Here is a 288,358-nt window from a genome sequence, read left to right as displayed (position 1 = left end):
CAAGAAGGGTCCCAGGATGGGGAACATTATACCAGGAAAGGGCTCAGGATGGGTGACATTATACCAGGAATGTGCTCAGAATGGGGTACATTATACCAGGAACCTGCTCAGAATGGGGTACATTATACCAGGAAGATGCCCAGGATGGAGTGCATTATACCAGGAAGATGCCCAGGATGGAGTGCATTATACCAGGAGGTGCTCAGGAAGGGTAACATTATACCAGGAAGGTGCCAAGGATGTAGTGCATTATACCAGGAAGGTGCTCATGATGTAGTGCATTATACCAGGAAGGTGCTCAGGATGGGGAACATAATACCAGGAAAGGGCGCAGAATAGAGCACATTATACAAGGAAGAGGCCCAAGATGTACAGTTGAAACCAGAAGTTTACATACACTATATAAAAAGACACATATGCATGTTTTTCTCAATATCTGACATGAAATCAGAATAAACCTTTCCCGTTTTTTTAAATGCCTTAATACATTCTCTCTCTCCTTATTCTGGCATTTGGCAAATATTAAAAATTATGGTAATCCTAATTGACCTAAAACGGGAAAGGGCATCAGCGTTCCCATGTAACTTCCCAGGCCTATGCTCTACATGAAAGTTGAAGTCCTGAAGAGCTAGGAACCATCTAGTTACCCTGGCATTGTTACCCCTCTTTTCCCTCAACCATCTCAACGGGGCATGGTCTGACAACGGGCACAGGACAGTGTACGGAACTATGCTTTAAACCTGCAGGAGGCGCTGAGGGCCATCAAACAGGTAGACCCTGACAGTGTGCGTGATGAAAACAGACTGTTAACTGAGCAGTTTATTGAGGGTTTACTGTCCAGCGCCCACCGAACCCAGCTGCGCATAGTGGCTCTGCAAAACCCTGACTTAGACTTTGCTAAGTTTAAGGACAGGGCCATCCGGGTGCTACGAGAACCAGCACCAGGTGGCGCTACAGCTCACCGCCGCCCAGATATCACCTACCACCAGGAGGTGGCACCCTTTTCCCCGAAGATTGTAGGAGCTGATGCGCAAACTCTGGACAGTGCCCCGTCAACAGACCTGCACCATCAGGTCCAAGAGCTAACTAAAAGTGTAGCAGCACTAACCAAAACTGTACAGTCCTTGCAGGTGTATCCCAAAGGAAAGATCCAGCTGGCTTCCAGTCCGGAGGACATCCCGTGGTACCAACAGAAGAGGATTCCACCATCCAGAGGGAGGAACAGCGACCGCTATGACCAGGACGGACAACCCATCTGCCGCCGCTGCAACCAGCCAGGACATTATGCAAGGTACTGTCATTTAAACGAGCAAAACCTGGGGCAGAGGGCCAACCCTCAGGCATAAGACCACCAGGCCCATCAAGCTGGCGAGACAAATATGTGGGAGGACGACCGGTCCTACCTGTCGTGCTGGACGGCTTTCCAATGAACGCGTTGCTGGACACTGGATCCCAAGTGACCACCATCCCCTACATTCTTTACTGTACTGACTCTGATATTACCCGCCATCCAGATGAACATTTGAGCATTTATGCCAGCAATGGTCAACCCGTACCTCAGGTGGGGTTCAAAGAAGTGACCATAAAGTTGGCAAAGTGGAACTGCCAGCACAAGGACTGATTATTGTCGACATTGATCGCCGAGAAAGTCATCCCATGATAACCTTGGGCACTAATGTCATTGAAAATTGTCTTGCAGAGATAATTGTCTTGTTACAGCAGGTTGCGGAGACCGCCAGATCCAGCCAGCAGCCGGTTCTACAAAGAGAGATCAGAGCCCTGATGAAAAGACAACAGGTAGAACTGTCTGGTGATGAAATTGGCAGTGTCAGGATGAGTGACCCATTCCATATTGCCATGCCCCCAAGAAGTGAAATTATGATATGGTGCCGGGCAGCTATTGGTCTAAGGGGTAGAGATTACCAGGCCATGGTAGAGCCCGTCTACTCTGACAGTAGGCCCACCATTTTGACAGCCCGGGTGGTGGTTGATGTCCGCCATGGGAGGGTACCCATCCGCATCCTAAACATTGGGGAGAGAGAAGTCCATTTGCCCCGGTATGCCACTCTAGCCAAACAGTTCACTGTCAACCAGAATTCTATAAAGACAGTGGAACCCTTGCCTCCATCCCAACAGGCAGAGGATAACGGCTCCAAGGAACAAATGGAGGACTGGTGCCAGAAGCTGCATGTGGGCACTGACTCCACCTCTCAACACCGAAAACAAGGAGTGTACCGGATGGTACAGGAATACGAAAGGGTCTTCAGTAAACATCCACTTGACTTCGGGCAGGTAAAAGGGGTTCAACACCATATCCCCACGGGAGACCATCCACCCATTAAAGAAAGGTACCGGCCTGTACCCCCTGCACACTACCAAAATGCCAAAGGGATGTTGCGAGAAATGAAGGAGGCTGGGGTAATAATAGACAGTTGTAGCCCCTGGGCAGCTCCATTAGTTCTTATAAAGAAAAAGGATGGCACTATGAGAATGTGTGTAGACTACAGGAAAATCAACCGCATAACACACAAAGATGCATACCCGTTACACAGAATAGAGGAATCACTAGCTGCATTAAAGTCTGCTAACTATTTCTCCACTTTAGATCTTACTAGTGGGTATTGGCAGGTTCCTGTAGCAGAGGCGGATAAGGAAAAGACCGCATTCACCTCCCTGATGGGCCTCAGCGAGTTCAACTGCATGCCATTCGGGCTCTGCAACGCTCCAGGAACCTTCCAGCGGTTGGAGTGCTGTCTGGGACATAAGAATTTCGAGACAATCCTGCTGTACCTGGATGACGTCATTGTATAATCCCAGACGTATGAGGACCATCTGAAGCACCTGGCGGAAGTGTTTGACTCCCTGGCTGGCTTTGGTCTAAAGGTGAAGCCCTCAAAATGTCATCTGCTGAAGCCCAAGGTACAGTACCTGAGGCACGGGGTGAGCGCTGACGGTGTAGCTCCAGATCCCGATAAAATCACAATAGTCAAGGACTGGCCAAGACCCTCCACCATAAAGGAAGTGCGGCAGTTCCTCGGGTTGGTAGGCTACTACCGAAGATTTATTCCAGGCCTCACCAAGATGGCGGCACCCATGCTGGACCTCCTGATAGGCCAGTCCAGGAAGGCCAAAAACCAGAAGCCGCCATTCAAATGGGACAAGCTGGAAGATGAGTCCTTCCACCAGCTGAAAATGGCCCTCACGGGGGACAAGATCCTGGCTTACCCTGATTATGGCCAGCCCTTCATCCTCCACACGGACGCAAGCAACGTGGGACTGGGAGCGGTGCTGTCCCAGATCCAGCAGGGCAGAGAACGGGTAATCGCTTATGCCAGCTGGAAGCTCCGGCCCACAGAAAGGAACCCTGAAAATTACAGCTCCTTCAAGCTAAAGTTCCTCGCAGTGGTATGGGCAGTGACAAAGCGCTTTAAACATTACCTCGCCTCTTCCAAGTTCGCCGTATTCACAGACAAAAACCCGCTGACACACCTGGACACTGCGAAACTTGGTGCCCTGGAGCAGAGATGGATTGCCCGACTCTCCAATTATGAGTTCACCATCAAGTACCGGGCTGGGCGCAAGAATGCCAATGCAGATGCACTGTCCAGGATGCCTAACTTGGCAGATGGGGGAGAAGACCCAGAAGAACTGGAAGAGATAGAAATCCACGCTTTCCACCGTCATGGGATAACTCAGTGCTCCCACTGTGTGAAAGACAGGTACTCTTCCACTAAAGAGGCCACATTCAATCCCTTGCCCCACCACGGCTGGGCAGAAACACAAGACAGTGACCCGGCCGTCCACCTAGTCAAAGAGTTGCTGACACGAGCCGACTCATACCCTGACCCAGATGCTCCAGAGGAGACCAAACAGCTGTGGAAAGAGAAGAGTAAGCTGTTCATCTATGAAGGGAAGCTGTGTCGAAGAACTGTCAAGTCCCGGACGCATCAGCTGGTCTGGCAGGTGGTAGTCCCGAGGCGGGACGCGTCTATGGTCTTGGAAGCGTACCACGATGGAGCAGGACACTTCGGATGGAAAAAGCTGGAAGTCCTGCTGCGTGAACGGTTCTATTGGGTCGGCATAAGAGGAGCAATCGAGAGCTGGTGTCGAGACTGCGGACCGTGCAACCTGAGAAGGAAAGACCGTGACAGCCAGAGGGCTCCCCTGCAGCCCATCATCACCAAGCAGCCGCTCGAACTGGTAGCCCTAGACCATGTGAAGCTGTCCCCAAGCAGGTCAGGCTATGTCTACGCTCTCACCATCGTAGACCACTACTCCCGATTTCTGGTAGTAGTGCCAGTCAAGGACCAAACAGCTCAGACAGCAGCCAGAGCTTTCCAACAGCACTTCTGCCGCCCGCATGGTTACCCAGAATGTGTGCTAACTGACCAAGGTCCGGCCTTCGAAGCGGAGGTATTCCAGGAGTTCTGCAACCTGTACAGCTGCAAGAAGATCAGGACAATGCCTTATCACCCCCAGACCAACAGGATGTGTGAAAAGATGAACCAGGTGGTGATAGACCTACTGAAGACATTGCCCCTGGAGGAACGCAGTCTGTGGCCAGAAAAGTTGCCAGACCTAGTGGACCTCTACAATCATATCCCAGTGAATTCCACCAACTGCACACCAGCTTACCTGATGAGAGCGAGACCTGGTAAGCTGCCCATCGATCTGTATATGGGAGTTCTGACACCAGAGGATGCCTCACCAGACGCAGATTGGGACACTGAGCGGCAACAGCAATACCGCAAGGTACAGGAAAGTGTTGAAAGAAGTCTGTTCCAAGCAAGAGAAAGGCAAGAGAGGACTTACAATCAACATGCACCTGTTACCCCCTTGTCACCTGGAGAGCAAGTCCTAAAGAGGAAGAGGCGACTCCACAAGTTGGATGACCAGTGGGAAAAAGAGCCGTACACCATTCTACCATCAAGTCATGATAACACCAAGGTGTGCCTCATAAGTAAGGACGGAGGTGAGACAACAGCAACAGTTTCCAGAGACCACCTGAAGAAATGTCCCGAGCAGCTACAGCACGCTGAAGAAGGCCAAGATATCCCTCAACCCGCAGAGGAAGTGGAAGAAATGGTCAGCACGGTACTCGGAGAATTTCCCCGGTCATGGACACAAGTGAATAATGCCATTGTTGTGCCTGTCCTTACATTTATCCAACCAGCCCCTCAAGCACCTACAGAAGTCTCAGTAGAGTTGGAAGAACCATTGGCCCCGGAGACAGAAGATTCCTCATCAGCAGACCAGGAGAATCTACCCTCTGCTAGTAGCGAGCCTGTCGTACCCACGGTAAGCCAAAGGATCCGTAGGAAGCTGCCCAACCTACCAGTGACACCTCAAAATACTAGTAGTGCAGGTCACACAGTGCCCACCACACCAGGGGTAGGGAAAGGGGACCAGAGTGGAACACAGACAGACAGTGTGTTACGCAGGTCCACCAGAATCACCAGAGGTCAAATTCCTGCTTGTTGGAAAATTTAAATGTAACTATAACTGTAATGTTGAATTGTTTTGTGTGTGTATTGAATATGTTTTTCCAGTTACCCTACAGGGTCCAAAAATACTTTCAGGTTATGGACAATGAATAACCAAAAACTCTGCCTGTAAATAGTTGCACCTGTAAAGTGCCCCTTTTGTGCCAGTGACGCGCCCCCTGGGACATATTCCTTTTTGAGGGGAATACCCGGCACCGGATCAGATGGGGGGTTGTAGTCTCCGAGCGGCTGTGACCCGGTCCCGTGCCCAGGGCGTCAAGCTCAGTGTTATGTGTGGCAGTTCTACAGATGTTACTAAAGTTCTTTTGTGTCGACTACGCCACCCGTTGTGATGCGGTCACTGTGGCCGCCGCTGCTGCAGGGTCCGCTGAGGCTGATGGTGGGTGCGCAGCTTGGTGAGATAACCCCCAACGGGAGGGGTATAGCCTCAGAGGGGACAGGCGCAGAGGATGGGGGTTGTGGTGGTGCGATGCAGCCGGCAATGAAGACAGACTCGGGTTGTGCAGTTAAGGGTGTTTACTTACTGCTGATGTTGTACTGGTCACTCCAGCTGCTAGTGACCACCCGAGCCGTGCTGCGTCCACCAGGTCCTGGATCCGGCCAACCCCCAAACAAGTCCAGAGCGTGGCCCTGAGCTCTCCCTCTGTCCTTTCTTCAGCCGTCCCCACCAGTGATTCACCTAGGTCCAGCTCCCTCGGGCCTTCTTTTGGGACACCCTTGGCCCTGGGTTCCCTGACCCTTCATGTGGTGTGCCTTCGGGGTGAATGTGGTGGGTGACCGTGACAGACACTGCCCACGGTCTCCGGTCTCTGGCTGGGGAATGTCTTTGCCCCCACCAGCTTGGGTTCCGGTACCCTCTTGCTGACTCCTCACCCGGTGTTCTAATTTGGGTTCTTGGGTCCCTTCAGTCTTCCCCCTCTGGGTCTTTCTCTGCTCCACTCTCTCTCTCTCTCCAGGGCTGCTGTTTCCTTCTCTCTCCTCTCCAACTGACTTGTTCTCAGCGTCTGACCCTGATCTAAGTTGGTGCCCTCCTTATATATCCCTCTATGTGTGAGCTCAGGTGACCAGCACCCAATGAGCTCCTATCACTACCCAGACTGCTCCCCCTATCTGCCCCTACACTACATGGGATGTACCACCCCCCTCCCACTCCAGCCAGGAACAGGCTCGGTTGTACCTGCACATTTCCAAGTGGGAGTACCGTCGGCCTGCTCCTCTGGAATGGGATGTATGTAGTGCATGCAGTCTATCTGAGCTCAGTTCCACACTCCTTCCTTACCCGGGAGTGGAATATCACACCTCTGGGTTGAGGTGCAATACCCCTGTAGCAGCCGAATCCTCAGGGTGCTACATTCCCCCCTGGTAAATCACAGCACGTCCTCGGGCTGTAAGACATAAAACACCAAAACATACAAAATTTTTATATGAACATATAAAACATATAAACATTACATATATATAAAACTTTTTATATAAACATTCTCGTAGACTTCTCTTGTCTCTGGTTCCTCCTCCGGACACTGTGCAACGTGTGTCCGGGAAAAGTGCGACAGTCTCTTAGAAAAATCTGGTTTTCTTATAAAACCGGTAGGGGGCGCTTTAGGAAGCGCAACTATATACAGGGAGAAGTTGGAAGTTGGCCGCTCTCAGTCCTCGGCCAGGTAGAGGGAAGGGAATGGCTGCTCACAGTCCTCAGCCTGTAGGATAAAAGGGGTTAACGGGTAAACAGTTCACTGGTCCCAACGGGGACTATTTTAGCAGCAACAGTTTCAGTTTCTTTATACCCCCATGGGGTAACTATTTACAGCTCCTGCTCTGCCGCACTCAACGGCGTCTTCCTCCTGCTCTTTCTTGATATGATGTTTCTTCAGACCCGTCCGGGTCCTCTGGCTCCTCCTCCCCGTACCGCAACTCCCCCTCCGTCAAGCGGTGTACGTGGAGGGCGTAAGGTCCTTTGGCACACTTGTGCCGGGTGAAAGTGACCTCGTCTCCGACGTAGAGGTCACGGCCTTTGTGACCTTCCGGCAGGTGGGACTCGACGTCTCTGCGGGTCACAAAAACGTCACCGCGGTTGTTACGGTCCCGAATAAAGCCCCACCCATGCTGCGGGTTGAACTTTATCACTGTCCCGATGGTGCGGGGACAATGCGCTGCACGGGGGTTCCTCCTAGTCCGGCTCTTCTGCTCCGCGCTCTGGATTTGGGCCTGTTGTTCTCTGACCCGCCTCTCCTCCCGTTCTCTCTTAAACTCTGCCAGCTGTTGACGGCAACACTCTGTACGTTCAGCTGCGGCTGCCCGAGTTTCTCCGGTGAACCCCATCAAATCTTCTCCCGTGGGGTCCCACACGAATTGGGCTTCTGCTAGAGGAGGCGAGACCCGAGCCACGGGCTTCGGAGCCGGGATTAGGGGCTCACACAAGGGCCCTAGTCTTTGCTGCCGCTCCAGCTCAGGGTACCCTTCGGGCCAGATGAAGGGCCGCCCGTCCGGCCATGTGAGCTGGCCGAAGAGGTCCTCCCCCAGGTGTGGCACCCTAGGTATTGCGGGCGCGGGCGCGGTGGTGGTGGCGCCCGGGTTGCCCAGGCCTTGCGGCCAGGCCTGGGGCACCTGGAAGGTGAAGGGCACCGTTAGGACGGCGGCGCCCTGGGCTACCTGGCCTTGCGGCCAGGCCGGAGGCTCCGCGGAGGTAGGGGGCGCTGTTGGTGGTGCGGCGCCCGGGGGTACTAGGCCTTGCGACCAGGCTGGTGGTAATTCCTGCTTTGTCACGCTCCGGGTCGGGGCGCGTGACGTCACAGGGGTCGCTGCGGCGGCTTCCGGTCGGGGCCTAGTCCATGGCGGTGACCTGGCGGCTACGGGCACAGCAGGGGGACTTTCGGGCTCTGCGACGGGGAGCTGGGGCAGGTGGGCGGTTTCTCGGCTTGGGGTATAAGCGTCCCCTTTACCTGCCTCCATGCGTTCGGCTCCCTCCTCGGCGCCGTCTCCGGCCTTGGGTCCTCCCGCACCATCCTCAGAGGCGGTCTGCTTCCTCTTCCAGGGTAGCGTGCTCCGTTGACTGGTCTTTGCTTGCTGGGTCATCTCCCGGCCCCACTCCGCCAGTATCTCACGGTGTACCCGGGCCATCCTCCTTGCGAGGCCCTCCAGGGCAGTTTGTGCACACTCCCGGTCTCGGGGGAGCTGCGCTAGGATCTCCGCTAGACCTAGCGGGGTTGTGGACTCTAGCAGGCTCCTGACCATCGGGTCGGTGCTGCTCTGCTCGGCTTCCGGCAGGCTCCTGGCCAGCGGGCCGGTGCTGCTCTGCCCTCCTTCCTCGGTCTCTAGCAGACTCCTGGCCAGCGGGCCGGTGCTGTTCTGCTTTCTTTCCATCTCCGGGTGAGCTTCTCCGCTACTCCTTGTTAGACCTCTTGCCTCCGGGTGCGCTCGCTCCAGACTGCTCCAAGCGACACCCATCTTTGTTCTTCTCTTTCATCTCCTCCCACTTCGAGGGCGGTCCCGGGGCAACTCGGTGACTGTCAGCTCCAGGGGGAGTTCTTTCACGCTGACAGACACCTCCAGCATCACAGTCTCTGTTGGTGGGGGCGGTTTCCACTTTTGGCGCCATTTTCTGTCCCGGCCCACGATGGGATGTGGCCTCTTGCCCTCCTTTGGCACGCCCATAATGGCGTCCGCTGCTCTTCCAAGGCGGGAAATCTGCGGTTTTGGCGGGAAGCGTCGCCCAGTGGCGGGAAACTCTGCAGATGGCGGGAACAAGCTGGAAATGGCGGACAATCGGCGGGAAACGACTGGTGATGGAGTCCGATGGCGTGGACCCTCCGGAACCGGCAGGAGTCTTCTTTCTGAGGTAAACTTGCACTTTTCTTCAGGCACGCAGTACCCGGTTGTTGTGGGCACGTAATCCTGCCGACTACGCCAAAGTTGACGCGCCCCCTGGGACATATTCCTTTTTGAGGGGAATACCCGGCACCGGATCAGATGGGGGGTTGTAGTCTCCGAGCGGCTGTGACCCGGTCCCGTGCCCAGGGCGTCAAGCTCAGTGTTATGTGTGGCAGTTCTACAGATGTTACTAAAGTTCTTTTGTGTCGACTACGCCACCCGTTGTGATGCGGTCACTGTGGCCGCCGCTGCTGCAGGGTCCGCTGAGGCTGATGGTGGGTGCGCAGCTTGGTGAGATAACCCCCAACGGGAGGGGTATAGCCTCAGAGGGGACAGGCGCAGAGGATGGGGGTTGTGGTGGTGCGATGCAGCCGGCAATGAAGACAGACTCGGGTTGTGCAGTTAAGGGTGTTTACTTACTGCTGATGTTGTACTGGTCACTCCAGCTGCTAGTGACCACCCGAGCCGTGCTGCGTCCACCAGGTCCTGGATCCGGCCAACCCCCAAACAAGTCCAGAGCGTGGCCCTGAGCTCTCCCTCTGTCCTTTCTTCAGCCGTCCCCACCAGTGATTCACCTAGGTCCAGCTCCCTCGGGCCTTCTTTTGGGACACCCTTGGCCCTGGGTTCCCTGACCCTTCATGTGGTGTGCCTTCGGGGTGAATGTGGTGGGTGACCGTGACAGACACTGCCCACGGTCTCCGGTCTCTGGCTGGGGAATGTCTTTGCCCCCACCAGCTTGGGTTCCGGTACCCTCTTGCTGACTCCTCACCCGGTGTTCTAATTTGGGTTCTTGGGTCCCTTCAGTCTTCCCCCTCTGGGTCTTTCTCTGCTCCACTCTCTCTCTCTCTCCAGGGCTGCTGTTTCCTTCTCTCTCCTCTCCAACTGGCTTGTTCTCAGCGTCTGACCCTGATCTAAGTTGGTGCCCTCCTTATATATCCCTCTATGTGTGAGCTCAGGTGACCAGCACCCAATGAGCTCCTATCACTACCCAGACTGCTCCCCCTATCTGCCCCTACACTACATGGGATGTACCACCCCCCTCCCACTCCAGCCAGGAACAGGCTCGGTTGTACCTGCACATTTCCAAGTGGGAGTACCGTCGGCCTGCTCCTCTGGAATGGGATGTATGTAGTGCATGCAGTCTATCTGAGCTCAGTTCCACACTCCTTCCTTACCCGGGAGTGGAATATCACACCTCTGGGTTGAGGTGCAATACCCCTGTAGCAGCCGAATCCTCAGGGTGCTACACCAGACCAAAAGATCCGAAGATGTGGTCCAACTCCGGATCATCAATGCCCTGTAGCCACCCTAGGGCCTACGTTGAGGGTTTGGGACGGGTCCCTCAGATTGCACCTTGTTTCAGTGAAATGGACACCTGGTTGCGGATGATACCGTGACCTTTAAAGACTCTAATGGTTGTAAATATGTTAATGTATTGTTACCTGTTGTATTTTTGCAAAATATGTTCAGTCCCGGAGTACTGAAATTTACTAGGGTGGAATGCGGCACCCCAGAGGGTCTGGTTGCCACAGTGGTAGTAATACCATGTCTGGGAGCAAAACAGGAGTTTCCTGGTCAGGGAACACACTACATGCAACACCTCCTGCTCCAGACCAGAAAAGGGGAGGATCCTGCCCTATATAACTGGATCTGGAGGCAGGGTTAGTCAGTCTAGTGAGAGTCTAGTTCAGTGTCAGGAGTCAGTTAGGACTAAGGAGCAAGGAGCTGAGGACTGGAGCTGTGCAGAGCTCGCGCTGGCCAGTGGATACAGAAGACCTGACACCGGAGTCCGAGGCTGTGAGGATTGTATATCCAGCAGCAGAAACCGCAAGGCAGGAGATTGCAGGTCTCCTGGCTGAAAGAAGCCCAGAGGCTCAGCCACACGAAAGGACCAGTACCGCCACAGAGGAGCGAGGAATACACGGGATCCGAGTCACCAGCCATACGGGTGAGCAGCACGTTACACTCAGGGACGTGGGCTACAACACAACTATAAGCGGGATAGCCAAAAAAGTAAAGTCGGAACGGCAGGCCTACAACTCCACCTGGCCAGGGGATTCTAGGATTGCTCCCAGACTGACCAGGCCCTCATCCCTAGCAAGTACTCCCGTTGGTTCTCTATAATCACCACCAGTAAAGACCCTAGGACTGCACTGCAAAGACTCCGTGTTATTATTACTGATCCAGGCACTATCACCACTATCATCCATACACGTTGCCCTGAAGCTACACTCTTCCTGTGAGGAGTTACACTACCTTGCTGCGCATATCACCAGCTTCAGCGGACTGCCCTGCAGCGGCGGTTACCAATAACCGCAATCCACAGGTGGAATAGTCAGACTATCAATAACTGAGACACATAGACTACCCTGGTTTGACCGCCCTGGGTCATGGACTGGGTCGCTGCCACAGTGACTACAACCCCCAGCATCTACAGGCCCGGCTCCGGGTCTCCCCACAGCCCAGGAGACGCGTCATTTATGTCACTTAATTGTGTGCCAGGCAGTGGAGCTGCTGAGGCCAAGCAGACATGCTGCACAGACCGGAGCAGTGGGGGAACGGGGAGAGGTGAGTATTGTATTTATTTTTTTACATCATTGAGAACATGGTGGTCACAAGGCTGGAGGGCTATGGGGGGTGCATTATAGTATATGTACTCTATGGGGCAGCATTATACTCTATGGGGGCTGCATTGTACTGTATTGAGGACTATGGGGGGTGCATTGTACTATATGAGGGCTGCATTATACAGTATTAAGAACTATGGAGAGTACATTATACTGTATGGAGGATTATGGGGCACATTATACTATATGGAGGACTATGGGGCATATTGTACTTAAGGAGCACAATGCTGCCTATTCATCGAGTGATTGGATTGTTTATGCCAAAACAAAGCTCAGTGTTCTCAGCAGCACATCGCCCAGTGAAAACTGCAGATGTACTGCTAATAAAATGATACTGTAGGGGGACAGATTGATCTGCTAGTGACTGTTCTGTCCCCATCATTCTTCCTCAGCCGGTGTAAAGAAGCCGGGAAACAAGCGTCGAATGACTTCAATATTGTCGATCGCGCTCGTTTAATGGCCTGAACTCAGCGCATGTAAATACAACCAAAATATTTCTGTGTGATGGTGCAATATGTGAGCATTTGGGGCCCCACTATCTCTAAAACAGGCCCTGAGTACAACCAAAGCTAGTCCATACATAGCCCATTCAAAAAGTGTGAAAATATATGTATATGTGGCACCCCAGGGGGTCTGGTTGCCACAGTGGTAGAAATACCATATCTGAGAGTGAGCATGGGTTTTCCTGGTCAGGAGCACATTTGCATGCAACGCTTCCTGCCCCAGTCCAGGGAGGGGAGGAACCTGCCATTTATAAACTGGATCTGGGGCGGGGTTAGTTAGTTAGTTCCAGAGAGAGGGAAAGAGCAGCAAGGCGCCCTGTAGGAGACAGGAGCTGAGAGCCAGGGACTGGAGCAGCAGAGCTCGTCCTGGCAGATGACGCAGAGAACTGGACACCGGAGTCCGAGGCTGTGGAGATATTCACATCCAGCAGCAGAAACCACCTGGCAGGGGATTTCAGGTCCTCTGGCCGTAGAAAGCCCGGAGGCTCAGTCACACGCAAGGGACCGGCACCGCCATCGAGGAGCGGAAGGAACCAAAGGCCCCAAGTCACCAGCCATACGGGTGAGCACCACACGGTACACTCAGGGACGTGGGCTACTACACGACTACAGCAAGGTAGCCAGGAAGAGTGCAGTCAGACGGGAAGGCCTACACCTCCACCTGGCCAGGGGGATTCTTGTTCGCTCACAGAATGACCAGGCCTCTAATGTTAGCCAGTACTCCCAGCAGGGTCTCCTTCATCACCAACAGTAAAGACCCTGAACTACACTGAACGGACTTTGAGTAATTTCTGCTGCGCCTATGCACCACAATCCTCACTATCTACACACGCTGCCCTGAGGCTATACTCCTCCCGTGGGGAGTTATACTACCCCCTGCTGCGCACACAACATCAGCATCAGCGGTCTGCCCCGCAGCGGCGGTTCTCAGTGACCGCAATCCACGGGTGGCGTAGTCGGACATTTCAACATTAAAAACCAAGTAAACAGATCCGCCACCGGTTTGACCACCCTGAGCCATGGGATCGGGTCGCCGCCGCGGAGACTACAACCCCTGACATCACACAGAGACCCGGCTCCGGGTATTCCCACACACACGGCCCAGGGGGCGCATCAACTTTGGCGTAGTCGGCAGGATCTCGTGCCCGCAACCACCGGGTAATGCGTGCCTGAAGAAAGACTGTGATACTTACCGTGGTGAAGTTTCCCGCCATCCGCAGACGTTTTCCCGCCATCCGCAGCCATTTTCCCGCTATTGGGCGCCATTTTTGGGACGCCGCGCGGGAAGAAGAGGGGCGTGGATGCCAAAAGCGCGCAAGAGCTGAAGCCCCGCCTTACGTACTGACACTGTGCAAGGTCCTAGAAGGAGCCCAGCGGATGCCGACGTCACCAGTGCGCGACGCAAGGTCCTCGACCCCGACGATCGCCTGCGGAGCCGCAGCCTACGAGAAGAAGCAATGGAAGGTAGGCCACGGTTAACTAGGGGGGAGGAAGACACCAGGAATGGAGGGAGCTCCCACCGCCAGTGCGGCTGCTGCCGCTGTGATGCCGTTCACGATGCCGTATATCCCTGGAGCGGCATGGTTACCCCAGTACTCAGGGGAGTCGCATACCCTGAGCAACTTTAAAGAAAGACTGTATAGCCTATTCAAAGTATACCCCCTGTCCGAGGAACATAAAGTGAGCATCCTGATAGGTCAGTTAATTGGAGCAGCCCAAAGAGAAGTGAAGTCCTGGTCAGCCAGGGAAAAGGGGACTGTAAAGGAAATACTGGCCCGTCTAAAGGACACTTTTGATACCCGCACCTCAGCAGAGATCAAGCTAAAATTTTATGGATGCAAACAGCGGGCACAAGACAGTATACGGGACTATGCTTTGAATTTGCAGGAGGCCCTGAGAGCCATTAAGTAGGCAGACCCTGACAGCGTGCGGAATGAGGATAAGCTGTTGACTGAACAGCTCATTGAGGGTCTACTGTCCAGCGCCCACCGAACCCAGTTGCGTGTAATGGCCTTGCAGAACCTTGATTTGGACAGTTTAAAGACAGGGCCATCCGGGTGCTCCGAGAACCGGCACCACGTGGCGCTGTAACCCACAGGCGCCCTGCTATCACCTATCACCAGGAGGGGGCGCCCTTGCCTGCAGAGCCTGTGGGAGCACAGGCTTTGGACAAAGCCCCGGCTGTAGACCTGCACCATCAGGTCCAAGAACTGACCAAAAGCGTTGCCGCGCTAACCAGAACTGTGCAGTCTTTACAGGTGTCTTCCCCAGGAAAGATCCAGCTGGCTTCTAGTCCGGAGGACGTCCCTTGGAGCCAACGGAGGAGGATCCCATCGTCCAGAGGAAGGCCCAGCGACCGCTATGACCAGGACGGACAACCCATCTGCCGCCGCTGCAACCAACCAGGACATATGGCAAGGTACTGTCATTTAAATGGGCCCGACCTGGGGCAGAGGGCCGACCCCCAGGCATAAGATCATCAGGCCCATCGAGCTGGCATGATAAGTACGTAGTGGGACGACCGGTCTTGCCCGTGGTGCTGGATGGCATTCCTATGAGTGCACTACTGGACACCGGGTCACAGGTAACCACCATCCCCTATGTGCTCTTTAAGCGGTACTGGAATGACTCAGATATTACCCGCTACCCAGATGACGATTTGAGCATCATCGCAAGCCATGGTCAGCCCGTGCCGCAGGTGGGATTCAAGGAGGTGACCATAAAGATTGGTAAAGTTGAACTGCCAGCGCAAGGACTGATTATTGTGGACATTGACCATCGTGAAAGCCACCCTAAGATAACCTTGGGTACTAATGTTATTGAAAATTATCTTGCAGAGATAATTGTCATATTACAGCATGTTGCGGTGAACGCCAGCTCCAGCCAGTAGCGTGTCCCACAAAAAGAGATCAGAGCCCTGATGAAAAGGCAGCAGGTAGAACTGTCTGGTGGTGAGATTGGTAGTGTAAGGATGAGTGACCCGTTCCCTATCGCCATGCCCCCAAAGAGTGAGATGATGATCTGGTGCCAGACTGCAATCGGGTTAAGAGGAAGGGACTACCAAGCCATGGTAGAACCCGTCTACTCAGACAGTAGGCCCACCATTTTGACGGCACGGGGGGTGGTCGATGTACGCCATGGGAGGGTACCCGTCCGCATCCTAAACATTGGGGAAAGAGAAGTATACTTGCCCCAGTATGCCACTCTAGCCAAATTGTTCACCGATAACCAAAACTCCATATAGGCCGTGGAACCCTTGCCTCCATCTCAACTAGAGGAGGGTAACGGCTCCAAGAAACGAATGGAGGACTGGTGTCAGAAGCTGCATGTGGGCACCGACTCCACTCCCTCACACCAAAAACAGGGAGTCTACCTGGTGGTGCAGGAGTACGAAAGAGTCTTTAGCAAACACTAGCTAGACTTTGGGCAAGTAAAGGGGGTAGAACACCACATCCCCACAGGAGACCATCCACCCATAAAGGAAAGATACCGACCTGTACCCCCTGCACACTATCAGAATGCCAAGGGGATGTTGCGAGACATGAAGGAGGCTGGGGTAATCAGGGACAGCTGTAGCCCCTGGGCAGCTCCACTAGTTCTTGTGAAAAAGAAAGATGGCACCATGAGAAAGTGTGTAGATTACAGAAAGGTCAACCGTATCACACACAAAGATGCGTACCCATTACCTAGGATAGAGGAATCTTTAGCTGCATTAAAGTCTGCTAACTTCTTCTCCTCTTTGGATCTTACTAGCGGGTACTGGCAGGTTCCTGTAGCAGAGGCAGACAAGGAGAAGACCGCGTTCACCACCCCGATGGTTCTCAGCAAATTCAACTGTATGCCGTTCGGGTTCTGCAACGCACCAGGAACCTTCCAGCGGTTGATGGAGTGCTGCCTGGGGCACAGGAATTTCGAGACGGTCCTGCTATACCTGGACGATGTCATCGTGTATTCCAAAACATATGAGGACCATCTGAAACACCTGGCAGAGATGTTTGATGCCCTGGCAGGCTACGGCCTAAAGGTGATACCCTCCAAGTGTCATCTACTGAAACCAAAAGTACAGTACCTGGGACACGTGGTGAGTGCTGATGGAGTAGCTCCAGACCCTGATAAAATTACAGTGATTAAGGACTGGCCAAGACCCTCCAGCATAAAGGAAGTGCGGCAGTTCCTCGGGTTGGTAGGCTACTACCGAAGATTCATCCCCGGGTTCACCAAAATGGCAGTCCCTATGCAAAACCTCCTGTTGGGTCAGTCAAAGACCAAGAATCAGAAGCCACCCTTCAAATGGGACAAGCTGGAGGATGAGTCTTTCCGCCAGCTGAAGATGGCCCTCACGGGGGATGAGGTCCTGGCTTACCCTGTTACGGCCAGCCTTTCATCCTCCACACGGACGCGAGCAACATCAGGCTAGGGGCGGTGCTGTCCCAGATCCAACAGGGCAGAGAACGGGTAATCGCTTATGCCAGCAGGAAGCTCCGGCCTACAGAGAGAAACCCCGAAAATTATAGCTCCTTCAAGCTAGAATTCCTGGCAGTGGTGTGGGCAGTGACAAAGCGCTTTAAACATTACCTTGCCTCTTCCAAGTTCACCGTGTACACGGACAACAACCCGTTGACACACCTGGACACTGCGAAACTTGGTGCCCTGGAGCAGAGATGGATGGCCCGCCTATCCAACTATGAATTTACCATCAAATACCAGGCGGGACGCACAAATGCCAACGCAGACGCCCTGTCCAGGATGCCGAACTTGCCGGAGGGAGGGGAAGATCCAGAAGAACTGGAAGAGATTGAACTCCCTGCGTTCCACCGTCATGAGATTACCCAGTGTTCCCACTGTGTAAGGGACAAGCACTCTGCCACGTTCAATCCCTTACTCCACTACAGCTGGGCGGAGACGCAAGACAGTGACCCAGCCGTCCGCCTGGTAAAAGAGATGCTGACACAGGCTGATGCCCGCCTTGACCCAGACGCTCCGGAAGAGACCAAACAGCTGTGGAAGGAGAAGAGTAAACTGCTTCTCTACAAGGGGAAGCTGTGTCGGAGAATTGTTAACTCCCGGACACATGAGCTGACCTGGCAGGTAGTGGTCCTGAGACGAGACGCGGCTATGGTCCTGGAGGCATACCACGACGGAGCAGGGCACTTTGGATGGAAGAAGTTGGAGTTCCTGTTGCATGAACGGTTCTTCTGGGTAGGCATGAGAGGGGCCATTGAGAGATGGTGCAGAGACTGCGGCCCATGCAACCTGAGAAGAAAGGACCGTGCCAGCCAGAAGACTCCCCTGCAGCCCATCATCACCAAGCAGCCACTAGAACTGGTAGCCCTGGACCATGTGAAGCTGGCTCCAAGTAGGTCCGGGTACGTCTACGCCCTCACCATCGTAGACCACTACTCCCGGTTCCTGGTGGTGGTCCCTGTCAAGGACTTAACAGCTCAGACAGCAGCTAGAGCCTTCCAGCAGCACTTCTGCCATCCACACGGGTATCCAGAGCAAGTGTTGACTGACCAAGGTCCAGCCTTCGAAGCGGAGGTCTTCCAGGAGTTCTGCAACCTCTATGGCTGCAAGAAGATAAGGACAATGCCCTATCACCCCCAAACCAATGAATTGTGCGAGAAAATGAACCAGGTGGTGATAGACTTGCTGAAAACGTTGCCCCTGGAAGAACGCATTCTGTGGCCTGAAAAACTGCCTGATCTGGTGGACTTGTATAACCACATCCCAGTAAATTCCACCAACTGCACTCCGGCTTACCTAATGAGAGCAAGACCTGGTAAGCTGCCTATTGACCTGGATATGGGAGTCCTGACACCCGAGGACACCTCACCAGAGGCAGACTGGGATACAGAACGGCAGCAGCAGTACCGGAAAGTGCAGGAGAGTGTTGAGAGAAGTTTGTCTCAAGCAAGAGAAAGGCAAGAGAGGACTTACAACCAGCATGCTCCCGCTGTTCCCCTGGCACCTGGAGAGCAGGTCTTGAAGAGGAAGAGGCGGCTCCATAAGTTGGATGACCAGTCGGAGAAAGACCCGTACACAGTACTGCCCTCAAGTCATGAAAACCCGAAAGTATGCGTTATCAGTAAGGATGGAGGAGAGACCACAGCCACTGTCTCTAGAGACCACCTGAAGAAGTGTCCCGAGCAGCTGCAAAGCACTGATGAAGACCAAGATAGCCATCAAAAAGGGAAGAAATGGTCAGTACAGTACTCGGAGAATTTCCCCGGTCCTGGACACAAATTAACAACGCTATTGTGGTACCCGTCCTTACCTTTCTCCAGGCAGCCCCTCAAGGGCCTACAGAAGAGCAAGTAGTGTTGGAAGAGCAACCGGCCCCGGAGGCAGAGGATTCCATACCAGCAGCCCAGGAGAATCAACTCTCTGCTAGTAGTGAGCCTGCCGTGCCCGTGGTAAGCCAAAGAGTACGCAGAAAGCTGCCCAACCGACCTGTAACATCTCCAAACACCTGTAGTGCAGAGACTAGCTATCCCACTACACAAGGGGTGGAAACAGGGGACCCAGAAAGAACACCACGAGATAGTGTGTTACGTAGGTCCACAAGGAGCACAAGAGGTCAGAAGCCCGCTCGCTGGAGAATCTAGGAGAAATGATATATACCTGTATATTGCAAATGTTGTAATGTTTTATGTTTGTTACCTGACTACTGATTATGTTTCTCAAGTTACCCGACAGGGTCTATGGACGGACAGGTTATGGACAATGAATAACCGGAACTGTACCTTGTAAATAGTTGCACCTGTTAAGTGCCCTTTTTGTGCCAGACCACAGAACAAAAACCCGTGGAGGTGGCTGAAGACGTGGTCCAACGCCGGATCATCGATGCCCTGTAGCCACCCCAGGGCCTACGTGGAGGGTTTGGGACGGGTCCCTCAAAATGCATCTTGGGTGACATGGACACCTGGTTACGGAAGCGTCGTGACCTATCAAGACTGAACTCCTTGTACATATATTGTACATATATTGTTGTGTTATTGTTTATACCCTGTTATGTGTGTTTTCAAAAAAAAAAAAGTGTTTAGTCCCGGAGTACTAAAGTTTACTAGGGGGGAATGTGGCACCCCACGGGGTCTGGTTGCCACAGTGGTAGAAATACCATGTCTGAGAGCGAGCATGAGTTTTCCTGGTCAGGAGCACATTTGCATGCAACGCCTCCTGCCCCAGTCCAGGGAGGGGAGGAACCTGCCCTTTATAAACTGGATCTGGGGCGAGGTTAGTTAGTTAGTTCCAGAGAGCAGCAAGGAGCCCTGTAGGAGACAGGAGCTGAGAGCCAGGGACTGGAGCAACAGAGCTCGTCCTGGCAGAAGACGCAGAGAACCGGACACCGGAGTCTGAGGCTGTGAGGATATTCACATCCAGCAGCAGAAACCACCTGGCAGGGGATTTCAGGTCCTCTGGCCGTAGAAAGCCCGGAGGCTCAGTCACACGCAAGGGACCGGCACCGCCATCGAGGAGCGGAAGGAACCAAAGGCCCCAAGTCACCAGCCATACGGGTGAGCACCACACGGTACACTCAGGGACGTGGGCTACTACACGACTACAGCAAGGTAGCCATTAAGAGTGCAGTCAGACGGGAAGGCCTACACCTCCACCTGGCCAGGGGGATTCTTGTTCCCTCACAGACTGACCAGGCCTCTAATGTTAGCCAGTACTCCCAGCAGGGTCTCCTTCATCACCAACAGTAAAGACCCTGAACTGCACTGCACGGACTTTGAGTCATTTCTGCTGCTCCTATGCACCACAACCCTCACCATCTACACATGCTGCCCTGAGGCTATACTCCTCCCTTGGGGAGTTATACTATATTCTGCTGCGCACACAACATCAGCCTCAGCGGTCTGCCCTGCAGCGGCGGTTCTCAGTGAACGCAATCCACGGGTGGCGTAGTCGGACATTTCAACATTAAAAACCTAGTAAACAGATCCGCCACTGGTTTGACCACCCTGAGCCACGGGACCGGGTCGCCGCCACAGAGACTACAACTCCTGACATCACACAGAGACCCGGCTCCGGGTATTCCCACACACACGGCCCAGGGGGCGCGTCATATATAAAGGCATATACGACTAGTAATGCTTACTGTAGAATACCATGCTACAAACATAACAAATGCTAATAAATGTGCAGAGAAAGTAATGGATGATACATCAAGCTCATGTGTAGAAAAGAAGCCTACCTAGTGATGTCCGGAGCCTCTCCGTAGACTTCAATAGGCAGCTTCTATTGTATTCCTCACTGAGTTATCAGTCTGTCTTGTCTTTAGCTTGATGGATTTTACCTATTCTTCAGAGGACGCTACATTCACAAATCCTTGTCTATTTCTATATCCTTGTAAAACAGAACCTTTTTCTCCCATGTGTCTCCGCATTGTCTCCATTTTATATCCGTGTTGTATAGATATATTTTTTCCTCATACATTTCTAAAAACTGAAGCAGGTAGACTGTCTGAACTTTTATATATCCATTGACTATTAATGGATCTATTAAAAATGGATGAAACACTGATGGAGCACTAAAGGAAAAGAAAAGTCTTCAGTGCTTCATCCGTTGTACACGGATTTCCATCGACTTTAATGGCTGAGACAGCTCCCCAACAAAGCGATTGATAAAACTGATTTCCCCTATGGGCAAAGGAGCATTGCTTTAATCACATTTTTATTTTTTCTCTTCTGCACAAAAAAGCCTTTAAATTTGACAAGTCAATGATTTCCATTGTACTGACTGCAATAGTGTATGGCACTATTCCTGCAAGAGGATCCAAACAGAACCACCAGTGCAGGGCCGGGACAAGGGGTGGGCACCCGCCTGAGGCACTACCTCTCTGAGGGGAGAGCAGTTTAAGAAAAAAAATTGACATTATTGAACGCCTGCAGTCAACTGGCACCTTCCTCCTGCCGCAAACATTCAGCATGCTGACAGCCGGTACACAGGAACAAAGGTGAGCGGAGTCAGTGGGTCACTAACACCGCTCAACGCCTGCGCCCTGGTTCTCATTCCCTCTCTGCATTGAAATGCATTTGTGTCTTTAAGACAATGTGAACGCTGCCCCAAGGACAGGAGCAGAGGAGCTGTAATCAGGTCGATGTTCTGGCGGTAATTCTCGCAATACGTAGGCTATGGACAGTCTGCCCCCTGTTAGAGGATGGCGCCACACAGGAATACGGCAGTAGAACAACCATCGGTTTTGTTACAAGCTGCATCTATTGTATCTCATTAATTGAAACCAAACGGCCCCCATTATAATTAAGCTATATTAGTTTCCATGACTATTCTTGGGTCTGACATTGTAAAGGAAGTGGTCATCAGAGCTTGTTACCTGATGGATCAGACGAGGAAGTTAGAGGTCTAGTTACCATAGTTTCTCACCTATTCCTTTTCTTGGGGGGGAAGCCATTTGCGTCATCTGCCTAAGGCAGCAAAATACCTTATCATGATATTAATAAAAATACCAAAAAGCATGTCTGTAATATAACCAAAAGCAACATAGATGTTTTATATATTTATATTTATGCATAAAAGTTGTTAATATTATGCAAATATATAAAAAGAAAGTGTGTAGATACAGTGACTTTCCATAGAAAGGAGTAGATGATGATGATTCCGCTCCTCAGGCCTCGGCTTACACTTTTGCCGTTTTTGGCATCCAGGTCTGGATCACACATGAGAGAGGAGAAGAGCAGGAATGTGTGACTTGTGATCTGTGTAGTTGGAGTTTTTCTGGATTCCTTCAGCATCGCGATTAGCCATATGGCCTTCTGTCTGACCATGGTCAGGAAGGTGAAGGAGCAGCCGCTTCTTTCTGTCTGACCATGGCCTGGTAGATGAAGGAGCAGCCCTTCCTTCTTTCTGTACAAGACCAAGTAGGAGAAGGAGCAGCCGCTTCCTCCTGTCTGTATATGGCCAAGTAGGAGAAGGAGCCGCCGCTTCCTTCTTTATGTCCATATCTTGTAGTCGTCTCCTTACCACCACATTGTAGATGAGTCGTCCAGATGGTAACATAGCAAGTATGGCTGAAAGAAGTCCTTCAATTTCAGCCTTTAATTACTTGCTATGTTGATCCAGAGGAAGGCGAAAAAAAACCCTGAGGACTCGTTGTTGGATCATCCTCATATCAAGGGAAAAAAATTCCTTCCTGACCCCAAATATGGCGATCGGAATAAATCCCTGGATGTGTGGTCTCAAATCTACGTGGATGTTATGTGGTGGAAGCTCGGTAGGTTTGTCAAAGTCCGGTAAATAAGAAAGTCCAGTGTAATTGTCTCATCCGATTAATGTAAATCTTCATTCCTGGATGTTACTGGAATGGGGCTGATTTTTATCAGCCTAATACTCCTGCTGTAAGAAGAGAAATATACACGTCTGAGAATCAGCCCCTCACATTCAGTATATACAGTACTAGGGGGATATAGCGATAAGGTGTATAATGGGTAAGTGTGTTACTGGGTAGTGATAACACTTTGGATGTCTGTATGTGCTGTACTTACATAGTAATATGGGAATGGTGGGTCGGATCTGCGGGACTCCACATCGCTCCAGTCTATAGAATAGAAAAACGGATGCGATCTGATGGATGATGTAATGGCAGATCGGGCAGATGGAGTTTTGCAGAGGAGCTAGAAAATGAAAACAAAGCATTAGTCATTATATTATGTATTATTACTGATAAATTATTACACAATGTCTATGGACTGTCCATATCTTATCTTCTATATCTTCTTGTAATCCCCCATTATCATTGTCCATCTGATCTTACTCACCCGTTTTATGATGTCCATGGTATGACAGCAGATCCCAGGTGGAAAAGAAGGGATGTCGTCATACAGAGACTGGTGGTATTCGTCCATTGTGCCTCTGGTATAGAATGGCCATTCACCTACAGTCATCATATATAAGATGACGCCAAAGGAAAAGGAGTCTGCCAGATGGTTGTATCCTTCACCGTCCATTACCTATGGGAACATGAGATTGGAAAGAATCTGAATATACCGGGAAGGGGATTTACACACAGAGACTATGAGGACCGGTCTGTGATTAGATATGAGCAGGATACATTGGGATCAGATTATCCCTCAATCCTACTATCGACATTAATCACACAGAGATGTTCCTTACCTCGGGCGCTATGTAACCCTTAGTGCCAGCAGTATATTCCACTATGTCACCCTCAAACACATTCGTGGCTGCTACACCAAAGTCTGAGATTTTGATGTGTCCGGTGTCTTGGAGGAGGATGTTCTCTGGCTTCAGGTCACTGCAGGGAGAAGGAGCAGACACTGATTGTGAGGACAATTCATTTCTACAATAGATATGTAAGGAGACAACAGAGAGTCACAGGTGACAGATTTATGAAGGTGAAATGATTACCTATGTATGACGCCGCGTTCATGCAGGAACTGGAGTCCGCACACCATCTCTGCCGCAAAGAGTCTGTGGAGTAGAAAGGATGGATCAGTGGTTACATGCACAATCATACAGAGAACATGAGGAGATCACACACGTGTCCTTTTCACATCATTAGTTTCTCCTGTTGTCGTTGTCCATTGATCTAAGACTACAATGTGCCGGCAGCGGATTATTCACATTCAGTACGAGACATTTACCTTATTGTCTTTGTGTTAAACATCATTGAATCTTTCATGTGGCCAAACAGGTCTCCTCCGACCATATAGTCCATGGCTATTTCATACTCCGTAGGTGTTTCCCTAAACGCCCGCATAGTCATTAGGTAGGGGCACCCGGCAGCCATTCTCAGGACTTCTAGCTCTGTAGAGATTAGGTCCTCACAAGAACTTTTGTCCATGATTTTGATGGCCAGCAGTCCTTCACTGACTGGATCTGATGCCAAGATGACCTGGAGAAAAATCACAACAGATCAGACCAAACTCTCATTCATTACTGTGTAGTAGTTCACTAGTTAATCCCAATTATCATTACATATGAGCATCCTGTAATGAATATGTACATCTCTCCTGTGTATCTGGTGCAGGATATATTGGGGAACACGGACAAATATAAATTGACACTTACTTTTCCATAGTTTCCTTTTCCAAGAACTTTCCAGAACTCGAGATTGGAAAAGTCTATAGGTTGTACTGGGTCAGAAATCTGTAAACTGGCATCATCAAGGCTTTGTGCCGGTATGTCCGTTGTGTCGTAGGGCGCCTTATCGATTCCATCTGCTGAGATGATATAAAAAAATTTAACCTCTTAGTGAACACATTATTGGAAATGACTACCTCAGCCTGCTGAAAGCCCCTGTCTTTTCCTCTTCCTGTTAAGACCAGCCTGGCTTTCATATGAGATTTTTAATTTAGCTATATACAGTTCTATCACAGTATCTAGTAGAAGCGATCAGAAAATCGCAGGTTCAAGTCCCCAAAGGAGAATAAAGAAAAGAAGTAACAAAAAAAAGTAAAAAAAATAATAAAATGTAAAAAAAATACTTCCCCATTAATAATAATAATAATAATAATAATAATAGTAATAATTTGAATATCTAGTATAACCACATCCGGAACATTAATTAACCCAAACAGTAAACACTGAAATGAGAAAATAAATGTAAAGACCAGAATAGGGTTTTTGTGAGGGCGCAGTATACATCTAACAAATTGCAATAAAAGATATCACAATGTCTTGTCTACCCGAGAAAGTTATCTATAAAAGCTACAACTTGTCACGCAAAAAAAAAACAAATCAAGTCCTCACACAGCTCCATCCAGCGATCAAAATCCAAAAGATATAATGTCTCAGAATATAGGGACACAAACCAATTTATTTTTTATAAAATTCCTAATTTTCTTCTACCAGTTCAGTGAATTATAACCCCTATGCCTGTTCAGCATTATCATAGTTGTAACTGACATGGAGAATCATTCTGTCAGGTCATTTTTACCACTCAATGAACACAGTAAAAAAAAACAATGGCGGAATCACTTTTTTTCCACAATTTTACCACATTTTGAATTTTTTTCCCCATTTTCCAGAACATTGAATAGTAAAATAAATAATGTTCAAAACTACAGCTCGTCCACTAAAAAATCAAGTCCACATACAGCTACATTGGGAGACAAATTAAAAAATAAATAGTTATGGGTTTTCGAAGGAGGAGGGAAAAAACAACGAAAGGTTACCTGGTCAAGAAGGGGTTAACAAATATAGCTAAAAGAAAATATTATAATTTTAAATAGAATTATGTAAATGAGCAGGAAATGTCTAATATTTGGGCTCTCATTTATCAAAACTGTCCAATAGCAAAACTGTCCCTGTTGCCCATAGCAACAAATCACAGCATAGATTCCATCTCTTAACATTCTATGGAACAATGAAAGCTGCATTGTGATTGGTTGCTATGGGCAACAAGGACAGTTTTTCTGCACTTTTGATAATTGATGCCAGTACATAATATTAGGAGTATAATCCTCCTCACCCCCAGTCTTATTACACTGAGCAGATCCCATCTTACCTGGTCCATCTGTATCCAGTGATGTGTTTGGTGGAGAAACACTCAGCTGTTTGTTCTCTGGGATGGAGATGTTTTCAGCTGATGACCTCGACCTCCGTAATGCACCATTCCCATTTATAATGGGGATGGCATAGATGAGACGTCTTCTACATTGGACAACCCCATCTCTGCTGTTCCTGATCCTCTTCTGGGCTGCCGCTCTTTGTAGTTTCGGTGCCTCCAGACTTTCAGATCTGGAGGATGTGACTTGTCTCGGTGTCTCTTGGAGAACCTCTTCCAGCTCTAACTCTGCGCTGATGTTTCTCCTCTTATTGAGGATGGCATCTTTGTTTCTCCTCCGTATTTCAGGGACCAGATCTCCGAGTTTTTTCAAGGAGATAAGAATGGCCTTCTGAAGCTCAGCGGAGGCTGCAGAGTGAGACTCCGTGAGGGTCTCCATTTTCCTTCTCTCTGTAAGGATCTCACGTCTTTTGGTCTTTCTCATTTTGTCTAGAATTTGACGTTTGGACGCCATTTTTGAGGCGTCAGTGTCAATGTCCGGTAGTATAAAGTCTTTTCGCCCTAAAGCGAACAATAGTACCTGCTCTTCATTTATTCCTCTCTTCTCTCTGAGAACCCGATCTCTTTGGGCTCTTCTGTAATTATCCATTTTAAAATCAATTTTTGCTTCGTTTGTCACGAAAAACAAAAGGGACTGCCTCACCCTTGGGAGTCTGTAAGGCAGTGGTTTCCCTTAGGACGGAACACTGGGATATAGAATGTGGTGATGTCATCACATCACTTGTGACATCATTTTTATTCTAATGTCACAATGATAGATAGATAGATAGATAGATAGATAGATAGATAGATAGATAGATAGATAGATATCAAATTTGAAGGATGGGGAACCAAACTTTTGCAGATGTATACATACAGTATACAGATATACACGGGGTGCACAATTTGTATTTTTAATGATTCATTTTATTATTGAACAACTACAGTGCTGCTGGTTAATCATAAAGGTTAATAAAATCCAAAACCTGAATATTTACAAAAATAAAAGTGAGGTTTTGTCTTTCTTAGGCCACATTCACACATTCGGTATTTGGTCAGTATTTTGCATCAGTATTTGTAAGCCAAAACCAGGAGTGGAAGAATCAGAGTTAAAGTATAATAGAAACACGTGACTACTTCTGTATTTATCACCCACTCCTGGTTTTAACTTACAAATACTGATGTAAAATACTGACCAAATACTGAATGTGTGAATGTGGCCTCAGGGGAATATCTCTGTGTGCAGAACTGTTAATCAAAGAAATCAAAATGTTAAAAAATACATTTCTGACATTTAACAAAATATATCTGTGATCATGACGGTGTATGGCACAAATCGTTCTCCTGAAACCATCCCTCATATTAATTATTTTCTTTCTCCCCAAGCAGTGTCTCATACCACTTAACTTATAATAAATGATACACAGGAGACTTTCTTTTTTGGATATAATTTGCCATATCGGCCATTTATTGACAAACAACAATAAACAATGAAAGAATTGGCGGAGGTCCTTGGGGCTACAAGATCCGGCACATGTAGAACAAAGCATTTTTCCATAGAATTATTTTACCCTCAGCCGTAGCCCCAAGCTCGAGGGCACCACACCACAATCAGTGGTAAAGGAAACACCACCACTGGCTCCAAGAGTACACCCCTGTCCAGAGCCCCACTAAGTGCCAGATCAGCCAATTAGTAATTCCATCCTGAAGGGAACCATCGCTGTAAATTCCCACCCATAAAAAATTCCACCAACCCCAAAGACACCCCCTAATGCCCCAGCCACTGTGACTCACAGTAAAAATTTATAACCTTCATCATAAGCCCGAGCCATAAAACATAACAATATACAGCACAGACCAAGAGTTTGGACACACCTTCTCATTTAAAGATTTTTCTGTATTTTCATGACTATGAAAGTTGTACATTCACACTGAAGGCATCAAAACTATGAATTAACACATGTGGAATTATATACTTAGCAAAAAAGTGTGGAACAACTGAAAATATGTCTTATATTCTAGGTTCTTCAAAGTAGCCACCTTTTGCTTTGATGACTGCTTTGCACACTCTTGGCATTCTCTTGATGAGCTTCAAGAGGTACTCACTGGAAATAGTCTTCCAACAATCTTGAAGGAGATCCCAGAGATGCTTAGCACTTGTTGGCCCTTTTGCCTTCACTCTGCGGTCCAGCTCACCCCAAATCATCTCGATTGGGTACAGGCCTGGTGACTGCGGAGGCCAGGTCATCTGGCGTAGCACCCCATCACTCTCCTTCTTGGTCAAATAGCCCTTACACAGCCTGGAGGTGTGTTTGGGGTCATTGTCCTGTTGAAAAATAAATGATGGTCCAACTAAACGCAAACCGGATGGAATAGCATGCCGCTGCAAGACGCTGTGGTAGCCATGCTGGTTCAGTATGCCTTCAATTTTGAATAAATCCCCAACAGTGTCACCAACAAAGCACCCCCACACCATCACACCTCCTCCTCCATGCTTCACGGTGGGAACCAGGCATGTAGAGTCCATCCGTTCACCTTTCCACTGGTCTAATGTCCATTCCTTGTGTTCTTTAGCCCAAACAAGTCTCTTCTGCTTGTTGCCTGTCCTTAGCAGTGGTTTCCTAGCAGCTATTTTACCATGAAGGCCTGCTGTACAAAGTCTCCTCTTAACAGTTGTTGTAGAGATGTGTCTGCTGCTAGAACTCTGTATGGCATTGACCTGGTCTCTAATCTGAGCTGCTGTTAACCTGAGATTTCTGAGGCTGGTGACTCGGATAAACTTATCCTCAGAAGCAGAGGTGACTCTTGGTCTTCCTTTCCTGGGGCGGTCCTCATGTGAGCTAGTTTCTTTGTAGCGCTTGATGGTTATTGCAACTGCACTTGGGGACACTTTCAAAGTTTTCCCAATTTTTCGCACTGACTGACCTTCATTTCTTAAAGTAATGATGGCCACTCATTTTTCTTTACTTAGCTGCTTTTTTCTTGCCATAATACAAATTCTTACAGTCTATTCAGTAGGACTATCAGCTGTGTCTCCACCTGACTTCTGCACAACACAACTGATGGTCCCAACCCCATTTACAAGGCAAGAAATCCCAATTATTAAACCTGACAGGGGACATCTGTGAAGTGAAAACCATTTCCAGTGACTACCTCTTGAAGCTCATCAAGAGAATGCCAAGAGTGTGCAAAGCAGTCATCAAAGCAAAAGGTGGCTACTTTGAAGAACCTAGAATATAAGACATATTTTCAGTTGTTTCACACTTTTTTGTTAAGTATATAATTCCACATGTGTTATTTCATAGTTTTGATGTCTTCAGTGTGAATGTACAATTTTCATCGTCATGAAAATACAGTAAAATCTTTAAATGAGAAGGTGTGTCCAAACTTTTGGTCTGTACTGTATATATTTCCATTAGACATCTCTAAATTCCCTGAAAAAAGAGGGTGTGCAGGTGAGACTTTTCCCATTGCTCTCCCCACAGGAATGGCCCCTTTTCCCACACTTTTCCTTTTATACTCCCTTTTACTATCCCCTCCCACTCCCTATTGATCCAATCCCATAGACCCCATTCAAACTTTATTTTCCTCTCCTGGCCCAATCACCGTCATGTGGGCCTCTGCTGATAAGTATGGCTCTGGCCCCTTTAATATAGCCGCCCTTCTGTTCACTTCCAGTCATAAGCCGCCCATCCATGAAGTCTGTTGCAATCATCCTTTTCGGTAACACCAACCACAGCCTCCCAGACCCCAGCATTGGATGCATTGATACATAATGATTTAAAGATTCACAATTGGATTCAGGTCTGGGCATGAGTGGACACAGACAATTCCACCTGTTTTGGAAGTGGTAGTAGCCACTCTTACCTTTTGGACCCCTGTGTAGCTACACAAGTTGTACCAGATTTGCACCTGGGTCTGGGGAAAGTGAGCTCATCAATGTTTTCATCATCCAGGAACTGCCTTCCCAGTATGGCACGTGAGGAAGGGGTATTGTCCTGCACTAGGAGGAACCAAGGGTCCACTGCACCACGGTAAGGTCTGACATTGGCTCTAAGGATTTCATCCGTGTACCTAACAGCAGTCAGGTTGCCGTTGGCTATCACATGGTGCCCATCATGCTGGGTGGCGGTGCAGACTGAATAACATTCACCACGGCGTCTCCAGACTTTCACATCTATCACTTGCTCAATGTGAACCTGCTGTCACCTGTACAGAGAACGTAGGACCTGATAATTCTGGTGTTCTCAGGTGTATGCCAATTGAGATGCAAGGTGCTGAGCTGTGAGTAAGGTCCTATTACAGAACGTCGGGCCCTCATACCGCCCTCATGGAGTCTGTTTCTGACAATTTTGGGTGTAACGTGCTTCTGGTTATGTTGTAGGGCCTTTGCAGTCCTCCTGTTCATCCTTACACAAAGGAGCAGATATTGGTCCTGATGTTCGGTTGATGCTCTTCTACAGTTCTGCTCCATAAATTTAGAAGCTGCTTAAGGAGTGCACGTGTGTGGGGTGCATGTGTGGCGCCCCTGAGGGTTCGGTCGCCACAGAGGTACATGCTGCCGGCCAATCAGAGGCCAGCGGCGGCTGGCTAATCAGAAGCCAGCGGCGGCCGGCCAATGAGAGGCCAGAGGCTGCCGGCCAATCAGAGGCGAGCTTGACTTCGGCCGGCCAATCAGCGGCTGCCGGCCAATCAGAGGCCAACATGACGTCGGCCGGCCAATTAGAGGCCAGCGGCTGCCGGCCAATCAGAGACCAGCGGCTTCCGGCCAATCAGAGGCCAGCATGACGTCGGACGGCCAATCAGAGGCCAGCGGCTTCCGGCCAATCAGAACCCAGAATGACGTTGGCCAGCCAATCAGAGGCCTGGGGCTGCCGGCCAATCAAAGGCCAGCATGACGTCAGCCGGCCAATCAGAAGCCAGCGGCTGCCTGGCAATCAGAGGCCAGCAAGACGTTGGCCGGCCAATCAGAGGCCAGTGGCTTCCGGCCAATTAGAGGCGAGCATGACGTCGGCCGGCCAATTAGAGGCCAGCGGCTGACGGCCAATCAGAAGCCAGCGGCTTCCGGCCAATCAGAAGCCAGCATGACGTCGGCTGGCCAACAGAGACCTGCGGCTTCTGGCCAATCAGAGACCAGCATGACGTTGGCCGGCCAATCAGAGGCTAGCGGCTTTCGGTCAATCAGAGGCCAGCATGACGTCGGCCGGCCTCAGAGGCCAGCAGCCGCTGGCCTCTGATTGGCCGGCAGCGTGTATTGCAGCGCACGGGTCTGGCAAGTTCGTGCGCAGCAATACACTTCAGCTAGATGTGTTTCCATCCGAGAGAGATCGCACATCTAGTTGCAGTAGCGAAGCTGGTGTCGGCACTCAGCGGGCTCAGAGTTCTCCCCCGCCGGGCCCGATGCAGTAGCGCTAATGCTGTGGCCATGGCGCGCGTGCCCACCAGGAGGGCTCTGCCTGCCCCCTCTGCATGCGTGCCATAGGTTCGCCAGCACTGGTTTAAAGCATTTCTTCTTGTACAGCTGACGACCCAAAATTGGGGATTTTCTGAAAAAAAAAAATGGCCAGTCTGCATTATATATGGTGGAAGTGAGAATGTATCATCTGGATAAGGGGGTGGTCTTCACAGAGGGGTCTATGGAGAGATGTCACTTTATAAGAAGCACATAGCATGAAATACCGGGGGGAAGCCTTTTGGCTCCTTATGTTGTACCAATCCGGAATGCTCCACTATGGTCCATCCTTCTATAGTTCTTCTCTTACACTTTCTGCTGGTCGGTATATGGACGTATTCGCTCTATGCTGACAGGCGCTCCCTTAGTATAGCTCATGTAATGCACGGCACCACAATGTTGTAGGTTCTGACTACTGTGTAAAAAAACACCCACCCAGAGACCGGCCATAATCTTATAGTCTGGGTGTGAATACGCTGTAGGTATAGCTACACTTTTGTTGTGGAAATTTTGGTAATTTTATTTACCTTTTTGCATTTACCCGAATGAGGCTTGTGAGAAATCCTTAAATATGCTGCAGATTTCTCCTGTATGATGCTGACCAATCATAAGCAAGCAGCAACACTCAAAGAAAAGAAGAACACGCCCCCACCATAGCTCAAAGCGGGTTTCTTAGGGTATAAAGCTACGTTCTCACAATGAGTTTTTAGTGAGTTTTTACGCTGCATATTTTAGAAATAATGTAAGTAACCTATCTTAATGGGTGCAGAAATTCTGCAACATCAAAAACTCACCAAAAGCTCATCGTGGGAACCTAGCCTAAGATGTATAATGATGGCGAGTCCTGATCTCCTGGTCTAACCTTCTGCATGATTAGAAAGCAGAGATAACAGCTCTTAGACAAGGAAGGAGCCGCACAGCTGAGTTTCTCTGTGTCACATTACAAACCCTTTTATTGACTCTCCTGATTATGGAGTGTGTCAGTATCACACTTATGTCTTCTGTGCTCAAGCAACTTGTATTCTCTCTGCAGTGATATTAGGCTGTTATTACACCTCACACAGGAGCAGTGTGTTCTGGGTTACTTCTATGGTGAAATGTAATGACAGTCTCCTCTAATCTCACTGCAGAATGAGTACAAGTTGAGCACAACGGATCTAAGTGTGATACTGACGCTGTGCTCTCATTTCTGGACAGGTAGTATGGGAGAGGCGCAGTACAGCAGAGGTGAGAGTGCCATAAGAGGAGGAGAGCTGTTAGAAAGGTTTGTAATGTTGCACAACTAAACTCTCTTGTGCTGCCCCTTCACCCACAGAGACCTTAACTGAAAGGTATTAGTCAGTTGTGTGCTCTACTCATGCAGGAGGTTAGCCCAGGAGATCAGGTCTGTATCCTTACATCTCAGACACTGATAAATCTGCTCTAAGCTATGGTGGGGATGTGATCATCTTTCTTTTCAGTGCTGTCGTCTGCTTATAATTGGTCAGCATCATGCAGGGAGAAGAATTTCGCACCCCCAGTGAAAACTCTGATAACATCTACTTGGACTTAATTTTTTTTTAACTCATTAGGTGCCAAATACTTTCATTGCTAATATCTCCGCAAATGAAAGATAAAATAGAAAAAAAAACATGAAAAATTTGGTGACAGGTCCTCTTTAGGATAAGACAACCCCTTTAAATGTAAGAATTGAATTTTAGTCGAAAAAATGTATGCAACAAAAATGCCACATGTGATTTGATCCAAAAACATGCTGCATTTCAGGATGAGAGAAGCAAGTATTTGCAAAAAAAAGTTATAAGGGGTGTTGACTGTTATGATATTGATCACTTATACTTAGGATGGACCACCAAGATCAGATTGGTAGAGTTCCAACACTCTGCCACCCCATTGATTCCATGCTGGAGCTGGTAACAGCTGATTGGTGGTGTTAGGATTTGGACACCTATCAATCTGATACTACTGACTTATATTGATGCCTTCTCCTAATTGATAAGTGGTAGCATACCCCTTTAAAACAATACGTAGTTTTTATTTAGTTGTAAGATGAAAGTGACTCTACACATTAAGGCGTGTCATGGTCTGAGCACAAAATGATTCTAAGATTAGTTGCTGGCCTCTTGACCCGAACTTAAGAGCTTAAGGCCATGTTCATACATTCAGTAATTTGGTCAGTATTTTACCTCAGTATTAGGAAGCCAAAACCAGGAGTGGAACAATTAGAGGAAAAGTATAATAGAAACACGTCACTGATGAAACTTACTGAACGTGTGAAGGTGCCTAATAGAGACGCTGTGGAGAAGGACAGGAGCGCACACAAAATAGGGCAATAGCGTCTGATAAGGGGTCGGGATAATTGATGGCAGCGCTCACCTAGAGGTGTTGTGTGCAGTCACCACAGCTATAATGGTGTAGAAAGCTGCTGCTGCCCTGTGGCTGGAGGAAAGGTTCTTCAAGAGGTGGAATGGCAAAAATGGAAGCTGGCACATTTAGGTGGGCCGTGCTGCGGGAGTGAAGAGCTTGTTTTTTTTTATACCTTGAGAAAGGCCCTGGTCCATTGCAGAAACGCATTGATATTAATAAAAAACGTTTGGGAATCCCAAGGCTCTTCATTCCCACAGTGCAGCCCACCTAAACGTGCCAGCTTCCATTTCTGCCAATGTGGCCTAATAGACGTATATGAGGCTGTCAAAGATCGGGGCAGGAGACTCGCAAACAGCTTGTGCATCACGATCTATGACACACAGATGTGTGAATACGCCATTACTCTCATATAAGATTACCTGCATCAAGTTCCAAAGGAGCAATTGTAACCCTCTTTCAATTATTTAAAGGGATTTTCCCACAAACAAAATTCATTTTAATCAATAGATCTTGGAATAATAATAAGTTCCACAATTGGATGTGTTTAAATAAAATGTTCCTGTGCTGAGATAATCTTAGAAATATGCCCCTGCTGTGTACTGTGTAATGTCTGACCGTACAGGAACATGGTCTGAACATACCTCATCTCCTGGACGAGGAGGATGCAAAAGAGTATACAGACATTACAGCAGGGGATCACAGCCGATTCTTTATGTGAGGTAAAACAAGTTTTTAAACAGGCAGGGAAATGTTTTACCTCACAGAATCAGCTGCCATCCTGTGGTGTCCTGTCTGTATACTCTTTTGCTTCCTCCCATGGCCAGCTGTGTTATGTGCAGACCATGTTCGCTCCAGTGGGAGTCTGTTTATGACACGACACAGTAAAAGTGCAGTCATCAGTAATGATGTCAGGTACAAAGCTATTATAGTAAGGCCCAGTGTAGTGTGGAAGTCCAATGTGACACTGAAGATGTCCGCCTAGAGATAGATGCTAGTTATTGAGCTGCAGCTGTTGATCCATGTAACGCATAGGTTCACCTTTATACACCATTTCTCCCGTTTACCCAGATCATCAATCTTCAGAACGTCTTCAAATGTAGCATAAGTTTGTAAAAAATGATTCTGTACTTGTATCATAGCTCAAAGCTGCATTCACACTGAATTACTACTGAATGTAAAGGTGTGGGATGACACATGATTAGCTACAGCTTAGTTCTGCTGTACTGCTTTTTGTAGGGTCCTGTCCTGTGCTCCGGCCCTCCGTCTGTAGCTCCATTATGCATTCATTTGCTTTTCATGGCAAAAAAGGTGCAGCATGCAGCGCTATTCCTACCATCCAAACAATGCAGACCTCGAAGACCACTCAGCGGCTTGCGGCAATGGGATCCAGGGGTGCCATATGGCAATGGATCCGCAGGGATCCAGCATTGAATTTTATTTCCCCGAATAACTGACTTAATGATGCCCCTTCTAACACATCAGATGACTGTATGATGCCAAGAATACAAATAAAATAAAGAGCATAATTGCTGTCCAGACACTGAACAAGCAGGCTATGCCGTAAAATTAAGAATGATCAATGGAGATATGGAAGAGAATAAGGTATAACTCAGGGCCAGTGCAAGACAAGCAATTCTATCTAGTAACAAAGTTGCTCAATTTATTATGTAAATTATAAATGGATGTAATATAAAATTGTTTTGCGGATGAATCGCTGCTCTGAGTGTTAGATTTTCAAAGTGGTAAAAAGGTTTATCTGCCAGTAATGATATTTACCTGGGGACATCCACCTATTGGAGACAGGCCATTAAAACTGGCCAAACTTTCTCCTTACTTTCTTGGCCACTGAGGGGCTTTTTGGACTGCAAATGGTTGATAAGTGTTGGTAAGAGTTTTCGAAGTATCTACTATATAATTGTCTTATCCCGTCTGTCTGTCTGTCTGTCTGTCTTTCTGTCTGTCTGTCTGTCTGTCTGTCTGTCCAGGAAATCCCGCGTCGCTCATTGGTCCGGCAGCGGCCAATCAGCGCCGCGGGATTTCAGAAAAAACATGGCGGCCGTTAGCGGCTCTTCTGCGGGACGGAGCTCAGCGGCGTTGCAGCCGGGAGATGAGCGCCGCGAGGCGCTCATCTCCAGGCCGGTATCAGCAGGAGGACCCCGACCGCCGGACCCATCTGCGGGACAGAGATGCAGCCGGGAGATGAGCGGCGCGAGGCGCTCATGTCCCGGCCGGCAGCAGCGGAAGGACCGCCGGCGTCGCTGACATCCATGCGGAAGGGAGGACCGGGGAGCGGCGCTGCGGGTCGGGATACTTCTGCTGCGAGCGCCCGCTCATGTCCCGGGTTCTCGCAGCAGAAGTAGTCGCACAGGCAGCGCCGCTGCCCGGTCCTCACCAAGACGATTCAATGATTGGTCGCGGTCTTCGGACCCGACCAATCACTGATCTTAGCGCAAAAGTTAAATACCGCTGTGCTGATTGGTCGCGGACGCTGCCCGCGACCAATCACCGATTTGGGCGCCAAATTTAAATATCGGCCGCGACCAATCAGCACAGTAGTAGTTAACTTTAGCCGCAAGATCAGTGATTGGTCGCGGGCCAAGACCGCGACCAATCACCGATTTGTGCGGCACATTTAAATAGCGGCCGCGACCAATTGGATGTCAGCGCCGCTCCCCGGTCCTCCCTTCACACCCTTGCCGCATGGATGTCAGCGGCGCTGCCTGTGCGGATACTTCCGCTGCGAGAACCCGGGACTAGAGATGAGCGTTGTTCTACTCGAACTGTTCGCTAATCTCAAATTCGAGCTGTTTTGGGCGGTGTTCGAGCCGGTCGGCGAACACGAACAATTTGAGAAAAATTCGGCTGTTCGAGGTTATGTTCGATAACTGTTCGTGCACCAAAATCATAACTGGATTTTTTCTCAGTAATGATGAAAATTAATGTTAATACGCAGTTTGAGTGTACAGCGGGGCGGGGGGAGGGGCAGGGGATGGATCTCTGCAGGAACAATGAAGATCTCCATTTTTTTTTCTCTTTCCCGCATTTGCAGTGGGGAGGTGCAATCTGTCAGCCTATCAGCAGCGCACACACGGAGCGAAGTGCTTTTTTTCACACAAGCAAGGGCATGTGTGATTGGCAGTGTATGTCACATGTCCTTGCCCTATAAGACCAAGCCATTTTCCCCGTCGCCACCATTTTCTCACTGCTGCAGCTGCGTGTTAGACGGCACCGCTGTTGCTGTGTGTGCTATACCTTGTTAATTTCAAGCCAATTTTCGCACAAATATACAGATAGCTTGGGAGTAGGGAATAGTTGTGATTGCAGTCCTTTTAAGGACTAGGTTACAGCATTTCCTACGACTTTTATCAGGCAGGTCTGTGCTCTTAAATAGATAGGTTGTGGGAGTAAAGACTAATTGTAATTGGAGTCCTTTTCAGGACTAGGTTACATGAGTTCCTATCAGTTTTTGCCAGGCAGGTCTGTGCCAGTGCTGTGCAAGTTTTTTTCACAGCATTTGGCTGAATCTAGCAAAGCTAATCCTTTTTGGCCTATTGCAGAGTGTGTTAGTCAGTGGAGTAGCCTATCTGTGTTGCAAGATATAACACCTGTGTATAGAATACCAATTTTTTTACTGCACCTAGTGAAGTAAAATCTTTTGGGCATAGCATCATTCTATTAGTCCATCTATACTGACCTCCATCAGGTTGCAAACTGAATATAATTTTTTTCTGCATCTAGCTCTGAAAAAATATTTGGGCTTCTAGCGGTGTGTGGGACTTGGTCTATTAGTCCATCTATACTGACCTCCATCAGGTTGCAAATTAAAAATAATTTTTTTCTGCATCTAGCTCTGAAAAAATATTTGGGCTTCTAGCAGTGTGTGGGACTTGGTCTATTAGTCCATCTATACTGACCTACATCAGGTTGCAAATTAAAAATAATTTTTTTCTGCATCTAGCTCTGAAAAAATATTTGGGCTTCTAGCGGTGTGTGGGACTTGGTCTATTAGTCCATCTATACTGACCTCCATCAGGTTGCAAATTAAAAATAATTTTTTTCTGCATCTAGCTCTGAAAAATTATTTGGGCTTCTAGCAGTGTGTGGGACTTGGTCTATTAGTCCATCTATACTGACCTCCATCAGGTTGCAAATTAAAAATAATTTTTTTCTGCATCTAGCTCTGAAAAAATATTTGGGCTTCTAGCGGTGTGTGGGACTTGGTCTATTAGTCCATCTATACTGACCTCCATCAGGTTGCAAATTAAAAATAATTTTTTTCTGCATCTAACCCAGCCAATAGTTTTGGCCTAATACCACAGTTTGGCCACTCAGCTCTGCTCGGTTACCATCCATTGTTTTTTTGTGCAAACAACTCCAGAGTTGTGAATTAGTTAACCACCAAAATGAGTGGAAAAAGGCCTGCTGCTGGTGGAAAGAGGAATAGGCGTGTTGGGAAGGGGAAAAAAGGTTGTGTCCGTGGGGTAGGTGCAGAAGAAAGACCATCTTCCAGCCAAACTAAAATGTCTACTTCTTTTAGCGGACAATGTGATAAGATCCCTTTCTTACGGCCACGCCAATCGCTACAAATTCCAGATGAGGCACAAAAACAGCAGGTGCTTCAACGGATATCAAGTGCTCCTTTAAGTGGGCTCTCCTCCACATCAACTTCAACATCACAAATACTCCAGTCCTCAAAGGTGTCACCCAAATCGCACTTGCTTCCTCACAGCTCCCAAATCTCCAGCTGCCCGTCTGAGTGTGAGGTAGAACAGATGGTTGAGTCTGCAGAGCTGTTTACTCATACTATAGCCTGGGAATCAGAGGTCGACTCCAGCGCTTCTGTGAATCCAGACGAGGAAATGATCTGCACTGATGCCCAGAATCTTTATGAGTCGGATCCAGGACCAGACGCAGAAGGTTCTGACCATAATGTAGACCCTCATTCCCAAACTGTAACTCCTGTTGGTGGAGACAATGAGGAAGACGATGATAAGACTCAAATACCTGATTGGAGCGACAACTTTAGTTTTTTGTCAGGGCAGGAACAGGTTGGCTCTGAGGACGACGGGTGTGATAACGCACAGGGTGATGATGATGAGGTCGGAGATCCCACTTACTGTCAACCCACAGTCAGCCAAGAGATGAGGTCAGCAGAGGAGGTGGAGGAAGATGCTAGTGACGACGAGGTCAGGTTGCGCCTTCCTGGACAGAGACGTAGTACTGGAAGCACGTCAACAACTGCATCCTCAAACACAACTCTGCCTCTCACCACAAGTCGTGGTGGCTCTTCAGGTCGCATGGGTGCTAAGCCTTGCATAGCCTGGGCATTTTTTCAGATCGATAAAGATGACCCAACTCGTGTTATCTGTAACATTTGTCAGCAAAAGCTAAGTAGAGGCCAAAAAATACATAGTTTGAGTACTTCATGCATGAACCGGCACATGGACATGAAGCATAAGTTGCAGTGGGAAGCTCAGTGTGCTACAATGCGGCCTAGCCGGCCGGGCCAATCACCGTCTGCCATATCTTGTGCATCCGCGGCCTCTTCATCCTCTGTGACTGGGGGGACAGCAGTCACACCTGTTTTGGGGCGCAGACCTGCCACCTCTTTACCCGCAACAGCCAGCGTGATTGGCAGGTCATCATTTTCTTTGGAGGTGGTAACACCAGCTGGTGTTGAGCGCTGTCCGACATCGATAGCACCACCTTTGGATCAAGGCAACCTAACATGTCCGCCTGCATCTTCCTCACAGACTGGCAGTTTGCCGGGGACACCCTTATCAACCCCGTCTAAGCACAATAGCCAGCCCTCGGTCCCTCAGATGTGGACAAGTAAAAGACCATTTCCTCCTAGCCATGAGAAAGCTAAGAGGTTGAATTTCACCATCTGCAAGCTCTTGGCTACAGAAATGCTGCCTTTCCGCCTGGTGGACACAGAGGATTTTCGAGACCTTATGTCCGTCGCAGTGCCCCAGTACCAGATGCCCAGTCGGCACTACTTCTCAAAGAAAGGTGTGCCTGTGCTCCACCAGCATGTCGCACACAACATCACCGCTTCTTTGAGAAACTCTGTGTGTGACAGGGTGCATTTCACCACAGACACTTGGACGAGTAGGCATGGACAGGGGCGTTACATGTCGCTGACTGGGCACTGGGTAACTATGGTGACAGCAGGACAAGGGGCTGCTGTCCAAGTCTTGCCGTCCCCACGAGTTGTGCGTCAATCCTCTTTATGTCAAAGTTCCTCCACTGCTTCTGCCTCCTCAACCTCCTCTCGGTCTTCCACCTGCACCCAAAGCCTGTCTGGTCATGCCACAAGCTTTCTAACTGCGCAGAAGGGATCCTGCACACCTCCTTACTATGCTGGCAGTAGGGCTCAACGTCATCAGGCGGTTTTTACATTGAAATGTCTGGGAAATGTGAGTCACACAGCTGAGGAGTTGTGGTCAGCTCTGGAGAACCAATTTCATGAATGGTTGTCTCCACTGGACCTGAAACCAGGGAAGGCCGTGTGCGACAATGCTGCAAACCTGGGTGCGGCCCTTCGCCGGGGCAATGTCACACACGTGCCTTGTATGGCTCACGTGTTGAACCTGGTTGTCCAGCAATTTTTAGCCCACTATCCCAGACTAGATGGCCTTCTGCAGAGGGCACGGTCGCTGTGTGCTCACTTCCGCCGTTCGCATCCCGCAGCTCAGCGACTTACATCTCTACAGAAGTCGTTGGGCCTGCCACTTCACCGGCTAAAATGCGATGTGCCTACCCGGTGGAATTCAACTCTGCACATGTTGCAGCGACTGTGGCAGCACCGACAAGCCCTGGTGCAATACATTCTGACGTATAGCCTGGGCCAACGAGATTCAGAGGTGGGGCAAATCACGCTGGAGGAGTGGTCTCAGATCAGGGACCTATGCACCCTTCTGCACAGTTTTGAAATGGCGACGAAGATGTTTAGTGCTGACGATGCCATTATCAGCATGACTATTCCGGTGATTTACATGCTGGAGCACATGTTAAACAGAATTCGGAGTCAGGTGGTGGCACAAGAGGAGGTGGAGGAAGTAGAGGAGGAGGAGTTGTATGCGGAAGGGCTAACATCTGCAAGGTCCAGACGGTCGGCAGCACCAAGGCGGCAGGCATGTGAGGGTGGGGGAGATGGTTTTACCAGGGCGCATGGTAGCAGCCAAACTAGTGAGGAAGGTGCAGGAGCCCAGGAAGAAGTGGAGGACGAACTGATGGAAGACTCATCAGATGAGGGAGACCTTGATCACATTTCTGTTGTGCGAGGTTGGGGGGAGAGGACAGAGGAAGGAAGCATGATTGTTACCTCGCCACCAACACAACAGGGACTTGGTGCTCCTGGATGCGCAACACACATGAGTGCCTTCTTGCTGCACTACCTGCAACATGACCCTCGAATTGTGAGAATTAGAAATAATCCTGACTACTGGGTTGCCACACTGTTAGATCCCCGGTACAAAAGTAAATTTGCAGAAATTATTCCTGCCATAGAAAGGGATGCACGCATGCAGGAGTATCAGCAGAGACTGTTGCAGAATCTTACATGTGCTTTTCCACAAAATACCAGTGGTGCACGTAGTGAATCTCACAGTTCCAACTTGCCAACCGTGGGACCGTCAAGTGTTCAGCACTCAAACCGTAACAGAACCACAGTATCTGCTGGTAACATCAATTTTGCGGAATCATTTCACCACTTTTTTAGCCCATCCTTTGCAAGGCCACAGGAGACAAGAAGTCTGACACATAGTCAACGCCTAGAGACGATGGTACAGGAGTATCTCCAAGTAAACATTGAAGCCACGACTGTGTCACTGGACCCTTGCTCTTTTTGGGCTTCCAATTTGGATAAATGGCCGGAGCTAGCCACTTACGCCTTGGAGATCTTGTCATGCCCCGCAGCCAGCGTTCTGTCTGAACGTGTGTTCAGCGCTGCTGGTGGTGTGCTGACAGATAAGCGCACGCGGCTCTCCACTGATAATGTAGACAGACTCACGTTCATAAAGATGAACAAATCATGGATCCAAAACGACTTTTCTACCCCTGTGTCATCCTGGGGAGAGTAAAAGCTTGATGATTGGTTAAAATCACCCTACCAACCGTTTTAAGCTTTCAAATTACTAATCATGTTTATCTGTATCTTGACTGGAAAATAATTTGGGCTTTGTAGCAGTGTGCAGCACTGATCCTATTAGGCCATCTATACTAAAGCTTCACCAGATTTAAAATTAAAAATAATTTTTAGCTGCATCTAGCCCGGAAAATAATTTTGGGGCTCCGAGATGCGCAAGGCACATAAGTGCCTTCTTGCTGCACTACCTGCAGCATGACCCTCATATTGTCAGAATTCGAAGTAATCATGACTACTGGGTTGCCACACTCTTAGATCCCCCAAACTTTTCGATCAACCTTTTCATTTTAATAAAGACCAAAAAAATGGTCATTTTTGAAATTATAAGCATTAGCAGGTTGTTAGAAACTGAAATCAAACAGTTTTCAACTCAAAACTTTATTCTAGGTGATGTTACATTTTCACATAGGACCCCTTGTTCGAAAGGAGCTTCTGAACTCTCTCGTCCATTGAATTTGTCAGGTTTTGGATGGTTTCTGCTTCAATTGTTTTGCATGAGGACAGAATACCCTCCCAGAGCTGTTGCTTAGATGTGAACTGCCTCCCGCCATCATAGACACTCCTTTTAATGATGCTCCAAAGGTTCTGAATGGGGTAGAGGTCAGGGGAGCATGGGGGTCACACCATAAGTTTGTCCCCTTTTATGCCCATATCAGCCAGAGATGCAGATGTTTTATGTGCAGCATGAGATGGTGCATTATCATGCAGAAAAATGATCTTGCTGTGAAATACACGGTTCTTCTTCTTGAACCATGGCAGGAAGTGCTGTTTGAGAAAATCCACATACATTATGGAGTTCATCTTTAGCGCCTTCAGGGATCCTAAAGGGGCCGACAATCTCTCTCCCCATGATTCCAGCCCAAAACATTACTCCACCTCCTCCTTGTTGGCGCTGTAGCCGTGTTTGCGTGGGGTGTCCATCAACCAGCCATCCTCCACTCCATCCATCTGGACCATCGAGCGCTGCACGGCACTCATCCGTGAACAAAACAGTTTTGAAATCAGTCTTCATGTAATGTTTGGCCCACTGGAGCCGTTTCTGCTTGTGTGAAGTGGATAGAGGAGGTCGACAGGATGGCGCATGCACAGCTGCAAACCTCTGAAGGACCCTGCATCTTGTTGTTCGGGGGACGTTGGAGGCACAAGCAGCTTCAAAAACTTGTCTGCTGCTATGACAAGGCTTTTTTGCCGCTGCTCTTTCAACCTGACGTAATTGCCTGTAGGAAAGAGTCCTCAATTTGCCCTTATCAGCACGCACACGTGTGTACTGTGAATCAGCTACATACTTCTTGATTGCCAGGACACTTCATCCTGATCATCGCACAATGTTGATTGTAGTCATGCCTTGACCTAAACACTCCACAATTTGTTGCTTCTCAGCAGCCGACACATCCTTTTTCTTTCCCATTTTGGCAGAAAATGTAGGCTGCTTAATAATGTGAGAGAGCCTTCTTAAGTAGTCTTGCCTTTCATTGGACACACCTGCCAAACTAATTAGCACAGGTGTCTGCAATTGCTTACAGTGATATAAAGAGCCCTGACACACATCACCATCAATGAGTTTAACTGACAAACAAACAAATTCTTCCCTTATCACTCCTAAACACTTTTTGTATAATAATTTGGAACGCAGTGTACATGTGCTTTTCCACAAAACACCAGTGGTTCACGTAGTGAATCTTACAGTTCTAACTTGCCAACCGTGGTCTGTATGGAGTTGTTCAATAAAGGGCCCAAAATTAAGATAACATAGATGGGAGAGGTCTCTATGAATAGGAATTCCTAAGTATTTGATACCCTGTGAGGGCCAGGCAAAGGGAAAGTTGGACTGGATGGAATCCTATATGGATTTGGGGAGGGAGACATCGAGGGCCTCAGACTTCGCTGCATTGATTTTAAAATTTTACCATGTAACAAAGTGATCTATTTCAGCCATAACAGCATGGATGGATATATGTGATTGAGTGATATATACTAGGACATCATCAGCAAATAGAGAGCACTTGTACTCGGTGCCTCCCACCTCAATCCACCTAATATTGGGGTTATGGCGAATTGATGAGAGCAGGTGCTCCGTCACTAGGATGTATAAGAGAGGGGACAGAGGACATCACTGCCTTGTCCCATTGGTGATTGTGAAAGGTGATGAAAATGTTCTGACGCACCCCCTGGGCCTTGGGACACCCGGAGCCGGACCCTTTTTGGTGGATGCTGGTGGTTGTAGTCTTCGTGGCGGCGACCCAGTTCCGTGGCTCAGGGCGGTCAAACCAGTGGCGGAACTATTTATGTGGTTTTCATGTTTAAATGTCCGACTACGCCACCCGTGGATTGCGGTCAGAGTGAACCGCCGCTACAGGGCAGACCACTGAGGCTGGTGTTGTGGGTGCAGCAGAGCGTAGCATAACTCCCCACGGGAGGAGTATAGCCTCAGGGCAGTGTATGCGGAGGATGGGGGTGATGGTGCAGGGCAGCAGCAGTAACGACACGGAGTCAGTGATGCAGTTCAGGGCCTTTACTCACAGTTCTTATTATCCAGACCACGTCTGCAGGTAACGGCTGCCCACGTCGTACTGTGCTCACCAGGTGAGGGGCTCAGACAACTCCCAGATAACTTTGGAGCACTTCACAGGACCCCCTTTGTGTGTCCTTTGTCTGGCCTTTCTTACCAACACTTCTGTCCGGCTGCCTCGGGCCTCCTCTTGGTAAACTTGGCGCCAGTTTCCCTGACCCTATGTGGTGCCTTCCTAGCGGGTGTAGCGAGGGGCTGCGCCACATAAAATGTCAGAGCCTCCGGTTTCTAGCTGAGGGTCGTTTCCTGCCTCCACTAGTTCGGGGACCGGTCTCCCCCTTTGGCCTGACCCCTCCACGCAGGTGGATTCGGGCGTGTGGTGGCGACTCGCCCGTCCGCACCCCTGGGATCCCTTCATTCCTCGTTCCTGGAGCCTTCTCCGCTCCTCTTCCTTCCTTCTCCCTCTTCCAGGCCTGGGCCTCTGTTACTAGGCCCGCCTCCGGAGCAGAGCTCATGCAGAGCCCCTGCTCCCTGCCACTTCTGCTCAGACTTCTCTGCACTGAACTAAGATGGTGCCCACCTTTTATACTCCCTTCTCAATGCACCCAGGAACTGCTTCCTCCCTGCTCCTGCACTACAGGGTTCCCCTTCCTCAGTGTTCCCTCCCCCCACTCCAGCCAGGGACAGGGACTGTCGTGCCCATCTCAGGGGCATATTGGTCGCCCTGCCCCACGGCAATGTGGTGTAATGCATGCAGGTGTCGGGTCCTGATCCACACTCCATCCTTACCTGAGAGTGAGATATCACACCTCTGGGTGAGGTGCAATACGTCTTTAGCAACCGAGCCCTCAGGGTGCTACAGTTCCATTTATCTTCAGCCTAGGTGACGTATTGCGATACAGGGCCGTGATTTTGGCTATAAAAGGGTCCCCTAGACCCCTACCCCAAGCTTTTTAAGAGAATCATATATGGCGTGCCAGGAGACTCTATGGAATGCTTTCTCAGCATCCAACGAGAGTATCTAATTACAAATTTTTAACTGCATCTAGCCCAGGAAATACTTTGTGCCTAGTAGCAGTGTCTGCTAGTAAGCGGATTATCCCGGCTGTTAAGCAAGCTGCACCACCTGTAGTTTAGACACTTAATTTTTTCAAAGGAAATGCTTCGGGACCATGGGATACTTAGTGAAGAGCATCAGGAGGCACCCCAAGGCATAGGGGCTGGGACTGGCAGTAGGATGCCTTGCGGTGGACAGCCGAGCTCGATCCTTATAAAAGCTTTTTAACTGCAGCAGCTTTAGTGGACGCTACTGGAGCTGGAATTACCGCGGCTGCTGGCATGAGACTTGCCCTCCAATAGATCCTTGTAAATGGATTTAAAGTGTATTCATTCAAATTAGAGAGACAATTTAAATTAAAAAGCTTAGAGCTGCCTCCACCACAGGGGGGCTCGCTCGACCCACCAGCGGACAGGCACCAGTATTGGGAGAGGGGGGCTGGCCGTCAGGGTTCACCGCGGCTCTGGCACAAACCCGGCGACACGGAGGTGGCACGGGCAGGAGCGGACTGGCCGTGTCGGCTTCTCACTTTTTGGATTTTAGAAGGGCATGACATGCCTATATCTGTGTCTCCCCCTCCTTTTACTCCTCCACCTCTTTTATTTTCGCATGACTATATGTACTTGTCACTTTTCCATGTGTTAGTTATGTCTTCTGAGCAGTTTGTCAGCTTTTGGACACCTTTGAAGGTGTTTTCTATGTGTTTCTATGTGTTTTTGTTTGCCTGCCATTGGTTTTAACGGTGTTCGAAGGTGTTCGACGAACAGTTCGACGAACAGTTCGGCGAACACACGGGTGTTCGACGAACCGAACCGAACTCGAACACTACGGGGGTGGCTCAACACTACCCGGGACATGAGCGGGCGCTCGCAGCAGAAGTATCCCGACGCGCAGCGCCGCTCCCCGGTCCTCCCTTCACACCCTAGCCGCTGATGTCCCCACAGTATCCGCATGGTGTTACAAAGATCCGGACATTTGTGTTAAAAATCGCTGATTGTTCGCGGGCGGTGCCCGCGACCAATCACCGATTTGGGCGCCAAATTTAAATATCGGCCGCGACCAATCACCGATCTTGGCTCCACATTTAAACACCACTGTACTGATTGGTCGCAGCCACTATTTAAATGTGGCGCCCAAATCGGTGATTGGTCGCGGGCAGCGGCCGCGACCAATCAGCAGAGCGGTGTTTAACTTTAGCGCCAAGATCACTGATTGGTCGCGTGAGGAGAGCGCGACCAATCAGCGAATCGTATTGGTGAGGAGCGGGGAGCGGAATCGTATTAGTGAGCACCGGGGAGCGCCGCTACCCGTGCGGATACTTCCACTGCGAGAAGCCTGGAGATGAGCGACTGCTCGCAGCAGAAGTATCCCGACGCGCAGCGCCGCTCCCCGGTCCTCCCTTCACACCCTAGCCGCTGATGTCCCCACAGTATCCGCATGGTGTTACAAAGATCCGGACATTTGTGTTAAAAATCGCTGATTGGTCGCGGGCGGTGCCCGCGACCAATCACCGATTTGGGCACCAAATTTAAATATCGGCCGCGACCAATCACCGATCTTGGCTCCACATTTAAACACCACTGTGCTGATTGGTCGCCGACGCTGGGCGCGACCAATCACCGATTTTGGCGCACATTTAAATAGCGTCCGCGACCAATCAGTACAGCGGTGTTTAAATGTGGAGCCAAGATCGGTGATTGGTCGCGGCCGATATTTAAATTTGGCGCCCAAAACATAAAAAACCTAATGACAGAAGAAAGGATCTGCAGGATCGGTGATGGTAGTTACTGGGAACCCCACCAATCACTAGAGTGGGGATCCCTATCCTCTCTTATGGATGAAATAGTATGGAGCCGTTGCCAGGCATGCGCACTGCCACACTCCATTCAGTGTCTATGGGACTGATGGGGACAGCCGAGAACATCAGCAGCCGCGTATATATATATATATATATATATATATATATATATATATATATATATATATATATACACAGTACAGACCAAAAGTTTGGACACACCTTCTCATTTAAAGATTTTTCTGTATTTTAATGACTATGAAAATTGTACATTCACACTGAAGGCATCAAAACTATGAATTAACACATGTGGAATTATATACTTAACAAAAATGGTGAAGCAACTGAAATTATGTCTTATATTATAGGTTTTTCAAAGTAACCACCTTTTGCTTTGATGACTGCTTTGCACACTCTTGGCATTCTCTTGATGAGCTTCAAGAGGTAGTCACCGGAAATGGTTTTCACTTCACAGGTGTGCCCTGTCAGGTTTAATAAGCGGGATTTCTTGCCTTATAAATGTGGGACCATCAGTTGTGTTGTGCAGAAGTCTGGTGGATACATAGCTGATAGTCCTACTGAATAGACTGTTAGAATTTGTATTATGGCAAGAAAAAAGCAGCTAAGTAAAGAAAAACAAGTGGCCATCATTACTTTAAGAAATGAAGGTCAGTCAGTGCGAAAAATTGGGAAAACTTTGAAAGTGTCCCCAAGTGCAGTTGCAAAAACCATCAAGTGCTACAAAGAAACTGGCTCTAATGAGGACCGCCCCAGGAAAGGAAGACCAAGAGTCACCTCTGCTTCTGAGGATAAGTTTATCCGAGTCACCAGCCTCAGAAATCGCAGGTTAACATCAACTCAGATTAGAGACCAGGTCAATGCCACACAGAGTTCTAGCAGCAGACACATCTCTACAACAACTGTTAAGAGGAGACTTTGTGCAGCAGGCCTTTTGTTCCAACCACCGTGTCATTAACTTGTTAATAACCTGCAGTCTATAATGAGCCGTGTTAATAATATGATCCCACCAATAGTGACTCTGTATGGCCAATTTGACAATAAACTGTGTTGGTATTGTACTTTTTATTTTTCATCACTAGATGGCAGTGCAGCAGTGTAAATGTGTGAGAGAATGGGATGATGGCGCCATTACTGATCATTATGTAAAATCAGGAGCTGACCTTCTTTATTAGTAAATTACGATGTAATTCAGGTTAATGATTCTTATGATTTTGCTAATAAAAACACTATTGCATTGTACACGTGTCGTTGTGTGATTGATCTAGATCCCAGCAGCCTCAATTGTCCGCTATTATTGAGAAGTCTTGGCTGCTAGATATGGCAGTGTCATCAATCTCAAGAAGCCTTTTATTCTCACATACATGATAGAATCCAATAGTAAACATCAGCATATCCCTTCCAGGAGCGGAACGACATCGGTCACAGAGGGTGCGACCGGACCCGTGCAGGAGGGGGGTCGGCCGCCACCAGCACCTATTTCAGTTAGAGGTGCATGCAAGGACACACATTCAGCTGAAATGTATTGAGACGCAGAGACCATCTGTGTCCCTGCACCGCAATACACCCTGCCAGCCAATCAGAGGCCGGCTGTTGACGTTGGTGTGCCAGTCGCAGGCGGCACATGACCGTGACGTCATGCACCATGCCAGCAAGACGAAGTTAGATGCCAGTTCCTTCAATTGCTATAGACGAATATGCTGCGAGTTGTGGGAGTGGAGGAAGGGAAGAAGAATAATTTATTTATTTTTAAATGTATTGGAGAAGAACAGGAAACATTATTAATGGAAGGGGCACAGGATGGGGGACATTATACCAGGAAGGGTACAATAAGAAAGCACAGCAACACACTGCAAGGGACAATACATATGCAGACACTGAGAACATAAGAGCTAAACTGCATTATTGCTAAATAAAATGTACTTACAAAAAATGAAGGATCTTAGCGCACAAATTGGCCAATTCATGTATGCCCATCAACCACGACAAGGTAGCCTCCTCATGATGGGTAACTAACCTCTTAAACATGCCTCTCTTGGGCTATAAGCCTACAATATAAATGGGCAAACATGCCTCTCTTGGGATAGAAACCTACAAATTTAAGTGGGCAGGTAGAATCCAACACTAATTAAAAGCACCCTTGGGCTGATGGGTGCTTATACCAGGAAGGGTCCCAGGATGGAGTGCATTATACCAGGAAGGGTCCCAGGATGGAGTGCCTTATACCAAGAAGGGTCCCAGGATGGGGAACATTATACCAGGAAAGGGCCCAGGATGGGGGACATTATACCAGGAATGTGCTCAGGATGGGGGACATTATACCAGGAATGTTCTCAGAATGGGGTACATTATACCAGGAAGATGCCCAGGATGGAGTGCATTATACCAGGAGGTGCTCAGGAAGGGTAACATTATACCAGGAAGGTGCCAAGGATGTAGTGCATTATACCAGGAAGGTGCTCATGATGTAGTGCATTATACCAGGAAGGTGCTCAGGATGGGGAACATAATACCAGGAAAGGGCGCAGAATAGAGCACATTATACAAGGAAGAGGCCCAAGATGTACAGTTGAAACCAGAAGTTTACATACACTATATAAAAAGACACATATGCATGTTTTTCTCAATATCTGACATGAAATCAGAATAAACCTTTCCCGTTTTTTTAAATGCCTTAATACATTCTCTCTCTCCTTATTCTGGCATTTGGCAAATATTAAAAATTATGGTAATCCTAATTGACCTAAAACGGGAAAGGGCATCAGCGTTCCCATGTAACTTCCCAGGCTTATGCTCTACGTGAAAGTTGAAGTCCTGAAGAGCTAGGAACCATCTAGTTACCCTGGCATTGTTACCTCTCTTTTCCCTCAACCATCTCAACGGGGCATGGTCTGACAACGGGCACAGGACAGTGTATGGAACTATGCTTTAAACCTGCAGGAGGCGCTGAGGGCCATCAAACAGGTAGACCCTGACAGTGTGCGTGATGAAAACAGACTGTTAACTGAGCAGTTTATTGAGGGTTTACTGTCCAGCGCCCACCGAACCCAGCTGCGCATAGTGGCTCTGCAAAACCCTGACTTAGACTTTGCTAAGTTTAAGGACAGGGCCATCTGGGTGCTACGAGAACCAGCACCAGGTGGCGCTACAGCTCACCGCCGCCCAGATATCACCTACCACCAGGAGGTGGCACCCTTTTCCCCGAAGCCTGTAGGAGCTGATGCGCAAACTCTGGACAGTGCCCCGTCAACAGACCTGCACCATCAGGTCCAAGAGCTAACTAAAAGTGTAGCAGAACTAACCAAAACTGTACAGTCCTTGCAGGTGTATCCCAAAGGAAAGAGCCAGCTGGCTTCCAGTCCGGAGGACATCACGTGGCGCCAACAGAAGAGGATTCCACCATCCAGAGGAAGGAACAGCGACCGCTACGACCAGGACGGCCAACCCATCTGCCGCCGCTGCAACCAGCCAGGACATTATGCAAGGTACTGTCATTTAAACGAGCAAAACCTGGGGCAGAGGGCCAACCCCTAGGCATAAGACCACCAGGCCCATCAAGCTGGCGAGACAAATATGTGGGAGGACGACCGGTCCTACCTGTCGTGCTGGACGGCTTTCCAATGAGCGCGTTGCTGGACACTGGATCCCAAGTGACCACCATCCCCTACATTCTTTACTGTACTGACTCTGATATTACCCGCCATCCAGATGAACATTTGAGCATTTATGCCAGCAATGGTCAACCCGTACCTCAGGTGGGGTTCAAAGAAGTGACCATAAAGTTGGCAAAGTGGAACTGCCAGCACAAGGACTGATTATTGTCGACATTGATCGCCGAGAAAGTCATCCCATGATAACCATGGGCACTAATGTCATTGAAAATTGTCTTGCAGAGATAATTGTCTTGTTACAGCAGGTTGCGGAGACCGCCAGATCCAGCCAGCAGCCGGTTCTACAAAGAGAGATCAGAGCCCTGATGAAAAGACAACAGGTAGAACTGTCTGGTGGTGAAATTGGCAGTGTCAGGATGTGTGACCCATTCCCTATTGCCATGCCCCTAAGAAGTGAAATTATGATATGGTGCCGGGCAGCTATTGGTCTAAGGGGTAGAGATTACCAGGCCATGGTAGAGCCCGTCTACTCTGACAGTAGGCCCACAATTTTGACAGCCCGGGGGGTGGTTGATGTCCGCCATTGGAGGGTACCCGTCCGCATCATTGGGGAGAGAGAAGTCCATTTGCCCCGGTATGCCACTCTAGCCAAACAGTTCACTGTCAACCAGAATTCTATAAAGACAGTGGAACCCTTGCCTCCATCCCAACAGGCAGAGGATAACAGCTACAAGGAACAAATGGAGGACTGGTGCCAGAAGCTGCATGTGGGCACTGACTCCACCTCTCCACACTGAAAACAAGGAGTGTACCGGATGGTACAGGAATACAAAAGGGTCTTCCGTAAACATCCACTTGACTTCGGGCAGGTAAAAGGGGTTCAACACCATATCCCCACGGGAGACCATCCTCCCATTAAAGAAAGGCACCGGCCTGTACCCCCTGCACACTACCAAAATGCCAAAGGGATGTTGCGAGAAATGAAGGAGGCTGGGGTAATAAGAGACAGTTGTAGCCCCTGGGCAGCTCCATTAGTTCTTGTAAAGAAAAAGGATGGCGCTATGAGAATGTGTGTAGACTACAGGAAAATCAACCGCATAACACACAAAGATGCATACCCGTTACCCAGAATAGAGGAATCACTAGCTGCATTAAAGTCTGCTAACTATTTCTCCACTTTGGCTCTTACTAGTGGGTATTGGCAGGTTCCTGTAGCAGAGGTGGATAAGGAAAAGACCGCATTCACCTCCCTGATGGGCCTCAGCGAGTTCAACTGCATGCCATTCTGGCTCTGTAGCGCCCCAGGAACCTTCCAGCGGTTGATGGAGTGCTATCTGGGACATAAGAATTTCGAGACAGTCCTGCTGTACCTAGATGACGTCATTGTATACTCCCAGACGTATGAGAACCATCTGAAGCACCTGGCGGAAGTGTTTGACTCACTGGCTGGCTTTGGTCTAAAGGTGAAGCCCTCAAAATGTCATCTGCTGAAGCCCAAGGTACAGTACCTGAGGCACGGGGTGAGCGCTGACGGTGTAGCTCCAGATCCCGATAAAATCACAGTAATCAAGGACTGGCCAAGACCCTCCACCGTATAGGAAGTGCGGCAGTTCCTCGGATTGGTAGGCTACTACCGAAGATTTATTCCAGGCCTCACCAAGATGGCAGCACCCATGCTGGACCTCCTGATAGGCCAGTCCAGGAAGGCCAAAAACCAGAAGCCGCCATTCAAATGGGACAAGCTGGAAGATGAGTCCTTCCACCAGCTGAAAATGGCCCTCACGGGGGATGAGATCCTGGCTTACCCTGATTATGGCCAGCCCTTCATCCTCCACACGGACGCGAGTGTGACACCCCAGGGGTCTGGTTGCCACAGTAATAGAGATATTATGTCTGAGAGCAAGTGGGAGGTTTCTCTGGTCAGGAGCCCTAAGCATGCAACACTGCCCGCCCAGACCTGGGAGGGGAGGAATCTGCCCTTATAAACTGGGTCTGGGGCGGGATTAAGTTAGTCAGAGCCTGGAGAGGGAAAGTGCTACTAATTATGTTTCTCAGTTACCCTGCAGATTTATTTGGACTAACAGGTTATGGACACTGGATAACCGGAACAATCTTGTAGATAGTTGCACCATTTGTGCCTCTTGCGAAGACGGCCGCGGAAGAGAAAACCTGTCTGGCGTGGCCTACTTGCGGCCCAAAGTAGCTAGCTCCAGCCTTGCAGCCACGCCCAGGGCCAACGCAAGGGGTTTGCTTTGGACAGGTCCCCTACTTCGCTTAAAACTTCACCTTGGGTGATATGGACACCCGGTTGCGGACACGCCGTGATCTTTAAAGAACTAAAGCTTCTTGTAAATATGTTATTGTATTATTGTTATACCCTGCATTTATGTTTCTTTAAAAATATGTTTAGTCCCGGAGTACTAAAATTTACTAGGGGGGAATGTGACACCCCAGGGGTCTGGTTGCCACAGTAATAGAGATATTATGTCTGAGAGCAAGTGGGAGGTTTCTCTGGTCAGGAGCCCTAAGCATGCAACACTGCCCGCCCAGACCTGGGAGGGGAGGAATCTGCCCTTATAAACTGGGTCTGGGGCGGGATTAAGTTAGTCAGAGCCTGGAGAGGGAAAGTGACAACAGGAGCTCTGTAGGAGCAGGAGCGAGTGCCAGAGGCTGGAAGCTAGAGAGCTCGCCTTGGCTGAAGACACTAATACCGGACACGGAGTCCGAGGCTGTGGGGACATCCAGGTCCAGCAGCAGAATCCAACCGGCAGGGGATTCCATGTCCTCTGGCCTTAGAAACCCGAAGGCACGGTCACAAGCAAGGGACTAGCACCGCCATCGTGAAGCGAAGGCTGACGGAAGGCCCCAAGTCACCGGCCATACGGGTGAGCACCACACGGTATACTCAGGGACGTGGGATACTTCTACCCGCATAGAGCAAGGTAGCCAGGAAAGAGTGCAGATAGTCGGGGAGGCCTACAACTCCACCTGGCCAGGGGAGATCCTGCTTGCTCACAGACTGACCAGGCCCCTACTGCTAACCAGTACTCCCGGGAGGGTCTGCTTTATACCATGAGTAAAGGCCCTGTACTGCACCACACGTCTCTGTTATTCCTTGCCGCACCAGCACCATTACTACTGGAACGCTCACACCATCACTCCCATCATCCACCTTAGCTGCCCTGAGGCAATACTTCTCCCGTGGGGAGTTATCCCATACTCGGCTGCGCAAACAACATCAGCCTCAGCGGTCGGCAGCGCAGCGGCGGTCCTCACTGACCGCAATCCACGGGTGGCGTAGTCGGACATTGTTCTTACCTATAGACTGCCACTGGTTTGACCGCCCTGGGCACGGACCGGGTCACCGCCACGGAGGACTACAACCCCCAGCGATCCGGCTCCGGGTATCCCCCTGGACCACACAGGCCCAGGGGGCGCGTCAATTTTGGCGTAGTCAGCAGGATTTTGTGCCCACAACCACCAGGTACTGCGTGCCTGAAAAAGAGACTTTTAAACTTACCTGTGGTGAAGTTTCCCGCCGTCCGGAGTCGTTTCCCGCCATCCGGAGCCGATTCCCGCCATCAGACGCCATCTTGGACCGTTTCCCGCCGTCTTCTGCCTTCTTCCCGCCATCCGCAGCTACTTCCCGCCTTCGGACGCCATCTTCGGGACGCCGCACGGGAAGAAGAGGGGCGTGGACGCCGAAAGCGCGCGAGATCCGAAGCTCCGCCCCACGCTCCGCCCCACGCTCTGACGCTGCGTAAGGTCCTGGAAGGAAGGAAGAGCGACGCTGACGTCATCGGAGCGCGACGCCAGGTCCTCAACCCCGACGATCGACTGCGGAGCCGCGGCCTACGGAAGAAGAGCATCGCAAGGTAGGCCACGGTCCACTAGGGGGGAAGGAGGATGTCGGACACCGAGGGGAGCTCCACTGCCACAGCCACCGCCAGCGCAACCGCTGCAGCAGTCATGCCATTCAGCATGCCCTATATCCCGGGGGCAACCTGGCTGCCCCAGTACTCAGGAGAGTCACATACCCTGAGTGACTTTAGGGAAAGACTTGATAGCCTCTTCCAGGTATACCCCCTCACAGAAGAGCAAAAAGTGAGCATTCTGGTGGCCCAGTTAATCGGGGCAGCCCAAAGGGAGGTAAAGTCCTGGTCACCTGGGAAGACGAGGACTGTCAGAGAGATACTAGCCCGGCTGAAAGACACGTTTGACACCCGCACCTCAGCCGAGATAAAACTAAGATTTTATGGGTGCAAACAACGGGCACATGAAAGTATAAGAGACTATGCTCTAAACCTACAAGAGGCCCTGAGAGCCATTAAGCAGGCAGACCCTGACAGCGTGGGAAATGAAGACAAGCTATTGACTGAACAATTTATTGAGGGTCTACTGTGCAATGCCCACCGAACCCAGTTGCGAGCAATGGCCTTACAGGACCCTGACCTGGACTTTGCACAGTTCAAGGACACAGCCATCCGGGTGCTCCAAGAACCGGCACCAGGTGGAGCTGTGACCCACAGGCGCCCTGCTATCACTTATCACCAGGACGCGGCGTCCTTGTCTGCAGGGCCTGTGGGAGCTGATGCGCAGGCTTTGAACAATGACCCGGCTACAGACCTGCACCATCAGGTCCAAGAGCTGACTAAGAGCGTTGCCGCGCTAACCAGAACTGTGCAGTCTTTATGACTCGCCCCCTGGGCCGTGGGGCACTCGGATCCGGGCAATAGGGGGAACGATGGGAGTAGTAGTGGCAACCCGATTCCGTGGCTCAGGGTGGTCAGACCAGTGGTAGTCTGTTATGTGCTATTGATTATGTCCGACTACGCCACCCGTGGATTTGCGGTCATTAGGTACCGCCGCTGCAAGGCAGACCGCTGGGGCTGATGAGGTGTGCAGCTGGGATGGTGTGACTCCCCACGGGAAGAGTGCAGCCCCAGGGCAGTGTAGTGGATGGTGGGAGTGATGGTGGTGAGAGTCCCAGTACCAGTAGTGCTGGAGGCGCGAAGGAGCACACAGACAATAGGTTGCAGTCCAGGGTCTTTACTGAAACAGGTAAACTGACCCATAAACAGTCCCAGCTAGGAGGGGACCTGGATGTCTGAGAGCAACGGGAAATTGGCCCTGGTCAGGGTGAGGGTGTAGGCCTACCGTGCTTTCTGCGCTTCTTCTGGCTATCTCCTCGTTATAGGGTAACAGCCCACGTTTCCGAGCTTTCCGTGTATTCTCGCCTGTATGGCCTGCGACGTGGGTTCCTTTCTGCTCCCAGCCTTGTACGGCTCTGCTGGTCCCTTCTGTTGTGGCAGAGCCTCCAGGCTTCTTAGGCCAAGGAATATACAGTCCCTTGCAGACTGGTTCTCTGCTGGGGGATGTAGAATCCTCCCAGCCTCAGACACCAAAGTCTGGTAAAGTAAGTCTTTTCTCTGCCAAGACAGGCTCTCTTCGCCTCTTGTCTCTTGTTTGTGGCTCTCCTGCTGCCACACTTCCTCTTAGGTTACAATGCAACTGTCTGTCCCTGCTCTGCTGAGACACGTCTCAGTCCTGAGACAGGTCATCTGGTTCTCTCTAACCCTGCTCCCAGTACCAGTTTTTATAGGGGCAGCCAGCTCCCCCTACTGGCCTGAGACAGGAGGCATTGCATGCTAATGTTCCCCTGACTAGAGAACCTCCCCCTTGCTCTCAGACACAGCTTTAATTACACTTGTGGCATCCAGGCCAGGGTGACACATTCCCCCCTAGTGAAATTTAGTACTCCGGGACTAAACAATAAACAAAGACAATATACATAACAATAAAACATTAATAGACAGACGACGCACAAATTGAGTTCTTAAGGTCACAGTGCGGCCTGTGACCGGGTGTCCATATCACCAATACAACGGGGAGCCTTAACCAGGTGGGGGTCTGTCCTACCCCAAGTCCTTCACAGTCTTAGTTCATTCCCGGGTTATGCTCTGAACGCAGTCCATACAAGGTCCCGGTTATAAAAAGTCCTTAACCTTTGAGTCCTTACGGTAGCTGCAAGAAACTGAAACACAGAATTACCAAACATGCATGTAACTTGGCAAACAATTCAACATTTAGCAACAGGATTATTTACAATTTTAGTACACTCTATATTTTCCAGCAAGCGGGTATCTGCCCCTTTGTGCTCCTGGTTGATCTGCGTAGCCCACTGTCTGGTGGTGGACCAACCTGGCTTTCCCCACTAGCGTTAGGGGTACAGCTACCAGCTGGGTGTACAGGTAGGGCAGGCAGCTGTCTGCAGGTCCTTTGGCTTACCGCAGGCATGGCAGGCTCACTGTCAGCAGAGGGTTGACTCTCCTGGGCTGCTGGTACAGGCTCTTCTGCCTCTGGAACCGCTTGCTCCTCTTCACCTTCCGGCTCTGGTGTTGGTTGTTGCTGTGCCGGTTGCAGGAAATGCAGGACGAGTACCACTATGGCATCATTTATGCGAGTCCAGGACTGAGGGAACTCTCCGAGAACGGTGCTGATCATTTCTTCCTTGTCCTCTGCGGGTTCAAGGTCACTCTGATCCTCTTCTGCACTACGGAGTTGCTCGGGGCACCTTTCTCTGGAGACGACACTAGTGGTTTCTCCTCCGTCCTTGGTGATTACGCACACCTTTGGGTTGTCGTGATCAGACTGCAGTACGGTGTAGGGTTCCCTTTCCCACTGGTCGTCCAACTTATGTAGCCTTCTTTTCCGCTTCAGGACTTGCTCACCAGGTTCTAGGGGACCAGCAGGGGCGTGTTGGTTGAAGAGTTTTTCTTGCCTCTCTCTCGCCTGGGCCAGGCTCTTCTCCACACTTTCCTGTACCTTCTTGTACTGCAGTTGCCTTTCCGTATCCCAGTCCGCATCCGGGGAGGTGTCCTCAGGTATTATGACTCCCATCTCCAGGTCTACGGGCAGCTTACCTGGTCTAGCTCGCATCAGGTAAGCCGGGGTGAAGTTTGTAGCATTCACCGGGATATTGTTGTATAGGTCTATCAGGTCCGGCAGTTTTTCTGGCCACAGGCTGCGTTCCTCCAGGGGCAACGTCTTCAGGAGATCAATGACTATATTGTTCATCTTCTCACACATCCCGTTGGTTTGTGGATGGTAAGGCGTTGTCCGAATCTTCTTACAGCCATAGAGGTTGCAGAACGCCTGGAAGATTTCAGCCTCGAACGCTGGACCCTGGTCTGTCAGGACCTGTTCCGGATACCCGTGTGGACGGCAGAAATATTGCTGGAAGGCTCTGGCCGCTGTTTGGGCTGTCAAGTCCTTTACCGGGACCACCACTAGGAAACGGGAATAGTGGTCCACGATTGTCAGGGCATAGATGTATCCAGACCGGCTTGGAGCCAATTTGACGTGGTCCAGAGCTACCAGCTCAAGAGGCTGCGTGGTGACGATGGGCCTCAAGGGTGTCTTCTGGCTGGCACGGTCCTTCCTCCTTAGGTGACAAGGGCCACAGTCTCTGCACCATTTTTCTACAGCTCCTCTCATGCCGACCCAAAAGAATCTTCCTCTTAGTAGGAACTCCAGTTTCTTCCAACCGAAGTGTCCCGCTCTGTCATGGTAAGCCCCCAGGACCATAGCTGCATCCCGACTTGGGACCACGACTTGCCAGGTCAGCTCGTGCGTCCGGTGGTTGACAATCCTTCTGCACAACTTGCCTTCGTAGAGGAACAGCTTGCTCTTCTCCTTCCATAGCTGCTTGGCTTCCTCTGGGGCATCTGGATCTAAGCGGGCGTCTTCCCGGGTCAGCAGATCTTTCACCAGGCGGACTGCAGGGTCACTATCTTGGGTCTCAGCCCAGCTGTGGTGAGGTAGGGGATTGATCATCACAGTTGTTAGATCCTCCTCCTTCACGCGGTGAGAGTATTGAGCGGCTCCATACCGGTGAAACGCGGGGAGTTCTACCTCCTCCAGCTCTTCTGGGTCTTCGTCACCTTCAGGTAAGTGAGGCATCCTCGATAGGGCGTCAGTGTTGGCATTGGTTTTGCCGGCCCGGTACTTGATCACAAAGTCATAGTTGGAGAGACGGGCCATCCACCGCTGTTCTAGGGCACCCAGTCTTGCATTGTCCAGGTGTGTCAACGGGTTGTTGTCCGTGTACACGGTGAACTTTGCGGAGGCCAGGTAATGCTTGAAGCGTTCTGTCACGGCCCACACCACCGCCAAGAATTCTAGCTTGAAGGAGCTGTAATTCTCCGGGTTCCTCTCGGTGGGTCTCAGCTTCCGACTGGTGTACGCGATCACCCTTTCTCTGCCCTGTTGGTTTTGGGACAGTACGGCTCCCAGTCCCACATTACTGGCATCTGTGTGGAGAATGAAAGGCTGGCCATAATCAGGGTAGGCCAGGATCTCGTCCCCTGTGAGGGCCATCTTTAGCTGGCGGAAGGACTCCTCTTCCGGTTTATCCCACTTGAAGGGCGGCTTTTGGCTCCTGGACTTAGACTGTTCGATCAGGAGGTCCTGCATAGGAGCTGCCATCTTAGTGAACCCGGGGATGAACCTTCGGTAGTAGCCTACCAACCAGAGAAACTGTCTCACCTCTTTGATGTTCGAGGGGCTTGGCCAGCTCTTGATTGCCGTGACCTTGTCAGGGTCGGGGGCCACTCCTTCCGCGCTTACCACGTGCCCTAGGTACTGGACCTTTGGTTTCAGCAGGTGACACTTCGATGGTTTCACCTTCAGGCCGTAGCCTGCCAGGGCTTCGAACACCTCGGCCAGGTGCTTTAGATGGTCCTCGTAGGTTTTCGAATAGACGATCACGTCGTCCAGGTAAAGGAGGACCGTCTCGAAGTTTCAGTGCCCTAGACAGCATTCCATCAGCCGCTGGAAGGTCCCTGGTGCGTTGCAGAGCCCGAAAGGCATACAGTTGAACTCACTCAGTCCCATCGGGGTGGTGAAGGCGGTCTTCTCCTTGTCAGCCTCTGCCACAGGAACCTGCCAGTACCCGCTAGTAAGGTCCAAAGTAGAAAAGAAGTTAGCTGATTTTAGTGCGGCTAAAGACTCCTCTATTCTAGACAGCGGATATGCGTCTTTGTGAGTGATATGGTTGATTTGTCTATAGTCGACGCACATTCTCATGGTGCCGTCTTTCTTTTTGACCAGAACCAAGGGGGCTGCCCAGGGGCTACAGCTGTCTCTAATGACCCCAGCTTCTTTCATCTCTCTTAGCATGCCCTTTGCGTTCTGATAATGTGCAGGGGGTACAGGCCTGTGTCTCTCTTTTATTGGTGGGTGGCTTCCTGTGGGGATGTGGTGTTCTATCCCCTTTACTCTGCCGAAGTCTAGCGGGTGCTTACTAAAGACTCTCTCGTACTCCTGTACCACCCGGTAGACTCCTTGTTTTTGGTGCAGGGGAGTGGAGTCAGCACCCACATGGAGTTTCTGGCACCAGTCCTCCTTTTGTTTCTGGGAGCCATTACCCTCCGCCTGTGGAGATGGAGGCAAGGGTTCCACGGCCCTGATAGCTTGGTGTTCGACAACAAACAGTTTGGCGAGTGTAGCATACCTGGGTAAGTGTACTTCCCTCTCCCCAATGTTGAGGATGCGGACGGGCACCCTCCCATGTCGGACATCAACCAACCCCCCGGGCTGTCAAAATGGTGGGCCTGCTGTCTGAGTACACGGGTTCTACCATGGCTTGGTAGTCTCTACCTCTCAACCCGATTGCAGTCCGACACCAGATCATCATTTCACTTTTGGGAGGCATGGAAATGGGGAACGGGTCACTCAGTCTTACGCTACCGATCTCACCACCAGACAGTTCTACCTGCTGCCGTCTCATCAGGGCTTTTATCTCCTTGTTGAGGACTCTCTGTTGGCTGGAACTAGCATTCACCGCCACCTGTTGTAAGATTACAATTACCTCTGAAAGACAATTTTCAATTACGTTAGTACCCACAGTTATTTTAGGGTGACTTTCACGACGGTCGATGTCCACAATAATCACTCCCTGTGCCAGCAGTTCAACTTTACCAATTTTAATGGTCATCTCCTTGAACCCCATTTGCGGCACGGGTAAGCCATTACTGGCGATGATGCTCAAGTTACTGTCTGGATACCGTGTGATATCAGCATCAGTCCAATACTGCTTAAAAAGTACATAAGGGATAGTGGTTACTTGTGACCCAGTATCCAGCAAGGCGCTCATGGGGATACCGTCCAGCACCACGGGTAAAACCGGGCGCCCCCCAACGTACTTATTACGCCAATTGTAAGGGCCTGGTGATCTTATGCCTGGGGGTTGGCCCTCTGCCCCAGGTTGGACCCGTTTAAATTACAGTACCTGGAAATGTGTCCGGGCTGGTTGCATCGACGGCAAATGGGCTGTCCATCCTCTGCGTAGCGGTCTGTGGGCCTCCCTCGGAACGACGGGATCCTCCTCTGTCGACGCCACGGGACATCCTCCGGACTTGAAGCCAGCTCGATGGGTCTTGACGGGTCCACTTGCAACGCCTGGACGGTCCTGGTCAACGCCGCGATGCTCCTGGTCAGCTCCTGGACTTGGTGGTGCAGGTCTTTCGACGGGGCTTGGTTCAGGGCCTGTGCATCAGCCCCCACGGGATCCATAGAGGAGGGCGCCGCCTCCTGGTGGTTGGTGAGAGCAGGGCGCCGGGGGTTTATAGTGCCACTGGTTGCAGATTCACGGAGCACCCTTATGGCCCTGTCCTTAAATTGGGCAAAGGTCAGGTCGGGGTTCTGAAAGAACATGAGGCGCAGTTGGGCCCTGTGGGCGCTAGACAGCAGACCTTCTATGAATTGTTCTGTTAGCAGCTTATTCGTTTCCTGCACACTGCCAGAGTCAGTTTGTTGAATAACCCTCAGGGCTTCCTGCAGATTTAGGGCATAGTCTCTGATGCTGTCCTGTGCCCGCTGCTTACATCCATAGAACCTCATTTTAATTTCAGCGGAGGTACGTGTGTCAAAGGTACCCCGCAGCCGGGCCAGAATACCCTTCACAGTCCTTTTCTCCTCAGTGGGCCATGATTTTACCTCCCTCTGGGCTGCGCCAGTTAACTGCCCTGTTAATATGCTGACCTTCTGTTCCTCTGTCAGTGGGTAAACCTGGAACAAACTGTACAGCCTTTCCTTAAAGTCAGTTAGGGCATGGGGCTCCCCTGAGTACTTGGGCAGCCAGGCCGCTCCAGGGATGTAGGGCAGGGAAAAGGGCATCACCGCTGCTGCAGCTGCGTTGGTGGTAGTGGGGGCCTCTGTGTCCGACATCTTCCTCCCCCCTAGTCAAGCGTGGCCTACCTTCCGACGATCCTCTTCTGTAGGCCGCGGCTCCGCTGCTGCTGCTCTGGACGAGGACCTTGCGTCGCGTCCTGATGACATCAGCGTCGCTCTCTCTCCCTTCCAGGACCTTGCGCAGCGTCGGTGCGTGGGGCGGAGCTTCGGATCTCGCGCGGTTTTGACGTCCACGCCCCTCTTCTTCCCGCGCGGCGTCCTGAAGATGGCGTCCGATGGCGGGAAGCAGCTGCAGATGGCGGGAAGACGGCGGGAAACGGTTCAAGATGGCGTCTGATGGCGGGAATCCGCTCCGGATGGCGGGAAACGACTCCGGACGCCGGGAAACTTCGCCACAGGTAAGTTACAAAAGTCTTTTTCAGGCACGCAGTACCCGGTGGTTGCGGGCATGAAATCCTGCCGACTACGCCAAAGCTGACTCGCCCCCTGGGCCGTGGGGCACTCGGATCCGGGCAATAGGGGGAACGATGGGAGTAGTAGTGGCAACCCGATTCCGTGGCTCAGGGTGGTCAGACCAGTGGTAGTCTGTTATGTGCTATTGTTTATGTCCGACTACGCCACCCGTGGATTTGCGGTCATTAGGTACCGCCGCTGCAAGGCAGACCGCTGGGGCTGATGAGGTGTGCAGCTGGGATGGTGTGACTCCCCACGGGAAGAGTGCAGCCCCAGGGCAGTGTAGTGGATGGTGGGAGTGATGGTGGTGAGAGTCCCAGTACCGGTAGTGCTGGAGGCGCGAAGGAGCACACAGACAATAGGTTGCAGTCCAGGGTCTTTACTGAAACAGGTAAACTGACCCATAAACAGTCCCAGCTAGGAGGGGACCTGGATGTCTGAGAGCAACGGGGAAATTGGCCCTGGTCAGGGTGAGGGTGTAGGCCTACCGTGCTTTCTGCGCTCCTTCTGTCTATCTCCTCGTTATAGGGTAACAGCCCACGTTTCTGAGCTTTCCGTGTATTCTCGCCTGTATGGCCTGCGACGTGGGTTCCTTTCTGCTCCCAGCCTTGTACGGCTCTGCTGGTCCCTTCTGTTGTGGCAGAGCCTCCAGGCTTCTTAGGCCAAGGAATATACAGTCCCTTGCGGACTGGTTCTCTGCTGGGGGATGTAGAATCCTCCCAGCCTCAGACACCAAAGTCTGGTAAAGTAAGTCTTTTCTCTGCCAAGACAGGCTCTCTTCGCCTCTTGTCTCTGGTTTGTGGCTCTACTGCTGCCACACTTCCTCTTAGGTTACAATGCAACTGTCTGTCCCTGCTCTGCTGAGACACGTCTCAGTCCTGAGACAGGTCATCTGGTTCTCTCTAACCCTGCTCCCAGTACCAGCTTTTATAGGGGCAGCCAGCTCCCCCTACTGGCCTGAGACAGGAGGCATTGCATGCTAATGTTCCCCTGACTAGAGAACCTCCCCCTTGCTCTCAGACACAGCTTTAATTACACTTGTGGCATCCAGGCCAGGGTGACACATTTACAGGTCTCTTCTCCAGAAAAGATCCAGCTGGCATCCGGACCGGAGGACGTCCCGTGGCGCCGACTGAGGAGGACCCTACCGGCCAGAGGAAGTCCCCAGCAACAGATACAACGAGGACGGACGACCCATCTGCCGCCGCTGCAATCAACCCGGACATATGGCAAGGTACTGTCATTTAAACGGGCACAACCTGGGGTAGAGGGCCAATCCCCAGGCTTAAGATCATCAGGCCCATCGAACTGGCGTGACAAATACGTAGGGGGACGTCCGGTCTTGCCTGTGGTACTGGATGGCATTCCTATGAGTGCCCTACTAGACACCGGGTCACAGGTCACCACCATCCCGTACGTGCTCTTCAAGCAGTACTGGAATGACTCGGACATAACCCGCTACCCAGATGACGACCTGAGCATTATAGCCAGCAATAGTCAGCCCGTGCCACAGATAGGATTTAAAGAGGTGACCATCAAGGTCGGTAAAGTTGAACTGCCGGCACAAGGACTTATCATTGTGGACATTGACCGTCGCGAGAGTCACCCAAAAATAACCCTAGGTACTAATGTAATCGAAAACTGTCTTGCAGAGGTGATTCTTATTTTGCAACAGGTTGCCAAGAACACCAGTTCCAGCCAGCAGCGTGTGCTCCAAAAAGAGATCCGGGCACTGATGAAGCGGCAACAGGTGGAACTATCTGGTGGTGAGATAGGTAGCGTGAGAATGTGTGACCCGTTCCCTATTGCCATTCCCCCAAAAAGTGAGATGATGATTTGGTGCCGGGCAGCTATTGGTCTAAGAGGTAGAGACTACCAAGCAATGGTAGAACCCGTCTACTCAGACAGTAGGCCCACCATTTTGACAGCACGGGGGGTGGTCGATGTACGCCATGGGAGGGTGCCCGTCCGCATCATCAATATCGGAGACAGAGAAGTATACCTGCCCCGGTATGCCACGCTAGCCAAATTGTTCACCATCAACCAGAACTCTGTACAGGCCGTGGAACCCTTGCCTCCATCTCAACCAGAGGAAGGTAACGGCTCTAAGAAACCAATGGAGGACTGGTGTCAGCAACTGCATTTGGGTACTGACTCCATCCCTCACACCAAAAACAGGGAGTCTATCGGGTGGTTCAAGAGTATGAGAGAGTGTTTAGTAAACACCCGCTAGACTTTGGGCGAGTAATGGGGGTAGAACATCACATCCCAATGGGAGACCATCCTCCCATAAAGGAGAGATATCGACCCGTACCCCCTGCACACTATCAACACGCCAAGGGGATGCTAAAAGACATGAAGGAGGCTGGGGTAATTAGGGACAGCTGTAGCCCCTGGGCAGCTCCACTAGTCTTAGTGAAAAAGAAAGACAACACCATGAGAATGTGTGTAGACTAAAGGAAGGTCAACCGTATCACACACAAAGATGCGTACCCGTTACCAAGGATAGAAGAGTCCTTAGCTGCATTAAAATCTGCTAACTTCTTCTCTACTTTGGATCTCACTAGCGGGTACTGGCAGGTTCCTGTAGCAGAGGCGGACAGGGAGAAGACCGCATTCACCACCCCGATGGGACTCAGCGAATTTAACTGTATGCCATTCGGGCTCTGCAACGCACCACGAACCTTCCAACGGTTGATGGAATGCTGTCTGGGACACCGGAACTTCGAGACGGTCCTATTATACCTGGACGACGTCATCGTCTATTCCAAGACCTATGAGGATCATCTGGAACACCTGGCAGAAGTGTTTGAAGCCCTGGCGAACTATGGCCTAAAGGTAAAACCCTCAAAGTGTCATCTCCTGAAGCCAAAGGTACAATACCTGGGACACGTGGTGAGTGCTGACGGAGTGGCTCCCGACCCTGATAAGATCACCGTGATTAAGGACTGGCAAGACCATCCAGCATAAAGGAAGTGCGGCAGTTCCTCGGGTTGGTAGGCTACTACCGAAGATTCATTCCCGGTTTTACCAAGAAGGCAGCTCCTATGCAGGAACTCCTGATAGGCCAGTCCAGGAAGGCCAAAAACCAGAAGCCACCCTTCAAATGGGAAAAGCTGGAAGAGGAGTCCTTCCGCCAGCTGAAGATGGCCCTCACGGGGGATGAAATCATGGCGTACCCTGATTACAGCCAGCCCTTTATCCTCTACACGGACGCAAGCAACATCGGGCTAGGAGCCGTACTGTCCCAGATCCAGCAGGGGAGAGAACGGGTAATTGCTTACACCAGCCGAAAACTGCGACCCACGGAAAGAAACCCTGAGAATTACAGCTCGTTCAAGCTAAAGTTCCTGGCAGTGGTGTGGGCAGTAAAAGAACGTTTCAAGCATTACCTTGCCTCTTCCAGGTTCACCGTGTACACGGACAACAACCCGTTGACACACCTGGACACTGCAAGACTGGGTGCCCTGGAGCAGAGATGGATGGCCCGCCTGTCCAATTTTGAGTTCACAATCAAATACCGGGCAGGACGCTCCAATACCAACGCGGACGCCCTGTCCAGAATGCCAAACTTACTGGACGAAGGGGAGGATCCGGAAGAATTGGAAGAGATCGAACTCCCTGCATTTCACCGTCATAGGATTACCCAGTATTCCCACCGTGTGAGGGGCCAGCGATCCGCTACGTTCAACCCCTTATCCCACTACAACTGGGTGGAGACGCAAGACAGTGACCCCGCAGTCAGTCTGGTGAAGGAGATGCTGACCCAGGCTGACGCCCGCCTAGACCCAGATGCTCCGGAAGAGACCAAGCAACTGTGGACGGAGAAGAGCAGACTGTTCCTCTACAAGGAGAAGTTGTGCCGCAGAATGGTCAATTCCCGGACACATGAGCTGATCTGGCAGGTGGTGGTACCGAGACGGGACGCAGCTATGGTGCTGGAGGCCTACCACAATGGGGCAGGGCACTTCGGATGGAAGAAGCTGGAGTTCCTGCTGCGTGAACGGTTCTACTGGATAGGCATGAGAGGAGCCATTGAGAGGTGGTGTAGAGACTGTGGCCCGTGCAATCTAAGAAGAAGGGACCGTGCCAGCCAGAGGACTCCACTGCAGCCCATCATCACCAGGCAGCCGCTGGAACTGGTCGCTCTGGACCATGTTAAACTGGCTCCAAGCAGAAGCGGGTATGTCTACGCCCTAACCATCGTGGATCACTACTCCCGATTCCTAGTGGTGGTCCCCGTCAAAGACTTAACAGCACAAACAGCAGCTAGAGCCTTCCAGCTGCACTTCTGACGCCCACACGGGTACCCGGACCAAGTGCTGACGGACCAAGGACCAGCCTTCGAAGCGGAGGTCTTCCAGGAGTTCTGCAACCTGTATGGCTGCAAGAAGATAAGAACAACGCCCTATCACCCCAAACCAATGGACTCTGCGAGAAGATGAACCAGGTGGTGATAGATCTGCTAAAAACATTGCCCCTGGAAGAACGCAGTCTGTGGCCTGAGAAACTGCCCGATCTGGTGGACCTGTATAGCCACATCCCGGTAGGTTCCACCAACTGTACCCCGGCTTACCTAATGCGAGCAAGACCTGGTAAGCTGCCTGTTGACCTGGATATGGGAGTCCTGATACCCGAGGACACCTCACCAGAGACAGACTGGGATACAGAATGGCAGCAGCAGTACCGGAAAGTACAAGAGAGCGTCGAGCGAAGTCTCTGTCAATCAAGAGAAAGGCAGGAGAGGACTTATAACCAACATGCTCCCGTTGTTCCCCTGGTACCTGGAGAGCAGGTCTTGAAAAGAAAAAGGCGACTCCATAAATTGGACGATCAGTGGGAAAAGGACCCGTACACCGTACTGCCCTCAAGCCACCATAATCCAAAGGTGTACGTCATCAGCAAGGATGGAGGAGAGACCACAGCCACTGTCTCCAGAGACCACCTGAAAAAGTGCCCCGAGAAGTTGCAAAGCACGGATGAAGATCAGGAAGACCCTCAACCTGTAGAGGAAAAGGAGGAAATGATCACCACCGTACTCGGAGACTTTCCCCGGTCCTGGACACAAGTAAACAACGCTATCGTGGTGCCCGTCCTCACTTTTCTCCAGCCAGCCCCTCAAGTGCCTACAGAAGACCAGGTAGAGCTGGAAGAGCAGCCGGCCCAGGAGGCAGAAGAGTCCACACCAGCAGTACAGGAGAATCAACCCTCTGCTAGTAGTGAGCCTGCCGTGCCCCTAGTGAGCCAAAGAGTGCGCAGACAGCTGCCCAGCTTACCCATAACACCTCCTACACCCTGTAGTGCAGGACCAGTTAGTGAGCTCCGTAGGTCCACTAGAGTCACTAGAGGTCAAATGCCCGCTCGCTGGAGAATCTAAACTAATGCACTGTAAATTTACCTGTTTCTTGAAAATGTTTACGGTTTGTGTTGTTGCCTGTTACTAATTATGTTTCTCAGTTACCCTGCAGATTTATTTGGACTAACAGGTTATGGACACTGGATAACCGGAACAATCTTGTAGATAGTTGCACCATTTGTGCCTCTTGCGAAGACGGCCGCGGAAGAGAAAACCTGTCTGGCGTGGCCTACTTGCGGCCCAAAGTAGCTAGCTCCAGCCTTGCAGCCACGCCCAGGGCCAAAGCAAGGGGTTTGCTTTGGACAGGTCCCCTACTTCGCTTAAAACTTCACCTTGGGTGATATGGACACCCGGTTTCGGACACGCCGTGACCTTTAAAGAACTAAAGCTTCTTGTAAATATGTTATTGTATTATTGTTATACCCTGCATTTATGTTTCTTTAAAAATATGTTTAGTCCCGGAGTACTAAAATTTACTAGGGGGAAATGTGACACCCCAGGGGTCTGGTTGCCACAGTAATAGAGATATTATGTCTGAGAGCAAGTGGGAGGTTTCTCTGGTCAGGAGCCCTAAGCATGCAACACTGCCCGCCCAGACCTGGGAGGGGAGGAATCTGCCCTTATAAATTGGGTCTGGGGCGGGATTAAGTTAGTCAGAGCCTGGAGAGGGAAAGTGACAACAGGAGCTCTGTAGGAGCAGGAGCGAGTGCCAGAGGCTGGAAGCTAGAGAGCTCGCCTTGGCTGAAGACACTAATACCGGACACGGAGTCCGAGGCTGTGGGGACATCCAGGTCCAGCAGCAGAATCCAACCGGCAGGGGATTCCATGTCCTCTGGCCTTAGAAACCCGAAGGCACGGTCACAAGCAAGGGACCAGCACCGCCATCGTAAAGCGAAGGCTGACGGAAGGCCCCAAGTCACCGGCCATACGGGTGAGCACCACACGGTATACTCAGGGACGTGGGCTACTTCTACCCGCATACAGCAAGGTAGCCAGGAAAGAGTGCAGATAGTCGGGGAGGCCTACAACTCCACCTGGCCAGGGGAGATCCTGCTTGCTCACAGACTGACCAGGCCCCTACTGCTAACCAGTACTCCCGGGAGGGTCTGCTTTATACCATCAGTAAAGGCCCTGAACTGCAACACACGTCTCTGTGCTTCCTTGCACCAGCACCATTACTACTGGGATGCTCACACCATCACTCCCATCATCCACCTTAGCTGCCCTGAGGCAATACTTCTCCCGTGGGGAGTTATCCCATACTCGGCTGCGCAAACAACATCAGCCTCAGCGGTCGGCAGCGCAGCGGCGGTCCCCACTGACATTGTTCTTACCTATAGACTGCCACTGGTTTGACCGCCCTGGGCACGGACCGGGTCACCGCCATGGAGGACTACAACCCCCAGCGATCCGGCTCCGGGTATCCCCCTGCACCACACAGGCCCAGGGGGCGCGTCACGAGCAACGTGGGACTGGGAGCGGTGCTGTCCCAGATCCAGCAGGGCAGAGAACGGGTAATCACTTATGCCAGCAGGAAGCTCCGGCCCTCAGAAAGGAACCCTGAAAATTACAGCTCCTTCAAGCTAGAGTTCCTCGCAGTGGTATGGGCAGTGACAAAGCGCTTTAAACATTACCTCGCCTCTTCCAAGTTCACCGTATTCACAGACAAAAACCCGCTGACACACCTGGACACTGCGAAACTTGGTGCCCTGGAGCAGAGATGGATGGCCCGACTCTCCAATTATGAGTTCACCATCAAGTACCGGGCTGGGCGCAAGAATGCCAATGCAGATGCACTGTCCAGGATGCCTAACTTGCCAGATGGGGGAGAAGACCCAGAAGAACTGGAAGAGATAGAAATCCCCGCTTTCCACCGTCATGGGATAACTCAGTGCTCCCACTGTGTGAAAGACAGGTACTCTTCCACTAAAGAGGCCACATTCAATCCCTTGCCCCACCACGGCTGGGCAGAAACACAAGACAGTGACCCGGCCGTCCACCTAGTCAAAGAGTTGCTGACACGAGCCGACTCATACCCTGACCCAGATGCTCCAGAGGAGACCAAACAGCTGTGGAAAGAGAAGAGTAAGCTGTTCATCTATGAAGGGAAGCTGTGTCGAAGAACTGTCAACTCCCAGACGCACGAGCTGGTCTGGCAGGTGGTAGTCCCGAGGCGGGACACGTCTATGGTCTTGGAAGTGTACCACGATGGAGCAGGACACTTCGGATGGAAAAAGCTGGAAGTCCTGCTGCGTGAACGGTTCTATTGGGTCGGCATGAGAGGAGCAATCGAGAGGTGGTGTCGAGACTGCGGACCGTGCAACCTGAGAAGGAAAGACCGTGACAGCCAGAGGGCTCCCCTGCAGCCCATCATCACCAAGCAGCCGCTCGAACTGGTAGCCCTAAACCATTTGAAGCTGTCCCCAAGCAGGTCAGGCTATGTCTACGCTCTCACCATCGTAGACCACTACTCCCGGTTTCTGGTAGTAGTGCCAGTCAAGGACCAAACAGCTCAGACAGCAGCCAGAGCTTTCCAACAGCACTTCTGCTGCCCGCATGGTTACCCAGAACGTGTGCTAACTGACCAAGGTCCGGCCTTCGAAGCGGAGGTATTCCAGGAGTTCTGCAACCTGTACGGCTGCAAGAAGATCAGGACAACGCCTTATCACCCCCAGACCAACAGGATGTGTGAAAAGATGAACCAGGTGGTGATAGACCTACTGAAGACATTGCCCCTGGAGGAACGCAGTCTGTGGCCAGAAAAGTTGCTAGACCTAGTGGACCTCTACAATCATATCCCAGTGAATTCCAGCAACTGCACACCAGCTTACCTGATGAGAGCGAGACCTGGTAAGCTGCCCATCGATCTGGATATGGGAGTTCTGACACCAGAGGACGCCTCACCAGACGCAGATTGGGACACTGAGCGGCAACAGCAATACCGCAAGGTACAGGAAAGTGTTGAAAGAAGTCTGTTCCAAGCAAGAGAAAGGCAAGAGAGGACTTACAATCAACATGCACCTGCTGCCCCCTTGTCACCTGGAGAGCAAGTCATAAAGAGGAAGAGGCGACTCCACAAGTTGGATGACCAGTGGGAAAAAGAGCCGTACACCATTCTACCATCAAGTCATGATAATACCAAGGTGTGCCTCATAAGTAAGGACGGAGGTGAGACAACAGCAACAGTTTCCAGAGACCACCTGAAGAAATGTCCCGAGCAGCTACAGCATGCTGAAGAAGGCCAAGATATCCCTCAACCCGCAGAGGAAGTGTAAGAAATGGTCAGCACGGTACTCGGAGAATTTCCCCGGTCATGGACACAAGTGAATAATGCCATTGTTGTGCCTGTCCTTACATTTCTCCAACCAGCACCTCAAGCACCTACAGAAGTCTCAGTAGAGTTGGAAGAACCATTGGCCCCGGAGACAGAAGATTCCTCATCAGCAGACCAGGAGAATCTACCCTCTGCTAGTAGCGAGCCTGTCGTACCCACGGTAAGCCAAAGGATCCGTAGGAAGCTGCCCAACCTACCAGTGACACCTCAAAATACCAGTAGTGCAGGTCACACAGTGCCCACCACACCAGGGGTAGGGATAGGGGACCAGAGTGGAACACAGACAGACAGTGTGCTACGCAGGTCCACCAGAATCACCAGAGGTCAAATTCCTGCTCGTTGGAAAATTTAAATGTAACTATAACTGTAATGTTGAATTGTTTTGTGTGTGTATTGAATATGTTTTTCCAGTTACCCTACAGGGTCCAAAAAGACTTTCAGGTTATGGACAATGAATAACCAAAAACTCTGCCTGTAAATAGTTGCACCTGTAAAGTGCCCCTTTGGTGCCAGACCACAGAACAAAAACCCGTGGAGGTGGCTGAAGATGTGGTCCAACTCCGGATCATTAATGCCCTGTAGCCACCCTAGGGCCTACGTTGAGGGTTTGGGACGGGTCCCTCAGATTGCACCTTGTTTCAGTGAAATGGACACCTGGTTGCGGATGATACCGTGACCTTTAAAGACTCTAATGGTTGTAAATATGTTAATGTATTGTTACCTGTTGTATTTTTGCAAAATATGTTCAGTCCCGGAGTAATGAAATTTACTAGGGTGGAATGTGGCACCCCAGAGGGTCTGGTTGCCACAGTGGTAGTAATACCATGTCTGGAAGCAAAACAGGAGTTTCCTGGTCAGGGAACACACTACATGCAACACCTCCTGCTCCAGACCAGAAAAGGGGAGGATCCTGACCTATATAACTGGATCTGGAGGCGGGGTTAGTCAGTCTAGTGAGAGTCTAGTTCAGTGTCAGGAGTCAGTTAGGACTAAGGAGCAAGGAGCTGAGGACTGGAGCTGTGCAGAGCTCGTCCTGGCCAGTGGATACAGAAGACCTGACACCGGAGTCCGAGGCTGTGAAGATTGTATATCCAGCAGCAGAAACCGCAAGGCAGGAGATTGCAGGTCTCCTGGCTGACAGAAGCCCGGAGGCTCAGCCACACGAAAGGACCAGTACCACCACAGAGGAGCGAGGAATACACAGGATCAAAGTCGACAGCCATACGGGTGAGCAGCAGGTTACACTCAGGGACGTGGGCTACAACACGACTATAAGCGGGATAGCCAAAAGAGTACAGTCGGAACGGCAGGCCTACAACTCCACCTGGCCAGGGGATTCTAGGATTGCTCCCAGACTGACCAGGTCCTCATCCCTAGCAAGTACTCCCGTTGGGGCCTATATAATTACCACCAGTAAAGACCCTAGGACTGCACTGCAAAGACTCCGTGTTATTATTACTGATCCAGGCACTATCACCACCATCATCCATACACGCTGCCCTGAAGCTACACTCTTCCTGTGAGGAGTTACACTACCTTGCTGCGCATACCACTAGCTTCAGCGGACTGCCCTGCAGCGGCGGTTTCCAATAACCGCAATCCACAGGTGGCACAGTCAGACTATCAATAACTGAGACACATAGATTACCCTGGTTTGACCGCCCTGGGTCACGGACCGGGTCGCTGCCACAGTGACTACAACCCCCAGCATCTACAGGCCCGGCTCCGGGTCTCCCCACGGCCCAGGGGGCGCGTCATTTATGTCACTTAATTGTGTGCCAGGCAGTGGAGCTGCTGAGGCCAAGCAGACATGCTGCACAGACCGGAGCAGTGGGGGAACGGGGAGAGGTGAGTATTGTATTTATTTTTTTACATCATTGAGAACATGGTGGTCACAAGGCTGGAGGGCTATGGTGGGTGCATTATAGTATATGTACTCTATGGGGCAGCATTATACTCTATGGGGGCTGCATTGTACTGTATTGAGGACTATGGGGAGTGCATTGTACTATATGAGGGCTGCATTATACAGTATTGAGAACTATGGAGAGTACATTATACTGTATGGAGGATTATGGGGCACATTATACTATATGGAGGACTATGGGGCACATTATACTATATGGAGGACTATGGGGCATATTGTACTTAAGGAGCACAATGCTGCCTATTCATGGAGTGATTGGATTGTTTATGCCAAAACAAAGCTCATTGTTCTCAGCAGCACATCGTTTGGTGTAATCTGCAGATATACTGCTAATAAAATGATACTGTAAGGGGACAGATTGATCTACTAGTGACTGTTCTGTCCCCATCATTCTTCCTCAGCCGGTGTAAAGAACCCGGGAAACAAGCGTCGAATGACTTCAATATTGTCGATCGCGCTCGTTTAATGGCCTGAACTCAGCGCATGTAAATACAGCCAAAATATTTCTGTGTGATGGTGCAATTTGTGAGCATTTGGGGCCCCACTATCTCTAAAACAGGCCCTGAGTACAACCAAAGCTAGTCCATACATAGCCCATTCAAAAAGTGTGAAAATATATGTATATGTGGCACCCCAGGGGGTCTGGTTGCCACAGTGGTAGAAATACCATATCTGAGAGCGAGCATGGGTTTTCCTGGTCAGGAGCACATTTGCATGCAACGCTTCCTGCCCCAGTCCAGGGAGGGGAGGAACCTGCCATTTATAAACTGGATCTGGGGCGGGGTTAGTTAGTTAGTTCCAGAGAGAGGGACAGAGCAGCAAGGAGCCCTGTAGGAGACAGGAGCTGAGAGCCAGGGACTGGAGCAGCAGAGCTCGTCCTGGCAAAAGACGCAGAGAACCGGACACCGGAGTCCGAGGCTGTGAGGATATTCACATCCAGCAGCAGAAACCACCTGGCAGGGGATTTCAGGTCCTCTGGCCGTAGAAAGCCCGGAGGCTCAGTCACACGCAAGAGACCGGCACCGCCATCGAGGAGCGGAAGGAACCAAAGGCCCCAAGTCACCAGCCATACGGGTGAGCACCACACGGTACACTCAGGGACGTGGGCTACTACACGACTACAGCAAGGTAGCCAGGAAGAGTGCAGTCAGACGGGAAGGCCTACACCTCCACCTGGCCAGGGGGATTCTTGTTCGCTCACAGACTGACCAGGCCTCTAATGTTAGCCAGTACTCCCAGCAGGGTCTCCTTCATCACCAACAGTAAAGACCCTGAACTGCACTGCACGGACATTGAGTCATTTCTGCTGCGCCTATGCACCACAATCCTCACCATCTACACACGCTGCCCTGAGGCTATACTCCTCCCGTGGGGAGTTATACTACCCCCTGCTGCGCACACAACATAAGCCTCAGCGGTCTGCCCCGCAGCGGCGGTTCTCAGTGACCGCAATCCACGGGTGGCATAGTCGGACATTTCAACATTAAAAACCTAGTAAACAGATCCACCACTGGTTTGACCACCCTGAGCCACGGGACCGGGTCGCCGCCGCGGAGACTACAACCCCTGACATCACACAGAGACTCGGCTCCGGGTATTCCCACACATACAGCCCAGGGGGCGCATCAACTTTGGCGTAGTCGGCAGGATCTCGTGCCCGCAACCACCGGGTACTGCATGCCTGAAGAAAGACTGTGATACTTACCGTGGTGAAGTTTCCCGCCATCCGCAGATGTTTTTCCGCCATCCGCAGCCATTTTCCCGCTATTGGGCGCCATTTTTGGGACACCGCGCAGGAAGAAGAGGGGCGTGGACGCCAAAAGCGCGCAAGAGCTGAAGCCCCGCCTTACGTACTGACACTGCGCAAGGTCCTGGAAGGAGCCCAGCGGACGCAGACGTCACCAGCGTGCGACGCAAGGTCCTCGACCCCGACGATCGCCTGCGGAGCCGCGGCCTACGAGAAGAAGCAATGGAAGGTAGGCCACGGTTAATTAGGGGGGAGGAAGACACCAGGAATGGAGGGAGCTCCTACCGCCGGCGCGGCTGCTGCCGCAGTGATGCCGTTCACAATGCCATATGTCCCTGGAGCGGCATGGTTACCCCAGTACTCAGGGGAGTCGCATACCCTGAGCAACTTTAAAGAAAGACTGTATAGCCTATTCAAAGTATACCCCCTGTCCAAGGAACATAAAGTGAGCATCCTGATAGGTCAGTTAATTGGAGCAGCCCAAAGAGAAGTGAAGTCCTGGTCAGCCAGGGAAAAGGGGACTGTAAAGGAAATACTGGCACTTTTGATACCCGCACCTCAGCAGAGATCAAGCTAAAATTTTATGAATGCAAACAGCGGGCACAAGACAGTATACGGTACTATGCTTTGAATTTGCAGGAGGCCCTGAGAGCCATTAAGTAGGCAGACCCTGACAGCGTGCGGAATGAGGATAAGCTGTTGACTGAACAGTTCATTGAGGGTCTACTGTCCAGTGCCCACCGAACCCAGTTGCGTGTAATGTCCTTGTAGAACCTTGATTTGGACTTTGCGCAGTTTAATGACAGGGCCATCCGGGTGCTCCGAGAACCGGCACCAGGTGGCGCTGTAACCCACAGGCGCCCTGCTATCACCTATCACCAGGAGGCGGCACCCTTGCCTGCAGAGCCTGTGGGAGCTGATGCACAGGCTTTGGACAAAGCCCCGGCTGTAGACCTGCACCATCAGGTCCAAGATCTGACCAAAAGCGTTGCCGCGCTAGCAAGAACTGTGCAGTCTTTACAGGTGTCTTCCCCAGGAAAGATCCAGCTGGCTTCCAGTCCGGAGGACGTCCCTTGGAGCCAACGGAGGAGGATCCCATCGTTCAGAGGAAGGCCCAGCGACCGCTATGACCAGGACGGACAACCCATCTGCCGCCGCTGCAACCAACCAGGACATATGGCAAGGTACTGTCATTTAAATGGGCCCGACCTGGGGCAGAGGACCGACCCCCAGGCATAAGATCATCAGGCCCATCGAGCTGGCATGATAAGTACGTAGGGGGACGACCGGTCTTGCCTGTGGTGCTGGATGGCATTCCTATGAGTGCACTACTGAACACCGGGTCACAGGTAACCACCATCCCCTATGTGCTCTTTAAGCGGTACTGGAATGACTCAGATATTACCCGCTACCCAGATGACGATTTGAGCATCATCGCAAGCCATGGTCAGCCCGTGCCGCAGGTGGGATTCAAGGAGGTGACCATAAAGATTGGTAAAGTTGAACTGCCAGCGCAAGGACTGATTATTGTGGACATTGACCGTCGTGAAAGCCACCCTAAGATAACCTTGGGTACTAATGTTATTGAAAATTGTCTTGCAGAGATAATTGTCATATTACAGCAGGTTGCGGTGAACGCCAGCTCCAGCCAGTAGCATGTCCCACAAAAAGAGATCAGAGCCCTGATGAAAAGGCAGCAGGTAGAACTGTCTGGTGGTGAGATTGGTAGTGTAAGGATGAGTGACCCGTTCCCTATCGCCATGCCCCCAAAGAGTGAGATGATGATCTGGTGCCGGACTGCAATCGGGTTAAGAGGAAGGGACTACCAAGCCATGGTAGAACCCGTCTACTCAGACAGTAGGCCCACCATTTTGACGACACGGGGGGTGGTCGATGTATGCCATGGGAGGGTACCCGTCCGCATCCTAAACATTGGGGAAAGAGAAGTATACTTGCCCCGGTATGCCACTCTAGCCAAATTGTTCACCGTTAACCAAAACTCCATAAAGGCCGTGGAACCCTTGCCTCCATCTCAACTAGAGGAGGGTAACAGCTCCAAGAAACGAATGGAGGACTGGTGTCAGAAGCTGCATGTGGGCACAGACTCCACTCCCTCACACCAAAAACAGGGAGTCTACCTGGTGGTGCAGGAGTACGAAAGAGTCTTTAGCAAACACCCGCTAGACTTTGGGCAAGTAAAGGGGGTAGAACACCACATCCCCACAGGAGACCATCCACCCATAAAGGAAAGATACCGACCTGTACCCCCTGCACACTATCAGAATACCAAGGGGATGTTGCGAGACATGAAGGAGGCTGGGGTAATCAGGGACAGCTGTAGCCCCTGGGCAGCTCCACTAGTTCTTGTGAAAAAGAAAGATGGCACCATGAGAATGTGTGTAGATTACAGAAAGGTCAACCGTATCACACACAAAGATGCGTACCCGTTACCTAGGATAGAGGAATCTTTAGCTGCATTAAAGTCTGCTAACTTCTTCTCCACTTTGGATCTTACTAGCGGGTACTGGCAGGTTCCTGTAGCAGAGGCAGACAAGGAGAAGACCGCGTTCACCACCCCGATGGTTCTCAGCGAATTCAACTGTATGCCATTCGGGCTCTGCAACGCACCAGGAACCTTCCAGCGGTTGATGGAGTGCTGCCTGGGGCACAGGAATTTCGAGACGGTCCTGCTATACCTGGACGATTTCATCGTGTATTCCAAAACATATGAGGACCATCTGAAACACCTGGCAGAGGTGTTTGACGCCCTGGCAGGCTACGGCCTAAAGGTGAAACCCTCCAAGTGTCATCTACTGAAACCAAAAGTACAGTACCTGGGACACATGGTGAGTGCTGATGGAGTAGCTCCAGACCCTGATAAAATTACAGTGATTAAGGACTGGCCAAGACCCTCCAGCATAAAGGAAGTGCGGCAGTTCCTCGGGTTGGTAGGCTACTACCGAAGATTCATCCCCGGGTTCACCAAAATGGCAGCCCCTATGCAAAACCTCCTGTTGGGTCAGTCAAAGACCAAGAATCAGAAGCCACCCTTCAAATGGGACAAGCTGGAGGATGAGTCTTTCCGCCAGCTGAAGATGGCACTCACGGGGGATGAGGTCCTGGCTTACCCAGATTACGGCCAGCCTTTCATCCACCACACGGACGCGAGCAACATCGGGCTAGGGGCGGTGCTGTCCCAGATTCAACAGGGCAGAGAACGGGTAATTGCTTATGCCAGCAGGAAGCTCCGGGCTACAGAGAGAAACCCCGAAAATTATAGCTCCTTCAAGCTAGAGTTCCTGGCAGTGGTGTGGGCAGTTACAGAACGCTTTAAACATTACCTTGTCTCTTCCAAGTTCACCGTGTACACGGACAACAACCCGTTGACACACCTGGACACTGCGAAACTTGGTGCCCTGGAGCAGAGATGGATGGCCCGCCTATCCAACTATGAATTTACAATCAAATACCAGGCGGGACGCACAAATGCCAACGCAGACGCCCTGTCCAGGATGCCGAACTTGCCGGACGGAGGGGAAGAACCAGAAGAACTGGAAGAGATTGAACTCCCTGCGTTCCACCGTCATGAGATTACCCAGTGTTCCCACTGTGTAAGGGACAAGCTCTCTGCCACGTTCAATCCCTTACCCCACTACAGCTGGGCAGAGACGCAAGACAGTGACCCAGCCGTCCGCCTGGTAAAAGAGATGCTGACACAGGATGATGCCCGCCTTGACCCAGACGCTCCGGAAGAGACCAAACAGCTGTGGAAGGAGAAGAGTAAACTGCTTCTCTACAAGGGGAAGCTGTGCCGGAGAATTGTTAACTCCCGGACACATGAGCTGACCTGGCAGGTAGTGGTCCCGAGATGAGACGCGGCTATGGTCCTGGAGGCATACCACGGCGGAGCAGGACACTTTGCATGGAAGAAGTTGGAGTTCCTGTTGCGTGAACGGTTCTTCTGGGTAGGCATGAGAGGGGCCATTGAGAGATTGTGCAGAGACTGCGGCCCGTGCAACCTGAGAAGAAAGGACCGTGCCAGCCAGAAGACTGCCCTGCAACCCATCATCACCAAGGAGCCACTAGAACTGGTAGCCCTGGACCATGTGAAGCTGGCTCCAAGTAGGTCCGGGTACGTCTACGCTCTCACCATCGTAGACCACTACTCCCAGTTCCTGGTGGTTGTCCCTGTCAAGGACTTAACAGCTCAGACAGCAGCTAGAGCCTTCCAGCAGCACTTCTGCCATCCACACGGGTATCCAGAGCAAGTGTTGACTGACCAAGGTCCAGCCTTCGAAGCGGAGGTCTTCCAGGAGTTCTGCAACCTCTATGGCTGCAAGAAGATAAGGACAATGCCCTATCACCCCCAAATCAACGAATTGTGTGAGAAGATGAACCAGGTGGTGATAGACTTGCTGAAAACGTTGCCCCTGGAAGAACGCAGTCTGTGTCCTGAAAAACTGCCTGATCTGGTGGACTTGTATAACCACATCCCAGTAAATTCCACCAACTGCACCCCGGCTTACCTAATGAGAGCAAGACCTGGTAAGCTGCTTATTGACCTGGATATGGGAGTCCTGACACCCAAGGATACCTCGCCAGAGGCAGACTGGGATACAGAACGGCAGCAGCAGTACCGGAAAGTGCAGGAGAGTGTTGAGAGAAGTTTGTCTCAAGCAAGAGTAAGGCAAGAGAGGACTTACAACCAGCATGCTCCCGCTGTTCCCCTGGCACCTGGAGAGCAGGTCTTGAAGAGGAAGAGGCGGCTCCATAAGTTGGATGACCAGTGGGAGAAAGACCCGTACACAGTACTGCCCTCAAGTCATGAAAACCCGAAAGTATGCGTTATCAGTAAGGATGGAGGAGAGACCACAGCCACTGTCTCTAGAGACCACCTGAAGAAGTGTCCCGAGCAGCTGCAAAGCACTGATGAAGACCAAGATAGCCCTCAACCCGCAGAGGAAAGGGAAGAAATGGTCAGTACAGTACTCGGAGAATTTCCCCGGTCCTGGACACAAATTAACAACGCTATTGTGGTACCCGTCCTTACCTTTCTCCAGCCAGCCCCTCAAGGGCCTACAGAAGATCAAGTAGTATTGGAAGAGCAACCGGCCCCGGAGGCAGAGGATTCCATACCAGCAGCCCAGGAGAATCAACCCTCTGCTAGTAGTGAGCCTGCCGTGCCCGTGGTAAGCCAAAGAGTACGCAGAAAGCTGCCCAAACGACCCGTAACATCTCCAAACACCTGTAGTGCAGACACTAGCGAGCCCACTACACAAGGGGTGGAAACAGGGGACCCAGAAAGAACACCATCAGATAGTGTGTTACGTAGGTCAACAAGGAGCACTAGAGGTCAGAAGCCCGCTCGCTGGAGAATCTAGGAGAAATGATATATACCTGTATATTGCAAATGTTGTAATGTTTTATGTTTGTTACCTCAATACTGATTATGTTTCTCAAGTTACCCGACAGGGTCTATGGACGGACAGGTTATGGACAATGAATAACCGGAACTGTACCTTGTAAATAGTTGCACCTGTTAAGTGCCCTTTTGGGCCAGACCACAGAACAAAAACCCGTGGATGTGGCTGAAGACGTGGTCCAACGCCGGATCATCGATGCCCTGTAGCCACCCCAGGGCCTACGTGGAGGGTTGGGACGGGTCCCTCAAAATGCATCTTGGGTGACATGGACACCTGGTTACGGAAGCGCCGTGACCTATCAAGACTGAACTCCTTGTACATATATTGTTGTGTTATTGTTTATACCCTGTTATGTGTGTTTTCAAAAAAAAAAAAGTTTTTAGTCCCAGAGTACTAAAGTTTACTAGGGGGGAATGTGGCACCCCAGGGGGTCTGGTTGCCACAGTGGTAGAAATACCATGTCTGAGAGCGAGCATGAGTTTTCCTGGTCAGGAGCACATTTGCATGCAACGCCTCCTGCCCCAGTCCAGGGAGGGGAGGAACCTACCCTTTATAAACTGGATCTGGGGCGAGGTTAGCTAGTTAGTTCCAGAGAGAGGGATAGAGCAGCAAGGAGCCCTGTAGGAGACAGGAGCTGAGAGCCAGGGACTGGAGCAGCAGAGCTCGTCCTGGCAGAAGACGCAGAGAACCGGACACCGGAGTCCGAGGCTGTGAGGATATTCACATCCAGCAGCAGAAACCACCTGGCAGGGGATTTCAGGTCCTCTGGCCGTAGAAAGCCCGGAGGCTCAGTCACACGCAAGGGACCAGGCCTCTAATGTTAGCCAGTACTCCCAGCAGGGTCTCCTTCATCACCAACAGTAAAGACCCTGAACTGCACTGCATGGACTTTGAGTCATTTCTGCTGCGCCTATGCACCACAACCCTCACCATCTACACATGCTGCCCTGAGGCTATACTCCTCCCGTGGGGAGTTATACTACCCCCTGCTGCGCACACAACATCAGCCTCAGCGGTCTGCCCCGCAGCGGCGGTTCTCAGTGACCGCAATCCACGGGTGGCATAGTCGGACATTTCAACATTAAAAACCTAGTAAACAGATCCGCCACTGGTTTGACCACCCTGAGCCACGGGACCGGGTCGCCGCCACGGAGACTACAACCCCTGACATCACACAGAGACCCGGCTCCGGGTATTCCCACACACAAGGCCCAGGGGGCGCATCATATATAAAGGCATATACGACTAGTAATGCTAACTGTAGAATACCATGCTACAAACATAACAAATGCTAATAAATGTACAGAAAAAGTAATGGATGATACATCAAGCTCATGTGTAGAAATGAAGCCTACCTAGTGATGTCCGGAGCCTCTCCGTAGACTTCAATAGGCAGCTTCTATTGTATTCCTCACTGAGTTATCAGTCTGTCTTGTCTTAAGCTTGATGGATTTTACCTATTCTTCAGAGGACGCTACATTCACAAATCCTTGCCTATTTCTATATCCTTGTAAAACAGAACCTTTTTCTCCCATGTGTCTCCGCATTGTCTCCATTTTATATCCGTGTTGTATAGATATATTTTTTCCTCATACATTTGTAAAAACTGAAGCAGGTAGACAGTCTGAACTTTTATTTATCCATTGACTATTAATGGATCTATTAAAAATGGATGAAACACTGATGAAGCACTAAAGGAAAAGAAAAGTCTTCAGTGCTTCATCCGTTGTACATGGATTTCCTTAGACTTTAATGGCTGAGTCTGATCTGCAAAATGAATGAGAATAGAACCTGCTCTGAGTCTCACGGATTAGACACGGAACTGTTATTAAAAAACAGACGGCACATGGACTAGTGCAATAAATGTCATGCCACGTTCACACATTCAGTATTTGGTCAGTATTTTACATCAGTATGTGTAAGGCAAAACCAGGAGTGGGTGATAAATGCAGAAATGGTGACGTGTTTCTATTATACTTTTCCTCTGATTGTTCCTCACCTGGTTTGGGCTTAGAAATACTGAGGTAATATACTGACCAAACACTGAAGGTGTGAATATGGCCTGAAAGTGGTGGTCTGATATTTCATTAAATTAACCTGGTGTCTACAGCTCTGACTAGTGATGTAGAGGTGAATGAATCTCACTTTGCATTCCTATGAGAGTCACATCAAGGCTCATTATATAGAGAAATTGTCTTCCACACCGCGTATAAGATCCTGTAGGATTCTGAGAGTCAGAAGTAACGTGGGACGACCGAAAGACCAGAATGGAGTGGACAGCTCCCCAACAAAGCGATTGATAAAACTGATTTCCCCTATGAGCAAAGGAGCATTGCTTTAATCACAGCTATGGTTGAAAAAACCCAGTAAACAGTGTTCATTTTTCTCTTCTTCGCAAAAAAGCCTTTAAATTTGACAAGTCAATGATTTCCATTGTACTGACTGCAATAGTGTATGGCACTATTCCTGCAAGAGGATCCAAACTGAACCACCAGTGCAGGCCCGGGAAAAGGGGTAGGCACCCGCCTAGGACGCTACCTCTCTGAGGGGGGAGCAGTTTAAGAAAAAAAATTGACATTATTGAACGCCTGCAGTCAACTGGCACCTTCCTCCTGCCGCAAACATTCAGCATGCTGACAGCCGGTACACAGGAACAAAGGTGAGCGGAGTCAGTGGGTCACTAACACCGCTCAACGCCTGCGCCCTGGTTCTCATTCTCTCTCTGCATTGAAATGCATTTGTGTCTTTAAGACAATGTGAACGCTGCCCCCAGGACAGGAGCAGAGGAGCTGTAATCAGGTCGATGTTCTGGCGGTAATTCCCGCAATACGTAGGCTATGGACAGTCTGCCCCCTGTTAGAGGATGGCGCCACACAGGAATACGGCAGTAGAACAACCATCGGTTTTGTTACAAGCTGCATCTATTGTATCTCATTAATTGAAACCAAACGGCCCCCATTATAATTAAGCTATATTAGTTTCCATGACTATTCTTGGGTCTGACATTGTAAAGGAAGTGGTCATCAGAGCTTGTTACCTGATGGATCAGACGAGGAAGTTAGAGGTCCAGTTACCATAGTTTCTCACCTATTCCTTTTCTTGGGGGGGAAGCCATTTGCGTCATCTGCCTAAGGCAGCAAAATACCTTATCATGATATTAATAAAAATACCAAAAAGCATGTCTGTAATATAACCAAAAGGTCTGGTGACTGCGGAGGCCAGGTCATCTGGCGTAGCACCCCATCACTCTCCTTCTTGGTCAAATAGCCCTTACACAGCCTGGAGGTGTGTTTGGGGTCATTGTCCTGTTGAAAAATAAATGATGGTCCAACTAAACGCAAACCGGATGGAATAGCATGCCGCTGCAAGACGCTGTGGTAGTCATGCTGGTTCAGTATGCCTTCAATTTTGAATAAATCCCCAACAGTGTCACCAACAAAGCACCCCCACACCATCACACCTCCTCCTCCATGCTTCACGGTGGGAACCAGGCATGTAGAGTCCATCCGTTCACCTTTCCACTGGTCTAATGTCCATTCCTTGTGTTCTTTAGCCCAAACAAGTCTCTTCTGCTTGTTGCCTGTACTTAGCAGTGGTTTCCTAGCAGCTATTTTACCATGAAGGCCTGCTGTACAAAGTCTCCTCTTAACAGTTGTTGTAGAGATGTGTCTGCTGCTAGAACTCTGTATGGCATTGACCTGGTCTCTAATCTGAGCTGCTGATATTAATAAAAATACCAAAAAGCATATCTGTAATATAACCAAAAGCAACATAGATGTTTTATATATTTATTTTTATGCATAAAAGTTGTTAATATTATGCAAATATATAAAAAGAAAGTGTGTAGATATAGTCACTTTCTGTGGAAAGGAGCAGATGATGATGATTCCGCTCCTCAAGCCTCGGCCACTTCTATCGCTTTTGGACATCCAGGTCTGGATCACACATGAGAGAGGAGAAGAGCAGGAATGTGTGACTTGTGATCTGTGTAGTTGGAGTTTTCCTGGATTCCTTCAGCATCGCGATCAGCCAAATGGCCTTCTGTCTGACCATGGTCAGGAAGGTGAAGGAGCAGTCGCTTCCTTCTGTCTGACCATGGCCTGGTAGAGGAAGGAGCAGCCGCTTCCTTCTGTCTGACCATGGCCTGGTAGAGGAAGGAGCAGCCGCTTCCTTTGTCTGTACATGGCCAAGTAGGAGAAGGAGCAGCCGCTTCCTTCTGTCTGTACATGGCCAAGTAGGAGAAGGAGCAGCCGCTTCCTTCTTTATGTCCATATCTTGTAGTCGTCTCCTTACCACCACATTGTAGATGAGTCGTCCAGATGGTAACATAACAAGTATGGCTGAAAGAAGTCCTTCAATTTCAGCCTTTAATTACTTGCTATGTTGATCCAGAGGAAGGCGAAAAATAACCCTGAGGACTCGTTGTTGCATCATCCTCATATCAAGGGAAAAAAATTCCTTCCTGACCCCAAATATGGCGATCGGAATAAATCCCTGGATGTTTGGTGCTCAAATCTACTTGGATGTTATGTGGTGGAAGCTTGGTAGGTTTGTCACAGTCCGGTAAATAAGAAAGTCCAGTGTAATTGTCTCATCCGATTAATGTAAATCTTCATTCCTGGATGTTACTGGAATGGGGCTGATTTTTATCAGCCTAATACTCCTGCTGGAAGAAGAGAAATATACACGTCTGAGAATCAGCCCCTCACATACAGTATATACAGTACTAGGGGGATATAGCGATAAGGTGTATAGTGGGTAAGTGTGTTACTGGGTAGTGATAACACTTTGGATGTCTGTATGTGCTGTACTTACATAGTAATATGGGAATGGTGGGTCGGCTCTGCCGGACTCCACATCGCTCCAGTCTATAGAATAGAAAAACGGATGCGATCTGATGGATGATGTAATGGCAGATCGGGCAGATGGAGTTTTGCAGAGGAGCTAGAAAATGAAAACAAAGCATTAGTCATTATATTATGTATTATTACTGATAAATTATTACACAATGTCTATGGACTGTCCATATCTTATCTTCTATATCTTCTTGTAATCCCCCATTATCATTGTCCATCTGATCTTACTCACCCGTTTTATGATATCAGTGGTATGACAGCAGATCCCAGGTGGAAAAGAAGGGATGTCGTCATACACAGACTGGTGGTATTCGTCCATTGTGCCTCTGGTATAGAATGGCCAGTCACCTACAGTCATCATATATAAGATGACGCCAAAGGAAAAGGAGTCTGCCAGATGGTTGTATCCTTCACCGTCCATTACCTATGGGAACATGAGATTGGAGAGAATCTGAATATACCGGGAAGGGGATTTACACACAGAGACTATGAGGACCGGTCTGTGATTAGATATGAGCAGAATACATTGGGATCAGATTATCCCTCAATCCTACTATCGACATCAATCACACAGAGATGTTCCTTACCTCGGGCGCTATGTAACCCTTAGTGCCAGCAGTATATTCCACTATGTCACCCTCAAATACATTCATGGCTGCTAAGCCAAAGTCTGAGATTTTGATGTGTCCGGTGTCTTGGAGGAGGATGTTCTCTGGCTTCAGGTCACTGCAGGGAGAAGGAGCAGACACTGATTGTGAGGACAATTCATGGAAAGAACTTTCTACAATAGATATGTAAGGAGACAACAGAGAGTCACAGGTGACAGATTTATGAAGGTGAAATGATTACCTATGTATGACGCCGCGTTCATGCAGGAACTGGAGTCCGCACACCATCTCTGCCGCAAAGAGTCTGTGGAGTAGAAAGGATGGATCAGTGGTTACATGCACAATCATACAGAGAACATGAGGAGATCACACACGTGTCCTTTTCACATCATTAGTTTCTCCTGTTGTCGTTGTCCATTGATCTAAGACTACAATGTGCCGGAAGAGGATTATTCACATTCAGTACCGGACATTTACCTTATTGTCTTTGTGTTAAACATCATTGAATCTTTCATGTGGCCAAACAGGTCTCCTCCGACCATATAGTCCATGGCTATTTCATACTCCGTAGGTGTTTCCCTAAACGCCCGCATAGTCATTAGGTAGGGGCAACCGGCAGCCATTCTCAGGACTTCTAGCTCTGTAGAGATTAAGTCCTCACAAGAACTTTTGTCCATGATTTTGATGGCCAGCAGTCCTTCACTGACTGGATCTGATGCCAAGATGACCTGGAGAAAAATCACAACAGATCAGACCAAACTCTCATCTATTACTGTGTAGTAGTTCACTAGTTTATCCCAATTATCATTACATATGAGCATCCTGTAATAAATATGTACATCTCTCCTGTGTATCTGGTGCAGGATACATTGGGGAACACGGACAATATAAATTGACACTTACTTTTCCATAGTTTCCTTTTCCAAGAACTTTCCAGAACTCGAGATTGGAAAAGTCTATAGGTTGGTCTGTGTGGACCAGTTCTCTTGGGTCAGAAATCTGGAAACTGGCATCATCAAGGCCTTGTGCCGGTATGTCCGTTGTGTCGTAGGGCGTCTTATCGATTCCATCTGCTGAGATGATATAAAAAATTTGAACCCCTTAGTGAACACATTATTGGAAATGACTACCTCAGCCTGCTGAAAGCCCCTGTCTTTTCCTCTTCCTGTTAAGACCAGCCTGGCACAGTATCTAGTAGAAGCAATCAGAATATCGCAGGTTCAAGTCCCCAAAGGAGAATAAAGAAAAGAAGTAACAAAAAAAAGTAAAAAAAATAATAAAATGTAAAAAAAATACTTCCCCATTAATAATAATAATAATAATAATAGTAATAATTTGAATATCTAGTATAACCACATCCGGAACATTAATTAACCCAAACAGTAAACACTGAAATGAGAAAATAAATGTAAAGACCAGAATAGTGTTTTTGTGAGGGCGCAGTATACATCTAATAAATTGTAATAAAAGATATCACAATGTCTTGTCTACCCGAGAAAGTTATCTATAAAAGCTACAACTTGTCACGCAAAAAAAAAACAAATCAAGTCCTCGCACAGCTCCATCCAGCGATCAAAATCCAAAAGATATAATGTCTCAGAATATAGGGACACAAACCAATTTATTTTTTATAAAATTCCTAATTTTCTTCTACCAGTTCAGTGAATTATAACCCCTATGCCTGTTCAGCATTATCATAGTTGTAACTGACATGGAGAATCATTCTGTCAGGTCATTTTTACCACTCAATGAACATCTAGAAAAAAAACAATGGCGGAATCACTTTTTTTCCACAATTTTACCACATTTTGAATCTTTTTCCCCATTTTCCAGAACATTGAATAGTAAATTAAATAATGTTCAAAACTACAGCTCGTCCACTAAAAAATCAAGTCCGCATACAGCTACATTGGGAGACAAATTAAAAAATAAATAGTTATGGGTTTTCGAAGGAGGAAGGAAAAAACAACGAAAGGTTACCCGGTCAAGAAGGGGTTAACAAATATAGCTAAAAGAAAATATTATAATTTTAAATAGAATTATATAAATGAGCAGGAAATGTCTAATATTTGGGCTCTCATTTATCAAAACTGTCCAATAATAAAAATGACCTATTGTCCATAGCAACGAATCACAGCATAGATTCCATCTCTTAACATTCTATGGAACAATGAAAGCTGCATTGTGATTGGTTGCTATGGGCAACAAGGACAGTTTTTCTGCACTTTTGATAATTGATGCCAGTACATAATATTAGGAGTATAATCCCCGTCACCCCCAGTCTTATTACACTGAGCAGATCCATCTTACCTGGTCCATCTGTATCCAGTGATGTGTTTGGTGGAGAAACACTCAGCTGTTTGTTCTCTGGGATGGAGATGTTTTCAGCTGATGACCTCGACCTCCGTAATGCACCATTCCCATTTATAATGGATTTAGCGTAGATGAGACGTCTTCTACATTGGACAACCCAGTCTCTGCTGTTCCTGATCCTCTTCTGGGCTGCCGCTCTTTGTAGTTTCGGTGCCTCCAGACTTTCAGATCTGGAGGATGTCACTTGTCTCGGTGTCTCTTGGAGAACCTCTTCCAGCTCTAACTCTGCGTTGATGTTTCTCCTCTTATTGAGGATGGCTTCTTTGTTTCTTCTCCGTATTTCAGGGACCAGATCTCCGAGTTTTTTCAAGGAGATAAGAATGGCTCTCTGAAGCTCAGCGGAGGCTGCAGAGTGAGACTCCGTGAGGGTCTCCATTTTCCTTCTCTCTGTAAGGATCTCATGTCTTTTGGTCTTTCTCATTTTGTCTAGAATTTGACGTTTGGACGCCATTTTTGAGGCGTCAGTGTCAATGTCCGGTAGTATAAAGTCTTTTCGCCCTAAAGCGAACAATAGTACCTGCTCTTCATTTATTCCTCTCTTCTCTCTGAGAACCCGATCTCTTTGGGCTCTTCTGTAATTATCCATTTTAAAATCAATTTTTGCTTCGTTTGTCACAAAAAACAAAAGGGGCTGCCTCACCCTTGGGAGTCTGTAAGGCAGTGGTTTCCCTTAGGACGGAACACTGGGATATAGAATGCAGTGATGTCATCACATCACTTGTGACATCATTTTTATTCTAATGTCACAATGATAGATAGATAGATATCAAATTTGAAGGATGGGGAACCAAACTTTTGCAGATGTATACATACAGTATACAGATATACACGGGGTGCACAATTTGTATTTTTAATGATTAATTTTAGTATTGAACAACTACAGTGCTGCTGGTTAATCATAAAGGTTAATAAAATCCGAAACCTGAATATTTACAAAAATAAAAGTGAAGTTTTGTCTTTCTTAGGCCACATTCACACATTCGGTATTTGCTCAGTATTTTGCATCAGTATCTGTAAGCCAAAACCAGGAGTGGAAGAATCAGAGTTAAAGTATAATAGAAACACGTGACTACTTCTGTATTTATCACCCACTCCTGGTTTTAACTTACAAATACTGATGTAAAATACTGACCAAATACTGAATGTGTGAATGTGGCCTCAGGGGAATATCTCTGTGTGCAGAACTGTTAATCAAAGAAATCAAAATGTTAAAAAATACATTTCTGACATTTAAAAAAATATATCTGTGATCATGACGGTGTATGGCACAAATCGTTCTCCTGAAACCATCCCTCATATTAATTATTTTCTTTCTCCCCAAGCAGTGTCTCATACCACTTAGCTTATAATAAATGATACACAGGAGACTTTCTTTTTTGGATATAATTTGCCATATCGGCCATTTATTAACAAACAACAATAACCAATGAAAGAATTGGTGGAGGTCCTTGGGGCTACAAGATCCGGCACATGTAGAACAAAGCATTTTTCCATAGAATTATTTTACTCTCAGCCGTGACCCCAAGCTCAAGGGCACCACACCACAATCAGTGGTAAAGGAAACACCACCACTGGCTCCAAGAGTACACCCCTGTCCAGAGCCCCACTAAGTGCCAGATCAGCCAATTAGTAATTCCATCCTGAAGGGAGCCATCTCTGTAAATTCCCACCCATAAAAAATTCCACCAACCCCAAAGACCCCCCCTGTAATGCACACGCCCGGGCTGAGCGGCGTGTGCGTGTGATTCCACTGGACCATGCCGGAGAGTGAATGCCTGGAGGGGCGTAACTAGGTATTCACCCGATCCGACCAGGGTCGCACGACGGCATAAGACGCCAGTGCACCAAGGAGGAACCGAGCAGAGGGACCAGGTGCTACTCCAGGACAGACCCCGGACACGGCTGTTGACCCACACAGGGGAATACAGGAACAGACTGGATAGGCTGGCACACAGACTGGTGGGAATAGGCAGGCACGACTGGTATGCAGGCAGGCGGGTATCCAGGCAGGTGGGTACAGGCAAGCACGGCTAGAGTGCAGACAGGAAGGCACTAGCAGGTAGGAACACAGGCGGGATAGGACCCAGTACACACTGGGACTCTGGAACAGAACCACAGATGTGGCGGACAAACACAGCAGAGTGAGGCCGCCCAGAGAGGAGAGCGAGAGCAGGGCAGGACGAGACCGCCCAGAGCGGTGAGCAAGAGCAGGGCAGGACGAGACCGCCTGGAGAGGTGAGCAAGAGCAGGGCAGGACGAGACCGCCTGGAGCGGTGAGCAAGAGCAGGGCAGGACGAGACCGCCTGGAGCGGTGAGCAAGAGCAGGGCAGGACGAGACCGCCTGGAGCGGTGAGCAAGAACAGAGCAGGACGAGACCGCCTGGAGCGGTGAGCAAAAGCAGAGCAGGACGAGACCGCCTGGAGCGGTGAGCAAGAGCAGAGCAGGACGAGACCGCCTGGAGCGGTGAGCAAGAGCAGAGCAGGACGAGACTGCCGGAGCAGTCAGCAAAGGAGTCAGAGCAGAGCGAGACTGAGCAGGGGGAACAGGGCTCTGTTCACACGGAACAGACAGGAAGGGAAAGGCAGAGCCAGACACCCACAAGGTACCTGCAGTGAAGCAGCGAGTGGACCACAAACACACAAACGGGAGTACAGAGACAACAAGCAGGAGTTAGGTACGAGTTCAGACTCTGCAGAAAAAGGAAAGGAACGGACATAGAGGCAAAACAGGTAAAGGATAGGAGAGAGTTCAGACTGGAACTGAGTGTGCGGAAGAGACCGACACTGCAGCGGGATACAGGAGCGGGTCTGGGAATACGGCCCCCAGAGAGGCGGGAAGAACAGGCAAGGAGCGTGTTCAGACAGGACAGACAAGATACAGGAGCGGGTCTAGGTAATCGGCCCCTAGAAGGCAGGAGGAACAGGCTAGGAGCGTGTTCAGGCAGGACAGACAAGATACAGGAGCGGGTCTAGGTAATCGGCCCCTAGAAGGCGGGAGGAACAGGCTAGGAGCGTGTTCAGACAGGCCTGGAAATACAGCCTCCAGGATAGGCAGGCAAGAGAACACAGAACGGGACCTGGCACCTTCAGAGTGAAAGCACACACTGAATGAAACACAATGCTCAGGCGGGGATTGATTGGAGCAGCTGGGTTATATACCAGGTGACAGACAGCAATAGGCTGAGGACGCACAAGGGGTGTGACCCACAGCAGGTACAAAAAGCAGGAAGTGATCGGGCGCCGCCCTTAAGCAGCAGAAACAGACACAAACAGACAGCATGGAGGGAAGCCAGAGAGACATTCTGGACTGGAGATCAAGTGCGCGCTCTTGCACAGTGGGAGATGGACCACCATGCAAGGGTGCCACCAGGTATGTTACAGTACCCCCCCTTATGCCCCCTCTTCTTCAGGCCTGCCAGAATCTTCCGCAGGGAATTCGAGGGCCAATCCTTCACTTTAAGGAGATCACTCCCACTGTCCACAGGAAAAACTGGTCTCATCTGGATAGCTAGGATGCTACCTCCTATCCAGCCATCCTCAGCAACAGACGAAACGGGTGGAGTACCAGGAACAGCACACAAGGAAGTCTCTCTCCACATATTTTCAGGTGGCACCCCAGAGGGTACAGGAGACAACTGGAAGTCCTCCACCGGGTTGGAGGGTAGCAGAGACTTGGGGGTAGAGATGAGCGTTGTTCTACTCGAACTGTTCGCCAATCTCTGTTTTGGGCGGTGTTCGAGCCGGTCGGCGAACACGAACAATTTGAGAAAAATTCGGCTGTTCGAGGTTATGTTCGATAACTGTTCGTGCACCAAAATCATAACTGGATTTTTTCTCAGTAATGATGAAAATTAATGTTAATACGCAGTTTGAGTGTACAGCGGGGCGGGGGGAGGGGCAGGGGATGGATCTCTGCAGGAACAATGAAGATCTCCATTTTTTTTTCTCTTTCCCGCATTTGCAGTGGGGAGGTGCAATCTGTCAGCCTATCAGCAGCGCACACACGGAGCGAAGTGCTTTTTTTCACACAAGCAAGGGCATGTGTGATTGGCAGTGTATGTCACATGTCCTTGCCCTATAAGACCAAGCCATTTTCCCCGTCGCCACCATTTTCTCACTGCTGCAGCTGCGTGTTAGACGGCACCGCTGTTGCTGTGTGTGCTATACCTTGTTAATTTCAAGCCAATTTTCGCACAAATATACAGATAGCTTGGGAGTAGGGAATAGTTGTGATTGCAGTCCTTTTAAGGACTAGGTTACAGCATTTCCTACGACTTTTATCAGGGAGGTCTGTGCTCTTAAATAGATAGGTTGTGGGAGTAAAGACTAATTGTAATTGGAGTCCTTTTCAGGACTAGGTTACATGAGTTCCTATCAGTTTTTGCCAGGCAGGTCTGTGCCAGTGCTGTGCAAGTTTTTTTCACAGCATTTGGCTGAATCTAGCAAAGCTAATCCTTTTTGGCCTATTGCAGAGTGTGTTAGTCAGTGGAGTAGCCTATCTGTGTTGCAAGATATAACACCTGTGTATAGAATACCAATTTTTTTACTGCACCTAGTGAAGTAAAATCTTTTGGGCATAGCATCATTCTATTAGTCCATCTATACTGACCTCCATCAGGTTGCAAACTGAATATAATTTTTTTCTGCATCTAGCTCTGAAAAAATATTTGGGCTTCTAGCGGTGTGTGGGACTTGGTCTATTAGTCCATCTATACTGACCTCCATCAGGTTGCAAATTAAAAATAATTTTTTTCTGCATCTAGCTCTGAAAAAATATTTGGGCTTCTAGCGGTGTGTGGGACTTGGTCTATTAGTCCATCTATACTGACCTCCATCAGGTTGCAAATTAAAAATAATTTTTTTCTGCATCTAGCTCTGAAAAAATATTTGGGCTTCTAGCGGTGTGTGGGACTTGGTCTATTAGTCCATCTATACTGACCTCCATCAGGTTGCAAATTAAAAATAATTTTTTTCTGCATCTAGCTCTGAAAAAATATTTGGGCTTCTAGCGGTGTGTGGGACTTGGTCTATTAGTCCATCTATACTGACCTCCATCAGGTTGCAAATTAAAAATAATTTTTTTCTGCATCTAGCTCTGAAAAAATATTTGGGCTTCTAGCAGTGTGTGGGACTTGGTCTATTAGTCCATCTATACTGACCTACATCAGGTTGCAAATTAAAAATAATTTTTTTCTGCATCTAGCTCTGAAAAAATATTTGGGCTTCTAGCGGTGTGTGGGACTTGGTCTATTAGTCCATCTATACTGACCTCCATCAGGTTGCAAATTAAAAATAATTTTTTTCTGCATCTAGCTCTGAAAAAATATTTGGGCTTCTAGCGGTGTGTGGGACTTGGTCTATTAGTCCATCTATACTGACCTCCATCAGGTTGCAAATTAAAAATAATTTTTTTCTGCATCTAGCTCTGAAAAAATATTTGGGCTTCTAGCAGTGTGTGGGACTTGGTCTATTAGTCCATCTATACTGACCTCCATCAGGTTGCAAATTAAAAATATTTTTTTTCTGCATCTAGCTCTGAAAAAATATTTGGGCTTCTAGCGGTGTGTGGGACTTGGTCTATTAGTCCATCTATACTGACCTCCATCAGGTTGCAAATTAAAAATAATTTTTTTCTTCATTTATCTCTGAAAAAATATTTGGGCTTCTAGCAGCGTGTGGGACTTGTTCTATTAGTCCATCTATACTGACCTCCATCAGGTTGCAAATTAAAAATAATTTTTTTCTGCATCTAGCTCTGAAAAAATATTTGGGCTTCTAGCGGTGTGTGGGACTTGGTCTATTAGTCCATCTATACTGACCTCCATCAGGTTGCAAATTAAAAATAATTTTTTTCTGCATCTAACCCAGCCAATAATTTTGGCCTAATACCACAGTTTGGCCACTCAGCTCTGCTCGGTTACCATCCATTGTTTTTTTGTGCAAACAACTCCAGAGTTGTGAATTAGTTAACCACCAAAATGAGTGGAAAAAGGCCTGCTGCTGGTGGAAAGGGGAATAGGCGTGTTGGGAAGGGGAAAAAAGGTTGTGTCCGTGGGGTAGGTGCAGAAGAAAGACCATCTTCCAGCCAAACTAAAATGTCTACTTCTTTTAGCGGACAATGTGATAAGATCCCTTTCTTACGGCCACGCCAATCGCTACAAATTCCAGATGAGGCACAAAAACAGCAGGTGCTTCAACGGATATCAAGTGCTCCTTTAAGTGGGCTCTCCTCCACATCAACTTCAACATCACAAATACTCCAGTCCTCAAAGGTGTCACCCAAATCGCACTTGCTTCCTCACAGCTCCCAAATCTCCAGCTGCCCGTCTGAGTATGAGGTAGAACAGATGGTTGAGTCTGCAGAGCTGTTTACTCATACTATAGCCTGGGAATCAGAGGTCGACTCCAGCGCTTGTGTGAATCCAGATGAGGAAATGATCTGCACTGATGCCCAGAATCTTTATGAGTCGGATCCAGGACCAGACGCAGAAGGTTCTGACCATAATGTAGACCCTCATTCCCAAACTGTAACTCCTGTTGGTGGAGACAATGAGGAAGACGATGATAAGACTCAAATACCTGATTGGAGCGACAACTTTAGTTTTTTGTCAGGGCAGGAACAGGTTGGCTCTGAGGACGACGGGTGTGATAACGCACAGGGTGATGATGATGAGGTCGGAGATCCCACTTACTGTCAACCCACAGTCAGCCAAGAGATGAGGTCAGCAGAGGAGGTGGAGGAAGATGCTAGTGACGACGAGGTCAGGTTGCGCCTTCCTGGACAGAGACATAGTACTGGAAGCACGTCAACAACTGCATCCTCAAACACAACTCTGCCTCTCACCACAAGTCGTGGTGGCTCTTCAGGTCGCATGGGTGCTAAGCCTTGCATAGCCTGGGCATTTTTTCAGATCGATAAAGATGACCCAACTCGTGTTATCTGTAACATTTGTCAGCAAAAGCTAAGTAGAGGCCAAAAAATACATAGTTTGAGTACTTCATGCATGAACCGGCACATGGACATGAAGCATAAGTTGCAGTGGGAAGCTCAGTGTGCTACAATGCGGTCTAGCCGGCCGGGCCAACCACCGTCTGCCATATCTTGTGCATCCGCGGCCTCTTCATCCTCTGTGACTGGGGGGACAGCAGTCACACCTGTTTTGGGGCGCAGACCTGCCACCTCTTTACCCGCAACAGCCAGCGTGATTGGCAGGTCATCATTTTCTTTGGAGGTGGTAACACCAGCTGGTCTTGAGCGCTGTCCGACATCGATAGCACCACCTTTGGATCAAGGCAACCTAACATGTCCGCCTGCATCTTCCTCACAGACCGGCAGTTTGCCGGGGACACCCTTATCAACCCCGTCTAAGCACAATAGCCAGCCCTCGGTCCCTCAGATGTGGACAAGTAAAAGACCATTTCCTCCTAGCCATGAGAAAGCTAAGAGGTTGAATTTCACCATCTGCAAGCTCTTGGCTACAGAAATGCTGCCTTTCCGCCTGGTGGACACAGAGGATTTTCGAGACCTTATGTCCGTCGCAGTGCCCCAGTACCAGATGCCCAGTCGGCACTACTTCTCAAAGAAAGGTGTGCCTGCGCTCCACCAGCATGTCGCACACAACATCACCGCTTCTTTGAGAAACTCTGTGTGTGACAGGGTGCATTTCACCACAGACACTTGGACGAGTAGGCATGGACAGGGGCGTTACATGTCGCTGACTGGGCACTGGGTAACTATGGTGACAGCAGGACAAGGGGCTGCTGTCCAAGTCTTGCCGTCCCCACGAGTTGTGCGTCAATCCTCTTTATGTCATTTTTCCACCACTGCTTCTGCCTCCTCAACCTCCTCTCGGTCTTCCACCTGCACCCAAAGCCTGTCTGGTCATGCCACAAGCTTTCTAACTGCGCAGAAGGGATCCTGCACACCTCCTTACTATGCTGGCAGTAGGGCTCAACGTCATCAGGCGGTTTTTACATTGAAATGTCTGGGAAATGTGAGTCACACAGCTGAGGAGTTGTGGTCAGCTCTGGAGAACCAATTTCATGAATGGTTGTCTCCACTGGACCTGAAACCAGGGAAGGCCGTGTGCGACAATGCTGCAAACCTGGGTGCGGCCCTTCGCCGGGGCAATGTCACACACGTGCCTTGTATGGCTCACGTGTTGAACCTGGTTGTCCAGCAATTTTTAGCCCACTATCCCAGACTAGATGGCCTTCTGCAGAGGGCACGGTCGCTGTGTGCTCACTTCCGCCGTTCGCATCCCGCAGCTCAGCGACTTACATCTCTACAGAAGTCGTTGGGCCTGCCACTTCACCGGCTAAAATGCGATGTGCCTACCCGGTGGAATTCAACTCTGCACATGTTGCAGCGACTGTGGCAGCACCGACAAGCCCTGGTGCAATACGTTCTGACGTATAGCCTGGGCCAACGAGATTCAGAGGTGGGGCAAATCACGCTGGAGGAGTGGTCTCAGATCGGGACCTATGCACCCTTCTGCACAGTTTTGAAATGGCGACGAAGATGTTTAGTGCTGACGATGCCATTATCAGCATGACTATTCCGGTGATTTACATGCTGGAGCACATGTTAAACAGAATTCGGAGTCAGGTGGTGGCACAAGAGGAGGTGGAGGAAGTAGAGGAGGAGGAGTTGTATGCGGAAGGGCTAACATCTGCAAGGTCCAGACGGTCGGCAGCACCAAGGCGGCAGGCATGTGAGGGTGGGGGAGATGGTTTTACCAGGGCGCATGGTAGCAGCCAAACTAGTGAGGAAGGTGCAGGAGCCCAGGAAGAAGTGGAGGACGAACTGATGGAAGACTCATCAGATGAGGGAGACCTTGATCACATTTCTGTTGTGCGAGGTTGGGGGGAGAGGACAGAGGAAGGAAGCATGATTGTTACCTCGCCACCAACACAACAGGGACTTGGTGCTCCTGGATGCGCAACACACATGAGTGCCTTCTTGCTGCACTACCTGCAACATGACCCTCGAATTGTGAGAATTAGAAATAATCCTGACTACTGGGTTGCCACACTGTTAGATCCCTGGTACAAAAGTAAATTTGCAGAAATTATTCCTGCCATAGAAAGGGATGCACGCATGCAGGAGTATCAGCAGAGACTGTTGCAGAATCTTACATGTGCTTTTCCACAAAATACCAGTGGTGCACGTAGTGAATCTCACAGTTCCAACTTGCCAACCGTGGGACCGTCAAGTGTTCAGCACTCAAACCGTGACAGAACCACAGTATCTGCTGGTAACATCAATTTTGCGGAATCATTTCACCACTTTTTTAGCCCATCCTTTGCAAGGCCACAGGAGACAAGAAGTCTGACACATAGTCAACGCCTAGAGACGATGGTACAGGAGTATCTCCAAGTAAACATTGAAGCCACGACTGTGTCACTGGACCCTTGCTCTTTTTGGGCTTCCAATCTGGATAAATGGCCGGAGCTAGCCACTTACGCCTTGGAGATCTTGTCATGCCCCGCAGCCAGCGTTCTGTCTGAACGTGTGTTCAGCGCTGCTGGTGGTGTGCTGACAGATAAGCGCACGCGGCTCTCCACTGATAATGTAGACAGACTCACGTTCATAAAGATGAACAAATCATGGATCCGAAATGACTTTTCTACCCGTGTGTCATCCTGGGGAGAGTAAAAGCTTGATGATTGGTTAAAATCACCCTACCAACCGTTTTAAGCTTTCAAATTACTAATCATGTTTATCTGTATCTTGACTGGAAAATAATTTGGGCTTTGTAGCAGTGTGCAGCACTGATCCTATTAGGCCATCTATACTAAAGCTTCACCAGATTTAAAATTAAAAATAATTTTTAGCTGCATCTAGCCCGGAAAATAATTTTGGGGCTCCGAGATGCGCAAGGCACATAAGTGCCTTCTTGCTGCACTACCTGCAGCATGACCCTCATATTGTCAGAATTCGAAGTAATCATGACTACTGGGTTGCCACACTCTTAGATCCCCCAAACTTTTCGATCAACCTTTTCATTTTAATAAAGACCAAAAAAATGGTCATTTTTGAAATTATAAGCATTAGCAGGTTGTTAGAAACTGAAATCAAACAGTTTTCAACTCAAAACTTTATTCTAGGTGATGTTACATTTTCACATAGGACCCCTTGTTCGAAAGGAGCTTCTGAACTCTCTCGTCCATTGAATTTGTCAGGTTTTGGATGGTTTCTGCTTCAATTGTTTTGCATGAGGACAGAATACCCTCCCAGAGCTGTTGCTTAGATGTGAACTGCCTCCCGCCATCATAGACACTCCTTTTAATGATGCTCCAAAGGTTCTGAATGGGGTAGAGGTCAGGGGAGCATGGGGGTCACACCATAAGTTTGTCCCCTTTTATGCCCATATCAGCCAGAGATGCAGATGTTTTATGTGCAGCATGAGATGGTGCATTATCATGCAGAAAAATGATCTTGCTGTGAAATACACGGTTCTTCTTCTTGAACCATGGCAGGAAGTGCTGTTTGAGAAAATCCACATACATTATGGAGTTCATCTTTAGCGCCTTCAGGGATCCTAAAGGGGCCGACAATCTCTCTCCCCATGATTCCAGCCCAAAACATTACTCCACCTCCTCCTTGTTGGCGCTGTAGCCGTGTTTGCGTGGGGTGTCCATCAACCAGCCATCCTCCACTCCATCCATCTGGACCATCGAGCGCTGCACGGCACTCATCCGTGAACAAAACAGTTTTGAAATCAGTCTTCATGTAATGTTTGGCCCACTGGAGCCGTTTCTGCTTGTGTGAAGTGGATAGAGGAGGTCGACAGGATGGCGCATGCACAGCTGCAAACCTCTGAAGGACCCTGCATCTTGTTGTTCGGGGGACGTTGGAGGCACAAGCAGCTTCAAAAACTTGTCTGCTGCTATGACAAGGCTTTTTTGCCGCTGCTCTTTCAACCTGACGTAATTGCCTGTAGGAAAGAGTCCTCAATTTGCCCTTATCAGCACGCACACGTGTGTACTGTGAATCAGCTACATACTTCTTGATTGCCAAGACACTTCATCCTGATCATCGCACAATGTTGATTGTAGTCATGCCTTGACCTAAACACTCCACAATTTGTTGCTTCTCAGCAGCCGACACATCCTTTTTCTTTCCCATTTTGGCAGAAAATGTAGGCTGCTTAATAATGTGAGAGAGCCTTCTTAAGTAGTCTTGCCTTTCATTGGACACACCTGCCAAACTAATTAGCACAGGTGTCTGCAATTGCTTACAGTGATATAAAGAGCCCTGACACACATCACCATCAATGAGTTTAACTGACAAACAAACAAATTCTTCCCTTATCACTCCTAAACACTTTTTGTATAATAATTTGGAACGCAGTGTACATGTGCTTTTCCACAAAACACCAGTGGTTCACGTAGTGAATCTTACAGTTCTAACTTGCCAACCGTGGTCTGTATGGAGTTGTTCAATAAAGGGCCCAAAATTAAGATAACATAGATGGGAGAGGTCTCTATGAATAGGAATTCCTAAGTATTTGATACCCTGTGAGGGCCAGGCAAAGGGAAAGTTGGACTGGATGGAATCCTATATGGATTTGGGGAGGGAGACATCGAGGGCCTCAGACTTCGCTGCATTGATTTTAAAATTTTACCATGTAACAAAGTGATCTATTTCAGCCATAACAGCATGGATGGATATATGTGATTGAGTGATATATACTAGGACATCATCAGCAAATAGAGAGCACTTGTACTCGGTGCCTCCCACCTCAATCCACCTAATATTGGGGTTATGGCGAATTGATGAGAGCAGGTGCTCCGTCACTAGGATGTATAAGAGAGGGGACAGAGGACATCACTGCCTTGTCCCATTGGTGATTGTGAAAGGTGATGAAAATGTTCTGACGCACCCCCTGGGCCTTGGGACACCCGGAGCCGGACCCTTTTTGGTGGATGCTGGTGGTTGTAGTCTTCGTGGCGGCGACCCAGTTCCGTGGCTCAGGGCGGTCAAACCAGTGGCGGAACTATTTATGTGGTTTTCATGTTTAAATGTCCGACTACGCCACCCGTGGATTGCGGTCAGAGTGAACCGCCGCTACAGGGCAGACCACTGAGGCTGGTGTTGTGGGTGCAGCAGAGCGTAGCATAACTCCCCACGGGAGGAGTATAGCCTCAGGGCAGTGTATGCGGAGGATGGGGGTGATGGTGCAGGGCAGCAGCAGTAACGACACGGAGTCAGTGATGCAGTTCAGGGCCTTTACTCACAGTTCTTATTATCCAGACCACGTCTGCAGGTAAAGGCTGCCCACGTCGTACTGTGCTCACCAGGTGAGGGGCTCAGACAACTCCCAGATAACTTTGGAGCACTTCACAGGACCCCCTTTGTGTGTCCTTTGTCTGGCCTTTCTTACCAACACTTCTGTCCGGCTGCCTCGGGCCTCCTCTTGGTAAACTTGGCGCCAGTTTCCCTGACCCTATGTGGTGCCTTCCTAGCGGGTGTAGCGAGGGGCTGCGCCACATAAAATGTCAGAGCCTCCGGTTTCTAGCTGAGGGTCGTTTCCTGCCTCCACTAGTTCGGGGACCGGTCTCCCCCTTTGGCCTGACCCCTCCACGCAGGTGGATTCGGGCGTGCGGTGGCGACTCGCCCGTCCGCACCCCTGGGATCCCTTCATTCCTCGTTCCTGGAGCCTTCTCCGCTCCTCTTCCTTCCTTCTCCCTCTTCCAGGCCTGGGCCTCTGTTACTAGGCCCGCCTCCGGAGCAGAGCTCATGCAGAGCCCCTGCTCCCTGCCACTTCTGCTCAGACTTCTCTGCACTGAACTAAGATGGTGCCCACCTTTTATACTCCCTTCTCAATGCACCCAGGAACTGCTTCCTCCCTGCTCCTGCACTACAGGGTTCCCCTTCCTCAGTGTTTCCTCCCCCCACTCCAGCCAGGGACAGGGACTGTCGTGCCCATCTCAGGGGCATATTGGTCGCCCTGCCCCACGGCAATGTGGTGTAATGCATGCAGGTGTCGGGTCCTGATCCACACTCCATCCTTACCTGAGAGTGAGATATCACACCTCTGGGTGAGGTGCAATACGTCTTTAGCAACCGAGCCCTCAGGGTGCTACAGTTCCATTTATCTTCAGCCTAGGTGACGTATTGCGATACAGGGCCGTGATTTTGGCTATAAAAGGGTCCCCTAGACCCCTACCCCAAGCTTTTTAAGAGAATCATATATGGCGTGCCAGGAGACTCTATGGAATGCTTTCTCAGCATCCAACGAGAGTATCTAATTACAAATTTTTAACTGCATCTAGCCCAGGAAATACTTTGTGCCTAGTAGCAGTGTCTGCTAGTAAGCGGATTATCCCGGCTGTTAAGCAAGCTGCACCACCTGTAGTTTAGACACTTAATTTTTTCAAAGGAAATGCTTCGGGACCATGGGATACTTAGTGAAGAGCATCAGGAGGCACCCCAAGGCATAGGGGCTGGGACTGGCAGTAGGATGCCTTGCGGTGGACAGCCGAGCTCGATCCTTATAAAAGCTTTTTAACTGCAGCAGCTTTAGTGGACGCTACTGGAGCTGGAACTCTTTTTTTTTATTTTATATAAAAGTACAAAAACACAAAAACAAAACACAAATATAAACCACAAATACAAACATTATACAAGAAAAACAAAAAACCCCAGCAAGACATAGCCCAAATCCAAAAATTATATAGAGTCCAACAAACTAACACATGACACTTGACACGAAACACAAAACGTCTTCGTTCTTTCCAAAAGACCCCCCAGCAAGGGAAGACCTTCCGTACCTACCAGCCAGGCCACGCCCTTAAGCGCACAAGACCCCTAACATCTGCAACATTCATACCTGCACATTCACACCTAACCCCAAAAAGGAAAACTAAATAACCGGCCCACCGCAAAAAATAAGAGATGGGCCACCTGGCCAAAACTAACACTCTACACAGAATTTTTTTTTTTTTTTTCCCCACCACCATTTTTAAACACCCAAGGTCCCACGAAAGTCTGTGGCCTCTTAACACCAACAAGGTCCCACGAAAGTTTGTGGCCATTTACGCGCAAAAAGGGTCCCTTTCCCGCATCCCGCAGGATGTCCATTTTTCTTTTTATAAAAACACCCCTTCCCCCTCCCCCCGAAACCCCCCACCCAACCTAAAACTACATCCCCCCACGCGCAATACACATATATATACATATAATACACATATACATACAATACACAACATAAAAGGTCTGTTTTAACACTTAGCAGTAACATGATAATTTCAAACCACAAAGAACCAACCATAAATCAAAAATCAGACCCAAATTCAGTGCTTGCAAGCCCTATATTCCGATTCCAATACCGCAAAACAAAAAACTACAATGTGAGGGGAGCAGCCCACCACCAGGAAACTGGAGACTACAGAGGCTCTCACCCTAATCTAACACACAACACCCTGTCCCTCCCTATTAAAGAAAAAAAAAAAAAAAAAAAAAAAAAAAACTGTCCCTAGCGCCCTACCAATCTTTCCCTACCTGTCCCTACCTGTCCCTCACTGACCCTCACTACCAACCTAATACTAAACTACCTATCCCTGATGACTGTCCCTGTCTGTCCCTCCCTGACCCTACACAACGACCTGACCCTACAAAAAAAAAAAAAAAAATTAAATAAATAAATAAATAAATAAATAAAGTATAGAAGGAGATTAACTCACCCTATCACAGACACGCATAACCTAACTCTCCCTAGGGCACATTGAATGAGAACCCCCTCCATAGAAGGGAAGCCCTCCCTGCACCCAGCCTCTCATACTCCAGCGAGCGCACTTTTGCCAGGTCACCCAGGATGTTCCTAATCACCTCTTCCCGGGGGAGGGCTTTCTGCTGGGTGGACACTAAGCACCGCGCGTTCCACGTGTAAAACCTAGTCACTAAGCTAACTAAGAAAACAGTGCCCCGATCTCGGCCACCCAGGGACCTGAATGCCCCATAGGCCCACTCCGCATAGGAAAGGCCTGCCAGCCTGGGCCAGCCAATGGAAGCACCCACCCTACTGTAGACCTCTGTATTAAAGGGACACCGAAGCAGGAAGTGCTCCATGCTCTCAAGCATGCCGCCACACTCCTCGCGGGGACAATCCCGGTCATCAGAGTTCCTGTACTTCAGGTTGTCCCTCACATACAGTCTCCCATGGAAGCAGCGCCAAGCCAAGTCCCAAAACTTCAAGGGGATCCGTTTAGAGTTCAATAACCCAAGCCCTACCTCCAGATCCCGGCTTGGGCAATCCTTGAGCGCCAGGGGCTTCTGAAAGTGGGTCAACAGGACCCTATTGTCAAGCAACCTCCTTGACAAGGTCCTGATCTCCCACACTCCCAGACCCCACCGACGGATCACCTTCAGAACCGGGGTAGCATAAGCCGGAAGATGCCCATGAGGCGTTCGAAGGTCCTTCACCTGCCCTCCTGTCTCCCATTCCTGGAAGAAAGGCCGAAACCACCCCCTACAGGAGAATACCCACGGAGGAGCCCTCTCTAACCAGAGGTTGGCGATGTTTGCCTTAATAAAGGTGATTACTAGGAACACCACTGGGTTGACCATACCCAACCCTCCAAGTCTCCTCGTGCGGTACGTGACCTCCCTCCTGATTAGGTTCAGCCTATTCCCCCATAATAGTTGAAAGAACAGGCTGTAGACCCGTGTCCAAAGAGGCTCTGGCAAGATGCAGACACTGCCCAGGTATATTAGTAAAGGAAGCAAATACCCTTTGGCCAGGCTAACCCTTTCCCTCAGGGTCAAGGACCAGCCCTTCCACTGATCCACCTTCTGGGCGGCAATCTTAAGTCTGCCCTCCCAGTTTTGCTGGGGGGAGTACCCCGGGCCGAAACTGATGCCTAGTATTTTTGCTGTGGCCTGAGGCCCTGGAAGAGTGTCCGGGAGATCAAAAGTAGGATCTCCCCCTCCCAGCCAGAGACTTTCACACTTATCCCGGTTGATCATGGACCCGGATGCCACCGAGTAGCGCTCAACCTCAGACATGACCCAATCTGCCTCCCCTCTCGAGGTTACAAAAAGGGAAACGTCATCGGCGTACGCCACTACCCTCAAGGTGGCATCTGGCTCCACCTGGTCCATCCCGACTCCCACCAACGGTCCACGCTCCACCCTCCTTAGAAGGGGGTCAATCGCAAATACGTATAACAGTGGGCTCAGTGGACAGCCCTGGCGGACACCAGACTTCACCTCAAAAGGGGGTCCGACCCAACCGTTCACAAGTGGAAAAGTCTCTGCCCCATTGTATAAAACTCTCAACCAATCAACAAACCTCCTGGGCAGACCGTACCTCAGAAGGACGGACCAGAGGTACTCGTGGTTAACCCGGTCAAAGGCTTTCGCCTGGTCTAAGGACAGCAAGTACCCCTTCCAGTGACCTGACCTGCTCTGCTCCACTGCCTCTCGGACACCGAGCACAGCACTAAATGTGCTGCGGCCTGGAACAGAGCAGTGCTGGGCCCCCGAAAGGAGCCGGGGCGCAAATTTCACCAACCGATTAAAAAGCACCTTTGCCAGAACCTTTCGGTCCGTATTGAGAAGCGCTATGGGACGCCAATTCTCAATACGTGACGAGTCTTTACCCTTTGACAGAATAATCAGGGCTGACTTCCTCATTGAACTGGGCAGAGCGTCCGAGGAGAGACACTCATTAAACACCTCAGTCAAGAGGGGGACCAAGGAGTCCCTAAAAGTCTTGTAAAACTCGGATGTTAAGCCATCCGGACCAGGCGACTTTTTGGGCCGGAGCCCATCAACCGCCCGTCTCACTTCCTCTTCCCTGATTGCTTCCACCAAAACATGAAGAGAGGGGTCATCCCCTGGCTCAGGGATGGTTTCAGCCAGGAAAGCCGACATCTCATCCCGATCAGGTTCCCTCCCCCCCAAGAGGTGCGAGTAGAAGGATCTGACCACCTCCAGGATCCCTGATTTGGATCTGTTCAGGGACCCCGTACTGTCGATCAGTCCTGTTACCACCTTACAACTCACTGACATCCTGCAGTTCCTGTAAGGGTCGGGCGAGCGGTACCTCCCGAAATCCCTCTCAAAAACCAAGGATGTGTGCCTATCATACTGGCACCCCTTGAGCAAGGCCTTCACCCTAGAGACTTCCTCACGGTCCCCTCCAGTCGAGACGAGCTGCTCGAGTTTCCTCCCCAGATCCCGATACAGGCGGTGCCTGTCCAGGCACCTGAGGCTCGAGAGCTGACGGAAGAACCTTGCAACTCTTCTTTTGAAGATCTCCCACCACTCAGACTTAGTACTACAGAGACCCAAGAGAGGTACCTGGCTCTGAAGAAATTCCTCAAAGGATTGTCTTACATCAGCTTCTTCCAACAGGGACGAATTCAGCTTCCACAGGCCTCTCCCCATCCGGGGGGTCTCTGTAACATTCAAGGAAAAGAAAATGAAACAGTGATCGGAGAATTCCACCTCCACAGCGGACACTGCAGAAGAGACGGCCTCCTCCTTTAAATAAAACCTATCTATCCTAGACCTACTGCTACCCCTATGAAAGGTGAAACCCCCGTGACCTGGGGTGTGCCGGATGTGGACATCCACCAGGCGAGCTTCACTTGCTATGCTATTCAGGGCTATGCTATCATAAGCCAGCCGGTCTCCGGGGCCTCCCCTATCACGGGATCTAGTTACAGTGTTAAAATCCCCACCGAAGACCACCTGCCGGTTTGTAAAAAGATAGGGCTTGACCTTCAGGAAGAGACATTTACGGTCCCACTTAGATTGCGGGCCGTAGATATTAATGAGCCGGAGCTCCTGTCCCCTCATGAAGACGTCAAGAACCAAGCACCTCCCCATTTCTACCTCAATCACCCGTCTGCATTCCACCGAAGCGGCCTTAAAAAGGACCGCTACCCCGCTATACGGCTCGGCCGCAAGAGACCAGTATGAGGGCCCACACCTCCACTCCCTCTTTGCTTTATAAATGGCCCCCATGTCCGTTAGTCTGGTCTCCTGCAAAAATAAAATGTCAGCCTCAACTCGGGTGAAAAAATCAAAGGCCGTAAATCTGGCCGCATCTGACTTTATACTGGCGACATTAATCGACGCCAGAGTCAACGGGGTAGGTTCTGCCATCATGGGTGATTGAGTTAGATGGCCTTCTTTTTCCCCGTACCCCCCTTTTTCCTCTCGCCTTCTGAGGAGGAGCCCGAGTCACCCCTCCTCTTTAGGGATACCGAGGTGTCCATGCCCGCCCCTCCAGCATCGGACACTTCCTTCCTAGCACAGGTTTCCTCGCCTCCAGACCCCGGGGCAGTCCCCCCCCCAGGGGCAGCCGAGTCCCCCGGGGGACAGACCCCGCCGCCCCCTGAAGGCACCCCAGATGTTGTCTCCGGCTCCTTACCCCCAACCTCCGACACAGCAGAGTCATCGAGGGCTTGGAACCGATTGGAGAGGGGGATCAGAGGGGAGCCGGTGAGCCCTTCCGTAGGCACCGTAGTGGTCAAGGGGGGGGGGGGCTTTAGTTTTTTTTACCCTTTTCCTGTTCTTTTTCCTCCGACTACTGGTACTTTTGTCACCTGATTTTTTTGGCTGCTCCACCACCTCCTCATCCAGACTTTCATACTGGGAGGAGTTATCGGAAGCAGCCGCCTCCTCCCTCTCCATCCTCCTGATCTCCTCGCTCACCGCCTTTTCCCCCAGGGCCTCAGAGGCTCCGGCTGCAACCTCCGGGGAGGGGACAGTCATCACCCCAGTCGCCTGGGGCTTATCCTGCCCCCTGTCCCTTCGGCGCCTCACCTGTTGCCACTGGTGGGCAGGTGTATTTGCCTCGCCTTTCCTCCCTGACCCCTCAACTCCCCTCCCGCCCCGACCTCCAGTTCCAGCAGAAGATGAACCACTGGGAACCCCCCCGCGGCCCTCCTCCGCCTGACCAGAGATGGTGTTGGAAAAGGAATGTGGGCAGCGGCTATACGGGTGACCTAGATCACCACACAGGTGACATCTAATGTCACCACAGGCCGCGGCCAGATGACCTACCCCGCCACACAAGGCACATTTCTGCACCTTGCAGCCCGCGCTGAAGTGGCGGGGGTCACCGCACCTGTGGCAGACCTTCGGCTGCCCCTGGTAGAAGATCAGGATCCTGTCCCTCCCCAGGAATGCCGAGGAGGGGATGTGAGTGACAGTACCACCTGAAACCTTCAATTTCATCATGAAGGTCCAGCCCCCTGACCAAATGCCGAACTCGTCCCTGTTCTTCTTTGGGACCTCTGTGACTTCCCCATAACGAGAAAGCCACGTCATAATATCGATCCCTGAGAGTGACTCGTTATTTGTTAGAACGGTCACCCTCTTTACGCCATTTTGGCGAGACACCGCCTGTACGGCAAAGTCTCGCCAGCCGGGCTCCCCCTTCACCAGTTCAAAATTCGACCAGAAAAGCTCTAAGCCCTCCGGCCGAACAAAACTGATGTCAAAGATGGAGGTACCAAAAGGATGGATCAGGGCAAAGATGTCAATTGCCCTGAAGTCCATCTTCAGGAGGAGCTCCACGACCCTCGCTCTAGGCGGGCACGCTTCACTACCCCTCCACCGAAGACGGACTACATTCCTCCTGGCCACCCCCTGCCCGGCTGTCGGGAGGGACCACACTGTTTCCCCCTCCCTTTTATCTTGGAAGGCAGCCTGGCCATGCCTGTCCAGCCAAAAGGCCAGATCCACCTCTCTTTCCTCTACTGTGATCGTCCGTTCTCCCTTCTTGAGGGCCTCCAGAAAACGGCGTCGCAAGTCACCGTCCCTGAGGTCCAGAGGCGAGGAAACCCCCTGAGAGGACCCCGAGGCCCCAGCCACTACCCCCGCAAAACTCCGGGGGCTCGCGGCCGGGGGAGCAGATGGACCAGTCCCCCCCCCGTGCTCCCCGCTACCAACAGACACTCCATTTACGCACCCTACCGCAGACACCCCACCATTTGCATCCCCAGCCACAGACACATTCGTACCCACACCATCCCCATTTGTGTCTACAATCACCCCACTCGTCCCGCTCCCACTCCCATGTGCACCGGGGTCAATGTTTTTCTTTTTTTGTGTACACTTTCTGGGCACAGTTTCACTACCACCGTCCATATTACTTGTGTTGCCAGTACTGCCGCCTGCTGGTGGCATCTTCCCTGCCAGGGGGTTCACTTTTAATGCTGCTGGCCTATCAAGCACCACACTGCAGGACTTAAGCAGTGCAGCACCACTGCTCCCAGCATACCTGGAGCTTCCTGATTTACTGGCAGGAAGAGAGCCAGGTGTAGCTCCTCCCACTGCACCATCCAGCCCTGCTGCAGCTTTCCTGGATACCCGCAGTGCCGGATCCCCTGCCCCAGGTAAGCCCCCAGACACAGCGGACCCCGGCACACAGGCACCCGCATCAGCTACAGCGGCAGCCCCCACACTGGCACTGGCCGCAGCTGTGGTGTCTGTTGCTCCAGGAGCAGCCACCGGCGCCGGCGCTAAGCCCCGCCCCCGGGCGTGGCCACGCCCACATGGGCAGACCCGGCTCGGGAAGCCACGCCCCCAGCGCCCGGCAGCACAGTACTGCTCACTGTGGCCACTCCTACATGGGCGGCCCCACCTGTGAAGCCACACCCCCTGCACCCGGCAGCACAGTGCGGCCCTCCGTGGCCACTCCCACATGGGTGGGGGACGCCAGGGAGGCCACGCCCCCCAAAAATGGCCGCGACGGGACCCCTAAAACCGGCCCGGAGCCGGGTCTACTCTCGGGGGTCCCTGATCCAGCGGCATCAATTCCCGGAGGCACAGCTCCCCCCACCGTCACTCCCTTAGCCACAAAGAGCTTGGCCACAGCAACTCCGGCGGCCGGCCCCAGGCTAGGCCACTCCCCCTCGGCATCCACCGGCGGCAGAGCCCTCAGCGCCGACCCCTTACTGGGCCCCTGCGCCGGGGGCCCCGACTTCGCCACGGACCCCGCCGGGGGAGCAGGCCCCACCACCTTCCTTTTACGAACCGGCTCTGCCGGAGCTGCAGGCCCCGCACTTTTTGCCCCGCCAGATGCCTTACCGGATGCCTGGGTCCCCAAAAGTGATCCAGATTTAACGGATCCGTGAGTGAGGGACCCAGACACTTTCCCAGCACACGCCGCCGGAGATGCGGCCCCGGCTGCCGGTGTGCCGCCAGCAGAGCAGGTGGCAGCGGCAGTTACGCTCGCCGCCCCCCGCACGCCAGCAGGCACACCAGGTGCCAGGCCAGCCCCCTCTCTCACAGGGGACCCAGCCTGAGCACCACCATGGTTTTTGCCCGCCGCCGGGCCGCCCTCCGTGCCATGCTCCATGTCAGACACATCCGACACACCACCTTCATTACTACAAACAGAGGCGGCGCTCTGCGTACCATGGCCTATAGTCTCCCCGCCCCCTCGCTGCAGACCCACATCAGGGCCCGAGCCGGGGTGGATGGCGGGTGCCGCACAACGGGACCGGGGGGCCCCAGAGAGGGGGACATACACAAATTTATGTGTTACCGATGTTTTCTTTTTCATAGCTCTCTTCGCTTTCCTCTTCATCCCCCTCCCGGTTGCCTCGTCCTCGCAGATCTCATCCCCGAACGTCAGCTGGTTAAAACGTACCGGGGACTCAATCTGCCTGATCTGCTTCATGACGAGGCAGCCCCCCTCACTAGTACTACCACCATCCTCATCCTCCCCTTCGCTCCCGCTGCCCTCTGAAGGGCTAGAGTCAGACGGGAGAGCCATCTGCTGAGGGGCTATCCCGCTATGCGATGCCTGGAGATCACTTACCAGGCCACCAGATGGCGGGTAGGGTGCAACCTCCTCCTCACAGTCCTCTTCCTCCTCATCCTCCACCGCCACCACCTGGCTGGAGCTCCGTGACCCCTCCAGAGATCCACCGGCCATGGCTCTGAACCGGTCGTCGTTCTCCAACTTTTCTCTGAATGGCCCGCTGCCGGCCAGGATGGTACACCGCCGGTTCTCCACCTCCTGGATGGCCTTCTTAATCCTCCTGACCGCGGCAGATAGCTCAGGCTTCTTGCTGCTAGAGGCCCTGTCGGACCTCTCCTGAGCTACCCTCAACTCCCCCCAGAGGGATTTTAGCTTCCTAGAGGCGTCCTCATACTCGCAGAGGTGCGCATGGATGCGGGAGCCATAGATGACAGTGGACTCCTTCGCCACCTTGGTGCCCCAATCAGGGGGCACCGCTGCAGCACCCCTGCACGTACTCGGCCTACCTCCGGGGGGAGGAGCTGCCGCGGCCGTGGCCTCGGGGGTCCCTCTGGTCTTCATGCCGGACGCCTTGCCTTTTCCGGACCTGGTCATCCCAGCCACGATGGTATTCCTCCTGCCCCCCGCCGGCTTGGACCGGGGGGCAGGAGCTGGGGGCCCAGCCCCGGAGGCCAATCCCACAGCAAGCCTCCTTTCCTGGGAAGGGGGCAGACAAAAAGTCCCAGATGGTAAAGGCAAAATCTCCCTTCCCAGGAGCTCTCTCCACACACCAAACACAGCAGCACACGGCAGGCTCCACCTCTTCCTCCTCCTGCAACCGTGGCTGCTGGCATGAGACTTGCCCTCCAATAGATCCTTGTAAATGGATTTAAAGTGTATTCATTCAAATTAGAGAGACAATTTAAATTAAAAAGCTTAGAGCTGCCTCCACCACAAGGGGGCTCGCTCGACCCACCAGCGGACAGGCACCAGTATTGGGAGAGGGGGGCTGGCCGTCAGGGTTCACCGCGGCTCTGGCACAAACCCGGCGACACGGAGGTGGCACGGGCAGGAGCGGACTGGCCGTGTCGGCTTCTCACTTTTTGGATTTTAGAAGGGCATGACATGCCTATATCTGTGTCTAACCCTCCTTTTACTCCTCCACCTCTTTTATTTTCGCATGACTATATGTACTTGTCACTTTTCCATGTGTTAGTTATGTCTTCTGAGCAGTTTGTCAGCTTTTGGACACCTTTGAAGGTGTTTTCTATGTGTTTCTATGTGTTTTTGTTTGCCTGCCATTGGTTTTAACGGTGTTCGAAGGTGTTCGACGAACAGTTCGACGAACAGTTCGGCGAACACACGGGTGTTCGACGAACCGAACCGAACTCGAACACTACGGGGGTGGCTCAACACTACTTGGGGGTAAACTCTGCTTCGAGGTACATCTTGTCAAGCTCACAGGAAGAAATAGACGGGTTATCAGGTACAGGATGAGGAAAAATCACTGTCTCTTTGTTATCTGGTGGTACCCCGGAGGATTCAGGAAACAACTGGAGGTCCTCTGCCGGGTCAGAAGAGTGCAGAGGCTCGGAGAAAACATCTGCTTCAGAGTACACTAGGTCGGACTCACTGGACGAAGCAGGCGAGGTATCGGGTACCGAGTATAGGAAAGTCTCTGTCCATTCACCACCAGGTGGCACCCCGAAGGGTTCTGGAGACAACTGGAGGTCCTCCGCCCGGTCGGAGGGGTGTAGAGACTCGGGAGTAACCTCTGCTTCGGAGTACACTAGGTTGGACTTACTGAACGAAGCGAGCGAGGTATCAGGTACAGAGTATAGGAGAGTCTCTGTCCTTTCGCTACCAGGTAGCACCCCAAAGGGTTCTGGAGACAACTGGAGGTCCTCCGCCTGGTCAGAGAGGTGTAGAGACTCATGGGTAACCTCTGCTTCAGAGTACACTAGGTTGGACTCACTGGACGAAGCGAGCGAGGTATCAGGTACAGAGTATAGGAGAGTCTCTGTCCTTTCGCTACCAGGTAGCACCCCGAAGGGTTCCGGAGACAACTGGAGGTCCTCCGCCTGGTCGGAGGGGTGTAGAGACTCATGGGTAACCCCTGCTTCAGAGTACACTAGGTTGGACTCACTGGACGAAGCGAGCGAGGTATCAGGTACAGAGTATAAGAGAGTCTCTGTCCTTTCGCTACCAGGTAGCACCCCGAAGGGTTCTGGAGACAACTGGAGGTCCTCCGCCTGGTCGGAGGGGTGTAGAGACTCATGGGTAACCTCTGCTTCAGAGTACACTAGGTTGGACTCACTGGACGAAGCGAGCGAGGTATCAGGTACAGAGTATAGGAGAGTCTCTGTCCTTTCGCTACCAGGTAGCACCCCGAAGGGTTCTGGAGACAACTGGAGGTCCTCCGCCTGGTCGGAGGGGTGTAGAGACTCGGGGGTAACTACTACTTTGGGGTACCCATTGTCAGGCTCACAGGACGGAGCGGACAAAGTATCGAGTACCAGGTGTAGAGAAGTCTCTCTCCATTTGTCATCGAGTGGTATCCCGGAGGATTCAGGAGGCAACTGGGGGTCCTCCGCCAGGTAGTAGAGGTGCACAGACTCTGAGGTAATCACAGCTTCGGAGCATCCTTGGACATGTGTAGCACCCTGAGGATTCGGCTGCTACAGGGGTATTGCACCTCAACCCAGAGGTGTGATATTCCACTCCCGGGTAAGGATGGAGTGTGGAACTGAGCTAGTAGGCTGCATGCACTACACACATCCCATTTCCGGGGAACAGACCGATGGTACTCCCACTAGAGAAATGTGCAGGTACGACAGTGTCTGTTCCTGGCTGGAGTGGGAGGGGGGTGGAACATCCCAGTAGTGTAGGGGCAGATAGGGGGAGCAGCCTGGGTAAAGTTAGGAGCTCATTGGGTGCTGGTCACCTGAGCTCACACATAGAGGGAGTATTTAAGGTGGGCACCATCTTAGATCAGGGTCAGTCAGTTGTCGGTCAGTCAGTCTGTGAGACGTCAGTCTGTCTGAGAGCCTGAGAAGCAGAGCAGAGGAGAAGAGAGAGAGACCCAGAGGCGCAGAGGGGACCCCAAGAGCCCATAAGAGAGCTAATAGGGTGAAGGGTCGGCAACAGGGTACCGGATCCCAAGCTGGCAGAGGCTACAGCACACCTTAGCCAGGAACCGGAGGTCGTGGGCAGGATCTGCCACGATCACCCACTAAATCCACCCGGAAGGCAGACCAAGAATAGGGTCAGGGAGCCCAGAGGAGGCTTGACCAACAAGAGGCCCGAGGGAGCCGGACTTAGGTGGATCCCTGGTGGGAACGGCCAGAAGAAGGGAGAGACAGAAAGGAGCTCAGGACCACACTCCGGAGTTGCCTGGGAGTTGACCGAGTCCAGGACCTGGTGGACGCAGCACGGCTTGGGTGGTCACTGCTGTACACAGTGACCCGAGCAACACCAGTAAGTAAAACCCTGGAACTGCATTTTATGCCTCTGAGTCTCCTTGCTGCACCTTCACAACCACCATCCTCCACGGCTGACCCCCTGAGGCTATACCCCTCCCGTTGGGGGTTATACTACCTAAGCTGCACACACATCACCAGCCTCAGTGGACCCTGCTGCAGCGGCGGCCTTTTGACCGCAAATCAACGGGTGGCGTAGTCGACACAAAGAACTAATAACATCTGTAGGACTGCCACACACTGAGCTTGACACCCTGGGCACGGACCGGGTCACAGCCACTCGGAGACTACAACCCCCATCTGATCCGGCTCCGGGTATCCCCAACAACACTGGCCCAGGGGGCGCGTCAACTTTGGCGTAGTCGGCAGGATAACGTGCCCGCAACAACCGGGTACTGCGTGCCTGAAGAAAAGTTCACCGTTACCTCAAAAAGAAGTCTCCTGCCGGTTCCGGAGGGTCCCCGCCAACGGACCCCATCACAGGTCGTTTCCCGCCGGTTGTCCGCCATTTGCAGCTTTTTCCCGCCATCCATGGAGTTTCCCGCCACTGGGAGACGATTCCCGCCATTTCCGAAGATTTCCCGCCTTGGAAGAGCGGACGCCATTATGGGCGTGCCAGAGGGTGGCAAAAGGCCACCTCCCATCGTGGGCCAGGTCGAAGAATGGCGCCAAAAGCGGAAACCGCGCCCACCAACAGAGACTGTGATGCTGGAAGTGTCCATCAGCGTAAGAGAACTGCCCCTGGAACTGAAGTTGCCCCGGGACCACCCTCGATGTGGGCGGAGACAGAACAAGAGAACAAAGATGGGTGTCGCCTGGAGCAGTCTGGAGAGAGCGCACCCGGAGACGAGACGTCTGGAAGAGAGTCCAGAGAGAGCCTACCCGGAGATGGAGGGAGAGTCAGGCAGCACCGACCCAGTGGTCAGGAGCCTGTTGCAGGTCGCCACTCCAGAAGGCCTGCTGGAGATCCTAACACAGCTCCCCCGAGACCGGGAGTGTGCACAGACCGCGCTGGAGGGCCTCGCACGGAGGATGGCCCGGGTGCAGCGAGAGACGTTGGCGGAGTGGAGCCGAGAGATGGCCCAGCAGACCGAAACCCGACAGCGGAGCACGCCACCTGAGACGAGGAGACAGACCGCCTCTGAGGATGGCGCAGGAGGAATGAAGGCAGGAGACGGCGCCGAGAAGGGAGCTGAACGGACAGAGGCAGGTAAAGGGGACGTCTCTACCCCGAGCCGGGAAACCGCGTGCCTGCCCCAGCTCCCCGTCGCAGAGCCCGAAGTTCCCCCTGCCGTGCCCGTTGCTGCATCGTCACCGCCGCCGACTGGGCCTCAACCGGAAACCGCGGCCGCGACCCCTGTGACGTCACACGCCTCGACCTCGAGCGTGGCCAAGCAGGAAATACCACCGGCCTGGTCGCAAGGCCTAGTACCTCCGGGCGCCGCAATACCAACAGCGCCCCCTACCTCCGCGGAGCCACCGGCCTGGCCGCAGGGCCGAGTAACCACGGGCGCCGCCGTTCTTACGGTGCCCTTTTCCTTTAGCGTGCCCCAAGCCTGGTCGCAAGGCCTGGTCAACCCGGGCGCCGCTACCACCACAGCGCCCATAGCACCTAAAGTACCGCACCTGGGTGAAAATCTATTTGCCCAGCATACGTGCACGGATGGGCAGCCCTTTATATGGCCACCGGAGTTTCACCATCCCCAACTCCGGAAAGAGAGACCCCTAGACGAGCCCCTGATTCCGGCTCCGAAGCCTGTAAAGAGGACCTCGCCCCCGCTGGAGGAGGCACAGTTCGAGTGGGACCCCACTGGAGAAGACCTCATGGGGTTCACTCAGGAGACTCGGGCGGCCGCAGCGGAGCGTGCAGAGTGCTGCCGGCAGCACCTCGAGGTCTTCGAGAGGGAGCGGAGAGAGAGGCGGGTCCGGGAACAGCAAGCGCAGATAAGGAGCGCGGAGCAGAAGAGCCGGACCAGGAGGAATCCCCGTGCAGCTCATGGTCCCCCTTCCACCGGGACTGTGATAAAATTCAACATGCAGCATGGGTGGGGCTTCATTAGAGACCATCAGACCCCCGGCGACGTCTTTGTAACCCGCAGAGACGTAGAAAGCCATCTGCCGGAGGGACACAGAGGTCGTGACCTGTATGTAGGGGACGAGGTCACCTTCACCCGGCACAAGTGTGCCAAAGGACCCTACGCCCTCCATGTGCATCGCCTGACGGAGGAGGAGCTGCGGTGTGAGGAGGAGCAAGAGGATCCGGACGGGTCTGAAGAATCTAAAGAAGGAGCAGGAGGACGCCGTCGTTGAAGTACGGTAGAGAGAGACTGTACATAGTTACCCGTCAGGGTATAAGAACTGTTCTAGTTAAAATATAGTCCCCGTTGGGACCAGCAGATTGAACTGAAACCCGTGTGTCCCTATTCCCACTGACCGAGGACTGAGAGCGGTCAATCCTCCCTAATACCTGGCCGAGGACTGAGAGCGGCCATAATTCCCCTTGTATATAGTTGCGCTTCCTAAAGCGCCCCCTACCGGTTTTATAGGAAACTGTTTTCTTCAAGAGACTGTAGCACTTTACCCGGTCACAAGTTGCACCGTGACCGGAGGAACCAGAAACAAGAATGTTATATATGAAAAGTTTATTGCTGATGATATCTATATGATGTTTTCTATGTTTATGTTTATGAAAAAAATTGTATGTTTTGGATGTTTATATTTTACAGCCCGAGGACGTGCTGTGATTTACCAGGGGGGAATGTAGCACCCTGAGGATTCGGCTGCTACAGGGGTATTGCACCTCAACCCAGAGGTGTGATATTCCACTCCCGGGTAAGGATGGAGTGTGGAACTGAGCTAGTAGGCTGCATGCACTACACACATCCCATTTCCGGGGAACAGACCGATGGTACTCCCACTAGAGAAATGTGCAGGTACGACAGTGTCTGTTCCTGGCTGGAGTGGGAGGGGGGTGGAACATCCCAGTAGTGTAGGGGCAGATAGGGGGAGCAGCCTGGGTAAAGTTAGGAGCTCATTGGGTGCTGGTCACCTGAGCTCACACATAGAGGGAGTATTTAAGGTGGGCACCATCTTAGATCAGGGTCAGTCAGTTGTCGGTCAGTCAGTCTGTGAGACGTCAGTCTGTCTGAGAGCCTGAGAAGCAGAGCAGAGGAGAAGAGAGAGAGAGACCCAGAGGCGCAGAGGGGACCCCAAGAGCCCATAAGAGAGCTAATAGGGTGAAGGGTCGGCAACAGGGTACCGGATCCCAAGCTGGCAGAGGCTACAGCACACCTTAGCCAGGAACCGGAGGTCGTGGGCAGGATCTGCCACGATCACCCACTAAATCCACCCGGAAGGCAGACCAAGAATAGGGTCAGGGAGCCCAGAGGAGGCTTGACCAACAAGAGGCCCGAGGGAGCCGGACTTAGGTGGATCCCTGGTGGGAACGGCCAGAAGAAGGGAGAGACAGAAAGGAGCTCAGGACCACACTCCGGAGTTGCCTGGGAGTTGACCGAGTCCAGGACCTGGTGGACGCAGCACGGCTTGGGTGGTCACTGCTGTACACAGTGACCCGAGCAACACCAGTAAGTAAAACCCTGGAACTGCATTTTATGCCTCTGAGTCTCCTTGCTGCACCTTCACAACCACCATCCTCCACGGCTGACCCCCTGAGGCTATACCCCTCCCGTTGGGGGTTATACTACCTAAGCTGCACACACATCACCAGCCTCAGTGGACCCTGCTGCAGCGGCGGCCTTTTGACCGCAAATCAATGGGTGGCGTAGTCGACACAAAGAACTAATAACATCTGTAGGACTGCCACACACTGAGCTTGACACCCTGGGCACGGACCGGGTCACAGCCACTCGGAGACTACAACCCCCATCTGATCCGGCTCCGGGTATCCCCAACAACACTGGCCCAGGGGGCGCGTCACATGCACACCGGTTAAAGTGGGTGAAGCATCTGATGCCGGGTGCAGGAAGTTCTCCTGTGTGGAGTCTGGATGGGCAGTAGTCTCTTCGGGCAGGAGAACTGGTGCACTACCCACGCACATTACCTGTTGGGGCTTCTCCGGGATACAGGGAGATGAAGCTTCAGTAGGGACTTCAAGGTTGGGGTCAGGAGGTCTCAGGGAGGACAGACCCTGGCGTGACGGCTTGCCTCTACGTCTAGCATGTCTGGACTGCCTCTTGAGGTTGGGAGAAGTATTCCGGAGAGCGTAGTCACCCTGTGAGGATTCTGGGTGGGCAGTAGTCTCATTGGGCTGGAGGACTATTGCGCTACCCACACACATTACCCATCGGGGCTGCTCCGGGATATTGGGAAGTGAAGCTTCAGCAGGAGCCTCCGGGTTAGGATCATCGAAGACCATTAGAAAGGTCACCTGGAAGGCCATTATGTCCAGGACGATAGGATCCTGTGTTTCCCATAGGGGGTTGATCCATTCCAAGGCATCACCCGCTAGGTTAGACATAATGAATGCCACCTTAACCCGATCGGTGGGAAAACATAGAGGGTAGAACTTGAAGTGTAGCATGCATTGCTCCACAAATGCACGACTTTGTCTTGGATCCCCATAGTAACGTGGCGGATCCGCAGGAACGAGAGCAGATAGATCCATCTGGACGGGTGCTTAATTAGCCAGGAACTCAGCTAGAGAAAAAAAAATTGTATTTATTTATTTTTAATGCATGTATTCGCTGGAAAACGTCTCAGAGAGCGAAGGCCGTGGGGCTCAACGGGAACCATGGCCTGAGCATGCTGTAATGCACACGCCCGGGCTGAGCGGCGTGTGCGTGTGATTCCACTGGACCGTGCCGGAGAGTGAATGCCTGGAGGGGCGTAACTAGGTATTCACCCGATCCGACCAGGGTCGCACGACGGCATACGTCGCCAGTGCACCAAGGAGGAACCGAGCAGAGGGACCAGGTGCTACTCCAGGACAGACCCCGGACACGGCTGTTGACCCACACAGGGGAATACAGGAACAGACTGGTTAGGCTGGCACACAGACTGGTGGGAATAGGCAGGCATGACTTGTATGCAGGCAGGCGGGTACAAAAAGCGCTTGATGGTTACTGCAACTGCACTTGGGGACACTTTCTAAGTTTTCCCAATTTTTCGCACTGACTGACCTTCATTTTTTAAAGTAATGATGGCCACTCGTTTTTCTTTACTTAGCTGCTTTTTTCTTGCCATAATACAAATTCTTACAGTCTATTCAGTAGGACTATCAGCTGTGTCTCCACCTGCCTTCTGCACAACACAACTGTTGGTCCCAACCCCATTTATAAGGCAAGAAATCCCACTTATTAAACCTGACAGGGGACATCTGTGAAGTGAAAACCATTTCCAGTGACTACCTCTTGAAGCTCATCAAGAGAATGCCAAGAGTATGCAAAGCAGTCATCAAAGCAAAAGGTGGCTACTTTGAAGAACCTAGAATATAAGACATATTTTCAGTTGTTTCACACTTTTTTGTTAAGTATATAATTCCACATGTGTTATTTCATAGTTTTGATGTCTTCAGTGTGAATGTACAATTTTCATCGTCATGAAAATACAGTAAAATCTTTAAATGAGAAGGTGTGTCCAAACTTTTGGTCTGTACTATATATTTCCATTAGATATCTCTAAATTCCCTGAAAAAAGAGGGTGTGCAGGTGAGACTTTTCCCATTGCTGTCCCCACAAGAATGGCCCCTTTTCCCACACTTTTCCTTTTATACTCCCTTTTACTATCCCCTCCCACTCCCTATTGATCCAATCCCATAGACCCCATTCAAACTTTATTTTTCTCTCCTGGCCCAATCACCGTCATGTGGGCCTCTGCTTATAAGTACGGCTCTGGCCCCTTTAATATAGCCGCCCTTCTGTTCACTACCAGTCATAAGCCGCCCATCCATGGAGTCTGTTGCAATCATCCTTTTCGGTAACACCAACCACAGCCTCCCAGACCCCGGCATTGGATGCATCGATACATAATGATTTAAAGATTCACAATTGGATTCAGGTCTGGGCATGAGTGGACGCAGACAATTCCACCTGTTTTGGAAGTGGTAGTGGCCCCTCTTACCTTTTGGACCCCTGTGTAGCTACACAAGTTGTACCCGGTTTGCACCTGGGTCTGGGGAAAGTGAGCTCATCAATGTTTTCATCATCCAGGAACTGCCTTCCCAGTATGGCACATGAGGAAGGGTATTGTCCTGCACTAGGAGGAACCAACGGTCCACTGCACCACGGTAAGGTCTGACATTGGCTCTAAGGATTTCATCCGTGTACCTAACAGCAGTCAGGTTGCCGTTGGCTATCACATGGTGCCCATCATGCTGGGTGACGGTGCAGACTGAATAACATTCACCACGGCGTCTCCAGACTTTCACATCTATCACTTGCTCAATGTGAACCTGCTATCACCTGTACAGAGAACGTAGGACCTGACAATTCTGGTGTTCTCAGGTGTATGCCAATTGAGTTGCAAGGTGCTGAGCTGTGAGTAAGGTCCTATTACAGGACGTCGGGCCCACATACCGCCCTCATGGAGTCTGTTTCTGACAATTTTGGGTGTAATGTGCTTCTGGTTATGTTGTAGGGCCTTTGCAGTCCTCCTGTTCATCCTTACACAAAGGAGCAGATATTGGTCCTGATGTTCAGTTGATGCTCTTCTACAGTTCTGCTCCATAAATTTAGAAGCTGCTTAAGGGGTGCACGTGTGTGGGGTGCATGTGTAGCGCCCCTGAGGGTTCGGTCGCCACAGAGGTACTGCATCTCACCCAGAAGTGTGGTATCTCACCCTCAGGCAAGGAAGGAGTACAGCTCAGGACCCTAACACCTGCATTCATTACACCACACTTCAGAGGGCAGGGCGAGATTGCTCCTACAGGAGAGCACAATCCCTGGACCCTGGCTGGAGTGGGGGGGGGGGCTAGTAAGGGGGAACCATGTAGTGGGTGTGGGTGGAGGACGTAGTTAAGGGGAGCACATAGAAGAAAGATATAAAATAGTGAAGCCATCTTAGAAAGTCAGTTCAGTCAGAGGAGGAGAGTGGAAGGTGCAGGGGCTCTGTAGGAGCTCTGCTCCAGAGACGGGCCTAATCAGTGAGGCCCAAGGTTGAAGAGAAGGAGAGAAGAGAGTAGATGGAGCAGAAAGGCTCCAGGAACAGAAGAGAGGACCCCAGGGGTACGGGCAATGCGAGAAGCCACCCGTGCGCCCGAATCTACCGGGAGGTTGAGGGGTCAGGCTGCACACAGGGAACCGGTCCCTCAACTAGTAGAAGATTGCACGTCTCAGCTAGAAACCGGAGGCTGCAGAACTTTATGTCCTGTAGCCAACATTCCATACCAGTCTCACCAGGAAGGTAGCTATATAGGACCCAGGGGATGGAGCAGACGTTGCCCGCCAAGGCCCGCAGGTACTAGACTGGAACACTTGGTATGAGGTTCAAGGAGACAGCCAGAGAGAAGACACAGAAGGGGGTCCTGCTGTGTACTCCGGAGCTATCTGAGGGTGGACTGAGCCCCTCACTGAGTAAGCGCAGCACGACGAGGGAGATTGCTTTGGCGCCTGTAATCTGGACTGCAACAACTGTGAGTAAAGACCCTGGGACGGCACTATCTTGTCTCTGTGTTTCTTGCTGCGCCATCAACCCCTGCACTTCAACGCCCAGCACAACCTGCAACATCATCTACACTGCCCTGGAGCTAGCTCTTCCTGTGGAGAGCCGCACCATCCCTGCTGCAGTAACATCAGCTTCAGAGGACTGCTCTGCAGCGGCGGCTCCCGTTAGACGCATTCCACAGGCGGCATCATGAACTCTATAAAAACTCTATAAATCCCCTATACATAACCCCTTTTATTGACCGCTCTGGGTCACGGACCGGGTCACCGCCACTGAGATATTCCCCCAGCATCTACCGGCCCGGCACCGGGTACCCCACGACCCAGGGGGCGCGTCACATGCACGTGTCTTGCGCTGAATGTCATCGGCGCCAAGTGTGGGCAGTTATTACATTTGGCAGTTAGTCATTGCAGGAGTCAGGTAACCACACTTTATACCCTCTTTAACTATGCACTGAAAGATAGTACACATTCACAATAAGCAATATTTCTATGTGTTTTCACTCTCTCCCCTATAGTCCTCTACTTTCTACTAACCCCCCTAATACCTACACCTCGTAATGAACTGTTCATCTCTCCCCCCATCCTACCCCTTCAATTCACCTCCTCTTCAGAATTCTTCTTTAATATTCAATCCTCTGTCTCCAAACACAGACAGCCACTTCATGCTCTCTCCTGCTCCCACCTACTAACATTTTCTCTTCTCCTCTTCACTGCTGGCGATATCTCTCCAAATCCTGGCTTTCCTCACCACATCCCCACAGTCACTTCTACCTCCTACCCACAACCTACCACAAATTTCCATAACCTCTCTAACCTTATACCCATCCGTCCAGCCCCCGCTTCCCCAGTCCCACTAACAGGAGCTCTCTGGACGCTCGCTCTGTCTGCTACAAACTTTCCTACATCCATGATCTTTTCATTACTAACAAACTCTCCTTCCTCGGCATCACAGAAACCTGGCTCACCCCCTCTGACACAGGTTCTCCAGCTGCACTTTCCTATGGTGGATCCCATCTTTCCCACACTCCAGCGGCAATCATGGCGGAGGAATTGGTATCCTCCTGTCAGATAACTGCTCCTTCTCCCCAATTCCACTGTCGCCCTCTGTTACTTTCCCCTCTTTCGAGGCGCACTGTTTACACATCTACTCCCCCTCCAACCTCCAACTGGCTGTCATTTCCAGGGCCAGCCACCAATTTCTTCGACCACTTCACCACCTGGCTGCTTCACTTCCTTTCCGCTGACATCCCCACTATCATCATGGGTGAATTCAACATCCCCATTGACACTTCCCACTCATCTGTCTCTAAGCTTCTATCCCTCACTTCCTCCTTCCTCCTCAATGGTCTTCCGCAGCCACCCAAAAAGATGGCCACACACTGAACCTCATCTTCATCCGCCTCTGTTCCTTATCTAACCTCTCCAACTCACCTCTCCCTCTATCTGACCACAACCTACTAACATTCTCTTCCCTCTCCTCTCCAGGTGCACAATCCCCACTTGACAAACTTGCATACCCTTGCAGAAATCTCAAACACCTTGACCTACACTCACTCTCTTAATCCCTTCTCCCTCTTACAGACATAAGTTCCTTACACAATGCAGATGTTGCTGCTGCTTCATATAGCACCACAACAGCTACAGCTCTAAATTCGGTCACCCCCCTTACATATAACAAAGCTCGCACAATCAACAGGCAACCCTGGCACACCAGCCTGAAAAGAACTGAGACTGACCTCCAGGGTTGCTGAGCAGAAATGGGAAAAGTCCCACTCCAACGAGCACTCTATCGCATTCAAACAGTCCTTCACTACTTTCAAGTCCACACTCACTGCAGCAAAACAAACCTACTTCTCATCTCTCATAACTTCCCTGTCACACAACCCTAAACAGCTATTCAACACTTTCAATTCTCTCCTCCGCCCCCCATCGCCTCCTCCCTCTACTTTCATCTCAGCCGAGGACTTTGCCTCATTCTTCAAGCAGAAGATTGATACCATCAGACAAAGCTTTTTCCTAAAGTCCCCACAGCCCCTCCTCATATCTACTCAATCCTCCTCCTCCAAAACCAGCTTCTCCGCCAGTTCGGAAGATCAACTTTCCTCCTTACTCTCTAAGTCACACCTCACCACCTGTGAACTTGACCCTATCCCATTCCACCTCATCCCTAACCTTACAGTCTTCATCCCAACTCTAACCCACCTCTTCAACCTGTCACTAACAACTGGTGTCTTCCCCTCATGTTTCAAACATGCCTCCATCACACCCATCCTCAAAAAACCCTCCCTTGACCCATCCTCTCTGACTAGCTATCGCCCCATATCACTTCTCCCCTATGCCTCAAAACTACTGGAACAACACGTCCATTTTGAACTGTCCTCCCACCTCTCCTCCTGCTCCCTCTTTGACCGCTTACAATCTGGCTTCCAACCGCACCATTCTACTGAAACTACCCTGACTAAAGTCACCAATGACCTACTAACCGCCAAATCCAAGCGACACTATTCTGTCCTTCTCCTCCTGGAACTGTCATCTGCCCTTGACACAGTGGACCATTCCCTATTACTACAGACTCTCTCATCTCTTGGTATCAAAGACTTGGCCCTATCTTGGATCCAGTCATACTTAACAGACAGAACCTTCAGTGTTTCTCACTCACACACCACCTCCTCATCTCGCACCCTATCTGTCGGTGTTCCCCAAGGTTCAGTCATAGGACCCCTGCTCTTCTCCATCTACACCCTCGGCCTGGGACAGCTCATAGAGTCCCACGGCTTTCAGTATCATCTCTATGCTAACGACACACAGATGTACCTCTCTGGACCTGATATCACCTCCTTACTAACCAGAACCCCACAATGTCTGTTCGCTATCTCATCCTTCTTCTCTGCTAGATTTCTAAAACTTAACATGGATAAAACAGAATTCATCATCTTTCCCCCATTTCACTCAGCCCCCCCATCTGACTTTGGTGCCACAGACCCATATGGGTACATGGATGGACTTCTCCACAAGAGGCCCTCACTACATTCACACACCTCCACCTTCCACCTCATACCAGCAGAGGGAGCCCTGATAGGGACATATAAAGGGAAGGTGGAGCCAGGCAGCTCAGTTGGTTAGTCAGAGTTAGTTAGTCAGAGTCAGTCTGAGTTTAGTCAGTGAATCATAGAATCATAGAATCATAGAATGGTAGAGTTGGAAGGGACCTCCTGGGTCATCTGGTCCAACCCCCTGCTCAAAGCAGGATTCACTAGATCATCTCAGACAGATGTCTGTCCAGCCTCTGTTTGAAGACGTCCATTGAAGGGGAACTCACCACCACAGTGCTCAGAGCAGAACAGAGCAGTCAGACAGAGAGAGTCTGAGAGCGTGCCGATGCTCAGAGGGCGGTGAAGACGCAGCACGTCAGCTGCCGAGTAGTGACGTCCCCGAGTGTGGCCGACGGCGAGGAAGAAAGGAGAGTGGAACCAAGGGGGCAGAGGAGCATTGTAAGCTCACCCCGTTATACATACCGGACTCTGGGTCCGTGCCTACAGGGACTCTTTACACCCAGTAGGGTCAACCGGAATCCCAGGAGGACTACAAGTCCCTGGCAAAACTTGAAAGCTAGACACACACAGGACCAGGAACCACGAAGGCCCCGACATCCAGGGAAAGTGGTTACCAACTGGAGGTCCTACTTCTGAGCAACAGGTGAAGTAACACATAATCTAGGCCCAGTTGCAGGCTGGCCAGGAGCATACACAGAGGCAAACACGGATCAGGAGGCCGCCTTATACCCGCTCACTGGGGCGAAGTACTGAAGTGCACCTATCCTATGGAGTACCCTGGACCATACCTAACAATTGCATGAGTAAAGGTAACGAAGCAAATTCCCTGTCTCTGTCCGTTACTCCTACTGCGCCATCGTTCCCCCTGCACCACAATGCCCAGCGCAACCTGCATCGCTTACACTGCCCTGAGGCCTGCTCCACCTGTGGGGAGCCGTTCCATCTCTAGCTGCCCTAACATCTGCCTCAGAGGACTGTTGCAGTGCTGGTGATCCTCACCAGGTACCACAGGTGGCATTGTGGCGCCCCTGAGGGTTCGGTCGCCACAGAGATACTGCACCTCACCCAGAGGTGTGGTGTCTTCCTTCTCTCAGGTAAGATAGGTGTGCTGCACGGAACCCCAAACACCCACATCCAACACTACACCACTCCAGGCCAGCAGGAGGAGCAAGACGCAATGTAGTTTCTGCTGAGCCCCGACCCTGGCTGGAGTAGGGGGGAATCCAAAGGTAGGGGGAACCAGTAGTGGATGTGGGTGGAGGAAGCAGATACAGGAAGCACTTATACAGTAGGTATATAATAGGAAGCCATATTTGGAGTTGAGGCCAGTTAGTGAAGACTGTCTGGGAGCAGAGGCTCAGTCAGAACTCTGTTCCGCAAGTTAGGGCTCAGGATAGAGGCTCCGGAGTGGAGCAGGGAGTAGGCTCCATTCTCCAAAAAGGATCCCAGGTGGTACGGCGCGTGCAGGACGGCACCCGTACGCCCAGCTCCTGCCAGGTGTCAGGAGGGATCGGTTTGCTTCATTCTAATCCCCAGGGGGTCAGGTTGGTCCCGGATCCGACGTACAGGAAGGACTTCAGCATACCCCAGCGGGATTGAGAGTGGGCAGCGTAGGGCAGCGGTGAGAAGGACCAAGTGTAAAGATGGTCAAAGTAGGGTTCTGCCAGGCACTCCTAAGCTGCTTGAGGAAGGACTGAACCCCTGCCTGGTGAACGCAGCGCGACGCGGGAGGCCTTCACCTGTAAAGTGCACTTGTGAATTGCCTAAGAACTGTAAGTAAAACCTTGGACGACTGCATCGAACAGCCTCTGTCTGTTTCTTCACCGGCGCCATTTTCCATCACCGCACTACAACGCCCAGTGCACCATTCATCTATTTACACTGCCCTGAGGCCCGCTCCGCCTCTGGGGAGCTGTACCATCTTTAGCTGCCTTGACATCTGTCTCAGAGGATCGTCACCAGACACCACAGGTGGCGTCACGAACTCTCTGAACTTCTACTAATAATTGATACCCCTTTGAGCACTGACCGCCCTGGGCCAGTCACCGTGATAACCCTGGCGATCAGCTGCAGGCCCCCGGGGGCGAGTCAGCGTCACAAAATGTCCCTAACAATTATATCCCCTTTTTGCACTGACCGCCCTGGGTCACGAACCGGGCCAGCCACCGTGATATCCCCCCTGCAAGCAGCCATAAGGCCCGGCTGCCGAGTACCCCATGGCCCTGGGGGCGAGTCATATCCATCAAAATCAATGGCTGTCCACTTTCCCCAGTCCCATAAGCTCGCTGCCTCAGGGTAACCCTGGACTCTAACCTCTCCTTCAAACCACATATCAAAGCCCTTTCCTCTTCCTGCCGACTCCAACTCAAAAACATCTCCCGGATCCGCATATTCCTCAACCATGAATCTGCAAAAACACTAGTGCACGCCCTCATCATCTCCCGCCTCGACTACTACAAAATCCTGCTCTGTGGCCTCCCCGCTAACACTCCCGTACCCCTCCAATCTATCCTAAACTCTGCTGCCCGACTAATCCACCTGCCTCCCGCCTACTCCCCAGCCTCTCCTCTCTGTCAAATGCTTCACTGACTCCTCATTGCCCAGAGACTCCAGTTCAAAACCCTAACCGTGGCATACAAAGCCATCCACAACCTTTCTCCTCCATACTTCTGTGACCTAGTCTCCCGGTACACACCTACACGCAACCTACGATCCTCACAAGATCTCCTTCTCTACTCCCCTCTTATCTTTTCTTCTCACAATCGCATACAAGATTTCTCCCGTGTAACCCCCCTACTCTGGAACTCTCTACCCCAAAGCATCAGACTCTTGCCTACTGAGGAAACCTTCTAAAGGAACCTGAAAACCCACCTCTTCCGAAAAGCCTACAACCTGCAGTAATCATTGCTCCACCACACCGCTGCATGACCAGCTCTACCCTCACCTACTGTATCCTCACCCATCCCTTGAAGATTGTGAGACATCGCAGGTAGGGTCCTCTCTCCTCCAGTACCAGTTTGCCATTGTGTTTTTGTTCAAGATTTTTGCAATTGTGTTTGCTATGTATACCCCCTTTTTCACATGAAAAGTGCCAAATAATAATAATAATAATGTGTCCTGGAATCTCCTCCATGCTCTGGAGACTGTGCTGAAAGACATGGCAAACCTCTTTGTTATCCTTTAGGCACTGGACAACCTGTGCAACCTGAATAGGCTGCAGATACCGCCTTATGATAGCAGTATTTACAAGAACTCATGCAAAATGCAAAACTAGATACTATAATACCATTCCCTTTTTGGGGGCTGTCTTATTTTTGTCTCTCTGCTTCAAATTTCACAAAAAATTGGATTTTCCAGAACCCAAATTTTTGCAATTCAATGCTCATTAGGCATCAAGAGACATCATGACATCACTGGGTGACGCTCAACAGGACGTCATTTAAGTCCCAGTGAGCACTGGAGGTTCTGAAGAGTGAAGTCAGATGGGAGAAAGGGAGTAAGCGAGCCAGCGGAGGACTGGGCAGAGACAGGAGAGGTGCAACATAAGTATATTGTACTTCTTTTATAACCTGTCTGTTTATTGTGCCCTGCATTCTGGAGAGACCTCAGAGAGAAATAGAAAGATTTTGTTACATGCACACCGCTAGGTTTAGATAGGGGCGAGACAGGTTTCATGAATTCTTTGGAATCCTTGGGGAACTGTTTACTCAGGGCGACCATAGACCATGTGCTGCAGCTTCTCTCAGTCATACAGGGGTACTTGCCCTCAGGCACAGACATGTAACTGGATTCACTTGCTGACCAGACACATTTGACACGAGTCCTCATGAACAGTTAAACAGTTGCATTTAATGAAGCCGCATGTGACGCGCCCCCTGGGCCTTGGGGTACCCGGTGCCGGGCCGGTAGATGCTGGGGGATGTCACAGTGGTGGTGACGCGGTCCGTGACCCAGGGCGGTCAATAAAAGGGGTTTATTTATAGGGGATTTATAGTGTTTGTATAAAGTTTGTTACGCCACCTGTGGTATGCGGCTACAGGAAGCCGCCGCTGCGGAGCAGGTCCTCTGGAGCTGATGTTAGTGCAGCAGGGATGGTGTGGCTCTCCACAGGTAGAGCTAGCTCCAGGGCAGTGTGAATGTTATAGGTGGTGCTGGGCGTTGTAGTGCAGGGATTGATGGCGCAGCAATAATCAGTCCACAACTTAATGACGGTTTCCTCTTATCTTTACTGCTGGTGAGTAGACAAGCCGGGAGTAGGGTACTGGCTAAAAGTGGAAGTCCGGGCAGCCTGGAAGCAAGTAAAGAATCCTCCTTGCCAGGTGAAGTTGGAGGCCTTCCCTTTCCAATAAACTCTTTGGCCCTGCTGCTTGTAGCTGTGCGGTGGCCCTCGTCCCTGAGTGCAACGGTTCTGTGCTCACCCGTATGGCAGGCAGCTCGGGCCTTGCTGGTGCGTCGCTCCCACGTGGCGGTGCTGGGCCCTGCAGTGCTGCTGAGCCTCCGGCCGTCTGATGGGGCCAGGAGACCTACAATCTCTTGCCCTCCGGTTTCTGCTGCTGGGCCTTCAGTGCCCCACAGCCTCGGACTCCGGTGTCCGGTTCTTCTGTGCTGGTCCTTCTGGGGTGAGCTGCCATGCAGCTCCAGTCCCCAGCTCCTCTCTCTTCGATATCCTGACTTCAACTCCTCACACTAAGTCTCACTAACCCCGCCTCCAGATCCCAGTTGCCAAGTGGAGGAACTCCCCTTGCTGGTCTTGAGCCAGGAAAGTGTTGCATGCTTAGCAAAACCTGATTAGGGGACCCCTGCTTACTTCCAGGCATGGCATAACCTCTTGTGAGGGAGGCAATGCCACTGTGGCAACCGGACCCCTGGGGTGCCATATTCCCCCCTAGTTAACTTCACTACTCCTGGACTGAGGATACCTTTAAAATTAACAATTAACAATTCAAACAGGTTACAACAGTCAAAAATTACAAAAACCCAACAAAATTTGAAAGCAGTCACTACGGCGCTTAGTCTTTACGCCATAATCCTGGTAACTGTAATTTGGCTGGTGGGAACTGCATCAACCCACTTTGTGTGTCGTCCCTGGGCATGGCTTCGGGGCACTCTTTCGTTGGGCCTGGTCTTCAGCCACGCCTGCGGTTTATTTTCTAGGCCTGTTAGTAACTATATCCAACATTGTCCTGACCACACCTAGTCCTGTGGTCCAATTGTCCATAAATTTAACAAATATACTTTTCCATTTTATTTAACGGGTACAACTATATACAACATACACTTTTATTCTCTTACACTTTAGTTTCTGCAGCGGGCATGGAGCTGACCTTTTGAACGTCTCTGGTGTTAAGACTCCCATGTCTAAGTCGATGGGTAGCTTACCAGGTCTTGCTCTCATCAGGTAAGCGGATGTACAGTTGGTGGAGTTCACCGGGATGTGATTATATAGGTCCACCAAATCTGATAACTTCTCTGGCCACAGGCTACATTCTTCAAGGGGCAACATCTTCAACAGGTCTATCACCACCTGGTTCATCTTTTTACACAACCCGTTAGTCTGGGGATGATACGGCGTCGTTCTGATTTTCTTGCAGCCGTACAAGTTACAGAATTCCTGGAACACATCTGTTTCAAAGGCTAGTCCTTGGTCGGTAAGTACCCGTTCAGGGTAACTGTGCGGGCGACAAAAGTGCTGTTGGAACGCTTTGGCTTCCATCTGAGCCGTCTGGTCTTTCACTGGCACTACTACCAAGAACCGGGAGTAGTGGTCTACTATGGTGAAAGCATAGACATAGCCTGACCGGCTTGGGGCTAGCTTCACGTGGTCCAAGGCTACCAGTTCAAGTGGCTGTTTGCTGATTATGGGCTGCAGGGGAGCCCTCTTGCTGTCACGGTCTTTTCGTCTCAGGTTGCATGGACCACATTCTCGACACCATCTCTTAATTCCTTTCCTCATGCCAGCCCAGTAGAATCTCTCACGTAGCAGGACTTCCAACTTCTTCCACCCGAAGTGTCCTGCTCCATCGTGGTACGCTTCTACGACCATTAACGCATCCCGCCTCGGGACTACCACCTGCCAGACCAGTTCATGTGTCCGGGAGTTGATGCTTCTTCGACACAGCTTTCCTTCGTAGATGAACAGTTTGCCCTTCTCCTTCCACAACTGTTGGGTCTCCTGTGGAGCATCTGGATCAGGGTGCGAGTCAGCTTGCATCAGCAACTCCTTGACTAGGCGGACAGCGGGTCGCTATCCTGCGTCTCTGCCCATCCATGGTGGGGCAATGGGTTGAACATGGCCTCTCTGTTGGCGGGGCGCTTGTCCCTCACACAGTGGGAGCACTGGGTCACCACATGACGATAGAAAGCGGGTATCTCTATCTCCTCCAGCTCTTCTGGGTCTTCTCCCCCATCTGGCAAGTTGGGCATCCTGGACATCGCATCAGCATTTGCATTTTTTTGCCACGCCCGATACTTGATGGTAAACTCGTAGTTAGACAGTCGGGCCATCCATCGTTGTTCTAGGGCACCAAGCTTCGCAGTCTCCAGGTGCGTCAGCGGGTTGTTATCTGTGAAGACTGTAAATCTGGAGGAGGCGAGATAGTGTTTGAAGCGCTCTGTTACAGCCCAGACTATGGCGAGAAACTCCAACTTGAAGGAACTGTAGTTGTCGGGGTTCCTTTCCGTGGGCCAGAGCTTCCTGCTGGCATATGCAATCACTCGCTCTCTGCCTTGCTGTACCTGGGACAGCACCGCTCCCAATCCCACGTTGCTGGCATCGGTATGAAATATAAAGGGTTGGCCATAGTCGGGGTAGGCCAGGACTTCGTCTCCGGTCAGAGCCATCTTCAGTCGGGTGAAAGATTCGTCTTCTGGTTTATCCCATTTGAACGGAGGTTTCGGGTTCTTGGCCTTCTTGGACTGGCCTACCAGGAGGTCCTGCATGGGTGCTGCTATCTTGGTGAAACCCTTGATAAATCTTCTGTAGTAGCCTACCAGCCCGAGGAACTGCCGCACTTCCTTGATAGTGGAGGGTCTGGGCCAGTCCTTGATTACGGTGACTTTTTCAGGGTCTGGCACTACACCTTCGGCGCTTACCACATGACCTAGGTACTGCACCTTGGGCTTCAACAGGTGGCATTTGGACGGCTTTACCTTCAGCCCAAAACCAGATAGGGCTTCGAACACCTCGGCCAGGTGCTCCAGGTGGTCTTCATATGTCTTTGAGTAGACAATTACGTCGTCCAGGTAGAGCAGGACAGTTTCGAAGTTCTTGTGTCCTAGGCAGAACTCCATTAACCGCTGGAAGGTTCCTGGGGCGTTGCAGAGCCCGAATGGCATGCAGTTGAACTCGCTGAGGCCCATTGGCGTGGTAAACGCAGTCTTTTCTTTGTCCGCCTCTGCCACAGGAACCTGCCAGTACCCACTGGTGAGATCCAAAGTGGAGAAATAATTAGCAGATCTTAGTGCAGCTAATGACTCCTCAATTCTGGGTAATGGGTAGGCATCATTATGTGTAATGCGGTTAATTTGCCTGTAATCAACACACATCCTCATGGTACCATCCTTCTTTCTAACGAGAACTAATGGAGCTGCCCAGGGGCTACAACTATCTCTGATCACCCCAGCCTCCTTCATCTCCTGCAACATTCCTTTGGCACATTGATAGTGAGCTGGGGGTACAGGCTAGTACACGAGTCCTCATGAACAGTTGAACAGTTGCATTTAATGAAGCCACATGTGACGCGCCCACTGGGCCTTGGGGTACCCGGTGCCGGGCCGATAGATGCTGGGGGATGTCACAGTGGCGGACACCCGGTCCGTGACCAAGGGTGGTCAATAAAAGGGGTTTATTTTTAGGGGATTTATAGTGTTTGTATAAAGTTTGTGACGCCACCTGTGGTATGCGGCTACAGGGAGCCGCCGCTGCGGAGCAGGTCCTCTGGAGCTGATGTTAGTGCAGCAGGCATTGTGTGGCTCTCCACGGGTAGAGCTTAGCTCCAGGGCAGTGTGGATGTTATAGGTGGTGCTGGGCATTGTAGTGCAGGGGTTGATGGCACAGCAATAATCAGTCCACAACTTAATGACGGTTTCCTCTTATCTTTACTGGTGGTGAGTAGACAAGCCTGGACTAGGGTACTGGCTAGAAGTGGAAGTCCGGGCAGCCTGGAAGCAAGTAAAGAATCCTCCTTGCCAGGTGAAGTTGGAGGCCTTCCCTTTCCACTAAACTCTATGGCCCTGCTGCTTGTAGCTGTGCGGTGGCCCTCGTTCCTGAGTGCAACGGTTCTGTGCTCACCCGTATGGCAGGCAGCTCGGGCCTTGCTGGTGCGTCGCTCCCACGTGGCGGTGCTGGGCCCTGCAGTGCTGCTGAGCCTCCGGGCGTCTGATGGGGCCAGGAGACCTGCAATCTCCTGCCCTCCGGTTTCTGCTGCTGGGCCTTCAGTGCCCCACAGCCTCGGACTCTGGTGTCCGGTTCTTCTGTGCTGTTCCTTCTGGGTTGAGCTGCCGCGCAGCTCCAGTCCCCAGCTCCTCTCTCTTCGATGTCCTGACTTCAACTCCTCACACTAAGACTCACTAACCCCGCCTCCAGATCCCAGTTGCCAAGGGTAGGAGCTCCCCTTGCTGGTCTGGAGCCAGGAAAGTGTTGCGTGCTTAGCAAAACCTGATTAGGGGACCCCTACTTACTTCCAGGCACGGCATCACCTCTTGTGAGGGAGGCAATGCCACTGTGGCAACCGGACCCCTGGGGTGCCACACATGGCCAGTGCAATTTAAGTCTCTTGAGCAACAGGCTCCAGTAACAAACAGTTTCATCTTAAAGGCACATTAACAAACAGTCTTTCTTACTAGCACAGTACATCACAGATCAAGTCTCTTTAGCAGCACACTTCTATGCCCCATAACAGTAATGATCCCACCAGCAGTCCCCGGTCCACTGTGTCATAGGCTTTAGCCTCTAGTGCAGTGAGGTACGAAGGATGGTTAGAACGCAAGGATGAGTCCAGACCTCAGATGTGGTGTTCAATCCTTGCTTCTGCTAAACAACAGTTAACTCCTTTCTCCACTACTTTCTCTTGTAGATACCACTAGCAATTAAAAGGCAGTCACAGTGGGAGAGTCCCAGAACCCTGATCAGCCTGGTGAAGAGGTCTGTATCTTTTAAAGGGTTTGTCCACTACTTTCATATTGATGCCTTATCTGTAGAATAGGGCATCAATGTATGATCGTCTGGGGTCCTGCACCCGACACCCCTGCCGATCGGCTGTTATTGGTGGCGGCAGCCGCCGGCAGGAAGTGCTTACCTGGCCATCAAGTTACAGTGGCCAGTGCTTGTTACTGCACATCTGCCTCCTATTCAATTCAATGGGAGGTGGATGTGCAGTATCCCGCGGCGGCCACTACAGATGGACGGCCAAGCACCGCAGGTAAGCACTTCTGGCCGGCGGCGGCACCGATGACAGCTGATCAGCAGGGGTGCCGGGTACGGCATCACGGACGATCATACATTGATGACCTATCTTTTGGATAGGGCATCAATGTGAAAGTAGTGGACAACTTCTTTAAGCTCGCTCTCCAGCTCAGAACTGACACTACCCAGTCTCACTGGGGCAGGCCTGACCACTCCCCTTAGCTGCACCTTGTTAACCCCCCTAGTTGCTGGATGCTTAAAGCGCACCTGCCAGCAGGATTGTGCTTAGTAAATTACATAGACTGACAGGTGGACTCCGTTACACTGAGTAAAATGATACCTTTCATGATGAAATCCGTCCAGTGGTTCTTTTGTAATCTTTATTTACAGTTCTGCCATAATGATATGCATGTGCTCTGGTGCTCTCATTATGTATTCATGTATTCCTATCTCTGGCCTCTGACAGGTCACTGTGCTTTCAGTGACCTGCCTACTATTTTAAATACTGACTGTGTAATTTCCCTGCCCATGTGAAAAATTTACATACCCCAAAATGGCAGCCCGATGCCCGCGCAGTAGCATCTTTCGGTTGCCGAGAGATGCTACTGCGCACATGCGGCGCCATATTTTTGCACCCACGCTCTTTTTCCAAAAGCAAAATGGTGCTTGTGCGTGCGCAGTAGTATCTCTTGGCAACCGAAAGTTGCTACAGCGCATGCGTGGGTGTTGGGCGGACATTTTGGGATATGTAGATTTCACATGGGCAGAGAAATTACACAGTGTAGCGCCGGCGTCCCTGCCCTCTGCTAGGCAGGGACGCTGTTCCCCTCACCTCCCTGCTCCGTGCCCGGCGTCCTCCTCCCGCTCTGCTGGCAGCGCGCGCTCCTTCCCGGCCACTGTGCTTAGGGCGCGCGCGCTCTCCCTCCCTCTTAAAGGGGCCGCGCGCGCCGTCCTAAGGAGTCCCCGGCCAATGGCCGGAGGGCTTCACCATATATAAGGCACCTCCTCCAAAATGGAGGTGCCCGAGCAATGTTGTTGCACTGTTTACTACTCTGCTTCAGCCCTCAGGTCCCGTTGCCAGTTACCTGCCAGTTACCTGCCAGTTACCTGCCAGATTCCTGCCTGATTATCTGCTACCTGCCTGCTAGTCTGAGGTCCGACGGTCTGCCTTACTACTCCTGTCAGTCTGTCTAAGGACCAGTCTGTCCGCTCACCTGGGAGCGCACATCAGCCACCTGCCTGCTTGCCCGAGGTCCGACGGTCTGCCTTCCAACTCCTGTCAGTCTGTCTATGGACCAGCTTGCCCGCTCACCTGGGAGCACACACCTGCTACCTGCCTGCTAGTCTACCTGGAGGCTCCGCCGTCACGTGCTGTGACCACCTGCCTGTCCAGTGACTCCTGCTCGCTCACCTGGGAGCGCTCATCTGTTGCCTGTCTGCTAGCCTACCTGGAGGCTCTGCCGTCACGTGCTGTGACCACCCGCCTGTCCAGAGACTTCTGCCCGCTCAGCTGGGAGCGCTCATCTGCCGCCTGTCTGTTGGTCTTCCTGGAGGCTCCGCCGTCACATGCTGTGACCACCCGTTCATCCAGAGACTCTCGCCTGCTCACCTGGGAGCCCACGTCTATCATCAGCCGCCACAGGTCGTACCAACCCTTTACCTAGAGACTGCCCCGGTCACTTGCCGTGACCATCTGCCCGTTCATCCAGAGACTGCCCCGGTCACTTGCCGTGACCTCCAGCCCGTTCACTCAGAGACTGTCCCGGTAACCTGCTGTGACCTCCTGCCCGTCTTCCCTGGTCGCCACCCGCTCCCTTACAAGGACTGCCCCCTTGTATAGTAGCTCAGAGGTTCCGCCTCCCAGACCCGTTACAGTTTGCTCGGGCCATGGAACCCGGTGGCACCCAAGCTCCCTCGCTCTCGGACCTGTGTCATGAACTGTCCCGTCAAAGGTCCCAACAGGAGTCCATCCTGGGTCACCTGCGGAATGTCAATACTCGCCTGGACACTCTGACTGCTCCACCAGCAACCCCCGCCAGTGCCATGTCTCGCAATCCGGCAGCTCCGCTGCCCACTAATACCATGGTATCCTACCCCGGACCCCGGCTTTCTGCACCTCTTCGCTTCGGAGGCGACTCCGCCCAGGCTCGGGGCTTCATAAATCAGTGCACCCTGCACTTTGAGCTATTGTCCTACCAGTTTAACTCCGACCGGGCCAAAATTGCATTCATCATGTCCCATCTCACCGGGGAGGCCCTGGCCTGGCTAAATCCTCTATGGGAGAGAGGAGACCCCCTGGTGTCCAACTTGCCTGCTTTTCTCACGGCTTTCCGGAAAGTCTTCGACGAACCCGGACGGAAGACCTCATCCGCATCATCACTGCTACGCCTCCGTCAAGGAAGTCTCACCGTGGGCCAATATGCCATACGGTTCCGTACCCTTGCCTCGGAGCTGGCCTGGGATAACGACGCTCTGGTATCCGTCTTCTGGGAGGGTCTGTCCGGCCGTATTAAAGATGAACTTGCCGGTCGGGACATTCCTACCACTCTCGATGACCTAATAACTCTTGCCACCCGGATTGACCTACGGTTCCAGGAGCGTGCCAAAGAGGTCACCCGTGAGAGGAGGTTACTATGTCTAGCTCCTACTTTTCAGAAACCCGTCACTCCCTCCGTCTCTACCCAGGTACACTCTCCTGAGTCTATGCAGGTCGACCAGACCAAGATGGTCAAAACCCGTCAGGACTTACGCCGTGCCGAGGGGAGCTGCTTCTACTGTGGCAGTAAGGAGCACCGGATCCGTGCCTGCCCGGAGAGGTCGGGAAACGCCTGTGTCTAGGTTCGCTCAGAGAGGTCAACCTAGACAAGAATAAATCCTCTCCATCTCTGCTGCTGTCAGTCTCAATCGTCTGCGGGGAGAACCGTTATTTCGAACTAGCCCAACTTGACTCTGGAGCAGCCGGGAATCTTATTTCACAGTCCCTGGTAGAGAAATACCGCATCCCCACCAAACCTCTGGCTGTACCCTTGTCTGTTGCTGCCGTGGATGGGGGCCTCTTACCACGCCCCATCCAACTCATCACCGAATCCATTACTCTGCAGGTGGGAATGCTGCATTCTGAGAGTATCTCCTTTCATGTTCTGCCTGGACTCTCTCACGCCCTCTTGCTAGGCCTACCTTGGCTCCAGAGACATGCACCCGTGCTTGACTGGCAGACCGGAGAGGTCCTTCACTGGGGACAGGACTGCCATAAGACCTGTCTGGTTCCCGTCCATCCCGTCCGTCCTTCTCCTACCCCAGCTAATCTACCTGGACTTCCGATTCCTTATTGGTCTTATGCTGATGTCTTTAATAAAAAGGAAGCAGAGACACTACCTCCTCATAGACCATACGACTGTCCTATCGACCTGTTACCTGGTACTACTCCTCCCCGTGGGTGTATTTATCCTTTATCCGCTGCTGAGACCCGGTCGATGTCCGAATATATTGAGGAGAATCTGGCCAGGGGATTCATCCGGAAATCTACCTCCCCGGTGGGAGCAGGCTTCTTTTTCGTCAAAAAGAAGGACGGCTCTCTCCGTCCCTGTATAGACTATAGAGGCCTTAACCAGATCACGGTGAAGAATAAGTACCCCCTTCCGCTCATTCCGGAGTTATTTGATCGTCTGAGGGGGGCTAGAATCTTCACCAAACTGGACCTCCGTGGGGCGTACAACCTGGTTCGTATCCGTCAGGGGGATGAATGGAAGACGGCATTCAACACCCGGGACGGCCACTATGAATATCTGGTAATGCCCTTTGGTCTCTGTAACGCTCCTGCCGTCTTTCAAGAGTTGGTCAATGACATCTTCCGGGACCTTCTCTACTCCTGCGTAGTGGTGTACCTGGACGACATCTTGGTCTTCTCTCCGGATCTCCAGACTCACCGGAGGGACGTTCGTCAGGTCCTGCTCAGGCTCAGGCAGAATCATCTCTTCGCTAAATACGAGAAGTGCCTCTTTGAGCAGACCTCGCTTCCGTTTTTGGGCTACATTATTTCTCAGACCGGCCTACGAATGGATCCAGAGAAACTGTCTGCCATCGAGAAATGGCCTCGACTGGAGGGGTTGAAGGCCATTCAGCGATTCCTGGGCTTCGCCAACTACTACCGCCTCTTCATACCACACTTCTCTTCCCGGACTGCCCCAATTTCCGCGCTCACCCGTAAGGGTACTAATCCCAAAGAGTGGCCGCCCGAAGCAGAGGAGGCCTTTCTTTCCCTAAAACAGGCCTTCTCTTCCGCCCCGGTGCTGCATCGCCCGGACGGCAACAAGCAGTTCTTCCTGGAAGTTGACGCCTCCTCCACTGGAGCCGGAGCGGTACTTACTCAAAAATCATCTTCCGGGAGAATGGTAACTTGTGGCTTCTTCTCCAAACTCTTCTCCTCTTCTGAGCGCAACTATTCCATAGGAGACCGAGAGTTATTGGCCATCAAACTGGCATTGGAGGAGTGGCGTTACCTACTCGAGGGGGCTCTTCACCCGGTAATAATTTACACTGACCACAAGAACTTGGCTTACCTCCAGCATGCCCAGAGACTTAACCCGCGCCAAGCCCGGTGGTCCTTGTTTTTTGCTCGCTTTGATTTTGTTCTTCATTTTCGCCCGGCTGACAAAAACATCAAAGCAGATGCCTTGTCCCGATCCTTTCTGGTGTCCGATCTCGAGGAAGAACCTAAACATATCATCGATCCCGCCAGAGTAATGCAGGTGGCTCCCGTGAGCCTAAATCGTCTCCCTCCCGGTAAGACGTTCGTATCAGTACCTGATCGGGAGAAGATCCTACACTGGGGTCACTCGTCTAAACTAGCTGGCCACGCCGGTCAGAAAAAGACCCTCCAGCTTATTGCCCGGCACTACTGGTGGCCTACCCTGCACAAGGACGTAATAGACTTTGTTTCTGCCTGTGTGTCCTGCGCCCGCAACAAAGTCCCGAGACACCTGCCAGCCGGTCGCCTTCTTCCGCTTCCTGTGCCTGCTGCCCCCTGGCAGCATATTGCTATGGACTTCATAACTGATCTCCCCGTCTCTGCCAGTTGTACGGTCATTTGGGTGGTCGCTGAACACTTTTCCAAGATGGCTCACTTTATTCCCCTGCCTGGCCTCCCGTCTGCACCCGAGCTGGTTAAAGACTTTATCCGCCACATCTTCCGTCTTCATGGCCTGCCCCTCCACATCGTGTCGGATCATGGGGTACAGTTCACCTCTCGTTTCTGGAGAGCCACTTGTAAACTGCTAGACATCACCCTGGACTTCTCTTCCGCTTACCACCCACAGTCCAATGGTCAAGTGGAGCGGATCAATCAGAACCTGACCAGTTACCTCCGGCACTTCGTTAATGCCCATCATTCTGACTGGGTGGATCTCCTACCATGGGCCGAGTTCTCCTATAACAATCACGAGAGCGAATCCTCCTCCAAATCCCCGTTTTTTGTAGTCTTCGGTCAGCATCCTCGGATTCCTTTTCCTGTCTCCACCTCTGTGGACAACCCGGCTGCGGAATCTCTCGTTAGCAAATTTTCCTCCATTTGGGAGAGTACCCGATCCGCACTCCTTCAGTCGTCCGAACGGATGAAAAGACACGCTGACAAAAAACGCCTGGATCCTCCACAATTTCGTCCTGGAGATAAAGTCTGGCTCTCTTCTAAATATGTCCGACTCAAGATACCTTCGTACAAGTTAGGGCCTCGGTTCATCGGTCCTCTGGAGGTCATCAGTCAGATCAACCCGGTGGCCTATAAATTAAAACTCCCAGCCAACTTACGGATCCCTAACTCCTTCCATGTATCTCTCCTCAAACCTGTGGTACTTAACTCTTTTTCCAAGTCTACAGGTACGCCTCCTGCTCCGGTTTCTGCTGAGGACGAGTTTGAGGTAGAGAACATTCTTGCCACCAAAAGGGTAAGAGGAAAGACCTTTTTTCTAGTAGATTGGAGGGGGTTTGGTCCTGAGGAGAGAACGTGGGAGCCCCGGGAGAACATCCATGCCCCTCTTATCCTAGCTAAATTTCTGTCTGGCCTAAAAAAGGGGGGGCCTAAAGGGGGGGGTACTGTAGCGCCGGCGTCCCTGCCCTCTGCTAGGCAGGGACGCTGTTCCCCTCACCTCCCTGCTCCGTGCCCGGCGTCCTCCTCCCGCTCTGCTGGCAGCGCGCGCTCCTTCCCGGCCACTGTGCTTAGGGCGCGCGCGCGCGCTCTCCCTCCCTCTTAAAGGGGCCGCGCGCGCCGTCCTAAGGAGTCCCCGGCCAATGGCCGGAGGGCTTCACCATATATAAGGCACCTCCTCCAAAATGGAGGTGCCCGAGCAATGTTGTTGCACTGTTTACTACTCTGCTTCAGCCCTCAGGTCCCGTTGCCAGTTACCTGCCAGTTACCTGCCAGTTACCTGCCAGATTCCTGCCTGATTATCTGCTACCTGCCTGCTAGTCTGAGGTCCGACGGTCTGCCTTACTACTCCTGTCAGTCTGTCTAAGGACCAGTCTGTCCGCTCACCTGGGAGCGCACATCAGCCACCTGCCTGCTTGCCCGAGGTCCGACGGTCTGCCTTCCAACTCCTGTCAGTCTGTCTATGGACCAGCTTGCCTGCTCACCTGGGAGCACACACCTGCTACCTGCCTGCTAGTCTACCTGGAGGCTCCGCCGTCACGTGCTGTGACCACCTGCCTGTCCAGTGACTCCTGCTCGCTCACCTGGGAGCGCTCATCTGTTGCCTGTCTGCTAGCCTACCTGGAGGCTCTGCCGTCACGTGCTGTGACCACCCGCCTGTCCAGAGACTTCTGCCCGCTCAGCTGGGAGCGCTCATCTGCCGCCTGTCTGTTGGTCTTCCTGGAGGCTCCGCCGTCACATGCTGTGACCACCCGTTCATCCAGAGACTCTCGCCTGCTCACCTGGGAGCCCACGTCTATCATCAGCCGCCACAGGTCGTACCAACCCTTTACCTAGAGACTGCCCCGGTCACTTGCCGTGACCATCTGCCCGTTCATCCAGAGACTGCCCCGGTCACTTGCCGTGACCTCCAGCCCGTTCACTCAGAGACTGTCCCAGTAACCTGCTGTGACCTCCTGCCCGTCTTCCCTGGTCGCCACCCGCTCCCTTACAAGGACTGCCCCCTTGTATAGTAGCTCAGAGGTTCCGCCTCCCAGACCCGTTACAGTTTGCTCGGGCCATGGAACCCGGTGGCACCCAAGCTCCCTCGCTCTCGGACCTGTGTCATGAACTGTCCCGTCAAAGGTCCCAACAGGAGTCCATCCTGGGTCACCTGCGGAATGTCAATACTCTCCTGGACACTCTGACTGCTCCACCAGCAACCCCCGCCAGTGCCATGTCTCGCAATCCGGCAGCTCCGCTGCCCACTAATACCATGGTATCCTACCCCGGACCCCGGCTTTCTGCACCTCTTCGCTTCGGAGGCGACTCCGCCCAGGCTCGGGGCTTCATAAATCAGTGCACCCTGCACTTTGAGCTATTGTCCTACCAGTTTAACTCCGACCGGGCCAAAATTGCATTCATCATGTCCCATCTCACCGGGGAGGCCCTGGCCTGGCTAAATCCTCTATGGGAGAGAGGAGACCCCCTGGTGTCCAACTTGCCTGCTTTTCTCACGGCTTTCCGGAAAGTCTTCGACTAACCCGGACGGAAGACCTCATCCGCATCATCACTGCTACGCCTCCGTCAAGGAAGTCTCACCGTGGGCCAATATGCCATACGGTTCCGTACCCTTGCCTCGGAGCTGGCCTGGGATAACGACGCTCTGGTATCCGTCTTCTGGGAGGGTCTGTCCGGCCGTATTAAAGATGAACTTGCCGGTCGGGACATTCCTACCACTCTCGATGACCTAATAACTCTTGCCACCCGGATTGACCTACGGTTCCAGGAGCGTGCCAAAGAGGTCACCCGTGAGAGGAGGTTACCATGTCTAGCTCCTACTTTTCAGAAACCCGTCACTCCCTCCGTCTCTACCCAGGTACACTCTCCTGAGTCTATGCAGGTCGACCAGACCAAGATGGTCAAAACCCGTCAGGACTTACGCCGTGCCGAGGGGAGCTGCTTCTACTGTGGCAGTAAGGAGCACCGGATCCGTGCCTGCCCGGAGAGGTCGGGAAACGCCTGTGTCTAGGTTCGCTCAGAGAGGTCAACCTAGACAAGAATAAATCCTCTCCATCTCTGCTGCTGTCAGTCTCAATCGTCTGCGGGGAGAACCGTTATTTCGAACTAGCCCAACTTGACTCTGGAGCAGCCGGGAATCTTATTTCACAGTCCCTGGTAGAGAAATACCGCATCCCCACCAAACCTCTGGCTGTACCCTTGTCTGTTGCTGCCGTGGATGGGGGCCTCTTACCACGCCCCATCCAACTCATCACCGAATCCATTACTCTGCAGGTGGGAATGCTGCATTCTGAGAGTATCTCCTTTCATGTTCTGCCTGGACTCTCTCACGCCCTCTTGCTAGGCCTACCTTGGCTCCAGAGACATGCACCCGTGCTTGACTGGCAGACCGGAGAGGTCCTTCACTGGGGACAGGACTGCCATAAGACCTGTCTGGTTCCCGTCCATCCCGTCCGTCCTTCTCCTACCCCAGCTAATCTACCTGGACTTCCGATTCCTTATTGGTCTTATGCTGATGTCTTTAATAAAAAGGAAGCAGAGACACTACCTCCTCATAGACCATACGACTGTCCTATCGACCTGTTACCTGGTACTACTCCTCCCCGTGGGCGTATTTATCCTTTATCCGCTGCTGAGACCCGGTCGATGTCCGAATATATTGAGGAGAATCTGGCCAGGGGATTCATCCGGAAATCTACCTCCCCGGTGGGAGCAGGCTTCTTTTTCGTCAAAAAGAAGGACGGCTCTCTCCGTCCCTGTATAGACTATAGAGGCCTTAACCAGATCACGGTGAAGAATAAGTACCCCCTTCCGCTCATTCCGGAGTTATTTGATCGTCTGAGGGGGGCTAGAATCTTCACCAAACTGGACCTCCGTGGGGCGTACAACCTGGTTCGTATCCGTCAGGGGGATGAATGGAAGACGGCATTCAACACCCGGGACGGCCACTATGAATATCTGGTAATGCCCTTTGGTCTCTGTAACGCTCCTGCCGTCTTTCAAGAGTTGGTCAATGACATCTTCCGGGACCTTCTCTACTCCTGCGTAGTGGTGTACCTGGACGACATCTTGGTCTTCTCTCCGGATCTCCAGACTCACCGGAGGGACGTTCGTCAGGTCCTGCTCAGGCTCAGGCAGAATCATCTCTTCGCTAAATACGAGAAGTGCCTCTTTGAGCAGACCTCGCTTCCGTTTTTGGGCTACATTATTTCTCAGACCGGCCTACGAATGGATCCAGAGAAACTGTCTGCCATCGAGAAATGGCCTCGACTGGAGGGGTTGAAGGCCATTCAGCGATTCCTGGGCTTCGCCAACTACTACCGCCTCTTCATACCACACTTCTCTTCCCGGACTGCCCCAATTTCCGCGCTCACCCGTAAGGGTACTAATCCCAAAGAGTGGCCGCCCGAAGCAGAGGAGGCCTTTCTTTCCCTAAAACAGGCCTTCTCTTCCGCCCCGGTGCTGCATCGCCCGGACGGCAACAAGCAGTTCTTCCTGGAAGTTGACGCCTCCTCCACTGGAGCCGGAGCGGTACTTACTCAAAAATCATCTTTCGGGAGAATGGTAACTTGTGGCTTCTTCTCCAAACTCTTCTCCTCTTCTGAGCGCAACTATTCCATAGGAGACCGAGAGTTATTGGCCATCAAACTGGCATTGGAGGAGTGGCGTTACCTACTCGAGGGGGCTCTTCACCCGGTAATAATTTACACTGACCACAAGAACTTGGCTTACCTCCAGCATGCCCAGAGACTTAACCCGCGCCAAGCCCGGTGGTCCTTGTTTTTTGCTCGCTTTGATTTTGTTCTTCATTTTCGCCCGGCTGACAAAAACATCAAAGCAGATGCCTTGTCCCGATCCTTTCTGGTGTCCGATCTCGAGGAAGAACCTAAACATATCATCGATCCCGCCAGAGTAATGCAGGTGGCTCCCGTGAGCCTAAATCGTCTCCCTCCCGGTAAGACGTTCGTATCAGTACCTGATCGGGAGAAGATCCTACACTGGGGTCACTCGTCTAAACTAGCTGGCCACGCCGGTCAGAAAAAGACCCTCCAGCTTATTGCCCGGCACTACTGGTGGCCTACCCTGCACAAGGACGTAATAGACTTTGTTTCTGCCTGTGTGTCCTGCGCCCGCAACAAAGTCCCGAGACACCTGCCAGCCGGTCGCCTTCTTCCGCTTCCTGTGCCTGCTGCCCCCTGGCAGCATATTGCTATGGACTTCATAACTGATCTCCCCGTCTCTGCCAGTTGTACGGTCATTTGGGTGGTCGCTGAACACTTTTCCAAGATGGCTCACTTTATTCCCCTGCCTGGCCTCCCGTCTGCACCCGAGCTGGTTAAAGACTTTATCCGCCACATCTTCCGTCTTCATGGCCTGCCCCTCCACATCGTGTCGGATCATGGGGTACAGTTCACCTCTCGTTTCTGGAGAGCCACTTGTAAACTGCTAGACATCACCCTGGACTTCTCTTCCGCTTACCACCCACAGTCCAATGGTCAAGTGGAGCGGATCAATCAGAACCTGACCAGTTACCTCCGGCACTTCGTTAATGCCCATCATTCTGACTGGGTGGATCTCCTACCATGGGCCGAGTTCTCCTATAACAATCACGAGAGCGAATCCTCCTCCAAATCCCCGTTTTTTGTAGTCTTCGGTCAGCATCCTCGGATTCCTTTTCCTGTCTCCACCTCTGTGGACAACCCGGCTGCGGAATCTCTCGTTAGCAAATTTTCCTCCATTTGGGAGAGTACCCGATCCGCACTCCTTCAGTCGTCCGAACGGATGAAAAGACACGCTGACAAAAAACGCCTGGATCCTCCACAATTTCGTCCTGGAGATAAAGTCTGGCTCTCTTCTAAATATGTCCGACTCAAGATACCTTCGTACAAGTTAGGGCCTCGGTTCATCGGTCCTCTGGAGGTCATCAGTCAGATCAACCCGGTGGCCTATAAATTAAAACTCCCAGCCAACTTACGGATCCCTAACTCCTTCCATGTATCTCTCCTCAAACCTGTGGTACTTAACTCTTTTTCCAAGTCTACAGGTACGCCTCCTGCTCCGGTTTCTGCTGAGGACGAGTTTGAGGTAGAGAACATTCTTGCCACCAAAAGGGTAAGAGGAAAGACCTTTTTTCTAGTAGATTGGAGGGGGTTTGGTCCTGAGGAGAGAACGTGGGAGCCCCGGGAGAACATCCATGCCCCTCTTATCCTAGCTAAATTTCTGTCTGGCCTAAAAAAGGGGGGGCCTAAAGGGGGGGGTACTGTAGCGCCGGCGTCCCTGCCCTCTGCTAGGCAGGGACGCTGTTCCCCTCACCTCCCTGCTCCGTGCCCGGCGTCCTCCTCCCGCTCTGCTGGCAGCGCGCGCTCCTTCCCGGCCACTGTGCTTAGGGCGCGCGCGCGCGCTCTCCCTCCCTCTTAAAGGGGCCGCGCGCGCCGTCCTAAGGAGTCCCCGGCCAATGGCCGGAGGGCTTCACCATATATAAGGCACCTCCTCCAAAATGGAGGTGCCCGAGCAATGTTGTTGCACTGTTTACTACTCTGCTTCAGCCCTCAGGTCCCGTTGCCAGTTACCTGCCAGTTACCTGCCAGTTACCTGCCAGATTCCTGCCTGATTATCTGCTACCTGCCTGCTAGTCTGAGGTCCGACGGTCTGCCTTACTACTCCTGTCAGTCTGTCTAAGGACCAGTCTGTCCGCTCACCTGGGAGCGCACATCAGCCACCTGCCTGCTTGCCCGAGGTCCGACGGTCTGCCTTCCAACTCCTGTCAGTCTGTCTATGGACCAGCTTGCCTGCTCACCTGGGAGCACATACCTGCTACCTGCCTGCTAGTCTACCTGGAGGCTCCGCCGTCACGTGCTGTGACCACCTGCCTGTCCAGTGACTCCTGCTCGCTCACCTGGGAGCGCTCATCTGTTGCCTGTCTGCTAGCCTACCTGGAGGCTCTGCCGTCACGTGCTGTGACCACCCGCCTGTCCAGAGACTTCTGCCCGCTCAGCTGGGAGCGCTCATCTGCCGCCTGTCTGTTGGTCTTCCTGGAGGCTCCGCCGTCACATGCTGTGACCACCCGTTCATCCAGAGACTCTCGCCTGCTCACCTGGGAGCCCACGTCTATCATCAGCCGCCACAGGTCGTACCAACCCTTTACCTAGAGACTGCCCCGGTCACTTGCCGTGACCATCTGCCCGTTCATCCAGAGACTGCCCCGGTCACTTGCCGTGACCTCCAGCCCGTTCACTCAGAGACTGTCCCGGTCACCTGCTGTGACCTCCTGCCCGTCTTCCCTGGTCGCCACCCGCTCCCTTACAAGGACTGCCCCCTTGTATAGTAGCTCAGAGGTTCCGCCTCCCAGACCCGTTACACACAGCCAGTATTTAAAATAGTAGGCAGGTCATTGAAAGCACAGAGACTTGTCAGAGGCCAGAGATAGGAATACATGAATACAGAAGCAGAGCACCAGAGCACATGCATATCATTATGGCAGAACTGAAACTAAAGATTATAAAAGAACCACTGGACGGATTTCATAATCAAAGGTATCATTGGCACCCACCTGACAGTGTATGTAGTTTACTAAGCACAATTCTGCTGACAGGTACGCTTATCAACACCTTATGTAATATCTACCTGTCACACTCTTCCCTCCTTTTTGAATGTCGTCCTCGACATTTGCCTTCTACCTGGTTACCTTAACCAGCCTCTTGGAGTTGTGGTAGTTCTCCCCTAACTATCCTCAGATAGTGTTCCCCCAATACTGCCTCTTTACTTAAAGGTGAGTTGGTAGTTAGGCACTATGGACCCCTTTAAGCAATTTACACATACAGCACACTTACCCTATCTACATCTCTTGTCAATCGGTCTCCTGCAAGAAATACACAGATTTAACCACAATTTTAACCAACAACTATTCTTCAGCTGGAGCTTTTTGCTCGTCTTCAACTGGCTCTCCCTAACTACCACTCAACATTTTTCAAATTCAAGTGCAAAAATGTTAAATATAGCATAGTCTTTGTAAAATATTTGGCATGAAATAGAACACATATATTCAACACAACCCATTTTCTTGAGAGAGTGTGCCACTTTAAGAACACAGTCCTTTGTTTCTTAAGGCACGGGGTCCTCGGTCCTTCTAGGTAAGGACCCTGGAACAGGCAAGGGAGACAGTCCTTTAAAACGGGGGCAGAAACAATGTCCGTTTCTTGTAAACATCTAAGGCACAGTCCATAAAGTGAAATTTGGAAAACAGTTCCTGGACAGGATACGGCACAGTCCATAAGTTGAGAGTGAAGACTCCCCAACTCGCTTGAGGTGCCCGCATATCCAGCAGAAAAGGACACAACAGGTGCAAATAAAAAAAATAAGGCAAAACCAAAAATAAATATCAACTTGTCCAGCTACTACCGTAGTTTTTAATATACCATAGGCCTATCCGGCCTTAACAGGAAAGCAGTAGCGGTCCTTCTACTGTGGTCACAGTCTCTGGTGGCTTTACCAGCCTTCAAGGAAAGAACACGTCACATTACCTAGGCAGAGATGAGGAACTATCACTGGAACACGGCGTGCAACCAACACAACTCGGTGATTTTTTTTCTTTTTGAGAGAGAGCAACACTGTCCTAGTCCTTTTTATTCTTTGGTTGGCACCAGTCCACAGTAAATGGACACTGCGCGGCATTGATAGTGGGGAGTTGAACTGATGCTGGGAGGGGTTCCTCTCTTGCCACCCCAGCAGAAGTGGCCCCCTCCTTGGTTGTGGCCTGAGGGACAGGTTTGCTCTCCCAGTTGGGACGAATCCTGAAGCGGGGCCCAGTAGAGATGGGGAAGAGTCCTCTCATTTGACACGAAGCTCTTGGTTCTTCTGCATCTGCCCAATCCTCGGGGTGGTACTACTCCATTTCAACTATGCGGGAGACTGAAATGGCGTACCAGCCCCGAGGTCCCCACATCTTTAAGAATCTGACCTTGTCTCCTGGCCAGAGACTCCGGGTCCGTCCTAGGGCATAATCCCTCTCCACCGACCTCCTGTTGACAAATATGTCCAGGCGAAGCCAAATCCCTTTAGCTGATAAAAATTTATGACCGTACCTCTGATCATCCGATCCTCCAGGCAGTCCCTTCCCGGGTACTCTCTCCACTCCTGGGCACACTCCTCCATCCGTCTATTCTCCTGGATGATCTTTTCTTTCCATGCAGCCAGGCGTTGTTGGAAGTTGTATTCTTCCTGTTCTTCTTTGGAGATGATGGGCACAGGAACAGACCTTTCAGCCTGGCCAGGCTGAGCAACAACATCGGCAGGTGGTGGGATAGGTGCCCCTGGTGGAGTAGGTGGTAGGGTAGGTACTGGTTTCCTGGTGTTGATAGGCAAGGGGAACGCATATGACTCCTGTTTCCTCCAGGCCCCCATCCTTTCACCTCCTCTGGCTATCCAGGCTATATCATGTATTTCCCGGATCCATCCCCTCACTCCCCCATACTTGGGATTCACACAGTAGGCCCTAGGGGGTGAGAATGGACCCCGCGGAGGTGGCAGTTTGGTCATCCACTGCTCTCCAGGTAATGCTAACAGAGAGTAATCCTCTTCCTCCGCTGGCGGCTATACGACCGGTCCCTGCTTGGTGGTGACCATCATATGGGTATGGAATGAGGCCGGGGGTTCCCTCACCCTTGCGCTGGGTGAGTGGCGGTCCCCGAGCGGATTATCACTACTGGTATCAGTTGGAGAGCGGGGGCTAGTGACTCACCGGCAGGAACACAGAGCGCCGCCATCTTCCTTCCGGTCCCGCTGTGCACGCTGGTCCCGATCAGAAGTCCCGTCCCTCTCTCGAGAGCGGAGGTCGGGGCGGACGTCACGGCCCCAGTGGTGGCTTCCAGTGCGGTGGGCCGGGTCACGGTCAGGGTACCTGTGGGCAGCAGGTCCTCCGGAGAGTCCGGTACTGGTCGGAATGGTTCTGGAACGAGCAGCGGTCCTTCAGGTGGGTCCGGTGCTGGGCAGGATTACGCGGTGGCCTGCGGCGGGATGACAGCCGGGGCTCCGGACATCGGCTCACGGTCCACAGTTGGTGGTGGGATGGGCACAGGGTCTGACGGCAGACCTCGGGGTCCCAACTCCTGCCTTCGGGCTGCCTCCGGATTCTGATGAGGCGGTGCGGCCGTGCCCTGGCCTGGCTGGGTATTGCCTGGTACCTCGCAGTTGTGGGTGAGGTGATGAAGGGCTGCATCCTCCCCTGCTTCTCTTCTTGCTGCAGACTGCTGGGACATAGCACACCTTCCTAGCTCCGACATACTGGCAGGCACTATGACTCGCACTCTCCTCTCCTTTTCACTCCTGACCAGAATGGAGTTCTTCTGGCCAGAAGAGCTCCAGCTCACTCTTACTCCTCCTCCTCTGGGACAGTACCTCACTGGCCATTGGTCCAACATGCTGGTGGTTGGGGTGTCTTTTCTCTGAGGCCAGCCTTCCCCAGCTTGTTCCACTGCAGGAGGTTTGGCCCTGTTTGGCGCTCTTTTATCATATACTCCTACAAGATGGGATGTCCTTCTTCTTCCCCACTGTGCTTTTAACAAAAACAGACACCATTTTAACTGTACAACATGTGTCAAGTCTTGCATTTTGCAGGTGCCTGTTTCTCTGTATTTTATCTCCTTATTTCTTCCCAGTCATCACTGGCTGTCTTCCCTTTTGAATGGTATACCAGGGTTGAATTGAGGTGCTTTGCTGCTATGTTTTTCCAGACACTTTGCCTCTTCTCCCTCCTATACGCTAATTCCCGCTCAGGACTCCCCGTACGGGCCACCAATGTTACGTGCACACCGCAAGGTTTAGATAGCGGAGAGACAGGTTCATGAATTCTTTGGAATCCTGGGCGAACCGTTACTCAGGGTGACCATATACTGCAGTTTCTCTCAGTCATACAGGGGCATTGACCCTCAGGCACAGACATATAGCTGGATTCACTTGCTGACCAGACACATTTGACACGAGTCCTCATGAACAGTCGCATTTAATGAAGCCGCACGGCCAGTGCAATTTAAGTCCCTTGAGCAACAGGCTCCAGTAACAAATAGTTTCTTCTTAAAAGCAGATTAATAAATAGTCTTTCTTACTAGTACAGTACAGCACAGATCAAGTCTTTTTAGTAGCACACTTCTATACTCCCACAACAGCAATGCTCCCACCAGCATTCCCCGCTCCACAGTGTCACAGGCTTTACCTTCTAGTGTTGTGAGGTACGATGAGGCGATTAGAATGGAAGGATGAGTCCAGTCCTCAGATGTGGTGTTCAATCCTTGCTTTTGTTAAACAACAGTTTACTCCTTTCTCCACTACTTTCTACTATAGATACCACTAGCAACTAAATGGCAGTCACAGTGGGAGAGTCCCAGTATCCTCATCAGCCTGATGAAGAGGTCTGCATCCTTAAGGATATGTGCCCACGATGCCCAGCTCGCGGTACACTACACCGAAGGACCTGCCGTCACATGACTATGATGTCAGCGCAGGTCCTTCAGTCCACCGCGATCTGCCGGCAAGTGAAGACGATCGCAGCGGGGACCATCAGAAGGTAAGTATAATATATATTTTATTCTTTCTTTTACAGGTTCTATGGTACCTGGGTCTGGAGGAGAGTCTCCTGTCCTCCAGACCCTGGTACCATCCGCACACTGAAACGTTTGGATTCCGCATCTACTGATGTAGTGATGCGGATTCCATGCGTTCCAATGAAAGTCAGTGGCGGCAAAAACGCTGTGCTTCCGCAAAATATTTGGTAGTGCTGCGTTTTTTCCCACAATGATAATGTGACACCCCAGGGGTCTGGTTGCCACAGTAATAGAGATATTAAGTCTGAGAGCAGGTGGGAGGTCTCTTGGTCAGGAATCCTATGCATGCCACACCTCCTGCCCAGTCCTGGGAGGGGAAGAACTTCCCCTATATAAAACTGGGGCTGAGGCAGGGTTAGTGAGTAGAGAAGAGTAGAGAGAAGAAGAGGAGCAGCATAGGAAAGAAAGATCAGGAGCTCAGTGGGAGCAGTGCTAAAAGGAATCAGGGGCTGGCAGCTGAAGAGCTCGCCCTGATTGAAGAGTTACCACCGGACCCGGAGTCCGAGGCTGTGGGGATTAACCCAGACCCAGCAGCAGAAACCGCCCGGCAGGGGATTTCAGGTCCTCTGGCCAAGAAACCCGAAGGCACGGTCACACGGGTGGGACCAGCACCGCCGTCGTGGAGCGGAAGCCACTAGAAGGCCCCGAGTCACCGGCCATACGGGTGAGCACCACACGGTACACTCAGGGACATGGGCTACTTTTACCCGCCTCTAGCAAGGTAGCCAGAAGAGTACAATTAGTTGGGGAGGCCTACAACTCCGCCTGGCCAGGGGAGATCCCATCTGCTCAAAGACTGACCAGGCCCCGACCGCTAGCCAGTACTCCGGGAGGGTCTATCTTTGTCACCAGTAAAGACCCTGAACTACACCGCATCGTCTCTGAGTGGTTCCTGCTACCCCCATCATCCATGTCGGCTGCCCTGAGGCCATACCCCTCCCGTTGGGGGTTATACCATCTACGCTGCACTATCCTACCACCGGCCTCAGCGGTCTGCCCTGCAGCGGCAGCTCCATAGCTGCATTCAACGGGTGGCGTAGTCGTCCTACATCTACTGCTAATATACTGCCACTCAGCTTGACTCCCTGGGCACGGACCGGGTCACCGCCACGAGACTACTACCCCTATCAGATCCGGCTCCGGGTAGGCTCCCGCGTGCGCAACGCTACTCAGCACAGGCCCAGGGGCGCGTCAATAACCCGCAGCGGAAATTTCCGCAGCATGTGCAAAGCACATGCGGATTACCATTGGGGAACATGGCAGGCTTTCTACCATGCATTTTTGCAGCGTTTTTGCCGCTGCGGAAACGCTTAAAAAACGCATCGTGGGCACACAGCCTTAAGCTGGCTCTCCAGCTCAGAACTGACACTACCCAGTCTCACTGGGGCAGGCCTGACCACTCACCTTAGCTGCACCCTGTTAACCACCCTAGTTGCTGGATGCTTAACAACATCTTATGTAACATCTACCCATCACAAGTTTACCAGTAATTCAATTTGCGTTGAATAGATTTGCCGCAAATCACATTTTCTGGCCGAATTCAAGTGAATTTGTCTCATTGAATTTTAGCAGTTTGACGCATCTCTAGTAGAGAGATAAATAGACACTCAGACATGAAGTACAGACAGATAGATGATAATAGATAGATGGATAGATGGATATTTTCTTTGTTTTTGCAACTACCTTTTAATAGTTTCCTACAACTCTACTGTAGTTCTAATACAGTATAATATCCTCAAAGCCCCCAATACTCAGTATAATGCTCTCTACACCAGGATGTCCGCATAGTTCCCATATCTATATATATAATCGTCTTATCCCGTCTGTCTGTCTGTCTGTCCAGGAAATCCCGCGTCGCTCATTGGTCCGGCAGCGGCCAATCAGCGCCGGGGGATTTCTAAAAAAAGATGGCGGCCGTTAGCGGCTCATCTGCGGGACGGAGCTGAGCGGCGATGCAGCCGAGAGATGAGCGGCGCGAGGCGCTCATCTCCCGGCCGGTATCAGCGGAAGGACCGCCGGCGCCGCTGACCTCCATGCGGAAGGGAGGACCGGGGAGCGGCGCTGCGGGTCGGGATACTTCTGCTGCGAGCGCCCGCGATGTCCCGGGTTCTCGCAGCGTAAGTAGTCGCACAGGCAGCGCCGCTCCCCGGTCCTCACCAAGACGATTCGATGATTGGTCGCGGTCTTCGGACCCGACCAATCACTGATCTTAGCGCAAAACTTAAACACCGCTGTGCTGATTGGTCGCCGACGCTGGCCGCGACCAATCACCGATTTGGGCGTCAAATTTAAATATCGGCCGCGACCAATCACCACAGCGGTGTTTAAATGTGGAGCCAAGATCGGTGATTGGTCGGTGCCTATATTTAAATTTGACGCCAAAATCGGTGATTGGTCGCGGCCGATATTTAAATTTGGCGCCCAAATCGGTGATTGGTCGCGGTCAGCGTCCGCGACCAATCAGCACTAGAGTGTTTAACTTTGGCGCCAAGATCAGTCATTGGTCGCGGGCCAAGACAGCGACCAATCACCGATTTGTGCTGCAATTTTAAATAGCGTCCGCGACCAATTGGATGTCAGCAACCACCGGCCGCGACCAATCTGCGCTTTTTGTGCCAAATTTAAACACCGCTCTGCTGATTGGTCGCAGCCGGCGACCAATCAGCGATTTTGGCGCCAAATTTAAACCCCGCTCTGCATCGCTCTGCTGATTGGTCGCGGTCGCCGGCCGCGACCAATCAGCACTATTGTCACCAATTTTAAACACCTCTTTGCTGATTGGTCGCGGTCGCGACTAATCAGCGATTTTGGTGCCAAATTTAAACACCGCACTGCTGATTGGTCGCGGCCGCCATCCGCGACCAATCAGCGAGATTGGCGCCAAATTTAAACAACGCTCTGCTGATTGGTCGCGGTCGCTGGCCTCGACCAATCAGCGATTTTGGCGCCAAATTTAAACAACACTCTGCTGTTTGGTCGCGGCCGGCGACCAATCAGCGATTTTGGCGCCAAATTTAAACACAGCTCTGCTGATTGCGCCCAGTCGGCCGCATACCTATTCTAGAATACCCGATGCATTAGAATCGGGCCACCATCTAGTATACACTATAATGGCCCACATCTCCTGTGTACACAGTATAATACTCCTCACACTGTATGATAGCCAACTATACTAGTACTAACATTGTGTACTGCCCACAAAGCCCCCAATTCTAGCCGCAGAAGGCTTATTACGATCTGACTTTACAGGACGCAAAGAAATACGCCAAATTAAAAACCAAAATATTGGCACGCCCAGGAGTGACTATGTCTGTCAGAGCACAAAGGGTCCACCACTGGGCGTATGCTGGCGACAGATCTCCACGCTCATAGATGTTCGACTTGTTACATCTTGTACAAAAATGGCTGCAGCCAGTGTCTTCCTCTCCTGCCCAGATGGTTGAGCGTGTGGTGATGGACAGGTTCATCCATTCCCTAACCAGGCCAATGCAGACCTGGTTTGCCCAAGGTGACCCTCGGACACAGACAATCTCGTAGGTCTGGTAGAAAGATACCAAGTGGTCGAAAAATCCCTGGGGAAACCCGACATAGCCACCTACCCTTACTGGAGTGCCCAAAAGGGGATGGGTTCACCATGGAAGGGATTCAGAGCTACAACTGATGGCATTCGATTTCCACTGATGAGACTGCAAGGTCTGTTGTGAAGGATGTGATTTGTTGGCGATGTCGCAGTCCGGGACACGTAGCCGCCCAGTGTCATACATCTGCTGAGCCTAGGCAGATGATGTTCATACTATGCTTACCCAACATGCAGTGTGGACTGTCGACACGGCGAGGGGCCGCAGGGGTGTGCCATGTCCGTTAATGGAGTGATGGGCTGTTGGACTCCAGGAGTCTGGTGACCTTGATCAGGGATAGTGTTCTGGTTCTCATTTCCACTGTCGAAAGTAAGTTCCTGGCCAAGTGGCAGGGCCCATATGAGGTGGTGGAGAAACTCAGTTAAGTGAACTCCGAGTCCACCAGCATGGCTGAAGAAAGCCGCACCAAGTATACCATGTGAACTTGCTCAAGCTGTGGCGGAACCGGGAGCCTGTGGTAACTCCTTGCCTGGGAGCCGCTCCCGAAGGCAAGGTGGAAGAGGCCACTATTTCAGAGACTCTATTGCCAGCCCAGAAGCAAGAGTGTCGAGAACTACTACAGTGAAATCGGGAGCTGTTCTCAGAGTTGCCGGAGCATACTCAGGTGGTAGAGCATGACGAGTTAACGGAACCACATGTAAGAGTGAATCTGAAGCCGTATCGGGTTCCGGAAGCACGCCGGGAAATGATCTCGGCCGAGGTGAAAAGGAGGTTAGACCTCGATGTGATAGAGGAGTCAAAGAGTGGGTGGTCGAGCCCAATCGTCCTCGTACCAAAACCCAACGGAGAGTGGAGGTTTTGTAATGACTAGCGCCGGCTGAATGAGGTGTCCAAGTGTGATGCGTACCCGATGCCCCGCGTTGACGAACTCATCGAAAGGCTTGGACTGGCGAGATACATCACCACTCTCGACCTGACGAAGGGCTATCGGCAGATCCCCATGTCCCAGGTGGCCAAGGAGAAGACGGTTTTATCTACACCCAGATGGGTGCTTTCAATACACTTGGATGCCATTCGGGTTACAGGGGGCCTCAGCCACCTTCCAGAGGGCCATGGATCGGATCATAGCCCCACATAAGAAGTATGCCGCAGCCTACCTTGACGACATTGTAGTTTTTAGCCCAGACTTTAGACCTAAATTACAGCCCATTCTGGATGCTCTAAGGAAGGCGGGATTTGCAATAAATCTGAAAAAATGCACCTTTGGAAAAGAGGAGGCCAAGTACTTGGGCTATGTCGTCGGGAGAGGCGAAATAAAGCCGCAAGTTAATAAAGTGGAGGCAATTCAGACCTGCCCGCAACTGCTCTCCAAGAAGCAAGTGAGAGCATTCCTGGGAATGGTGGGATATTACCGGCAGTTTAACCCAAATTTTGCCATGATGGCTGCACCACTGACGGATCTCCTAAAAGGCACCAGGTCAACCATGGGGAAGTGGACGGAGAAAACAGAGACCACATTCCTACTGTTGAAGTCAGCACTGTGTAAACAACCGGTCCTGGTCGCACCAGACTTTAACCCCTTTACGACATAGGGCATATTAGTACGTATCTGTTCCCTGGGCCTTATGGACCAGATACGTATTAATACGCCCTATCTTTAATGCGGCACCGCGACCGAAGTCGCAGTGATAGCATTAAAATTCCGGTGCCATCTTACCTTAGGGTAGATGGCGCCAGCATCTTGGGGGTGTCGCCGCCCCTTCACACCCACGATCGCTGTGATTGGCTGTTCAATTCTGAACAGCCAATCACAGCATTTCTCACTGTTTCCGGCAATCAGATTGCCGGAAACAGTGATGTGCAGCCTAGGATCGGTGCTCCTAAGAGCACTGATCCTAGGCTGTTGCCTAGTAACCCTGCTTGTCACCTCCCCATGACCCCCTGTGATGTCAAATAAGCCCCAGCCAGGTCTGATTGGAGCGATCGATGATGACATCGATCGCTCCAATCAGAGTACCTGAACACAGGTGACAGGGCGGTCACAGGGCGATGACCGGCTTGTGACCTGCCTGTCACCTCTTTGTGACCCCCTGTGATGCTGCCCAGGCCCCTGCCATCTCTGATTGGTGCGATCGATGTCATCATCGATCGCACCAATCAGAGTACCTGACCGGGAGGTGACCGGGTGGTGACCAGCCGGTGACCTGCCTGTCACCACCCTGTCACCCCCCTGTGACCGCCCTGCAGATCCTCACACTTGGTGAGGATTTCTACAGAGCGGTCACGTCTGATCTGCGCTGTGCTGGGCCTTGTAGTGCCACAGAATCTTCTGTTACACTACAAGACCTTTCTCCTACCTGCTCCAGTCGCTGCTGCTGCTCCGGCATCCTGCTGCGGTCTCCAGGGTCCTGGATCTCCAGCTCCGGCATCCTGCTGCTGTCTCCAGGTTGCTGGGTCTCCAGCTTCGGCGTCCTGCTGCTGTCTCCAGGGTCCTGGGTCTCCAGCTCCTTATCCAGCTGCTGCGGATCCTGCTCCAGAGCCTCTTCCAGAACCTGCTGCTGATCCTGCTGAAAGAAGAACAGAGAAGACTTTGGTAAGTCCATCTCTGTTCTCCCCTCATCCACCCCTCTCCCCCCTCCTCCCCCCCAGTTTTTTTTTTTTTACGTGCGTCCTGCAGCGGCCGAGCGCTGAGCAGTGTCTACGTCACTGATCAACATCCGTGCTCGCTGCTTTTCAGGACATTTTCTTGTCCCTGTCAATTCTCCCCCCCCACACCTTTGCACCACATCCACGCACACACTCAGCAGCTGCCGAGAGTTGATAGGTGACATAGTTCACCGATCCGCACTCGTGCTCGCTGTTTGCACCACCTACGATAGTTCCTTTTTTTCTCTTTTTTTTTTTCAGAAAAAAAAAATTCACACCAAGCACACTGACACACACACACTCTAAATAAAGTACTGACACACACGCACCACATACACGAGAAAAAAAAATGTCCGGCTCATCCCAAACTTGCTATTCAGCGGAGGAGGCATACGCTATTGTTGCCTCCGACACTGAGACTGACAGCGAGGGTGAGGATCCCACATTTCTTTACTTTTCCGACGCCTCATCGTCCTCCTCTTCCTCCTCTTCTTCCTCCTCTTCCTCCTCAGGTGCTGCTGGACCGCCCCGCAGTCGTCGCAGGAGAGAAGATGTTCCAGCGCCCCCCACTACTGACCCCATATGGACCTCGCCCCCCGAAAATGTTGAGCCACTGATTCCTGATTTCGTGGCGGAATCAGGAATCAAGTTTGACACCACCGGCCTCACAGAAATAGACTTTTTCAAAGTCTTTTTCTCTGAGGATTTTATAAACCTCATGGTGGGCCAAACTAATTTGTATGCTCATCAATTTTTGGAACAAAACCCCTCTTCATCATTTTCTAACTGGTCTCCTGTAGACGCAGAAGAAATTATGAAGTTTTGGGGCCTGGTCCTTCATATGGGGATCCTGAAAAAAACAGAGTTTCGGCAATACTGGAGTGTTGACGTTTTGTATAACACTCCAGTGTTCCGAATGGTCATGACCCAGACACGTTTTGAGGCCATCCGCAAGTTCTTGCATTACCAAGATAGTGCAATGTGTCCTGCATGCGATGACCCAAACTTTGATCGTCTTTTCAAAGTTCGGCCGGTCATCGAGCACTTCAACAAGTTTGGTGAAGTGCACGTGCCCCAAAGGGACATCTGCATGGATGAGTCCTTAATTTCTTTTAAGGGGCGGCTTGGATTCCGGCAGTACCTGCCCAGTAAAAGGTCCAGGTACGGGATCAAGCTGTATAAACTTTGGGGGAGTACCTCAGGGTACACTCACAAGTTTAGAGTTTATGAAGGGAAGGACTCCTGGATTGAACCCCCTGAATGCCCCCCTGTTCTGGGAGTGAGTGGGAAAATTGTGTGGGACTTGGTGCACCCACTGCTGGATAAAGGTTATCACCTGTACGTGGATAACTTTTATACAAGTAACCCGCTCTTCAAGTCCCTCTCTGCGTGACATACCGCAGCTTGCGGTACTGTCCGCAAAAATCAGAAAGGCCTTCCAAAGGCGCTAATTGGGCAGCTGCTCAGAAGGGGTGAGAGCAGAGCCCAATGTAGTGACCACCTGTTGGTGGTCAAGTACAAGGACAAGAGGGATGTCCTTCTCTTGACCACCATACATGGTGATGGCAGCACCCTCAGCACTGTAAGAGGTTCCACTACACAGGTCGCCAAACCAGACTGTGTAGTGGGGTACAAGTACATGGGGGGAGTTGATCTCTCCGATCAAGTCCTCCAGCCGTACAGTGCTTTGAGAAAGGCCAAGGTATGGTATAAGAAGCCGGCCGTGCACATTGTTCAGATGGCAATGCACAACGCTTTCCTTCAGTCAAAATGTGCAGGCCAGACTTCTACGTCGTACCTTCACTTCCAGGAGACAGTTATCAAGGCCCTGATATTTGGCAGTGGTGGTGGAGCGGGCCCCTCTACTTCTGGAACTGAAGGACCTAGAATTGTACCTGGCCAGCATTTCCTGGGGCAGATCCCTCACAGCGGAAAAAAAGGTAAGTCACAAAAGAAGTGCCGAGTGTGTTACCGAAGGGGAATACGCAAGGACACCATTTACCAATGTGACACCTGCCTCGACAAACCTGGCCTCTGCATGAAAGACTGCTTCAAAATGTACCATACTTCCATGGACTATTGAATTAATTTCTGATGTATGACAACCTGACGAACACTACACAGCTGACGTAATGTTCGTCAGGTTGTCATACTTCAGTTGTGTAGTTTTTGTCAGGTTGTCCTACACAACTGGCGTATAACACTACATTATAAAATTGACAAATCAGGTATCTGTTCCAAAAAGGGGGCACTTGTTGGGCATTTCCACTGTTTAGGCACATCAGGGGCTCTGAGAACGTGACATGACGCCCGCAGACCATTCCATCAAAGTCTGCATTCCATAGCGTCACTCCTTCCCTTCCGAGCCCTGACATGCGCCCAAACAGTAGTTTTCTCCAACACATGGAGTATCAGCGTACTCAGAAGAAATTGCACAACAACTTTTGGGATCCAATCTCTCCTAGTACCCTTGTGAAAATAAAAATATTGCGGCTAAAAGAGCATTTTTGTGGAAAAAAAAATATTTTTTTTCACGGCTCTACGTCATAAACCTTTGCAAAACACTTGGGGGTTCAAAGTGCTCACCACACATCTAGATAAGTTCCCTGAGGGGTCTAGTTTCCAAAATGGGGTCACTTGTGGGGGAGATCCAATGTTTAGGCACACAGGGGCTCTCCAAATTCGACATGGTGTCCGCTAACAAGTTGAAACCATGTTGCGTTTGGAGAGCCCCTGTGTGCCTAAACATTGGAGTTCCCCCACAAGTGACCCCATTTTGGAAACTAGACCCCCCAAGGCACCTATCTAGAAGCATATTGAGCACTTGGAACCCCCAGGTGCTTCACAAATTAATCCGTAAAAATAAAAAAGTGTTTTTTTTTCCACTTTTTCATTTTTACGAATCAATTTGTGAAGCACCTGGGGGTTCCAAGTGCTCACTATGCATCTAGAAAGGTGCCTTGTGGGGTCTAGTTTCCAAAATGGGTTCACTTATGGGGGAGCCCCAATGTTTAGGCACACAGGGGCTCTCCAAACGCGACATGGCATCCGCTAATTATTCAAGCAAATATTCCAATCAAAAAGTCAAATGGCGCTCCTTCCCTTCCAAGCCCTGCCATGCACCCAAACAGTATTTTTTCCCCACATATGGGGTATCTGCGTGCCCAGGGGAAATTGCACAACAAATTTTGGGGTCCATTTTTTCTTGTTACCCCTGCAAAAATAAAAAAAATTGGGTCTTATCTAACATTTTTGTGAAAAAAGTTAAATGTTCATTTTTTTCTTCCACATTCCAAAAATTCCTGTGAAGCACCTGAAGGGTTAATAAAGTTCTTGAATGTGGTATTGAGCACCTTGAGGGGTGCAGTTTATAGAATGGTGTCACTTTTGGGTATTTTCTGTCATAAAGACCTCTCAAAGTGACTTCAAATGTGATGTGGTCCCTAAAAAAATGGTTTTGTAAATTTTGTTGGAAAAATGAGAAATCGCTGGTCAACTTTTAACCCTTATAGCTCCCTAACAAAAAAAAAATGTGGTTCCAAAATTGTGCTGATGTAAAGTAGACATGTGGGAAATGTTACTTATTAACTATTTTGTGTGACACATCTCTCTGATTTAAGGGCATAAAAATTCAAATTTTGAAAATTGCAAAATTTTCAACATTTTCGCCAAATTTCCATTTTTTTCACAAATAAACGCAAGTGATATCGAAGAAATTTTACCACAATCATGAAGTACAATATATCACGAAAAAAGAATCTCAGAGTCAGGGGGATCCATTTAAGTTTTCCAGAGTAATTACCTCATAAAGTGACAGTGGTCAGAATTGTAAAAATTGGCCTGGTCATTACCCTCGGGGGTAAAGGGGTTAAGAAAGAGTTTGTGGTCCAGACAGACGCTTTAGAGCTTGGTCTAGGAGCTGTACTCTCTCAAGAGATAAATGGATAAATGGGGAAGAACATCCCATTCTCTATCTGAGCCGGAAGCTGTCCTCCTGCGAGAAAAACTACGCAATAGTAGAAAAGGAGTGTTTAGCCATAAAGTGGGCCGTAGATACATTAAGATACTACCTACTAGGCCGGAAGTTTAAGTTGGTGTCAGACCATGCCCTGTTGAGATGGTTGAGGGAAAAGAGGGGTAACAATGCCAGGGTAACTAGATGGTTCCTAGCTCTTCAGGACTTCAACTTTCACGTAGAGCATAGGCCTGGGAAGTTACATGGGAACGCTGATGCCCTTTCCCGTTTTAGGTCAATTAGGATTACCATAATTTTTAATATTTGCCAAATGCCAGAATAAGGAGAGAGAGAATGTATTAAGGCATTTAAAAAAACAGGAAAGGTTTATTCTGATTTCATGTCAGATTTTGAGAAAAACATGCATATGTGTCTTTTTATATACTGTATGTAAACTTCTGGTTTCAACTGTACATCTTGGGCCTCTTCCTTGTATAATGTGCTCTATTCTGCGCCCTTTCCTGGTATAATGCTCCCCATCCTGAGCACCTTCCTGGTATAATGCACTACATCATGAGCACCTTCCTGGTATAATGCACTACATCCTTGGCACCTTCCTGGTATAATGTTACCCTTCCTGAGCACCTTCCTGGTATAATGCACTCCATCCTGGGCATCTTCCTGGTATAATGTACCCCATTCTGAGCACATTCCTGGTATAATGTCCTCCATCATGAGCACATTCCTGGTATAATGTCCCCCATCATGAGCACATTCCTGGTATAATGTCCCCCATCCTGAGCCCTTTCCTGGTATAATGTTCCCCATCCTGGGACCCTTCCTGGTATAATGCACTCCATCCTGGGACCCTTCCTGGTATAAGCACCCATCAACCCAAGGGTGCTTTTAATTAGTGTTGGTTTCTACCTGCCCACTTAAATTTGTAGGTTTCTCTCCTAAGAGAGCATGTTTGCCCATTTATATTGTAGGCTTATAGCCCAAGAGAGGCATGTTTAAGAGGTTAGTTACCCATCATGAGGAGGCTACCTTGTCGTGGTTGATGGGCATACATGAATTGGCCAATTTGTGCGCTAAGATCCTTCATTTTTTGTAAGTACATTTTATTTAGCAATAATGCAGTTTGGCTCTTATGTTCTCAGTGTCAGCATATGTATTGTCCCTTGCAGTGTGTTGCTGTGCTTTCTTATTGTACCCTTCCTGGTATAATGTCCCCCATCCTGTGCCCCTTCCATTAATAATGTTTGCTGTTCTTCTCCAATACATTTAAAAATAAATAAATTCTTCTTCTTCCCTTCCTCCACTCCCACAACTTGCAGCGTATTCTTCTATAGCACTTGAAGGAACTGGCATCTAACTTCGTCTTGCTGGCATGGTGCATGACGTTACGGTCATGTCCCGCCTGTGACTGGCACACCAACGTCAACAGCCGGCCTCTGATTGGCTGGCAGGGTGTATTGCGGTGCAGGGACACAGAGGGTCTCTGCGTCTCAATACATTTCAGCTGAATGTGTGTCCTTGCATGCACCTCTAACTGAAATAGGTGCTGGTGGCGGCCGACCCCCCTCCTGCACGGGCCCGGTCGCACCCTCTGTGACCGATGTCGTTCCGCTCCTGGAAGGGATATGCTGATGTTTACTATTGGATTCTATCATGTATGTGAGAATAAAAGGCTTCTTGAGATTGATGACACTGCCATATCTAGCAGCCAAGACTTCTCAATAATAGCGGACAATTGAGGCTGCTGGGATCTAGATCAATCACACAACGACACGTGTACAATGCAATAGTGTTTTTATTAGCAAAATCATAAGAATCATTAACCTGAATTACATCGTGATTTACCAATAAAGAAGGTCAGCTCCTGATTTTACATAATGGAACATAATAGAAAAATTGTAAAATCCAGGACCTGGAGCATTTATTCAAGATTAATAGATTATTATTAAGTAAGTAAAATTGTGAAGGCTCCGGCTTATTCACGGATAATAACGGACTTTGAAGTGAAAAAACAAGATATATATGATGTTTAAGTCCTGGAATTCGGAGATGTCCACATGTGTAATGGAGGCCTCCACCATCCAGGTGCCTAAACTGTAAACAGGAAAATTATGTGCAAATTAATCAATATGGCAAAAGTCTGAAATATTCTATCTGCTGACAAGAGCGGTTTATCTCCAGTTTACCCAGTACAGAGAAAATGCCGCCAGTGATCAGTAATGGCGCCATCATCCCTTTCTCTCACACATTTACACTGCTGCACTGCCATCTAGTGATGAAAGAAAAAAAGTACAATACCAACACAGTTTATTGTCAAATTGGCCATACAGAGTCACTATTGGTGGGATCATATTATTAACACGGCTCATTATAGACTGCAGGTTATTTACAAGTTAATGAACTTTACAGAATATAATAACTAAACTATTGTACATGGCTTTATCAGTGAAGAAGGGTCCTTGTACATACCTCACAAATAAGAAAGAGAGCCAGTGTATAGTGCTGGGACCCTAATCTCACCTGCTCCTTTATATGTGCTCACACAGAAATATTCTCCTAATGAAGCCATGCTGGTTCAGTATGCCTTCAATTTTGAATAAATCCCCAACAGTGTCACCAGCAAAGCACCCCCACACCATCACACCTCCTCCTCCATGCTTCACGGTGGGAACCAGGCATGTAGAGTCCATCCGTTCACCTTTTCTGCGTCGCATAAAGACACGGTGGTTGGAACCAAGGATCTCAAATTTACACTCATCAGACCAAAGCACAGATTTCCACTGGTCTAATGTCCATTCCTTGTGTTCTTTAGCCCAAAAAAAGTCTCTTCTGATTGTTGCCTGTCCTTAGCAGTGGTTTCCTAGCAGCTATTTTACCATGAAGGCCTGCTGCACAAAGTCTCCTCTTAACAGTTGTTGTAGAGATGTGTCTCTGCTAGAACTCTGTGTGGCATTGACCTAGTCTCTAATCTGAGCTGCTGTTAACCTGCGATTTCTGTGGCTGGTGACTCGGATAAACTTATCCTCAGAAGCAGAGGTGACTCTTGGTCTTCCTTTCCTGGGGCGGTCCTCATGTGAGCCAGTTTCTTTGTAGCGCTTGATGGTTTCTGCAACTGCACTTGGGGACACTTTCAAAGTTTTCCCAATTTTTCGGACTGACTGACCTTTATTTCTTAAAGTAATGATGGCCACTCGTTTTTCTTTACTTAGAATTTGTATTATGGCAAGAAAAAAGCAGCTAACAGTCTATTCAGTAGGACTATCAGCTGTGTATCCATCAGACTTCTGCACAACACAACTGATGGTCCCAACCCCATTTATAAGGCAAGAAATCCCACTTATTAAACCTGACAGGGCACACCTGTGAAGTGAAAACCATTTCCGGTGACTACCTCTTGAAGCTCATCAAGAGAATGCCAAGAGTGTGCAAAGCAGTCATCAAAGCAAAAGGTGGTTACTTTGAAGAAGCTAGAATATAAGACATAATTTCAGTTGTTTCACACTTTTTTGTTAAGTATATAATTCCACATGTGTTAATTCATAGTTTTGATGCCTTTTGTCCAAACTTTTGGTCTGTACTATATATATATATATATATATATATATATATATATATATATATATACATATACATATATATATATATACATATACATATACATATATATATATATATATATATATACGCGGCTGCTGATGTTCTCGGCTGTCCCCATCAGTCCCATAGACACTGAATGGAGTGTGGCAGTGCGCATGCCTGGCAACGGCTGCATACTATTTCCTCCATAAGAGAGGATAGGGATCCCCACTCTAGTGATTGGTGGGGTTCCCAGTAACTACCATCACCGATCCTGCAGATCCTTTCTCCTGTCGATAGGTTTTTTATGTTTTACATGGTCCAATAGAGAGATCAGAGGTGCGATATAGTGAACTAACACAAGCAAAGCCTAAATTATATAAAATGTGAAACCACCAGACTGTGACCGTAGCCAAACATCTTCTAACCTTCCTTACAATTCCTAAAATTGTTGACCAATGTTTTTCTTTAAAGGGGTTCTCCAACCATAGACACTTATGACATATATACTTCGAAAACTCTTACCAACACTTATCAACCATTTGCAGTCCAAAAAGACCCACAGTGGCCAAGAAAGTAAGGAGAAAGTTTGGCCAGTTTTAATGGCCTGTCTCCAATAGGTGGATGTCCCCAGGTAAATATCATTACTGGCAGATAAACCTTTTTACCACTTTGAAAATCTAACACTCAGAGCAGCGATTCATCCACAAAACAATTTTATATTACATCCATTTATAATCTACATAATAAATTGAGCAACTTTGTTACTAGATATAATTGCTTGTCTTGCACTGGCCCTGAGTTATACCTTATTCTCTTCCACATCTACATTGATCATTCTTAATTTTACGGCATAGCCTGCTTGTTCAGTGTCTGGACAGCAATTATGCTCTTCACTTTATTTGTATTCTTGGCATCATACAGTCATCTGATGTGTTAGAAGGGGCATCATTAAGTCAGTTATTAGTGGAAATAAAATTCAATGCTGGATCCCTGCGGATCCATTGCCATATGGCACCCCTGGATCCCATTGACGCAAGCCGCTGAGTGGTCTTCGAGGTCTGTATTGTTTGGATGGTAAGGAATAGCGCTGCATGCTGCACCTTTTTTGCCATGAAAAGCAAATGAATGCATAATGGACCTACAGACGGAGGGCCGGAGCACAGAACAGGACCCTACAAAAAGCAGTACAGCAGAACTAAGCTGTAGCTAATCATGTGTCACCCCACACCTTTACATTCAGTAGTAATTCAGTGTGAATGCAGCTTTGAGCTATGATACAAGTACAGAATCATTTTTTTACAAACTTATGCTACATTTGAAGACGTTCTGAAGATTGATGATCTGGGTAAACGGGTGAAATGGTGTATAAAGGTGAACCTATGCGTTACATGGATCAACAGCTGCAGCTCAATAACTAGCATCTATCTCTAGGCGGACATCTTCAGTGTCACATTGGACTTCCACACTACACTGGGCCTTACTATAATAGCTTTGTACCTGACATCATTACTGATGACTGCACTTTTACTGTGTCGTGTCATAAACAGACTCCCACTGGAGCGAACATGGTCTGCACATAACACAGCTGGCCATGGGAGGAAGCGAAAGAGTATACAGACAGGACACCACAGGATGGCAGCTGATTCTGTGAGGTAAAACATTTCCCTGCCTGTTTAAAAACTTGTCTTACCTGACATAAAGAATCGGCTGTGATCCCCTGCTGTAATGTCTGTATACTCTTTTGCATCCTCCCCGTCCAGGAGATGTGGTATGTTCAGACCATGTCCCTGTACGGTCAGACATTACACAGTACACAGCAGGGGCATATTTCTAAGATTATCTCAGCACAGGAACATTTTATTTAAACACATCCAATTGTGGAACTTATTATTATTCCAAGATCTATTGATTAAAATGAATTTTGTTTGTGGGAAAATCCCTTTAAATAATTGAAAGAGGGTTACAATTGCTTCTTTAAAACTTGATGCAGGTAATCTTATATGAGAGTAATGGCGTATTCACACATCTGTGTGTCATAGATCGTGATGCACAAGCTGTTTGCGAGTCTCCTGCCCCGATCTTTGACAGCCTCATATACGTCTATTAGGCCACATTGGCAGAAATGGAAGCTGGCACGTTTAGGTGGGCTGCACTGTGGGAATGAAGAGCCTTGGGATTCCCAAACGTTTTTTATTAATATCAATGCGTTTCTGCAATGGACCAGGGCATTTCTCAAGGTATAAAAAAAACAAGCTCTTCACTCCCGCAGCACGGCCCACCTAAATGTGCCAGCTTCCATTTTTGCCATTCCACCTCTTGAAGAACCTTTCCTCCAGCCACAGGGCAGCAGCGGCTTTCTACACCATTATAGCTGTGGTGACTGCACACAACACCTCTAGGTGAGCGCTGCCATCAATTATCCCGACCCCTTATCAGACGCTATTGCCCTATTTTGTGTGCGCTCCTGTCCTTCTCCACAGCGTCTCTATTAGGCACCTTCACACGTTCAGTAAGTTTCATCAGTGACGTGTTTCTATTATACTTTTCCTCTAATTGTTCCACTCCTGGTTTTGGCTTCCTAATACTGAGGTAAAATACTGACCAAATTACTGAATGTATGAACATGGCCTTAAGCTCTTAAGTTCGGGTCAAGAGGCCAGCAACTAATCTTAGAATCATTTTGTGCTCAGACCATGACACGCCTTAATGTGTAGAGTCACTTTCATCTTACAACTAAATAAAAACTACGTATTGTTTTAAAGGGGTATGCTACCACTTATCAATTAGGAGAAGGCATCAATATAAGTCAGTAGTATCAGATTGATAGGTGTCCAAATCCTAACACCACCAATCAGCTGTTACCAGCTCCAGCATGGAATCAATGGGGTGGCAGAGTGTTGGAACTCTACCAATCTGATCTTGGTGGTCCATCCTAAGTATAAGTGATCAATATCATAACAGTGAACACCCTTTTAACTTTTTTTTGCAAATACTTACTTCTCTCATCCTGAAATGCAGCATGTTTTTGGATCAAATCACATGTGGCATTTTTGTTGCATACATTTTTTCGCCTAAAATTCAATTCTTACATTCAAAGGGGTTGTCTTATCCTAAAGAGGACCTGTCACCAAATTTTTCATGTTTTTTTTTTCTATTTTATCTTTCATTTGCGGAGATATTAGCAATGAAAGTATTTGGCGCCTAATGAGTTAAAAAAAATTAAGTCCAAGTAGATGTTATCAGAGTTTTCACTGGGGGTGCGAAATTCTTCTCCCTGCATGATGCTGACCAATTATAAGCAGACGACAATGTAGCACCCTGAGGATTCGGCTGCTACAGGGGTATTGCACCTCAACCCAGAGGTGTGATATTCCACTCCCGGGTAAGGATGGAGTGTGGACCTGAGCTCGGTAGGCTGCATGCACTACACACATCCCATTTCCGAGGGGCAGGCCGACGGTACTCCCACTTAGAAATGTGCAGGTACGACCGAGTCTGTTCCTGGCTGGAGTGGGAGGGGGGTGGTACATCCCAAGTAGTGTAGGGGCAGATAGGGGGAGCAGCCTGGGTAAAGATAGGAGCTCATTGGGTGCTGGTCACCTGAGCTCACACATAGAGGGAGTATATAAGGTGGGCACCATCAAAGAACAGGGTCAGTCTGTCAGAGTAAGAAGCAGAGGTCCAGATGAGCCTGCAGAGAGAGAGTGGAGCAGAGAAGGAAAGACCCAGAGAGGGAAAAAGAAAGGACTCTGAGAACCCAAATTCAATCCCCGGGTGAAGAGTCGGCAATAGGGTACCGGATCCCAAACTGGTGGGGGCAAAAGCACACCCTAGCCAGAGACCGGAGGCCGTGGGCAGCGTCTGCCACGGCCACCCACCACATCCACCCCGAAGGCAAACCACGTGGAGGGTCAGGGAACCCAAGGCCAAGGGTCTCCCAACAGAAGGCCCGAGGGAGCTGGACCTAGGTGGATCACTAGTGGGGACGGCCAGAGGAAAGGACAGAAGGAGAGCTCAGGGTCACGCTCCGGACTTGTTTGGGGGTTGGCTGAATCCAGGACCTGGTGGACGCAGCACGGCTCGGGTGGTCACTCAAGGCCGGAGTGACCGGAATATCTGCAGTAAGTAAACACCCTGAACTGCACAACCCGACTCTGTCTTTAATTAACATCTACGCTGCACCACCACAACCCCCATCCTCTGCACCTGACCCCCTGAGGCCATACCCCTCCCGTTGGGGGTTATACTATCTAAAGCTGCACCAACACCATCAGCCTCAGCGGACCCTGCTGCAGCGGCGGCCGTAGTGACCGCAATCCAACGGGTGGCGTAGTCGACATAACGAACTTTGTAACATCTGTAGGACTGCCACATACTCTGAGCTTGACACCCTGGGCACGGACCGGGTCACAGCCACTCGGAGACTACAACCCCCATCTGATCCGGCTCCGGGTATTCCCCTAAAGAATATGGCCCAGGGGGCGCGTCAACAACACTGAAAAGAAAGATGATCACATCCCCACCATAGCTTAGAGCAGATTTCTCAGTGTCTAAGATGTAAGGATACAGACCTGGTCTCCTGGGCTAACCTCCTGCATGATTAGAGCACACAACTGACTAATACCTTTCAGTTAAGGTCTCTGTGGGTGAAGGGGCAGCACAAGAGAGTTTAGTTGTGCAACATTACAAACCTTTCTAACAGCTTTCCTCCTCTTATGGCACTCTCACCTCTGCTGTACTGTGCCTATCCCAAACTGCCTGTCCAGAAATGAGAGCACAGTGTCAGTATCACACTTAGATCCGTTGTGCTCAACTTGTACTCATTCTGCAGTGAGATTAGAGCAGACTGTCATTACATTTCACCATAGAAGTAACCCAGAACACACTGCTCCTGTGTGAGGTGTAATAACAGCCTAATATCACTGCAGAAAGAATACAAGTTGCTTTAGCACAGAAGACATAAGTGTGATACTGGCACACTCCATAATCAGGAGTCAATAAAAGGGTTTGTAATGTGACACAGAGAAACTCAGCTGTGCGGCTCCTTCCTTGTCTAAGAGCTGTTATCTCTGCTTTCTAATCATGCAGAAGGTTAGACCAGGAGATCAGGACTCTCCATCATTATACATCTTAGGCTAGGTTCCCACGATGAGCTTTTGGTGAGTTTTTGATGTTGCAGAATTTCTGCACCCATTAAGATAGGTTACTTGCATTATTTCTAAAATATGCAGCGTAAAAACTCACTAAAAACTCATTGTGAGAACGTGTCTTTATACCCTAAGAAACCCGCTCTGAGCTATGGTGGGGGCGTGTTCTTCTTTTCTTTGAGTGCAGCTGCTTGCTTATGATTGGTCAGCATCATACAGGAGAAATCTGCAGCATATTTAAGGATTTCTCACAAGCCTCATTTGGGTAAATGCAAAAAGGTAAATAAAATTACCAAAATTTCCACAACAAAAGTGTAGCTATAGCTACAGCGTATTCACACCCAGACTATAAGATTATGGCCGGTCTCTGGGTGGGTGTTTTTTTTACACAGTAGTCAGAACCTACAACATTATGGTGCCGTGCATTACATGGGCTATACTAAGGGAGTGCCTGTCAGCATAGAGCGAATACGTCCATATACCGACCAGCAGAAAGTGTAAGAGAAGAACTATAGAAGGATGGACCATAGTGGAGCATTCCGGACTGGAGCAACATAAGGAGCCAGAAGGCTTCCCCCCGGTATTCCATGCTATGTGCTCCTTATAAAGTGACATCTCTCCATAGACCCCTCTGTGAAGACCACCCCCTTATCCAGATGATAGATTCTCACTTCCACCATATATAATGCATACTGGCCATTTTTTTTTTTTTTTCAGAAAATCACCAATTTTGGGTCGTCAGCTGTAAAAGAAGAAATGCTTTACACCAGTGCTGGGAACCTATGGCAGCGTGCAGAGGGGGCAGCAGAGCCCTCCTGGTGGGCACCATGGCCGCAGCACTAGCGCTACTGGATCGGGCCGGCGGGGGAGAACTCTGAGCCGCCGAGTGCCGGCACCAGCTCCGCTACTGCAGCTAGATGTGCGATCTCTCTCGGACGGAAACGCATCTAGCTGAAGTGTATTGCAGCGCACGAACTTGCCAGGCCCGTGAGCTGCAATACACGCTGCCGGCCAATCAGAGGCCAGCGGCTGCCGGCCAATCAGAGGCCAGCATGACGTCGGCCGGTCAATCAGAGGCCAGCGGCTTCCGGTCAATCAGAGGCCAGCGGCTTCTGGACAATCAGAAGCGGCTGCCGGCCAATCAGAAGCCAGCATGACATCGGCTGGCCAATCAGAGGCCAGCGGCCGCTGGCCTCTGATTGGCCGGCAGCGTGTACTGCAGCGCGCACGGGCCTGGCTAGTACGTGCGCTGCAATACACTTCAGCTAGATGTGCCGACTACAGGAGAGGACACTGCGCGGGAGAAGAAGAAAGGTGAGGAGGAGGGTTTATTATGTGTTTTTTTTTTTTTTTTTAATATGGGATGCACAGTGGCTGGGGGGGGGGGAGGGAGCATGTATACGAGGATTGAGGGGAGGGCAACATATATACCAGGATTGAGGGGAGGGCCAGCACATATACAAGGATTGAGGGGAGGGCCAGCATATATACCAGGATTGAGGGGAGGGCCAGCATATATACCAGGATTGAGGGGAGGGCCAGCATATATACCAGGATTGAGGGGAGGGCCAGCATATATACCAGGATTGAGGGGAGGGCCAGCATATATACCAGGATTGAGGGGGGGGGCCAGCATATATACCAGGATTGAGGGGAGGGCCAGCATATATACCAGGATTGAGGGGAGGGCCAGCATATATACCAGGATTGAGGGGAGGGCCAGCATATATACCAGGATTGAGGGGAGGGCCAGCATATATACCAGGATTGAGGGGAGGGCCAGCATATATACCAGGATTGAGGGGAGGGCCAGCATATATACCAGGATTGAGAGGAGGGCCAGCATATATACCAGGATTGAGGGGAGGGCCAGCATATATACCATGATTGAGGGGAGGGCCAGCATATATACCATGATTGAGGGGAGGGCCAGCATATATACCATGATTGAGGGGAGGGCCAGCATATATACCAGGATTGAGGGGAGGGCCAGCATATATACCAGGATTGAGGGGAGCGCAGCATATATACCAGGATTGAGGGGAGTGCCAGCATATATACCAGGATTGAGGGGAGTGCCAGCATATATACCAGGATTGAGGGGAGGGCCAGCATATATACCAGGATTGAGGGGAGGGCCAGCATATATACCAGGATTGAGGGGAGTGCCAGCATATATACCAGGATTGAGGGGAGGGCCAGCATATATACCAGGATTGAGGGTAGGGCCAGCATATATACCAGGATGTGGGTGAGCACATTCTTTATTTCTGCAGTCTCTTACCCCTGCTCCTGTCTGTGGCTGCTCTATGCTGCCCTCGTCTGCTCTTTGTATCAGTTGTTTGTATCAGTAAAACCTCAATATTTAGGATAAATTGCCGTGTTGGCACTTGGTGATAAATTAGTGGGTTTTGGATTGCAGTTTGGGCACTCTGTCTCTAAAAGATTCGCCATCACTGCTTTAAACCAATCAATGTGCAAATATCAACATTTTTGAGAAAATACAATACATTTGATCAGATGTCAAAAAATATTCCAGAAAAAAAAAATTGTGATCAGAAATCATAAAGAAAAATTAACTCTTTAATACCATTTTTACCAAAAATACATTGTAAAAAAAAAGAAGTGTAATTTTCTACAGTACAATATTTATTTCTATTTTTCTCAAAAGAATTTTCATTTTAGGCCCCCCAAAAATTGAAAATCAATGTAAAAAGTGTATTTTAATACAATAAAAAAAATCAGGGTAATTGTTCAGTTGTATTGCCAGTTTTACAGCACGACCCGTAGCGATTTACGATCCCACAGGCCGATGAGCTACAATCTTCCTGAGAAAGGATTCATCAATGTATCAGATGCTTTCTTGCATGTTTCTACATGGAGCAATACACATATGTTCCATGTCCCTTCCTCTAAGAAACCTTCAATGAACCCTGATAGGATCTACAGAGAATAGACAAGACGTCCTTTACAGTGTTACACACTTACTCGATACTCAGTCTAATTTCATCATTCATTTTACTTTCTGCTTATAAATGCATTCATTAAAATAATGAATATCTGCATTGAGGACAGTAGAAGAACTAGTTTGTGTTTGTTCATCAAGATGCATTATCTTGGTTTCGTCTTGGCACTGTTAACTGTTGGTAGGTAGCAGAGTACTGGAGAGGTTGCTCCCGTCGTTCAGAGAGTTGCTCCGGTGCGGTGTTCTGTTGGTAAACTGACCGCTTTGTTGGTTTGCTATCAGGTGGTGAATCATATCGGTTATGAGATTGAGTTTATGATCCATTTGAGTTACCTACAAATGTATAAAAAAAAACTTCAAACAAAGAGAATAGCATAGATACAGACCACACTCCATACACATTTCACGCTACCCATGAGCGCTGCCTGATATTGTAGCTTATCCCTAACCAAATCAATGGGGCGCTGAGTTGCAATACCAGACACACCCCATGGACAAGAGAGGCACAGTTTTGGGGAGAAATAAAGTAGATAGATCCCTTAATGCAATATTGGTTAGCCATTTAGACATTGTTGTTTTAATTGAAAACTATAGTTGGTGCGATTCGTTTCGCAGCACTCGGTCCATCGGCAACGTCAGTAATCTTTGGATGCTGGACAGGAGCCTCAAGACCTGCCTTCTACCTTCCAAGATTCCCTGCTTCTCTTCTGATTAGCTGCATCTTTATGGTTACAGCATGATGCATATGTGACATTGCATCAGGCCGGCTAATCAGTAGAACAGCAGTGGATGCCGGGATGTAGGAGGTGGTTCTCAGGGCTCCGATGCAGCGGTCACAGATTATGGATGTGGCTGATGGACTGGGTCCTGCGAATTGACTCGCACCAACTCTATTGGAAACCTTTGTCAGATTGAACTACTTAATGAACTCAGAAAGAGCTTTCTGTCCACATCCATGAAAGTAGTAGCCAACACTTAAAGGGGTTTTCTACTACTCGGACATCTCCTTCTCCATATATATATTTTTGCCCTCAGTAAAATAATAACACCTATACTCCCCTCCAGTGTTCCAGCCATGTCGGCATTGGCTCTCCTTGGAATCACGTGACATTGTTATGTCAAGTGATCCCTGCTGCCAATCAGCGCTGGCTTCACTCTTCCTGCCTCCAGTTATAGCACATACCTGTACATCCGGAGGAAGTAAGAGCAGCAACATCTCTCACTTCCTCTGGATGTATGCAAGTTGGCCAAAGGCGGGGAGAGTAAAGTCAGCACTGATTGCCCCTAGGAATCATGAGACATAATGTCATGCTGTCACGTAAGGTGTGGGAAAGACTAAGTGCAACACAAAGGGAAAAGGGAAAGGGAACCCAGACTAGGGAAAGTGGGGAGTGGAGAACTCCTAGGCTGATCTAGTGTCACCCTGTCTCCACTAATGTCCCTTTATTGGTTCTTCACCAATCGCCGCACGCGTACCTCAGCCTGTCTATCCCTGGCATTAGGCTCAGGCTAGGGAACAGAAAGGATGAGCACTAGTTGATCCCCACTGAACACTAAAGACAACAAGGGGGGACAAACAAGGGAAAATCGCTTAGCTCACAACAGGTATTTATACATCCAGGCCAGGGTGTTAATTAGCCAGAGGAAGCTAGCCCCTGGGTCCTAGAGATACATATTCTAAGAAGTTGTCTGTAAGGCCAAATGAAGAGATCTCCTGCAACCAACTGCAGGATGACTGTCTGTCACTTCTGACACACCCATGACACATGCAATCCCCAGGAGAGCCAGTGCAGACACCGCTGGAATAGTGCTGGCACTGGAGGTGAGTATAGGTGTTATTATTTTACTGGGGGACACACATATGGATTGAGAAGGTGTTGTCTGAGTAATAGAAAACCCCTTTAAGCCTCCATACACAATAGACTAAGCTAATAGTCTAAGGGGACATCCAGACTCTTCCCTGACAGATGAGGTCAGAGGAGGTAAAATTCAAACTGCCTGACCCTTAATGCCCGACCCTTTTGTTATTCAGGTGATAAGCTGCTGCCAGAGCCGTTTGGCAGTGATTTTCACAGTTCTCCACTTTGAAAACACATGAACATTTAACCAAGCCAAACCTTCTCGTGTATGAGAGTTGGGAGAGGTAGTGGACGGCCGAACCAGCAATCAACTTTAGTTATTGTGTGTGGCCACCTTAACTTGTGTGTGCAAGTCACAGATGACCACAGGTATTTAGACTCTCTGCAGTGTATGAGCAGCGCTGTAGAATTGGTGTCTGGATGCACCATTATGTATTTTACACTTTTTCAGAGAGTGAGGAATATTCTGTATGTAGTATGTGGTAATTGTCTGTATATCCTGTACTCCATGTGTGTATGTGTAAGTAGTAGCTGTGCATAATATAAATATATATGGTTTTATCTTATTTTCTTACCTTGTCCTCGACACGGTTCAATCTTGACCCAATTGTATTAGAGCCTCGATCTTTCACTTTATCTGGAAATAAATAAAAGTAAAAAAAAGTCATTTTTAAATTTACTATTAGAAATTAGCATTTTTTTGGGTCCACTGGCATTCAACCAAATTTGTGAAACTGTTTATGATTTACAGTTCAGAGAATATAACATGAGAAACGATTTACCTATTCTTCCACAAAGCGATGAAATATGGCATCCTTATTCTGGACAACCTCTTAAAAAAAAGGCTTTCCCATTGTTACAAATGACGGCGTATTGCTTGGATTTGCCATCATATGGTGTCAGATTATTACCATTACTATTGTTAATTTCTCTAAAACATAGCATTTATTCCATTTCATAGTGGTAGGAAGTGGAATCTATCCAGAAAGAAAGAGCGAGGGCTTCCCCAATGACTGGTCCAGTCTGTAAGAAAGGAAAAAAATCACTGGTGTAATCAAAAAGTATTTTTATTGAAGAGAAATTCCACCTAAAACTTGCAAACTGTCTCTTCCAGTGCCACCTATTAGAAGTAGCAATCCTAAAAGTCAATATCAACCTTTTAACAAGCCTTGCCACATGATTTAGGATAAATGGCAAACTAGAATCTCAATTTGCAGCCACGGTGTTTCGGGGTGTTGCCCCTCAGCAGTGCAAAGCATGAGATCTGATTTAGCTGTGTGAGAGACTTCAGAAGGAAAAACTTTACCCCTTAGATCCCAGTGAGGAGAGTGAAATGCCAGAGTAAGGAGGCTTATAAACCATGCAATGGCTCCCCGGGGAGCTTACAAGCCTCCTTACACTGGCATTTTTTAGACAAATCATCTTACTTTTCCTCTAAGGATTCAATTTTCTTCCTTTTTTTCTATTATTTTATCACTGTTGATGACTCCCACTGATTTGCTATAGCAATGAGATGTGCACATATATACATATATACAATTGAAACCAGAAGTTTACATACACTATATAAAAAGACACATATGCATGTTTTTCTCAATATGTGACATGAAATAAGAATAAACCTTTCCCTTTTTAGGTCAATTAGGATTACCATCATTTTTAATATTTGCCAAATGCCAGAATAATGAGAGAGAGATTGTTTTAAGGCATTTTTATTACTTACTGCAAAGTCAAAAGTTTACATACGCTAAGATTACTATGTATTTAAACAATTCTGGACTGCCCATATGATGATGCCATGTGTTTGGAAGCTTCTAATAGTTTTTTGGGCAACATCTGAGTCAATTAGAGACACACCTGTGGATGTATTTTAATGCACACCTGAAACACACTGCTTCTATGTGTAGCATCATGGGAAAGTGTAAAGAAATCAGCCAAGATATCAGGAAGAGAATTGTAGACTTGCACAAGTCTGGCTCATCCTTGGGTACAATTTCAAGATATCTGAAGGTGCCTCGTTCATCTGTACAAACAATTATATGCAAGTTCAAACAAGATTGGAATGTCCAGCCATCATACCACTCAGGAAAGAGACGGGTTCTGTGTCCCAGAGATGAACGTGCTTTGGTCCGACATGTGCATATCAACCCCAGGACAAAAGCAAAAGACCTTGTGAAGAGGATGGCAGAAGCTAGTAAGATTGTCAGAGTGACAATTCACAGTGAAACGAGTACTGTATCAACATGGGCTGAAAGACCACTCTGCCAGGAAGAAGCCATTACTCCAAAAGAAACATAAAAAAGCCAGATTAATGTTTGCAAATGCACACAGGAACTCAGACCTTAATTTTTGGAGACATGTCCTGTGGTCTGATGAAACTAGAATTTAACTTTTTGTGCATAATGACCATCGTTAAGTTTAGAGGAAAAAGGGAGAAGCTTAGAAGCCTAAGAACACCATTCCAACTGTGAAACACGGGGGCGGCAGCATCATGTTGTGGGGTTGCTTTGCTGCAAGAGGGACTTGGTGCACATCACAAAATAGATGGCTTCATGAGAAAAGAAGATTATGTGGCAATACTGAAGGAACATCTCAAGATATCAGCCAGGAAGTTAAAGCTTGAGCAGAAATAGGTCCTCCAAATGGACAATGACCCGAAGCATACTGCCAAAATGGTAACAAAGTGGCTTAACCCCTTCATGACAAAACCAATTTTTTTTAAATCTGACCAGTGTCACTTTATATAGTAATAACTCTGGAATGCTTCAACATATCCCATAGCTTTCGAGACTATTATAAAGTATCATGCATCACAAAAAACAATGGTAAATTTAGGCTGATATGGTTTGCGTTTATTTATAAAAATATCAGAAGCTTGGCAAAAATGTTTTAAAAATTGCACTTTTCAAACTTTGATTGATTATGCCTTTAATCCCAATAGTCATACCACACAAAAACAGTACTAAATAACATTTCCCTCATGTCTGCTTTACATCAGCACCATTTGTAAAATGTTGTTTTATTTTGTTAGCATTTTAGAAGATTTAAAAATGTAGCAGTTATTTTTCATTTTTTTCAAGGAAATTTACAAAACTTATTTTTATAGGGACCTGTTCAGTTTTGAAGTGACTTTGAGGCTGCGTGCCCACTGTGCGTTTTTCAAGCGTTTTTTGCTGCGGAATTTTCGAAGCGAAAACGCTTAAACGCTTGGTAATGCGTGCCCCATGGTCCTCACTGATAACCCGCATGTGCTGTGTGTTGGTATATGCAACAGTTGTGGACTTCTTTGTTTGTGTGAAGGAGGACTTTATGCTGATCTGACAGTAGATGGCGATGTTGTGTAAAGTTTCCTTGTTTACTGTATTGTGAAAGAAAAAAAGTCTCTCTTGTATTTTCTATTTTGTTCTTACTTCCTGATGCAGTAATGTGTGACTGTTCGTTTTTTCCTTTACCTCATGTTCTGAGAAGTAAAAGCTTGTTATCCCATGTAATCTGCTTTGTGAAGTTTTATACTGCAACTGTGGGTATCCAGAAGCTGTGCAACACTGTGCACATGCTGCGGAAATTTACGCTGTGGATTATCATTGCGGAAAAATCTGAAGCATACCCATTAATTTTGGATAAATTTTGGACTGAAGGCATCAAAACTATGAATTAACACATGTAGGATTATATACTTAACAAAAAAGTGTGAAACAACTGAAAATATGTCTTATATTCTAGGTTCTTCAAAGTAGCCACCTTTTGCTTTGATGACTGCTTTGCACACTCTTGGCATTCTCTTGATGAGCTTTAAGAAGTAGTCACCGGAAATGGTTTTCACTTCACAGGTGTGCCCTGTCAGGTTTAATAAGTGGGATTTCTTGCCTTATAAATTAGGTTGGGAGCATCAGTTGTGCAGAAGTCAGGTGGATACACAGCTGAGAGTCCTACTGAATAGACTGTTAGAATTTGTATTATGGCAAGAAAAAAGCAGCTAATTAAAGAAAAACGAGTGGCCATCATTACTTTAAGAAATAAATGTCAGTCAGTCCGAAAAATTGGGCAAACTTTGAAAGTGTCCCCAAGTGAAGTTGCAAAAACCATCAAGCGCTACAAAGAAACTAGCTCACATGAGGACCGCCCCAAGAAAGGAAGACCAAGAGTCACCTCTGCTTCTGAGGATAAGTTTATCCGAGTCACCAGCCTCAGAAATCGCAGGTTAACAGCAGCTCAGATTAGAGACCAGGTCAATGCCACACAGAGTTCTAGCAGAAAGAGAGGAGGACATTGAGTTTAGCGATAAAAAACATAATTTTTATTAATTCAATTTCTTAAAAACTTGCATACATAATTTAACATACAGTTTAAGATGTAAAGATGGGTACCCAGTGAGGGCTGAAGTGCCCAGTCACACAGCACATACACAGGTCGCAGAGATCAGCTGCATTTATTGGACAAAAATGGGGCACTACTTATAGCAGGCACTTTGCAGAGAGAAAAAAAAGGGGAAGGGGGGGTTAAACATATATTGGTAGTCCATACAATATTACGTGCAGAGGTCCATGTAATAATCTCCCCAATGAATCATAAAGTGCAGGTGTCTTGCGCAAAGAAAAATAAATAATAATAGTAGTAATCCATTCAATGTTCCATGCAAAAGCTCTATGCAATAGATTACCCAGTAGATTGTATAATCACAGTCCCTGCAATAATGTGCCACTAATGACAGGTGAGATACCTATACATGGGAGCCCTCAGTAAAGAATGTATTAGGCATGCCATAAAAGCATGAATATAAGAGGAGCTTCCCCAAAAAGTAGAGAGAGAAACAGTCAGAAACAATGCATACCCATGTGTGTGCAGCCCGCACCAGGTCGTCAGCCTATCCCCGAACCCACGCTCTCGCCGTATGGCTTCCTCAGAGTTCTAGCAGCAGAAACATCTCTACAACAACTGTTAAGAGGAGACTTTGTGCAGCAGGCCTTCATGGTAAAATAGCTGCTAGGAAACCACTGCTAAGGACAGGCAACAAGCAGAAGAGACTTGTTTGGGCTAAAGAACACAAGGAATGGACATTAGACCAGGGGAAATCTGTGCTTTGGTCTGATGAGTCCAAATTTGAGATCTTTGGTTCCAACCACCGTGTCTTTGTGCGACACAGAAAAGGTGAACGGATGGACTCTACATGCCTGGTTCCCACCGTGAAGCATGGAGGAGGAGGTGTGATGGTGTGGGGGTGCTTTGCTGGTGACACTGTTGGGGATTTATTCAAAACTGAAGGCATACTGAAACAGCATGGCTACCACAGCATCTTGCAGCGGCATGCTATTCCATCCGGTTTGCGTTCAGTTGGACCATCATTTATTTTTGAACAAGACAATGACCCCAAACACACCTCCAGGCTGTGTAAGGGCTATTTGACCAAACTGAGAGTGATGGGGGGCTACGCCAGATGACCTGGCCTCCACAGTCACCAGACCTGAACCCAATCGAGATGGTTTGGAGTGAGCTGGACTGCAGAGTGAAGGCAAAAGGGCCAACAAGTGCTAAGCATCTCTTGGAACTCCTTCAAGATTGTTGGAAGACCATTTCCAGTGACTACCTCTTGAAGCTCATCAAGAGAATGCCAAAAGTGTGCAAATCAGTTATCAAAGCTAAAGGTGGCTACTTTGAAGAACCTAGAATATAAGACATATTTTCAGTTGTTTCCCAAATTTTTTGTGTTAAGTATATAATTCCACCTGTGTTAATTCATAGTTTTGATGCCTTCAGTGTGAATGTACAATTTTCATAGTCATGAAAATACAGAACAATCTTTAAATGAGAAGGTGTGTCCAAACTTTTGGTCTGTACTGTAGATATATATATATATATATATATATGTATATATTATTTAGAATCATTTATTTTTATTTCAGACATGTAGTTCATACACATTCTAAAATATGTAGATCTATATTCTTTCTATTTGAACAAAGGAAATGTTTGATGCCTAAAAGGAGTTTTCATAAGTGATCTCTTGAGCAGCTCAGAGCTGTGCAGTCTCCTTACTTCCTGATTTCTGGCAGGACGGGCTCTTCTCCCAGAGTGATAGCTCTGATGAGCAAGCACACAGCCACAGACAGTGAGAGCCTAGATACTGGGTGCAGGAATTGTGATTCTACAGGATGGATAAGAGCATCTCGTCAAAAGCCTAAAGGGAGAAGGCAGGGAGCAGCTAACTGGTGTATAGAAATGAATGGGCTGGACAGAGATAACGGTATGTTAGGAATTAACTTTTCTCCTGGAATGTTACTACTGCACACTCTCTACCAAGGTCTACTAGTGGCTGAACTCCAAGGAAATGAGCTTTACACTATGTAAGATAAAAGCTCTCATTGCAGGAGAATGACAGCAGATAGAAAAAGCAAGTCAGTGGCAAACTTGTGTATTTTCATGCTGTTTAACTAATTAAAGCAACTTAGTAACTTGAGAATACCTGTTTATTGACAAAGGTGTTATGAGACTTAATGAGGTTGTCTGGTTTAGAAACCACTTGCATATACTTGGGGCACTATACAGGTTAATAGTGGGGATTCTCCGTTGTAAACCTGAACCCATTTTATGCAGACTAGAGAGCAGTTACATGGAGTCATTCCCACTTTGAAGGTCCCAGTACTTCATTCATTACATAGTCAGCTTATTGATTTCACTGGATACTGTGCAGTACCTCCTGTTTCCTTTGGTGGCAGTGCAGGAGAATTAAATGCTTGTTGCCAGATTTTTCAACAAATGGCTTATCGCTGAGATTGCCAGCAACAGATCATCCTTTAGTCAGCATATTGGGGCCCTTCTAACAAAAAGACATTAACTAATGCAGACATTCCTTTTAAGTACAAAGCATATGCCAGTATACTATCTGCAAAGTAAAAAATAAATAAACTCTTAAGTGCTTAAAAGGAACGTGTCCTCTGTTGTTTAACCCCTATCTGCCCTACATGTATAGTGCATGTTGGGTGCGAGTGTGTGGAGTGGACTCTGCAACTCAACCCGCAATATACCTGCAGATTCCAGCTGTGTTATACTGCCGGTATTTGTCTGTAAAAGCCGCTATTAGAGCAGCTCTGGTTGCTGCTGTTAACCCCTTAGATGCTGCAGTAAATCCCTGACCATGGTAGTTAAGGTGCGATGTCCCAGAGGTTCACCATTTTGGATGCCCATGGGATGTTGCCTTCCACCCCCCTTCACTAAGTGAAAGTGCTGCTTATGGATTTCAGTGGCAACCATGAGCCTGCTGACCACCCCCATGGCTGCCATGTTGGTACATGAAAAAGTGGGATTGAAACATCGTATATAACCCAAAAAATGTTATTAATGAAAACCTCAGCAATTAACAAGCCCTCATAAAGCTCTATCGACCGAATCTCTGAAATATTTTCACCATCAAAATAAAACTATACAAGTTTGATATCTGGTTTTTCAAGTTTGCTCGACGTGAAGAATCATGTTCACAGGTCATTTTCACTGCACAATGAAACCTTAGAAACAAAACCCAAATACAATGAAAAACGCAATCCCATTTAACTTCGCTTGGAATTTTTGTTCCAGTTTTCCAGTATATTGTGGGGTAAAAAAAAACAGCCCTCATACAGCTATGTCACACGAAAGGGGAGAAAGAAGGAGAGGAACAAAGAAAAAGCCCAAAAACTAAAACTGTCCATGGTGAGAAGGGATTACATTAAATTTACTTTAAATGTCATTTTTTTTAGATTTTCACTTTTTAACATCACAATCAAAAAAAAACAATCCTGAAGTCTTACAATTTTCACACTGGCCACTAGTCCTAAGAATAGACTCATTGTGAAGGAAGGGTGAGGAGGTGAGCTGTGACTCATTTCTTGTGAATGGTGGCTACTTTATCTGCTTTATATAGAGGTGTCATCTTTCATTGTCATTTTCAGTCATGATAATAAAACTGCTGAAAAATCTTCTGCATACAACAGGAAATATGAAACTAATTTTGGCCAGGGTGATAATTGCAGGATCTGTGGGTGTGTTTTTTAGTTTAGATGGTTACTATAGTGGAAAAAAAGTAAAAAAAAAATTAATACATTTCATGTAAAAAGGTAATTTAAACAATTGGTTATTGTTTGATAACACATTCTCTTTAACTGCTCTTCTCTAATAAGATGGCAATATTGCACCGCTGCAAAAATAGGAAGAAGTAGTTTGTCAATTTTAAAGCAGCTTCTTGGAAACTAATGACTTAGTCATTGATATAACATCCTGACAAAATGACTGTTCACTGTCTGTTTCTGAGAAATTAATTCAAAGGTCACAACCGATATGGCTGCACTTCCTATTATCACTTTTGGAAAGACAGACAGTGGATAATGATTATTTCTATTATATATGATCTATGGTATATTCTGATTTGCTAAAAGTGAGATAAGTGACAAGTCTATTGGAAGTAGCAATCCTAAAAGTCAATATCGACCCTTTAACGAGCCTTGTCACATGACTTGGGCTAAAAGCCAAACCAGAATCTCAATTTGCAGCCATGGTGTTTCAGGGTATTGCTCCTCGTCAGTACAAAGCATGAGATCCGATTTGACTGTATGAGAGGCTTCTCACTGGGATCTAAAGGGTCATTTTTCTCCTTGTGGAGATTGACATGCCTGGCATGCCAGTGTATATATAGATACTCGGCACTCAAATATTCATAATGATAATGCAATTCTTTATTTCATAAAGAAATCCCAAAATTCAATGTAACGTTTCAGCCTTATGCAAAAGGCCTTTTTCAAACACTGAGACATAAATGACACAGATAAAGAAATCAATATTACAAAATTAACACCACAATAGAATTTTTTATTTTAATTTTTTTATTATAAGAAAATAACATCCTGTTGTATTGTTGAAATCACTTGAGATTTATTTAAATATAAAGACATTATTATATAATGTCAAATTAATGTGGGAATTCACTTACTTCATTCAAAATAAATGACAATATGACCAATTAAATTTCAATATCTCATATACAGTTGAAACCAGAAGTTTCCATACACTATATAAAAAGACATACAGTATATGCATGTTTCTCTCCATATCTGACATGAAATCAGAATAAACCTTTCCTGTTTTAGGTCAATTAGGATTACCATCATTTGTAATATTTGCCAAATGCCAGAATAATGAGAGAGCGAGAATGCAGTAAGTAATAAAAATGCTTAAAACAAAGTCAAAACTTTCCATCCATTTCATTAGTATTTGGTACCATTGTCCTTAAAGTGAATGACTTGGGTGAAACATTTGGGATTTCCTCCCACAAGCTTCTCACAATATAAGGCTATGTGCCCACGTTGCGGAAATGAAGCAGAAAATTTCTGCTTCATTTCCGCATGTCCTCTCCCGGAAAAACGCATGCGGAATTCCACGCGCGTTTATCCTGCGTTTATCGCACGTTTTCCACATGCGGAATTCCACACGCGTTTATCCTGCGTTTATCACGCGTTTTCCACATGCGGAATTCCACGCGGGTTTATCCTGCGTTTATCGCGCGTTTTCCACATGCGGAATTCCACGCGCGTTTATCCTGCGTTTATCGCGCGTTTTCCACATGCGGAATTCCACGCGCGTTTATCCTGCGTTTATCCTGCGTTTTCCACATGCGGAATTCCACGCGCATTTATCCTGCGTTTATCCTGCGTTTTTTATTGCATTGCAAAGGTAATTCCGCTTGCGGAAACGCAAAATTAATTGACATGCTGTGGATTATTGCGCGCATCAAAAACGCTGCGGAAAAATCCGCAGCATGGGCATAGAACTTGCGGATTCCCCTTGGGGACCATGGGGGGCAGATTACCTAGCGTTTCACAAGCGTTTACCCTGAGGAAAGTCCGCAGCATATACGCTTGTAAAACGCTACGTGGGCACATACTCTTAGGTCGGAATTTGGGCCCATTTCTCCTGACACAACTGCTGTAACTGATCCAGGTTTGTAGGTCGTCTTGCTCGCACCGGCCTTTTCAGCTTTGCCCATACATTTTCAATAGGACTAAGATCAGGGCTTTGTGATGGCCGCTCCAAAACATTGACTTTGTTATCCTTAACCCCTTATTGACCAATAGACGTCTTTTTTACTGATCTGCAATATAAGAGACTAGCGTTCCCCGACAGGTGACTATCCTGTAGCTGTCACCTGTACATTATAGCTGACAACTTGCTGCATCAGCCATGATCAGTGTTGGCACAGACCATGGACGTTTAACCCCTTTGATTCTGTTGTCAATAGTGATTATAGAATCTAAATAGTTAACACAGTGTGGGGGCTTCATTTTAACTTTATCGGCACCTTGATATCTTGATTGTGTGGTCCTGATGTTTGCCTTGGCAGTTCATGGCCAAATAACTACCTTTAAAGTATGCCGGCTATAATTGCCTGTTCAGAAGTTATCAAAATCTAGATGGTAACAATAAACTTTTTCATTCTTGTCATTCCACTTTCCATTACTTCCTGAAAAGAACCAGAAGGGTTAATGAACTATATGAAAGCAATTTTAAATACGTTGAGGGGTGCAGTGTTTAACCCCTTTACCCCCGAGGGTGGTTTGCACGTTAATGACCACGCCAATTTTTACAATTCTGACCACTGTCACTTTATGAGGTAATTACTCTGGAACGCTTCAACTGATCCCCCTGATTCTGAGACTGTTTTTTCGTGACATATTGTACTTCATGATTTTGGTAAAATTTCTTCGATATCACTTGCGTTTATTTGTGAAAAAAACGAAAATTTTGAAAATTTTGCAATTCTCAAAATTTTAATTTTTATGCCCTTAAATCAGAGAGATATGTCACACAAAAGAGTTAATAAATAACATTTCCCACATGTCTACTTTACATCAGCACAATTTTGGAACCAAAATTGTTTTTTGTTAGGGAGCTATAAGGGTTAAAAGTTGACCAGCGATTTCTCATTTTTCCAACAAAATTTACAAAACCATTTTTTTAGGGACCACATCACATTTGAAGTCACTTTGAGAGGTCTTTATGACAGAAAATACCCAAAAGTGACACCATTCTAAAAACTGCACCCCTCAAGGTGCTCAAAACCACATTCAAGAACTTTATTAACCCTTCAGGTGCTTCACAGGAATTTTTGGAATGTGGAAGAAAAAAATGAACATTTAACTTTTTTCACAAAAATGTTACTTTAGACCCAATTTTTTTTATTTTCGCAGGGGTAACAGGAAAAAATGGACCCCAAAATTTGTTGTGCAATTTCCCCTGGGCACGCAGATACCCCATATGTGGAGAAAAACCACTGTTTGGGCGCACGGCAGGGCTCGGAAGGGAAGGAGCGCCATTTGACTTTTTGATTGTAAAATTTGCTTGAATAATTAGCGGACGCCATGTTGCGTTTGGAGAGTCCCTAATGTGCCTAAACAGTGGAGCTCCCCCACAAGTGACCCCATTTTGGAAAATAGACCCCCCAAGGCACCTATCTAGATGCATAGTGAGAACTTGGAACCCCTAGGTGCTTCACAAATTGATTCGTAAAAATGAAAAAGTTTTTTTTTTTCCACTTTTTCATGTGTCTTGGGCGGCTCGCGATGGTGTAAAAGGACTTTCCATGACGTCATTTAGTCATGTGACAGGTCAAGCGACCTCCGACATCAATGGTCACGTGACCTGTCACATGACTAAATGACATCATGGAAGGTCCTTTTACACCACCACGAGCCGCCGAAGACACCGGACGCACCATACAGGAGACCGGGGGCCATGAGAAGGTAAGTATAATGTTATTTTTTATTTTATTCTTTTTTATCTACAGGTACTATGGTACCCGGGTCTGGAGGAGAGTCTCCTCTTCTCCAGACCTGGGTACCAACCACACATTGAATCACTTAATATCCACATGTGTACATGTAGTCATTAAGAAATTATGCAATTCAATGGAAGTCAATGGCGGGAATTACGCCGCGTTTCCGCAAAATTAATGGATATGCTTCAGATTTTTCCGCAATGATAATCCGCAGCGTAAATTTCCGCAGCATGTGCACAGTGTTGCACAGCTTCTGGATACCCACAGTTGCAGTATAAAACTTCACAGAGCAGATTACAGGGGATAACAAGCTTTTACTTCTCAGAACATGGGGTAAAGGAAAAAACGCACAGTTACACAGTACTGCACCAGGAAGTAAGAACAAAATAGAAAATACAAGAGAGACTTTTTTCTTTTACCATACAGTAAACAAGGAAACTTTACACATCGCCATCTACTGTCAGATCAGCATAAAGTCCTCCTTCACACAAACAAAGAAGTCCACAACTGTTGCATATACCAACACACAGCACATGCGGGTTATCATTGAGGACCATGGGGCACGCATTATCAAGCATTTAAGCATTTTCGCTTCGAAAATTCCGCAGCAAAAACGCTTGAAAAACGCACAGTGGGCACGCAGCCTCAAAGTCACTTCAAAACTGAACAAGTCCCTATAAAAATAAGTTTTGTAAATTTCCTTGAAAAAAATGAAAAATAACTGCTACATTTTTAAATCTTCTAAAATGCTAATAAAATAAAACAACATTTTACAAATGGTGCTGATGTAAAGCAGACATGAGGGAAATTTTATTTAGTACTGCTTTTGTGTGGTATGACTATTGGGATTAAAGGCATAATCAATCATAGTTTGAAAAGTGCAATTTTTAAGACATTTTTGCCAAGTTTCTGATATTTTTATAAATAAACACAAACCATATCAGCCTAAATTTACCATTATTATAAAGTATCATGTGTCACAAAAAACAGTCTCAAAAGCTATGGGATAGGTTATTCCAGAGTTATTACTACATAAAGTGACACTGGTCAGATTTAAAAAAATTGGTTTGGTCACGAAGGGGTTAAGCCACTTTGTTACCATTTTGGCAGTATGCTTCCGGTCATTGCTCATTTGGAGGACCCATTTCTGCTCAAGCTTTAACTTCCTGGCTGATGTCTTGAGATGTTGCTTCAGTATTGACAACAATCTTCTTTTCTCATGAAGTCAACTACGTATTTTGTGATGTGGACCAAGTCCCTCTTGCAGCAAAGCGACCCCACAACATGATGCTGCCACCCCCGTGTTTCACAGTTGGGATGGTGTTCTTAGGCTTCTAAGCTTCTCCCTTTTTCCTCCAAACTTAACGATGGTCATTATGCACAAAAAGTTCAATTCTAGTTTCATCAGACCACAGGACATGTCTCCAAAAATTAAGGTCTTTGTTCCTGTGTGCATTTGCAAACATTAATCTGGATTTGTTATGTTTCTTTTGGAGTAATGGCTTCTTCCTGGCAGAGTGGTCTTTCAGCCCATGTTGATACAGTACTCGTTTCACTGTGAATTGTCACTCTGACAATCTTACTAGCTTCTGCCATCCTCTTCACAAGGTCTTTTGCTTTTGTCCTGGGGTTGATATGCACATGTCGGACCAAAGCACGTTCATCTCTGGGACACAGAACCCGTCTCTTTCCTGAGTGGTATGATGGCTGGACATTCCAATCTTGTTTGTACTTGCAAATAATTGTTTGTACAGATGAACGAGGCACCTTCAGATATCTTGAAATTGTACCCAAGGATGAGCCAGACTTGTGCAAGTCCACAATTCTCTTCCTGATATCTTGGCTGATTTATTTACACTTTCCCATGATGCTACACAAAGAAGCAGTGTGTTTCAGGTGTGCATTAAAATACATCCACAGGTGTGTCTCTAATTAACTCAGATGTTGCCCAAAAAACTATTAGAAGCTTCCAAACACATGGCATCATCATATGGGCAGTCGAGAATTGTTTAACCACTTTGCGCCAGAGCCTGTTTTTGCCTTAGCGACCGGGCCAATTTTTTCAATTCTGACCACTGTCAATTTATGAAGTAATTACTCTGGAACGCTTCAACGGATCCCGCTGATTCTGAGACTGTTTTTTCGTGACATATTGTACTTCATGATAGTGGTAAAATTTCTTCGATATCACTTGCGTTTATTTGTGAAAAAAATCGGAAATTTGGCGAAAATGTTGAAAATTTTGCAATTTTCAAACTTTGAATTTTCATGCCCTTAAATCAGAGAGATATGTCACACAAAATAGTTAATAAATAACATTTCCCACATGTCTACTTTACATCAGCACAATTTTGGAACCAACATTTTTTTTTGTTAGGGAGCTATAAGGGTTAAAAGTTGACCAGCGATTTCTCATTTTTCCAACAAAATTTACAAAAACATTTTTTAGGGACCACATCATATTTGAAGTCACTTTGAGGGGTCTTTATGACAGAAAATACCCAAAAGTGACACCATTCTAAAAACTGCACCCCTCAAGGTGCTCAAAACCACATTCAAGAACTTTATTAACCCTTCAGGTGCTTCACAGGAATTTTTGGAATGTGGAAGAAAAAAATGAACATTTTACTTTTTTCACAAAAATATTACTTTAGACCCAATTTTTTTTTTATTTTTGCAAGGGTAACAGGAAAAAATGAACCCCTAAATTTTTTGTGCAATTTCTCTTGAGCGCGCTGATACCCCATATGTGAGGGAAAACCACTGTTTGGGCGCACTGCAGGGTTCGGAAGGGAACGAGCGCCATTAGACTTTTTGAATGTAAAATTTGCTTGAATAATTAGCGGACGCCATGTTGCATTTGGGGAGCCCCTGATGTGCCTATACAATGGAAACCCCCCCACAAGTGCCACCATTTTGGAAACTAGACCCCTTAGGGAACTTATCTAGATGTGTGGTGAGCACCTTGCACCCCCAGGTGCTTCACAGAAGTTTATAATATTGAGCCGTAAAAATAAAATTTTCACATTTTTCCCACAAAAAATGTTTTTCATCCCCTAATTTTGCATTATCATAAGGATAACAGGAGAAATTGCACCATTAAATTTGCTGTGCAATTTCTCCTGAGTATGCCGATACCCCATATGTGGGGGAAAACCACTATTTGGGTACACTGCAGGGTTCGGAAGGGAAGGAGCGCCATTTGACTTTTTGAATGTAAAATTTGTTTGAATAATTAGCGGACGCCATGTCGCATTTGGGGAGTCCCTGATGTGCCTAAACAGTGGAAACCCCCCACAAGTGACACCATTTTGGAAACTAGACCCCTTAGGGAACTTATCTAGATGTGTGGTGAGCACATTGGGAGACATAATAAACAAATTAGTAGCAGGTGAAGAATTGGTTTTATTTATTTTTTACGCCGTTCCTCGTGCGGTATAAGTGAAGAGATTACTTTATTCTTCGGGTCGGTGCGATTACAGAGATACCAGATTTATATCGGGTTTTTATGACTGACAGCTGTAACACACTAAAAGACGCTTTTTTTTGTAAAATCTAGTTTTTGCGTCGCCATATTTTGAGAGCTATAATTTTTCCATATTTGGGCCGACAGAGTCATGTGTCATGCTCCGTTTTTTATTTATTTTTATTACGTTGTGCACAGAAGGAGTTAATTAGTGTGACAGTTTTATAGCTCGGGTTGTTTCAGATGCAGCGATACCAAATATGTGTACTTTTTTTGTTTTTGCATAAATATACGGATTTATCGGTTTAATATTTTATTTATTTATTTTGTGATTTTTTTTTTTTTAGTAGTTTGAAAACATTTTTTGTTACTTTTTTTTTACATTTTTACTTAGTACCTGTATGGGACATTAATTTTTATTTTTCTGATCACTGATCTCATGTAATGTAATAGACATATATTACATTACATGAGATCTTTGCTGACTGTTTCACAGTCAGAGTCTCCTGCCAGGCTTCAGCTGCAGGCTGAGCCTGGCAGGACACCATATATGGCAGATCTGGAGGCGGTCATGTGACCTCCAGCTGCCATAGCAACGTCAGGTCCTGGAAGGTATCAGGGGTCGTCGGAGAGGTAAGTAGAAGACCCCCTTCTCCTCCTGCTGTCTTCTATATGCCGCGATCACTATAGATCGCGGCATATAGAAGACAGCAAAGGGTTAACATCACTGGGACCTGATCCAATCAGGTCCCGATCATGTTCCCTGTCAGAGCTATCGCTCTGCACCGCACCCGTAGCGCTTGCAGGACCCTCGGAGTGCTGAGCACTGCGGGACCACCCACCGTTTTTAAGCGTCCGCGCTGCACAGAGCCCTGGCAGCGCCGACGTTTATCTACAGTGGGCGGTCGGGAAGTGGTTAAATTTAAAAAAAAAAAGTTTTCACAAAGTAAAATAGAGAGTTACCTTTTTATTATCATCTAGGACTGTGTTCATACTTTCTAACCCTAGCGTATCAATAGGTCCATCAAAGATAACCCATTTTCTTTCCGGGGTCTCAGATAACGCAAACTCCCGGAAAGTATTAGCGACTATCCCATCGGTCCACTGCAAATGAAGAGAGGCATCAATAAAATTGCTCTTCCCATAAAATCCAATACAATCCCACAATTGAAAGGATTATTAAAGGGAACGCCTGGGATTATGATATTGATGATACACATGTATTGACTACACGTGGCCCCTATTGAAGTGAATGTGCCGGCACCGGGAGAGACCGCAAGTAAGTGATTTGCATATATGCGGTCACATGCCAACTAGAAGTGCGTGACCTCACTCAAAGCAAGTGTATTGAGTGAGGCCAGACACAGTCTAGTCAGAATGTGGCTGGAAGTATGCAAATTTATGCTAATTTCTGGCATAAATAATACAATTTGTTGCTTCCATGTCTGATGAGGAAAATAAAATTTTTGTGCAAACAGGGAGTAAGTCATAATAAAATGATTGCCCGGCAATGTATGGCTGGGGTCTATGTCTCTGAAGGAACCCCTTCTACCATGTCCATAAGCCATAAAAGGGGAGATTTTCCCATTTTCAGCAAAGATATTAGTATTATAAACAATAATTCCAATCATAGACGAACCTCATGTGACACTGGATCAAACTGCCCGAACAGCTGCCCCATGGTGATGGCTTTAGGGTTCACTGTCCGGTAAATCACTTTTTCTTCTTCGCACCCTCGCTCATTCATAAGAGACAGCGTATCAGCGAGGACGTGGAGGACCTTCGTTTTTCCAGAGAACGGCTCTCCAACCAACATAAAACTGTACGGGATAAACAAAATGCAGCATGGTCCATTGTATAAAATGGAAACAGCGAAGAATAAATCCCCCGTCCCATGGACTTCTGTAGTTGCAGCTTACCCGTGTCTGACAATCATCATCTCATACGTCTGGATCATGTCCTCCAGGAAGACCTTCTCGGGCTGGATGTTGTGTCCAGCACAGCTCTCCTGTGCGCATTCCAGTAAATCCTGAGCAAAAGGAAGGTAAAATATTTCATCAGTCTGTTTACAGTGGATCCAATTAGAGGTGGGAGAATACATTTTCAGGACCCAGATCAGTATTCTGTGGAAGCTGGACGGGACCCCTGAGAGCCGCCTCTTAGCTGCCGGCATCCCCGGCTCCTCTTCTGATTATATGGCCTGGTGTACATCATGCTGCAACCATAACGTCATGCCAGGCCGGCTAATCTGAAGAAGAGCCGGGGGGCAGGAAGAAATAAGGTGGCTCTCAGGGGTCTCATTCAGTGCCCACCACTGACCTGATGTCACGCACAGTGTAGGAAAGACAAAGTGCGACACAAAGGGGAAGGGAGCCCAGACACTAGGGAAAGAGGGAAATGGAAACCTCCTAGGCTGATCTGCAATCACCCTGTCTCCCCTACCGACTCTATATTGGTTCCTCACCAATTGCCGCACAGGAACCTATCCCTGTATTTCCTTAGCGCTTGGCCCTGGATAGGGAAGGGGGGGTGAGCACTAGTCGATCCCCACTGACAACTAAAGACAGCAAGGGGAGACAGACACAGGGGAAGTAGCTTAGCTAGAGTCGACTTCAGAAAGATGGCACACACATCCTCTTAGCACCAGAGAGGAAGTAAGAACTGCACTTGCTCCAAGTCTTCACAAGGGGTCATGTGAATATCACTGGCACCTCTGTGTAGCAACCAGGAAGTATTTAAACACCAAGGCCTGATTGTCAATTAGAACAGGAGGGAGGTAGCCGCTGGGTCCTACAGTGAGACCGCTAAGAAGATGTGGCAGAGGAAATAAAATGCATAATTATATGCTTAATTGTAAAACACTGGGCAAAACTGTAACTGAAAAAGACCTGGGTGTATTGGTGGACGACAAGCTCACGTTTAGTGGCCAGTGTCAGGCAGCTGCTCATGAGGAGAACATAATTTTACCTCTATACAAGTCACTAGTGCGACCACACTTAGAATACTGTGTACAGTTCTGGTCTCCGGTATATAAGAAAGACATAGCTGAACTAGAGCGGGTGCAGAGAAGAGCGACCAAGGTTATTAGAGGACTGGGGGGTCTGCAATACCAAGACAGGTTATTACACTTGGGGTTATTTACTGTGGAAAAAAGAAGGCTTAGAGGTGATCTTATTACTATGTACAAGTATATGAGGGGACAGTACAAAGACCTTTCTACTGATCTTTTTACTCTGAGGCCTGAGACGGGGACAAGGGGGCATCTTCTACGTCTGGAAGAAAGAAGGTTTAATCATAATCACAGACGGGGATTCTTTACTGTAAGAGCAGAGAGACTATGGAGCTCTCTGCCGCATGATATTGTAATGAGTGATTCACTGTTAAAATTTAAGAAGGGCATGGATGCCTTTCTTGAAAAGTATAATATTACAGGTTATAAATACTAGATTCCTTGATAGGGCGTTGATCCAGGGAACTAGTCTGATTGTCGTATGGAGTCGGGAAGGATTTTTTTTCCCCAACGTGGAGCTTAGTGTTTGCCACATGGTTTTTTTTTGCCTTCCTCTGGATCAACATGTTAGGCTATGGGTTGAACTAGATGGACTTAGTCTTCCTTCAACCTTAAAAACTATGTTACTATGTCTGTAATGCCAAACGAAGGGATCTCCTGCAACCAACTGCAGGGCGACTGTCTGTCACATCTGACGCACCCATGACACCTGGCCATTGGATCAGTCTCCTGCGAATCGATTCATTCATCTAAAAAAAAATGTCTCCATAACCTACAACTAAACTAGCGATAAATCACTCACAGATGTTTTAACCATTTTTTTTCTACATCAGATCATCTTGCATTGGAGGTATAAGTGAGCCCCCTTACCTCTGGTGCCCCTGTGCAGCTGCCCAGGTTGCACTAATGGGACCTGACGATGAGTGACAAGGTCATGTAACCCAATTCCAAAGCAGTGGATCAGGATCGGGTGATTTCAATGGGATTGGTCTACCATCTACTGTGTATGGGGGCCTCATGACAGATTATGTTGGGGGACATAAAAATCGGGCGATTGGAATTTAATCACCCAATCCTTACTTTCTGACCCTGAAATTAGCAGCTGCCATAAGATTCTGGCAGCGACTCTGTCATAGAGAACAGAGGAGGGAGCATTCCTGAATATGGGGGAGCCGGGAAAGATAACGGTCATCTAAATGATAGCTGGCCAGCTATATAGGACCTATCACTTGCCATTAATATGCAATTTTATTACCTGGTGTAAATGCCGCTGTTCTCCTGAATCCGGTGTTGTTTTTCTTTTGCTCCTGCGCCTCTCCATTCCTGAGATATAGCCTCTTTATAGAAATCAAGTTCATAATTTTTAATAGCCAAGTGGGCGTGGTCATCAAGTCCTCTCTGTGGGAGTCTTCAGGAAGGCCTTGCCCAGTTGGCTTAAAGGGCTAGAGGAGAGTGACAGATGTCAGGAACGGAGAGGAGCAGGAAGAAAAGAAAAACAATGCCGGAGTCAGGAGAACAGCGGCATTTACATATTTATGGCGAGGGACAAGTCCTCTTTAAGTCTTGGAAAACCCCTTTAAGACACTATTATATTTTAATACCTTATAGTCGGCTTTCGGAAGTTGAATGCCAGGGAACAGGTCGCTGGTAATCCCATTGAACAGAGGAATATCATGAGACAAAAATTTGGGTTCGTTTACATCCTTAATTGACCACAAGAGCTAAATAGAATGAAAAAGGATTAAATGATAAAATAATTCATATACAATATGACATGAAACAATATTAAAAGTGAGGAACCCCATTACAAAGGAGCCGTCAGTTCTTGTGGTATGTCTGTATTAGTAAAGAATAGTATTCTCCAAAAAATAAGGATGAAACCTCTTTTCCTAAAACTCTACATTGTATCGTCCCTCTGTTATACCTCCTGGAAATGTATGTGTAAATGATATATAATGTATATATAATCTATATAGGGGACAACCCTATACACTCTGACTGTGCCCAAACAGTGGTGACATTGTCAGACTGTGTAGGGGACTCGTTATTGACAGATTTCAATTAATTCCTACATTTCCAGGAATGATAAAAGAGGAATGGAACGCTGCTGAGTTGCACTAAAATATGCTGCAGAATTGTTTTTCCATAGGGAATACATGTGGCCTCTGTGTTGCACTGTTAATTGCCGGCTGCAGAATGAGTTAAGTGAGATACTGTCAGTGAACTCGTTTTTGCTGGCTGACAGGGAGTTTGTAAATGTTTTATCTGTCTTTTTCTGAGCTCCTCTCAGTTTATTTATGACCACAGACCTCATCAAAATTGAATGTGCAGGGAATCAAAAAGCCGGTGAAAGCCAAGCGATGCAACGTTTTTAATAAAACCCAATTGTTAAAATGATTTTTAGCCTAAAATACATGTGTTTAAGTTAAAAATCAAAACTGTCCCATAAGATGAACAAGCTACGTGTTTAACAACTATAGTTTTGACACTTTTGCACAGATGAGATCTAACAAGCCAGGAACAGTAATGTGCAGAAATTATTTGTAAGTCTCTGTCTGCTACTATAAAATCATACAGATCTAATTTTTGTGATCCAAATGCTTCTCGGTAAGATGGTAATGCTATCCTATACGAGATGTAAAGCGACCAACAGTTCAGAACTTACAAGAATATCTTCATTTTCATGGGGGAATTTCAGCTTCAGATTGCCAGCAGCGATCAGCACAGCCTTTACTGCACGCATCCCATAATCATAATGGAACTGGGACGAGAGCGGCTCCGAGCACAGCCGGTAAGTCATTACCATCTTCACAGAGAGGTTTAGCGTGCAGAAAACCGTAAGAATAAAGGCAGATCTCCGCAATCAGAGCATAGTTGGGGACCATCATTGCTACAGTCCGGAAAAGAACCTGAAATGCGCAAACCAGATGGGTCAGTCAACAAATGAAACTAAATTACTGTAAACTAGGCATAGAGCCGGGGAACCCATTATGTCCATTTACACTATCCTCCACCCCAGACCTAAAAGTGATGTGTCTATTCCACATCAGAGGAAAGTCAGTCAAAGTGTGGTTAAAGGGGTATTCCCATCTCCAAGATCCTGTCCCAATATGTAATAGGTGTAATAATAATAATGTTTGCAAATATCTCCAATTAGAAATGTAGTATAGTTCTTCTGATTAGCTATGTTGCTTACCCCCATGTGCAGGACATTGCAGTAGCTTAGGTATCCATCGTTACGAGCACACATAGTAACAGTTAGTTACTTGCTAGTGGTCGTAACCATGGATACCTAAGCTACTGCTATGCCCTGCACATGGGTTAAGCGACATAGCTAATCAGAAGAACTATACTACATTTCCAATTGGAGGTATTTGCTATTAATATTATTATTACACCTATTACATATTGGGATAGAATCTTGGAGATGGGAATACTCCTTTAACACTTTCCAAATCTCTCTCCACACCTCTACTGTGTCCATTTTGGAAAATAGGAGAACGGGACATCAATATTAAGGAGCTTGCAGAAATGAGGGCATCCGGTGTTGTGATTATACATAGGAAATGTACAATCTCATATAGGTTTGGGGGAGAATAATCCCTTTGATGAAATCTTATGTTTCTTTTGTAAACGTAGTATTTACTTGAAAGTTTGTGAACCCCTCAAAAATTTCTGTATTACTGCATAAATTTGACTTAAAACTACATCAGTCTGTGAGGTCACAAAGGAACTCAAGGTAACCTCTAAGCAACTAAAGGCCTCTCCTCAGATTAGCTAATGTAATTGTTCATGAGTCCACCATCAGAAGGACAATGAACAACAATGGCGAGCATGGCAGGATTGCAAGGAGAAAGGCAATGCGATTTAAAATGTCACTGCTAAAACTCACCTGGGCACATCAATAGGTAACTGGAATAATGCTTTGTGGAAGGATGAGGCCAAGATAGAGATTTTAAGTGAGAAGCTATATGTTTGCAGAAAGAAAATACTGCATTACAGCATAAGAACCTCCTATCATCTATGAAACACAAAGATGGTAATCGTAACATGCTTTCGGCCTGTTTTGCTGCACTTGGCCAAGGACGGCTGCCATCATTGATGGAACAATGAATTCTAAAATCTATCAGCAAATGCTAAAGGAAAATATCAGGATATCAGTTCATGTACTGAATCTCAAGAAAACGTGGGTCATGCAGCAAGACAATGGCCCAAAGACACAAGTCGTTCTACAAAGGAATGGTTGAATAAACATAAAGTTTTGGAATGGCCGAGTCATAGTCCTGAGCTTAATCCTATGGAAATGTTGTGGAAGGACCCGATGCAAGGCACTGGGACTCTTTACCTTGAGGTTATCCGGCAGCTCAGAACGTCCCGCGTAGCCAGGATTCATGGTAATGGCTACGAAGCAATTTGGGTTAAACTTCAGATCTGTTCCTTCGAAGTTGAACATGTCCATCTTCATCTGGATGGCTCTCTGGATGCGAAGAATCTGTTGGGCCACCATGGACAACACCTCCAGCTCAATACGGTTAAACTCATCAAAACACGCCCATGCTCCCGATGATGCCAGCCCTTGGAAAAACTAAAAAAAAAGTATATACCCAATACAGACCAAAAGTTTGGACACACCTTCTCATTTAAAGATTTTCTGTATTTTCATGACTATGAAAATTGTACATTCACACTGAAGGCATCAAACTATGAATTAACACATGTGGAATTATATACTTAACAAAAAAGTGTGAAACAACTGAAAATATGTCTTATATTCTAGGTTCTTCAAAGTAGCCACCTTTTGCTTTGATGATTGCTTTGCACACTCTTGGCATTCTCTTGATGAGCTTCAAGAGGTAGTCACCGGAAATGGTCTTCCAACAATCTTGAAGGAGTTCCCAGAGATGCTTAGCACTTGTTGGCCCTTTTGCCTTCACTCTGCGGTCCAGCTCACCCCAAACCATCTCGATTGGGTTCAGGTCTGGTGACTGTGGAGGCCAGGTCATCTGGCGTAGCACCCCATCACTCTCCTTCTTGGTCAAATAGCCCTTACACAGCCTGGAGGTGTGTTTGGGGTCATTGTCCTGTTGAAAAATAAATGATGGTCCAACTAAATGCAAACCGGATGGAATAGCATGCCGCTGCAAGATGCTGTGGTAGCCATGCTGGTTCAGTGTGCCTTCAATTTTGAATAAATCCCCAACAGTGTCACCAGCAAAGCACCCCCACACCATCACACCTCCTCCTCCATGCTTCACGGTGGTAACCAGGCATGTAGAGTCCATCCGTTCACCTTTTCTGCGTCGCATAAAGACACGGTGGTTGGAACCAAAGATCTCAAATTTAGACTCATCAGACCAAAGCACAGATTTCCACTGGTCTAATGTCTATTCCTTGTGTTCTTTAGCCCAAACAAGTCTCTTCTGCTTGTTGCCTGTCCTTAGCAGTGGTTTCCTAGCAGCTATTTTACCATGAAGGCCTGCTGCACAAAGTCTCCTCTTAACAGTTGTTGTAGAGATGTGTCTGCTGCTAGAACTCTGTGTGGCATTGACCTGGTCTCTAATCTGAGCTGCTGTTAACCTGCGACTTTTAAGAACCAAGAATATAAGACATATTTTCAGTTGTTTCACACTTTTTTGTTAAGTATATAATTCCACATGTGTTAATTCATAGTTTTGATGCCTTCAGTGCGAATGTACAATTTTCATAGTCATGAAAATACACAAAAATCTTTAAATGAGAAGGTGTGTCCAAACTTTTGGTCTGTACTATATAATCAAAAGATGTCAGCAGAACATCGGTTGGAGTCAGTTTATTATCTGCAATGGAGCAGCTTAACATTGTATGTACCTTTGACATTGCTATGTAGTCCAAACCATCAGAGCAGTTAAAGACCACACACTGCACGGCCAGCGCCTTGGCCAAATCTTTGGTGGTCTCAGTTTTTCCTGTGCCGGCCGGACCTTCTGGAGCTCCACCAAGATTTAGATAAAAAGCACCGATCTACGAATGAAACATGAAAGAACTGGTATGAAATATCAATAAACTTTCTAATAAGTTTCATGCATCATACAAAAGTCAAAAAGATTTCTGAGCATAACCCATCACATCATAGCAGAGTCCGCTAGCATCTGTCAGTGAGCGGAGTGATGACCAGGCGTGGGGAGTCGCCCAGGTACTCATAGGCGGACTTCACATTGCAGTTGATGATTCGCACTCTCGCATTCTCATTCTCCCAGTAATAGCGGAGTTGGGCAAGCCACTGGAAGTCTGTTTCATGAGAAACTCCTGAGCAATGTAGGAAAAGATAGTCAACCTCTAAGACACTGCAGAATCACAAGGGAGAGTTTCTAAAGGGAAGGCAAATGCACATACATTATAGGACAAAACTCCTAGTCACCGAATTCTGCTTTTTTCATTTAGTCCCATTGCCCACGGTGTATAACATCCAGACTCTCAGCCCCCAGTTTATAAAATCCGGCCTCTCGCCTCCCCCGGTGTATAACATCCGCCCCTCGCCCCTAGTTTAGTATAACATCCGTCCCCTCGCCCCCCCGCCAGTGTATAAAATCCATCCCCTCAACCCCACTGTATAACATCCAACCCCAAGCACTCCTTTGCATAACATCCGACCCCCAGGGTATAACATCCGGCCCCCCAGCCCCGGTGTATAACATCTGTACCCTCGCTCCCTCCCCCTGGTGTATAACATCCGGCCTCTCGCCCCCCCGGTGTATAATATCCGTCCCCTCGCTCCCAGTGTATAACAACCATCCCCTCGCCCACGGTGTATAATATCCGTCCCCTCGCCCCTGGTGTATAATATCCGTCCCCTCGCCCCGGTGTATAATATCCGTCCCCTCGCCCCTGGTGTATAATATCCGTCCCCTTGCCCCTGGTGTATAATATCCGTCCCCTCACCCCGGTGTATAATATCCGTCCCCTCGCCCCTGGTGTATAATATCCGTCCCCTCGCCCCTCAGTGTATAACATCCAGCCCTCGGACTTGTATAACATCTAGCCCCTTGTACCCCCAGTGTATAACATCTGGCCCCTCGGCCTTGTTGTATAACATTAAGACTCTCGCCCCCCACCAGTGTATAACATCAATCCCCTCGCCCCTGTTGTATAATATCCATCCCCTCGCCCCTGGTGTATATTATCCGTCCCCTCGCCCCGGTGTATAATATCCGTCCCCTCACCCCTGGTGTATAATATCCGTCCCCTCACCCCTGGTGTATAATATCCGTCCCCTCGCCCCTGGTGTATAATATCCGTCCCCTCGCCCCGGTGTATAATATCCGTCCCCTCGCCCCTCAGTGTATAACATCTGGCCCCTCGGCCTTGTTGTATAACATTAAGACTCTCGCCCCTGGTGTATAATATCCGTCCCCTCGCCCCTGGTGTATAATATCCGTCCCCTTGCCCCTCAGTGTATAACATGCAGCCCTCGGACATGTATAACATCTAGCCCCTCGTACCCCTAGGGTATAACATCTGGCCCCTCGGCCTTGTATAACATTAAGACTCTCGCCCCCAACCAGTGTATAACATCAATCCCCTCGCCCCTGGTGTATAATATCCGTCCCCTCGCCCCTCAGTGTATAACATCTAGCCCCTCGTACCCCTAGGGTATAACATCTGGCCCCTCGGCCTTGTATAACATTAAGACTCTCGCCCCCCACCAGTGTATAACATCAATCCCCACGCCCCCCGGTGTATAACATCCGCCCTCCATGCTGTGTGCTGTTACTAACATATGACAGAACGGCTGGTGGTGCAGAGCTCTCTGATACCAGTGCGGTCCTGTAATAGGAGCCACCGGGGTAACAAGTCTGGATATTACATTTCTTCCCTCCTAAATCTTCCCCCATCACAAGTGAGTGATATTATTAAGGAATAGAAGGAACTGCAGCAACTCAGGAGACCCCGGAACATTACAGAGCGGGGTCACTGAGTGCTGAGGAGCAGAGGGCAGAACGCTGTCCTGACTCCATTGGTAACAACATCACCACAAACACTGCGCCCCCGCCAGGAGCTTTATGGCCGAGCAGCTGCATGCAGCCTTACATCACCAAGCACGATGCCGAGCGTCGGATGGAGTGGTGTGAAGCCGCCACCACAGGACTCTGGAGGAGACCTGTTCTGTGCAGTGACGGATCACACTTCTCTATCTGGCATCTGATGGACGAGTCTGGATTTGGTGAATGCCAGGAGAACGTTACCCTATTAACTGCATTGTGCCCGCTGTACAGTTTGCTGGTGGAGGTATGGCCTTGTTTTTAGGGGTTGGTCTAGGCCCCTTAGTTCCAGTGAAAAGATATCTTAATGCTTCAGCACAAGACATTTTAAACAATTGTAGCTTCCAACCCTAAGGGAATAGAAGAGCAGAACTGTTTCACACACGTTCTCAACCTCAACCCCACTAAACACCTTTAGGATGATTAATTAGAACAAATACTGCACAATGGCAGCATAAATATGTCACCGCAACATAGGGAAGAACAATGTCAGTCACACATCAATTACATTGCCATATGTCTGCTCAGGCTTAGAATGGCTGACCATTCGGAGAATTACATAATACCTACAAAGAAACCGAACAAAAGGTCATTAAAGGAATTGACATAAAAACCCTTTATTAGTACATCCATGGTTATGGAAGGACACCGCACAGAGGAGGGCACACACACCATTGATAGAAAATATTACAAACCGCACCTAGGCCATCCAAAACACTGACTATAAAGAATATCAATTGTGGCAATGAGTCATATACAGGGGACGCCGACACCTACAGATGCCAAAACATTCCTATATAGGGACCACCATCTCAATATGCAGAAATGACTACTGCCCCATAGACGTCATTGTAAGTACACCCCAAGATTGCTTTACTGTGACAAGATCAATTGTGTCCTATGAAAACTCAAAGAAAAGAGGGGGGAATATAACATAGATATGGAAAGAAGGTAGGAATGGGGTGAAATGTATGAAGGTGCTCTGCATATTGAGCTGTGATATCTGTAGAGGGACTGACTCCATATTAACATCCTGTATATGGATTTAGAATAGGGGGCCATAAAAGCCCCTGTAGGTGTAATGTGGAGGGGGCACAATACCTTTCTCCATGTAGTGTATAATAAATAGAACATGGTATTGGAAAGTTTGGTGCCAGCCATGATGTTTGCACAAACCTGTTTGGATCATTTCCATGCCCACGTCACGAGCGTGCCCCTCTATGGTGACGAGAGCCCCCAATGTGCTGCGAGTCTGCTGGGACAATTTGCCTCCTCGCACAAGCTCCACAATATCATTTAGCTGGAGCTGCAGATTATCATAGGAGTTTTTCAGGCCCTACAAGAAGGATGTAACGGTGAAATCATCTGCAGAAACATTCATAGAACATACATATTGCAAGGGGGCTGAAATCTATACAGATTATAAGCTGCAGACTAGATTGAGAACTCCACAATATGCAGGCACTTTATAATGTACACAACAATTTTACAACATATCTTTATAGAAGTTGGAGATCTGGATTGAACCCAGAGCTCCAAATACCCAGATGTACCTCTATAAAACCCTGCCACAAACAGCATGGAAAACTCAATGCAGATGGATTCATTTTATGCTGGTATTATGGGAAATCCCATACAATGTCTTCCCTTATTGGCAGATATGACGAGAGTAGAGATGAGCGAATGGATTTGCAGGACTCTGGTCCAACAGTCGGGTCAGTATTCCACGGCCGCAGGACCGGAGCTCCATGAACCGGCATCTCCGGCTCCTCTTTTGATGTCGATCTCATAGTTGTGATGTGAGGCACAAATGACATCACGCCTGGCCGGCTAATCAAAAGAGGAGCCAGGGATGCCGGCATGTAAGAGGCGGTTAGCAAGGCTCCCATCCAACAGCCACAGACTACTAACCTGCTCTCTTAGACCAAGGTCCTGCAAATTTAGTTGCTCATCTCTAGACAAGATGCATGAATCAATGCAAAATCCCAACAATACTATGGAGCCTTTTGGGTACCTTCAAGATATTGAGCCGCTGTACAACTGCAACCCCCAGGAGAAGACCCCTGGGCAAGAACAGTACATGGGCTCTTTGCAGTCTAACAACGTACTGTGAAAGAAGCTACTTGCATCTTTTGATGTGAATGTGGGTCCCCTTACCTCTGTTGCACCAGTGGTATATCCGCCCCTGGAAACTCCTATAAGCTGCGTCCCTAGGTATGACAGTCTATTAGCAGGAGAACTCATGAAGTCTGTCTATGAATGTATATATGTATTTCTCCCAGAAAATTATTACAATTACACATCTTGTTGTTCACATGTTTATTTCATTTGTGTGTATTGGAACAACACAAAAAGAAGATATTGGTCAACAATTTTGGTTCTCAAGTCCTCAGACAGTTCTCTTCTCCTCTTTCTGTTCTCCCTGCTTAGTGTGGCATGTAACAACACAAAGATTGAGTCAACTTTTCCCCTTTGTATCGGGTTTCAGGTGTGATTTTCATATTGCCCACACCTTTTACTTGCCATAGGTGAGTTTGAAAGAGCATCACATGCTTGAAACAAAATTGTTTACCCACAATTTTGGAAAGATGCCAACAATTTTGTCCGGCCCATTTTTGGGGTTTTGTGTGAAATTATATCCAATTTGCCTTTTTTATCTCTGTTTTTTTTGTGTTGTTCCAATACACACAAAGGAAATAAACATGTGTATAACAAAAAATACACATGCAATTGCAATAATTTCATGGAAAAATACTTCATTTTCTGGAACAACTTCAAGGGTGCCAACACTTCCAGCCATGACTGTTTATAGTGAAGCAACCTTGATCAGTAAAGGAGCTTATGCCGTACCTCTGGGCCACTGCCGATAGCTTCATGCACTTCACTTGTCCAGAACATCTGAGACACACAGAGCACGACCTGTCCCGGCCATTCCCTCACCCAGTCTTTTCTTGCAGTCTCAGGGTATGCCTTTTAAAAAACAAAGTTAAATTACATTGACAGAAGCATTTAAGAGAGGGACAACCTTACTAGTATTATCTAGCAAATTCATTTCTACCGATTGCAGGTAGAAGATCTGCTACCTGGCTCTATAGCAATGAGATACATCATCCACAAATCATTCACTGCTGCCAAATAATCTTATACAAATATAAAAGTACTAGATTAGTTCCAATTAATGCTTTTGGTCTGTAGGTAGATCCGTACCATTCGTGACCGAGCAATAACATCATGCACGCTCCTTAACATGACATCTTCCCCTTGGATGAGCCACTTCTCCACGGCCCCCCGAGCCTCGGAGGTGGAGATGGTCTGGATGAGCTCTACGCGTTCCCCCTCGGTGCTGTACATGGCTTTGATGTCCAGGTTAGGAAGGAACTCCAGCTTTGCGATGCCTTCAAAGCCCTTCTTTAGATGTGGTTGGACCCGCAGAGGATCTTTAGTCTCAGAGAGAATTTCTAGCATTTCGTCGTTGGACAGGAAGAAAAAGCTAAAGCGAAAATGCACAATATGATAAAAATGTCATTAAAGTATTGGGTCAGGCGCCATTTGTATTAGTGTCTGTGTGAGAAAATAGAAAAGCAAAGCTTTAAAGTAAAGATTCAGTCCCCATACACATTGGATTAAAATAATAAACCAGGAGAAAGACAAGTATAATGGCATACAAAAGTTTATTATAATTTCATATTTAAAGTCCATATATAAATAAGACAGTAAGGTGCTGACAAACAGATCCAAGAAGCAAAAATAATAAGTCGTGAGATAGAGCAAAATAAAAAATAATAATGTGACACTTAATGTATAGAGGGCACAAATACCATAATCCTGCACAATGTTTCTATTGCTGCAGTGTGTATCAAATGCATAATAGGGGTAACTCAGCCCAAAGTATCACACCTAGCTAGGGACAGATGAGGGCCAATATCTACCATAAAAGGGCTGCCTCAAAGAGTGTGACACTTATTATATGGGGAGTACATATACCATAGTCCTGCACAGTTGCATCATTATTCCAATAAATATCAAGTACATGGTAAAAGTAAACTCACCCCAAGGTATCACACGTGACTAGAGACAAGGGAGGGCCAGTGTCTGTCAAGAGAGGCTGCCTCGACGCGCGTTTCGCGGGTGCTTTATCAAGAGGCGTAGATAACAAGGGTACAAGGACTTTTTTAAATGTATAACTCCGCCCCTTCAATATATCACATGTGTGGTCATGTGACAGTTCAGGATGACCGTCAGCGGAGAGGTACGAGCGGCGCGTACACTGGGAGAGTCAACGCCCCCCGAGGTCCCGCACCGCCCATCATGACGTCGGCGTGACCCGGAAGTGTCAAAAGACTACATCCGGGAAGCGCATCGGCGCCATAGAGATGGGCGACGCGAGAGCAGGGGGAGTGAATCGCCCGCGCACGCGCACAGTACGACTCCGAGGACGGTTCCCCATACAGCACTCTAAAGAAGTACCGCTCCGTACTAATAAAGACTGCCATGCAGTACAAGAATAAAGGGGAATGTGAATAGATCCGGCCACATATACGAGGGATAAGAAATGAGTATACAGACATGGGAGGGAGATGAAAAGGAAGAGAGGGGGGAGGAAACAAAAAATGGAAAAATACATATAAATACATGAGGACACATACAACAAAACAGATAATAACAACGACGCCATGATAAATAAACCGATATACTGTTGCAAGTCGCTCCTCCATAACGTATACAAATATTCAATTGATCGTTGTTTAGGAGAGTTCTGAAGCATCTGATATCCGAACATTAGGAAAAAATTCCAAAAAAAATCCTTAAATAAATCAAAAAAGAAAAAAATGAACAACCATTTATGGAGGAGCGACTTGCAACAGTATATCGGTTTATTTATCATGGTGTCATTGTTATTATCTGTTTTGTTGTATGTGTCCTCATGTATTTATATGTATTTTTCCATTTTTTGTTTCCTCCCCCCTCTCTTCCTTTTCATCTCCCTCCCTCCATCTCATTTCTCCCCCATCCTTGTAGATATGCTGCTCCCCCATCATTGTATATATGCTGCTCCCCCATCCTTGTATATATGCTGCTCCCCCATCCTTGTATATATGCTGCTCCCCCATCCTTGTATATATCCTGCTTCCCCATCCTTGTAGATATGTTGCTCCCCCATCCTTGTATATATGTTGCTCCCCTATCCTTGTATATATGTTGCTCCCCCATCCTTGTAGATATGTTTCTCCCCCATCCTTGTATATATGTTGCTCCCCTATCCTTGTATATATGTTGCTCCCCTATCCTTGTATATATGCTGCTCCCCCATCCTTGTATATATGCTGCTCCCCCATCCTTGTATATATGTTGCTCCCCCATCCTTGTATATATGCTGCTCCCTCATCCTTGTATATATGTTGCTCCCCCATCCTTGTAGATATGCTGCCCCCCATCCTTGTAGATATGCTGCTCCCCCATCCTTGTATATATGCTGCTCCCCCATCCTTGTATATACGCTGCTCCCCCATCCTTGTATATATGCTGCTCCCCCATCCTTGTATATATGCTGCTCCCCTATCCTTGTATATATGCTGCTCCCCTATCCTTGTATATACGTTGCTCCCCCATCCTTGTATATATGTTGCTCCCCCATCCTTGTAGATATGTTGCTCCCCCATCCTTGTATATATGCTGCCCCCCATCCTTGTAGATATGCTGCTCCCCCATCCTTGTATATATGTTTCTCCCCCATCCTTGTATATATGCTGCCCCCCCATCCTTGTATATATGCTGCCCCCCATCCTTGTAGATATGTTGTCGTCTCCCATCCTTCATCCTGGTACATGCCCACCCATGAATATGCTCCCCCATCCTTGTATTTGCGCTGCTGCTCATCGCATAGTAAAAACAGACACACATAATAAACTCTCCTACTCACCTTCCTTCCTCTCCCGCGCCGCGTCCTCTCCTGTAGCCGGCAGCTGATTTCAGCGTCCTATACACGGGGCGCATGACGTCACTGCCATGCGCCCAGTCGCTTGTACGCTGACGCCGCCTGCTGGCAGAGTGTATGGCCGCGCACGGGTTTGGCAAGTTCGTGAGCTGCAATACACTTCAGCTAGATGTGTGTCAGAGAACGCACATCTAGCTGAAGTCGGGGGGCTCCAAGTAATTACCCGCCAGGCCCGGTCTTAGTGTTGAGGCAATGGCGCGCGTGCCCTTTAGGGAGGGCTCTGCGTGCCCTCTCTGGCACGCGTGCCATAGGTTCGCCAGCACTGTCCTAGGTCATAGCACAAAGGCTCAGCAGATGGATAGTACCCAGCGCCTAGGACATAAGATTTTTTAGGAATCATTCTGAATTATTAGAAAACTTACAGTGTAAAATCATAATCTTCTTAAAGGGATTTACTGCTGCAATCAAAAAATATAAGTCACATGCAGATCTCCACTGGGAATTTAAAGGGGTTGTCCACTACTCGGACAACCTCTTCTCAATCCCTATGTGTCTCCCAGTAAAATAATAACACTCACTTCCAGTGCCGCCGCTGTTCCAGCGGTGTAGGCACTGGCTCTCCCGGGGCTTGTGTGACATTGTTATATCACGCAATCCCTGCAGCCAATCAGCACTGCTTCACTTTTCCCTCCTTCATACAAATCAAGACATTCGGAGTAAGTGAGAGTTGCTGCTGCTCTTTCACTTCCCCTGGATGTCAATTCTATCCATAGCAGAGGAAAGTGAAGCCACCGCTGATTGGCCGAAGGGATCGCAGGGAGCACTGGAAGGGACACCGTAGGAACGGCGCCGGTGGTAAGTATAAGTTTTGTTATTTTAACTGAGGGTAAACATAGGAATTCAAAAGGGGTTGCCAAGTAGCTAACTTAGCAAAGTAGGTAACTTCTCCACAAAGAGAAAATGTATCCCTTGGATCCCCTGTCAGAGGTCACTCACCCATACAAGCAAGTTCTCTCCTGTCTTGCACTGATGAGGGACAAACATCCTTAAACACGTGTCCTGAAAATGGAGTTTCAGGTTTGGCCTTTTTATCCTAAGTCATGTGACAATACCCTTTAAAGAATCGATATTGACTTTTGAAATTAATACTTACAATAGGTGGCGCTAGTGTCATGGGTATGTCAAATGTAACAGACAGTTGCCCTGCAGTTGGTTGCAGAAGATCTCTTCGTTTGGCAATACAGACACTTTCTTAGCTGTTTCCCTCTAAGACCCATCGGCTACCTCCCACCAGCTAATTGACACCCTGGCCTGGGTGTTTAAATAGTTTCACTTTGCAGCAGGGAGGGGCCGGTGATAGTCACGTTTCCTTGTGAATGCTTGCAGCTCTCACACTGCTAACTTCCTCTGTGGTGGTAGGAGGACGCCTGGCGTTATCTCTACGAAGTCGGCTAAAGCTAAGCTACTTTCCCCCGTGTCTGTCTACCTTGTAGTCTTTATGAGGCAAAGTAATTTGACAATATAGGTCACATATCAGAAAAACAGAGTCTGTTCAACGTCTCAAATAATGATTCATATAAAGAGAATGACGTACAAGAACATAGTAATATTAAAAATACAAAGTTTATTATTATCCAAAGTTAAAAAAATGACTTACATATAAACCATAATGGCGCAGACACATTAGTGGTGGGCAAAAAGACAAAGTACTCTAGGACCGATCCAACACATGATATAGATTAGTAATAAAGAGAACATTAGAGTAAGATATATATAATCCAACACATGATGTAGATTGATAATCAAAAAGTCGCTGAAATGGGATGGATAGTCCTCCAAATTGTATGATGGCCTCTACATAGCATTCCAAATAGCATGATGGCCTTCAAATAGTATGACGGCCCCCACATAGCCATCCAGATAGTATGACCGCCCCCACATAGCCCTCCAAATAGTATGTCGGCCCCCATATAGCCCTCCAAATAGTATGATGGTCCCCACATAGCCCTCCAAATAGTATGATGGCCCCCACCTAGCCCTCCAAATAGTATGATGGCCCACAAACAGTATGATTACCCAAGATCCCTCAGATTCATGGGCCTCATAGCAGCCATATGTTTATCTGCTGTTAGCGGTATGCCACTGCGTCATGACCGTACCACATGTGACTGCTGCAGCCAATCAGTTGACTGATCAGCTCATACCATGTACACTAGGATTAGACAGCACCTGGCACAGCTGTGATGGATTTGTTTGGGCATATCAGGTGTACACATAGTGAGGCCAATATTATTCACTAGGTCAGATGTTGAAGCAGGGTAAGACATGGTTCCAGAGGCAACTGAGATGAGGATAGAGAAGCCATGCTCTCCTCTATCGTAGCCACCTCAGAGCTGGACCGGGACCGCTCCCTGCACATAGCCCCGGGTGTCAGCTGTGACAATCAGCTGACACCCGGCGGCGATCGCGCCCGCACAGCCTGTGTACGGGCGAAATCGTCAGGGCGTATTAATACATATCTGGTCCATAAGTCCCAGGGCACAGATACGTACTAATATGCCCTATGTCATAAAGGGGTTAATGTCCATTAAAAAGGCACATATAGAAGTCCTTATATTTAAATGGGTTGTCCACTAGTTTTGTAGGATAGGGCATCAATGTAAAAGTAGTGGACAACTTCTTAAGTACTTTAAATCCAACTCATTAAGTGGATTCTTTCAGATGAGGTAGTAGAAGTTGGGACAGGACCCTCTAGGACCTGGTAATAGGTGGTCCTTTGTCTGTAGTGTCAAATAGGCAAAAACATAGTGTGAACAGATTATTCAGATAAGGAGCAATGTCTGGTAAGACACTAATGTCAAGACAGGGCCCCCAGAGAGGTTAGCGGGGGGAACACATAGTTTTACAGGCCCAGTAGAATATTTGTTCTGGAGGTAAGAATTTTGGCTATACTTTGGCTGTATTTGTGCTCCCCTTTCCGTTCTTCTTTCTCCTCCTACTCTTTTCGGCAATGGTACTTATCATTTCAGAGTCACTGTTGTCTCAGCTGTGATCCTCTACCAGCAAGTTCTAGAAGATTCTGTTGTTTGCGCAGGAAGATGCATCTTTATCCTGATGGGAGAACTAATGCTAGCGCCGGAATATTTCTGCATAAAAGGCCCAGTTTCACCAAAGTCCGGGGTAGTCCATGCACAGCAAGTCACCAGCGTTGGCCACCCACCCTCTTTTTGTTGCGATGCCTATCAGTTGGCTAAGGCTGGGAGGACTAGGTCCATTTTTGATAGTCACAGTTGATTATTTATTTGATTACTGACTGATTAATTTATTCCATGGTTTTTAATATTTATTGACTTATTAATTTATGTTTTAAGTAACCTATTCTTTATCCAAACTAACCTTGTCTAGTCTTTTTTTATTAATAGGTTAAAGGGAATCTGTCACCAGGTTTTTGTTACTGAATCTGAGAGCAGCATAATGTAGAGGCTCTGATTGCAGTGATGTGTCACTTATTGGGCTGCTTACTGTAGTTTTGATAAAATCACTGTTTTTTCAACTGGAAATTATCACTAGACGACTACTAATCCTGCTGCCAGGTAGTACTCCATATTCATGAGCTCTATATAACCTCGCCCCCCATCACTGATTGGCAGCTTTCTGCCTATGCACAGTGTACACAGAAATGTGCCAATCAGTGATGTGGGCAGGGTTATACAGAGCTCTGCATTTTTAGATCTGCTAGATCTGCTGCAGGGAAAACTGTGATTTCATAAAAACTGCAGCAAGAAGCCCATTAAGTGATATATCACTGGAATCAGGGTCTCAGCCCCTACATCATGCTGCTCTCAGATGGGGCAGCAAAAACCCAGTGATACATTCACTTTAAGTTAATTGGTTGTATTTTTGTTGGTTCTTGGGAGGGTGCAACCTAAATAAAGACCAGAGTGGCAGCCAAAAATGCACAGTTACAATATTGTCAACAAGAAAAACAAAGGATCGGACATCCAAATATATAATAGGATATCTTTATTGTCAACGCTATCAAGAGAAAAGCAGAACAAATCCACAGATCACAAAAATCTAAAAAACACATCAACGTGTGCAAAATGACCAATCCATGTCCCAAGTCATGGACGGAAAGGACAACCCCCCCCATACTCCAAATAAGAGCAGGGGTTCCCAGGAAACATACAAGGATAGTAAAAAATACTCAATAAGTAGAAAAGACTCAATGTAACAGAGGAAATATGGAATGAAAAAAATTATTAAATTGCAGAAAATGGCTTTGATAAAGTATTCATACCCTGTGAACTTTTCCATATTTTTCCATGTTACATCCACAAACTTAAATGTATTTTATTGGGATTTTATGTGATACAACAACACAAAGTACCAAGTATTTGTGAAGTGTAATGGAAATGATACATGGGTTTCTAAATATTTTAAAAATATCATCCCTAGTAACCATGATATATGAGAAATAGTATTATAACATGAAGATAAAAGTAATGATTTTTTAAATATATGGAAACCCTAGAATTACATTGGTAATGGGAAGAGCTGGTATTTCATAGTATGTTAGGTTTTTTAATGTATTTTTGACTTATTATTATCTGTCTGTATAATGTGAATAAAAAGAATGTATTATGAAATGAAAAAAAACAGCACTAGAAGCCGCCATGAAGTTCTGTGCCGTTCCTCTGGACCCTAAACTGTCCCCCATGATGCCCACATCAGTGTATCGGGCAGAGCGGGCCATGAGCCGCTGCCTGCACACGACCAACTGCCGTTTACTTTCAACTGTCGGCTGAAGAGATCGGACGGAAGTCTACAGACTGGAAGATATTACTGCAAATGGCGTCTACTGGACACAGAGAAAGCGAGAAGCAGAGAGAAGACAAGAGGAAGAGAGAAGAGGACAGTGATACTTCTGGATTCAAGAATATCACAAAGAAGAGGAGAGAGGCCAAAGGCAATGGACTGGAGGATGAACAGCCAACACCTGGATGCAGCAGGGACCCCGGAACATCCAGCCCCTACCCCAGGCTTAACATCAGCAATTTTACCATCCATGATATCTTGGGTAGGGGCAGTTTTGGCCAAGTAAGTTTTTATATATTTTTCTTTATCACCTATACTTGCCATGTTATCTCCATCCGTTGTCTTCTGCAGCAGGGTCGGCATCACCAGCCGGCACACCCGGGAAAGCGCCAGGGCCCTGAGGAAGCGGGGGAGCACACTCACCGCCAGGACACTGGCACATTGTGGGACCTGTGGGGCTGGATGGCAAATTTTGGCCTAGGGGGCAAGCACACAGCAGCGGCTCATGAGCAGCGGCCCATCTTTTTTGCATTTACCTATGGCTATTTCATAAAGGGAGCAGAAGGTACAAGACTTTAAAAACATAAAGCCGGAGTAATGATGGGATAGTTGTGGTCAAATGCCGACTAGATTCTCATCCACTTCTATCAGTGAGCTGCTCAGAGAGGTGTCTGAGACTAATCGGCATGCGACCATAACTATGCAAACTCATACTTGTGATCACTACGCTGGAAATACGAAGGAATCGTGACAGTGTGTGCACAGCGCTCTATCACGATTCAGCAATCTGCAGTGACAGAGGGACTACAGGAAGATGAGCTCTGAAAAGTGCGTTAGAAACAAAAGTATGCGGCTGGTAAATTGCATCATGTCTTCAGAATTGATTAATAATATAATAATAATATATTTTAATTTTATAGCACCAACATATTCAGCAGCACTTTACATTTTAGAGGGGACTTGTTCAGAAAATAAAAGACATTACAGAATAACGATGATCACATAAATCAACAGATACCAGGAGAAGAGAGGACCCTGCTCGCAAGCTTACAATCTATGAGGAAAGGATTAATATATTCTTGCCTCTATTGTAAAATAGACAAAACCGTCCACCTATACAGGATAATATGTGACTGCTGTATATTATACTATGTGTACAGACATCTGATGGTATATACAGGATAGTATGTGACGGCTGTATATTATACTATGTGTACAGACATCTGATGGTATATACAGGATAGTATGTGACTGTTGTTTTTATACTATGTGTACAGACATCAGATGGTATATACAGGATAGTATGTGACTGCTGTATATTATACTATGTGTACAGACATCTGATGGTATATACAGGATAATATGTGACTGCTGTATATTATACTATGTGTACAGACATCTGATGGTATATACAGGATAGTATGTGACTGCGGTATATTATACTATGTGTACAGACATCTGATGGTATATACAGGATAATATGTGACTGCTGTATATTATACTATGTGTACAGACATCTGAAGGTATATACAAGATAGTATGTGACTGCTGTATATTATACTATGTGTACAGACATCTGATGGTATATATACAGGATAGTATGTGACTGCTGTATATTATACTATGTGTACAGACATCTGATGGTATATACAGGATAGTATGTGACTGCTGTATATTATACTATGTGTACAGACATCTGATGGTATATACAGGATAGTATGTGACTGCTGTATATTATACTATGTGTATAGACATCTGATGGTATATACAGGATAATATGTGACTGCTGTATATTATACTACGTGTACAGACATCTGAAGGTATATACAAGATAGTATGTGACTGCTGTATATTATACTATGTGTACAGACATCTGAAGGTATATACAAGATAGTATGTGACTGCTGTATATTATACTATGTGTACAGACATCTGATGGTATATACAGGATAGTATGTGACTGCTGTATATTATACTATGTGTACAGACATCTGATGGTATATACAGGATAGTATGTGACTGCTACATATTATACTATGTGTATAGACATCTGATGGTATATACAGGATAATATGTGATTGCTGTATATTATACTACGTGTACACACATCTGAAGGTATATACAAGATAGTATGTGACTGCTGTATATTATACTATGTGTACAGACATCTGATGGTATATACAGGATAGTATGTGACTGCTACATATTATACTATGTGTACAGACATCTGATGGTATATACAGGATAGTATGTGACTGCTGTATATTATACTATGTGTACAGACATCTGATGGTATATACAGGATAGTATATGACAGCTGTATATATATTATATACCGTTTTGCTGGGGATTCGGAAGTAGGCCCCAGCGGGACCAATGAACGAGCGCCAGAACGCAGTGTGAATACACCCTTACTGATTACAACTGGACCTGGCTACAGAACATCACATATTATCATGTATAGCAGTATATATAATGTATGATGTCCTGGATCCAGGCTCAGGACCAGTCAGTGTTGGAGTATGTATACAGTCTGCAGTGGCTCTGGGACTTTCCTGCAGATCTGGCTACAGACAGCGCGACCTGATGAAGCTGCAGTAATAACTCATGAGACCTCAGAGCATCGCTGACACAAGACACTCAGGATCCAGCCCTGACCTCCTGCCCTGGCCCTGCTGACCTCTCTCCGGTGAAGACCCAGCAGGCCGGCGTGCTAGTGAGTTCAAGAGATAGGGTCACACAGTCGGCAATACAGGGATGGCCGGACCAGCACTTATATACAATTAAAGTGCTGGCTGCTGTCTTCTTGGCAGCCGACGGCTCAAAGCCTCTGCTGGGGAACTGGCCCGGGGGGCATTTGCCCCTCTTCCCCCAGGCCCAGCCCACTCCTGCCTGTGAGTAAGCGGAGTTTGGTGCCAAAGCCCGTGAGAGGGGCCCCCCCGCTTGCTCAGGGCACCGGTACTTGCAATACTTACCTCTCCCTGTTCCACCACAGCTCTGGTGTCTTCGGCGTCTTCTGACTCTGTGATGTTGTGACGCCTCACGAAAGCCCTACCCTGGGAGATGGGGGACTCGGAGCCGGGTCCTATGTTGTAGATGGGGTGCAGCCGTGGCCCGGACCCGCTCCGTGCTCAGGGCCGTCACATTAAAAAGGGATGGTACGGGCTTATCCGGGTTGAGTGGCTGATCTCCACTACGCCACCTGTGGCACCTGGTGAAGGCCACCAGCGCTGCTGCAGTCCTCTGAGGAGGGATGTTACGGCAGCCGTCATTGTTACTACTCCCCACAGGCGGAGCAGGGCCTCAGGGCAGAGAGACAGGATGGAGGGGGTAGTAGTCTAGGAGTTCTTGTGCCGTGTAGTGCGGAGTAGTGCCGAATAAAGAGTCCGGAGGCCATAGGGGTTAACTTCCAGGGTTTTTACTCACGTTGAAGAGTACAGCTGCAATGCTTCTCCCTGCTCCTCGCGGAGTTCTGCGGTCACCAGGAACGAGGGTCCAACCACCTCCGAGTAATACAAGTGTTTAATCAGGACCCCACACCAGAGTGTTCCTAGACTTCAGACTGGGTCCATTCCTGTCTGCGTGTGTAGATAGGCCAGGTCTCCCTCTGAACTCCTCAGAAACAGGGTACGGGTGGCAGCTTTGCTCCTTCCATTACCCGGTGGGATCCTCAGGGCCTACCGGGCTTTCCCGACCAGGACGTGGAGTAGCAAGGTCGGGTGTCGGTACCCCTCTTGCAGCCGGAATCCCTCTGAATAGATCAGCATAGCGAGGACAGGTGGCGTACACCGCTCCGTCTGCATCCTCCCTGGGATCCATTTGCGGTGGAGCTACACTCTTAAGCTCCGGGCCTTCTTGGTCATGGTCCTTGACCGGGTTGAGACATACATTATCTGCAACCTGCCCCTCGACCCAAGGCCAAGGTACGAGAGCTGTGTCTCCATCAGCTGCAGGTCCACACAGGATCCACGCTCAGGGTGGGAGATCACAGTAGAGGACAGTCAAAGAACCATTGCAAAGGACAGACTGCCAAAAGGCGACAACCAATGACCAAGATGGCTGTGTATTAAATATGAATTATTGTCAATAAAATGTGAGTCCTCCACCCTCACCCACTAAATGGTTCCCCTATCTCTTGGTTCCCCAGTCTCCCGAGTACCCAAGAGGGTAGCACCTAGTGCATTCTAGCCCCCTCTGGTGGGAGAAGTGTGGTGTTGGATGTGGAGGTGGGGTCCTGACCATCACACTGTTCTTACCTCAGAGGAGGAACACTACACTCCATTAAAGAAGTGCAGTATCCCTGTGGCAGTCGAACCCTCAGGGGCGCCACATTGTCATAGGACAGAGGGAGCGATGACGTCACTACAGAAGCACCCTCTGTACTGAGAAGTGCTCAGAGCCAGAAGACGCTAACACTGAGGACTCCGAAGCAGAGCAGCGGCCAGCGAGGAGAGGTGAGTATTTGATTTTTTTTATGTAAGGAGCAAAATATGGGGCCCATTATGTATGGAGCATTACATGGTGGCCATTCTATATGGAGTATTATATTGGGCCCATACTGTATGGAGCAATATATGGTACCCATTATTCTGTATGGAGCATTATATGGGGCCCATAATTCTGTATGGAGGACTATGTGAGGCCATTATACTGTATGGAGGACTATGTGGTGCCTATAATACTGTAAGGAGGACTACGTGGGGCCCATTATTCTGTATGGAGGACAATGTGGTGCCCATAATACTGTATGGAGGACTATGAGGGGCCATAATACTGTGTGGAGGACTATGTGGTGCCTATAATACTGTATGGAGGACTACGTAGGGCCCATTATTCTGTATGGAGGACTATGTGGTGCCCATAATACTGTATGGAGGACTATGTTGGTTCCATAATACCGTATGAAGGACTATGTGGTGCCTATAATACTGTATGGAGTTCTATACTGTCCGGTCTGCACTGTGCGTTGCGAGGATTCGCCGGTTTCTGAGTTATTGTAGAATTTACAATAGATATCACTCATGTAAGTGAAATCTTTGGCATTGTACTATACCTATATTTCTCTACCGTATGTGTGCATCATGAATGGTGGTATGTGTCAAAGGGGCCCACTTAGACTTTTTCACCCGGTGCCCATGAAAACCTGGGGTTGGCCCTGTTCTGTAGATATATATTCATTGAAGTGCTCTTCTATGGGATGACTGAAAAAACATCCAGATGCTCCCCTGAGCCCATGATTATTTCACATATTAGCTCATGTATTCTATAAATGGGTATTCTGATTCATTGAAGAGCTGATCTCTGGGATCACATCTGTGGGGACAAGGTTTATTTCCGTCCATACCCTGGTCCATATGACGCGCCCCCCTGGGCCGTGGGGTGCACGGTGCCGGGCCGGTCGGTGCAGGGGATGTCACAGTGGCAGTGACCCGGTCCGTGACCCAGGCCGGTCAATAAAAGGGGATTATAGTTTTTATAGCTTAATTTTCATGACGCAACCTGTGGTATGCGGCTATATGGAGCCGCCGCTGCGGTGCAGATCCCTTGGAGCTAATGGTGATGCAGCAGAGTTGGTTCAGCTCTCCACAGGTAGAGCTATGCTCCAGGGCAGGATATAGTGATTTTATGAGGTAGATGTTGCTGGTGCTGTGTAGTGCAGGGCTGGTGATGGTCATTCAAGGACACAGTGGGGTGCAGTCTTCAGATTTTACTCAGTTATCACGCTGCTTCTGGTTACAACTGCCAGCTTATAACCACCCACGTCGCCCTGCGTTCACCAAGGAAGGGGTTCAGCAATCCCTCTTTCAGGAGTACTTAAACGAAGTACTAAAACGGGACCCCGTTCTATGTGCCTTCCTTTTTCAGGAGTACTTAAACGGAGTACTTAAACGGGACCCCGTTCTATGTGCCTTCCTCGGTCGTCTTCCTGCACTGGCTCTCACCCTCCTGCCCTGCGCCTCACAATCAGTGCCCCAAGCCGGTAGCCTCGGATCTTGTCGGGCGACCTGCAGTCCCCTGGACCTTCTGTGACCACCTTTTTGGCGATGTAATTGTGGTGGTTGGCAGCTGCACCTTGCAAGTACAGCAGCCTCTGGTTTCTAGCTGAGATTTGTAGTTCTCCACTAGTTAGGGGCCGGTCCCCTCTGCGGCCTGATCCCTCCACTTCCTGGTAAATTCGCGCGCACGGGTGGCATCCGCACTTCCCGTGCCCCTGGGATCCCCCCTGTTCCTCTTGGAGCCTTCCCTCTGCTCCCATCCTCTCTCTCAGTCTGTTCTCCTGGGCCTCCCAGACTAGAACCGCTCCTTCCTCCTCTCCTCCTGAGCAGAGTTCCTCCAGAGCTCCTGCTCCCAACTATCTCTCTCTCAGACTGACCACACTCTCTCAAGATGGCTCCCCTTTTTATACACCTACTGAAGTGCTCCCCTAAACTAGTTCTTCCACCCACACCCACTACATGGTTCCACCCTCCAGCTAGAGACCAGGGACTGTGCTCTCCCTTAGGAGCAATCTCGCCCTTCCCTCTGAAGTGGAGTGTAATGGATGCAAGTGTGTGGGTCCCGGGCAGTACTCCATCCTTACCTGAGAGTGGGATACCACACCTCTGGGTGAGATGCAGTACCTATGGGGCGCCACACATATATGCTCCTATCAGGATACAATATATACTTTGCCCTCTATGTTTCAGTAAACTTTAAATCAGTTGCACATTGATATAAGACCAATACTGACTCCAACCAGCTCAAAGTGCCATCCAGTGTTTGTCCTATTTGTTCCCATATGGTGATAATGGAATACCCTTTAAGACCTCTCCATAGAGCATTCATGGAGCAGATAATGCATTATGCCGATAGATTAGCTTTGCTCAGCTATAAGGTCCAGGTTATTGTGACGCCTCCCCTCACGGGGACTCGCTCGCTAGCCCACCCTGAGAGTTGGGGTACTCGGAGCCGGGCCTCCGTGTAGGGTGGTTGCAGTTGTGACCTAGGCCCGCTCCGTGCCCAGGGTTGTCACATAAAAATACGGGCTAGGAGGGATGATGGAAAGGTACTCGACTACGCCACCTGTGGTGTCCAGTGATTGCCAACAGCGCTGCAGCAGTCCTCTGAGGCGGGATGTCGTGGCAGCAGCAGATGGTACTACTCCCCACAGGCGGAGCAGGGCCTCAGGGCAGCGAAGAGGGATCAGGAGAGTAGTAGTGGGTTGTATGTTGTGGTGTGGTGTCGCGCTAGAATAAAGGACTGGAGGCAATGGATGCAGTCTTCCAAGCTTTACTCACGTTGTCAATGGTCATCTGCAAGGCTTCTCCTTGCTCCTCACGGCGCGCTGCGGCCACCAGGAAAGGGGGTTCGGCACTCTCCAGGTAGTTCGGGTGCATCAATCAGGAACCCCAGCACCAGAGTGTTCCTAGAAACTCCCACTAGGTCCTCTCCTGTTCGTGTGTGGTGCGTGTAGTAAGGCTGGGTCTCCCACTGGTTACTCACAGAACAAGGGTACGGGTGGCGACTCCGCTCCGTCTGTTACCCGGTGGGATCCACCAAGCCTCCGGAGCTTTTCTGACTAGGACGTGAAGTAACAAAGTCAGATAACGGGTGCCGGTCCCCTCTTGCAGCAGGAGTCCCTCTGACTAGGCCAGAATGAGGAGTACAGGTGGCGTAAACCGCTCCGTCCGAATTCCCTGGGATCCTTTTGCCTGTGGAGCTTTACTTCTCCGCTCCCCTCCAGGCCTTCTTAGGTAGGGACCTTGACCGGGTAGAGACAGCCATTAACTCTAACCCGCTCCTCGCCTCAAGGCCAGAGTACGAGGACCGTGTATCTTCAACAGCTGCAGGTTCTAGCAGAAAGCCAAGTTCAGCGATGAAGATCTCAATCAAAAGACCTTGAACCTAAGATGGCCGTTTATTAAATATGTATTAGCAAGTGTAACCTCCTGGTGTGTCCTCCACCCTCACCCACTACTAGGTTCCCCCTATCTTTGGTTCCCCCCCATCTCCTCTTATCCTGGCTGGGGCAGCACCCTGGTGCATATAAGAACCCTACATGTGGGAGAGGTGTAGTGTTGAATGCAGAGGTGGGGTCCTGACAGGTGCTCCATCCTTACCTCAGAGAGGAGATACCACACCTCATTAAAGAGATGCAGTACCCCTGTGGTGACAGAACCCTCAGGGGAGCCCCATTACCATCAGACTCACACACCACTCAGCCCACCCGTTTCTTGTGCAGTGATAAACCAGCTGTTCACCTCCCATACACATTTTCTAAGCATTCCCTATTTCTTTCTTCAGGTGGTCCTGACATCAGTCCCCAGCCGAAACATCTTTATGGCTGTAAAAATGATCAAGAAAAAGAAGGTGAAGGAAAACATCCTTATGAGAGAGCGGCGGATACTCCTGGCGGCCCGAGACTGCCCATTCTTATGTCACCTCTATGCCGCACAGCAGTCTCGGAAGCTGGCGTATTTCATCACGGAGTATCTGTCCGGCGGCAGCCTTGAGGCTTTGATTGACATGTGCGGCTGCCTGAACAACGACAGCGTAAGGTGAGTATGAGGAAGATATACCAAAAAGAAAGCAGAGGGGTGAAAATAAAAGCAGAGGTGGAGATGTAGCTGGGAGAGGACTGGCAGGTCATGTAGCCCAGGAGGGAAGGAGGTATCAGCGATGACATTGATACTACACTCTGTTCTCTCCATCAGATTCTACACAGCAGAGATTGTATGTGGTCTCCAGTTCCTCCACGGACACAACATCGTCCACCGGTAAGCACAACTTTCCTCCTTCTCTCTGTCCCCTCTACATGCTCAAAAAATTGCCCCCAACTTTCCTGGGCTCCTGTCTGCCTAGTCCACCTGATCTTGCAGTGACCCATTTTCCATCTCCTGTATCATGGGGCAGATTTCTTATTATGTTTTCTTATTTCATTGCAGAGATATTAAGCCAGTAAACATCATGTTGGATGCCGATGGCCACATCCGTGTAGTTGACCTGGGGCTCGCCCAAGATGGGGTCACCTCCTCCAATAACATCTCTGGAGTGACGGGCACTTTCCACTTCATGGCCCCTGAGGTGCTTCTCAAAAAAGGATATGGCACAGCAGTGGATTGGTGGAGCCTGGGGACTGTGGTGTCCAAGATGGCAACAGGACGCTCCCCATTTTACACCGGCTCCGTCAGCAAAATGGCTTACACAGCGATAACCAGAGGAGAGCCTGAAATTCCATCTTGGCTTGATGCTGACTTCAAAGATCTTATCAAGAAGCTGCTGTGCAAAAATCCTGAGAAGCGCTTGGATGTGTGCGGGAACATCAGAGAGCATCCATTCTTTACCAACATCGGCTGGGAGGATCTAGAGAAAAGGAGAGCAAAGCCGCCATTTATACCATTCAGGCCAGTTCTGGAGAACCATCATCTGCAGTGGCCGGAGGATAAAAAAGCCTTTAACCCCGTGGCCGGATTCAATTATGTGTCATCAAGCTGGGCCCGGTAAGATCATCCTCTGTGAGGATAAATCCCATCAAATGTTCTTCTCACCTTGTGGCCATTATGACCATCTTTGTCTTCTCCCACTGTTTCTGTCAATGACTATGTCTCTGTCATTCTTAGGTGGATGAGAATATCTGGGCTGTGAAAGAATCCACGACCATCTGGTGAGTGACCGCTGTACACACAGGACACCGATCATTAGATGTGTACATTATATCTGATGTTACATAGGGGAATGGTTCATTATAATGACCATTCCTCTAAGATAACAGAAGATCCAGGAGATAGAAGTTATTGAAATGTCTTCCTCCTTATGTCTTGCAGGATGAACCCGTGCCAACTGCCCAGAACTTCTTGCCTCCTGACCCGTACCTCACGTCTCTGCTGCTGTTTGTCACCTCGGCTGCCCTAGAACATCATGTCTCTCATTAACACCTTCATGTCGGACCACTGCCATCGTGTCGCTGCACCAGGCCCTTGACTTGGCCTCCTCCAATCCATGGCTGGCATCTGAGATCCCTCCAGCCCGAAGGTCTTCTGCGCCCCAGGAGCGGCCTGTGCTAAGTTTCCATCTGGTGAGTTCAGGAACAATAGTATAATATTGGCCATTATCCCTGAACTTACCTCAGCGCAGGCCGGGTAAGTACTGCACCCATCATCCGTCACATCCACAGTACATGATAGGTGTAGACCCTACACTACACTACAGGTATAGGCACACACACATAGACACATAGGACGTAGATAGAGATTTCGGCTTTTGATCCTGGGATTTAATCTGATCGCCATATTTGGGGTCAGGAAGGAATTTTCCCCCCTAATATGAGGATAATTGGCCCATTCCTCATAGGGGGTTTTCGCCTTCCTCTGGATCTACACGGCCTTAAATAGGTTTAGCAATATATCAATAAGTAGATTCACACATAAGTAGTGCAAAAAAATAAGTTTAAAAAAATAAAATTCAAAAATAGTTTATTTTACACAAACCAAAAATATTTTTAGTCTAAATATATAACAATTAAAAAATGTAAATCTATTTTTAAAAAATCTCACTTCCATTACACACAGGGAGGTACGAGCCTTTGATCCTGGGATTTAATCTGATCGCCATATTTGGGGTCAGGAAGGAATTTTTCCCCCGTCATGAGAATAATTGGCCCATTTCTCACATGGGGTTTTCGCCTTCCTCTAGATCAACACGGCCCATAGATAGGTTTAGTAAAATAGAAGAAATAAGTAGGTTCTTATATTTATAATGAAAAAATATCTAAAAAATAATTTATTTTTTGGTTTAAGAAAAATTAGTTAAAATAAATATAAAAATAAATTAGTCCAAAAATTGAAAATAATTAAATATTTAAATAAAAAATGTACACTTACGTATCACACATTAGCTATGAGCCCTTGATCCTGGGATTCATCCCGATCGTCATATTTGGGATCAGGAAGGAATTTTTCACCTTCTTCTGGATCAACACGGCCTTAAATAGATATAAACTGACAGTTATATAAGTAATTCCCATATTAATGGCTTATTATAAATACATAAAAACATTTTAAAGTATAGGCAGATTTTCAGATAATGTATAATATATACCGTAGCTCTGAACTTAAATAAGGAAAAGATAAATAGTCTAATACATTTTTTAGAAATTAATTTATTTTCGGTCTCAGCCCTTGATCCTGGGATTTATTCTGATCGCCATATTTGGGGTCAGGAAGGAATTTTTCCCCCTGATATGAGGACAATTGGCTTATTCCTAACAGGGGGTTTTCGCCTTCCTCTGGATCAACGCGGCCCATAAATAGGATTATTCTGATAGAAGAATAATTTACACATATACATGATACTATAACATATAATAACCCCATATATAAATAAAATCTTTCGTTAACCCCCTACATCGTTGTTCTTGTCTTTATTCCATCGGTCGTCCATGTAGTGAATGTGGGTTTCGCCCCTGAGTCTTGATGGGGTCGTACGGTCTCATGTAAGGTTTCTCCATATGGGTCAGAGGTGAAACCCCAATGTGCTGCGGATAAAGACCAAACTGATCCCTTCTGCAGTAAGCGAGTACCCGGCAGCAGGTGCTGAATTTCCCTACAGTGCCTCCAAAGGAGAAATGAAGTATTACACATGATTCTCTGTAATCACTGGGCTGTACCTGGAAATCATGGAAGTGTTGGGTCCTCCAGGTCAGGAGACGCTGTTTGGTGGTCGCCTCCATTCTGACTAATGGATGAGAATACAGAACTTCAGATTCCCATAAGGTGGCATTTGGATATTGGGTTTTCTACAGCTGCCGCTCACTATACACAGAGCGGTGATTGAAACCGCGCAGGCGCCGCCCCTGTGACTGACAGAGAGAGGCTGCTGGGTGACATAAAGTTAATTTCCTCCTGGCAGCGGGGCTCTCAGTGCAGGCACCGCACAGTGTCACAATGCTATTACTTGCAGATTTACCCCATATCTGCAGGTTAATAGTGTTATTTTACATGACAGGTTCCCTTAAACCCATGATGTAGTTTTGTCCCAGGTCTCTAAGGCCTGTATGAAACCGACTCAGTAGTAGAGCTCACATCATATGTAGCAGATGCTGGCTGTGCTACACAGCCAAAAACTGCCTGTAACTGCAGCAACCAGAGCTCGCTCCGATCGCTGAGGTTTATCCATCTAAATGCCTTTGTCAATCACTGAATGGCGATTGCAGGGAGCTGATAGGTTACTGACGCGCCCCCTGGGGCTGTGGGGTACTCGGTAGCTGGGCCGGTTGGTGCTGGGGATGTCACGGAGGCAGTGACCCGGTCCGTGGCCCCGGGTGGTCAACTTAAAGGAAAAGTAAAAGGGGAATAAAGTTTTTTAAAGATAATGTTTGTGACGCCACCTGTGGTATGCGGCTATATGGGGCCGCTGCTGTGGTGCAGATCCACTGGAGCTGAAGGTGAAACAGCAGAGTTGGTTCAGCTCTCCACAGGCAGAGCTTAGCCCCAGGGCAGAATAAGATGAATTTTGAAGGTAGATGTTGTTGGTGCGGTGTAATGCAGGTGATGGCGCAGCAATTATTCAAGGACGCAGTGGGGTGCAGTCTTCAGGTTTTACTCACAGTTGTTAAGTTCCTCAGGTTACAGTCACCAGTGTGCAACTTCCCACGTCGCCCTGTGTCCTCCGGGGTAGTGATCCTGAAAACTCTAAGGTACCTCAGGAGCACTTGGACGGGACCCCGTTCTATGTACCTTTCCTGGTCGTCTCACGGCACTGGTTCTCACCCTCCTACACTGCGCCTCACAATCAGTGTCCCAAGCCAGTGGCCTCGGGCCTTGTCGGGCAACTTGCAATCTCCTGTACCCTATGTGGCCACCTTTTCAGCGATATAATTGTGAATTTTGGCTGCAACACCTTGCAAATGCTGCAGCCTCCGGTTGGCTAGCTGAACCTGGTTGTTCTCCACTAGTCTGGGGCCGGTACCCCTCTGCGGCCTGATCCCTCCACGTCAGCATGAATTCGGGCGCATGGGTGGCTTTCTGCACTCACCGTGCCCCTGGGATCCCCTCTGTCTCTGGAGCCTTTCTCTCGCTGCTCCCGTCTTCTCTCACTCTCCTCTTGGGCCTCTCTTACTAGGTCCGACTCCTCTCTCTCCTTCTTTGCTCTCCTGAGCGGAGCTCCTCCTGAGCTCCCACTCCCAACTGAGCTCCTCTCTGTACTGTCCGCTTCTAGATGGTTCCCCTTGTCTCTTATACTCTTTCTGTCTGTGCTCCCCTGAAATTCTTCCTCCACCCACCTCCTCTACCTGGTTCCACCCTCCAGCTAGGGACCAGGGACTGCTCTCCCTTAGGATCAATCTTCCCTTACCTACTGTAGTGGAGAGTATTGGATGTGGGTATGTGGGTCCCGGGTAGTACTCCGTCCATACCTGAGTGTGGAGTACCACACCTCTGGGTGAGATGCAGTACCTCTGTGGCAACTGGACCCGCAGGGGCGCCACATTACCATGGCAGCCGGTAAGTATAGTGTAAGCAATCGAACAATTGCAGGTTGAGATCCCCTAGTGGTACAAAAAAAGTAGAAATAAAAAGATGGGAACCTGTCACGTGAAAAAACAGGGTTAATCTGCAGGTTAATAGCGTTCTGAACCTGTCTGGCCCTGGCATTTAGAGCCCCGCTGCCGGGAGGAAATTATGTGTATTCCTCCTGGCAGCGGTCAGCTTCCAGTCATAGGTGCGGTGGCGCGGTTTCAGTCACTGCTCTGTACATAGAGAGTGGCGTCTCCAGCACTGACTGTCGTCCGGTCGTACTGCTGAGCTGCAGTCAGTCAATGCCGGGGGTGCAGTAACACCAATGGCGGGAGGAATAAAGCTTCCTCCTGGCAGCGGGGCTCAAAGTGCGGGCGCCGAGCAAGTTCAGAGTAACCCCACATCTGCAGGTTGATAGCGTTTTTTCACATGATAGGTTCCATTTAAAAAATAAAAATGTATAAAAAACTGCACCGCCTTTGTCCCCATTCAAAAATGGAAAAATCAAAAAAAAAAATTGATATCGTCATGACTAAAAAGTCCGATCTATCGAAATATTAAATTATTCAGACAATATGTAAAACATGAAGAAGAAAAAAAAAGTTATGGCTCTGGGAAGAAGGGGAGCAAAAAACGAAAACGCAAAAAAGGAAAAACCCAAGGTGGTGAAGGGGTTAAAAGCATCAGCTCCCAGCGAAAAATAACCAAGACCTCACTCCGCTCCATGAGCGAAAAGCTGCAGGTCTCAGAATATGGAGGAACAAACAATTTAAGGTTCTGATTTTTTTTTTAACCACTAAAATATAAAGAAACGTCATAAGGGTATGTGCACATGTTCAGTAATTGCAGCAGAAAAACCCACTGCAAATATTGGAGTATTATTTTCCGCCCTATAACAGAACCCAGAGGGTCCCCTTGCTTCCATTTGTATCAGACATACTGATAGGGAATGTAGATTGTGAGCCCTGATGGGGACAGCGCCCAGAATGTCTGTAAATTGTCTGAATTGTAAAGAGCTGCAGAATATGTTGGCGCTATATAAATAAAAAGATTATTATTATTATAAAGATTATTAGTTATGCAAAGGGTTGAAAAAATGCAGCATGTGAACATAGCCTAATAACTGTTCTTAAAAATAAACTATTATCGCTTCTATTTTTAAAGCTTTTTACTCTGCGGCATATTTTCCACACCTGCCTAATAATTTTGCACAGTACTGTATATGAGATGCTTTTACAAAAAGATGCAGTATTTTTTGATAGTATGATACAAATCACTCTTGCTATATGACTCCCTATTTCTTAATTTAAGAATCCATGTAGTAATTTGCATTTCGACCTCTAGATGGTGACACCTGAATACTGCAGTGACAATATCTCCAAAATATCCTAGGTCAGTGATGGCGAACCTTTTACAGACCGAGAGCCCAAACTGCAACCCAAAACCCACTTATTTATCCCATAGTGCCAACACGGTCATTTAACCAGAATACTGAGGTTTTAGTTTAGAAAAACAACTCATACATAGAGCAGGCGAGGGGAACCGAAAGCAGCAACAAACAGCAGCAGGGGTATGAGACTGCAGAAAGAAAAAATATGCTCCCCCTTCCATCCTGGTATATGTTTGCTCATCCTTGTATATATGCTGCCCCCCATCCTTGTATGTGCTCCCCACCATCCTTGTATATATCCTGCTTCCCCATCCTTGTATATATGCTGCCCCCATCCTTGTATGTGCTCCCCCCCATCCTTGTATATATGCTGCTCCCCCATCCTTGTATATATGCTGCTTCCCCATCCTTGTATATATGCTTCTCCCCCATCCTTGTATATATGCTGCTTCCCTATCCTTGTATATATGCTGCCCCCCATCCTTGTATGTGCTCCACCCCATCCTTGTATATATGCTGCTCCCCCATCCTTGTATATATGCTGCTTCCCCATCCTTGTATATATGCTTCTCCCCCATCCTTGTATATATGCTGCTTCCCTATCCTTGTATATATGCTGCTCCCCCATCCTTGTATATATCCTGCTTCCCCATCCTTGTATATATGCTGCCCCCCATCCTTGTATGTGCTCCCCCCCATCCTTGTCGGAACAAAGAGGAATCAGCTACTAGTGAAAAGTTTCTGTGTTTTCTTAGTAGGAGTTTTCCCTGGAGAAAGCGATGCATACCATGGAAGAAATGTGGGACTCCATAGCCTTTAATACCAGTCCCTATCGAGAATCTGGCGTTTCTATTCTATCAGTGACGCGCCCCTGGGCCTGTGTCGCGCTGCGTTGCGCACGCGGGAGCTTACCCGGAGCCGGATCTCTTGAGGGTTGTAGTCTCGTGGCGGTGACCCGGTCCGTGCCCAGGGAGTCAAACTGGACGGCAGTAGATGTAGTACCACTACGCCACCCGTTGAATGCAGCTTATGGAGCTGCCGCTGCAGGACAGTCCGCTGAGGCCGGTGGATGGATGGTGCAGCGGGGATGGTATAACCCCCAACGGGAGGGGTATGGCCTCAGGGCAGCCGACGTGGATGATGGGGGTAGCAGGAACCACTCAGAGACGGTGCGGTGTAATTCAGGGTCTTTACTGGTAACAACGATAGACCCTCCCGGAGTACTTGCTAGCGAACGGGGCCTGGTCAGTCCTTGAGCAGATGGGATCTCCCCTGGCCAGGCGGAGTTGTAGGCCTCCCAAACTGACTGTACTCTTCTGGCTACCTTGCTAGAAGCGGATATAAGTAGCCCACGTCCCTGAGTGTACCGTGTGGTGCTCACCCGTATGGCCGGTGACTCGGGGCCTTCTAATGGCTTCCGCTCCACGATGGCGGTGCTGGTCCCACGCGTGTGACCGTGCCTTCGGGCTTCTTGGCCAGAGGACCTGAAATCCCCTGCCTGACGGATTCTGCTGCTGGGTAGGAATTAGTCCCCACAGCCTCGGACGCCGGGTCCGGTAAGAAATCTTCTCAGTCAGGGCGAGCTCTGCAGCTGCCAGCCCCTGACTCGTAGTAGTATTGCTCCCACTGAGCTTCTGCTGTTTCTTCCTATGCTGTTTCTTGTCTCTACTCTCCTTGACTGCTAACCCTGCTTCAGCCCCGGGTTTATATAGGGGAAGTTCTTCCCCTCCCAAGACTGGGCAGGAGGTGTGGCATGCACAGGATCCCTGACCAAAGGACCTCCCACCTGCTCTCAGACATAATATCTCTATCACTGTGGCAACCAGACCCCTGGGGTGTCACATCAGCAGTGGATGAAATCCAAACCACTCTGGATGAGCAAATTGTGAAGACTCAGACAATGAGGGGATCGCCTTTCATCAAGCCCTATGAGAAAGAAATCAAGGTAGAAAATGTTCACTTGCTTATTAGCAGAAGCTAAGGTTTCATTAGGATCTCCGAGGCTAAAGTTACATGCGGCTCCAGCTTACATGTAAAGGGGATGGTATCAAGGAGTCTCACTTTCCCTACAAATGTCCAACAATTCAGAATTCATATCCATTGATAATTTATCTTCTAAAATGATAGCATTTTTTCTATCATTTTCATTTTATGTGTAATTAACTTTTTGCTCTCCTCCTTTAAGAAATGGGAGGAACGACTGATAAGGATCCAGGAAACCATTGATGAATGGCTGAAGGTGCCGGCCCAGTGGCTTTATCTAGACCCCATCTTCTCTTCTGAGGACATCATGAAGCAAATGCCTGAAGAAGGACGCTTATTCCAGACTGTGGACAGAAACTGGAGAGAGATCATGAAACATTGCGTTAAAGACCCGAAGGTAAATGGATGCTTCATGGTGGACTGATACAAGAAAGCACGGTCATCTTGCATCCAGGATTGATGTTTTCCAAGAGTCCGTGTCCTGATACTTCCATCACAAGGATCCCGGGTTATGGGGCTCCGCACTGCCTGGACTCCAGCCTCCCGCATCTTCTATTTTCTATCCAAATAGGTTCTAATTTTGCTTTTAATATGAACTATTGGCACAATAGTCAATGAATGTGACCTTTTTTCAGTCTCTATAACTATATAATGGAATCTTACTTATGGGCTATCTACTTTGTTTTAGGTTTTAAGCGCCACTTCTCTGACCGGACTTCTGGAAAAACTTCAGGACAGCAATGTGCTTCTGGATAAAATCATGAAAGGGCTGAATGCCTATCTGGAGAAGAAGAGGCTTTTTTCCCACGGTATAGTCCTTTCACTTGTTGCAATGATTCTATATACTACTTAAAGAAATTTTTTTTTTCTTATTTAAACCATTGAAATCATTTTTGTAATTGGATTTCATTAATAATTTTGCACTGTTTGCCTTCTATTGGCTCTGTGTTGCGCTGGCTATTGGACTTATTTTTAATCTGTCTTTTTTCAGCTCCTCTTAGCCGATTTATGACCACAGATCACATCAAAGCTGAATGTGCAGGAAACAAAAAGCCTAACGGTGCAACATTTTTAATGAAACTGAATTGTCGCAAATACTCGCAATTAAATGGGTATTCCCATCTCCAAGATCCTATCCCAATATGTAGTAGGCGTAGTAATAATAATATTAGCAAATACCTCCAATTAGAAATGTAGTATAGTTCTTCTGATTCGCTATGTCGCTTTCCCCAGCTTCGGTATCCATGGTTACGACCACTCATATAGTGACAGTTATTTGCTAGTGGTCGTAACCTAAGCTACTGCAATGCCCTGCACATTGGGTAAGCGACAAAGCAAATCAGAAGAACTATACTACACTTCTAATTGGAGGTATTTGCTAATATTATTATTATTACACCTACTACATATTGAGGTAGAATCCTGGAGATGGGAATACCCATTTCAGTTAAATAAAAAAAGTTCCCAAAGCTGGATAGCCCCTTTAAGCTAGCCATACGCATGAGATATGAGATACCCGTGGTCTGAATGGTTATTTGGCTACTTCTCCTGACTCCCACATATTCTGCTGAACAGTCATGTGTTTTTAATGGGGAGAGAGGAGAAAGTCGGTACTGGACACCTCCGGCAGCAGGTTATCTCCCCTGAGAACCAAAAGGTCGGGTATTGAAATCCCATCTGCCCGATCCTTCTGGCCCTGACATCCTCTATCGGGGGAGAGTCAGGAGACCCCCATACACATCAGTGGGTAGGCCGGTCCTGCTGCAATCGTCAGGTTTAAACTATTTTAATCCAATGTGTATGGGGACTGAATCTTTACTTTAAAGCTTTGCTTTTCTATTTTCTCACATAGACACTAATACAAATGGCGCCTGACCCAATACTTTAATGACATTTTTATCATATTGTGCATTTTCGCTTTAGCTTTTTCTTCCTGTCCAACGACGAAATGCTAGAAATTCTCTCTGAGACTAAAGATCCTCTGCGGGTCCAACCACATCTAAAGAAGGGCTTTGAAGGCATCGCAAAGCTGGAGTTCCTTCCTAACCTGGACATCAAAGCCATGTACAGCACCGAGGGGGAACGCGTAGAGCTCATCCAGACCATCTCCACCTCCGAGGCTCGGGGGGCCGTGGAGAAGTGGCTCATCCAAGGGGAAGATGTCATGTTAAGGAGCGTGCATGATGTTACTGCTCGGTCACGAATGGTACGGATCTACCTACAGACCAAAAGCATTAATTGGAACTAATCTAGTACTTTTATATTTGTATAAGATTATTTGGCAGCAGTGAATGATTTGTGGATGATGTATCTCATTGCTATAGAGCCAGGTAGCAGATCTTCTACCTGCAATCGGTAGAAATGAATTTGCTAGATAATACTAGTAAGGTTGTCCCTCTCTTAAATGCTTCTGTCAATGTAATTTAACTTTGTTTTTTAAAAGGCATACCCTGAGACTGCAAGAAAAGACTGGGTGAGGGAATGGCCGGGACAGGTCGTGCTCTGTGTGTCTCAGATGTTCTGGACCAGTGAAGTGCATGAAGCTATCGGCAGTGGCCCAGAGGTACGGCATAAGCTCCTTTACTGATCAAGGTGGCTTCACTATAAAGTCATGGCCGGAAGTGTTGGCACCCTTGAAGTATTTTTCCATAAAATTATTGAAATTGCATGTGTATTTTTTGTTATACACATGTTTATTTCCTTTGTGTGTATTGGAACAACACAAAAAAAACAGGAAAAAAAGGCAAATTGGATATAATTTCACACAAAACCCCAAAAATGGGCCGGACAAAATTGTTGGCATCTTTCCAAAATTGTGGGTAAACAATTTTGTTTCAAGCATGTGATGCTCGTTCAAACTCACCTGTGGCAAGTAAAAGGTGTGGGCAATATGAAAATCACACCTGAAACCCGATACAAAGGGTAAAAGTTGACTCAATCTTTGCGTTGTTACGTGCCACACTAAGTAGAGAGAACAGAAAGAGGAGAAGAGAACTGTCTGAGGACTTGAGAACCAAAATTGTTGACCAATATCTTCTTTTTGTGTTGTTCCAATACACAGAAATTAAATAAACATGTGAACAACAAAACATGTGTAATTGTAATAATTTTCTGGGAGAAATACATATATATACATTCATAGACAGACTTCAGGTGTTCTCCTGCTAATAGACTGTCATACCCAGGGATGCAGCTTATAGGAGTTTCCAGGGGCGGATATACCATTGGTGCAACAGAGGTAAGGGGACCCACATTCACATCAAAAGATGCAAGTAGCTTCTTTCACAGTACGTTATTAGACTGCAAAGAGTCCATGTACTGTTCTTGCCCAGGGGTCTTCTCCTGGGGGTTGCAGTTGTACAGCGGCTCAATATCTTGAAGGTACCCAAAAGGCTCCATAGTATTGTTGGGATTTTGCATTGATTCATGCATCTTGTCTAGAGATGAGCAACTAAATTTGCAGGACCTTGGTCTAAGAGAGCAGGTTAGTAGTCTCTGGCTGTTGGATGAGAGCCTTGCTAACCGCCTCTTACATGCCAGCATCCCTGGCTCCTCTTTTGATTAGCCGGCCAGGCGTGATGTCATTTGTGCCTCACACCACAACTATGACATCGACATCAAAAGAGGAGCCGGAGATGCCGGTTCATGGGGCTCCGGTCCTGCGGCCGTGGAATACTGACCCGACTGTTGGACCAGAGTCCTGCAAATCCATTCGCTCATCTCTACTCTCGTCATATCTACCAATAAGGGAAGACATTGTATGGGATTTCCCATAATACCAGCATAAAATGAATCCATCTGCATTGAGTTTTCCATGCTGTTTGTGGCAGGGTTTTATAGAGGTACATCTGGGTATTTGGAGCTCTGGGTTCAATCCAGATCTCCAACTTCTATAAAGATATGTTGTAAAATTGTTGTGTACATTAAAAAGTGCCTGCATATTGTGGAGTTCTCCATCTAGTCTGCAGCTTATAATCTGTATAGATTTCAGCCCCCTTGCAATATGTATGTTCTATGAATGTTTCTGCAGATGATTTCACCGTTACATCCTTCATGTAGGGCCTGAAAAACTCCTATGATAATCTGCAGCTCCAGCTAAATGATATTGTGGAGCTTGTGCGAGGAGGCAAATTGTCCCAGCAGACTCGCAGCACATTGGGGGCTCTCGTCACCATAGAGGGGCACGCTCGTGATGTGGGCATGGAAATGATCCAAACAGGTTTGTGCAAACATCATGGCTGGCACCAAACTTTCCAATACCATGTTCTATTTATCATACACTACATGGAGAAAGGTATTGTGCCCCCTCCACATTACACCTACAGGGGCTTTTATGGCCTCCTATTCTAAATCCATATACAGGATGTTAATATGGAGTCCGTCCCTCTACAGATATCACAGCTCAATATGCAGAGCACCTTCATACATTTCACCCCATTCCTATGTTCTTTCCATATCTATGTTATATTCCCCCCTCTTTTCTTTGAGTTTTCATAGGACACAATTGATCTTGTCACAGTAAAGCAATCTTGGGGTGTACTTACAATGACGTCTATGGGGCAGTAGTCATTTCTGCATATTGAGATGGTGGTCCCTATATAGGAATGTTTTGGCATCTGTAGGTGTCGGCGTCCCCTGTATATGACTCATTGCCACAATTGATATTCTTTATAGTCAGTGTTTTGGATGGCCTAGGTGCGGTTTGTAATATTTTCTATCAATGGTGTGTGTGCCCTCCTCTGTGCGGTGTCCTTCCATAACCATGGATGTACTAATAAAGGGTTTTTATTTCAATTCCTTTAATGACCTTTTGTTCGGCTTCTTTGTAGGTATTATGTAATTCTCCGAATGGTCAGCCATTCTAAGCCTGAGCAGACATATGGCAATGTAATTGATGTGTGACTGACATTGTTCTTCCCTATGTTGCGGTGACATATTTATGCTGCCATTGTGCAGTATTTTTTCTAATTAATCATCCTAAAGGTGTTTAGTGGGGTTGAGGTTGAGAACGTGTGTGAAACAGTTCTGCTCTTCTATTCCCTTAGGGTTGGAAGCTACAATTGTTTAAAATGTCTTGTGCTGAAGCATTAAGATATCTTTTCACTGGAACTAAGGGGCCTAGACCAACCCCTAAAAACAAGGCCATACCCCCACCACCGAACTGTACAGCGGGCACAATGCAGTTAATAGGGTAACGTTCTCCTGGCATTCACCAAATCCAGACTCGTCCATCAGATGCCAGATAGAGAAGTGTGATCCGTCACTGCACAGAACAGGTCTCCTCCAGAGTCCTGTGATGGCGGCTTCACACCACTCCATCTGACGCTCGGCATCGTGCTTGGTGATGTAAGGCTGCATGCAGCTGCTCAGCCATAAAGCTCCTGGCGGGGACGCAGTGTTTGTGGTGATGTTGTTACCAATGGAGTCAGGAAAGCGTTCTGCCCTCTGCTCCTCAGCACTCAGTTGCTGCAGTTCCTTCTACTCCTTAATAATATCACTCACTTGTGATGGGGGAAGATTTAGGAGGGGAGAAATTTAATATCCAGACTTGTTACCCCGGTGGCTCCTATTACAGGACCGCGCTGGTATCAGAGAGCTCTGCACCACCAGCCGTTCTGTCATATGTTAGTAACAGCACACAGCATGGGAGGGCGGATGTTATACACCGGGGGGCGTGGGGATTGATGTTATACACTGGTGGGGGGCGAGAGTCTTAATGTTATACAAGGCCGAGGGGCCAGTTGTTATACCCTAGGGGTATGAGGGGCTAGATGTTATACATGTCCGAGGGCTGGATGTTATACACTGAGGGGCGAGGGGACGGATATTATACACCGGGGCGAGGGGACGGATATTATACACCAGGGGCGAGGGGACGGATATTATACACCGGGGCGAGGGGACGGATATTATACACCAGGGGCGAGGGGATGGATATTATACACCGTGGGCGAGGGGATGGTTGTTATACACTGGGAGCGAGGGGACGGATATTATACACCGGGGGGGCGAGAGGCCGGATGTTATACACCAGAGGGAGGGAGCGAGGGTACAGATGTTATACACCGGGGCTGGGGGCCGGATGTTATACCCTGGGGGTCGGATGTTATGCAAAGGAGGGCTTGGGGTTGGATGTTATACAGTGGGGTTGAGGGGATGTATTTTATACACTGGCGGGGGGGGCGAGGGGACGGATGTTATACTAAACTAGGGGCGAGGGGCGGATGTTATACACCGGGGGAGGCGAGAGGCCGGATTTTATAAACTGGGGGCTGAGAGTCCGGATGTTATACACCGTGGGCAATGGGACTAAATGAAAAAGCAGAATTCGGTGACTAGGAGTTTTGTCCTATAATGTATGGGCATTTGCCTTCCCTTTAGAAACTCTCCCTTGTGATTCTGCAGTGTCTTAGAGGTTGACTATCTTTTCCTACATTGCTCAGGAGTTTCTCATGAAACAGACTTCCAGTGGCTTGCCCAACTCCGCTATTACTGGGAGAATGAGAATGCGAGAGTGCGAATCATCAACTGCAATGTGAAGTCCGCCTATGAGTACCTGGGCAACTCCCCACGCCTGGTCATCACTCCGCTCACTGACAGATGCTAGCGGACTCTGCTATGATGTGATGGGTTATGCTCAGAAATCTTTTTGACTTTTGTATGATGCATGAAACTTATTAGAAAGTTTATTGATATTTCATACCAGTTCTTTCATGTTTCATTGGTAGATCGGTGCTTTTTATCTAAATCTTGGTGGAGCTCCAGAAGGTCCGGCCGGCACAGGAAAAACTGAGACCACCAAAGATTTGGCCAAGGCGCTGGCCGTGCAGTGTGTGGTCTTTAACTGCTCTGATGGTTTGGACTACATAGCAATGTGAAAGGTACATACAATGTTAAGCTGCTCCATTGCAGATAATAAACTGACTCCAACCGATGTTCTGCTGACACCTTTTGATTATATAGTACAGACCAAAAGTTTGGACACACCTTCTCATTTAAAGATTTTTCTGTATTTTCATGACTAAGAAAATTGTAAATTCGCACTGAAGGCATCAAAACTATGAATTAACACATGTGGAATTTATATACTTAACAAAAAAGTGTGAAACAGAAAATATGTCTTATATTCTGGGTTCTTAAAAGTCGCAGGTTAACAGCAGCTCAGATTAGAGACCAGGTCAATGCCACACAGAGTCCTATCAGCAGACACATCTCTACAACAACTGTTAAGAGGAGACTTTGTGCAGCAGGCCTTCATGGTAAAATAGCTGCTAGGAAACCACTGCTAAGGACAGGCAACAAGCAGAAGAGACTTGTTTGGGCTAAAGAACACAAAGAATGGACATTAGACTAGTGGAAATCTGTGCTTTGGTCTGATGAGTCCAAATTTGAGATCTTTGGTTCCAGCCACCGTGTCTTTGTGCGACGCAGAAAAGGTGAACGGATGGACTCTACATGCCTGGTTCCCACCGTGAAGCATAGAGGAGCAGGTGTGATGGTGTGGGGGTGCTTTGCTGGTGACACTGTTTGGGATTTATTCAAAATTGAAGGCATACTGAACCAGCATGGCTACCACAGCATCTTGCAGCGGCATGCTATTCCATCCAGTTTGCGTTTAGTTGGACCATCATTTATTTTTCAAAAGGACAATGACCCCAACACACCTCCAGGCTGTGTAAGGGCTATTTGACCAAGAAGGAGAGTGATGGGGTGCTACGCCAGATGACCTGGCCTCCACAGTCACCAGACCTGAACCCAATCGAGATGGTTTGGGGTGAGCTGGACCGCAGAGTGAAGGCAAAAGGGCCAACAAGTGCTAAGCATCTCTGGGAACTCCTTCAAGATTGTTGGAAGACCATTTCCGGTGACTACCTCTTGAAGCTCATCAAGAGAATGCCAAGAGTGTGCAAAGCGGTCATCAAAGCGAAAGGTGGCTACTTTGAAGAACCTAGAATATAAGACATATTTTAAGTTGTTTCACACTTTTTTGTTAAGTATATATTTTTCCACATGTGTTAATTCATAGTTTGATGCCTTCAGTGTGAATGTACAATTTTCATAGTCATGAAAATACAGAAAATCTTTAAGTGAGAAGGTGTGTCCAAACTTTTGGTCTGTACTGTATATACTTTTTTTTAGTTTTTCAAAGGGCTGGCATCATCGGGAGAATGGGCGTGTTTTGATGAGTTTAACCGTATTGAGCTGGAGGTGTTGTCCGTGGTGGCCCAACAGATTCTCCGCATCCAGAGAGCCATCCAGACGAAGATGGACATGTTCATCTTCGAAGGAACAGAACTGAAGCTTAACCCAAATTGCTTCGTAGCCATTACCATGAATTCTGGCTACGCGGGACGTTCTGAGCTGCCCGATAACCTCAAGGTAAAGAGTCCCAGTGCCTTGCATCAGGTCCTTCCACAACATTTCTATAGGATGAAGCTCAGGACTATGACTCGGCCATTCCAAAACTTTATGTTTATTCAACCATTCTTTTGTAGAACGACTTGTGTCTTTGGGCCATTGTCTTGCTGCATGACCCACGTTTTCTTGAGATTCAGTACATGAACTGATATCCTGATATTTTCCTTTAGCATTTGCTGATAGATTTTAGAATTCATTGTTCCATCAATGATGGCAGACGTCCTTGGCCAAGTGCAGCAAAACAGGCCCAAAGCATGTTACGATTACCATCTTTGTGTTTCATAGATGATAGGAGGTTCTTATGCTGTAATGCAGTATTTTCTTTCTGCAAGCATATAGCTTCTCACTTAAAATCTCTATCTTGGCCTCATCCTTCCACAAAGCATTATTCCAGTTACCTATTGATGTGCCCAGGTGAGTTTTAGCAGTGACATTTTAAATCGCATTGCCTTTCTCCTTGCAATCCTGCCATGCTCGCCATTGTTGTTCATTGTCCTTCTGATGGTGGACTCATGAACAATTACATTAGCTAATGTGAGGAGAGGCCCTTAGTTGCTTAGAGGTTACCTTGAGCTCCTTTGTGACCTCACAGACTGATGTAGCTTTAACCACTTCGCGCCAGAGCCTGTTTTTGCCTTCGTGACCGGGCCAATTTTTTCAATTCTGACCACTGTCACTTTATGAGGTAATTACTCTGGAACGCTTCAACGGATTCCCCTGATTCTGAGAATGTTTTTTCGTGACATATTGTACTTCATGATAGTGGTAAAATTTCATCGATATAACTTGCGTTTATTTGTGAAAAAATCGGAAATTTGGCGAAAATGTTGAAAATTTTGCAATTTTCAAACTTTGAATTTTCATGCCCTTAAATCAGAGAGATACGTTGCACAAAATAGTTAATAAATAACATTTCCCACATGTCTACTTTACATCATCACAATTTTGGAACCCAAATTTTTTTTTGTTAGGGAGCTATAAGGGTTAAAAGTTGACCAGCGATTTCTCATTTTTCCAACAAAATTTACAAAAACATTTTTTTAGGGACCACATCATATTTGAAGTCACGTTGAGGGGTCTTTATGACAGAAAATACCCAAAAGTGACACCATTCTAAAAACTGCACCCCTCAAGGTGCTCAAGACCACATTGAAGAACTTTATTAACCCTTCAGGTGCTTCACAGGAATTTTTGGAATATGGAAGAAAAAAATTAACATTTAACTTTTTTCACAAAAACGTTACTTTAGACCCAATTTTTGTTATTTTCGCAGGGGTAACAGGAAAAAATGAACCCCAACATTTTTTGTGCAATTTCTCTTGAGCGCGCTGATGCCCCATATGTGAGGGAAAACCACTGTTTGGGCGCACGGCAGGGTTCGGAGGGGAAGGAGCGCCATTTGACTTTTTGAATGTAAAATTTGCTTGAATAATTAGCAGACGCCATGTTGCGTTTGGGGAGCCCCTGATGCGCCTAAACAGTGGAAACCCCCCACAAGTGACACCATTTTGTAAACTAGACCCCTCAGGGAACTTATCTAGATGTGTGGTGAGCACCTTGAACCCCCAGGTGCTTCACAGAAGTATGGAACATTGAGCCGTAAAAATAAAATTTTCACATTTTTGCAACAAAAATGTTTTTCAGACTCCAATTTTGCATTTTCATAAGGGTAACAGGAGAAATTGCTCCATGCAATTGTTTGTGCAATTCCTCCTGAGCACGCTGATACCCCATATGTGGGGGAAAACCACTGTTTGGGCGCACGGCAGGGCTCGGAAGGGAAGGCGTGCCATTTGACTTTTTGAATGTAAAATTTGCTTGAATAATTAACAGACACCATGTTGCTTTTGGAGAGCCCCTAATGCGCCTAAACAGTGGAAACCCCCCACAAGTGACCCCATTTTGGAAACTAGACCCCTTAGGGAACTTATCTAGATGTGTGGTGAGCACCTTGCACCCCCAGGTGCTTCACAGAAGTTTATAATATTGAGCCGTAAAAATAAAATTTTCACATTTTTCCCACAAAAAATGTTTTTCATCCCCTAATTTTGCATTATCATAAGGGTAACAGGAGAAATTGCACCATTAAATTTGCTGTGCAATTTCTCCTGAGTATGCCGATACCCCATATGTGGGGGAAAACCACTATTTGGGTACACTGCAGGGTTCGGAAGGGAAGGAGCGCCATTTGACTTTTTGAATGTAAAATTTGTTTGAATAATTAGCGGACGCCATGTCGCATTTGGGGAGCCCCTAATGTGCCTAAACAGTGGAAACCCCCCACAAGTGACACCATTATGTAAACTAGACCCCTTAGGGAACTTATCTAGATGTGTGGTGAGCACATTGGGAGACATAATAAACAAATCAGTAGCAGGTGAAGAATTGGTTTTATTTATTTTTTACGCTGTTCCTCGTGCGGTATAAGTGATGAGATTACTTTATTCTTCGGGTCGGTGCGATTACAGAGATACCAGATTCATATCGGGTTTTTATGATTGACAGCTGTCACACACTAAAAGACGCTTTTTTTTGCAAAATCTAGTTTTTGCATCGCCATATTTTGAGAGCTATAATTTTTCCATATTTCGGCTGACAGAGTCATGTGACGGCTTGTTTTTTGCGGGACGAGTTGACATTTTTATTGCTACCATTTTTGGGAACGTGACATTTTTTGATCGCTTTCTATTCCATTTTTTGGGAGGTAAAATTAACAAAAACCAACAATTCATTGTTTTTTGAGTTTTTTTTTATGCCGTTCTGCGTGTGGCAAAAGTGATAAGGCAGCATTATTCTTCGGGTCAGTACGTTTACAGCGATACTACACGTACTGTATATTTTTTTTATGTTTTGGCGCTTTTACACAATAAAACAATTTTATAGAAAAAATATTTTTTTGCATCACTTTATTCTGAGCGCTATAACTTTTTTATTTTTCGGCTAATGGAGCTGTATGGCGGCTTTTTTTTGTGGAACAAGATGACGTTTTCAGCGGTACCATTTTTATTTCCATTTTGCTTTTTGATCGCATTTTTTCCCACTTTTTGTTTGGCGATATGAGGAAAAAGCATAGTTTTTTGCTCCGTTTTTTATTTATTTTTAATTACGGTGTGCATAGAAGGAGTTAATTAGTGTGACAGTTTTATAGCTCGGGTTGTTTGGGACACGGCGATACCAAATATGTGTACTTTTTTTGTTTTTGCATAAATATACGGATTTATCGGTTTAATATTTTATTTATTTATTTATTTTTATTTATTTTGTGATTTTTTTTAACAATTTCAAAACATTTTTTTTACTTTTTTTTTACATTTTTACTTAGTCCCTCTATGGGACATTAATTTTTATTTTTCTGATCACTGATCTCATGTAATGTAATAGACATATATTACATTACATGAGATCTCTGCTGACTGTTTCACAGTCAGTGTCTCCTGCCAGGCTTCTGCTGCAGGCTGAGTCAGGCAGGACACCATATATGGCAGATCTGGAGGCGGTCCTGTGACCTCCAGCTGCCATAGCAACGTCAGGTCCTGGAAGTATCAGGGGTCTTCGGAGAGGTAAGTATACGACCCCCTCTCCTCCTGCTGTCTTCTATATGCCGCGATCACTATAGATCGCGGCATATAGAAGACAGCAAAGGGTTAATGTAGCACCCCGAGGGCTCGGCTGCTACAGGGGTATTGCACCTCAAACCAGAGGTGTGATATTCCACTCCCGGGTAAGGATGGATTGTGGACCAGGACTCAGTAGCTGCATGCACCACACACACCCCATTTCCGAGGGACAGCTCAACGGTGCTCCCACAAGATAGAAGTGCAGGCACGACAGCATCTGTCCCTGGCTTGAGTGGGGAGGGGATGGAATACCCAGTGGTGTAGGAGCAGATAGGGGTGGGTCTCTGGGCATAGGTAGTAGCCCATTGGTTGCTAGTCACCTGGGCTCGGGTGTCAGAAGGAGGTATATAAGGTGGGCACCATCTTAGAACAGAGTCGAGTTCAGTCCGGTTCAGTTCAGAGAGGAGGAGAAGAAGACAGGAGTTCAGCCAGAGAGGGCTGACAGGGAGCTGTGGCTCAGTCTGGGCCCAGCTCCAGAGGCAGGCCTGGAGTGGAGGCCAGAAACAGCAGAAAGAGAGAGGAGAAGGAAAGGAAAGTAAGAAAGGAACTGGAACAGAGGAGAAAGGAAGCAAGGAACACAGAGAAAGGCCCAGAGACACGAGGACCGAAGGAACCCCATATGCCCAGAGGAGATACAGGGTGAAGGGTTGGCAGAACAGGGTACCGCAACCCAAATTGGTGGAGGCAACAGATTCCTCAGCCAAAGACCGGAGGTTGTTACCACATCTTGGTGCGACCCCTCACTACATCCACCAGAAAGGCATACCGTATAGGGTCAGGGAAACCGGGAGAGGTTTCGCCAACAGAAGGCCCGAGGAAGCTGGACAAAGGTGGGTCACTGGTGGGGACGGCCAGAGAAAGGTAGAGAAGGGAGCTCTGAACCACACTCTGGAATTACCTGGGAGTTGACCGAGTCCCTTGCCTGGTGGACGCAGCGCGGCTCGGGCAGTCATCGCCTGCAGCATTGACATGAACAACAACTGTGAGTAAAGCATTGAAAACTGCAACCGCACGTCTCTGTGGTTCCTCGCCGCACCAGCACCATTAGCACTGGGACGCTCACACCATCACTCCCATCATCTCTCACATTAGCTGCCCTGAGGCAATACTTCTCCCGTGGGGAGTTATCCCATACTCAGCTGTGCAAACAACATCAGCCTCAGCGGTCTGCAGCGCGGCGGCGGTCCCCACTGACCGCAATCCACGGGTGGCGTAGTCGGACATTTGCTATACATTAAGACTGCCACTGGTTTGACCACCCTGGGCACGGACCGGGTCACCGCCACACGGAGACTACAACCCCCAGCATTCTACAACAGGCCCGGTTCCGGGTTCCCCTGCACAACACAGGCCCAGGGGGCACGTCAACTTTGGCGTAGTCGGCAGGATCGAGACCAACCCGCCACAAACGGGTATCGCGTGCCTGAAGAAAATTGTACATGTACCTGGAAAAGAAGCCTCCCGCCGTTTCCCGAAGTTTCCCGCCATCCGGAGCAGACTCCCGCCATCAGAAGCCATCTTGGACCGTTTCCCACCATCGGACGCCATCTTGGGTCGTTTCCCACCGTCTTCCCGCCATCCGCAGTTGTTTTCCCGCCATCGGGCGCCATCTTCAGGACGCCGCGCGGGAAGAAGAGGGGCGTGGATGCCGAAAGCGCGCGAGATTTGAAGCTCCGCCCCACGCACCGACGCTGCGTAAGGTCCAGAAAGGGAGAGGGAGCGACGCTGACGTCACAGGAGCGCGACGCAAGGTCCTCAACCCCGACGATTGACTGTGGAGCCGCAGCCTACGGAGGAAGATCAACGCAAGGTAGGCCACGGTCCACCAGGGGGGAGGAGGACACCAGGAACGGAGAGCAAGATGGCGGACCGGCAGCAGACCAAGCTGCCCAGCATCGGCAGTGCCCAAGCCGTCGTGGGCCCCGACCAGCGCCAGGAGAAGACGCGTGATGCAGGAGCGGTCGCGGGAGCAGGTAAGAGGAGTCTCCCTGTCCCGGACGCTGCCAGCGTCAGCCTGCTCCCGAGCCCCCTGATGGAGCCGCCGATCCCGGGCGCTGCAAACACCGACCTGCTCCAGACCCCGCAACAAGCCCTGCTGCCGAGCCCTCCAGTCCTGGTCGCTGCCACCACCAGCCAGCGCAAAGGCCCAAAGTCGCACCCTCTGATCCCGGGCGTCGTCAACAGCGGCTCTCTCCAGGCCCCGCCGCAAGGCCTGCTACACAAGGGCACCAAGGGACTGTATGCCCTCCATGTCCACCGTCTAACAGAGGAGGAGCTGCGGTACCGCCCAGACATGGACTACCCTGAGGATCCGGACAGATCTGAAGACTATGAGGAAGGAGCATCAGGAGGATACCGTTACCAGTAAACGGTAAAATGGAACTGTATATAGTTACCCGTAAGGGTATAGAAACTGTTGCTGAGTGGAGTGTGGTCCCCGTTGGAACTAATGTGGAACTGTTAAAGGACTGTTATCTGTGTGCCCCTAATCCCTAAACAGGCTGAGGACTGTGAGCAGCCATTCCCCTATCCCCACTGGTCGAGGACTGAGAGCGGCCACCCTTGTATATAGTTGCGCTTCCTAAAGCGCCCCCTACTGGTTTTATACAAAAACCGCAACGTCTACCTGAAGGCAGATTAAATGGACTGTTGCACCTTTTCCTGGTCGCAAGTTGCACAGCGGCCAGAGCTCAAGAATATTCTACTTGAAAAAGTTTTATATTGAAAAGTTTTATATGCTGCTAGAATAATAATGCAAATGTTTCATGTGATGTTTTATATGCTAAAAGAGTTCCGGTAGTTTTGACCATAGCTAGTGACAGAAGAATGTTAAAGAAAAGAAAAAGAGTACCAGCAACGTTAAAAGAGAAAAGTGCCTCCCATAAAGGGATGGGTTTATAGTTATTGTCTTATATACGAATGCATTCTAAAAATTTGAATGTTTAAATTGTTTTGCTCTTTTCCAGCCCGAGGATGTGCTGTGATTTACCAGGGGGGAATGTAGCACCCCGAGGGCTCGGCTGCTACAGGGGTATTGCACCTCAAACCAGAGGTGTGGTATTCCACTCCCGGGTAAGGATGGATTGTGGACCAGGACTCAGTAGCTGCATGCACCACACACACCCCATTTCCGAGTGACAGCTCAACGGTGCTCCCACAAGATAGAAGTGCAGGCACGACAGCATCTGTCCCTGGCTGGAGTGGGGAGGGGATGGAATACCCAGTGGTGTAGAAGCAGATAGGGGTGGGTCTCTAGGCATAGGTAGGAGCCCATTGGTTGCTAGTCACCTGGGCTCGGGTGTCAGAAGGAGGTATATAAGGTGGGCACCATCTTAGAACAGAGTCGAGTTCAGTCCGGTTCAGTTCAGAGAGGAGGAGAAGAAGACAGGAGTTCAGCCAGAGAGGGCTGACAGGGAGCTGTGCCTCAGTCTGGGCCCAGCTCCAGAAGCAGGCCTGGAGTGGAGGCCAGAAACAGCAGAAAGAGAGAGGAGAAGGAAAGGAAAGTAAGAAAGGAACTGGAACAGAGGAGAAAGGAAGCAAGGAACACAGAGAAAGGCCCAGAGACACGAGGACCGAAGGAACCCCATATGCCCAGAGGAGATACAGGGTGAAGGGTTGGCAGAACAGGGTACCGCAACCCAAATTGGTGGAGGCAACAGATTCCTCAGCCAAAGACCGGAGGTTGTTACCACATCTTGGTGCGACCCCTCACTACATCCACCAGAAAGGCATACCGTATAGGGTCAGGGAAACCGGGAGAGGTTTCGCCAACAGAAGGCCCGAGGAAGCTGGACAAAGGTGGGTCACTGGTGGGGACGGCCAGAGAAAGGTAGAGAAGGGAGCTCTGAACCACACTCTGGAATTACCTGGGAGTTGACCGAGTCCCTTGCCTGGTGGACGCAGCGCGGCTCGGGCAGTCATCGCCTGCAGCATTGACATGAACAACAACTGTGAGTAAAGCATTGAAAACTGCAACCGCACGTCTCTGTGGTTCCTCGCCGCACCAGCACCATTAGCACTGGGACGCTCACACCATCACTCCCATCATCTCTCACATTAGCTGCCCTGAGGCAATACTTCTCCCGTGGGGAGTTATCCCATACTCAGCTGCGCAAACAACATCAGCCTCAGCGGTCTGCAGCGCGGCGGCGGTCCCCACTGACCGCAATCCACGGGTGGCGTAGTCGGACATTTGCTATACATTAAGACTGCCACTGGTTTGACCACCCTGGGCACGGACCGGGTCACCGCCACACGGAGACTACAACCCCCAGCATTCTACAACAGGCCCGGCTCTGGGTTCCCCTGCACAACACAGGCCCAGGGGGCGCGTCATTAACATCACTGGGACCTGATCCAATCAGGTCCCGATGATGTTCCCTGTCAGAGCTATCGCTCTGCACCGCTCCCGCAGCGCTTGCAGGACCCTCAGGGTCCTGAGCGCTGCGGGACCACCCACCGTTTTTAAACGTCGGCGCTGCACAGAGCCCAGGCAGCACCGATGTTTATCTACAGTGGGCCGTCGCGAAGCGGTTAAGTCAAATTTATGCAGTAATACAGAAATTTTTGAGGGGTTCACAAACTTTCAAGTAAATACTAGGTTTACAAAAGAAACATAAGATTTCATCAAAGGGATTATTCTCCCCCAAACCTATATGAGATTGTACATTTCCTATGTATAATCACAACACCTGATGCCCTCATTTCTGCAAGCTCCTTAATATTGATGTCCCATTCTCCTATTTTCCAAAATGGACACAGTAGAGGTGTGGAGAGAGATTTGGAAAGTGTTAAAGGAGTATTCCCATCTCCAAGATTCTATCCCAATATGTAATAGGTGTAATAATAATATTAATAGCAAATACCTCCAATTGGAAATGTAGTATAGTTCTTCTGATTAGCTATGTTGCTTAACCCATGTGCAGGGCATAGCAGTAGCTTAGGTATCCATGGTTACGACCACTAGCAAGTAACTAACTGTTACTATGAGTGGTCGTAACCATGGATACCTAAGCTACTGCAATGTCCTGCACATGGGGGTAAGAAACATAGCTAATCAGAAAAACTATACTACATTTCTAATTGGAGATATTTGCAAACATTATTATTATACCTATTACATATTGGGACAGGATCTTGGAGATGGGAATACCCCTTTAACCACACTTTGACTGACTTTCCTCTGATGTGGAATAGACACATCACTTTTAGGTCTGGGGTGGAGGATAGTGTAAATGGACATAATGGGTTCCCCGGCTCTATGCCTAGTTTACAGTAATTTAGTTTCATTTGTTGACTGACCCATCTGGTTTGCGCATTTCAGGTTCTTTTCCGGACTGTAGCAATGATGGTCCCCAACTATGCTCTGATTGCGGAGATCTGCCTTTATTCTTATGGTTTTCTGCACGCTAAACCTCTAAACATTTACAAACTCCCCGTCAGCCAGCAAAAACGAGTTCACTGACAGTAACTCACTAAACTCATTCTGCAGCCAGCAATTAACAGTGCAACACAGAGGCCACATGTATTCCCTATGGAAAAACAATTCTGCAGCATATTTTAGTGCAACTCAGCAGCGTTCCATTCCTCTTTTATCATTCCTGGAAATGTAGGAATTAATTGAAATCTGTCAATAACGAGTCCCCTACACAGTCTGACAATGTCACCACTGTTTGGGCACAGTCAGATTGTATAGGGTTGTCCCCTATATAGATTATATATATGTAGCACCCTGAGGATTCGGCTGCTACAGGGGTATTGCACCTCAATCCAGAGGATTCCACTCCCGAGTAAGGATGGAGTGTGGAACTGAGCTCGGTAGGCTGCATGCACTACACACATCCCATTTCCGAGGAACAGACCAACGGTACTCCCACTTAGAAATGTGCAGGTACGACCGAGTCTGTTCCTGGCTGGAGTGGGAGGGGGGTGGAACATCCCAAGTAGTGTAGGGGCAGATAGGGGGAGCAGCCTGGGTAAAGATAGGAGCTCATTGGGTGCTGGTCGCCTGAGCTCACACATAGAGGGTGTATATAAGGTGGGCACCATCAAAGAACAGGGTCAGTCAGTCTTTGCAGAGCAGTCAGTCTGTCAGAGGAGGAAGAGGAGCAGAGCAGTCCCAGAGAGAGAGAGGAGAAAGAAGGAAAGACCCAGAGGGGGAAGCAGAAGAGAGGACTCTAAGACCCCAAATCCAATCCACGGGTGAAGAGTCGGCATCAGGGTACCGGAACCCAAGCTGGTGGGGGCAAAAACACACCCCAGCCAGAGACCGGAGGCCGTGGGCAGCGTCTGCCACGGCCACCCACCACATCCACCACGAAGGCATACCACGTGGAGGGTCAGGGAACCCAAGGCCAAGGGTCTCCCAACAGAAGGCCCGAGGGAGCTGGACCTGGGTGGATCAATAGTGGGGACGGCCAGAGAAAGGACAGAAGGAGAGCTCAGGGTCACGCTCCGGACTCGCTTGGGGGTTGGCTGGATCCAGGACCTGGTGGACGCAGCACGGCTCGGGTGGTCACTTGAAGCTGGAGTGACCGGAACATCAGCAGTGAGTAAATACCCTAAACTGCACAACCCGACTCTGTCTTCCTTTAACATCTATGCTGCACCACCACAACCCCCATCCTCTGCACCTGACCCCCTGAGGCTATACCCCACCCGTTGGGGGTTATACCACCAAAAGCTGCACCTACACCATCAGCCTCAGCGGACCCTGCTGCAGCGGCGGCCATAGTGACCGCAATACAACGGGTGGCGTAGTCGACAATAAAGAACTTATAACATCTGTAGGACTGCCACATACTCTGAGCTTGACACCCTGGGCACGGACCGGGTCACAGCCACTCGGAAGACTACAACCCCCATCTGATCCGGCTCCGGGTATTCCCCTAAACAATATGGCCCAGGGGGCGCGTCATATACATTATATATCATTTACACATACATTTCCAGGAGGTATAACAGAGGGACGATACAATGTAGAGTTTTAGGAAAAGAGGTTTCATACTTATTTTTTGGAGAATACTATTCTTTACTAATACAGACATACCACAAGAACTGACGGCTCCTTTGTAATGGGGTTCCTTACTTTTAATATTGTTTCATGTCATATTGTATATGAATTATTTTATCATTTAATCCTTTTTCATTCTATTTAGCTCTTGCGGTCAATTAAGGATGTAAACGAACCCAAATTTTTGTCTCATGATATTCCTCTGTTCAATGGGATTACCAGAGACCTGTTCCCTGGCATTCAACTTCCGAAAGCCGACTATAAGGTATTAAAATATAATAGTGTCTTAAAGGGGTTTTCCAAGACTTAAAGAGGACTTGTCCCTCGCCATAAATATGTAAATGCCGCTGTTCTCCTGACTCCGGCATTGTTTTTCTTTTCTTCCTGCTCCTCTCCGTTCCTGACATCTGTCGCTCTCCTCTAGCCCTTTAAGCCAACTGGGCAAGGCCTTCCTGAAGACTCCCACAGAGAGGACTTGATGACCACGCCCACTTGGCTATTAAAAATTATGAACTAGATTTCTATAAAGAGGCTATATCTCAGGAATGGAGAGGCGCAGGAGCAAAAGAAAAACAACACCGGATTCAGGAGAACAGCGGCATTTACATATTTATGGCGAGGGACAAGTCCTCTTGCATATTAATGGCAAGTGATAGGTCCTATATAGCTGGCCAGCTATCATTTGGATGACAGTTATCTTTCCCGACTCCCCCATATTCAGCAATGCTCGCTCCTGTTTTCTCTATGACAGAGTCGCTGCCAGAATCTTATGGCAGCTGCTAATTTCAGGGTCAGAAAGTAAGGATCGGGTGATTAAATTCCATCCGCCCGATTTTTATGTCCCCCAACATAATCTGTCATGAGGCCCCCATACACAGTAGATGGTAGACCAATCCCATTGAAATCACCCGATCCTGATCCACTGCTTTGGAATTGGGTTACATGACCTTGTCACTCATCGTCCGGTCCCATTAGTGCAACCTGGGCAGCTGCACAGGGGCACCAGAGATAAGGGGGCTCACTTATACCTCCAATGCAGGATGATCTGATGTAGAAAACAAATGGTTAAAACATCTGTGAGTGATTTATCGCTAGTTTAGTTGTAGGTTATGGAGACATTTTTTTTTAGATGAATGAATCGATTCGCAGGAGACTGATCCAATGGCCAGGTGTCATGGGTGCGTCAGATGTGACAGACAGTCGCCCTGCAGTTAGTTGCAGGAGATCCCTTCGTTTGGCATTACAGACATCTTCTTAGCGGTCTCACTGTAGGACCCAGCGGCTACCTCCCTCCTGCTCTAATTGACAATCAGGCCTGGGTGTTTAAATACTTCCAGGTTGCTACACAGAGGTGCCAGTGATATTCACATGACCCCTTGTGAAGGCTTGGAGCAAGTGCAGCTCTTACTTCCTCTCTGGTGCTAAGAGGATGTGTGTGCCATCTCTCTGAAGTCGACTCAAGCTAAGCTACTTCCCCTGTGTCTGTCTCCCCTTGCTGTCTTTAGTTGTCAGTGGGGATCGAATAGTGCTCACCCCCCTTCCCTATCCAGGGTCAAGCGCTAAGGAAATACAGGGATAGGTTCCTGTGCGGCAATTGGTGAGGAACCAATATAGAGTGGGTAGGGGAGACAGGGTGATTGCAGATCAGCCTAGGAGGTTTCCATTTCCCCCTTTCCCTAGTATCTGGGCTCCCTTCCCCTCATCCCTTTGTGTCGCACTTTGTCTTTCCTACACTGTGCGTGACATCAGGTCAGTGGTGGGCACTGAATGAGACCCCTGAGAGCCACCTTATTTCTTCCTGTCCCCCGGCTCTTCTTCAGATTAGCCGGCCTGGCATGACGTTATGGTTGCAGCATGATGTACACCAGGCCATATAATCAGAAGAGGAGCCGGGGATGCCGGCAGCTAGGAGGCGGCTCTCAGGGGTCCTGTCCAGCGGCCACAGAATACTGATCTGGGTCCTGAAAATGTATTCTCCCACCTCTAATTGGATCCACTGTAAACAGACTGATGAAATATTTTACCTTCCTTTTGCTCAGGATTTACTGGAATGCGCACAGGAGAGCTGTGCTGGACACAACATCCAACCCGAGAAGGTCTTCCTGGAGGAAATGATCCAGACGTATGAGATGATGATTGTCAGACACGGGTAAGCTGTAACTACAGAAGTCCATGGGACGGGGGATTTATTCTTCGCTGTTTCCATTTTATACAATGGACCATGCTGCATTTTGTTTATCCCGTACAGTTGTATGTTGGTTGGAGAGCCATTCTCTGGAAAAACGAAGGTCCTCCACGTCCTCGCTGATACGCTGTCTCTTATGAATGAGCGAGGGTGCGAAGAAGAAAAAGTGATTTACCGGACAGTGAACCCTAAAGCCATCACCATGGGGCAGCTGTTCGGGCAGTTTAATCCAGTGTCACATGAGGTTCGTCTATGATTGGAATTATTGTTTACTAGATGGTGGCCCGATTCTAACGCATCGGGTATTCTAGAATATGTATGCGGCCGACCGGGCGCAATTAGCAGAGCGGTGTTTAAATTTGGCGCCAAAATCGCTGATTGGTCGCGGCCGGCAACTGCTACCAATCAGCAAAGCGGTGTTTAAATTTGGCAGCAACATCGGTGATTGGTCGCGGGCGGCGGCCACGACCAATCAGCGAACCGTGTTAGTGAGGACTGGAGAGCGTGTTTAAATTTGGCGCCAAAATCACTGATTAGTCGCGACCGCGACCAATCAGCAAAGCGATGTTTAAATTTGGCGCCAATAATGCTGATTGGTTGCGGCCTGCAAACGCGACCAATCAGCAGAGGGGTGTTTAAATTTGGCACCAAAATCGCTGATTGGTCGCGACCGCGAACAATCAGCAGAGCGGGGTTTAAATTTGGCGCCAATAATGCTGATTGGTTGCGGTCGCGACCAATCAGCAGAGCGGTGTTTAAATTTGGGGCCAAAATCGCTGATTGGTCGGGGCCGGCAGCCGCGACCAATCAGCAGAGCGGTGTTTAAATTGACCAATCAGCAGAGCAGCATTTAAATTTGCCGCCCATATCGCTGATTGGTCACGCCCGGCCACCGCGACCAATCAGCAGAGCGGGGTTTAAATGTGGCACCAATAATGCTGATTGGTCGCGGCCGGCCACCGCGACCAAGTAGCAGAGCGGCGTTTAAATTTTCCTTCCATATCGCTGATTGGTCGCGGGCGTCGACCGCGACCAATCAGCGTCGTATTAGTGAGGACCGGGGAGCGGCGCTGCTTGTGCGGCTACTTCCGCTGCGAGAAGCCGGGAGATGCGCGGCTGCTCGCAGCAGAAGCATCCCGACCGGCGGCGTCGCTCCCCGGTCCTCCGTTCAGCTAGCGGCCGGGAGATGAGCGCCTCGCGTCGGTCATCTCCCTGCTGCATCGCCTCTGACCTCCGTCCTGCAGATGAGCCGCTAACGGCCGCCATCTTTTTCTCAAATCCCGCGTCGCTGATTGGCCGCGGCCGGACCAATCAGCGACGCGGGATTTCCTGGACAGACAGACAGACAGAAAGACAGACAGACGGGATAAGACGATTATATATATAGATAATTCTAATATCTTTGCTGAAAATGGGAAAAAGCCCTTTTATGGCTTATGGACATGGTAGAAGGGGTTCCTTCAGAGACAAAGACCCCAGTCATACATTGCCGGGCAATCATTTTATTATGACTTACTCCCTGTTTGCACAAAAATTGGAAACTGTTTTATTTTCCCCATCAGACATATAAAAAACAAATTGTATTATTTATGCCAGAAACTAGCATAAGTTTGCATACTTCCAGCCACATTCTGACTAGACTGTGTCTGGCCTCACTCAATACACTTGCTTTGAGTGAGGTCACGCACTTCTAGTTGGCATGTGACCGCATATATGCAAATCACTTACTTGCGGTCTCTCCCGGTGCCGGCACGTTCACATCAATAGGGGCCACGTGTAGTCAATACATGTGTATCATCAATATCATAATCCCAGGCATTCCCTTTAATAATCCTTTCAATTGTGGGATTGTATTGGATTTTATGGGAAGAGCAATTTTATTGATGCTGCCTCTCTTCATTTGCAGTGGACCGATGGGATAGTCGCTAATACTTTCCGGGAGTTTGCGTTATCTGAGACCCCGGAAAGAAAATGGGTTATCTTTGATGGACCTATTGATACGCTAGGGATAGAAAGTATGAACACAGTCCTAGATGATAATAAAAAGGTAACTCTCTATTTTACTTTGTGAAAACTTTTTTTTATTTAACCGCTTCCCGACCGCCCACTGTAGATAAACGTCCACGCTGCCTGGGCTCTGTGCAGCGCGGACGCTTAAAAACGGTGGGTGGTCCCGCAGCGCTCAGGACCCCGAGGGTCCTGCAAGCGCTAAGGGTGCAGTGCAGAGCGATAGCTCTGACAGGGAACATCATCGGGACCTGATTGGATCAGGTCCCAGTGATGTTAACCCTTTGCTGTCTTCTATATGCCGCGATCTATAGTGATCGCGGCATATAGAAGACAGCAGGAGGAGAGGGGGTCGTCTACTTACCTCTCAGACGACCCGATACCTTCCAGGACCTGGCGTTGCTATGGCAGCTGGAGGTCACATGACCGCCTCCAGATCTGCCATATACGGTGTCCTGCCAGGCTCAGCCTGCAGCTGAAGCCTGGCAGGAGACACTGACTGTGAAACAGTCAGCAAAGATCTCATGTAATGTAATATATGTCTATTACATTACATGAGATCAGTGATCAGAAAAATAAAAATTAATGTACCATACAGAGACTAAGTAAAAATGTAAAAAAAGTAAAAAAAATGTTTTCAAACTACTAAAAAAAATCACAAAATAAATAAAAATAAATAAATAAAACATTAAACCGATAAATCCGTATATTTATGCAAAAACAAAAAAAGTACACATATTTGGTATCGCCGCATCCGAAACAACCCGAACTATAAAACTGTCACACTAATTAACTCCTTCTGTGCACACCATAATAAAAATAAATAAAAAACGGAGCAAAAAACTATGCTTTTTCCTCATATCGCCAAACAAAAAGTGGAAAAAAATGCGATCAAAAAGCAAAATGGAAATAAAAATGGTAACGCTGAAAACGTCATCTTGTTCCGCAAAAAAAACCCGCCATAGAGCTCCATCAGCCGAAAAATAAAAAAGTTATAGCTCTCAGAATAAAGCAATGAAAAAAAAATATTTTTTCTATAAAATTGTTTTATTGTGTAAAAGCGCCAAAACATAAAAAAATATACAGTAAGTGTAGTATCGCTGTAAACATACTGACCTGAAGAATAATGCTGCCTTATCACTTTTACCACACGCAGAACGGCATAAAAAAAACCTCAAAAAACAATTCCTGAATTGTTGGTTTTTGTTAATTTTACCTCCCAAAAAACGGAATAGAAAGCGATCAAAAAATGTCACGTACCCAAAAATGGTAGCAATAAAAATGTGAACTCGTCCCGTAAAAAACAAGCCATCACATGAGTCTGTCAGCCAAAATATGGAAAAATTATAGCTCTCAAAATATGGCGATGCAAAAACTAGATTTTGCAAAAAAAAGCGTCTCTTAGTGTGTGACAGCTGTCAATCATAAAAACCCGATATGAATCTGGTATCTCTGTAATCGCACCGACTCAAAGAATAAAGTAATCTCATCACTTATACCGCATGAGGAACGGCGTAAAAAATAAACAAAACCAATTCTTCACCTGCTACTGATTTGTTTATTATGTCTCCCAACGTGCTCACCACACATCTAGATAAGTTCCTTAAGGGGTCTAGTTTCCAAAATGGTGTCACTTGTGGGGGGTTTCCACTGTTTAGGCACATTAGGGGCTCCCCAAATGCAACATGGTGTCCGCTAATTATTCAAGCAAATTTTACATTCAAAAAGTCAAATGGCGCTCCTTCCCTTCCAAACCCTGCCGTGCGCCCAAACAGTGGTTTTCCCCCACATATGGGGTATCGGCGTGTTCAGGAGAAATTGCACAACAAATTTCATGGTGCAATTTATTCTATTACCCTTATAATAATGCAAAATTAGGGGATGAAAAACATTTTTGTAGGAAAAATGTGAAAATTTTATTTTTACAGCTCAATATTATAAACTTCTGTGAAGCACCTTGGGGTCCAAGGTGCTCACCCCACATCTAGATAAGTTCCCTAAGGGGTCTAGTTTCCAAAATGGTGTCACTTGTGGGGAGTTTCCACTGTTTAGGCACATCAGGAGCTCTCCAAACGCAACATGGTGTCTGCTAATTATTCAAATACATTTTGCATTCAAAAAGTCTAATGGCACTCCTTCCCTTCCGAATCCTGCAGTGCGCCCAAACAGTGGTTTTCCCTCACATATGGGGTATCAGCGCACTCAAGAGAAATTGCACAAAAAATTTTGGGGTTCATTTTTTCCTGTTACCCCTGCGAAAATAAAAAAAATTGGTCCTAAAGTAACATTTTTGTGAAAAAAGTTAAATGTTAATTTTTTTCTTCCACATTCCAAAAACTCCTGTGAAGCACCTGAAGGGTTAATAAAGTTCTTAAATGTGGTTTTGAGCACCTTGAGGGGTGCAGTTTTTAGAATGGTGTCACTTTTGGGTATTTTCTGTCATAAAGACCCCTCAAAGTGACTTCAAATATGATGTGGTCCCTAAAAAAATGGTTTTGTAAATTTTGGAAAAATGAGAAATCGCTGGTCAACTTTTAACCCTTATAGCTCCCTAACAAAAAAAAATTTTGGTTCCAAAATTGTGCTGATGTAAAGTAGACATGTGGGAAATGTTATTTATTAATTATTTTGTGTGGCATATCTCTCTGATTTAAGGGCATGAAAATTCAAAGTTTGAAAATTGCAAAATTTTCAAAATTTTCGCCACATTTCCGATTTTTACACAAATAAACGCAAGTGATATCGAAGAAATTTCACCACTATCATGAAGCACAATATGTCACGAAAAAACAGTCTCAGAATCAGCGGGATCCGTTGAAGCGTTCCAGAGTAATTACTTCATAAATTGACAGTGGTCAGAATTGAAAAAATTGGCCTGGTCATGAAGGCAAAAACAGGCTCTGGAGCGAAGTGATTAAACAATTCTCGACTGCCCATAAGATGATGCCATGTGTTTGGAAGCTTCTAATAGTTTTTTGGGCAACATCTGAGTTAATTAGAGACACACCTGTGGATGTATTTTAATGCATACCTGAAACACACTGCTTCTTTGTGTAGCATCATGGGAAAGTGTAAATAAATCAGCCAAGATATCAGGAAGAGAATTGTGGGCTTGCACAATTCTGGCTCATCCTTGGGTACAATTTCAAGATATCTGAAGGTGCCTCGTTCATCTGTACAAACAATTATATGCAAGTACAAACAAGATTGGAATGTCCAGCCATCATACCACTCAGGAAGGAGACGGGTTCTGTGTCCCAGAGATGAACGTGCTTTGGTCCGACATGTGCATATCAACCATAGGACAAAAGCAAAAGACCTTGTGAAGAGGATGGCAGAAGCTAGTAAGATTGTCAGAGTGACAATTCACAGTGAAATGAGTACTGTATCAACATGGGCTGAAAGACCACTCTGCCAGGAAGAAGCCATTACTCCAAAAGAAACATAAAAAATCCAGATTAATGTTTGCAAATGCACACAGGAACAAAGACCTTAAATTTTGGAGACATGTCCTGTGGTTTGATGAAGCTAGAATTGAACTTTTTGTGCATAATGACCATTGTTAAGTTTGGAGGAAAAAGGGAGAAGCTTAGAAGCCTAAGAACGCCATCCCAACTGTGAAACACGGGGGTGGCAGCATCATGTTGTGGGGTTGCTTTGCTGCAAGAGGGACTTGGTGCACATCACAAAATCCGTAGGTGGCTTCATGAGAAAAGAAGATTATGTGGCAATACTGAAGCAACATCTCAAGACATCAGCCAGGAAGTTAAAGCTTGAGCAGAAATAGGTCCTCCAAATGGACAATGACGCGAAGCATACAGCCAAAATGGTAACAAAGTGGCTTAACCCCTTCATGACCAAACCAATTTTTTTAAATCTGACCAGTGTCACTTTATGTAGTAATAACTCTGGAATAACATATCCCATAGCTTTTGAGACTGTTTTTTGTGACACATGATACTTTATAATAATGGTAAATTTAGGCTGATATGGTTTGCGTTTATTTATAAAAATATCAGAAACTTGGCAAAAATGTCTTAAAAATTGCACTTTTCAAACTATGATTGATTATGCCTTTAATCCCAATAGTCATACCACACAAAAGCAGTAATAAATAACATTTCCCTCATGTCTGCTTTACATCAGCACCATTTGTAAAATGTTGTTTTATTTTATTAGCATTTTAGAAGATTTAAAAATGTAGCAGTTATTTTTCATTTTTTTCAAGGAAATTTACAAAACTTATTTTTATAGGGACCTGTTCAGTTTTGAAGTGACTTTGAGGCTGCGTGCCCACTGTGCGTTTTTCAAGCGTTTTTGCTGCGGAATTTTCGAAGCGAAAACGCTTAAACGCTTGGTAATGCGTGCCCCATGGTCCTCAATGATAACCCGCATGTGCTGTGTGTTGGTATATGCAACAGTTGTGGACTTCTTTGTTTGTGTGAAGGAGGACTTTATGCTGATCTGACAGTAGATGGCGATGTTGTGTAAAGTTTCCTTGTTTACTGTATTGTAAAAGAAAAAAAGTCTCTCTTGTATTTTCTATTTTGTTCTTACTTCCTGATGCAGTACTGTGTGACTGTGCGTTTTTTCCTTTACCTCATGTTCTGAGAAGTAAAAGCTTGTTATCCCCTGTAATCTGCTCTGTGAAGTTTTATACTGCAACTGTCGGTATCCAGAAGCTATGCAACACTGTGCACATGCTGCGGAAATTTACACTGCGGATTATCATTGCGGAAAAATCTGAAGCATATCCATTAATTTTGCGGAAACGCGGCGTAATTGCCGCCATTGACTTCCATTGAATTGCATAATATCTTAATGACTTCATGTACACATGGGGATATTAAGTAATTCAATGTGGGGATGGTACCCGGGTCTGGAGAAGAGGAGACTCTCCTCCAGACCCGGGTACCATAGTACCTGTAGTTAAAAAAGAATAAAATAAAAAATAACATTATACTTACCTTCTCATGGCCCCCGGTCTCCTGTATGGTGCGTCCGGTGTCTTCGGCGGCTCGTGGTGATGTAAAAGGACCTTCCATGACGTCATTTAGTCATGTGACAGGTCACGTGACCGCTGATGTCGGCGGTCGCTTGACCTGTCACATGACTAAATGACGTCATGGAAAGTCCTTTTACACCATCGCGAGCCGCCCAAGACACCGGACGCACCGGAGAAGGAGACCGGGGGCCATCGGAAGGCGAGTAGAATGTTTTTTTTGTTTACCATTTTTATTCTTTTTTTAACTATTAACTTGGTCACACTATATAAATCCATGCCGGTTGCATGGATTTATATAGTGTGACCAAGTTGTCAAGCACTTTTCCAAGTGATGCTAAAATCGCTTGGAAAAGCGCTTGATAACCCGCATGCAAAAATGCATGCAAAAACGCTTGACAAACGATTCAACCTGGCGGGAAAAACGCATGTAAAATCCGCATGCATTTTTCCTGCCAGGGAGATACAGAAAAAATCTGGAGCATTTTTGCTTCGTGGGCACTTAGCCTGCGAGTCTTATATGTTGGAAACCACCCAAAAGTGTTACCATTTTAACCCCTTTAAAGCCCATGACGTACTAATACGCGTCTATGCCCTGGGCTTTAAGAGCCTGATCCGTATTAGTACGTCATCGCGATCGCGCGCGCACACAGGCTGTGCGGGCGCGATCGCCGCCGGGTGTCAGCTGATTGTCACAGCTGACACCCGGTACTATGTGCAGGGAGCGGTCCCGCACCGCTCCCAGCACATTAACCCCCGCAATGCTGCGATCGAAGTCGATCGTAGCATTGCGGAGGCAAGGGGAGGTGATCAGTATACTTACCTCCTCTTCCGGCCTCCAGCGCTGTCTGCCGCGGCTTCCCGGTTGTTGCCATGACGACCCGATGTCGTCATGACAACATACAGGTCACCAGACAGCAGTAAGATTGTTTGGACATGTGCAGTGCATCTCCAAACTATCTTCTCCCTGTCCAGCGCTGACAGCCTGCATGGCACAGGGATGGTGCTCCATCCCTATGCTGTGCAGGCGATCAGAATAAAAAAAGTGAAAGTCCCACAGTGGGACAAAGTAAAAAAGTGTAAAAACTCCCAGAAAGTGAAAAAAAAAAAAAAATTGTAAAAATATAAAAAAAAAATAAAAAAAAATAATCCACTAAAAATAAAAATATAATGTACCCATCAATAAATATTATGAAAAAAAAACAAAAAAAACAATCAAAGTACACATATTTGGTATCGCCGCGTCCGTAACGACCTGGCCTATAAAACTGTTCCACTAGTTAACTCCTTCAGTGAACACGGTAAAAATAAAAAACAAAGCAAAAAATAATGCTTTATCATCATACCGCCAAGCAAAAAATGGAATAACACGCGATCAAAAAGACGAATATAAATAAAAATGGTACCGCTGAAAACGTCATCTCGTCCCGCAAAAAACAGGCCGCCATACAGCTCCATCAGCCGAAAAATCAAAAAGTTACAGCTCTCAGAATAAAGCAATGCAAAAAAATATTTTTTTCTATAAAATAGCTTTTATTGTGTAAAAGCGCCAAAACATAAAAAACGATATAAATGTGGTACCGCTGTAAACGTACTGACCCGAAGAATAAAGTTACCTTATCAATTCTACCACACCCGGAGCAGAATAAAAAAAAACAAAAAAAACAATTCCTGAATTGTTGGTTTTCGTTTATTCTGTCTCCCAAAAGCTGGAATAGAAAGCGATCAAAAAATGTCACATGCCTGAAAATGGCACCAATAACAACGTCAACTCACCCCGCAAAAAACAAGCCGTCACATGACTCGGTCGGCCAAAATATGGCAATGCAAAAACTAGATTTTACAAAATATGTGTCTTTTAGTGTGTGACAGCTGTCAATCATAAAAACCCAATATGATTCTGGTATCGCTGTAATCACACCGACCCGAAGAATAAAGTAATCTCATCACTTATACCGCACGAGGAACGGCGTAAAAAATAAACGCTAGGGTTGGGGTTTTTTTTTTTTTCAAAAGTAAAGAAAAAGAAAAAAAAAAAAAATGACGATATGGCAACTAGTGTTGAGCGCAAGTGCTCGCTACTTGAGTTTGCATCGGGTGCTCGGGTATGCATTGAGTATCGCGGGTGCTCGAGTCTCCGCCCCATATGCTTCGCGGCCAAAAAAACCTCGCGGGGATTGCCTGCCATGCACGAGCGATCCCCGCATGGTTTTTTTGGGCGGTCTAATAACCGTGAAACATGCGGGTGGGGACTCGAGCATTTCACTTGAGCACCCGTGATACATGGTGCATACCTGAGTACCCGATGCAAACTCAAGTAACGAGCACTTGCGCTCAAGAGTAATGACAACTTATTCAATATGATGACCTAATGTTATCAAATTCTGTGTCGTACCTCTGGGTTCAAAATGTTCACTATACACCTTAATAAAATCCTTGAGGGGTATAGTTTCCAAAATGGTGTCACTTGTGGGGGGTTTCCACTGTTTAGGCACATCAGGGGCTCTCCAAACGCAACATGGCGTCCGCTAATTATTCAAGCAAATTTTACAATCAAAAAGTCAAATGGCACTCCTTCCCTTCCGAGCCCTGCCGTGCGCCCAAACAGTGTTTTTTCCTCACATATGGGGTATCTGCGTGCCCAGGGCAAATTGCACAACAAATTTTGGGGTCCATTTTTTCCTGTTACCCCTGCGAAAATAAAAAAAATTGGGTCTAAAGTAACATTTTTGTGAAAAAAGTTAAATGTTCATTTTTTTCTTACACATTCCAAAAATTCCTGTGAAGCACCTGAAGGGTTAATAAAGTTGTTGAATGTGGTTTTGAGCACCTTGAGGGGTGCAGTTTTTAGAATGGTGTCACTTTTGGGTATTTTCTGTCATAAAGACCCCTCAAAGTGACTGGTCCCTAAAAAAATGGTTTTGTAAATTTTGTTGGAAAAATGAGAAATCGCTGGTCAACTTTTAACCCTTATAGCTCCCTAACAAAAAAAATTTTGGTTCCCAAATTGTGCTGATGTAAAGTAGACATGTGGGAAATGTTATTTATTAACTCTTTTGTGTGACATATCGCTCTGATTTAAGGGCATAAAAATTCAAATTTTGAAAATTGCTAAATTTTCAAAATTTTCACCAAATTTCCATTTTTTTCACAAATAAACGCAAGTGATATCAAAGAAATTTTACCACAATCATGAAGTACAATATGTCACGAAAAAACAATCTCAGAATCAGGGGGATCCGTTGAAGCGTTCCAGAGTAATTACCTCATAAAGTGACAGTGGTCAGAATTGAAAAAATTGGCCCGGTCATTAACGTGCAAACCACCTTGGGTTGTAAAGGGGTTAAACACTGCACCCCTCAACGTATTTAACCCCTTAAGCCCCGGAGCATTTTCCGTTTTTGCATTTTCGTTTTTTGCTCCCCTTGTTCCTAGAGTCATAGTGTTTTTATTTTTTGGTCAATATGGCCATGTGAGGGCTTATTTTTTGCGGGACGAGTTGTACTTTTCAACGCCATTACTAGTTTTACCATACCGTGTACGGGAAAACGGGAAAAAAATTCCAAGTGCGGTGAAATTGCAAAAAAAGTGCAATACGACAGTTGTTTTTTATTTATTTTTTTACCACGTTCACTGAATGCTAAAACTGACCTACCCTTCTTATTCTACAGGTCGTTACGAGTTCGTAGACACCAAACATGTATAGGTTATTGTTTATTTAAGTGGTGAAAAAAAATTTCACAATTTGTTAAAAAAAATAGCGCCATTTTCTAAGACCCGTAGCGTCTCCATTTTTTGGGATCTGGGGCTGGGTGAGGGCTTATTTTTTGCGCACCGAGCTGAACTTTTTATTGATACCATTTTGGGGTAGATACGATGTTTTGATCGCCCATTATTGCATTTTATTGCAATGTTGCGGGGACCAAAAAACTTAATTCTGGCGTTTAGAATTTTTCTCTCGTTACGCCGTTTACCGATTGGATTAATTCTTTTTTTATATTGATAGATCGGGCGATTCTGAACGCTGAGATACCAAATATGTGTGTGTGGATTTTTTTTATTATTATTTTATTTTGAATGGGGCGAAAGGGGGGCGATTTAAACTTTTATATTTTTTTAATTTTTTTTATTTTTAAAAACTTTTTTTTTTCACTTTTTGCATGCTTCAATAGTCTCCATAGGAGACTAGAAGCAGCAACTATCCGATTGTGTCTGCGACATACAGGGGATCAGCAGATCCCCTGCATATAGCAGAATTGGTCTTGTGCTATGAGCGCCGACCACTAGGTGGCGCTCATAGCGATCAGATCATGACAACCACAGGCGTCTGCTGCAGACCCTGGGTTGTCATGCCCACCCATCGGTGACCCGCGATCACGTGACGGGGTCGCCGGTGGGCGGGGCTTAGGACGCGCTTCCAGGAAGCGCGCGTTAAATGACGCTGTCGGAGATTGACAGCGGCATTTAACATGTTAACAGCCGCGGGTGGATCGTGATTACACCCGCAGCTGTTGTGGGCACATGTCAGCTGTAATAATCAGCTGACATGTGCTCGGTTCAGTGAGGGCTCAGCGCAGCAGCCCTCACTGAACCGGGGGGGAGGCCAAATGTGTGTACTAATTCGGCACCCGTTAAGGGGTTAAAATTGCTTTCATATAGTTCATTAACCCTTCTGGTTCTTTTCAGGAAGTAATGGAAAGTGGAATGACAAGAATGAAAAAGTTTATTTTTACAATCTAGATTTTGATAACTTCTGAACAGGCAATTATAGCCGGCATACTTTAAAGGTAGTTATTTGGCCATGAACTGCCAAGGCAAACATCAGGACCACACAATCAAGATATCAAGGTGCCGATAAAGTTAAAAGGAAGCCCCCACACGGTGTTAACTATTTAGATTCTATAATCACTATTGACAACAGAATCAAAGGGGTTAAACGTCCATGGTCTGTGCCAACACTGATCATGGCTGATGCAGCAAGTTGTCAGCTATAATGTACAGGTGACAGCTACAGGATAGTCACCTGTCGGGGAACGCTAGTCTCTTATATTGCAGATCAGTAAAAAGACGTCTATTGGTCAATAAGGGGTTAAGGATAACAAAGTCAATGTTTTGGAGCGGCCATCACCAAGCCCTGATCTTAGTCCTATTGAAAATGTATGGGCAAAGCTGAAAAGGCCGGTGCGAGCAAGACGACCTACAAACCTGGATCAGTTACACCAGTTGTGTCAGGAGAAATGGGCCCAAATTCCGACCTAAGAGTATGTGCCCACGTAGCGTTTTACAAGCGTATATGCTGCGGACTTTCCTCAGGGTAAACGCTTGTGAAACGCTAGGTAATCTGCCCCCCATGGTCCCCAAGGGGAATCCGCAAGTTCTATGCCCATGCTGTGGATTTTTCCGCAGCGTTTTTGATGCGCGCAATAATCCACAGCATGTCAATTAATTTTGCGTTTCCGCAAGCGGAATTGCCTTTGCAAGCAATAAAAAACACAAGGCAATTCCGCATGTGGAAAACGCGCGATAAACGCAGGATAAACGCGCGTGGAATTCCGCATGTGGAAAACGCGCGATAAACACAGGATAAACGCGCGTGGAATTCCGCATGCGTTTTTCCGGGAGAGGACATGCGGAAAGCAACGTGGGCACATAGCCTTATATTGTGAGAAGCTTGTGGGAGGAAATCCCAAATGTTTCACCCAAGTCATTCACTTTAAGGACAATGGTACCAAATACTAATGAAATGGATGGAAAGTTTTGACTTTGTTTTAAGCATTTTTATTACTTACTGCATTCTCGCTCTCTCATTATTCTGGCATTTGGCAAATATTACAAATGATGGTAATCCTAATTGACCTAAAACAGGAAAGGTTTATTCTGATTTCATGTCAGATATGGAGAGAAACATGCATATACTGTATGTCTTTTTATATAGTGTATGGAAACTTCTGGTTTCAACTGTATATGAGATATTGAAATGTAATTGGTCATATTGTCATTTATTTTGAATGAAGTAAGTGAATTCCCACATTAATTTGACATTATATAATAATGTCTTTATATTTAAATAAATCTCAAGTGATTTCAACAATACAACAGGATGTTATTTTCTTATAATAAAAAAATTAAAATAAAAAATTCTATTGTGGTGTTAATTTTGTAATATTGATTTCTTTATCTGTTTCATTTATGTCTCAGTGTTTGAAAAAGGCCTTTTGCATAAGGCTGAAACGTTACATTGAATTTTGGGATTTCTTTATGAAATAAAGAATTGCATTATCATTATGAATATTTGAGTGCCGAGTATCTATATATACACTGGCATGCCAGGCATGTCAATCTCCACAAGGAGAAAAATGACCCTTTAGATCCCAGTGAGAAGCCTCTCATACAGTCAAATCGGATCTCATGCTTTGTACTGACGAGGAGCAATACCCTGAAACACCGTGGCTGCAAATTGAGATTCTGGTTTGGCTTTTATCCCAAGCCATGTGACAAGGCTCGTTAAAGGGTCGATATTGACTTTTAGGATTGCTACTTCCAATAGACTTGTCACTTATCTCACTTTTAGCAAATCAGAATATACCGTAGATCATATATAATAGAAATAATCATTATCCACTGTCTGTCTTTCCAAAAGTGATAATAGGAAGTGCAGCCATATCGGTTGTGACCTTTGAATTAATTTCTCAGAAACAGACAGTGAACAGTCATTTTGTCAGGATGTTATATCAATGACTAAGTCATTAGTTTCCAAGAAGCAGCTTTAAAATTGACAAACTACTTCTTCCTATTTTTGCAGCGGTGCAATATTGCCATCTTATTAGAGAAGAGCAGTTAAAGAGAATGTGTTATCAAACAATAACCAATTGTTTAAATTACCTTTTTACATGAAATTTATTATTTTTTTTTTACTTTTTTTTCACTATAGTAACCATCTAAACTAAAAAAACACACCCACAGATCCTGCAATTATCACCCTGGCCAAAATTAGTTTCATATTTCCTGTTGTATGCAGAAGATTTTTCAGCAGTTTTATTATCATGACTGAAAATGACAATGAAAGATGACACCTCTATATAAAGCAGATAAAGTAGCCACCATTCACAAGAAATGATAGTCACAGCTCACCTCCTCACCCTTCCTTCACAATGAGTCTATTCTTAGGACTAGTGGCCAGTGTGAAAATTGTAAGACTTCAGGATTGGTTTTTTTGATTGTGATGTTAAAAAGTGAAAATCTAAAAAAAATGACATTTAAAGTAAATTTAATGTAATCCCTTCTCACCATGGACAGTTTTAGTTTTTGGGCTTTTTCTTTGTTCCTCTCCTTCTTTCTCCCCTTTCGTGTGACATAGCTGTATGAGGGCTGGTTTTTTTACCCTACAATATACTGGAAAACTGGAACAAAAATTCCAAGCGAAGTTAAATGGGATTGCGTTTTTCATTGTATTTGGGTTTTGTTTCTAAGGTTTCATTGTGCAGTGAAAATGACCTGTGAACATGATTCTTCATGTCGAGCAAACTTGAATAAACAGATATCAAACTTGTATACTTTTATTTTGATGGTGAAAATATTTCAGCGATTCGGTCGATAGAGCTTTATGAGGGCTTGTTAATTGCTGAGGTTTTCATTAATAACATTTTTTGGGTTATATACGATGTTTCAATCCCACTTTTTCATGTACCAACATGGCAGCCATGGGGGCGGTCAGCAGGCTCATGGTTACCACTGAAATCCATAAGCAGCACTTTCACTTAGTGAAGGGGGGTGGAAGGCAACATCCCATGGGCATCCAAAATGGTGAACCTCTGGGACATCGCACCTTAACTACCACGGTCAGGGATTTACTGCAGCATCTAAGGGGTTAACAGCAGCAACCAGAGCTGCTCTAATAGCGGCTTTTACAGACAAATACCGGCAGTATAACACAGCTGGAATCTGCAGGTATATTGCGGGTGGAGTTGCAGAGTCCACTCCACACACTCGCACCCAACATGCACTATACATGTAGGGCAGATAGGGGTTAAACAACAGAGGACACGTTCCTTTTAAGCACTTAAGAATTTATTTATTTTTTACTTTGCAGATAGTATACTGGCATATGCTTTGTACTTAAAGGGAATGTCTGCATTAGTTAATGTCTTTTTGTTAGAAGGGCCCCAATATGCTGACTAAAGGATGATCTGTTGCTGGCAATCTCAGCGATAAGCCATTTGTTGAAAAATCTGGCAACAAGCATTTAATTCTTCTGCACTGCCACCAAAGGAAACAGGAGGTACTGCACAGTATCCAGTGAAATCAATAAGCTGACTATGTAATGAATGAAGTACTGGGACCTTCAAAGTGGGAATGACTCCATGTAACTGCTCTCTAGTCTGCATAAAATGGGTTCAGGTTTACAACGGAGAATCCCCACTATTAACCTGTATAGTGCCCCAAGTATATGCAAGTGGTTTCTAAACCAGACAACCTCATTAAGTCTCATAACACCTTTGTCAATAAACAGGTATTCTCAAGTTACTAAGTTGCTTTAATTAGTTAAACAGCATGAAAATACACAAGTTTGCCACTGACTTACTTTTTCTATCTGCTGTCATTCTCCTGCAATGAGAGCTTTTATCTTACATAGTGTAAAGCTCATTTCCATGGAGTTCAGCCACTAGTAGACCTTGATAGAGAGTGTGCAGTAGTCACATTCCAGGAGAAAAGTTAACTCCTAACTAGAGATGAGCGTTGTTCTACTCGAACTGTTCGCCAATCTCAAATTCGAGCTGTTTTGGGCGGTGTTCGAGCCGGTCGGCGAACACGAACAATTTGAGAAAAATTCGGCTGTTCGAGGTTATGTTCGATAACTGTTCGTGCACCAAAATCATAACTGGATTTTTTCTCAGTAATGATGAAAATTAATGTTAATACGCAGTTTGAGTGTACAGCGGGGCGGGGGGAGGGGCAGGGGATGGACCTCTGCAGGAACAATGAAGATCTCCATTTTTTTTTCTCTTTCCCGCATTTGCAGTGGGGAGGTGCAATCTGTCAGCCTATCAGCAGCGCACACACGGAGCGAAGTGCTTTTTTTCACACAAGCAAGGGCATGTGTGATTGGCAGTGTATGTCACATGTCCTTGCCCTATAAGACCAAGCCATTTTCCCCGTCGCCACCATTTTCTCACTGCTGCAGCTGCGTGTTAGACGGCACCGCTGTTGCTGTGTGCGCTATACCTTGTTAATTTCAAGCCAATTTTCGCACAAATATACAGATAGCTTGGGAGTAGGGAATAGTTGTGATTGCAGTCCTTTTAAGGACTAGGTTACAGCATTTCCTACGACTTTTATCAGGCAGGTCTGTGCTCTTAAATAGATAGATTGTGGGAGTAAAGACTAATTGTAATTGGAGTCCTTTTCAGAACTAGGTTACATCAGTTCCTATCAGTTTTTGCCAGGCAGGTCTGTGCCAGTGCTGTGCAAGTTTTTTTCACAGCATTTGGCTGAATCTAGCAAAGCTAATCCTTTTTGGCCTATTGCAGAGTGTGTTAGTCAGTGGAGTAGCCTATCTGTGTTGCAAGCTACACCACCTGTGTATAGAATACCAATTTTTTTACTGCACCTAGTAAAGTAAAACCTTTTGGGCATAGCATCATTCTATTAGTCCATCTATACTGACCTCCATCAGGTTGCAAACTGAATATAATTTTTTTCTGCATCTAGCTCTGAAAAAATATTTGGGCTTCTAGCAGTGTGTGGGACTTGGTCTATTAGTCCATCTATACTGACCTCCATCAGGTTGCAAATTAAAAATAATTTTTTTCTTCATTTAGCTCTGAAAAAATATTTGGGCTTCTAGCAGTGTGTGGGACTTGTTCTATTAGTCCTTCTATACTGACCTCCAGCAGGTTGCAAATTGAATATAATTTTTTTCTGCATCTAGCTCTGAAAAAATATTTGGGCTTCTAGCGGTGTGTGGGACTTGGTCTATTAGTCCATCTATACTGACCTCCATCAGGTTGCAAATTAAAAATAATTTTTTTCTGCATCTAACCCAGCCAATAGTTTTGGCCTAATACCACAGTTTGGCCACTCAGCTCTGCTCGGTTACCATCCATTGTTTTTTTGTGCAAACAACTCCAGAGTTGTGAATTAGTTAACCACCAAAATGAGTGGAAAAAGGCCTGCTGCTGGTGGAAAGGGGAATAGGCGTGTTGGGAAGGGGAAAAAAGGTTGTGTCCGTGGGGTAGGTGCAGAAGAAAGACCATCTTCCAGCCAAACTAAAATGTCTACTTCTTTTAGCGGACAATGTGATAAGATCCCTTTCTTACGGCCACGCCAATCGCTACAAATTCCAGATGAGGCACAAAAACAGCAGGTGCTTCAACGGATATCAAGTGCTCCTTTAAGTGGGCTCTCCTCCACATCAACTTCAACATCACAAATACTCCAGTCCTCAAAGGTGTCACCCAAATCGCACTTGCTTCCTCACAGCTCCCAAATCTCCAGCTGCCCGTCTGAGTATGAGGTAGAACAGATGGTTGAGTCTGCAGAGCTGTTTACTCATACTATAGCCTGGGAATCAGAGGTCGACTCCAGCGCTTCTGTGAATCCAGACGAGGAAATGATCTGCACTGATGCCCAGAATCTTTATGAGTCGGATCCAGGACCAGACGCAGAAGGTTCTGACCATAATGTAGACCCTCATTCCCAAACTGTAACTCCTGTTGGTGGAGACAATGAGGAAGACGATGATAAGACTCAAATACCTGATTGGAGCGACAACTTTAGTTTTTTGTCAGGGCAGGAACAGGTTGGCTCTGAGGACGACGGGTGTGATAACGCACAGGGTGATGATGATGAGGTCGGAGATCCCACTTACTGTCAACCCACAGTCAGCCAAGAGATGAGGTCAGCAGAGGAGGTGGAGGAAGATGCTAGTGACGACGAGGTCAGGTTGCGCCTTCCTGGACAGAGACGTAGTACTGGAAGCACGTCAACAACTGCATCCTCAAACACAACTCTGCCTCTCACCACAAGTCGTGGTGGCTCTTCAGGTCGCATGGGTGCTAAGCCTTGCATAGCCTGGGCATTTTTTCAGATCGATAAAGATGACCCAACTCGTGTTATCTGTAACATTTGTCAGCAAAAGCTAAGTAGAGGCCAAAAAATACATAGTTTGAGTACTTCATGCATGAACCGGCACATGGACATGAAGCATAAGTTGCAGTGGGAAGCTCAGTGTGCTACAATGCGGTCTAGCCGGCCGGGCCAACCACCGTCTGCCATATCTTGTGCATCCGCGGCCTCTTCATCCTCTGTGACTGGGGGGACAGCAGTCACACCTGTTTTGGGGCGCAGACCTGCCACCTCTTTACCCGCAACAGCCAGCGTGATTGGCGGGTCATCATTTTCTTTGGAGGTGGTAACACCAGCTGGTCTTGAGCGCTGTCCGACATCGATAGCACCACCTTTGGATCAAGGCAACCTAACATGTCCGCCTGCATCTTCCTCACAGACCGGCAGTTTGCCGGGGACACCCTTATCAACCCCGTCTAAGCACAATAGCCAGCCCTCGGTCCCTCAGATGTGGACAAGTAAAAGACCATTTCCTCCTAGCCATGAGAAAGCTAAGAGGTTGAATTTCACCATCTGCAAGCTCTTGGCTACAGAAATGCTGCCTTTCCGCCTGGTGGACACAGAGGATTTTCGAGACCTTATGTCCGTCGCAGTGCCCCAGTACCAGATGCCCAGTCGGCACTACTTCTCAAAGAAAGGTGTGCCTGCGCTCCACCAGCATGTCGCACACAACATCACCGCTTCTTTGAGAAACTCTGTGTGTGACAGGGTGCATTTCACCACAGACACTTGGACGAGTAGGCATGGACAGGGGCGTTACATGTCGCTGACTGGGCACTGGGTAACTATGGTGACAGCGGGACAAGGGGCTGCTGTCCAAGTCTTGCCGTCCCCACGAGTTGTGCGTCAATCCTCTTTATGTCATTTTTCCTCCACTGCTTCTGCCTCCTCAACCTCCTCTCGGTCTTCCACCTGCACCCAAAGCCTGTCTGGTCATGCCACAAGCTTTCTAACTGCGCAGAAGGGATCCTGCACACCTCCTTACTATGCTGGCAGTAGGGCTCAACGTCATCAGGCGGTTTTTACATTGAAATGTCTGGGAAATGTGAGTCACACAGCTGAGGAGTTGTGGTCAGCTCTGGAGAACCAATTTCATGAATGGTTGTCTCCACTGGACCTGAAACCAGGGAAGGCCGTGTGCGACAATGCTGCAAACCTGGGTGCGGCCCTTCGCCGGGGCAATGTCACACACGTGCCTTGTATGGCTCACGTGTTGAACCTGGTTGTCCAGCAATTTTTAGCCCACTATCCCAGACTAGATGGCCTTCTGCAGAGGGCACGGTCGCTGTGTGCTCACTTCCGCCGTTCGCATCCCGCAGCTCAGCGACTTACATCTCTACAGAAGTCGTTGGGCCTGCCACTTCACCGGCTAAAATGCGATGTGCCTACCCGGTGGAATTCAACTCTGCACATGTTGCAGCGACTGTGGCAGCACCGACAAGCCCTGGTGCAATACGTTCTGACGTATAGCCTGGGCCAACGAGATTCAGAGGTGGGGCAAATCACGCTGGAGGAGTGGTCTCAGATCAGGGACCTATGCACCCTTCTGCACAGTTTTGAAATGGCGACGAAGATGTTTAGTGCTGACGATGCCATTATCAGCATGACTATTCCGGTGATTTACATGCTGGAGCACATGTTAAACATAATTCGGAGTCAGGTGGTGGCACAAGAGGAGGTGGAGGAAGTAGAGGAGGAGGAGTTGTATGCGGAAGGGCTAACATCTGCAAGGTCCAGACGGTCGGTAGCACCAGGGCAGCAGGCATGTGAGGGTGGGGGAGATGATTTTACCAGGGCGCATGGTAGCAGCCAAACTACTGAGGAAGGTGCAGGAGCCCAGGAAGAAGTGGAGGACGAACTGATGGAAGACTCATCAGATGAGGGAGACCTTGATCACATTTCTGTTGTGCGAGGTTGGGGGGAGAGGACAGAGGAAGGAAGCATGATTGTTACCTCGCCACCAACACAACAGGGACTTGGTGCTCCTGGATGTGCAACACACATGAGTGCCTTCTTGCTGCACTACCTGCAACATGACCCTCGAATTGTGAGAATTAGAAATAATCCTGACTACTGGGTTGCCACACTGTTAGATCCCCGGTACAAAAGTAAATTTGCAGAAATTATTCCTGCCATAGAAAGGGATGCACGCATGCAGGAGTATCAGCAGAGACTGTTGCAGAATCTTACATGTGCTTTTCCACAAAATACCAGTGGTGCACGTAGTGAATCTCACAGTTCCAACTTGCCAACCGTGGGACCGTCAAGTGTTCAGCACTCAAACCGTAACAGAACCACAGTATCTGCTGGTAACATCAATTTTGCGGAATCATTTCACCACTTTTTTAGCCCATCCTTTGCAAGGCCACAGGAGACAAGAAGTCTGACACATAGTCAACGCCTAGAGACGATGGTACAGGAGTATCTCCAAGTAAACATTGAAGCCACGACTGTGTCACTGGACCCTTGCTCTTTTTGGGCTTCCAATCTGGATAAATGGCCGGAGCTAGCCACTTACGCCTTGGAGATCTTGTCATGCCCCGCAGCCAGCGTTCTGTCTGAACGTGTGTTCAGCGCTGCTGGTGGTGTGCTGACAGATAAGCGCACGCGGCTCTCCACTGATAATGTAGACAGACTCACGTTCATAAAGATGAACAAATCATGGATCCGAAACGACTTTTCTACCCCTGTGTCATCCTGGGGAGAGTAAAAGCTTGATGATTGGTTAAAATCACCCTACCAACCGTTTTAAGCTTTCAAATTACTAATCATGTTTATCTGTATCTTGACTGGAAAATAATTTGGGCTTTGTAGCAGTGTGCAGCACTGATCCTATTAGGCCATCTATAATAAGCTTCACCAGATTTAAAATTAAAAATAATTTTTAGCTGCATCTAGCCCGGAAAATAATTTTGGGGCTCCGAGATGCGCAAGACACATAAGTGCCTTCTTGCTGCACTACCTGCAGCATGACCCTCATATTGTCAGAATTCGAAGTAATCATGACTACTGGGTTGCCACACTCTTAGATCCCCCAAACTTTTCGATCAACCTTTTCATTTTAATAAAGACCAAAAAAATGGTCATTTTTGAAATTATAAGCATTAGCAGGTTGTTAGAAACTGAAATCAAACAGTTTTCAACTCAAAACTTTATTCTAGGTGATGTTACATTTTCACATAGGACCCCTTGTTCGAAAGGAGCTTCTGAACTCTCTCGTCCATTGAATTTGTCAGGTTTTGGATGGTTTCTGCTTCAATTGTTTTGCATGAGGACAGAATACCCTCCCAGAGCTGTTGCTTAGATGTGAACTGCCTCCCGCCATCATAGACACTCCTTTTAATGATGCTCCAAAGGTTCTGAATGGGGTAGAGGTCAGGGGAGCATGGGGGTCACACCATAAGTTTGTCCCCTTTTATGCCCATATCAGCCAGAGATGCAGATGTTTTATGTGCAGCATGAGATGGTGCATTATCATGCAGAAAAATGATCTTGCTGTGAAATACACGGTTCTTCTTCTTGAACCATGGCAGGAAGTGCTGTTTGAGAAAATCCACATACATTATGGAGTTCATCTTTAGCGCCTTCAGGGATCCTAAAGGGGCCGACAATCTCTCTCCCCATGATTCCAGCCCAAAACATTACTCCACCTCCTCCTTGTTGGCGCTGTAGCCGTGTTTGCGTGGGGTGTCCATCAACCAGCCATCCTCCACTCCATTCATCTGGACCATCGAGCGCTGCACGGCACTCATCCGTGAACAAAACAGTTTTGAAATCAGTCTTCATGTAATGTTTGGCCCACTGGAGCCGTTTCTGCTTGTGTGAAGTGGATAGAGGAGGTCGACAGGATGGCGTATGCACAGCTGCAAACCTCTGAAGGACCCTGCATCTTGTTGTTCGGGGGACGTTGGAGGCACAAGCAGCTTCAAAAACTTGTCTGCTGCTATGACAAGGCTTTTTTGCCGCTGCTCTTTCAACCTGACGTAATTGCCTGTAGGAAAGAGTCCTCAATTTGCCCTTATCAGCACGCACACGTGTGTACTGTGAATCAGCTACATACTTCTTGATTGCCAAGACACTTCATCCTGATCATCGCACAATGTTGATTGTAGTCATGCCTTGACCTAAACACTCCACAATTTGTTGCTTCTCAGCAGCCGACACATCCTTTTTCTTTCCCATTTTGGCAGAAAATGTAGGCTGCTTAATAATGTGAGAGAGCCTTCTTAAGTAGTCTTGCCTTTCATTGGACACACCTGCCAAACTAATTAGCACAGGTGTCTGCAATTGCTTACAGTGATATAAAGAGCCCTGACACACATCACCATCAATGAGTTTAACTGACAAACAAACAAATTCTTCCCTTATCACTCCTAAACACTTTTTGCATAATAATTTGGAACGCGGTGTACATGTGCTTTTCCACAAAACACCAGTGGTTCACGTAGTGAATCTTACAGTTCTAACTTGCCAACCGTGGTCTGTATGGAATTGTTCAATAAAGGGCCCAAAATTAAGATAACATAGATGGGAGAGGTCTCTATGAATAGGAATTCCTAAGTATTTGATACCCTGTGAGGGCCAGGCAAAGGGAAAGTTGGACTGGATGGAATCCTATATGGATTTAGGGAGGGAGACATCGAGGGCCTCAGACTTCGCTGCATTGATTTTAAAATTTTACCATGTAACAAAGTGATCTATTTCAGCCATAACAGCAGGGATGGATATATGTGATTGAGTGATATATACTAGGACATCATCAGCAAATAGAGAGCACTTGTACTCGGTGCCTCCCACCTCAATCCACCTAATATTGGGGTTATGGCGAATTGATGAGAGCAGGTGCTCCGTCACTAGGATGTATAAGAGAGGGGACAGAGGACATCCCTGCCTTGTCCCATTGGTGATTGTGAAAGGTGATGAAAATGTTCTGACGCACCCCCTGGGCCTTGGGACACCCGGAGCAGGACCCTTTTTGGTGGATGCTGGTGGTTGTAGTCTTCGTGGCGGCGATCCGGTTCCATGGCTCAGGGCGGTCAAACCAGTGGCGGAACTATTTATGTGGTTTTGATGTTTAAATGTCCGACTACGCCACCCGTGGATTGCGGTCAGAGTGAACCGCCGCTACAGGGCAGACCGCTAAGGCTGGTGTTGTGGGTGCAGCAGAGCGTAGCATAACTCCCCACGGGAGGAGTATAGCCTCAGGGCAGTGTATGCGGAGGATGGGGGTGATGGTGCAGGGCAGCAGCAGTAACGACACGGAGTCAGTGATGCAGTTCAGGGCCTTTACTCACAGTTCTTATTATCCAGACCACGTCTGCAGGTAACGGCTGCCCACGTCGTACTGTGCTCACCAGGTGAGGGGCTCAGACAACTCCCAGATAACTTTGGAGCGCTTCACAGGACCCCCTTTGTGTGTCCTTTGTCTGGCCTTTCTTACCAACACTTCTGTCCGGCTGCCTCGGGCCTCTTCTTGGTAAACTTGGCGCCAGTTTCCCTGACCCTATGTGGTGCCTTCCTAGCGGGTGGAGCAAGGGGCTGCGCCACATAAAATGTCAGAGCCTCCGGTTTCTAGCTGAGGGTCGTTTCCTGCCTCCACTAGTTCGGGGACCGGTCTCCCCCTTTGGCCTGACCCCTCCACGCAGGTGGATTCGGGCGTGCGGTGGCGACTCGCCCGTCCGCACCCCTGGGATCCCTTCATTCCTCGTTCCTGGAGCCTTCTCCGCTCCTCTTCCTTCCTTCTCCCTCTTGCAGGCCTGGGCCTCTGTTACTAGGCCCGCCTCCGGAGCAGAGCTCATGCAGAGCCCCTGCTCCCTGCCACTTCTGCTCAGACTTCTCTGCACTGAACTAAGATGGTGCCCACCTTTTATACTCCCTTCTCAATGCACCCAGGAACTGCTTCCTCCCTGCTCCTGCACTGCAGGGTTCCCCTTCCTCAGTGTTCCCTCCCCCCACTCCAGCCAGGGACAGGGACTGTCGTGCCCATCTCAGGGGCATATTGGTCGCCCTGCCCCACGGCAATGTGGTGTAATGCATGCAGGTGTCGGGTCCTGATCCACACTCCATCCTTATCTGAGAGTGAGATATCACACCTCTGGGTGAGGTGCAATACGTCTGTAGCAACCGAGCCCTCGGTGCTACAGTTCCATTTATCTTCAGCCTAGGTGACGTATTGTGATACAGGGCCGTGATTTTGGCTATAAAAGGGTCCCCTAGACCCCTACCCCAAGCTTTTTAAGAGAATCATATATGGCGTGCCAGGAGACTCTATGGAATGCTTTCTCAGCATCCAACGAGAGTGTCTGCTAGTCAGCGGATTATCCCGGCTGTTAAGCAAGCTACACCACCTGTAGTTTGGACACTTAATTTTTTCAAAGGAAATGCTTCGGGACCACGGGATTCTTAGTGAAGAGCATCAGGAGGCACCCCAAGGCATAGGGGCTGGGACTGGCACTAGGATGCCTTGCGGTGGACAGCCGAGCTCGATCCTTATAAAAGCTTTTTAACTGCAGCAGCTTTAGTGGACGCTACTGGAGCTGGAATTACGCGGCTGCTGGCATGAGACTTGCCCTCCAATAGATCCTTGTAAATGGATTTAAAGTGTATTCATTCAAATTAGAGGGACAATTTAAATTAAAAAGCTTAGAGCTGCCTCCACCACAGGGGGGCTCTCTCGACCCACCAGCGGACAGGCACCAGTATTGGGAGAGGGGGGCTGGCCGTCAGGGTTCACCGCGGCTCTGGCACAAACCCGGCGACACGGAGGTGGCACGGGCAGGAGCGGACTGGCCGTCTCGGCTTCTCACTTTTTGGATTTTAGAAGGGCATGACATGCCTATATCTGTGTCTCCCCCTCCTTTTACTCCTCCACCTCTTTTCTTTTCGCATGACTATATGTACTTGTCACTTTTCCATGTGTTAGTTGTGTCTTCTGAGCAGTTTGTCAGCTTTTGGACACCTTTGAAGGTGTTTTCTATGTGTTTCTATGTGTTTTTGTTTGCCTGCCATTGGTTTTAACGGTGTTCGAAGGTGTTCGACGAACAGTTCGACGAACAGTTCGGCGAACACACGGGTGTTCGACGAACCGAACCGAACTCGAACACTACGGGGGTGGCTCAACACTACTCCTAACATACCGTTATCTCTGTCCAAGCCCATTCATTTCTATACATCAGTTAGCTGCTCCCTTTAGGCTTTTGACGAGATGCTCTTATCCATCCTGTAGAATCACAATTCCTGGCACCCAGTATCTAGGCTCTCATTGTCTGTGGCTGTGTGCTTGCTCAAATACCCTGTTGTCTCTATGTGTAAAAATAGTGATAGTGATAGAGTACATTCCAGAACCAACCACTGATGGCTGAATGTGTTACAGCAGAACTTGTGCTGAGCTTTATAGTTCTAATAATACTGCAGCTCTGCTGCTCATCAGAGCTATCACTCAGGGAGAAGAGCCCGTCCTGCCAGAAATCAGGAAGTAAGGAGACTGCACAGCTCTGAGCTGCTAAAGAGATCACTTATGAAAACTCCTTTTAGGCATCAAGCATTTCCTTTGTTCAAATAGAAAGAATATAGATCTACATATTTTAGAATGTCGCTTGTCCTTGGGATCACTTGACATAACAATGTCACGTGATCCCAAGGAGAGCCAATGCCGACACGGCTGGAACACTGGAGGGGAGTATAGGTGTTATTATTTTACTGAGGGCAAAAATATATTTATGGAGAAGGAGATGTCCGAGTAGTAGAAAACCCCTTTAAGTGTTGGCTACTACTTTCATGGATGTGGACAGAAAGCTCTTTCTGAGTTCATTAAGTAGTTCAATCTGACAAAGGTTTCCAATAGAGTTGGTGCGAGTCAATTCGCAAGACCTAGTCCATCAGCCACATCCATAATCTGTGACCGCTGCATCGGAGCCCTGAGAACCACCTCCTACATCCCGGCATCCACAGCTGTTCTACTGATTAGCCGGCCTGATGCAATGTCACATATGCATCATGCTGTAACCATAAAGATGCAGCTAATCAGAAGAGAAGCAGGGAATCTTGGAAGGTAGAAGGCAGGTCTTGAGGCTCCTGTCCAGCATCCAAACATTACTGACGTGGCCGATGGACCGAGTGCTGCGAAACGAATCGCACCAACTCTAGTTTTCAAATAAAACAACAATGTCTAAATGGCTAACCAATATTGCATTAAAGGATCTATCTACTTTATTTCTCCCCAAAACTGTGCCTCTCTTGTCCATGGGGTGTGTCTGGTATTGCAACTCAGTGCCCCATTGATTTGGTTAGGGATAAGCTACAATATCAGGCAGCGCTCATGGGTAGTGTAAAATGTGTATGGAGTGTGGTCTGTATCTATGCTATTCTCTTTGTTTGAATTTTTTTTTATATATTTGTAGGTAACTCAAATGGATCATAAACTCAATCTCATAACCGATATGATTCACCACCTGATAGCAAACCAACAAAGCGGTCAGTCTACCAACAGAACACCGCACCGGAGCAACTCTCTGAACGACGGGAGCAACCTCTCCAGTACTCTGCCTACCTACCAACAGTTAACAGTGCCAAGACGAGACCAAGATAATGCATCTTGATGAACAAACACAAACTAGTTCTTCTACTGTCCTCAATGCAGATATTCATTATTTTAATGAATGCATTTATAAGCAGAAAGTAAAATGAATGATGAAATTAGACTGAGTATCGAGTAAGTGTGTAACACTGTAAAGGACGTCTTGTCTATTCTCTGTAGATCCTATCAGGGTTCATTGAAGGTTTCTTAGAGGAAGGGACATGGAACATATGTGTATTGCTCCATGTAGAAACATGCAAGAAAGCATCTGATACATTGATGAATCCTTTCTCAGGAAGATTGTAGCTCATCGGCCTGTGGGTTCATAAATCGCGACGGGTCGTGCTGTAAAACTGGCAATACAACTGAACAATTACCCTGATTTTTTTATTGTATTAAAATACACTTTTTACATTGATTTTCAATTGTTGGGGTCTAAAATGAAAACTCTTTTGAGAAAAATAGAAATAAATATTGTAATGTGGAAAATTACACTTCTTTTTTTTACAATGTATTTTTGGTAAAAATGGTATTAAAGAGTTAATTTTTCTTTATGATTTCTGATCACAATTTTTTTTTCTGGAATATTTTTTGACATCTGATTAAATGTATTGTATTTTCTCAAAAAATGTTGATATTTGCACATTGATTGGTTTAAAGCAGTGATGGCGAATCTTTTAGAGACCGAGTGCCCAAACTGCAATCCAAAACCCACTTATTTATCGCCAAGTTCCAACACGGCAATTTATCCTAAATATTGAGGTTTTACTGATACAAACAACTGATACAAAGAGCAGGTGAGGGCAGCATAGAGCAGCCACAGACAGGAGCAGGGGTAAGAGACTGTAGAAATAAAGAATGTGCTCACCCCCATCCTGGTATATATGCTGGCCCTCCCCTCAATCCTGGTATATATGCTGGCCCTCCCCTCAATCCTGGTATATATGCTGGCCCTCCCCTCAATCCTGGTATATATGCTATCCCCCTCAATCCTGGTATATATGCTGGCCCTCCCCTCAATCCTGGTATATATGCTGGCCCTCCCCTCAATCCTGCTATATATGCTGGCCCTCCCCTCAATCCTGGCATATATGCTGGCCCTCCCCTCAATCCTGGTATATACGCTGGCCCTCTCATCAATCCTGGTATATACGCTGGCCCTCCCCTCAATCCTGGTATATACGCTGGCCCTCTCATCAATCCTGGTATATACGCTGGCCCTCCCCTCAATCCTGGTATATATGCTGGCCCTCACCTCAATCCTGGTATATATGCTGGCCCTCACCTCAATCCTGGTATATATGCTGGCCCTCCCCTCAATCCTGGTATATATGCTGGCCCTCCCCTCAATCCTGGTATATATGCTGGCCCTCCCCTCAATCCTGGTATATACGCTGGCCCTCTCATCAATCCTGGTATATACGCTGGCCCTCCCCTCAATCCTGGTATATATGCTGGCCCTCACCTCAATCCTGGTATATATGCTGGCCCTCACCTCAATCCTGGTATATATGCTGGCCCTCCCCTCAATACTGGTATATATGCTGGCCCTCCCCTCAATCCTGGTATATATGCTGGCCCTCCCCTCAATCCTGGTATATATGCTGGCCCTCTCCTCAATCCTGGTATATATGCTGGCCCCCCTCAATCCTGGTATATATGCTGGCCCTCCCCTCAATCCTGGTATATATGCTGGCCCTCCTTTCAATCCTGGTATATATGCTGGCCCTCCCTTCAATCCTGGTATATATGCTGGCCCTCCCCTCAATCCTGGTATATATGCTTGCCCCCCCTTAATCCTGGTATATATGCTGGCCCTCCCCTCAATCCTGGTATATATGCTGGCCCTCCCCTCAATCCTGGTCTATATGCTGTCCCTCTCCTCAATCCTGGTCTATATGCTGGCCCTCCCCTCAATCCTGGTCTATATGCTGGCCCTCCCCTCAATCCTGGTCTATATGCTGGCCCTCCCCTCAATCCTGGTCTATATGCTGGCCCTCCCCTCAATCCTGGTCTATATGCTGGCCCTCCCCTCAATCCTGGTCTATATGCTGGCCCTCCCCTCAATCCTGGTATATATGCTGCCCCCCCTCAATCCTGGTATATATGCTGGCCCTACCCTCAATCCTGGTCTATATGCTGGCCCTCCCCTCAATCCTGGTATATATGCTGCCCCCCCTCAATCCTGGTATATATGCTGGCCCTCCCCTCAATCCTGGTATATATGCTGCCCCCCCTCAATCCTGGTATATATGCTGGCCCTCCCCTCAATCCTGGTATATATGCTGGCCCTCCCCTCAATCCTGGTATATATGCTGGCCCTCCCCTCAATCCTGGTATATATGCTGGCCCTCCCCTCAATCCTGGTATATATGCTGGCCCTCCCCTCAATCCTGGTCTATATGCTGGCCCTCCCCTCAATCCTGGTCTATATGCTGGCCCTCCCCTCAATCCTGGTCTATATGCTGGCCCTCCCCTCAATCCTGGTCTATATGCTGGCCCTCCCCTCAATCCTGGTATATATGCTGCCCCCCCTCAATCCTGGTATATATGCTGGCCCTCCCCTCAATCCTGGTATATATGCTGGCCCTCCCCTCAATCCTGGTATATATGCTTGCCCTCCCCTCAATCCTGGTATATATGCTGGCCCTCCCCTCAATCCTGGTATATATGCTGGCCCTCCCCTCAATCCTGGTATATATGCTGGCCCTCCCCTCAATCCTGGTATATATGCTGCCCTCCCCTCAATCCTGGTATATATGCTGGCCCTCCCCTCAATCCTGGTATATATGCTGCCCCCCCTCAATCCTGGTATATATGCTGGCCCTCCCCTCAATCCTGGTATATGTGCTGGCCCTCCCCTCAATCCTGGTATATATGCTGGCCCTCCCCTCAATCCTGGTATATATGCTGGCCCTCCCCTCAATCCTGGTATATATGCTGGCCCTCCCCTCAATCCTGGTATATATGCTGGCCCTCCCCTCAATCCTGGTATATATGCTGGCCCTCCCCTCAGTCCTGGTATACATGCTCCCTTCCCCCCCCCAGTCACTGTGCATCACATATTAAAAAAAAAAAACATAAACCCTCCTCCTCACCTTCCTTCTTCTCCCGCGCAGCGTCCTCTCCTGTAGTCGGCACATCTAGCTGAAGTGTATTGCAGCGCACGTACTAGCCAGGTCCGTGCGCGCTGCAGTACATGCTGCCGGCCAATCAGAGGCCAGCGGGCGCTGGCCTCTGATTGGCCAGGCGACGTCATGCTGGCCTGTGATTTGCCGGCAGCCGCTACTGATTGTCCGGAAGCCGCTAGCCTCTGATTGGCCGGCCAACGTCATGCTGGTCTCTGATTGGCCAGAAGCCGCAGGCCTCTGATTGGCTGGCCGAATTCATGCTGGCCTCTGATTGGACGGCAGCCGCTGGCCTCTTTTGGCCGACCGACGTCATGCTGGCCTCTGATTGGCCGGAAGCCGCTGGCCTCTGATTGGCCGGCCGACGTAATGCTGGCCTCTGATTGGAAGGAAGCCGCTGGCCTCTGATTGGCCGGCCGACGTCATGCTGGCCTCTGATTGGCCGGCAGACGCTGGCCTCTGATTGACCGGTCGACGTCATGCTGGCCTCTGATTGGCCGGCAGACGCTGGCCTCTGATTGACCGGTCGACGTCATGCTGGCCTCTGATTGGCCGGCAGCTGATGGCCTCTGATTGGCCGGTAGCGTGTATTGCCGCGCACGGGCCTGGCTAGTTCGTGCGCTGCAATACACTTCAGCTCGATGTGTTTCTGTCCGAGAGAGATCGCACATCTAGCTGCAGTAGCGGAGCTGGTGCCGGCACTCGGCGGCTCAGAGTTCTCCCCGCTGGCCCGATCCAGTAGCGCTAGTGCTGCGGCCATGGTGCCCCCCAGGAGGGCTCTGCTGCCCCCTCTGCACGCTGCCATAGGTTCCCAGCACTGGTGTAAAGCATTTCTTCTTTTACAGCTGACGACCCAAAATTGGGGATATTCTGAAAAAAAATAAAATGGCCAGTCTGCATTATATATGGTGGAAGTGAGAATGTATCATCTGGATAAGGGGGTGGTCTTCACAGAGGGGTCTATGGAGAGATGTCACTTTATAAGGAGCACATAGCATGGAATACCGGGGGGAAGCCTTCTGGCTCCTTATGTTGCTCCAGTCCGGAATGCTCCACTATGGTCCATCCTTCTATAGTTCTTCTCTTACACTTTCTGCTGGTCGGTATATGGACGTATTCGCTCTATGCTGACAGGCGCTCCCTTAGTATAGCCCATGTAATGCACGGCACCACAATGTTGTAGGTTCTGACTACTGTGTAAAAAAACACCCACCCAGAGACCGGCCATAATCTTATAGTCTGGGTGTGAATACGCTGTAGGTAGAGCTACACTTTTGTTGTGGAAATTTTGGTCATTTTATTTACCTTTTTGCATTTAGGCTATGTGCCCACAATGCAGAAATGAAGCAGAAAATTTCTGCATTTCCCTGGCAGAAAAAACGCATGCAGATTGTACATGCGTTTTTCCTGCAGAATACATGCGGATCCACATGCAGATTGACAAGCGCTTTCCAGGCGATTTTAGCATCACTTGGAAAGTGCTTGACAACTAGGTCACACTGTATAAATCCATGCAAACAGCATGGATTTATATAGTGTGAACCGTAAAAATGAAAACAAATAAAGCTATACTTACCCCCGAGGCCCCGGCGTGGCTGCAGCGCTCGTTCCTGTCTGGTTCCTGGATGCCGGCATATCGCGAGACAGAGCGGTGAAGGGCCTGCGGTCACATGACTGTGACGTCACCGCAGGTCCTCAAGCGATGCCGGCATTCAGAGAGAAACCGCCGGACAGGTGAATATAAACTTTATTTGTTTTTTTATTCTTTTTTTACAGGTACAATGGTACCCAGGTCTGGATGAGAGTCTCCTCTCCTCCAGAACTGGGTACCATCCGCACATAGAGACGCATAGAAGCCGCTTGTAAAAATGTACAGTCGCGGTTTCTATGCGTCTCTATGCAAGTCAATGGCGGGAGTTCCGCTGCGCTTCTGCAAAATTAAATGACATGCTGCGGATTTTTGTACGCAGCATAAACGCTGCGGAAAAATCCGCAGCATGTGCATAGAACATGTGAAATCCCCTTGGGGACCATGGGGTGCGGATTACCTAGCGTTTCACAAGCGTTTATGCTGCGGAAATTCCGCAGCATAAACGCTTGAAAAACACTACGTGGGCACACAGCCTTACCCGAATGAGGCTTGTGAGAAATCCTTAAATATGCTGCAGATTTCTCCTGTATGATGCTGACCAAACATAAGCAAGCAGCAACACTCAAAGAAAAGAAGAACACGCCCCCACCATAGCTCAAAGCGGGTTTCTTAGGGTATAAAGCTACGTTCTCACTATGAGTTTTTAGTGAGTTTTTACGCTGCATATTTTAGAAATAATGCAAGTAACCTATCTTAATGGGTGCAGAAATTCTGCAACATCAAAAACTCACCAAAAGCTCATCGTGGGAACCTAGCCTAAGATGTATAATGATGGAGAGTCCTGATCTCCTGGTCTAACCTTCTGCATGATTAGAAAGCAGAGGTAACAGCTCTTAGACAAGGAAGGAGCCGCACAGCTGAGTTTCTCTGTGTCACATTACAAACCCTTTTATTGACTCTCCTGATTATGGAGTGTGCCAGTATCACACTTATGTCTTCTGTGCTCAAGCAACTTGTATTCTCTCTGCAGTGATATTAGGCTGTTATTACACCTCACACAGGAGCAGTGTGTTCTGGGTTACTTCTATGGTGAAATGTAATGACAGTCTGCTCTAATCTCAATGCAGAATGAGTACAAGTTGAGCACAACGGATCTAAGTGTGATACTGACACTGTGCTCTCATTTCTGGACAGGCAGTATGGGATAGGCGCAGTACAGCAGAGGTGAGAGTGCCATAAGAGGAGAGCTGTTAGAAAGGTTTGTAATGTTGCACAACTAAACTCTCTTGTGCTGCCCCTTCACCCGCAGAGACCTTAACTGAAAGATATTAGTCAGTTGTGTGCTCTAATCATGCAGGAGGTTATCCCAGGAGACCAGGTCTGTATCCTTACATCTTAGACACTGTGAAATCTGCTCTAAGCTATGGTGGGGATGTGATCATCTTTCTTTTCAGTGTTGTCGTCTGCTTATAATTGGTCAGCATCATGCAGGGAGAAGAATTTCGCACCCCCAGTGAAAACTCTGATAACATCTACTTGGACTTAATTTTTTTTAACTCATTAGGCGCCAAATACTTTCATCGCTAATATCTCTGCAAATGAAAGATAAAATAGAAAGAGCATGGATGAGATACCAGGACACTGTGTGTGGCACTTTATTATTATTATTTATTATTCTAGCTCCATTTATTCCATGGTGCTTTACATGTGAAAAAGGGGGTATACATAGCAAACACAATTGCAAAAATCTTGAACAAAAACGCAATGGCAAACTGGTACTGGAGGAGAGAGAACCCTACCTGCGATGTCTCACAATCTTCAAGGGATGGGTGAGGATACAGTAGGTGAGGGTAGAGCTGGTCATGCAGCGGTGTGGTGGAGCAATGATTACTGCAGGTTGTAGGCTTTTCGGAAGAGGTGGGTTTTCAGGTTCCTTTAGAAGGTTTCCACGGTAGGCGAGAGTCTGATGTTTTGGGGTAGAGAGTTCTAGAGTAGGGGGGATGCACGGGAGAAATCTTGTATGCAATTGTGAGAAGAAACGATAAGAGGGGAGTAGAGAAGGAGATCTTGTGAGGATCGTAGGTTGCGTGTAGGTGTGTAGCGGGAGACTAGGTCACAGATGTATGGAGGAGACAGGTAGTGGATGGCTTGGTATGCCACGGTTAGGGTTTTGAACTGGAGTCTCTGGGCAATGGGGAGTCAGTGAAGCATTTGACAGAGAGGAGAGGCCGGGGAGTAGGCGGAAGGCAGGTGGATTAGTCGGGCAGCAGAGTTTAGGATAGATTGGAGGGGTACGGGAGTGTTAGCGGGGAGGCCACAGAGCAGGAGGTTGTAGTAGTCGAGGCGGGAGATGATGAGGGCGTGCACTAGTGTTTTTGCAGATTCATGGTTGAGGAATATGCGGATCCATGTTTTTGAGTTGGAGTCGGCAGGAGGAGGAAAGGGCTTTGATATGTGGCTTGAAGGAGAGGTTAGAGTCCACGGTTACTCTGATGTAGCGAGCTTGTGGGACTGGGGAAAGTGGACAGCCATTGATTTTGATGGATAGGTCAGATGGGGAGGCTGAGTGAAATGGGGGAAAGATGATGAATTCTGTTTTATCCATGTTAAGTTTTAGAAATCTAGCAGAGAAGAAGGATGAGATAGCGAACAGACATTTTGGGGTTCTGGTTAGTAAGAAGGAGATATCAGGTCCAGAGAGGTAAATCTGTGTGTCGTTAGCATAGAGATGATACTGAAAGCCGTGGGACTCTATGAGCTGTCCCAGGCCGAAGGTGTAGATGGAGAAGAGCAGGGGTCCTATGACTGAACCTTGGGGAACACTGACAGATAGGATGCGAGATGAGGAGGTGGTGTGTGAGTGAGAAACACTGAAGGTTCTGTCTGTTAAGTATGAGTAGATCCAAGATTATTATGATCTGCAACATAAACTAGGGAAAGAAGGGGAGAGCTGTCCCCACAGTAAGACTAAGCTGAGTCCCTACGTTGTAGCAGGCAACCTGTTCCTTGTGAACAGACCCGCCTTCGTCCTCGGCTAGTCTGAACGGAGACCTATAGAGAAAGGAAGGGGTCCCTAAAAGAACTAAGGACTGTGACAAAAATGGGACACCTCCTAACAGAAGTTGTTGCAGAGCAAAAGAAAAACTGACAAAAGTACTAGAGGTCCAGAGGACCAAGCAAACTAGAGATAGATAGGCACAAAAGCACCTGGCTAGAAAGACAGTCTAAACAACACTGAAGTCTAGCAAGGCCAGAAGGGCGGAGCTGGAATAAATAGGAAGATGGTCACTTGACCGCAAAACACAAGATAGAAACAAAAACAAACAGGAGGGTTCTAACAGTACCCCCTCTTTTATGAGGATCCTCCGGATCCTCCAGGCCCAGGCCTATCTGGAAATCTCCTGTGGAAAGCTCTGACAAGTCTAGGGGCAGAGACATCATCCGCCTTAACCCAGGAGTTATTCCTCGGGACCGAAACCTTTCCAAGCGACGAGATACTGCAATCTCACTCTATGCTCTCTGGATGGAATTCAGGATACGAGAAATTTCATATTCGCCGTTTTCCACCACCGGAGGAACTGTGACAGTGGCATCCCTATCCGATACATCAGCCTTTTTCAACAAGGAAACATGAAACACAGGATTAATCTTCCAGGAGGAGGGAACCTCCAACCTAACAGCAGACTGGTTAACCACCTGAAGCACCTTAAAAAGCCCCACAAACTTCGGACCCAATTTTTTAGAGGAAATCCTCAATCGCAGATTATTTGAGGACAACCAAACCATGTCACCCACAGTAAACAAAACCTCTTTACGTTTCCTGTTAAAATACTTCTTGGACTTTTTGTTAGCCTCTTGAAGGTTACAACGTACATTAGTCCAAACTCTCTCCAAATCACCGGAAAAATTCTCCTCCTCCGGCACCGCCGACCGCAATTTGGAGAACGAACGAAAAGACGGATGTCTCCCAGTACAACAAAAAAAGAACACCCAGCAGAGGAGGATGTATGGTTGTTAAGAGCAAATTCTGTGAGTGGCAGAAACTCAGACCACCCCTCTTGATTGTCTGCCACAAATCAACTCAAAAACTGTTCCACATCCTGGTTCTTTCTTTCAGTCTGTCCATTAGACTCAGGATGATAACCAGACGAAAATGACAAATGGACTCCCAACCTGTCACAAAAAGCACGCCAAAAGCGAGCCACAAACTGAGGTCCACTATCAGAAACAATGTCGGTGGGAACGCCATGGTGCCTGACAATTTCCTTAACAAACGCCTTAGCGAGTGTCTTAGCGCAGGGTAGCTTAATGAATGGAACCAAATGACACATCTTGCTAAAACGGTCCACGACCACCCAGATGTCAGTGAAACCCTCGGACACAGGAAGGTCAGTAATAAAATCCATTGCCAAATGCGTCCAAGGCGCACTAGGAACCTCCAGAGGTCAAAGCAACCCCGCAGCAGGGGTATGGGAAGCCTTTGACCTAGCACACACCGTACACTGACGCACCCACTTGATGACTTCCTTCTGCCACCCGGGCCACCAAAAACTGCGACTGATAAGTCTCTTAGTCCCAGAAATTCCTGGATGACCTGCCAACCGAGACTCATGATACCCCACAAACAAATCTCTCCTAGAGGTTCTAGGCACAAACAATCTCCCATGAGGAGTGTTAGATGGGGCATCCTCTTGGGCTTTCAGAATCCCTTCTTCCAAAACAGAGTCTAATGCTGCTACCACAACTCCTTCCTGTAAAATGCTCTCCTCCTCCTCGGTACCAACCATGGGGGAAAAGCTGCGAGATAAAGCATCGGCTTTAACATTCCTAGTACCAGGGATATAGGTAACAGAAAAATTAAACCGAGAAAAAAAAAGTGCCCACCTAGCTTGACGGGCATTCAAGCGTTTGGCAGCATCCAGATAGATCAAATTCTTATGATCTGTAAAAACCTGAACAGGAAATTTAGCACTTTCCAAGAAATGATGCCAATGTTCAAACGCAAGTTTAATAACCAACAATTCCCGATTACCAACATCGTAATTAAGTTCGTTTTCTGAAAATTTTTTTGAAAAAAAATCACAGGGATGTACTCCATCCTTGTTCTCCTGAGACAAAACTGCACCGACCCCCACCGAAGAAGCATCAACCTCGACCAAAAAAGGCTTGGTCTCATCAGGCTGCATAAGGATAGGGGCAGAACTGAACCTCTCCTTGAGATACACAAAATCTTCAATGGCCTCAGTAGTCCACTGGACCGTATTCGCACCTTTCCTGGTGAGATCGGTCAGTGGCTTAACAATTATAGAAAAATTCTTAATGAATTTCCTGTAATAATTGGCGAAACCCAAAAATCTCTGTATCGATTTCAAACCAATAGGCCTAGGCCATTCCTGCACAGCCTGAACTTTCACCGGGTCCATCTCAAAGCCCTCGCTGGAGATAATGTAGCCCAAAATACTAATTCTCTGCACAGCGAACTCACATTTCTCCAGCTTAGCAAAAAGTGAATTATCACTCAATAACTGCAACACCTCACGTACGCTCTGCCAATGGGAATCCAGATCTGGTGAATAAATCAGAATGTCATCCAAATAAACAACCACATTCTTGCCAATCAAAGGTCTCAGGATGTCATTAATAAGGTTCTGAAAAAACGCGGGTGCATTGGTAAGACCGAAGGGCATCACCAGATTCACAAAATGACCTACCGGAGTGTTAAAAGCAGTTTTCCATTCATCACCCTCCTTCATTCGTAACAAATTGTATGCCCCCCGGAGATCAATTTTATAGAACCACTTGGTCCCCACTAACTGGTTAAACAAGTCTGGAATTAACGGCAATGGGTAGGAATTGCGTACGGTAATCTTATTAATTTCACGAAAGTCCAGACATGGACGTAAACCACCGTCTTTTTTTTTAACAAAGAAAAATCCAACGGCCACAGGCGACTTAGAAGGTCTAATGTGACCAGCATCCAAGCTCGTCTGTATGTACTCCTCCAAGGCCTTTCTTTCAGGGATAGTCAGATTTAATAAGCGACTCTTGGGAAGAGTAGCTCCAGGAACAAACTCAATGGTGCAATCATAGTCCCTATGAGGAGGTAAAACTTGCGACTCCTCCTCTGAAAAAACCTTCCAAAAATCCTGAATAGGTACAGATAATTCCCCTTTTTCAACAGCCGCAATGCGACCATTACAACATTTATCATAGCACTTAGGACTCCAAGACTTAATCTCATTAGTAGACCAGTCCAGTAAAGGATTGTGCAGTTTTCACCAAGGCAAACCTGCACATGCGGATTTCAATTGGGGAACATTGCTGCCCTTCTACCATGCTTTTTTCATGCGTTTACGCAACTGCAAAAACGCCGCGGAAACGCATGAAAAACGCATCGTGTGAACTCAGCCTCAGGCTATGTGCCCACGTTGCAGAAATGAAGCAGAAAATTTCTGCTTCATTTCTGCAAGTCCTCTCCCGGAAAAACGCATGCGGAATTCCGCACGCGTTTATCGCGCGTTTTTCATGCGTTTATCTCGCGTTTTCCACATGCGGAATTGCCTTGCGTTTTTAATGCATTGCACAAGGCAATTCCGCTTGCGGAAACGCAAAATTAATTGACATGCTGCGGATTTTTGAACGCAGCATAAAAGCTGTGGAAAAATCCGCAGCATGTGCATAGAACTTGCGGAATCCCCTTGGGGACCATGGGGTGCGGATTACCATGCGTTTTACAAGCATTTCCGCTGCGGAAATTCCGCATCAAAAACGCTTGTAATCCGCAACGTGGGCACGCAGCCTAAAAGCAAAAGTATAAATACTAATTATTTATCAAAGCTGGACAAAATCTAGAAACCATATAATAAAACTGGCATAAAATATAGTGCTGAGCAAGAGTTTAGGGAGAGATGTACAACTGGCACTGGCCTTTGAAAGGGATTGTGTAATCGCACAAAACTAGCAAAAATGTAAAGTGCCTGTAAAACAAGGAACGTGCAATTTACCTCTTAGTAAAAATCCTATTCTTTCTCAAGAACGGGAGGAATTTTAATTTCATGATTTTTTTTTAATCAAATAATTTTTATTGAAAAACTCCAAATACAAATTTTCCATCTTTCAAATAACATACATGACATAGTAATTCCATAGTATAAAACATGAACAAAGTATCTGAACTTCAATTCCCTAACCCACCCTAAACCCAAATCCCAACACTCCAGAGAGAACCATTTTCAGAGCAATTCTAGAATAACGGACTACAGCATTCGTAGAAGGGGGAAGAAGATAAAAAAGTGACTAACAAAGGGATAGCAGCGTTTTAATTTTATCATTTACTGCTTGATGCCTGAGCCGGGAAGTGCACGCTTGAAAACTGTTGCAGGCTGCTGTAATCACAGGACACAAGCAAACAGCATGGCATTTCCTATCAGCAGGGAGGAAGTAAAGGGAACAGTAATGAAAGTCTCCTCCTACTCCGCTCCATAATGAAATGAACAGTGTGCATCCTACAAATGCGATGCATACAGCAAACAATTCATTTTCCATACACAGGTTGTGAGTTGACCACTGGATATACACATGTGTATAACTAATTACCAGAACTGGAAATCGAAAAAAAAGACGAGCAAGTTTGGGGTGAATCCTGCCTTCATTACTGCACAGCCGCTCATAGAGGGATCGGTGCTAGGAACAGCAGGAGTGCCGGCGATGTTCACAGATTTACCTGCTGCGGGACTGAAGGAGTCTGATAGTGTTCGGCTCTAAGCTTTTTACCTTGTTTACGACAGG

The sequence above is a fragment of the Phyllobates terribilis genome, unplaced genomic scaffold, assembly GCF_046119375.1.
Source record: "Phyllobates terribilis strain yellow unplaced genomic scaffold, ASM4611937v1 Scaffold_84__1_contigs__length_6523798, whole genome shotgun sequence".
NCBI classification, from domain to species: domain Eukaryota; kingdom Metazoa; phylum Chordata; class Amphibia; order Anura; family Dendrobatidae; genus Phyllobates; species Phyllobates terribilis.
The sequence above is the reverse complement of the archived record's forward strand: the minus strand, read 5'-3'. Positions refer to the sequence as shown.